This window comes from Somniosus microcephalus, chromosome 24 (assembly GCF_052327205.1).
Source record: "Somniosus microcephalus isolate GS21.2 chromosome 24, FLI_Smic_1.0, whole genome shotgun sequence".
NCBI lineage: Eukaryota > Metazoa > Chordata > Chondrichthyes > Squaliformes > Somniosidae > Somniosus > Somniosus microcephalus.
This window is the reverse complement of record NC_141010.1, coordinates 62,085,603-62,371,989: the sequence shown is the minus strand read 5'-3', so window position 1 is coordinate 62,371,989 and position 286,387 is coordinate 62,085,603. Positions and strand designations below refer to the sequence as shown.

The window sequence follows — 286,387 nt, the reverse complement described above, 5'->3', positions numbered from 1 at the left end:
AATATAGCCCGACTCAACTCATCTGATACCCTCATATGTCTTTGTTACCTCCAGACTTGACTATTTCAATGCTCCCCCGGCCTGCCTCCCTCCCTCCCTCCCCCCTCCTCCCCAGCCTCCCTCCCTCCCACCCCCCCCTCCCCCTCCCCCTCCCTCCCTCCCTCCCTCCCCCCCCCCCTCCCCCCCCCTCCCCCGGCCTCCCTCCCCCCCAGCCTCCCTCCCTCCCTCCCTCCCCCGGCCTCCCTCCCTCCCTCCCTCCCACCCCCGGCCTCCCTCCCACCCCCGGCCTCCCTCCCTCCCTCCCACCCCCCGGCCTCCCTCCCTCCCTCCCTCCCACCCCCGGCCTCCCTCCCCCCCCCCCCCCCCGGCCTTCCTCCCTCCCTCCCTCCCCCGGTCTCCCTCCCCCCACCCCCGGCCTCCCTCCCTCCCTCCCCCCCCCGGCCTTCCTCCCTCCCCCCGCCTCCCTCCCCCCCACCCCCGCCCTCCCTCCCTCCCTCCCCCGGCCTTCCTCCCTCCCCCCGCCTCCCTCCCTCCCACCCCTGGCCTCCCTCCCACCTTGCACCCTTTGTAAAGTTGGGCTCATCCAAAACTCTGCCTGTATCCTAACTCGCACCAAGTCCCGTTCACCCACTATGTCCAATATTACAGCACGTAGTAACAGTAGTCAAGAAATGGTAGGTTCAAGCCTCGCTCTGGGATTTGAGCTCATAGTCTAGGATGAAGTTTCAGGACAGCACATGGGGAGTGCTGTCGGAGATGCCGATCTTTGGATGAGACATTAAACCGAGGCGTTATCTACCTATTCAGCTAAAAGTAAAAGATCCCATGGCACTATTCAAATATGAGCAGGGCTTTCTCAGTGTCCTGGCCAATATTAATCCCTCAAGCAACGCTATCAAAAACACATTAACTGCTCAATCGCTGCATTGTCGTTTGTGGGACCTTGCTTTGTGCAGATTGCTGAGATTGCCTACAGAACAGCATATCCTAAGAATATATACATTGCCATATAAATGCAAATCTGCCTGCCTGTCTTTCTCCTAAGAGTATGGCCTTTTAACCCAGTACAGGTAGACTATCCTTTATCCGAAAACCTCGGGACCAGCCGTGTTTCGGTTTTCGGAAAATTTCGGACTTCGGAAGGTATTTTATAAGACTGGGAAATTTGTCGGGGGTGGGTCGGCGGGAGTCGGGGTCGGCGGGGGTCCGCGGGGGGGTCGGCGGGAGTCGGGGTCGGCGGTGGGGGTCGGCGGGAGTCGGGGTCCGCGGGGGGGGTCGGCGGGAGTCGGGGTCGGCGGTGGGGGTCGGCGGGAGTCGGGGTCGGCGGCGGGGGGGTCGGCGGGAGTCTGGGTCGGCGGGGGGTCGGGGTCGGCGGGGGTCCGCGGGGGGTCGTCGGTCGGGGTCGGCGGGGGGGTCCGCGGGGGGTCGTCGGCGGGGGTCGGGGTCGTGCGCATGACTTACGCTGACCCTCTGCTCAGCGTAAGTCGTGCGCCACTCTGGTCATGTCGTGCGCATGACTTACGCTGAACGAAAAAACCTTCGGTTTTTAGAGGGTTTCAGTTTTCGGAAGTTCGGATGAAAGGTAGTCTACCTGTACCTATTGATTGTGCTGACAGTGATTTCAGGATCTGCATTCTATCATAACAACTATATTGCATTTCATTTGTGCTACTACTACTGATTAAGTTTAGAGCTAGCTTTTCAGTGTTGTATCGCTTCTTGCTGCCCTCGTGATATAGGATGGGACTGCTGTCCAGATAATAGGTTTTGCTTGGGCGGCAGCCAGTGTTGGTAGAGCGTCCATAGATACGGGGCAGCCTCGGATCAGAGGGGCCTGCAGTCTGTAGAATTCATCAAATTAGAACTCAACATTGAGATTCAACTCCAAAGTGCTGGGATACAGGGTATTGCAGTGGGTTTGACACTGATCTGGCCTCTGGTACCTGGGTTCTACTCCAGCCTAGCCGAATGAGATGAAATTCTTCTCTCTTCCGACTGTAAAAGTGAGTTTGTTCTGCATGCGGATTCCCAGGCCGCTTCTGATTTTTGCGGCCTGGAAGAGTCAGTGTTTCACGTATACACAGAGTGTGAGAGATTGCAGCCCCTGTAGAGCTACCTGAAAGGGCTGCTACTCCACTTTTGGCTGCACTTCGGCCCCACACTCCTGACCTTTGGTCACCTGGTGCGGGTAAGTCGGAGGACCCTGTGGTGGGTCTGGGCGCGGGCCTGGCCAAGACGGTGATTTACAGATCCAGGATGGGCGCAGCCTGTGGGGGAGGAGCCCTTGCTGCAGAGGATACGTGCGGTGTCTGCTGGAATGCTTGAGGCCTTTCGCAACCAGTGGGCACCAGAGTGTCCACTGATAAAACCATCGTCATTTAGTTGGGACGGTTACCTTTGCTTTTGTTGAGCTTCATTGAGTTTGATTGGACCATATGTTTCCTCCTTGTATTAGTGGTGCCTTAAAAGTGGCATTTGTCCCAGTGTGACCCTTACTGGTCGGCGCAGCACCAAAGCTGCCTCGAATTAGGCACTAATGGGCACTAAGTGAGCAGTCTCACTGAGGCCACAGGATAGCTGGTGTCAGAAGTGGTGCAGTAAAAACTGCTCTTTGAAGATTGGGCTGCGGCATATTGTTGACAGAGTAGAGGAAACCTTGCTCTGCGTCTCACTGTTTTATCTGGCCAGGCAGTGCTTGATGCTGACACTAGATGCCTGAAATAGAAAGTGTTCCCTTTCCCAGCATTAACATCCTCACCCACATGAATCACAAAATTCACAAAAAAGAAAATATAAAGCCCTGAATTTCTTAGGTTGCTGTAAAGTGTGAGATTGTTATCAAAGAACTAACAGCACGTTTGTTTGAATGCAGGGTGTCGCCATTGCACTGAGTGGCAGAGACATGATTGGAATCGCCAAAACTGGGAGTGGTAAAACCGCAGCCTTTATTTGGCCAATGTTGGTTCACATCATGGATCAGAAGGAGCTGGAGCCTGGGGATGGGCCTATTGGTGTGATCGTCTGCCCAACCAGAGAACTCTGTCAGCAGGTACGGCACTGAGACTTATCCAAGAAAACAGCTGACAGCCAGTGCAACATTGATTAGAAACGGAGCCTTTGGCTTCTCAAAGTTAAATTTAAAAATCTTTTAATTGAAGAAATGTTCCTTAGGCTTTAAAGTCTGCTTTTGAATGTTAAGGCTGGGGTGTTAATAAAAAAAAAAATGTAGGAATCTACATCAGAATACCTGAAATAAGGAAAGGATCACTCTCAGTTAAAAGCAAAAGTTGGAAATCTAAAACAAAAACGCAATGCTGGACACACACAGCAGATCAGTCAGCAGCTGTGGCGAGGGCAGTCGAGTTAACATCCCTTCTGATAAAACGCCCAGCCTGAAACATTAACTTGTCTGTTCTCTCCACAGATGCTGGCTGACTGCTGTGTGTTTCTCATATTTTCTGTTTACTCCGGGTAAATCTGTACACACTTTATCATTTGCTAGCAGATATGCTGTCATCAATTTTGAGAGGGGAAGCATTTATTTTTGACTTAGAATTACATAGAAATTACAACACAAAAACCGGCCATTTGGGCCAACTAGTCCGTGCTGGTGTTTATCCTCCACATGAACAGGAGCCCTAATCCCCCATGTGCCGCCCTGTTCCCATATCCCTTCATCCCTTTTCCTTCCACCGCCATCGAATTACATACTGTAGATATGTTCGTGAACACTTTGTTCTTATAAAACATGCCTATGATTCCACTGGAAATACCCAACAGAGTAAGCTGTTGTTGACACTGCACCCAGTGACCAGAAGAATTCTTACTCCCGAGCCAGTTCAATGGACTTTATCCATTTCCTTTTCAACTTAGGCAAATTTTTGTGCTCATCATAATTTTGGAACTATTTTAAAATGTTGAAATTAATCAGTAGATTAATTTAAATTAACGTGAACACAACGTGCAAAAAATCTACCCTGATTCATCCAGGGCCTGTAAAATGTTTTTTGGGGACAGTTTTTGTAACAAATTTGTTCCTTGGCAGATTGATTTTATGAGCTGATGATTGTTGCATGTGCTCCTTAGCAAGTGGCATTCACGACAATTAAAGAACTAAAAGGAAAGTTGGTGTAGTTGAACTGTTAAATTGATTGTGTCAATCAACATGCAAGATTATGGTTCTAACAAGCGTCGAGGTTCCATGAGAGTCACCGTTAGGTTTTCAGTCTCCTTTTTTCCTCTCCTCCTGAAGGTGATGGCTCATTGGTGGAGTACAGTCCCTGTCAGCACTGCCTAATGGTCATTCTTCACAGCTTGGCCTGGTTGTATTGGCTCCTCAATCATGGGGCCTCACCATTGAGCTTGATCCTGTCTTTGTCTCACATTCACACGTAGAGCAGGGTTCACCGGAGAGTGATTGGGGGTGTAGCTAATATCCCAGTTCTCTAACACGTAGCACTGAGGCCAGATGCTGTAGTCCCCCTTGCCTAACTCCGCATAGAGCTGGTCTCTATCAACACACACCTATGGAGCACATTTACACACCGAGCCACCAGAGCCGCTGTGTCTGGTGTCGTAATCCTTGCTTGCATTGGCAGGGATGATCCCTTGCACTGCTCCCTGTCTTGACTCTGGTAGTAAAGCTATGTAGACGTTGATTTAATTATCCATGTGTGTTAATCCAGCGGCATATTCACTGCCTATTGTACTGAATCTAAATTGGTCCCAACGTGAAACCTTCCACTTTGGTGTGCTTTGCGTTTCATGTCAACAGCAGGTCTGCACTATTTCCATGATAGGATCGCTGCAGGTCTAAATGAGCTTACTTCCTGTAATATACAGATTCATTCCGAGTGTCGGAAATTTGGAAAAGCTTACAACCTGAGGTCCGTGGCTGTGTATGGTGGAGGCAGCATGTGGGAACAGGCAAAGGCTCTACAAGAAGGGGCAGAGATCGTCGTCTGCACACCGGTCAGTATTAAAAAATGGAGAACCTGAAGAAACTTGCTAACAAAATGCTTTCCAGAGTAGCAGATCAAAGTGGTAAATATCAAAACTGCTGCTACTATCAACATTCATGCAGTTGTACAGTGCAGCAATTTGTAAAATGAAATGTCTCTGCTGGCTTTTTTGAACTAGAAAGAACTTGCATTCTACAGCACTTTTCGTGTTCACAAGACATCCCAAAGTGCTTCACAACCTGAGGTAGTTTTGAAGTGCAGCCACGATTGTAATACAGACAATCAGCAGTCCGTTTGTACACAGCAAGGTACCACAAACAGCATTGAGATAAGTGACCAGATGATCTGCTTTGATGATGTTTATTGAGGGATAAATGTTGGCCAGGACCCGGGAGAACTTCCCTGCTCTTCGAAATAGCACCATGGGAATGACTGCACAACCTCCTGAGATAGGCTGACAAATGTTTCATTTAATAAGACAAAATCTAGAATCCAAGGTTGTATTACACCACTTGAAACTAGCCGTTCTGGAGCATTACAAGTACCTAAAGTGGTGACCATGTGAAAATAACAGTATGTTTAGTACCTGCATATTGCAGAGAAAAAGCAGGGCAGCAGCTGCACTCAATGGCGGCGGAGGGGAGGGAGGGCGATTAACATTGAGGGTCAGCGGTTTAGACCTTAGATTTATATTTTAAAATATATTAATTTTCTCTTTAAAGTTAGTCTTTAAAAACTAGATTTTCAATCTACACTTTCCTCAGGATTCACCATCACACATTGATCACTTTCTGTGCTGAATTCAGAGTTCTTTTGACCACTTTCCTTCCCTATCGTGATGTCTGTCAAGTGTTTCTTGCTGGGGTTGTTCAGAATGTATACAAGACAGTTTTTAATCTCCTGTTTAAATGTCAATAGTATACAATTAATTAGAATCATAGAATGGTTACAGCACAGAAGGAGGCCATTTGGCCCGTCGAACCTGTGCCGGCTCTCTACAAGAGCACTTCAGCTAAGTCTCACTCCCCCGCCCTTTTCCCCGTAGCCCTGCAAGTTTTTTCCTAGAGCTACTTATCCAGTTCCCTTTAGAAAGCCACGATTGAATCTGCCTCCACCACCCTTTCAGGCAGTGCATTCCCGATCCTAACCACTCGCTGAGTAAAACAGTTTTTCCTCATGTCGCCTTTGGTTCTTCTGCCAATCACCTTCAATCTGTGCCCTCTGGTTCTCGATCCTCCCGCCAGTGGGAACAGTTTCTCTCTATCTACTCTGTCCAGACCCCTCATGATTTTGAACACAATCAGATCAAATTACAAAATAGCTTTTTAGAGTTTGCTCTATTTTGCTCTTTGAAATCTCAACCATATTAACATTCCAGGGGTAGAAATTGCCACAAAACCTTTACCAGAGGTGGTTCTTGCTTTTGCTGAATATAAAATGTTCTTTGGAACAGTGAAAATAAGTTCTTGGTGTCCAATCTGTTTGGTATAACATTCAGGCTGCCCATTTCTTACCTTATTTCCCTTTCCCCCCCAGGGTCGGTTGATAGACCATGTGAAAAAGAAAGCCACCAATCTTCAGAGAGCGACCTACTTAGTGTTTGATGAAGCTGACAGAATGTTTGACATGGGCTTTGGTAAGAGATCAACATGTTAAAAACACTAAAATTGTTCGTTGTGTTTCGGTTGACTAGGCTAATTTAGCATGTTGACCTGTAGGATATTTACATCTTAATGCTTGCAATATACTTTAATGTTACACCACTACACTTGTTACATATAATTGGACAGCTCTTTCAAAGAGCCGGCATAGGCTCGATGGGCCGAATGGCCTCCTTCTGTGCTGTATCATTCTGTGATTCTATATTAATTCATCTGCTCAAATGGCTTCTGCTCCCACCACCAGTGACAGACATATGCACTCTAGTACTTCACCTATACATGTTTGCTCCAGACAAGTCTTATTTGCTCCAGACAAGTGTTATTTGCAACAATAAGATGAATATTTGTGTTGTTGGGTGCTTTAATTTAAGAGGACATAGTGCATAGATGTTTCGCACACACACTTACTTTATTGTGTGACGGCACTGTGGTGAGTACGGGTCACAATGTAGTATCTTTAATGGTCATTCTTTAACTTTTGCAGAATATCAGGTCCGATCAATAGCAAATCATGTCCGTCCAGACAGACAGAGTAAGTGTTAAAAGTTTTATTGTATTCCTTGTTTCATAACCAGTGTGCGTTCAGTTAAAGTTCAGCATTTATAGCAGTCATTGTACTGAAGCGGGTAATTATATATCCACTGGCATGAAATAGTTTCAGCTCTTTTATGAGAAGGGATGTAAATTTAAAACTAATCTGCAGAAACAATATTTCAGTGAGTGAGTGGTCAATCTATGGAACAGGCTCCCAAGGGAGATGGTGGAAGCAGTTAGTATTGATTCATTCCAATGCAAATTAGATTTTTTTCAGGAAAAAGTAAGATTTTAGGATACAGTATATGAGTAAGACATGACGTGGTAAGTGTTGTGTGCTTGAGAGGAACAGGTGACTTTGGACCGACGATTCCCAAAAAACCCCAGCACTGGGGATTTTCCTCGCCTCCTGTCTAGCTTTGTTGCAGACTAATTGATCGAGATTGATTGCTATGATCAGTCAACAGCTCCATTATCATTGTATCATGCGACTACCAGGATGGCAGAAGGTGAACTAGATGGATCTTGGTCTTTTTCCATCCAGCAATTCCCACATGCAAATGTATTGCAGGGCCTTGAAACTGTTACTTCTCAGGAAAACCGCTGCATTTTGTAATATTTCTTTGGACTATGCCAGCATTTATTGCCCATCCCTGAGAAGGCCTTCTCCCTGAACCGCTGCAGTCCTTATAGTGGTGCTCCCACATTGGTTTGTGAGGAATTCCAGGGACGGCGATAGATGTCCCAAGTCAGAATGGTGTGTGACTTGTATGTGATAGCGTTCCCACGACATTGCTTCTTTTTGGGGAGGGCGCTGCTGTCGAAGTAACCTTGGCGAGTTGCTGCAGTGCAACCTGTACGGTGCACATACTACAGCCACAGTGCGCCGGTGGTGGAGAGAGTGGGCATTCATCCCCACAGCTGGTCCAGTTGCAACCATGACGCAGCATAATGTAAAATGTCACATTGCACTGGACCACACAGCAAAATGTAGTGACTGTAGTGTGGCTAACAACGGAAGGTGGTGAGCTATGTTTTTGGAAAACTCCAGAAAAGGTTTAAGATAAATTAAAAGTATTATTTGCAATGGAGGTTCAGAACTTGTTTCATGGCTATAACAATCTGTCACCTGTGCAAATCACTTCAACCTCACTCTCGTGTTTATGCCATTGTTCAAATCTCGGGTACATTCTACTCTTGTGGTTTCTGTTTTCCATCAGTTGTTCTTGGATGTTCTGTGGTAAGCACAGAGATTTCGGTCCCAGTCTCATTTTGTACAGTGTTGTTTCCGCACAAACTAAAACACATCATTGTCACTCTCAATAAATTCAATAGTTCACACCCTCAACTTGACTGTCATTTTTGGAGCAGACCTGCTGATATAACTTTATCACCAGGCTCAGTTAGTGCATCTATTTGTAGTTGTAGGACAGGAAGGTCTAGTTTGCTGTGAATTAAGAAAGGCAGAGGGGGAAATTGATGTTACCTGACCCAAAAGGGACTCCAGTCCCACACCAACCTGGTTGACTCTTCATTGCCTTCTGAAGTGGCAGTGAAGAGTAAACCAGTTCCTTCAGGATCGCGTACAGCGGTTCAAGAAAGGAGGCCCAACAGCACCTTCTCGGGGCACCAGGGGATGGGCAATAAATGCTGGCCTTGCCAGCAACGCCCACGTCCTGAGAATTTTTTTTTTTTAAATGCTGCACGACTGCAAGGTTGAGACTTGTGCTGTTGGAGATGCTGCATCAGGCAGCTTCAACACCCAGATAGCTGTAAACAGCAGGGTTTACATATATCAGAGGTGGGGAGAGGGTGATGTTTAAGAGCAGAAGGTGTTTTCAGTATCGAAACGTTAGATGTACTAAACTAATGTATAATGTTAAAATTTTACTGTGCGCATGAATCTTAAAAGCCAATGGAGATCTGAATTAGTGAAAAGCTGAATGATCAGTCCATTAGGTCCTGCCATTGCAAAGATAAGTACAGATGAGGGAGGCCGTTTGGTTCACTCTTCCATAGAAACCTACAATTGCCCCATCACACCATTTAACTGCACCTTGAATGACTCCAGAGTATTTACCTTCAGTACCCTACCCAGACATCATACCAGGTGCTGGTCACTCTCTGCACATCCTGAACTTACCTTTCACCAGTTTGTGGCTGGGAGTTTGCCACTGTGGTTATATACTTTTTAAAAGGCCCTTAGAATTACTCTTTCCTATTCAGCTTATCATCTTATTTACCTCGAAGGTCATCTCCTTTCAAAGCTGGTGAGTCTGTTTTTCTGACCTTTCCTCATAACTCAACACTCTTATACTGGAGACTAAAAAGAATGTAGGAGACGGTTCAGATTTCACATCCAGGCTGTGCGGTTTGATTGCCGCATTGCCGCTATTCTCTTAAATATGGATTCTTTGATTGTGTTACAGCTCTGCTATTCAGTGCTACTTTCCGGAAGAAGATTGAGAGGCTGGCTCGAGATATCCTCACTGATCCTATCCGAGTTGTACAAGGAGACATAGGAGAGGTAATGGGACACCTTATTGTCGAATTGGTCTTTATTTTATTTTATGTATTAATATTAAACGTAGTAAAGTATGAGCCATTCCCAGCTGTAACAAGAATGCAAAGAATGGGAGGCGACTAGTGCATGAGGTTACATGTTGGAATCTTCTGCTAGCTGAGTTCCCAGGCTCCACTGTGCTGCCATGAGGAAGACATTGGGCAGAGGATAACTGCTTCTCCACGGAAATCAAAGGAAGATCAGAGAGCATCATTCCTGTGGCTGTGCTTCAAAGCAGCATTGACAGTCATAGCCCTTCACTAACCTCCTCAACAACTTTAATGTTTAACGTCAAGTGTTCCAAAGGAAATTATGTAAACTTATTTTTTGCTGGGGATTTTTATTAGTGTGTTTTTGCACTCCTATTTAATGCAAAGTACTACCTCAGTGCCAAAAGTTTTAATCCTCACTCTAACTACAGATACTGTGCTGTTAATTTTTTTAAATTTAACCAGTTATAATCCTCACTTTGCAGACTTGCTGCAGATGCCCAGTTCTCCAGTGACGTGGATGATGTGACTCTGGAATGTGGATGTTTTTGCAGAGTAGCCCAACCCCAACAGCCAAACCTTCATTTCAGGGACATGCTGCCAGAGTGCGCATACCTTCTGCCAAGCTTATTGCAAAGTGCTACATCCAATGGCATTCTAATGATATTTATGTGGGGCGTTTTGCAGTAAGATGGGCTTGAATTGGAGCAGAACTCTACCGTGTATGAGCAGTGCACTTAGTACGAGTGTCACCTTCAATTGGATACAGAAATGAATCTGAACAGGCGGTGGGAAATTTGGTAAAACTCCACAACAGTCTCGAAATTCAGGGATGACTGTGACCTTTCGGATAATGTCCCTACCAGTTTCCAACTCTTGTAGTCTTTCCTGCCCTTCCCCCAAGCTAGTGTTTTTCCAAATGTTTCCATCATCTTTCTAAGCTCAGTTTAGTGATACCTGAGATTCCAACTCTGGAAGTGCCAGCATTCTAACATTAGTGTTATTGTGTCCATTTTAACAACATTAGTCCTCACTAACGGTTTGCTTGGTTTTAGGCAAACGAGGATATTACTCAGGTCGTGGAGATTCTCACAGCTGGTCCCGATAAGTGGAACTGGCTCACGAGGAGGCTGGTGGAGCTGACGTCTAGAGGCAGCGTTCTCATCTTTGTGACCAAGAAAGCTAACAGCGACGAGCTCGCTGCCAATCTGAACCAGGAGGGTTACACTGTTGGGCTGTTGCATGGTGATATGGATCAAAGTGAAAGAAACAAAGTCATTTCTGACTTCAAGAAAAAGTCAATTCCTATTCTAGTGGCTACAGATGTAGCAGGTGAGCGTTCCTCTGTACCTGTACGGGATTAGTCGTGGCCATGTGTGCAGCCCGCCTCTTCAGATTTTTTCCACTGTATGTACACAGCTCTTTTTAGAAGTGAGTCCAAAATGCACACCGCAATATTGGGCTTTTACTGAATTAGTACGTGAAGGCCTGAGTAATAAAGTGCATCGGTGCCTTGCTTTGTGTAAAAAGGGCACAGGGATCGAAGGAGAAAGGCCATTGATTATATCGTGATTTTTAAATTTACAGTCCCCACTGTTTATAGAGGGCGTGTTAGTGCTAATGCCATTTGCACGCTATACACGTTGGACGGTTTACATGATCAAATAGTTCTGGCCCTAATTAAACCTTGAAATGGACAAAAAATTCTTTCTTCAAGAGAACCTGTGCATAGTACCATCGGTACTTTGCAAGGAATAGGCACATTGTGATTTGCTTGATTGCTGTAATTTCCCTCTCTTGCAATGGTTGCCTGCGAAAGAACAGCAGAGGCAGCAGCAGACGAGCTTGGAAGCTTGGTATGGGTAGCAGATGACAAACAAGCTGAAATAAAAACAGAATAGGCTGGAAAAGCTCAGCAGGAGTGTGGAGAAGGAGAAGCAGTTAGCATTTCAGTTTGATGACCTTTCATCAGAACTGCTGTGTTTTCCAGCATTTTCTGTTTTTATTTCAGATTTCCAGCATCCATGGTATTTTGCTGTTTTTAGAAATGGTTGGATTAGCTGTTCCTGAACTGCTTGGTTGGGTTTTTGTAATATAATTAATTAGAAGTACACCTTAATGAGATGCAAACTACCCACTGAACACCTGTTTCTGCCTCGAATAGCTGGTGCAATTAACATCTCATTACCTCTTGGTTTTTATATTCTGTACTTCTTGGAATTAAATATAGAATCCATTAGCTGTTTTTTACAGCCTTATCAAACTGAGGTGCTGCCATTAATGTCCTGTGAACCTGTCCCCCCAAATCCCTCTGCTCTCCCACAGCCCTGAGCCTGCTTCCATTCAGAATAGAACTGCTGCTGTTATTTTTTAAACTATAAAATGTGTCACCTCACACTTACTGACAAAGTATAGTAGAATGATACAGCAGAGGAAGCTATTCGGCCCATCATGCCTGGAAAACAGTTTCTCTCCTTATTTACTCTATATCTAACCCCTTCATGATTTTGAACACCTCTATCAAATCAACTCTTAACTTTCACTGCTCAAAGGAGAACAACCCCAGCTTCTCCAGTCTCTATACTGTACATAACTAAAGTCCCTCATCCTTGGTACCCTTCTAGTAAATCTCTTCTCTCTAAGATCTTGACATTCTTCCTGAAGTGCGGTGCCCAGAATTGAACACAATACTCAGCTGAGGCCTAACCAGCGTTTCATAAAGGTTTAGCATAACTTCCTTGCTTTTGTACTCTATGCCTCCAAGTATAAAGCCAAGGATTCCATATGCTTTTTGAACAGCCTTCTCAACTTGTCCTGCCACCTTCAAAGATTTCTGTACATACACCCCCAGGTGTCTCTGTTCCTGCACCTCTGTTTAACATTGGTTCATATTGCCTATCCTCATTCTTCTACCAAGATGTATCGCTTCACACTTCTGTGTTAAATTTCATCTGCCATGTGTCTGCCCATTATTTCATCTGCCATGTGTCTATGTCCCCCTGAGGTTTGTTACTATCCTCCTCATTGTTTACTGCATTTCCAGGTTTTGTGTCATCAGCAAACAATGAAATTATGCCCTGGATACCCAAGTCCAGGTCATTAATATATGTCAAAAAGAGCAGTGGTCCTGATACTGACCCCTGGGGAACACCAGTGCATACTTCCCTCCCGTCTGAAAAACAACCGTTTACTACTACTACTCTGCTTTCTGTCCCTTTGCCAATTTTGTATCCACACTGCCACTGTCCCTTAATCCCATGGGCTTTAATTTTGCTAACAAGTCTATTATGTAGTACTTTGTCAAACACCTTTTGAAAGTCCATATACACAACATCCACCGCACTACCTTCATCAACCCTCTCCATTACTTCATCAAAGAACTCAATCAAAATGGTCAAACACGATTTGCCTTTCAATTATTAACCCATACTTTTCCAAATGGCAATTAATTTTGTGCCGGATTATTGTGCGTCAAAGTTTCCCCACCACCAACATTCAGCTGATTGGCCTGCAGTTGCCGGGTTTATCCCTCCCCCCTTTTTTAAACCGGGGTGTAACATTTGCAAACCTCCAGTCCTCTGGCACCACCCCCTTATCCAAGGAGGATTGGAAGATTGTGGCCAGAGCCTCCGCAATTTCCACCCTTACTTCACTCTGAAACCTGGGCTGCATCCCATCCAGACCGGGTGACTTTACTACTTTGAGGACTGCCAACCTTTTAAGTAGCTCCTCTTTATCTATTTTAATCCTATCCAATATCGCTACTACCTCTTCCTCTACTGTGCCATTGGCAGCATCCTCTTCTCTAGTGAAGACAGATGTCGAGTCCTCACCTCAGCCACGCCCTCGGCCTCCACAAGAAGATCTCCTTTTTGGTCACTAATCAGCCCCACCCTTCCTCTGACTAACCTTTTACTATTTATATGTTTATAAAAGACTTTTGGGTTCTATTTTATGTTAGCCAATAATTTATTCTCATACTCTCTCTTGACCCTTCTTATTCCCTGTTTCATTTTTTCTCTGTACTTTCTATATTCAGCTTGGTTCTCTACTGTATTATGAACCTTACATTTGTCATAAACCTGTTTTTCTGTCTCATTTTAATCTCTATAACTTTTGTTATCCAAGGAGCTCTAGCTTTGGATACCCTTCCTTTCCCCCTCGTGGGAATGTGTCTATTCTGTACCCAAACCATTTTGTCTTTGAAGGTCTCCCGTTGATTTCCATCTGCCACGTTTTAGTCTATTCCCCTGTATTATCAATATCCCTTTGCAGTTTTCTTAAATTAGCTATACCTCCTATTTTGGTATCATTAAAACCCTAATAAACAAAATTTGCCATGTATCAGCCACCCATTTTTCCTTTATCGTGTGCACCCGTTAGATTTGACAGAAAAGAAACTGCACTTTGTTTTTGTGACTTGCGAAGTAAATTGCTTTGGTGTTTCTGCTCCTGATCGCTATCCTGTTACTCCTGCTGTGAGTGGATCTTGAGTGAGGACTGGCTCACTGTGATGCCCCTTGTAGGGGAATAGCCTATAGGCGCACACGGTCTAGGTTGGTATGTAAAGGTTGGTAACACTGGTGAAATGCGGAAGGGGAATTGATGCTTGTGAAACTGTAAGCCAGCAATGAGTCAGCGTCTTCAGGAAGGGAGAATAAAAGTTACCATATACTGTAGTGAAATTGAACTGTTAGGTACAGTAATTTATTGATCAGAGTGAATTACACAGTATTGAAATACACTGTTTTAAAAAAAAAAAAAAAAATGTAAGGTTTGTAACTGCCCCAGGACACTGGAACATCTTTTGAGACTCGGTGTCTATTCGAGGTCACTCCCAGCTGTTGATGTAGATCTTGGAATAATTGCAATGTTCCATTTATTACAGCACGTGGTTTGGATATTCCATCCATTAAGACGGTGATTAACTATGATGTGGCTCGTGATATTGATACACACACTCACAGGATTGGGCGTACTGGCAGAGCAGGTAAGGGGCTGTTAACCTCCGCAATGTACAATATAATGTCCAGCAAAAGAGTAAAAATTCCACAAGCTAGCATTGTTTCGCATTGTGTGGGAATGGTCACGAGCAGATGATTGTAACCCTCTGTCCACTCTGGCAGTACAGGCTAGTGGAGATCTCCATGTGGCACAGGAGTTCGGACCAGTGTGAAGGTTTTGTTTCACAGTTTTTCTTTTGATACCAGATTGTTCACTTTACAACTTTTATGTTGCAAGTTTCATGTTTTGTCCCAAACAGCCTTTTAATCATTCTACCTTAGCTCTTCCTCACTTATGTATTATATATATTCTATGCATATTCCATAATTTCCAATTAGGAGTAACTCTCATATTTTCATTGTATTAAAATTAGCAAATCATAGTCATACCGGATCTTTAAAAACCCAACTGGGTTCCTAATAATCTTCAAGAGAACCTTCCACCCCTACCTGGTCTGCCCTACACATGACTGCGGTCCCACACCACATGGTGACTCTTACTGCTCATCGCTATCAAACACAAGCACCAGCACCACAGTGACTTCAGAGATTCAAGGGGGTGGCCCACCACCACCTCAGGAAGGGCAGTATGTGCCGCCTTCCCTGTGTCGGCAATGTGGAGTTTTCTTTCTGATTTCTGATCCAAGTGAGCTTGTGTAATTGTTCATGAGTGGTCAGCAAACTGGATTCTAGGGATTATTTTTTTTCCTCCAGCTCCCTGCCTTTATTAGTTAAAGAAACACTTGCATTTATATAGCACCTTTCACAACCTCCGGACATCCCAAAGCGCTTTACAGCTAATGAAGTACTTTTTGAAATGTAGTCACTGTTGTAAGGAAATGCGACAGCCAATTTGTGAACAGCAAGCTCCCACAAACAAATGTGATACCCATATACAGGAAACTCTCTGGTATCCGGCACCAACGGGACCGGGATGTTGCTGGTTGATTAAAAATTCCGGATGACGGAGAGGGTTATCTACCAAGGCTATTTTTAACAAACAAAAATTTAAAAATCAAGAAATGTGCAGTATACAGTAATTGGGTACTCACCTACAGAATGTTGTGTTAAATGGATGGTGGAAGATGCTTGATTAAGTACAGTTGAGGGTAATCCATAACTCTTTTTAATTACTTAACATTAAAACAAAACTTATACAGTAAACGACTGTATACAGTATTGTAGTTGACTGTACACTTATTCCAAGTCCTTTTGCTTGGACCAACTTTTGGGAATTCCATAATGCAAGATGGGGGAGATAATTCACGATAAAGATGGAGAGACGCACAGAAAAATGGCGGATCGGAAGAGACTCCCGGCAGCGCGGGAGAGCCAGACTCCTGTTATTGAGGTGTTCGGACTTCCGACAGCGCCAAGAAGCTGAGTAGTGGCAGTTTGGAGAACTACCCCCACTGACTAACTCGGCCACCGCAGGAAACTCGGACTCGGCAACATTTCTGGTTATTGAGGTGTTGTTTTCGGAGTATAAATTTTGCTGGTTAATAGAGAAATCCGGATATTTAGGTGCCGTTTAAACAAGAGTTTCCTGTAATGTGTTTTAGTGGTACTGGTTGAGCAATTAATGTTGGCCAGGACACTGGGGAGAACTCCTGCTCTTCTTCAAAATCGTGCCATGGGATCATCAGAGGGCAAACAGGTTTAACATTTCATCCGAAAAACTGCACCTCTGGAGCGTCAGCCTAGATATTTTGCTTAAGTATCAGTAGTGAGACTTGAACGCTCATCCTTCTGACTCGGAGGTGAGAATGCTACTACTGAGCCACAGGTGACACCCAGTGCAGTAGGTAGGAAAGTTGCCTGACCTTGAAAGCCATGCAATAATGTCAGCATTGCTCAGTGGTACCACTCTCGCCCCTGAGTCAAAAGGACATGGGTTCAAGTCCCACTCAAGACATGAGCATTTAATCTAGACTGAGGGAGTGCTGCAGTCGGAGGTGCCGTCTTTTAACCATAACATGGTTGAATTCCATATTCAATTAGGGTGAGAAGGTTGGATCTCAAACAAGCGTGCTAAGCTTGAATAAAGGAGACTATGAAGGTATGAGAGCGGAATTGAGTAGAGTGGATTGGGAAAATAGATTAAAGGGTAAGACGATACATGATCAGTGGTGTACATTTAAGGAGTTATTTTACAACTTCCAAAAAAAATGTATTCCACTGAAAAGAAAAGGGTGTAAAAGAAAAGACAGCCATCCGTGGCTAAGTAAAGAAATTAAGGATAGTATTCGACTAAAAACAAGGGCATATAAGGTAGCCAAATCTAGTGGGAGGATAGAGGATTGGGAAAACTTTAAAAGACAGCAAAAAATAACAAAAAGATTGATTAAGAAAGGGAAGATAGATTATGAAAGTAAATTAGCAAAAAATATAAAAACAGATAGTAAGAGTTTTTATTAGTTATATAAAAAGAAAAAGGGTGGCTAAAGTAAATGTTGGTCCCTTAGAGGATGAGACCGGGAAATTAATGGTGGGAAATATGGAGATGGCAAAAACACTGAGTGAGTATTTTGTATCAGTCTTTACAGTAGAGGACACTAAGAATATCCCAACACTGGACAAACAGGGGGCTATAGGGGGGGAGGAGCTAAACACGATCAAAATCACTAAGGAAGTGGTACTCGGTAAAATAATGGGACTCAAGGCGGATAAATCACCTGGACCTGATGGCTTACATCCTAGGGTCTTGAGGGAAGTGGCGGTAAGGATTGTGGATGCATTGGTAATTTTCCAAAACTCCCTGGACTCAGCAAAGGTCCCGGCAGACTGGAAAACTGCTAATGTAACACCCTTATTTAAAAAGGGCAGTAGACAGAAGGCTGGAAACTATAGACCGGTTAGCCTAACATCTGTGGTAGGTAAAATTTTGGAGTCCATTATTAAGGAGACAGTAACAGGACATTTGGATAATCATAATTTAATAGGACAAAGTCAGCATGGTTTTATGAAGGGGAAGTCATGTTTGACAAATTTGCTGGAGTTCTTTGAGGAAGTAACATATAGGGCGGATAAAGGGGAACCAATGGACGTAGTGTATTTAGACTTCCAAAAAGCATTTGACAAGGTGCCACACAAAAGATTATTGCTCAAGATAAAAAATCACGGGATTGGGGGTAATATTCTGGCATGGATAGAGGATTGGCTATCTAACAGAAGGCCGAGAGTTGGGATAAATGGTTCATTCTCAGACTGGCAATCAGTAACTAGTGGTGTTCCGCAGGGGTCAGTGCTGGGTCCCCAACTCTTTACAATCTGTATTAACGATTTGGAGGAGGGGACCGAGTGTAACATATCAAAGTTTGCAGATGATACTAAGATGGGAGGGATAGTAGTGAGTGAGGAGGACATAAAAAACCTGCAAGGGGACATAGACAGGCTAAGTAAGTGGGCAGAGATTTGGCAGATGGAATACAATACTGGAAAGTGTGAGGTTATGCACTTTGGCAGGAAAAATCGTAGAGCAAGTTATTATCTTAATGGCAAGAAACTGGAAAGTACTGAAGTACAAAGGGATCTGGGGGTCCTGGTGCACGAAACTCAAAAGGTTAGTATGCAGGTGCAGCAAGTGATTAAGAAGGCCAATGGAATGTTGGCTTTCATTGCTAGGGGGATAGAATATAAAAATAGGGAGGTATTGCTTCAGTTGTACAAGGTATTGGTGAGACCGCACCTGGAATACTGCATACAGTTTTGGTGTCCATACTTAAGAAAAGACATACTTGCTCTCGAGTCAGTACAAAGAAGGTTCACTCGGTTAATCCCGGGGATGAGGGGATGGACATATGAGGAGAGGTTGAGTAGATTGGGACTCTACTCATTGGAGTTCAGAAGAATGAGAGGCGATCTTATTGAAACATATAAGATTGTGAAGGGGTTGGATCGGGTGGATGCGGGGAGGATGTTCCCGATGATGGGTGAAACTAGAACTAGGGGGCATAGTCTTAGAATAAGGGGCTGCTCTTTCAAAACTGAGATGAGGAGGAACTACTTCACTCAGAGGGTGGTAGGTCCATGGAATATGCTGCCCCAAAAAGCTGTCGAAGCTACATCATTACATAAATTTAAAACAGAAATAGACAGTTTCCTGGAAGTAAAGGGAATTAAGGGTTACGGGGAGCGGGCAGGAATTTGGACATGAGTCTAGGTTCGGATCGGTCATGGCCCTGTGGGTAGTGGAGCGGGCCCAGGGGCCGTGTAGCCTGATCCTGCTCCTATTTCGTGTGTCTAATTCTGTTAGATTCAGGAGATAGTTCTGTGATAGTAGATTGGCGGTTAGGATCAGATCAGCCATGATCTTATTGAATGGCGGAGCAGGCTCGAGGGGCCGATTGGCGGAGCAGGCTCGAGGGGCCGATTGGCGGAGCAGGCTCGAGGGGCCGATTGGCGGAGCAGGCTCGAGGGGCCGATTGGCGGAGCAGGCTCGAGGGGCCGATTGGCGGAGCAGGCTCGAGGGGCCGATTGGCGGAGCAGGCTCGAGGGGCCGATTGGCCTACTCCTGCTCCTATTTCTTATGTTCTTAAGTCTTTTGAACAAAATATTCAACCAACATAAAAATCTTCTATAGGCATATAAATAGTGAACAGGTAGTAAGAGGAGGGGTAGGGTTGATGAGGGACTAAAATGGAGACCTACGCATGGAGGCAGAGGGCAGGGCTGAGCTGAGGTACTAAATAAGTACTTTGCTTCTGTCTTTACCAAGGAAGAAGATGCTGCCAAAGTCATGGTTAAAGAGGAGGTAGTTGAGATACTGGATGGGATAAAAATTGATAAAGAGGAGATACTAGAAAGGCTGGCTGTACTTAAAGTAGATAAGTCACCAGGACCGGATGGGATGCATCCTAGGATGCTGAGGGAAGTAAAGCTGGAAATTGCAGAGGCCTGGCCATAATATTCCAATCCTCCTTGGATACGGTGGTGGTGCTGGAGAATTGCAAATGTTACACCGTTGTTCAAAAAAGGGTGTAAGGATAAACCCAGCAACTATAGGCCAGTCGGTTTAGCCTCGGTAGTGGGGAAGCTTTTAGGAACAATAATCTGCGACAAAATTTAACAGCCACTTGGACAAGTGTGGATTAATTAAGGAAAGCCAGCGCAGATTTGTTAAAGGCAAATCGTGTTTAACTAACTTGATTGAGTTTTTTGTTGAGATAACAGCGAGGGTTGATGAGGGCAATGCGGTTGATGTGTACATGGATTTCCAAAAGGCATTTGATAAAGTGCCACATAACAGGCTTGCCAGCAAAGTAGAAGCCCATGGAATAAAAGGGACAGTGGCAGCATGAATACGAAATTGGCTAAGTGACAGGAAATAGAGAGTAGTGGTGAACGGGTGTTTATCGGACTAGAGGAAGGTACAGTGGGGTTCCCCAGGGGTTGGCACTAGGGCCACTGCTTTTCTTGATATATATTAATGATTTAGACTTGGGTGTACAGGGCGCAATTTCAAAATTTGCAGATGACACAAGACTTGTCAATGAGGAGAATAGTGGCAGATGAAATTTAATGCAGAAAAGCGCGAAGTGATACATTTTGGTAGGAAGAACGAGAGGCAGTATAAACTAAAGGGTACAATTCTAAAGTGGGTGCATGAACAGAGACCTGGGGGTATATGTGTACAACTTGTCGGTGGCAGGGCAGGATGAGAAAGCGGTTAAAAAAGCATATGGGACCCTGGGCTTCATAAATAGAGGTATAGAGTACAAAAGCAAGGAAGTTATGATGAACCTTTTATAAAACACTGGTTCGGCCTCAACTGGAGTACTGTGTCCAATTCTGGACACCGCACTTTAGGAAGGATGTGAAGGCCTTAGAGAGGGTGCAGAAAAGATTTACAAGAATGGTTCCAGGGATGAGGGACTTCAGTTACATAGATACATAGATACATAGAGATAGGAACAGGAGTAGGCCATTCGGCCCTTCGAGCCTGCTCCGCCATTCAATGAGATCATGGCTGATCTTACCAGTTCAGTACCCCGTCCCTGCCTTTTCTCCGTAACCCTTAATCCCCTTAGCCTTCAGAAATATATCCAATTCTCTCTTGAAAATATTTATTGAATTAGCCTTCACAGCCCTCTGTGGCAGGGAATTCCACAGGCTCACCACTCTTTGAGTGAAGAAATTCTTCCTCATCTCTGTTTTAAATGATTTGCCCGCTATTTTTAGACTGTGGCCCCTGGTTCTGTGCTCCCCGGCCATTGGAAACATTGGTTACGTGGATAGACTGGAGAAGTTGGGTTGTTCCCCTTAGAGCAGAGAAAATTGAGGGGAGATTTGATAGAGGTGTTCAAAATCATGAGGGGTCTAGACAGAGTAGATAGAGAGAAACTGTTCCCATTGGCAGAAGGGTCGACAACCAGAGGACACAGATTTAAGGTGATTGGCAGAAGAACCAAAGGTGACATGAGGGAAAACTTTTTTTACGCAGCGAGTGGTTAGGATCTGGAATGCACTGCCTGAGAGGGTGGTGGAGGCAGATTCAATCACAGCTTTCTAAAGGGAATTGGATAAGTACCTGAAGGATAACAACCTCAACATCTACCCTGTCAATCCCCCTCAAAATCTTATGTTTCAATTAGATTACCTCTCATTCTTCTAAACTCCAGAGAGTATAGGCCCAACTTGTCTATATAACAATGACTGTACTTCATTGGCTGCAAAGTGCTTTGGGATGTCCTGAGGACTTGAAAGGCACTATATAAATAGAAGTTTGTTCTTTCTTTACTGGCCAGGTAATCTGTAACTGAACAAACAATGCACTCCCCTCCCTAGATTTCCTGGCCATTTAACCAATGTTTAACTCTAGCCTCACCAGAGGGATATTCTAATTCTGCCATGGTTTGTTCTGTTTCTCCCGGTCCAGGGGAGAAAGGTATGGCGTATACATTGATGACCTGCAAAGACAGTAATTTCGCTGGGGATCTTGTTCGCAATTTGGAAGGAGCCAATCAGTATGTTTCCAAAGAACTGTTGGACCTGGCTATGCAGGTATATACAAGAGGCAACGGGTTAATGCTCAACTTTCTCTGCTGTGTCTGAAAGATTTAAACTTTTGTGATTGTGCATCGAGATATAAAAGATCTAAGCAATAAAATTCGAAGTGAGCAAAGGCTATTCAGCCCATTCCATTCAAAATCCATGTTTGATTATCTTCAACTTGTCTCCCAAGCCTCCTCGTTGATCTCCCTATTTTAGGCAACACTCAATTATATTTTTCACAATATCTCCTGGGGGAAAAAGAAGTTTAGTGAAATATCTCTCGTCCTCCATCCCCTTCTCAACAGGTTTAAACAGATCCAGACTCCCTTAAAAGGTGTCAGCTGACCCAGAATCATCATTCTCTGGAAGTCTGTCCACATATCCACAATCCTGAGGAGGGGGAACATTTCCTATAGTCACTGGAGACTTGTGAATTCTGTACTTGTTTCCTCCAGTCCTATGCTTGTTGTCAAAGATGAATAACTTGTTTACTTCTGGTCTGTCTATAACTTTGAGGCTGTGCAGTCCTGGATCATGTCACCCCTCTGTATTTGTCCTCCAGCAAAAATAATTGTGTTGCTAAAACCTATCTTCATGATTTAGCCCCCTAAAGAAAGAGCCTGAAATCATCCTGGTCGCTTGTCTCCGAACCCTTGCTAAAGCAGCTATGTCCTATTTAAGGCAGGGAGACCAAAACCACACACCATACTCCAGAACTACCCTCACTGTTGCAATCTGTGCAATGTCAGTACGACTTGTTCTAATTTGTAGTCCAATGCTCTCCAGATGCACTACAGGATGTGATTTGCCTTATCTGACTGCCTCACACTGACCAAATACTTCCAGAGTGTCATCAATGCTCACTCCCAAATAGTTTTCTTTTTCAGTCTCTGCCAATGGAGTCAAGACCATTGTTTTATTTTGCTTTAGATAACCGTGTGGTTGGGCCAGACCATCCCTGAACAGTGTTATTAGTGTTGCCCCTTTACAGTATGAATTTCAGTGGGGCTAGGAGCCCCTCAATTCCACCGGTCTACCAGAAAACCCTTTTTCTTTTGTTTTGTGCTTTCCATCACCCTAGATATTTTTGGTGTACAATATATAATTTTTCTGGTCTTTCTCCTGTTTGAGAGTAAACTTTTTTTGCCGAGGTTGAGTGCCAGTCTGCTGTGGTCTACCTCTTACCCTGTATGCTGCATACAAGGCACACAGCTATTGATCTAACCAATTAGCAAATCATCATCATCTGACCTGGCTTTCAGTGCTGTGCACGCAACAGTCTGAATCCATGACTGACAGTTAACGGGCTGTTTTTCTCCTTCCTTCCTCTCCTGGAGGTGCTCACTCTTGCTGGGGTATAGTTCCAACTGAGCCTCCAGGGCATTGCCCAATGACCAGTCTTCATGTGTGAAAGCCGAGCGAGTGAGTGTCTGTTGGCCATTCATTGTCACAACCCAGCCCAGTCCCGTCTTCCCCAAAGGTCCACGCGCATACTTTGCAGCAAGGGTCACACAGCAGTGATCTTGAGTAGGAACCCAGGCTGATTTTTCCCTTTCCTAACCCTGGTGCTGAGGCCAATTGTACAACTCCAGTTGCAGCTTCAGCTGAGACCATGGATTGAGCCTGTGACCTTACTCTAAACTTTTTGCATTCATTTCCTGCACAAACCGATCATGAAACCTAGACTGTTGACCAAGTACATAAAAGCCAATCGTTCAAAAAAATATATCTTGAGCATCAGGATAAAAATGAGGAAAGGCCACTCGGCCCATCTGTTTTTCCAGGTCCACACGCAGGCACTACTTAAACAGGGTGTGTTTACACAACGATTTGTTGTATGTGAAGTGCTTTGGGACTTCCTGAGAGAGATGCGGAGGTGCGATCTTATTAAACTCACTCAGTTTTTATTCCTTGTCCAGTGAAGATGCCAAGCCTGATACCTGCACCAAGCTTGTCCCTTCTACGAGTCATCAAGAATTCCAAGTTTTTTTTAATGAATACATTGACAGGCACTAAACAGTCTTCCCAAGCTCTTATGAAGGGTCTACTCCCAAAATATTAATGTCTTTTTCTCTTCTCGGATGCTGATAGGCTTGCTGTATATTTCCAGCATTTTCTATTTTATTGCAATATTCCTGAGTGTCCTCTCTAATCTTTCCCAGTGTTCGTGTCATCTGGGATTTCTACTGTAACTAATACAAGCAAATCCACAGCATCCTGTTTAGTAATCCCTGCTGTACAACGTGCCGATACTTTGAAATACAAACAGAAAATGCTGGAAAAACTCAGCAGGTCAGGCAGCATCCGTGGAGAGAGAAACAGAGTTAACGTTTCAGGTCGATGACCTTTTGTCAGAACTGGAAAAAAGCAGGAAAAGGAACCGATTTTTCAGCATACTTTGAGTTTGGTCAGCGAGTTCACACAAGTCCATGACGCTCGCTCAATATGATTCATTGTTGTACGTTACCTTACATTTCTAAGCACCACTTTCACCCACCTGCCCAATTGCTAGGTATCCAGAGCTTTCTGAATGATATCCCTCTGCACCCTAGGTGCTACCCCACAAGGAGGGGGAATCAGGGGGAGTGACAAATCCTGGTCTACATCATGCAGCAGTCTGCTTCAGTGATGTTTATCAAGGCTTGGAGATGGATCACCTGATATCTTAACCATGGATAGCAAGGGAAACAAGCAAATAACTTAAAAAAGATGGAGCTTCTACAGTTACAGGATTACCTTCAGTGCGTTGCTGTGTATAACGATTCTTCAATGCAAGCATTAATTCACTGGTTTGATACTGTGTATTACTCTGAAAGTTATCAGTAAGTATTTTAATAACGGTTTGTCACTTTCAGAACCCATGGTTCCGAAAGTCTCGTTACAAAGCTGGGAAAGGGAAGAGAATGAATATCGGAGGAGGAGGACTGGGCTACAGAGAGCGCCCAGGGCTGGGCTCCGACACCTCAGTAAGTAAATGATGGTTTGGGGATGTTATCAACGTCAATAAATATTCTACTTCAGTTGGAAGAAGTGCAGCCCCAGCAAGTCACTCATGCTGGAGCACTGTCCCTTCTTTACCACTGAATACAAATATGAGAGCTGGTGTCTTGAAAACTACCACTAACCTTGTGTTCTGCCTAGGACTGTTGTAGTTTATGTTGGGTGAGCTTCGCCAATCACATTGAAGCCTGAAATGGAATGAACTGTACTAAAGATAATGTTCCATTTTTAACCTAACCTTTAGTTTGTAATTGAGATATACCACTGTTGTATCCTATTGAGATCTTCAGCCAGAAGTGTCGAGTGGATGATCCATCCCGGCCCCCTCCCGAGGTCCCCACCATCACAGAAGCCAGTCTTCAGCCAATTCAATTCACTCCACGTGATATCAAGAAACGGCTGAACACACTGGATACAGCAAAGGCTATGGGCCCCAACAATGTCCCGGCTGTTGTTCTGAAGACTTGTGCTCCAGAACTAGCCGTGCCTCTAGCCAAGCTGGTCTATTACAGCTACAACACTGGCATCTACCCAACAATGTGGAAAATTGCCCAGGTATAAATTGCCCGGGTATGTCCTGTCCTCAAAAAGCAGGACAAATCCAATCCGGCCAATTACCACCCCATCAGTCTATGCTCAATCATCAGCAAAGTGATGGAAGGTGTCGTCGACAGTGCTATCAAGTGGCACTTACTCACCAATAACCTGCTCACTGATGCTCAGTTTGGGTTCCGCCACTCGACTCCAGACCTCATTACAGCCTTGGTCCAAACATGGACAAAGGAGCTGAATTCCAGAGGTGAGGTGAGAGTGACTGCCCTTGACATCAAGGCAGCATTTAACCGAGTGTGGCATCAAGGAGCCCCAGTACAATTGAAGTCGATAGAAATCGGGGGGAAAGACTCCACCGGCTGGAGTCATACCTAGCACAAAGGAAGATGGTTGTGGTTGTTGGAGGCTAATCATCTCAGCCCCAGGACATCGCTGCAGGAGTTCCTCAGGGCAGTGTCCTAGGCCCAACCATCTTCAGCTGCTTCATCAATGACCTTCCCTCCATCATAAGGTCAGAAGTGGGGGTGTTTGCTAATGACTGCACAGTGTTCAGTGCCATTCACAACTCCTCAGATAATGAAGCAGTCTATGCCCGCATGCAGAAAGACCTGGATGACATTCAGCTTGGCCTGATAAGTGGCAAGTTACATTTTTGCCTTACAAGTGCCAGGCAATGACTATCTCCAACAAGAGCGCGTCTAACCACCGCCCCATGACATTACTATCGCCGAATCTCTCAACATCCTGGGGGTCACCATTGACCAGAAACACATACTGTGGCTGCAAGAGCAGGTCAGAGGCTGGGTATTCTGCAGCGAGTGTCTCACCTCCTGATTCCCCAAAGCCTTTCCACCATCTACAAGGCACAAGTCAGGAGTGTGATGGAATACTCTCCACTTGCCTGGATGAGTGCAGCTCCAACAACACTCAAGAAGCTCAACACCATCCAGGACAAAGCAGCCCGCTTGATTGGCACCCCATCCACCACCTTAAACATTCACTCCCTCCACCACCGGCGTACTGTGGCTGCAGTGTGTACCATCTACAAGATGCACGGCAGCACCTCCCTAACCCGCGACCTCTACCACTTAGAAGGACAAGGGCAGAAGGCGCCAAGTTCCCCTCCAAGTCACACACCATCCTGACTTGAATATATATCGCTGTTCCTTCATCGTCGCTGGGTCAAAACCTGGAACTCCCTCCCTAACAGCACTGTGGGAGCACCTTCACCACACGGACTGCAGCGGTTCAAGAAGGCGGCTCACCACCACCACCTCGAGGGAAATTTGGGACGGGCAATAAATGTTGGCCTTGTCAGCAACGCCCACATCCCAGGAACGAATAAAAAAAAATCTACTGCTCCGTTAAATCTTACTGAGCTATATCGCTCAGCTAACTCATTAATTTCTATTGCATGAACTTCGTGAGGCTGTATTTGCCTCTGTGTTGACTTTAAACCTGTTGCTTGATGCATGGTAACCGTATTGGTTGTGGGTGTTTGTCTTGCACAGGACAGATCGTCTGGCAACGTGCTGTCTAATTATGAAGCGTACAAACCATCCACAGGAGCAATGGGTGACAGAATGTCAGCCATGAAGGCAGCATTCCAGGTAAAGCTCCTTCGATGGAGCTGCGGTTTTGGGCTGACTATGATTTTGTAAACTGTCGCTATCTCTGACATTTTAAGGAGATTAGTTGAAGTTCATGGGATTATAAAAATGATCCTTGATGTATTTTCCACTTTAAAGGGCTGATTAAATAGCTGCTCAGCTTCACTTCCCAATGTAGTGCTCGAAGGTTAGTGCTTTTATTATGTTCCATTCACTGCTCGAGCCATTTAAATGCTAGTGAGCATTCAGAGCGCTGCTTAGCTGTACAGGTATTGAGTCATCCTAAAAATCCTTTACAGTAGTTAATCAGTTATAGACAATGAGCAACCTACTCATGGTGTTAATAGCCATCTGTATGCAAAATCGTGCAGATTAACAATGTTGCACCTGAGGCAACAATAGGGAACTGCCACTAAAGTGAGCAGAAGGACCAAACTGCAACAACATGGTATCAGGTGATTTGTGGTTTGGAAAGCAGATTCTGATCATTATGTGACTAGCCACTACAAGCAGTGGTTAGTCAGGCGTACGGTAGCATAGTGGTTAAGTTACTGGGCTAGTAATCCAGAGGCCTGGACTAATAAGCCAGTGAGTTCAAGTCACACTGCGGCAGCTGGGGGAATTTAAATTCAGTTAATTAAATAAAGCTGGTATTAGTAATGGTGACCATGAAACTACTGGGTTGTCAGGAAAAACCCAACTGGTTCACTAATGTCCTTTAGGGAAGGAAATCTGCTGTCCTTACCCGGTCTGGCCTATATGTGACTCCAGACCCACAGCAATGTGGTTGACTCTTAACTGCCCTCTGAAATGGCCCAGCGAGACACATAGAAACATAGAAGATAGGAGCAGGAGTAGGCCATTCGGCCCTTCGAGCCTGCTCCGCCATTTGATGAGATCATGGCTGATCATCCAAATTCAGTACCCTGTCCCTGCCTTCTCCCCATATCCCTTGATCCCTTTAGCCTTAAGAAATATATCCAACTCTTTCTTGAATATATTTAATGAACTGGCCTCCACTGCCCTCTGTGGCAGAGAATTCCACAGGTTCACCACTCTCTGGGTGAAGAAATTCCTCCTCATTTCAGTCCTAAATGGCTTACCCCTTATCCTTAGACTATGACCCCTGGTTCTGGACTCCCCGGCCATCAGTTGTACCAAACTGCTACGACAAAGTCACTGTGGGAGTACCTTCACCACAAGGACTGCAGTGGTTCAAGAAGGCGGTTCACCTTCTCATGGCCAATAAATGCCAGCCTGGCCAGTGACGCCCACGTCCCGTGAATGAATACATTTAAAAAAGTCTAACCGGGTTCCACTGGATAAAAATGCATGATGGTGCAAAATAGCTCTCTGGAGATCACAAATTCTCCACTGTTCGCAATCAGACCAATAAAAGTAAAGGAGTGCTTTTAAGGGATTGCTTAAAATGTTGCATTAACCAGGATTGTTCATGACATTCACCTTTATGGTTCCAGCAATTTTAATTAGGCTGTTTATTCATTTTAAATTTAATTGATCTAAGCAATCTAATAGCTGGCAACCGTTTTGTTTTTTGAGAGTATAGTTCTTAATCACGGGTGTATTTGTACTCTGTGAAGAAAACTCTGCACTGTGGATCAAATTATCCTGTAATTAATTTAATCTCATTCATATGGCCTTTCATTCCATTCATGTATCCTTTTCCTTCCTGGAGGAGCTACCTTCAGTAAGAGATAAAGATGACATTCCAGCACTACACACTCAGCATCATCGAGACAGAAGGTCCCAGGTTTTGTTCTTGCTCCCTGCTGCGTTAGTTGGTGTCAGCAGTTTGAGTTTAGTGTCAGTTTTAGTGGGTGGGGCAAATCTTCCGGGTTCCTACCCCACGTGTTGGCTAAGGGTAGGATCAAGCTCTAGTCTGATCTCCCCACCCCCTCACCCAAGTTTAATAGGTTGCCGATCCTCACCGCCTGTGCTCACGCATGAACATCCTCTAGCACCTCATCCAGTCGGCCATTGTTCTCACGCGAGTGTTATTCAGCTCATCTTCTGTGGAGGGCATCATCTGGTGTCTGCACAAGCCCATTCCACTGGGGTCACAAGTTGGCAATCAAGAACTTTGTCTATTTTTCCTCTCCTTAGCCTTGGTTTAATGAGCCCAATTGTAGCAGCTCTATTACTGTCCTGGCCTAGATCAGGCAACTCAGCACAGACTGGTGATTGAACCTGGGCCATCTGGTCTGTAAGGCTTGGTGCTACCGACTAGCATATCAGGGACTTAAATTAATTCTGACTGAGGTTGTATCTCACAGAATTCTCATCCATTGAGTTTGGATCTGCTAGTTTTTGTAACTGGAGCAGTAGCCCAGGGCTAGTGACCCTCCGCTCTCTGGATGCAAAATGCTGTAGCTCCAACGCACCGTGCCACCAGTTTGGTTTCCCCCTAAATCCACAGCGAAGGCGTGAGGATTAATCCTTTTTTGTGAACACTACCATTGGGCATCAGCAGTTTGCATCAAAATAATAGGTTCCTTGGGACAAGAGAGACCCCACAGAGTGTAAACCATGTATATTCAGCAATAGTGAAGAGGGTTGAAGGCCACCTGAATCACTTACAATACGTTCCCGCTTTGTCCTTCATGTACTGCAAAGGAGGGTCAGTGAAAGCCTCACACTTTTCAGCCACAACAGACCATTCCAACACACTGATACTTATTACTTATCACAAAATATGATGTCATGAACGTGAAGTAGCAGCATATCGCAACTCGGTCCACAGATGCGGTGTTGCTGATACAGGTCCAGTACCTGCAGTGCTAAGGCTGGTGTTTGGAGCTGTACACCACTGCATACTAACATTGTGCTTGTTTTATTCCACCAGTCACAATACAAATCACACTTTGTTGCAGCCACCGGTAGTGCTCCGAAGATCACAGGCTCCGCTGCTGGTACTAGCAACTGGACTAGTGCTGGGAGTCTCAGCATCATCCCTACCTGTCCTCTGGGCAATCCGGCCATCAACCTGCCCCCAGTCCCCAGCGGTAATAGTGCAGGTAGTGGACGGAATAAAGACAACAGCAGTCGTCCTGTTGAAATCAAGATCAGTCGCCCTGTTGATGGTAGCCCTAACCGCTCCGAAGGCAGCGGTCGTCATAGTGACAACTTCAGTCGTCATAGCGATGGCAGCAGCCGTCACAGCGATAGCAGCGGTCGTCACGGCGATTCTAGCAGCCGCCATTCGATCAGCAAGTACAACGATCGAGGCGGGGACAGCAGGCACAGCGACCGAGGCAGTGAGAGGCACAGTGACCGGAACAGCGAGAGGCACGTTGACCGCAGTGACCGGCACAGCGATCGGCGCAGTGACAGCCGGCATGGTGATAGGCACACAGAGAGCCGAAGTAGTGACAACCGGCACGGCGAGGCCAGGAGCACTGGTCAAAACCGCAGCGGTGGGGAGAGCGGGAGCGCCGGCCAAAACCGGAGCAGTGGGGAGAGCGGGAGCGCCAGCCAAAACCGGAGCAGTGGGGAGAGCGGGAGTGTCGGCCAAAACCGGAGCAGTGGGGAGAGCAGGAGTGAGGACGAGATCGGGAGCAGCGGGGAGAGTGGGAGCACCGGCGAAAGCAGGAATGGAGACAGCAGAAGCAGCAGTCGGACCAGTTCCACCGAGAATGATGGCTTTGCTGTGCCAGAGCCTCCTCCCAGAAAGAAGAGGAGCAGGTGGGACAATTAAATCCCGGCATTTGTGTTCCACACATTCTCTTGCAGACACAAAGATGCTTACACTTTGAATCCCTGTTAGAAACTGCAATGCATAGTTTTATCTGCATAACCATCGAAAGAAAAAGGGACACTACAGAATGGATTTTTATTTAGAGTAGTAAACTATGTATCTTATATGTTAGTGCTGGTATTTGAAATGGAAAATTCTAGAAGTTGCGGTCATTGGGAGTTTTTCAAATTGTCGGATACTTTCAATTTACTGTCTGTTTCACTTGTTTTGCCTTTGCTCTGCTCTCTTTGTGAAACAGTAAAGTCATCTCGAATGTTTCTGAAATCGTCGTGAAGCCTGCCTACTTTCTTTTTGCTGACTTGCATTGTGAAATCCAGCTGTGTTTAGGTTGACGTTGCTATTCTGACGGGAGCAGGCTGTAAAGAGGAAACTTTCTTATTGCTGTTTCCCCAGGCTGGGGTCAGCAGACTCTGCCCTCGATCTGGTCCCAGCTTGATCACGAAGTCACTTACTATTGTGTTTGAGAAGTTGGCTCCTTTTATTAAAAAATAAAATTAAAAAAAGACACTTCAAATGTAATGTTTAAAGAAGCTCTGATTGAACTGATTCCCACATTACTAATATACGAGAGCAGCCGTGTGCTGCAGGCTTGCTGGTGTGCGGGGTGGTCTGTTTGTGACTACTCGCTGAATGAAGGGGAAACGTGCAAATCAGACAGAAATAGTGAGGCATCGTCGTGAGGCACTGGGTGGCAGACGTTTGAACGTTGTCCTTGCCCCAACAGAGCTCGTGTTTGAATCCTTTTAATACAATACCTGGACACTGTTCCAGGAGGCAGTCACACCTCTTAGATTAAGTAGTACTTTAGAGTTCATCAATGGCCAGGGACAGGAGGTTGTGACTGCGAGTCAGCAAGGTATGGGGACCCAGGATGTAGTAATGCAAGAGCCTTGGTCCTTGTCTTTGACCAACAGGTATAAGGTACTTGCTACCTATGTGGGTGAGAACAGGGACTGCAGGGTGGATGAGCAAACTGACCATAAGGCCATTCAAGTGGGGGGAGTGAAAAGGAATGTAGTTGTGGTAGGGGACAGTATAGTCGGGAATAGATACTGTTCTCTGCAGCCGCGACCGGAGTTCCGTCAGTTGTGTTTGCTGCCTGGTGCCAGGGTTAAGGATATCTCGTTGCGGTTGGAGAAGAACTTGGAGTGGGAGGGGGGGGTATCCAGTTGTCGTGGTCAACGTAGGAACCAACGACATAGATAGAACTAGGAATGAGGTTCTGCTGAGGAAGTTTGAGGAACTAGGATCCAAACTAAAAAGCAGAACCTCAAAGGTAATAATCTCTGGATTGTTACCTGAGCCACGTGCAAATTGGCATAGGGACAAACCCATTAGAGGGTTAAATGCGTGGCTGTGGGAGGAAAGGGTTTCAGTTCATGGGGCACTGGCACCAGTACTGGGGAAAGAGGGAGCTGTTCCATTGGGATGGGCTCCACTTAAACCAGGCTGGGACCAGTGTCCTGGTGAATTGAGTAACTAGGGTATCAGACAGGGCTTTAAACTAATGAAGGGGATGGTGGGAGGATTCAGACGAGTAAATTTAAAAGCAGCAAGAGAAATGTCAAGGCTCAAGAGCAGAGTTTTGGATAAAAATAAGCTGAGTGGGTCAGGAAGGGACAGAGAAAGGTAATCGGGCATCAGTGACTCAGGTGACATCAGGGAAAAATAGAAAAAAGTCAAAGCTAAGGGCACTATATCGGTGCGAAGCATTCGTAACAAAATAGATGAATTAATAACACAGATAGAAATTAATAGGTTTGATCTAATAGCCATTACGGAGACTTGGTTGCAAAGTGACCAAGGTTGGGAACTAAATATTCCAGGATACTTAACTTTTAGAAACGATAGGCAAAATGGAAAAGGAGGAGGGGGTAGCCCGGATGATAAAGACAGTAGAGAGAAATGATCTTGGCTCTGAAAATCAAGAAGTAAAATCAGTTTCGGTGGAGTTAAGAAACAGCCAGGGGCAGAAAACATTGGTGGGAGTTGTTTATAGCCCCCAAACAGTAGTTGTAGGGCAGAGTATAAATCAGGAAATTAGAGGCGCATGTAACAAGGGTAATACAGTAATCATAGGGGACTTTAATCTACATATAGACTGGGCAAACCAAATTTGCAGTAATGGTGTGGAGGACGAATTCATGGAATGTATACAAGGTATTTTTCTAGATCAGTATGTTGAGGAACCAACTAGGGAACAGGCTATTTTACAGGAAACTTTTGATTTACCGGCACCTAAATAACTGGAAATCTCGGTTAACCGGCAAAATTCAGGAGTAGGTTCAGGTAAGTTTTATTACTTGCCTTCCTCGATCTGTTGCTGTGCAAGGATGTGGCTGCAGCTGTTGCTAAGCTACAGAGACGCTTGGAGCTTGTGGCCATTGTTCTGAACCTGTTGCTAAGCAACAGGGTTTGTTGCTTTATACGGAGCTCTCAGCTCTGTATCTTTTACGATAGCTCTCGGTTATCCGGAATTGTTGATGAACCGGCGTCCCGTCGGTGCCGGATAAAAAAAAGTTTCCTGTAGATCTAGTATTGTGCAAGGAGAAAGGGTTCATTAATAACCTTGTAGTAAAGGGGCCTTTAGGGAAGAGTGACCATAATATGATAGAATTTTATATTCAGTTTGAAAGTGATTTAGAATTCAGCAAAGAAGGACCAAGAAATTGATGAAAGAGAAAAAAGAATAAGTAAATTAGCAAGAGACATAAAAACAGACTGTAAACATTTCTATAGGTACGTAAATAGGAAGAGATTAGTGATAGTAAATGTGGGCCCATTAGAGGCAGAGACGGGAGAAATGATAATGGCCAATAAGGAAATGGCAGAGACATTAAACAAATACTTTGTATCTGTCTTCACGGTAGAAGACACAAAAAACATTCCAGAAATAATGGGGAACCAAGGGTCTAGAGAGAATAAGGAACTTAAAAGAAATCAGCATAAGTAAAGAAATAGTACTGGAGAAATTAATGGGACTAAGTGGCAATAAATCCCCTGGACCTGACAACCAGCATCCTAGGGTTTTAAAAGAGGCAGCTGCAGAGACAGTGGATGCACTGGTATTAATCTTCCAGAATTCCCTAGATTCTACAACAGTCCCCAAGGATTAGAAGGTAGCAAACATAACCCCGCTATTTAAAAAAGGAAGAGAAAAACTGGGAATTATAGACCAGTTAGCCTGACATCAGTGGTGGGCAAAATGCTAGAATCTATTATTAGGGACATGGTAACAAGGCACTTAGAAAATCATAATCTGATTAGGCAGAGTTGACATGGTTTTATGAAAGGGAAATCACGTTTGACAAATCTTAGAATTTTTTGAAGATGTAACTAGTAGGATGGATAAGGGGGAACCAGTGGATGTAATGTATTTGGATTTTCAAAAAGATTCAATAAGGTGCCACATAAGCGGTTATTACACAAAATTAGGACTCATGGGATTGGGGTAATATATTAGCAGGGATTGAGGATTGGTTAATGGACCGAAAACAGAGAGTAGGAATAGAAACATAGAAGATAGGAGCAGGAGTAGGCCATTCGGCCCTTCGAGCCTGCTCCGCCATTCAATGAGATCATGGCTGATCATCCAAATTCAGTACCTTGTCCCTGCCTTCTCCCCATATCCCTTGATCCCTTTAGCCTCAAGAAATATATCCAACTCTTTCTTGAATATATTTAATGAACTGGCCTCCACCGCCCTCTGTGGTAGAGAATTCCACAGGTTCACCACTCTCTGGGTGAAGAAATTCCTCCTCATTTCAGTCCTAAATGGCTTACCCCTTATCCTTAGACTATGACCCCTGGTTCTGGACTCCCCGGCCATCAGAAACATCCTTCCTGCATTTAGTCTGTCCAGGCCTGACAGAATTTTATAGGTTTCGATGAGATCCCCTCTCAATCTTCTACACTCCAGTGAGTATAAGCCCAATCGACACAATCTCTCCTCGTACGTCATTCCTGCCATCCCAGATATCAGCCTGGTGAATCTTCGCTGCACTCCCTCCATATAAACGGGACTTTTTCAGGTTGGCAGGCTGTAACTAGTGGAGTACCGCAAGGATCAGTGCTTGGGCCTCAACTATTTACAATCTATATTAATGACTTCGATCGTCTAAGTCAATGTATCCAAGTTTGCTGATGTTACAAAGTTAGGTGGGAAAGTAAGCCGTGAGGAGGACGCAAAGAGGCTGCAGAGAGATATAGACAGGTTGACTGAGTGGGCAAGAACATGGCAAATGGATTACAATGTGGGGAAGTGTGAAGTTATCCACTTTGGTAGGAAAAACAAAAAAGCAGAATATTTTTTGAATGGTGAGAGACTGGGAAATGTTTGCATTCAGAGGGACCTGGGTGTCCTTGTACACGAATCACAGAAAGTTAACACGCAGGTACAGCAAGCAATTAGGAAAGCAAATGGTATGTTAGCTTTTGTTACAAAGGGATTAGAGTATAAGAGTAAAGAAGTCTTACTACAAATATACAGGGTATTGGTGAGGCCACACCTGGAGTAGTGTGTACAGTTCTGGTCTCCTTACCTAAGGAAAGACATACTTGTTTTCGAGGGAGAGCAGCAAAGGTTCACTAGACTGGTTTCTGGGATGAGTGGATTTTCCTATGAGGAGAGATTGAGTAGACTAGGCCTCTATTCCTTAGAGTTCAGAAGAATGAGAGGTGATCTAATTGAAAGATATAAAATTCTTAAGGGGCTTGACAGGGTTAATGCTGAGAAAATATTTCCCCCTGGCTGGGGAATTTAGAACACAGGGTCACAGTCTCAGAATAAGGGGTCGGCCATTTAGGACTGAGATGAGGAGAAATTTCTTCACTCAGAGGGTGGTGAATCTTTGGAATTCTCTACCCCAGAGGGCTGTGGAGGCTCAGTCATTGAGTATGTTCAAGACAGAGTTCGATAAATTTTTGGGAATTAAGGGATACGGGGATAGTGTGAGGAGATGGAGTTGAGGTAGAAGATCAGCCATGATCTTGTTGAATGGCGGAGCAGGCTCGAAGGGCCAAATGGCCGACTCCAGCTCCTATTAATGTTCTTGTGTGTGTGTGGTGCCCCAAGAGCAGTGTGTAGCCGGGGAGAACTGGTGGAGGTGTGTGGCTCATAGAATTTACATTGGGGAGCACAGATCGTAGAGTATATCCCAGTCTGCTTTCTCCACAATAGTCTAATGCATGCTGCAGGATCCTAGACCTGCAGAATATCGTTCATTCGACACTGATGGAACCACTGATGAAACATTAACTGTTCCTTTCTCCACAGATGCTCCCTGACCTGCTGAGTATTTCCAGCCTTTTTCTGTTTTTATTTCAGACTTCCAGCATCTAGTATTTTGCTTTTGGTTTTATTGAAAAAATTGATTGGTTCCCTTTTTGTAGGGGGTGCGGTTTGGAGGGGAGGTGGATACCCCGTCTGTCAATGGCAGGCAGGAGTTTGGCTGCATGGGACAAGCGGGTACCAGTGACGTACTCGTATTGCCGCTTGTGCCTACTGCCCTGTGCTAATTAGGTGCCCTCCCACGGAACCCCACAAACTGGCGGGGAGAGTCGGAGCTGGGGGGGGCACTGGCAAGCATGATCCCGACGGCTACACCAGGACGGCCCCATGGTGTTTTGTGTGGAACTTTTGTACCAATGCCGAGGTGTGGTTCCAGCAGCTCCTGGGTTCCTAGCGCCAGCACCAAGGGCCCGGCAGAAGCGCCCACAAAACGATAGCGGTAAAAGAATCATAGAAACTTACAGCACAGAAGGAGGCCATTCAGCCCATCGTGTCTGTGCTGGCTGAAAAAGCTATCCAGCCGAATCCCACTTTCCAGCTCTTGGTCCGTAGCCCTGTACGTTACGGCACTTCTAGTGCATACCCAAGTACTTTTTAAATGAGGGTTTCTGTCTCTACCACCCTTTCAGGCAGTGAGTTCCAGACCCCCACCACCCTCTGGGTGAAAAAAGTTCTCCTCAACTCCCCTCTAATCCTTCTACCAATTACTTTAAATCTATTCCCCTGGTTCTTGACCCCTCTGCTGAGGGAAATAGGCCCTTCCTAGCCACTCTATCTAGGCCCCCTATAATTTTATACACCTCAATAAGGTCTCCCCTCAGCCTCTGTCCAAAAAAAACAACCCCAGCCTATCCAATCTTTCCTCATAGCTAAAATTCTCCAGTCCTGGCAACATCTTCGTTAATCTCCTCTGTGCAATCACATCTTTCCTGTAATGTGGTGACCAGAACTGTACGCAGTACTCTAGCTGAAGCCTAACTAGTGTTTTATACAGCTCAAGCATAACCTCCCTGCTCTTGTATTCTATTCCGTGGCTAATAAAGGAAAGTATCCTGTATGCCTTCTTAACCACCTTATCTACCTGTCCTGCTACCTTCAGGGATCTGTGGACATGCACTCCAAGATCACTCTGTTCCTCCACACTTCTCAGAATCCTACCATTTATTGTGTATTCCCTTGCCTTGTTAAACCCCCCCCCCCCACCAATGCATTACCTCGCACTTCTCCGGATTGAATTCCATTTGCCACTTTTCTGACCCATCCATTGATAGCTTCCTGCGGTCTACAGCTTTCTTCCTCACTATCAACCACATGGCTGATTTTTGTATCATCTGCAAACTTCTTAATCATGCCCCCCACATTGAAGTCTAAATCATTGATAATCACAAAAAGCAAGGGACCTAGTACTGAGCCCTGGAAACAGCTTTCCATTCACAAAAACACCTGTCATCCATTACCCTTTGCTTCCTGCCACTGAGCCAATTTTGGATTCAACTTGCCACTTTCCCTTGGATCCCATGGGCTTTTATTTTTCTGACCAGTCTGCCATGTTGTCAAAAGCCTTGCTAAAATCAATGTAGACTACATCAAATGTGCTACCCTCATTGACCCTCCTTGTTACCTCCTCAAAAAATTCAATCAAGTTTGTTAGACACGACCTTCCCTCAACAAATCCCCGCTGACTGTCCTTGATTAATCCGTGCCACTGTCCCTCAGAATTTTTTCCAATAATTTTCCCACCACTAAGGTTAGGCTGACTGGCCTGTATTTACTCGGTCTACCCCTTTCTCCCTTTTTAAACAACGTACAACGTTCGCAGTCCTCCGGCACCACACCTGTAGCCAGAGAGGATTGAAAAATGATGGTCAGAACCTCCGCTATTTCCTCTCTTGCTTCTCTTAATAGCCTGGGACACATTTCATCCGGGCCTGGTGATTTATCTACTTTCAAAGATGCTAAACTGCTTAATATTTCCTCACTATGTTTATCAAGAAAGACTTGCATTTATATAGCACCTTTCACAACCTCCGGAAGTCCCAAAGCACATTACAGTCAATGAAGTACTTTTAAAGTGCAGTCAGTGTTGTACTGTAGTAAATACGGCAGCCAATTTGCACACAGCAAGATACCACAAACAATAATGTGATAATGACCAAATAATCTATCTTAGTGATGTTAGTCGAGGGATAAATATTGGCCGGAGCACCAGGGCTCTTCGAAATAATGGATCTTTTACGTCCACCTGAGAGGGCAGATGGGGCCTCAGTTTAATGCCACATCTGAAAGACGGCACCTCTGACAGTGTAGCACTCCCTCAGTACTGCACTGGAGTGTCAGCCTGGATTATGTGTTCAAGTCTCTGGAATAGGACTTGAACCCATAACCTACTGAGTTGAGACGAGAGTGGTAGAGGATTGATGGCATTGCCACAACTTTTGCTTTTTCCAGTTTTCTTCCTCTCCTTCCTGTCGGCGTGACTTTTGGTGGAGTGGTTTCAGGGCTGCTGGCAACCCTCCAGGACCCAGCCTGAGTCGATCAATCTTCACACATCGACCATCAGCTGAGCAGCTACATCATAAGATCATAAAAACATAAGAATTAAGAGCAGGAGTAGGCCTAATGGCCCCTTGAGCCTGCTCTGCCATTCAATAAGACCATGGCTGATTTTCGAGCTCAACTCCACTTTCCTGCCCGATCCCCATAACCCTTGATTCCCCTAGAGTCCAAATATCTGTCTATCTCAACCTTGAATATACTGAACGCCTCAGTATCCACAGCCCTCTGGGGCAGAGAATTCCAAAGATTCACAACCCTCTGAGTGAAGAATTCCTCCTCATCTCGTCTTAAATGGCCTACCCCTTATCCTGAGACTATTCCCTCTATTTTGAGAAACTCCAGCCAAGGGAATCAACCTCTCAGCATCTACCCTGTCAAACCCCTTCAGAATCTTGTATGTTTCAATGAGATCACCGCTCATTCTTCTAAACTCCAGAGAGTATCGGCCCATTCTGCACAATCTCATCATAGGACAACCCTCTCCCAGTGAATCTTCGTTGCACTGCCTCCAGATAAGGAGACCAAACCTGTGCACAGTACTCCAGGTGTGGTCTCACCAAGGCTCTGTACAATTGTAGCAAGACTTCTTTACTCTTATACTCCAAACCCCTTGCAATAAAGGCCAACATGCCATTTGCCTTCCTTATTGCTTGCTGTACCTGTATGCTCGCTTTCTGTGTTTCTTGCATGAGGACACCCAAATCTCTGAACACCAACATTTGAAAGTTTCTCACCATTTAAAAAATATTCCTATCAAAGTGAATAACCTCACATTTCCCTACATTATACTCCATCTGCCACGTTACTGCCCACTCAATTAGTCTATCTATATCTCTTTGCAGAACCTTTGGGTTCTCCTCACAGCTTACTGTCTCACCTAGCTTTGTGTTGTCAGCAAACTTGGATACATTACATTCGGTCCCTTCATCTAGGTCATTAATATAGAGTGTAAATAGCTGAGGGCCCAACACTGATCCTTGCGACACCCCACCAGTTACAGCCTGCCAACCTGAAAAAGACCAGTTTATCCCTCCTCTCTGTTTTGTCCGTTATCCTCTATCCATGTTACTATATTACTCACAACCCCATGAGCCTTTATATGTGGCACCTTATCGAATGCCTTTTGGAAATCCAAATATACTACATCCACTGGTTTGCCTTTATCTAGACTTGATCAAGACTTGAATATAGTGGGTATGATTAAGAAGTTTGCAGATGATACTAAAATCGGCTGTGTGGTTGATACTGAAGAAGGAAGCTGTAGACTGCAGGAAGATATCAATAAATTGGTCAGGTGGGCAGAACAGTGGCAAATGGAATTCAATCCAGAGAAGTGTGAGGTAATGCATTTGGGGAGGGCTAACAAGGAAAGGGAATACACATTAAATGGTAGGACACTGAGTAGTGTAGAGGAACAAAGGGACCTTGGAGTGCATGTCCACAGATCCCTGAAGGTAGCAGGCTAGGTAGATAAGGTGGTTAAGAAGGCATACGGAATGCTTGCCTTTATTAGCCGTGGCATAGAATACGAGCAGGGGGGTTATGCTTCAACTGTATAAAACACTAGTTAGGCCTCAGCTAGAGTACTGCGTGCAGTTCTGGTCACCACATTACAGGAAAGATGTGATTGCACTAGTGAGGGTACAGAGGAGATTTACAAGGATGTTGCTGGGAGTAGTGAATCTTGGCTATGAGGAAAGACTGGATAGGCTGAGCTTGTTTTCCTTGGAACAGAGGAGGCTGAGGGGAGACCTTATTGAGGTGTATAAAATTATGAGGGGCCTAGATAAAGTGGATAGAAAGGACCTATTTCCCTTAGCAGAAGGGTCAAAAACCAGGGGGCACAGATTTAAAGTAATTGGTGGAAGGTTTAGAGGGGATTTGAGGGGAAATTTCTTCACCCAGAGGGCTTTGGGAGTCTGGAACTCACTGCCTGAAAGGATGGTAGAGGCACATTTAAAAAGTACTTGGATGTGCACTTGGGATGCTGTAACCTGCAGGGCTACGGACCAAGAGCTGGGAAGTGGGATTAGGCTGGATAGCTCTTTGTTGGCCGGCGCAGACACGATGGGCCGAAATGGCCTCCTTCCATGCTGTAACTTTCTATGATTCTATGGTTTATTTACCCTGCTAGTTACATCCTCAAAAAACTAATAAATTTGTCAAAAACAATTTCCCTTTCATAAAACCATGTTGACTCTGCCTAATCATGTTATGATTTTCTAAGTGCCCTGATACTACTTCCTTAACATAGAAACATTGAAGATAGGAGCAGGAGTAGGCCATTCGGCCCCTCGAGCCTGCTCCGCCATTCAATGAGATCATGGCTGATCAAATTCAGTACCCTGTCCCTGCTTTCTCCCCATATCATAGAAACATAGAAACATAGAGATAGGAACAGGAGTAGGCCATTCGGCCCTTCGAGCCTGCTCCGCCATTCAATGAGATCATGGCTGATCTTCGTCTGAGATCATAGCTGATCTTACCAGTTCAGTACCCCGTCCCCGCCTTTTCTCCGTAACCCTTAATCCCCTTAGCCTTCAGAAATATATCCAATTCTCTCTTGAAAATATTTATTGAATTAGCCTTCGCAGCCCTCTGTGGCAGGGAATTCCACAGGCTCACCACTCTTTGAGTGAAGAAATTCTTCCTCATCTCTGTTTTAAATGATTTGCCCGCTATTTTTAGACTGTGGCCCCTGGTTCTGTGCTCCCCGGCCATTGGAAACATTCTCTCTGAATTCAGCCTGTCCAGGCCTGCCATAATTTTATATGTTTCGATGAGATCCCCTCTCAATCTTCTAAACTCCAGTGAGTACAAGCCCAAACTATTTAATCTCTCTTCGTAGGTCATTCCCGCCATTCCAGGTATCAGCCTGGTGAATCGCCGTTGCACTCTTTCCATGGCAAGAACATCCTTCCGCAGATGGGGCGACCAAAACTGTACACAATACTCCAGATGCGGTCTCACCAGCACCTTGTACAGCTGTAGTAAGGTATCCCTATTCCTATACTCGAACCCCCTTGATATGAAGGCCAACATACCATTTGCCTTCTTAATTGCCTGTTGCACCTGCATGCTCTCCTTCAGTGACTGGTGCACAAGAACACCCAGGTCCCTCTGCACTTCCCCATCTCCCAATCTATTGCCGTTTAGATAATAATCTACCCTCCTGTTTTTACCCCCAAAGTGGATAACCTCGCATTTATCCACATTATAGTGCATCTGCCACGTATCCGCCCATTCCCCCAACCTGTCCAAATCGCACTGTAGCCTCCTGACATCCTCATCAGAGCCCACCCCTCCTCCTAGTTTAGTGTCGTCAGCGAATTTGGAAATATTGCATCCAATTCCCTGATCCAGGTCATTTATATATATTGTGAACAGCTGGGGTCCCAGGACAGATCCTTGCGGCACCCCGCTGGTCACTGCCTGCCACTCCGAAAACGAGCCGTTTATTCCAACTCTCTGTTTTCTATCCGCCAGCCAGTTCTCTATCCACGTTAATACTTTGCCCCCAATCCCATGAGCCTTAATTTTGCATGATAATCTTTTGTGCGGAACCTTATCGAAGGCTTTCTGGAAGTCAAGGTACACCACATCCACTGGCTCTCCCCCATCTATTTTACCAGTTACTTCCTCAAAAAATTCCAGCAGATTAGTCAAACACGATTTACCCTTTGTAAATCCATGTTGACTCTGTCCGATCCTTTCCCCATTTGTCAAGTGCTCCGCTATTTTATCCTTAATAATGGACTCTAGCATTCTGCCCACAACCGATGTAAGGCTTACTGGTCTATAATTCCCTGCTTTCTCTCTACCCCCCTTTTTAAATATTGGGGTAACATTAGCTACCCTCCAATCCACGGGTACTGTTCCCGAGTCAATGGAGTTCCGGAAGATGATCCTTAGAGCATCTGCTATCTCCAGGGCCACCTCCTTAAGTACCCTAGGATGTAGTTTATCAGGCCCCGGGGATTTGTCGGCCTTCAGTCCCCTCAACTTACCCAGCACCATATCCCTAGAGATACTAATTTCTGTCAGCTCCTCCCTCTCATTAGTCCCTATGTTTGCCGATATTCCTGGGAGGTTATTTGTGTCCTCCTTTGTGAATACAGAACCAAAGTATGAGTTTAATTGGTCTGCCATTTCCTTATTCTCCATTATATATTCTCCCGAATCGGACTGCAAGGGACCGACTTGGGATTTTACCAGTCTTTTCCTCCTGATATACCGATAAAAGCTTTTGCAGTCTGTCTTTATGTTTGCTGCAAGTTTACTTTCGTATTCTATTTTCCCCTTCCTGATTAATCCCTTTGTCCTCTTTTGCTGTATCTTGTACTGCCCCCAATCTTCCGGTCTGGTGCTTTTTTTTGCCAGTTGATATGCCCTTTTTTTTGATTTTATGCTGTCCCTAATTTCCCTCGTTATCCACGGTTGAGTCACCTTTTTAGGTTTATTTTTGTGCCAAACCGGTATAAACATGTTCTGGAATTCTTCCATTCTATCTTTGAATGCTTGCCATTGTCTATCCACTGTCAATCCCCCCAGAAACACCACCCAATCAATCTTACCCAATTCCCGTCTCATACCCTCGTAATTCCCTTTATTTAAGTTCTGGACCTTAGTCTCTGATTCAATTTCCTCACTCTCCATCTCGACTGAGAGCTCGATCATATTATGATCGCTCTGACCCAAGGGGCCTCGTACAAGAAGATTGCTGATAAGTCCCTTCTCATTGCACAATACCCAGTCTAAAATGGCCTGATCTCGAGTCGGCTCCTCGACATATTGGTCCAGATAACCGTCCCGAAAACATTCCAGGAATTCCTCCTCCTCAGAATTTTTACTAGTTTGGGTAGTGCAATCAATATGTAAATTAAAGTCACCCATGATGACAGCTGTGCTCTTATCGCACGCTTCTCTAATTTCCCTTTTTATGCCTTCCCTCACCTCCATATTACTATTTGGAGGCCTATATATCACACCCACTAACGTTTTCCTCCCCTTGCTATTTCTCATTTCTACCCATACAGATTCCGTTTCATCCGAGTTAATATCCTTCCTTTCCATTGCATTAATCCCCTCCTTTACCAGCAATGCTACCCCACCTCCCCTACCTTTTTGCCGATCCTTCCTAAATATTGTATATCCCTGGATGTTAAGTTCCCAGCCTTGCCCACCCTGCAGCCACGTTTCTGTAATCCCAATCAAATCATACTTGTTTACCTTTATTTCCACAACTAATTCATCCACCTTGTTCCTAATGCTTCTAGCATTAAGATACAAAGCCTTCAGGCTTGCTTTTTTCACACTCTCATTATGAATTAGTTTGGCCCTTTGTGTTTCTCTCCTTTGCTTATTGCTTCTCACCTTTCTACCATCTATTTCTGACTTCATATGACTTCCCTCTTTTCCACTACCTAGGTTCCCATCCCCCTGCCAAATTAGTTTAAATCCTCCCGAACCGCCCTAGAAAATATTACCCCGAGGACATCGGCTCCCTCACAGTTCAGGTGTAGACTGTCCCCTTGGTACAGGTCACTCCTCCCCAAGAACTGGTTCCAATGCCTCAAGAATTTAAATCCCTCTCCCTTGCACCACTGCTCAAGCCACGTATTTAGCTTATCTATCTTACTCTCTCTAAACTTATTAGCTCGTGGCACTGGTAGCAATCCAGAGATTACTACCTTTGAGGTCCTACTTTTCAATTTAGCTCCTAACTCCCTAAATTCAGCTTGTAGGACCTCCTCCCTCTTTTTACCTACATCGTTGGTACCTACATGTACCACGACAACTGGCTGATCCCCCTCCCCCTTCAGAATGCTCTGCACCCGCTCCGAGACATCCTTGACCCTTGCACCAGGGAGGCAACATACCATCTTGGAGTCTCGGTCTCGGCCACAGAAACTCCTGTCTATCCCCCTTACAATTGAATCCCCTATCACTATAGCCCTATCCCTCTTTTTCCCGCCCTTTTGTGCAGCAGAGCCAGTCATGGTGCCCTGAACCTGGCTGCTGGTGCCTTCCCCTGATAAGTCATCTCCCCCAACAGTACCCAAAACGGTAAACCTGTTTTGGAGGGAGATGACCGCAGGTGACTCCTGCACTACCTTCCTGCCTTTACCCTGCCTTTTGGTCACCCATTTACTGTCTGAGCTAGCCTTTACCTGCGGTGTGACCAACTCACTGAATGTGCTATCCACAAGATCCTCAGCATCGCGTATGCTCCAGAGTGAGTCCATTCGCAGCTCCAGCGCCGCCATGCGGTCCGCTAGGAGCTGCAGCTGGACACACTTCCTGCACACATAGTTGTCAGGGACAGTGTCCCTGATTTCCCACATGGCACAGGAGGAGCATGCCACACGGGTCTGAGCTGCCCTTCCATGACTTAACCCTTACAAGACCCTTTTATTTACTACGATTTAGCTTAATTATTGAATTCTACTTAGAATAAGTTTGTGAAAGTACTCACCAACCAGTCACCTACCTGTTTTCTGGTGTTGTATTTTCACTGCCACCTCCTGTCCTGGAACCTTTTCCACCTAGGTTAGGCTCCTGAAATAAAATAAATTGAACCTACCTTTTCAACTTCCCCTAACCCCTAAAAGGTTAGAGGAGGTGGAAGGGTGGGAGACACTACACTGTAGTGTTTCGGGTTTAGCAACAGCTCCACTTATATAAGAGTTACTTGATCCCTTTAGCCTTAAGAAATATATCCAACTCCTTCTTGAATATATTTAATGAATTGGCCTCTACTGCCTTCTGTGGTAGAGAATTCCACAGGTTCACCACTCTGGGTGAAGAAATTCCTCCTCATCTCTGTCGTAAATGGCTTACCCCTTACCCTTAGACTGTGACCCCTGGTTCTGGACTCCCCGACCATCGGGAACATCCTTCCTGCATCTGGTCTGTCCAGTCCTATCAGAATTTTATAAGTTTCAATGAGATCCCCTCTCATACTTCTAAACTCCAACGAGTATAAGCCCAATCGACCCAATCTCTCCTCATACGTCATTCCTGCCATCCCAGGTATCAGCCTGGTGAATCTTCGCTGAACTCCCTCCATGGCAAGAACATCCTTCCTCAGATAAGGCGACCAAAACTGCACACAATACTCAAGATGTGGTCTCACCAAGGCCCTGTACAACTGCAGCAAGACATCCTTGTTCCTGTACTCAAACCCTCTCGCTACGAAGGCCAACATACCATTTGCCTTCTTAACCGCCTGCTGCACCTGTATGCTTACCTTCAGCGACTGGTGCACAACGACGCCCAGGTCTCTCTGCACTTCCCCTTCTCCCAATCTATTGCCATTCAGATAATAATCTGCCTTTGTAGGAATTTGTGAATTCCTGACGAAATTACTAAGAGCGAGGCAATCAGCTAATCAAAACAATGTTTAATGCAAACTGGTGGAAGTAACATTCAAAAAACACAGGAGAACTCAAACACAGGTCTTTGCTTAAAGCTGGCTCCACGAGGACTCAGAGGGGAGGCTCCTCAGTCTGACGTCATCACGTTTCCTGCCGTTGGGAACGCCACGTGACCCACGTGATGACGTCATCGCGCTTGGTCTTAACCCTTTACAGACCGCGCTGTTAACATGCAGCAAACGAATACAGATACCGATTGACTTTGTTACAGACAATTATGTACAACAATATAAAAACCCCTTGGTGGCTCTGCCACATGCGCCCCCCCAGAATTGTCTTTAACAGCAGTCAATCGAAGAGGAGGTCGGACAAGCCTGTTCGAACAACTCCTATATTCCCGGAGAGGAATGTGCTGGGCAGTTGATGAACTGGCAGGTGGAATGATCTGGCCGGGCGTGGCAGCCGACCACGACGCGGTGGCTGTGCGGTTTCGACTGGCTGTTCGAGGTACAGGTGCGCGGGCTTGAGGCGGTCCACTGAAATGTGGTCGGGTTTGCCGCCGATGTCGACCAAAAAACTCATGGCACCCGCCCGCAATACTAGGAAAGGCCCCGTGTAAGGAGGCTTGAGTGGACTTCGATGGGCATCGTGGCGAACAAAAACGAACTTGGCCCGCATTAGCTCCACTAGAATGTGGGAGGCCGGAAGACCGTGATGTGACGTCAGAATCGGCTGGAACATCTGGGCAGCGTCCCGGTGGGCGTCGAGTTGCTCGGTTGCGGACCACGGCTGCGTTGGTGACAGCAGGAACTCGCCTGGCATCCGGAGTGTCTGGCCGTACACCAGTTCCGCGGCCGACGACTGCAGGTCTTCTTTTGGTGCCGTACGCAAACCAAGCATAACCCAAGGCAGCCTGTCTACCCATGCGGTGCCCTGGAGGCTGGCTCTGAGCGCCGCCTTCAACGACCGATGAAAGCGCTCACATAACCCGTTGGCCTGCGGGTGGTAGGCCATGGTGCGATGGAGCTTGGTGCCCAAACCGATAGCCACAGCATTCCAAAGCTCGGACGTGAATTGTGAGCCGCGGTCGGACGAAATATCCGATGGGACGCCGAACCGTGCCACCCACGAGGAAATAAAAGCCCTGGCGACATCCGCGGAGGTAGTGGACATCAGCGGAACCGCCTCCGGCCATCTCGTAGTGCGGTCGACCATGGTCAAGAGGTGAGTGAAACCGTGTGACGGTGGAATTGGCCCAACGAGGTCGACGTTGACGTGGTCGAAACGGCGTTCCGGCACTTCGAAGGTGTCCAAGGTGGCTTTAACATGACATTGCACCTTGGCTCATTGGCAAACGACACAGGTATTTGCCCAGTCGTGAACGTCCTTGCGCATCCCTCTCCAGACGAATTTGGATGCCAGCAACTTCTGAGACGCCCTCACACCAGGATGTGAAAGTCCGTGTATGGCGTCAAAAACTTTGCGACACCAGGAAACCGGAACGATCGGGTGGGGAGGCCCCATGGAGACGTCGCAGAGCAAAGAGGTGCCCGCCGAGTAGAATTGTACGTCCGTCGGCTGAAGGCAGGAGGAGTCGGTTCGGAAAGCTTGAGTTTCGGGGTCAGCTGCTTGGTCGGTAGCCATGTGTGAATAATCTATTCCCAGCTGGGCGGCCGCGCGCGAGAGGCAATCGGCCACCACGTTGTCCTTGCCGGCCACATGACGGTTGTCTGTGGTGAACTCTGAAATAAAGGTGAGTTGCCGCTGCTGCCGAGCCGACCACGGTTCGGTAGTCTTGGCCATAACAAACGTCAGCGGTTTGTGGTCCACAAACGTGGTGAAATGGCACCCTTCCAAAAGAAAACAAAAATGGCGGATAACCAGAAACAGCGCCAACAACTCCCTGTCGAACATGCTGTACTTGTGCTCGTTACGGCTCAGTTGGCAACTAAAATATGCCAGTGGTTGCCACGCACCGTTGACCCACTGCTCTTGCATGGCTCCTATCACGAAATCAGAAGCGTCAGTCGTGAGGGCGATGGTGGCGCCAGGCAGTGGGTGTGCCAGCATCGTTGCGTTCACGAGAGCAGCCTTCATATCCCCGAAGGCACAATCCATCTCCAGCATCCAAACCACGGGTCCCTTTCCCGGCTTTCCTCTGAGAGCCTCGTAGAGTGGCTGCATTAGTTGTGCGGCCCTGGGCACAAACCGATGATAAAAATTCACCATACCCAGGAACTCCTGGAGGGCTTTGACGGACTGCGGCTGCGGAAATGCTGCGATCGTCTCCATCTTTGACGGAAGTGGCAACGCCCCCTCCGAAGTGATGCGGTGGCCCAAAAAGTCCAACTGCTGCAGCCCGAACTGGCATTTGGCCGGGTTGATTATCAAGCCATGCTGATGGGGGCGGCGAAATAGTAAGCGCAGATGAGCGATGTGTTCCTCTTTAGTGGTGCTGGCGATTAGAATATCATCAAGGTACACAAATAAAAACTTAAGGTCCCGCAGTACCGAATCCATAAGGCACTGAAACGCCTGTGCCGCATTCTTGAGCCCGAATGGCATTCAGAGAAACTCAAGTAGGCCGAAAGGGGTAATAACCGCCATCTTTGGGACGTCCTGGGGGTGCACAGGCACCTGATGGTACCCACGGACGAGGTCGACTTTGGAAAAAATCGAATTCCCGGCCAAATGCGCGGAGAAATCCTGAATGTGTGGTATGGGATACCGATCAGGAGTTGTGACCTTGTTAAGCTGTCAGTAGTCACCGCAGGGCCGCCATCCGCCACCGGGTTTAGGGACGATATGGAGCGGCGAGGACCAGGGACTATTCGACCGGCGAATAATCCCCAACCGCTCCATTGCGGCGAACTCTGCCTTCGCGGCCGCGACTTTGCTGGGTTCCAATCGCCGAACCCGTGCGTAAACCGGGGAGCCGGTCATCATAATATGGTGCTCCACCCCATGCTTGGCGGTCGTTGCAGAGATGGTGGGCCTGGTTAACTCTGGGAATTCCCCAAGGAGGCGGGTGAAATCGTTGGCCGCTGGCAAGGCGCAGGAGACCGCGTGCGACGCGGCAGAACCTTGAAAACACGGGATGGAGTTGAACTTGGCGGCATTGATCAGTCGATGATTTTTCAAATCTACTAACAAGCTGTTGGCACATAACAAGTTGGCGCCGAGGATCACTTGTGCACAGGTTAGGGAGGTGCTGCCGAAGAAGCCTTGGTGAGTTGCTGCAGTGCATCTTGTAGATGATACACACTGCCGCCACGGTGCGCCGGTGGTGAAGGGAGTGAATGTTTAAGGTGGTTGATGGGGTTCCAATCAAATGGGCTGCTTTGTCCTGGATGGTGTCGAGCTTCTTGAGTGTTGTTGCAGCTGCACTCATCCAGGCAAGTGGAGAATATTCCATCACACTCCTTACTTGTGCCTTGTAGATGGCGGAAAGGCTTTGGGGAGTCAGGAGGTGAGACACTCACCGCAGAATACCTAGCCTCTGACCTGCTCTTGTTGCCACAGTATTTATGTGGCTGGTCCAGTTAAGTTTCTGGTCAATGGTGACCCCCCAGGATGTTGATGGTGGGGGATTCGGCGATGGTAATGCCGTTGAATGTTAAGGGGAGGTGTTTAGACACTCGCTTGTTGGAGACAGTCATTGCCTGGCACTTCTGTGGCGCAAATGTTACCTGCCACTTATCAGCCCAAGCCTGAACGTCGTCCAGGTCTTGTTGCATGCGGGCATAGACTGCTTCATTATCTGAGGAGTTGCAAATGGCGCTGAACACTGTGCAGTCATCAGCGAACATCCCCATTTCTGACCTTATGTTGGAGGGAAGGTCATGGATGAAGCAGCTGAAGATGGTTGGGTCTAGCACACTGCCCTGAGGAACTCCTGCAGTGATGTCCTGGGGCTGAGATGATTGACCTTCAACCACCACAGCCATGCTTCGTGCATTCAGATAAAGAGCCTTTCATTTAAATTTTTTACCATTATTCCCTGCTTTGACCTTATTCTCTGCAGCACTGCTACCATTAAACTCTCTGTCCCTTCCTGTCACACTCTGCTTATTTTTACCCAAATCGCTACATTGCTCTATTGCCTTGACCTTTCTCTTTAGATTTCTGAATTTCCGATAAAATGGGGGCAGTGGTTGTGATCTAAAATTATTGAACTCAATGTTGAGTCCAGAAGGCTGTAAAGTGCTTAATCGAAAGATGAGGTGCTGTTCCTCGAGCTTCCTCCAACAGTGCAGAAGGCCGAGCACATGGAGATCAGAGTGGGAACGGGGCGGAGAATTAAAATGGCAAGCGACCAGAAGCTCAGGGTCACACTTGCTGACTGAACGGAGGTGTTCCGCAAAGCAATCACCAGATCTGTGTTTGGTCTCCCCAGTGTAGAGGAGACATCGTGAGCAGTGTATACAGTATGCTAAATTGAAAAAAGAACAAGTATATTGCTGTTTCACCTGGAAGGAGTATTTGGGGCCCTGGACAGTGGGAAAGGAGGAGGTAAAAGAGCAGGTGTTGCATCTCCTGTGCTTGCATGGGAAGATGCCGTGAGGTGGGGAGGGGGTGTTGGGGGTGATTGAAGAGTAGATTAGGGTGTTGCGAAGGGAACAGTCCCCTCAGAATGTTGAAAGGGGAGGGGAAGATGTGTTTGGAGGTGGCATCACATTGGAGGTGGCAGAAATGGCGGAGGATGATCCATTGAATGTGGAGGCTGATGGGGTGGAAGGTGAGCACAAAGGGAACCCTATCGTGGTTATGGGATGGAGGGGAAGGGGTGAGAGCAGAAGTGCGGAAAATGGTATGGACACGGTCGAGGGCCCTGTCAACCACGGTGGAGGTGACTCCTCGGTTGAGGAAAAAGGAAGACATATCTGAAGTACTGGTATGGAAGGTGGCATCGTCAGAACAGATGAGAAATTGGGAGAATGGAATAAAGTCCTTACAGGAAGTGGGATGGGAGAAAGTGTAGTCAAGATAGCTGTGGGAGTTGGTGCGCTCATAATAGATATTGCTTGACGGCCTATCCCCAGAAATGGGGACAGAGAAGTCGAAGAAGGGAAGAATCGGAGATGAACCATGTGAAGGCGAGGGAGGGGTGGAAATTGGAAGTAAAGTTGATGACATTTTCCAATTCGGGTCAAGAGCAGGAGGTGGCATCGATACAGCCATTAATGTACCGGAGAAAGAGGTGAGGGAGGGGACCTGAGTAGGACTGGAACAAAGAATGTTCCACGTATCCCACGGAAGGTCCCCATAGCAACACCTTTTATTTGGAGGAAGTGAGTGGAGTCAAAGGAGAAGTTCTTCAATGTAACAACAAGTTCAGCCAGGTGTTGGAGGGTTCTGGTGGATGGGGACTGGTTGGGCCCCAGGTCAAGGAAGAAGTGGAGGGCCATCAGGCCGTCCTGGTCGAGGATGGAGGTGCAGAGGGACTGGATGTCCATGCTGAAAAGATATCTTGGAACTTTGCATGCAAAAATGGGACCATACTTAAACCCATATTTGCATCAGCCCTGCAGATAGCGAGTCCCTAATGTCATACGACAAAAGAGGATGGAATGATGCTTAACTGTATGCTTCATTGCACCAAATCTTGCTAATACCAGTGTGCGTGTGGTGGGGGTGGGGGGGTGCATGTATGACATGGGTGCATGTTGGGGTGTGGGGGGGGGTGTGGTCGTGAGTGTGGCATATGTGGACAGTCCATAATATTACAGACCACACCTGGGAGATCTTTGAAAATTTCTTAAATGAGTTTGTGATTTGATGTTGTGCACAGTCCAATATCAGGAATTAGTTGTTGACTCAAATTATTATATGAACATGTTGAGCCATTCGAGCCATTCCTTCAGTACCTGACCTCTCACCAAAACCAAATCTGTAACACCCCAAAATCTAGGTGTACAATACTGTAGACCTTGACGATCTAAAGCAGAAACTGTTGGAAACACTCAGCAGATCAGGCAACTGTGGAGTTTCAAGATTTTAGTCAGTTTCAATGATGCATCCTTAAAATCAAAAAATCACCTGCTGCAATTGCCTACTTCCACCTCCGTAACATCGCCCGTCTCTGCCCATCCGCTGCTGAAACCCTCCTCCGCGCCTCTGTTACCTCTAGACCTGACTATTCCAACACTCTCCTGGTTGACCTCCCATCTTGCACCCTCCATAAACTTGAGGTCATCCAAAACTCTGCTGCCCGTGTCCTAACTCGCACCAAGTCCCGTTCACCCATCTCCCCTGTGCTCGCTGACCGACATTGGCTCCCGGTCCAGCGCCGCCTCCATTTTAAAATTCTTATTCTTGTTTTCAAATCACTCCATGGCCTCACCCCTCCCAGTCTCTGTAATCTCCTTCAGCCCCACAACCCCCCCAGATATCTGCGCGCCCATAATTCTGCCCTCTTGAGCATCCCTGATTATAATCGCTCAATCTTTGGTGGCCGTGCCTTCAACTTTCTAGGCCCCAAGCTCTGGAATTCCCTCCCTTAACCTCTCAGTCTCTCTACCTCTCTCTCCTCCTTTAAGACACTTCTTAAAACCTACCTCTTTGACCTAATATCTCCTTCTGCGGCTCGGTGTCAAATTTTGTATAACGCTCCTGTGAAGCGCCTTGTGCTGTTTTACTACATTATAGGCGCTATATAAATGTAAGTTATTGTTCCTCCCAAGCATGCTACACTTACAACGGTCACGTCTCAAATTACTCAGATACTGTATCACAAAATGTTATTTTCTGAAAGAAATCTATCTAATTAGCATGAAATGAATCAGTACTCACTACTTTCACCATCTTGCTAGGGAGCCTGTTCAATAGATTGACCACCCGCTCACTGAAATAATGTTTCTACAAATCGAGCTCGTTCGCATTTGAACGAGTGAGCCTCTTCGGAGTGTCAAAACAGCTCTGCATCCTGGCACTGATCGCCTTCCGACAGTGACAGGTGTGTGGATGGCAAGACTGGCACAGAAATACTGCCAGGACAATTCAAAAGATTTAAAAAACGTCTAGGAACAATTCACTACCTGTTGGAGTGAGATTCCACAGCTTTCTGGGGCTCCGAGGATAAGTGTCATGTCTGGACCACGAATCGCGTCATTAACAGGGTCTTCGGGACATGAATTACCAGCCTTAAATGGCTGCGGTGGGAATCATTCGTAATATTGTGAATCCAGCAATTTTATCATCACCATTCTATCCAACAGGGAGCCTCCTGGCGAGAATAAGTTTTATCGGCTTTGGTGAGGCTAACGATGGAACGATGCAAATCACCAGTAATCTGCGCAGAATCGGAAATCATTGCGTATCTCTGTTACTCCGCAACATCCAATTTTCTGGATATATTTATGATATCAATGGCGAGTGCATTTAATGCAACATTCTAATGACGCGATTTCCCAGCAATTTCTGGTCCAATCTTTTTGGCATAGGTAACAGCAGAGCGGCGTAAAAGTGCCAGGAAAATATGGAGTGCCACAATTAATGGCATAAGTCACTCAATCCATAATTCTCTCTTTTGCGCTGCTCAAGGGTCTCTACGTCGTAAAGGCACAAGTCCCAGGAAAGTTTGGGCCATTGACTTTAATATCTTCAGACCTTGACTATAGCTTCCACTTTCTCTGTCAGGAGATGCTGGCAGTGTGGGATGGGTGTACTGATGTTTCTGGGACTGGGGGGTAGGGAGGGAACGAATGGGTCGGCGCTTGGAGTAGGGACCCTCCATCGGGACACTGTACCGGCCGGGCCATCTGCGTCCCGAATGTGGACCTGCTTTTCTCTCCTCCCTGGGCTTGTGGAGCCTGTTCCACGTGGACAGCTTTTCATGCTTTCATTTCTACCTGCATCACCCCCACCTTCACATTCTCCGTGTCTCATAAATGTCTTTGATTTCTTTCATTATGCCTCCTGTGGTATTATCTCCACCTTAAGCATATCACAGATCATTCCATTTCCTTCATTTAGATTCCTTTCTTGATTTCCTTCTGCCAATGCAGTCTCACTCACTGTACAGTTCCATTCTTACCTATCCAGTCGTCACCAGAGACTCTCCTGCAATGGCAGTGAGGAGCGATACAAGCTCAATGGTACAACTTTAAACGGGGGTGCAAGAAGAGAGAGACCTGGGGGAGTTTGTGCACAAATCTCTGAAGGTGGCCGGACAGGTTAACAAAACAGTTCATAATGCACATGAGACCCTGGGCTTTACAAATAGAGGCAGAGAGTACAAAAGCCAGGAAGTTGTGCTAAACCTGTATAAAACACTAGTTCGGCCCCAACTGGAGGATTGTGTCCAATTCGGGGCATCACACTTTAGGAAGGACGGGAAGGCTTTGGAGAGGGTGCAGAGGAGATTTACTAGAATGGTTCCAGGGATGAGGGATTACAGTTACGTGGATAGACTGGAGAAGTTGGGGTTTGTTCTCCTTGGAGCAGAGAAGGCTAAGGGGAGATTTGGTCGAGGTGTTTAAAATCATGAAAGGTTTAGAGAGAGTAAATAAAGAGAAACTGTTTCCAATGGCTGAAGGGTCGATAACGAGAGGACACAGATTGAAGGTGATTGGCGAAAGAACCAGAGGCGACATTTGGGAAAACTTTTTCACACGAGTGGTTAGGATTTGGAAAGCCCTGCGTGATAGGGCGGTGGATACAGAGTCAATAGTAGCTTTCAAAAGGAAATTGGATAAATACTTGAAGAAAAAATTGCAGGGATATGGGGAAAGAGTGGGGGAGTGAGATTAACTGGATCGCTCTTCGAGAGCCGGCCCAGACTCGATGGGCCGAATGGCCTCCTCCTGTGCTGCACTATTTTATGATTCTATGTGTTCGCAGTGGGGGGGTGGGGGGTGGGATTTCTTCTTGCTCCTGCATCGTTACCTCTGGTGTCCCCCAAGGATCTATCCTTGGCCCTCTCCTATTTCTCATCTACATGCTGCCCCTCGGCGACATCATCCGAAGACACGTCAGGCTCCACATGGATGCTGACGACACCCAGCTCTCGACCCCTCCACTGTCTCTAAATTGTCAAGACTGCTTGTCCGATGAGCCACAAATTCCTCCAGTTAAACATTGAGAATACCGAAGTCATTGTCTTCAGTCCTCGTCACAATCCCTGTTCAAACCCCACCAATGATTCCATCCTCCTCCCTAGCCTCAGGCCGCACCTCCGCCCGTGCTTCAGCTCATCTGTTGCTGAAACCCTCATCCATGCCTTTGTCACCTCTAGACTCCACTATTCCAAGACGCTCCTGGCTGGCCTCCCAGCTTGCACCCACCATAAACTTGAGTCCATCTAAAGCTATGCTGCCTGTGTCCTAACTCACACCAAGTCCCGTTCACGCATCGCCCCTGTGTCCTAACTCACACCAAATCCCGTTCACGCATCGCCCCTGTGTCCTAACTCACACCAAGTCCCGTTCACGCATCGCCCCTGTGCTCGCTGACCTACATGGGCTCCCAGTCTGGCAACGGTTCGATTTTAAAATTCTCATCCTTGTTTTCAAATCCCTCCATGGTTTCGCCCCTCCCTATCTCTTTAACCTCCTCCAGCCCTCTCAGAACACTGTGGGGGAGAAATTCAGTATCGCCCCATTTGGGGCGCAATTATTGGCCGGGCGCAAAGATTAGTGCCTGGCGCTAATTATCACCTCCGACTGCAAACTTGGCTTCTATCGCCCCTGGAGGTGATTGGAGCGCTAAATCAGGCGCTTTACAACTGTCTTAAGGCACAAAGGCCGAGGAATGAGGCGCTACCTCAGAGCGCTGGTGAAGCTCATGTGATGTCAGTCAGCAATGGAGCACAGACACACTGGTCCCGGCCAGTTCTTAAAGGGGAGGGTCAATCTTGCTCTCCATCCACACCCTGCTCATTGCAGCCTTGAATCTCGGCTTGGAGAGACATGTACATCAAATCTGCTGGAAAGAACAATGGAGAGGCCCAGGGAAAGAGCTGAGTGCAGCCCTCATAGTCTCTTCTAAATCGATACAAGGAAGGGCAAATCAAAATGAACCTGCAAAGTGCTGCTCAGTACCCAAAACTCCTTCACACAACGTTGAATATCTCCTGCAGTCGCTCTCTCTCTCAGAATGTGTGGTGCAAAAATGCCACCAACAAAAAAAGGCAGGAAGCGGTAGCCTTTAAATAGCGCTCCCCCAGTCCCTTCCTGACTGCAAAACGCTCCCCTCAACCTGTCGTTGCTAGCTGTAGGCGGTAAGGCAGGGGGCGCCACCGGGGCGTTGCACACTTGACTGACGTCACGATCTGCCGGCACAGGAGATCGTGGCGGTAGTGTTTAGCGCTGCCGCAAAATGTCCAGTTAATTTTGCGAGCGGCGCAAACATCGCCTCGCCCGGGCGCTAGTTGCTTTGCGCCCCATTAGTGCCCTCTTAAGGCGCTAATGGGAGGCGCAAACAACTGAATTTTTTCCCCCTGTGTTCCTCCAACTCTGGCCTTTTGTGCATCCCCCCATTCCTTCACCCCACCATTAGCAGCTGTACCTTTTTGAGTGTTTAGTCACCCATTTTAATATCTCCTTATGTGGCTCGGTGTCGATATTTGATAGCAGTCCCGTGAAGCACCTTGGGACATTTTCCTATGTTAAAGGCGCTATATAAATGCAAGTTGTTGTTATTCATGCGCAGTCCTAAATTTTACTGTGGAGATGAAAAGAGAAAACAGGAATAATGGACATTTGAAATAAAAACAAAATTCTGGAATACAGACACAAAAGATGTGGTCCCGATATAACCTGTCTTTCCCCTCTCTTCCATCTATTTCTTGTATTTTCTGAGGGTTTTGTTCCAGTTTTTATCTTGTTTAAAATACAGAGCTTAATTACAGATCAAATCCAGGACTCTTAGACTGGCTGTGCAGCAGATTGCACTTTGCCTACGTAAACTGTGACTGTAATCAAATGCAATTAGCCTCGAGCAACATGGACCTCCTGCATCAGCTGGGGAGCAGAACAGAAGATCAGTGATGGAGAATGTCAAAAGACACAGTTTGATTGTGATTGGTCATGATTCACCCCTGCCCAGGCTTATGTGTTTCAGTGCTGATTGAGCATGAGAGCTGATCTATATCAACTCATCTTAAAGCTTTTAAAATCCCATCAAATGGATGGTTTATGGCCTTGCGTTTTTATCTGCAGTTGAATTATGAGTTAGATTTCCTACCGTCTGTGGTTCAATATTGATGGAATAGAAAGTTAATGTAAAATCGGTGCAGAATGAAACTGTTAGTTTTGAACTGAATATACAGACTTGTAATATTATAATGCTATTCCACTGCATGATATAAATTCTAATATCGTTGCAATTCTGATCACCTGTTCTGTAGCACTTCAATGTATTTCAACCTCAGACTGGGACTGGGCAGGGGCAGTGGCCTATTTACCACTCAGACTTTGGGTTGGGATTGACCTTGGGTTGATGTTACATGAAATGGGGGGCAGCCTGAAGCCAGTTCCTAGTGGAACCTGAACCACAACACAAAGAAACTGCCCCTAAATTGACAATATCAAAGGAGGCAATGCAATGGCTGATGTGGGAGATTGTAAAATGCCATTTTGGTGATTTCACTGGAAGTAACCTTAGTAAGGATGAAAAGACAATGTGGAAAACTGCCCAGGTATGTCCTGTCCACAAAAAGCAGCACAAATCCAATCCGGCCAATTACCGCCCCATCAGTTTACTCTCAATCATCAGCAAAGTGATGGAAGGTGTCATCGGCAGTGCTATCAAGCGGCGCTTACCAATAACCTGCTCACCAATGCTCAGTTTGGGTTCCACCAGGACCACTTAGCTCCAGACCTCATTACAGCCTTGGTCCAAACATGGACAAAAGAGCTGGATTCCAGAGGTGAGGTGAGAGTGACTGCCCTTCACATCCACATCCCGAGAATGAATAAAAAAGTGAAGAGAAGTAGAACTCTGTCAGGAATGCCCACCTTGAAGAGGCTCTGCTCTTCTCCGATGGGATTTCTGTTTGTCTTTGTTACCTTGCTTACCTTCATTGCTTTCTGTTTCCTCCCCTCCCCACTTTCCCTGCCCCTCTACTTGCTTAAAATCCATTACCTCTCTAACTTTTTCCAGTTCTGATGAAAGGTCATCGACCTGAAACGTTAACTCTGTTTCTCTTTTCAAAGATGCTGCCTGACCTGCTGAGCATTTCCAGCATTTTCTGTATTTATTTCAGATTTCCAGCATCCGCAGTATTTTGCTTTGTGTCTGTCACAGAACTACTGGTCCTGTTATTTCTCCCTTCCCCTTTTGGGGAAGTGCCTGGCAGAGACTAGGATAACTGCACACAGCAGTGTAAGGGGTGGTGTGTGTTGTTAGCTTCACCTCTGACTCCCTGAGCAGTTCGAATCGCTCCCACTCCCTTGGTTCTAGACTTTGGATTTATTTGGGGGTTGTAATGAAATTGCAACAGACACTTGAGTTGGTGAAAAGAACTTGGATTTTATTTGAGACAAGAAAATATACACAACACAATAAATCTTATCACTCTAAAAGGGGGAACACTTCGGAATATGCGAGGGAGAATGACAATAGACAAAATTACCTTACCCCTCCCAATCCCACTATACTAACTAGGTTGAATTCCAGAGGACCAGGAAATGCTCACCAAATGCAGGAATAGTTTGTAGAGTGGGAAAAAACTTGCAGATCTTCGGTTTCTTCTGAGTTGGTTTCTTGTTGGCCGTGGTGGCCCAGTATTACCTGGTTGTTGGTAATATCGTTGGTTGTTGGTTTCTTGGGCCCTTGGTTGCCGTGATTCCTTCCGTTCTCCTTCTGTTGTCCCGAGGCTGATGTCTTTCGAATGGGCTGTGCCTCTTTCTGTGTCTGTCCGAACTGTACTGCTGACTTCAATTCACTGACTGCTGTTTCAATTCTCTGCCTGAACTGCACTGATCGAACTCATCGAACGAACTGCCTTCTTGTGGAGACAGGTCTTTAGTTTATACTAAATGAAGCCTGCTAACCTTGTTAGATTTTTGGCTGGCTCGTTAAGGGCCACTGGATTGGTCCCATTTAGTTAACTGGTTTCGGGATAGCTTCCTGAGTAGTTGAAGAAGGTGTGAAGTGGTTTTGGATGTCTCAAACAGTCTTTTAATCTTAGATTTCCTGTAAGGCCTTCAAATTCTGTGCAGGTTCTTTTATGCATGGGTTTTAATGGGCTTTGGGCTTTAGGTGAGGCTGGGGTTTTCATTGATTTATTGATTGAATGCAAATTCCCAGATAGGGGCTGAGTTTCGTTTATTGTTCCTCCCAGACATACTTTCGAATACACAAACTGTTCCTCTGCAGAGGTCAATCCCACATTCCTGTCGCAGCCTTTTCCTACAAGTCTGAACATGTCTTTTTAAACCAGCCAAATCTTCCTGGGATTTTTATTTTTAAAACCCCTTTGGCCCAATATTCCTTAAAACAGTCCAAAATCTCTTCCTTAATTTAACTCTTTGAAATTCTTCTGTTTGGCCCAACCACACATTTATCCCTTTTACAGATTTCTTCTATAATGTTCCAAAATCATTTAAAAATAATGCTTTTCTTCTGTTCTGGGGTTGTGCAGAAATTTTCGAACCTTACAGCAGCACAATTGCACAGGCGGGCCCAAGAGTAGAATTTCCTCTTTTTAACAATATTGTTACATAACGCACAGAGGAATCTCCCCAGACCCCGTCCACCGCTCCACATGTGGGGTGTAGCCCCCTCCACCGCTCCACATGTGGGGTATAGCCCCCTCTCCCCCCCGCATCCCCCCCAGGCCCCGTCCACCGCTCCACATGTGGGGTGTAGCCCCCTCTCCCCCCCATCCCCCCAGACCCCGTCCACCGCTCCACGTGGGTTGTAGCCCCCTCTCCCCCCCAGACCCCATCCACCACTCCACATGTGGGGTGTAGCCCCCTCTCCCCCCTCATCCCCCAGACCCCGTCCACCGCTCCACATGTGGGGTATAGCCCCCTCTCTCCACCCCCATCCCCCCCAGACCCCGTCCACCGCTCCACATGTGGGGTGTAGCCCCCTCTCCCCCCCCATCCTCCCCGGCCCCGTCCACCGCTCCACATGTGGGGTGTAGCCCCCTCTTTCCCCCCCCCCGGCCCCGTCCACCGCTCCACATGTGGGGTGTAGCCCCCATCTCCCCCACTCCCCCATCACTCGGTGGTACAGATGTATCTAAGACTCCTGAGAATGGCCCCTCCAGCGAGACATTAGCCGGGTTGGTGGCCCCTGACTAAATTTCAATGTCACTACAAACACATTGCTGTAACACTTCGTCCACCTCATCGCCTGAGTGGGGGAGAAGAGAGCGAATAAACCTGGCTGCTGTTGACAATCTGCAGGTTCCGAAGGTTGGCATGGTAACAAGTAACATTAAAATTCCATTCGCTGAAGGCCTTTTCAGGATTGAAGTCCTCACCTTCTAATCCATCAGCTTCGCACCTGCTCCATATATCTTCCATAAACAATAACAAAACACGGCGGCTGCTGGAAATCTGAAATAACAACAGAAAATGCTGGAAACACTCAGCAGGACAGGTAGCATCGAGGAGAGAGAAACAGAGTCAACGTTTCGAGTCAGAGGCCCTTCGTCAGAACTGAGTTCCACCGACGACGACTCCGACTCCTCCTCCTCCTCTTCCTCTTCGTCTTCATCTTTCTTCTTCCAGACAGCGGAACCGTTGCTTCAGCACGCCGATTGTGCGCTAGAAGCCAGCCTCTTGGGTGAGCCAGGGCCTCGAAAAGGTCTGCCACAGAAGTCTGGTGCAGGATCAAGGCGTCATCGCTGCTGCCTGCAAAGCGGCCATTGACAGCGACTATGAGCTGTCTGTACTCACAGACCAACTGGACATTAAACGAATGGAACCCCTTCCGGTTGCGGTAATCCGCGGCGCCCGCAAAGCCACATGCGTGCAATCAATGGCGCCCTGGACCATGGGGAAGCCCGCTATTCTTGCAAATCCCATTGCGTACTCTTGCTGCTTGTCCGGGGTCATGGGGAAGGAGATGTACTGACGTCTTCTTTTAAAGAGGGCATTCGTGACTTGACGGAAGCAGCAATGCACCGCGAACTGGGAGATATTGGCAATGTCCCCAGTAGCGGATTGAAAGGAGCCAGTGGCATAGAAGTTGAGAGCCACTGTGACCTTCACTGCCACCGACAGAGACGTCCTGCTCCTCAGTTGAGGCTGCAGAGCTGGATGAAGAAGGTGGCAGAGCTCAGTGACCACCTCCTTGCTAAATCGCAGCCTCCGAAAACACTGCTCCTCAGATATATTGAGGTATGAGAACTGTTGGCGGAAAACCCTGGGACGGTAAGGTCTCATGTACCGATGCCTGTTGGCCCTCCTCCATCTGGCCATGATTGGCACTCTCTCTCTGCGCCTCTGTGCCCCCTCAATGTAATGGAGAAGCCCAACGTTCCCACCCATTGCAGCCCCCATAGTATGTGGCCACTCAAGGTTATGCTGGTGAAAAAGCAAACCAACTACAAAGTTCTGGCCAGAAACCAAAAGTACCTCAGCGAGCGCTGACTCAAAGCTCTCTCCCTTTGTCTCTCTGCGAATCTCTCTCTCTCTCTCACAGAAGGAGTGGTCCAAAAATGGCTACCACAAAGAAGCCAGGAAGAGCTCCCTGTAAATAGCACCTCCCCCGGCCCCACAGCGACTGGGAAACGTTCCAGTCAACCAGTCGCTGGGAGCGACAGGCGGAAAGGAGGGGGGGCGCCCCAAGGGCATTGCACCACGAAATGACGTCAGGATCTGCGTGCGCAGCGGAGCGGGCGTTACAGTTTAGCGCCGCCGCTAAATGTCCGCTCAATTTCGCGAGAGGCGCAGGTCTCACCGCGCCTGTGCGCTAGCCGTCTCGCACCCCACTTATCGCCTACTTAAGGAGCTAGCGGGTGGCGCAACCAACTGAATTTATCCCCCACTGACTCTCACTGGGGTACAGTTCCACACACACTGACTCTCACTGGGGTGCAGTTCCACACACACTGACTCTCACTTGGGTACAGTTCCGCACACACACTGACTCTCACTGGGGTACAGTTCCGCACACACACTGACTCTCACTGGGGTACAGTTCCACTGACACTGACTCTCACTGGGGTACAGTTCCACAGACACTGACTATCACTGGGGTACAGTTCCACAGACACTGACTCTCACTGGGGTACAGATTCAGACACTGACTCTCACTGAGGTACAGTTCCACAGGCACTGACTCTCATTGGGGTACAGTTCCACAGACACTGACTCTCACTGGGGTACAGTTCTGACTCTCACTGGGCTACAGTTCCACAGACACTGACCCTCACTGGGGTACAGATCCACAGACACTGACTATCACTGGGGTACAGTTCCACAGACACTGACTCTCACTGGGGTACAGATCCCCAGACACTGACTCTCACTGGGGTACAGTTCCACATACACTGACTCTCACTGGGGTATAGTTCCACAGACACTGACACTCACTGGGGTACAGTTCCACAGACACGGACTCTCAATGGGGTACAGTTCCACAGACACTGACTTCACTGGGTTATAGTTCCTGTGATATCCGAGTGGTAAGGTCAGAAACTGAGATAAGCCAGAGTTCAGATACCAAAACCTTAACTGTTTAATTCCCATGGAAGTGAGCAAAATAGCTCTCCTTTTCCAACATCAACTATATCATTTGCTACAAAGAAATGCTCCAGTAACTCACAGTATTCTTTCCATGTCTGCGTCTGAACATCAAAAGCAGAGAGCTGTCCTACTATAGCAGCCATGACTTCTTTGATTCAGTGCTTTTCTTCTATTCCTCCTTCTTCAAGATGAGATCTGTTCAGCCTCGTCGCCAAATGTGATATCCGAGTGGTAAGGTCAGAAACTGAGATAAGCCAGACTTCAGGAACCAAAACCTTAACTGTTTAATTATACATATGTAGCAGAGAACATAGCTTTACAGCTGGAAGCAACCACACTCTATTTCTTACTGCACGAGCAAAAGATGAAGGATCAACCTCTTAGTCATACCCAGAATGCAATGCCACTACCTTAATAAGTGGTGTGCCAGGACATTACCTTAAAACACTGCTAATTGTGATCCCTTCATATTTGTCTCCATCTGGTGGATAACTTAAGCATTACATCCCAGATTACTATATCCCCCCCTCTTATGTTTACAATAATTTCTTAACAACATTCTTAAAAAGTCCATAAGGAAACTCCTTTAACGATAGTCCATCCTGAACGAATCTAGCAGGTCGTGATCAATCTCTCTGGCGGCTTGTGAGCCCTTGGTGAACGTCTTACAGTCAAGTCCCTGATTGGTTGTGGTAGAGCCACCTGCTGCTCCTGAGCAGTACTCAGAGTATCTGACTCTGCTACGATGGTTTCCTCTTGACGAAGTGGTCCAGGTATAACTGGCTCTGTTCGTGGTGTTGGTACCACCAATGCATTTGGATAACTGGGGACCAACTTGTCCTCCAACATTTCCTCTGGAGCCTCCAGTTCGATTTCCCTTTGTCTGGTCAGTATCTGATCCAGATGTCGGCGTACTACCTGACCAGTTCCCACCATGACCGTATATGAAGCTGGACCAGAGTCTATGATGCCAGGAATCCATTTTGGACCATAACTGAAATTCCTGATAAGGACCGCATCACCTTCTCCAAAACTGCGGCTCTTTGTCCTTTTGTCATGGTTCTCCTTTTGTTTGATTTGTCGGTTTTCCAGCTTCCTTTTTAGATCTGGGTGAACCAGGTCAAGAGTGGAGCGTAGTTGATGTCCTAACAACAACTCAGCAGGAGAGAGTCCTGTGGTAGATTGAGGTGTTATTCTGTAGCTGAACAGAACTCGTGACACCTTTGCTGCCAAACTCCCTTCCGCACTTTTTTTCATCATCTCCTTAAATGTTTGTACGGCTCTCTCTGCAAGTCCATTTGAAGACGGATGATATGGAGCTGAAGTCATGTGCACTATGCCATTGTTTCTCATGAACTTTTGTTTCCTTACTCACAAAACACGTGGCATTGTCACTTATTACGATCTCCGGTATCCCTTGATTACTAAAACTCCTACGCAGGCAGTCTATAGTAACAGTAGCTGAAGCAGAATTTACAGGAAACACATCCATCCATTTGGAATATGCATCAATGATTATGAGGAACATCTTTCCCATGAATGGACCCGCATAATCTACATGTAATCTTCTCTATGCTTTATCTGGCCACTCCCAGGGGTGGAGTGGAGCCGCTGCTGGTGCCTTCCTGTGTACTTGACAAGTGCTGCATATCTTGACAAGATTTTCTATCTCCTCATCTAGCTTTGGCCACCACAAGTAACTCCTTGCCAATGCTTTCATACGCGAAACTCCAGGATGACACTGATGTAGTTGCACTAGGATAGACTGTCGTGCTGGCTGTGGAATAATCACTCGAGCTCCCCACAACACGCAACCATCCTGCACACTCAGCTCTGTCTTCCTGACACTGTAAGGTGTGAAATCAGTCCCTTTCGGATGTTGTGGCCAACCCCTCATTACATATTCTCGGACTCTAGACAGTACTGGATCTTTACCTGTCCATGTCCTTACTTGTTCTGTGGTCACAATTGCCGTATCTGTGTCCTCCAACATCAAAACTCTGTCCTCTGGAGCTGCACGGATAGGTGTACCTGGTAGTGGAAGACGGCTCAAGGCATCTGCGTTCCCATGGTACTTGCCCGCCTTGTAAACAATGACATACTCATACGCCCTTAACGTCACTGGCCACCTCTGGATCCTGGGTGACACCATCAGTGGTACTGCCTTCATTTCATTAAAAAGAGACAGAAGAGGTTTATGATCGGTGCATATGGTGAATTTCCTGCCATATATGTACTTGTGAAACCTCTGTAACCCAAACATTATTGCTAATCCCTCTTTATCCTACTGGGAATAGTTTTTTCCGCTGGGGTCAGAGTTCGAGACATAAACCCTATCGGTCTTTCTGTTCCATCTTTCAAGCTGTGTGAAAGAACTGCCCCCACCCCGTAAGGTGAAGCATCACAAGAGAGAATGATGTCTTTCTCTGCATTGTAGTGCACCAGCACATCCGAGGACAGCATCAGTTTCTTGGACTTTTCAAATGAAACCCTCTGTTCCTCTTCCCACTGCCACCGTGTCTCCTTGCGCAGAAGTTTGTGAAGAGGTGCTAACACTGTTGACAAGTTTGGTAAAAACCTGTTATAATAGTTTAGCAGTCCCAGGTAAGCTTTTAACTCAGTCACATTTGTAGGAGATGGGGCCTCCTGCAGTGCTTGTACCTTCTCCTTGATTGGATGGAGCCCGGTGGCATCCACTCTGTGTCCCAGGAACACGGCCTCATTCCCCATGAAAGTACACTTACTCCTCTTGAGCCGTAACCCAGCCTTAACCAATCTTTGTAGTACCTCAGAGTGCTCAGATGCTCCTGGTCGGTTCTTCCCGTCACCAGAATATCATCCAGATAGATGGAAACATGTGGAATCCCTTGCAGTACACCCTCGATAGTCCTCTGGAAAATAGCTGGACTAGATGAGACACCGAATGGTAAACGGTTATAGGTAAACAGACCCTTGTGTGTATTTATGGTTACATACTTCTTGAATTCCTCATCTAGCGTAATCTGCAAGTATGCATGACTCATATCCAGCTTTGTGAATTTCTTCCCTCCAGCCAGGTTTGCAAAAAGATCCTCAGTTTTAGGAATAGGATACTGTTCAAGTTTAGATACCCTATTTACAGTCAATTTATAATCACCACTGATTCTTACCAAATTGTCTGGTTTTAAAACAGGTACAATGGGAACTGCCCATTCTGAACATTTTACGGGTTCCAGAATGTTCTCTCTCAAAAGACGGTCAAGCTCAGCCTCTACCTTTGGTTTCATGGCATACGACACAGGTCGTTGTTTAAAAAACCTTGGCAGTGCCTCCTTGTCTACATAAATCTTAGCTGGGGGGCCATTAAATGTTCCAAGTTCTTCCTTGAACACGTTCTCATGTTCAATCAACACGTATTGCAAAGACAATTGTTTGCCTCCCTCTAGTTGATTTATTGCTCCCCAATCTAATTTAAGTTTTCGTATCCAGCCCCGACCTAACAAGTTTGGTCCAGAACCTGATACTACAACTACAGGTAGCTGTTCCACGGTGTCCCTGTGTTTCACAGTTACTGTAGCTGTACCCAATGTCGCCACTCGTTCACCGGTATAGGTTTTAAGCTGCATAGAGCGAGACTTTAACTCTGGAACTTTTGCACGGTTCCACAATTTTGAGTACTCCTCCCTGTTCATTATGGTAACACCACATCCAGTATCCACCTCAAAGTTCACCTCAGAGTCATTTACTATCAGTTGCAAAGTGATAGGATCCACTTTTGGAATGTCCTCTACCATACTATGCAATATGAACATGTCGTCTTCTTTCTCAGCTTCTCCACTGATGTGATGTGCTCCCTGTTTTTTCACTTCTCTTCCTAGGTTTTGCTTTTCTCCCCCTTTAGGTTTGTATACCTCCAGGGTAGCTTTTGCTCGGCATGCACATTTTATATGTCCTTTTTTACCACACTTGTGGCACTTTTCCTCCAGAAACCTGCATTCCCTCACCAGGTGATCTCCATTGCATCAATAACATGCCTTTACATGCTCATGTTGTGGTTTATGACTCATATTTAACTTGTGCACAACCGGACCTCCAACTTGACTCGTAGTAGCCCAGTCTGAACCTTGTATTTCTTTTACATCACGGTTAGCTGTCTCTATTAATTGAGCAAGTTACAACGCTTTTTCATACGTAAGCCCAGTCTCGGACAATAATCTCCGTTGCATTCGAGCATCCATTATCCCGCAAACGAGCCTATCTCTCAGCATGTCTTTCAAATTGCAATCGTGTGCCAGTTTTCTCAACACCACTACATAATCCAATACAGTCTCTCCCAGTTGTCTGTTCCGTGAATTAAATTTGAAACGCTGTACAATCTCACTCGGTCTGGGATTGAAATGTTCCTTTAGCAAGTCCACTAAGTTAGCAAATGGTACGTCTCCAGGCTTTTCAGGACTGCATAAGTTTCTCATGAAACTATATGTCTGACTTCCCACGGAAGTGAGCAAAATAGCTCTCCTTTTTCCAACATCAACTATATCATTTGCTACAAAGAAATGCTCCAGTAACTCACAGTATTCTTTCCATGTCTGCGTCTGAACATCAAAAGCAGAGAGCTGTCCTACTATAGCAGCCATGACTTCTTTGATTCAGTGCTTTTCTTCTATTTCTCCTTCTTCAAGATGAGATCTGTTCAGCCTCGTCGCCAAATGTGATATCCGAGTGGTAAGGTCAGAAACTGAGATAAGCCAGACTTCAGGAACCAAAACCTTAACTGTTTAATTATACATATGTAGCAGAGAACATAGCTTTACAGCTGGAAGCAACCACACTCTATTTCTTACTGCACGAGCAAAAGATGGAGGATCAACCTCTGAGTCATACCCAGAATGCAATGCCACTACCTTAATAAGTGGTGTGCCAGGACATTACCTTAAAACACTGGTAATTGTGATCCCTTCATATTTGTCTCCATCTGGTGGATAACTTAAGCATTACATCCCAGATTACTATAGTTCCACAGACACTTACACTCACTGGGGTATAGTTCCGCAGATACTGACTCTCACTGGGGTACAGTTCCACAGACACTGACTCTCACTGTGGTATAGTTCCACAGACGCTGACTCACACTGAGGTACAGTTCCACAGACACTGGCTCTCACTGGGGTACAGTTCCACAGACACTGACTTTCACTGGGGTACAGTTCCACAGATACTGACTCTCACTGGGGTACAGTTCCACAGACACTGACTCTCACTGGGGTACAGTTCCACAGACACGCTCACTGGGGTACAGTTCCACAGACACTGACTCTCACTGGGGTACAGTTCCACAGACACTTACTCTCACTGGGATAGAGTTCCACAGACACGGACTCTCACTGGGGTACAGCTTAATAGGCATCAGATATACTCTGGAACTTCACCCAAGCAGCGAGTTAGTATTGGATGGACAGTCAGCTGTTGCGCCTATTACAATGCTGTGCCTCACCCATTTCCACACACAGCACATTGCAGCAAGAGTCTCTGGATGGCAGTGAGGGATTCGAGTATGGCCAGGGGTGCTGGCCTCTGACTGAGTTCAGCTAACTTAGCATAAAGGGAGTGGAAACGTACACATCCTGCTCAAAGCCACCCTGCTATTCCCCTGAGATCTTTTCCCTTTTTGGTTTTTCTTAATTTGCTGGCGACAGAAATTGTGGCAGAAGTTCTCACTCTTTAAATCGGAGGTGGAATCCATTTTGCAATTCTGTGTTTGCCGATAGTGTTGATGAAGAACAGAGACAGTATCTGACCCACTTTACAAGCCAGATCTGGTCTGTTGCTTATCCTCCATCTCACGCTCTCTCTTTGTGCTGCACATTTACCTGTTGATCTTGGCCTCGAGTCAGTAGCTGTCAAACTGTTTAACCGTAAAGATCACATGCAGTTAGTGGCTGGAGACAGTTACATTCAGCAGTGTTCCAGACCCTGAAATCAGGGAAGCTGAGCTCATTTCACATTGCTTTCCAGAATCAATTAAAATGATTTGCAACTAAACTTTGCTAATTTTCTCCACTCGGCCCCGCCTCTCCTGAAGGCACCATTTTCAAGTACGAGACCAGATAATGAATGTTTGAGAACTATTCCACCATGAGTGACATCCCCACTGTGTCCAATCATGTCCTCACCCAATATCGCCATCAGCAGGGCCGGGCGGGAGGAGGGGGCTGTCAATGGCTACCAATTATGAGAAAGAGCTGTGTCAGTGTAATTATTAACTGCATGGTGACAGTTTATTCAGCAGCGGAAATGTTACTTGCTCATGTAACTGTACGCAGTTGGTGTTTATTAAACAGGGCCATTTAATTGGACTCCCTCTGCTGAGGAGATACACACTTGACCAGCACCTGCTGTATCAACAGAAGTGCTGTGTCACATATGGCACCTGGCTGTGAAAGCAAACTGTAGGAGTTGGCAACGAAATGTTTAACTTCAGTCCGAAATGAAGAAAAGTCAGTCACCACATCAGTTCCACTCACACAGGACCTGACTAGTCGCTGACTAGTTCCACTAGTATAGGATCGTGTACAAGTGTTAGTGTCGCTGACTAGTTCCACTCGCACAGGACTGTGTACAAGTGTTAGTGTCGCTGACTAGTTCCACTAGTATAGGACAGTGTACAAGTGTTAGTGTCGCTGACTAGTTGCACTCGCTCAGGACCGTGTACAAGTGTTAGTGTCGCTAGCTAGTTCCACTTGTATAGGATCGTTTACAAGTGTTAGTTTCACTGACTAGTTCCACGAGTATAGGATCGTGTACAAGTTTTAGTGTCGCTGACTAGATCCACTAGTATAGGACCATGTACAAGTATTAGTGTCGCTGACTAGTTCCACTAGTATAGGATCATTTACAAGTGTTAGTTTCACTGACTAGTTCCACCAGTATAGGATCGTTTGCAAGTGTTAGTGTCACTGACTAGTTCCACTAGTATAGGATCGTTTACAAGTGCTAGTGTCGCTGACTAGTTCCACTAGTATAGGATCATTTACAAGTGTTAGTGTCACTGATTAGTTCCACTAGTATAGGATCGTTTACAAGTGCTAGTGTCGCTGACTAGTTCCACTAGTATAGGATCATTTACAAGTGTTAGCGTCACTGACTAGTTCCACTAGTATAGTACAGTGTACACGTGTTAGTGTTGCTGACTAGTTCCACTAGTATAGTATCGTTTACAGGTGTTAGTGTCACTGACTAGTTCCACTAGTATAGGACCATTTACAAGTGTTTGTGTCGCTGACTAGTTCCACTAGTATAGGACAGTGTACAAGTGTTAGTGTCGCTGACTAGTTGCACTCGCTCAGGACCGTGTACAAGTGTTAGTGTCGCTAGCTAGTTCCACTTGTATAGGATCGTTTACAAGTGTTAGTTTCACTGACTAGTTCCACGAGTATAGGATCGTGTACAAGTTTTAGTGTCGCTGACTAGATCCACTAGTATAGGACCATGTACAAGTATTAGTGTCGCTGACTAGTTCCACTAGTATAGGATCATTTACAAGTGTTAGTTTCACTGACTAGTTCCACCAGTATAGGATCGTTTGCAAGTGTTAGTGCCGCTGACTAGTTCCACTAGTATAGCACAGTGTACAAGTGTTAGTTTCGCTGACAAGTTCCACTAGTATAGGACCGTGTACAAGTGTTAGTGTCGCTGACTAGTGCCACTAGTATCGGACTGTGTACAAGTGTTAGTGTCGCTGACTAGTTCCACTAGTATTGGATCGTTTACAAGTGTTAGTGTCGCTGACTAGTTCCACTAGTATTGGATCGTTTACAAGTGTTAGTGTCGCTGACTAGTTCCACTAGTATAGGACCGTGTACAAGTGTTAGTATTGCTGACTAGTGCCACTAGTATCGGACTGTGTACAAGTGTTAGTGTCGCTGACTAGTTCCACTAGTATTGGATCGTTTACAAGTGTTAGTGTCGCTGACTAGTTCCACTAGTATAGGACCGTGTACAAGTGTTAGTGTCGCTGACTAGTTCCACTAGTATCGGACTGTGTACAAGTGTTAGTGTCGCTGACTAGTTCCACTAGTATTGGATCGTTTACAAGTGTTAGTGTCACTGACTAGTTCCACTAGTATAGGACCGTGTACAAGTGTTAGTATTGCTGACTAGATCCACTCGTATAGGATCGTTTACAAGTGTTAGTGTCGCTGACTAGTTCCACTAGTATAGGATCGTTTACAAGTGTTAGTGTCGCTGACTAGTTCCACTAGTATAGCACAGTGTACAAGTGTTAGTGTCGCTGACTTGTTCCACTAGAATAGGATCATTTACAAGTGTTAGTTTCGCTGACTAGTTCCACTAGTATAGGACCGTGTACAAGTGTTAGTGTCGCTGACTAGTTCCACTAGTATAGGATCGTTTACAAGTGTTAGTGTCGCTGACTAGTTCCACTGGTATAGCACAGTGTACAAGTGTTAGTTTCGCTGACTAGTTCCACTAGTATAGGACCATGTACAAGTATTAGTGTCACTGACTAGTTCCACTAGTATAGCACAGTGTACAAGTGTTAGTTTCGCTGACTAGTTCCACTAGTATAGGACCGTGTACAAGTGTTAGTGTCGCTGACTAGTTCCACTAGTATCGGACTGTGTACAAGTGTTAGTGTCGCTGACTAGTTCCACTAGTATTGGATCGTTTACAAGTGTTAGTGTTGCTGACTAGTTCCACTAGTATAGGACCGTGTACAAGTGTTAGTATTGCTGACTAGATCCACTAGTATAGGATTGTTTACAAGTGTTAGTGTCGCTGACTAGTTCCACTAGTATAGGATCGTTTACAAGTGTTAGTGTCGCTGACTAGCTCCACTTGCACAGGACTGTGTACAAGTGTTAGTGTCGCTGACTAGTTACACTAGTATAGGACCGTGTACAAGTGTTAGTGTCGCTGACAAGTTCCACTTGCACAGGACCATGTACAAGTGTTAGTGTCGCTGACTAGTTCCACTAGTATAGGATCGCTTACAAGTGTTAGTGTCGCTGACTAGTTCCACTAGTATAGGATTGTTTACAAGTGTTAGTGTCACTGACTAGTTCCACTCACACAGGACCATGTACAAGTGTTAGTGTCGCTGACTAGTTCCACTAGTATAGGATTGTTTACAAGTGTTAGTGTCACTGACTAGTTCCACTCGCACAGGTCTGTGTACAAATGTTAGTGTTGCTGACTAGTTCCACTAGTATAGGATCATTTACAAGTGTTAGTGTCGCTGACTAGTTCCACTAGTATAGGATCGTTTACAAGTGTTAGTGTCACTGATTAGTTCCACTAGTATAGGATCGTTTACAAGTGCTAGTGTCGCTGACTAGTTCCACTAGTATAGGATCATTTACAAGTGTTAGCGTCACTGACTAGTTCCACTAGTATAGTACAGTGTACACGTGTTAGTGTTGCTGACTAGTTCCACTAGTATAGTATCGTTTACAGGTGTTAGTGTCACTGACTAGTTCCACTAGTATAGGACCATTTACAAGTGTTTGTGTCGCTGACTAGTTCCACTAGTATAGGACAGTGTACAAGTGTTAGTGTCGCTGACTAGTTGCACTCGCTCAGGACCGTGTACAAGTGTTAGTGTCGCTAGCTAGTTCCACTTGTATAGGATCGTTTACAAGTGTTAGTTTCACTGACTAGTTCCACTAGTATAGGATCGTGTACAAGTTTTAGTGTCGCTGACTAGATCCACTAGTATAGGACCATGTACAAGTATTAGTGTCGCTGACTAGTTCCACTAGTATAGGATCATTTACAAGTGTTAGTTTCACTGACTAGTTCCACCAGTATAGGATCGTTTGCAAGTGTTAGTGCCGCTGACTAGTTCCACTAGTATAGCACAGTGTACAAGTGTTAGTGTCGCTGACTAGTGCCACTAGTATCGGACTGTGTACAAGTGTTAGTGTCGCTGACTAGTTCCACTAGTATAGGATCGTTTACAAGTGTTAGTGTCGCTGACTAGTTCCACTAGTATAGGATCATTTACAAGTGTTAGTTTCACTGACTAGTTCCACTAGTATAGGATCGTTTACAAGTGTTAGTGTCGCTGACTAGTTCCACTAGTATAGGACCATGTACAAGTGTTAGTGTCGCTGACAAGTTCCACTTGCACAGGACCATGTACAAGTGTTAGTGTCACTGACTAGTTCCACTAGTATAGGATCATTTGCAAGTGTTAGTGTCACTGACTAGTTCCACTAGTGTAGGACCATTTACAAGTGTTAGTGTCGCTGACTAGTTCCACTCGCACAGGACTGTGTACAAATGTTAGTGTCGCTGACTAGTTCCACTAGTATAGGATCATTTGCAAGTGTTAGTGTCACTGACTAGTTCCACTAGTGTAGGACCATTTACAAGTGTTAGTGTCGCTGACTAGTTCCACTCGCACAGGACTGTGTACAAATGTTAGTGTCGCTGACTAGTTCCACTAGTATAGGATCATTTACAAGTGTTAGTGTCACTGACTAGTTCCACTAGTAGAGGATCATTTACAAGTGCCAGTGTCGCTGACTAGTTCCACTAGTATAGGACAGTGTACAAGTGTTAGTGTTGCTGACTAGTTCCACTAGTATAGTATCGTTTACAAGTGTTAGTGTCACAGACTAGTTCCACTAGTATAGGACCGTTTACAAGTGTTAGTGTCGCTGACTAGTTCCACTCGCCCAGGACCATGTACAAGTGTTAGTGTCGCTAGCTAGTTCCACTAGTATAGGATTGTTTACAAGTGTTAGTTTCACTGACTAGTTCCACTAGTATAGGATTGTGTACAAGTTTTAGTGTCGCTGACTAGATCCACTAGTATAGGACCATGTACAAGTATTAGTGTCACTGACTAGTTCCACTAGTATAGCACAGTGTACAAGTGTTAGTTTCGCTGACTAGTTCCACTAGTATAGGACCGTGTACAAGTGTTAGTGTCGCTGACTAGTTCCACTAGTATAGGACCGTGTACAAGTGTTAGTGTCGCTGACTAGTTCCACTAGTATCGGACTGTGTACAAGTGTTAGTGTCGCTGACTAGTTCCACTAGTATTGGATCGTTTACAAGTGTTAGTGTCGCTGACTAGTTCCACTAGTATAGGACCGTGTACAAGTGTTAGTATTGCTGACTAGATCCACTAGTATAGGATCGTTTACAAGTGTTAGTGTCGCTGACTAGTTCCACTAGTATAGGATCGTTTACAAGTGTTAGTGTCGCTGACTAGTTCCACTAGTATAGCACAGTGTACAAGTGTTAGTGTCGCTGACTTGTTCCACTAGTATAGGATCATTTACAAGTGTTAGTTTCGCTGACTAGTTCCACTAGTATAGGACCGTGTACAAGTGTTAGTGTCGCTGACTAGTTCCACTAGTATAGGATCGTTTACAAGTGTTAGTGTCGCTGACTAGTTCCACTGGTATAGCACAGTGTACAAGTGTTAGTTTCGCTGACTAGTTCCACTAGTATAGGACTGTTTACAAGTGTTAGTGTCGCTGATTAGTTCCACTAGTATAGGACAGTGTACAAGTGTTAGTTTCACTGATTAGTTCCACTAGTATAGGACCATGTACAAGTGTTAGTGTGGCTGACTAGTTCCACTAGTATAGGATCGTTTACAAGTGTTAGTGTTGCTGACTAGTTCCACTAGTATAGGTTCGTTTACAAGTGTTAGTGTCACTGACTAGTTTCACTAGTATAGGACAGTGTACAAGTCTTAGTTGTCGCTGACTAGTTCCACTAGTATAGGATTGTTTACAAGTGTTAGTGTCGCTGACTAGTTCCACTCACACAGGACCATGTACAAGTGTTAGTGTCGCTCACTAGTTCCACTAGTATAGGATCGTGTACAAGTCTTAGTGTCACTGACTAGTTCCACTAGTATAGGACAGTGTACAAGTGTTAGTGTCGCTGACTAGTTCCACTAGTATTAGGATCGTGTACAAGTGTTAGTGTCGCTGACTAGTTCCACTCGTATAGGATCATGTACAAGTGTTAGTGTTGCTGCCTAGTTCCACTAGTATAGGATTGTGTACAAGTGTTAGTGTCGCTGACTAGTTCCACTAGTATAGGATTATGTACAAGTGTTAGTGTCGCTGACTAGTTCCACTAGTATAGGACCGTGTACAAGTGTTAGTGTCGCTGACCAGTTCCACTAGTATAGGATCGTGTACAAGTGTTAGTGTTGCTGACTAGATCCACTAGTATAGGACAGTGTACAAGTGTTAGTGTCGCTGACTCGTTCCACTCGCTCAGGACCGTGTACAAGTGTTAGTGTCGCTGACTAATTCCACTAGTATAGGACCATGTACAAGTGTTAGTGTCGCTGACTAGTTCCATTAGTATAGGATCATTTACAAGTGTTAGTGTCGTTGACTAGTTCCACTCACACAGGACCATGTACAAGTGTTAGTGTCGCTGACTAGTTCCACTAGTATAGGATTATGTACAAGTGTTAGTGTCACTGACTTGTTCCACTAGTATAGGATCGTGTACAAGTGTTAGTGTCACTGACTAGTTCCACTAGTATAGGACCATGTACAAGTGTTTACGAGTCTGCCCTTTTTGCCTATGTGCAGTTCTGCCCGTTAGTGAATTGTCACCCGTCTCTTACACACGTTCAACATTCTGTGTTGTACTATTCTGTGAATCTATAACACAAAGCTGAGACAGGGATGTTCATGTGACACACGGCCTCAGGGTGGAGATAATTGTCAAGTCTCTCCTTTTAACCCTTAAAACACTACTCGCCACCACTGCTTCGCTCATCATACAACGTTCCTGTTTATTCAGCAGGGTAAAGTTTCAAGCTAGAATACAATTCATGTTTTTCATAGGACAGTTTCCCACTGATCGTGGAGAGGAGTCTTGGGTTTCTGCTGCTCCTGATTTTCAGAATGGTCCTTGCTCTCCAGCTTCCTCTTGATGTTCTCCAGGGTCGGAGATGGCAGGGAGTTTTCTGACTGGGATGCGCTTGCAATGTAGCCGGGCAGGTTGGAGAAGGAGTGCAGCGGCAGGACGCAATGCTTGCTGTTGCCGTGCAGTGTGGACACTCCTCTGGTGGCCATGGTGGTGCTGATGCTGTTGGTTGCGTGAGAGGTCACCGCTCCGTTGGGGCAGCTGCTGCCAGCTCGGCTCTTCTGCTTCAAGTTCAGAGATACATTCCTCCTGAACCACGACTTCTTTATCTCCGCCTGGACCTAGACAGCACAGCACAAAACACAGTTACAGAAGTTGTGATTGAGGTTATGATGTCACTGTGAAGGAGTTATTGGGGTTATGATTTCACTGTGAAGGGGTGATGGGGTTATGATGTCACTGTGAAGAAGCTATTGTGGTTATGATGTCACTGTGAAGGGGTGATGGGGTTATGATGTCACTGTGAAGGAGTTATTGTGGTTATGATGTCATTAAGTGGCTGCTTGTACCCTTGCAACTCCTCAGAGTATGAGAACTTTGCTCGGTTGGTAGCGAGCACTCTTGTCTCCAAGTCAGAAGGTCAAGGGTTTGATCCCCACACCAAGAGTTGATCACACCACCCACTGAGAGACTGATGCAGTGCCAAAGATACAACTCTCCACTGGGGTGTTAAACCAAGGCCTGATCTGTTACTTCTGATGGTACAGGTGGACATCGCTGCAGGGGTTCCTCAGGGCAGTGTTCTAGGACCAACCATCTTCAGCTGCTTCATCAATGACCATCCTGCCATCATAAGGCCAAAAGTGGGGGTGTTCGCTGATGATTCCACAGGGTTCAGTTCCATTCGCAACTCCTCAGATAATGAAGCAGTCCATGCCCACATACAGCAAGGGTTGTACAACATTCAGGCTTGGGCTGATAAGTGGCCGGTAACATTCGCGTCACACAAGTGCCAGGCAATTACTATCTTCAACAAGAGAGAGTCTAACCACCGCCCCTTGACATTCAACAGCATTACCATTGCCAAATCTCCCACCATCAACATCCTGGGAGTCACCATTGACCAGAAACTTAACTGGATCAGCCACATAAATACTGTGGCAACAAGAGCAGGTCAGAAGCTGGCTATTCTGAGGCAAGTGTCTCACCTCCTGACTCCCCAAAGCCTTTCACCATCTACAGGGCACAAGTAAGGAGTGTGATTGAATACTTTCCACTTGTCTGGATGAGTGCAGCTCCAACAACAATGAAGAAGCTTGACACCATCCAGGACAAAGCAGCCCACTTGATTGGCACCCCATCCACCACCTTAATCATTCACTCCCTCCACCATTGGTGCACCGTGGCTGCAGTGTGCACCATCTACAAGATGCAATGCAGCAACTCGCCAAGGCTTCCTTGCAGCACCTCCCAAACCTGTGATCTCTACCACCTAGAAGGACAAGGGCAGCAGGCGCATGGGAACACCACTACCTCCAGGTTCCCCTCCAAATCACACACCATCCTGACTTAGAAATATATCACTGATCCTTCATCGTCGCTGGGTCAAAATCCTGGAACTCCCTCCCTAACAGCGCTGTGGGAGCACCTTCACCACACGGACTGCAGCGGTTCAAGAAGGCAGCTCACCACCACCTTCTCGAGGGCAATTGGGGATGTGCCAGTGACACCCACGGCTCATGAACGAATAAAAAAAATGTCCCAGATAAAGCCCCAGACACAGGTCCAGACACAGCCCCAGACCCCACCAGCAACAGCCAGAATTCGGAGGTGTCTGTCAAGACTTTCTCACTGATATGACCCCACAAGTCCTAAACACAGATCAATCAGGTCTTGTTATCACTGTACAGATACACAGAAAGGTTACAATTCATTGTTTGAATTACCGCTGTTACAGAAAATGCTGGAAACATAGAGTAAAGCCCGTTAGTATCTGTACAGAGAGAGGACAGGTTAGTGTTCAGGGAGTAGACCAGCCAAAGGGTCTACAGTGAAATGGTAATGGTCAATTGCTGACTGGCCTTTGGTATCTTTCAAGAACAACAACAACAACTTGTATTTATATAGCACTTTTAACGTAGTAAAACATCCCAAGGTGCTTCACAGGAGCATTATCAGCCAAAATTTGACACCGAGCCACATAAGGAGATACTAGGGCAGGTGAGGTAGGTTTTGAAGGAGTGTCTTGAATGAAGAAAGAGAGGTAGAGAGGCGCAGAGGTTTAGGGAGAGAATTCCTGAGCTTAGGGCCCAGGCAGCTGAAGACACGGCCGCCAATGGTGGAGCGATTAAAATTGGGGATGTACAAGAGGCCAGAATTAGAGGAGTGCAGAGATCTCGGAGAGTTGTGGGGCTGGAGGAGGTTACAGAGATCTCGGAGAGTTGTGGGGCTGGAGGAGGTTACAGAGATCTCGGAGAGTTGTGGGGCTGGAGGAGGTTACAGAGATAGGGAGAGTTGTGGGGCTGGAGGAGGTTACAGAGATAGGGAGAGTTGTGGGGCTGGAGGAGGTTACAGAGATCTCAGAGAGTTGTGGGGCTGGAGGAGGTTACAGTGATAGGGAGAGTTGTGGGGCTGGAGGAGGTTGCAGAGATCTCGGAGAGTTGTGGGGCTGGAGGAGGTTACAGAGATAGGGAGGGTTGTGGGGCTGGAGGAGGTTACAGAGATAGGGAGGGTTGTAGGGGCTGGAGGAGGTTACAGAGATAGGGAGGGTTGTGGGGCTGGAGGAGGTTACAGAGATAGGGAGAGTTGTGGGGCTGGAGGAGGTTACAGAGATCTCGGCGAGTTGTGGGGCTGGAGGAGGTTACAGAGATCTCGGAGAGTTGTGGGGCTGGAGGAGGTTACAGAGATAGGGAGAGTTGTGGGGCTGGAGGAGGTTACAGAGATCTCGGCGAATTGTGGGGCTGGAGGAGGTTACAGAGATCTCGGAGAGTTGTGGGGCTGGAGGAGGTTACAGAGGTAGGGAGAGTTGTGGGGCTGGAGGAGGTTACAGAGATAGGGAGGGTTGTGGGGCTGGAGGAGGTTACAGAGATAGGGAGGGTTGTGGGGCTGGAGGAGGTTACAGAGATAGGGAGAGTTGTGGGGCTGGAGGAGGTTACAGAGATCTCGGAGAGTTGTGGGGCTGAGGAGGTTACAGAGATAGGGAGAGGTGACCCATGGAGGGATTTGAACACAAGGATGAAAATTTGAAAATCGAGGCGTTGCTGGAATTTCCAGCATTTTCTGTTTCTTATTTATGATTTACAGTTTCTAGTAACTCACCTCTCCATTGCAGAAGCAATAGATAAAAGCAACAAAAAAGCCCTGTTTGGAAAAAAGAAAAAAAACATTATCAACAGTGTCTTTTCATTTGTTTATATGTGAATATCCCTTCGCTCTCCCCTGTGTTGTATCGATGTTTGGACATCCCTTCACTCTCCCCTGTGCTGCATCAGTGTTTGGACATCCCTTCGCTCTCCCCTGTGCTGTATCAGTGTTTGGGCATCCCTTCACTCTCCCCTGTGTTGTATCGGTGTTTGGGCATCCCTTCACTCTCCCCTGTGTTGTATCGGTGTTTGGACATCCCTTCACTCTCCCTTGTGTTGTATCGGTGTTTGGAAATCCCTTCACTCTCCCCTGTGCTGTATCGGTGTTTGGCCATCCCTTCACTCTCCCCTGCGCTGTATCAGTGTTTGGACATCCCTTCACTCTCCCCTGTGCTGTATCAGTGTTTGGACATCCCTTCACTCTCCCCTGCTCTGTATCGGTGTTTGGACATCCCTTCGCTCTCCCCGTGTTGTATCGGTGTTTGGACATCCCTTCACTCTCCCCTGCGCTGTATCAGTGTTTGGACATCCCTTCACTCTCCCCTGTGCTGTATCAGTGTTTGGACATCCCTTCACTCTCCCCTGCTCTGTATCGGTGTTTGGACATCCCTTCGCTCTCCTCGTGTTGTATCGGTGTTTGGAAATCCCTTCACTCTCCCCTGTGCTGTATCGGTGTTTGGCCATCCCTTCACTCTCCCCTGTGCTGTATCAGTGTTTGGACATCCCTTCGCTCTCCCCTGTGTTGTATCAGTGTTTGGACATCCCTTCACTCTCCCCTGCTCTGTATCGGTGTTTGGACATCCCTTCGCTCTCCCCTGTGCTGTATCAGTGTTTGGACATCCCTTCGCTCTCCCCTGTGTTGTATCAGTGTTTGGACATCCCTTCACTCTCCCCCGTGCTGTATCAGTGTTTGGACATCCCTTCGCTCTCCCCTGCACTGTATCGGTGTTTGGACATCCCTTCGCTCTCCCCTGTGCTGTATCGGTGTTTGGCCATTGTATTGATTTGTATATGGGTTCAATGACGACACATTCATGAAAGAGATGTCTTTTTATCTAAAGTCTGTTCATCTATGTTAACAGCATTACAGGAGACACCATCTTAGAGATCCATCTAAAATGAAACTAAAACTAAACTCTCTCTCTCCCTCTGTCACATGCCCTCTGCTGGTAAGGCATAAATAATCAAATAGGCAAATATGCTGGTAAGGCATCATAATCAAACAGGCAAATACCATCACTATTTGCTGATATCATTACATCTCCCTTTCTTAAAACAAAAGTATTTTACTTTTATCTAACAACATGTTTTCTTTGTATTACTCTGCATTTTAACTGTAACACTTAATGAACTTACATTATCATTATCATTATCAAGGTTTTTTAACCTTGCTTTGTGTGTTCACATGAAATATGTAAATACACTAGAACTTGAAGAAAGAATAAGATAACATTACTTCCTTCTATAACAAGCGTCCTTAAATTTGCTCAATGAGTCTCTCAGGAGGCTTCACGCGTCTTGAGGATTTTCTGATTGATTGTCCTTGAATCTGAGTTGTTGCCTCAGATGATGATTTCTCAGCTGTGTGATCAGGTTGTTCAACAGTATCAGTCTTTTGACCTGCTGTGGCTGGTCCCATGAGAAGATCCCGACGATTTCTTCTCAGAACAGCACCCTCATCTGTCTGAATGGTGTATGATCTTGGTTGAACTTCACTCAGGACAGTTCCCTTCTGAGTCCATATGTTTGTTTTGTCTTTGAACCTTACTTGGTCACCAGTGTGGAGTTCAGGTAGGTTTTGTGTTCCTCTGTCATAGTAGTACTTTTGCTTTTCTTTCTGTTGTTCTTTGTACTTCCTCACTTTCTCCCCCTCTTTTGTTTTCAGGAGGTTCTCCGGGATGGGTAGGTTTGACCTTAGCAGACGTCCCATAAGGAGTTGGGCTGGTGACATACCACACTCGAGCGGCGTTGTGCGGTATACAAGCATGCTCTGGTAGAAGTCAGTTCCACTGTCTTTTGCCTTGTACATCAGTCTTTTCACTGCCTGGACCGATTTTTCCACTAGTCCATTGGACTGTGGAAAGTGAGGACGGGACGTTGTGTGGACAAAGTCCCACTCTTTGGCAAAGTGTCGGAAACTTGCATTGTAAAACTGGGGTCCGTTGTCTGTGAAGACCTCGCTTGCCACGCCATGTCTGGAGAATATGGCTTTCATACATGTTACCACAGCATCTGCAGTGGTGGTGCACAGTCTACAAACCTCTGGATACAGGGAGTAATAGTCTGTGACTACAAGATAGTCCTTCCCTTGACATACGAATAGGTCAGCGCCTACCTTCTGGTAAGGTCTGTCTGGCGCTGGGTGTGGCTTTAGTGGTTCTACCAGATTGCTGGCTCGATATTTCAGGCATATTGTGCAGTTTGACACCTCATTTGTCACATCTTGGTTGATTCGTGGCCAGTACATCACCTCTCGTGCTCTTTTCTTACACTTTTCGATTCCCAGATGTCCTCCATGGATCCTTTTTAGCATCTCTTTTCTCAGACTCTTTGGGATAACTATTTTACTTCCTTTGTAGATGATGTCTTCGACCACCGATAGTTCCGCCCTGCAGTTCCAGTACTCTGCCATGTCAGGTGAGCAGTCTTGCTTCATGTTGGGCCATCCATCCAAGATGCTTTTCCTCAGTCGTCTCATTCTTTCATCTTTGTTTGTCTCAGTCTTTATGAGCTCCATTTTTGCATCTGCTATGGGCAGTGCACTTGTGATCATGTCCACGTAGGCGTTCACTTTTTCATCCATTGTGGTGTTTGCGGGCTCTCTTGGGTCAACAGCTCTGGACAACGTGTCTGCTGTATACATCAGCTTACCCGGTGTGTACGCAACATTCAGTGTATAGCGTTGCAGCCTGATCATCATTCTTTGTATTCTAAGCGGACAGCTATTTAGTGGCTTTTGGAACAATGCAATCAAGGGCTTATGGTCAGTCTCTACACTGATTGCTTGTCCTGCCACAAACTGGTGAAATCTTTCACAGGCGTATGTGATGCTGAGCAGCTCCTTTTCTATTTGAGCATATCGCGTCTCCGCGTCTGTCATTGAGCGCGATGCATATGCAATAGGTTGCCAGTAGTCATATTTTTGCAGAAGAACGGCACCGAGCCCACTCTGTGATGCATCTGATGATATCTTGATGGGTCTCGCTGGGTCATAAAAGCTCAGAACTGGTTCCTCTGTGAGCAGTTTCTTTAGATCGCTCCATGACTTCTCATGCTCATGATTCCATTCCCATTCTATGTTCTTTTCAGTTAGTCTCCTCAGTGGCGCCATCTTTTCTGAGAGGTTGGATATGAATTTACCCATGTAGTTGATCATTCCATTAAACCTCTGCACGTCCTTTTTGCATTGTGGCTTTGGCATATTCTCAATGGCGGACACCTTTCTGGGATCTGGTCTGATGCCCTCACTGCTAAGGATATCTCCCACGAATGTCAGTTCTGTCACCCCGAGCTGGCATTTCTCTCTATTCAGCTTCAGGTTTGTTTTCCTTGTTGCTTCCAGCACTTTTTTCAGTCTCTCGTCATGCTCAGTTCTCGTGGTTCCCCATACTATGATGTCATCCATTGATGTATCAACTCCCTCCAGGTGCTCATAGATCATATGGATAGTTTTGTGATACACTTCAGGAGCTGAGGCAATGCCAAATGGTAACCTTAGGAATCTGTATCTGCCAAATGGACTGTTGAACGTGCACAGTCTTGAACTTGCCTCGTCCAATGTCATCTGCCAAAATCCTGATGATGCATCTAACTTGCTGAAATACTTTGCATTTGCAAACTGTGACATGATTTCCTCACGTGTAAGAAGCTTGAAGTGCTCTCTCTCGTTATTGCTCTGTTTAGATCTCTTGGATCCAGGCAAATTCTGAGCTTTCCATTCTTTTTGTCCACAATGACGAGGGAACTCACCCACTCAGTTGGCTCATCTATCTTCCGAATCATGTTCAGACTTTCCATCCTGTCCAACTCTGCCTTCAGTTGCTTTTGAAGAGCAAACGTAACTTTTCTGCATGGATGTATGACCGTTGGTATACTTTTATCTACTCTGATCCTGTGTTCTCCTGGAAGGCAGCCTAGACCCTGAAATAGGTCATTTACTCTTTCATGAGTTCATCATAGACTGTCTCTCCTTCGCTTTCCACAACGAGGACTCTCTTTACCAGGTTCAGTCTCTCACAGGCTTTTATACCTAGTATGGCTTGCACATCCTTTGGCACCACGATTAATGCTAGCGTGTGCTCTCTGTCCTTGTGTGTCACTTTGACAATGCATCTTCCTTTCACTGGTATATTAGTACCTGAGTATCCTGTCACTTTCACTTTTATTCCATGTATCTTTGGTCTGGGTCTAATTTTCTTAAAATCAGTCTCTGATATCACAGTAACTTGTGCTCCAGTATCCAATTTAAATGGAATATGTATGTCATTCACTTTTAGTGTCAACATCCAGTCTCTTTTTTCTTTTTTGTTTTCAGACACAACATCTACATAGAACTCCTCTATCTCGCTTTCATCTACTGCATGGACCTTGCTTTGTTGCGCTTGGTTCTTACAGCAATGGGCATAATGGTTGTTTTTGTTGCAACTATTGCATTTTTTACCATATGCTGGACACTTTTTTGGAGGATGCTGTGTACCGCATCGACTACATGACTTTCGATTGTCCCTTTCATTTTTGTTCGCTGGCCACGCCTCTTTTTTCACATTGGCGCTCTTTTTGTTAAACGGTTTGTGTCCGTTCTTTCTCACTGCATCCACGTTGCAGCTACTGTCACTGAACAGCTCCTTTGCCTGCGACTTCACAGTCTCTGTAGCCCTACACAGTGCTATGGCTTTTCCCAGGTCTAGATCTTGCTCTCTTAGCAGTCTTTCCCTTAGACCATTATCTGGAATACCACACACCAGTCTGTCTTTTATCAGCGAGTCTGTCAGTCCCCCAAATTCACATGTTTTGCTTCTGTTTCTCAGTTCAGTCACATACTGATCAATAGTCTCTCCCGTTTTCTGTACACATGTGAAAAATCTGTGCCTCTCAAATGTCACGTTACGTTTAGGTATGCAGTAGGCCTCAAACTGTTCCATTATTTTATCCAACTTCATTTTGTCTCCATCAGCAGCGAATGTGAAGTTATTATACACCTCCAGTGCTTCATCACCCACGACATGTAAGAACACTGACGCTTTCATTTTATCACTTTTCTCGTCAGCTCCGATTGCCGCTAAATACAACTCCAAACGTTGTTTGAACCTCCTCCAATTTTTAGCCACATTACCTGTCAACTGAAGCTTCGCCGCTGGGTGTAAACCTTCCATTTTTCACTTCGTTAGCTATTCTCCAATAGTAAGTAACGATGTTCTCTTTTGGCTTGCTAATATGAGGAGAGCTGATTTAACTTCAGATTTTTCCTCTTCATCTCTTTCAATAACTTCTGACACCATGTATTGATTTGTATGTGGGTTCAATGACGACACATTCATGAAAGAGATGTCTTTTTATCTAAAGTCTGTTCATCTATGTTAACAGCATTACAGGAGACACCATCTTAGAGATCCATCTAAAACGAAACTAAAACTAAACTCTCTCTCTCCGTCTGTCACATGCCATCTGCTGGTAAGGCATAAATAATCAAATAGGCAAATATGCTGGTAAGGCATCATAATCAAACAGGCAAATACCATCACTATTTGCTGATATCATTACAGCCATCCCTTCACTCTCCCCTGCACTGTATCGGTGTTTGGCCATCCCTTCGCCCTCCCCTGTGTTGTATCAGTGTTTGGACATCCCTTCGCTCTCCCCTGCGCTGTATCGGTGTTTGGTCATCCCTTCACTCTCCCCTGTGTTGTATCGGTGTTTGGACATCCCTTCGCTCTCCCCTGCTCTGTATCGGTGTTTGGACATCCCTTCGCTCTCCCCTGTGCTGTATCAGTGTTTGGACATCCCTTCACTCTCCCCTGCGCTGTATCGGTGTTTGGACATCCCTTCACTCTCCCCCGTGCTGTATCAGTGTTTGGACATCCCTTCACTCTCCCCTGTGTTGTATCGGTGTTTGGACATCCCTTCGCTCTCCCCTGTGTTGTATCGGTGTTTGGAAATCCCTTCGCTCTCCCCTGTGCTGTATCGGTGTTTGGACATCCCTTCGCTCTCCCCTGCTCTGTATCGGTGTTTGGACATCCCTTCGCTCTCCCCTGTGTTGTATCGGTGTTTGGACATCCCTTCGCTCTCCCCTGTGTTGTATCGGTGTTTGGACATCCCTTCACTCTCCCCTGCACTGTATCGGTGTTTGGACATCCCTTCACTCTCCCCTGCACTGTATCGGTGTTTGGACATCCCTTCACTCTCCCCTGCTCTGTATCGGTGTTTGGACATCCCTTCGCTCTCCCCTGTGTTGTATCGGTGTTTGGACATCCCTTTGCTCTCCCCTGTGTTGTATCGGTGTTTGGACATCCCTTCGCTCTCCCCTGTGTTGTATTGGTGTTTGGACATCCCTTCGCTCTCCCCTGCTCTGTATCGGTGTTTGGACATCCCTTCGCTCTCCCCCGTGCTGTATCGGTGTTTGGACATCCCTTCGCTCTCCCCTGCGCTGTATCGGTGTTTGGACATCCCTTCGCTCTCCCCTGTGTTGTATCGGTGTTTGGACATCCCTTCGCTCTCCCCTGTGTTGTATCGGTGTTTGGACATCCCTTCGCTCTCCCCTGTGTTGTATCGGTGTTTGGACATCCCTTTGCTCTCCCCTGCTCTGTATCGGTGTTTGGACATCCCTTCACTCTCCCCTGTGTTGTATCGGTGTTTGGACATCCCTTCACTCTCCCCTGTGTTGTATCAGTGTTTGGACATCCCTTCACTCTCCCCTGTGTTGTATCGGTGTTTGGACATCCCTTCGCTCTCCCCTGTGTTGTATCGGTGTTTGGACATCCCTTCACTCTCCCCTGTGTTGTATCGGTGTTTGGACATCCCTTCACTCTCCCCTGTGTTGTATCGGTGTTTGGACATCCCTTCGCTCTCCCCTGTGTTGTATCGGTGTTTGGACATCCCTTCGCTCTCCCCTGCACTGTATCGGTGTTTGGACATCCCTTCGCTCTCCCCTGTGTTGTATCGGTGTTTGGACATCCCTTCGCTCTCCCCTGCTCTGTATCGGTGTTTGGACATCCCTTCGCTCTCCCCTGCTCTGTATCGGTGTTTGGACATCCCTTCGCTCTCCCCTGCTCTGTATCGGTGTTTGGACATCCCTTCGCTCTCCCCTGTGCTTTATCGGTGTTTGGACATCCCTTCACTCTCCCCTGTGTTGTATCGGTGTTTGGACATCCCTTCGCTCTCCCCTGTGTTGTATCGTTGTTTGGACATCCCTTCGCTCTCCCCTGTGTTGTATCGGTGTTTGGACATCCCTTCACTCTCCCCTGCACTGTATCGGTGTTTGGACATCCCTTCACTCTCCCTGTGTTGTATCGGTGTTTGGACATCCCTTCGCTCTCCCCTGTGCTTTATCGGTGTTTGGACATCCCTTCGCTCTCCCCTGCTCTGTATCGGTGTTTGGACATCCCTTCGCTCTCCCCTGTGCTGTATCGGTGTTTGGACATCCCTTCGCTCTCCCCTGTGCTGTATCGGTGTTTGGACATCCCTTCGCTCTCCCCTGTGTTGTATCGGTGTTTGGACATCCCTTTGCTCTCCCCTGCGCTGTATCGGTGTTTGGACATCCCTTCGCTCTCCCCTGTGCTGTATCGGTGTTTGGACATGCCTTCGCTCTCCCCTGTGCTGTATCAGTGTTTGGACATCCCTTCGCTCTCCCCTGCGCTGTATCGGTGTTTGGACATCCCTTCGCTCTCCCCTGCACTGTATCGGTGTTTGGACATCCCTTCGCTCTCCCCTGCTCTGTATCGGTGTTTGGACATCCCTTCGCTCTCCCCTGTGCTGTATCGGTGTTTGGACATCCCTTCGCTCTCCCCTGCGTTGTATCGGTGTTTGGACATCCCTTCGCTCTCCCCTGTGCTGTATCGGTGTTTGGACATCCCTTTGCTCTCCCCTGTGCTTTATCGGTGTTTGGACATCCCTTCGCTCTCCCCTGCACTGTATCGGTGTTTGGACATCCCTTCGCTCTCCCCTGCTCTGTATCGGTGTTTGGACATCCCTTCGCTCTCCCCTGTGCTGTATCGGTGTTTGGACATCCCTTCGCTCTCCCCTGCGCTGTATCGGTGTTTGGACATCCCTTCGCTCTCCCCTGTGCTGTATCGGTGTTTGGACATCCCTTCGCTCTCCCCTGTGCTTTATCGGTGTTTGGACATCCCTTCACTCTCCCCTGTGCTTTATCGGTGTTTGGACATCCCTTCGCTCTCCCCTGCTCTGTATCGGTGTTTGGACATCCCTTCGCTCTCCCCTGCCCTGTATCGGTGTTTGGACATCCCTTCACTCTCCCCTGTGCTGTATCGGTGTTTGGACATCCCTTCGCTCTCCCCTGCGCTGTATCGGTGTTTGGACATCCCTTCGCTCTCCCCTGCACTGTATCGGTGTTTGGACATCCCTTCGCTCTCCCCTGTGCTGTATCGGTGTTTGGACATCCCTTCGCTCTCCCCTGTGCTTTATCGGTGTTTGGACATCCCTTCGCTCTCCCCTTCTCTGTATCGGTGTTTGGACATCCCTTCGCTCTCCCCTGCTCTGTATCGGTGTTTGGACATCCCTTCGCTCTCCCCTGCGCTGTATCGGTGTTTGGACATCCCTTCGCTCTCCCCTGTGTTGTATCGGTGTTTGGACATCCCTTCGCTCTCCCCTGTGCTGTATGGGTGTTTGGACATCCCTTCGCTCTCCCCTGTGCTGTATGGGTGTTTGGACATCCCTTCGCTCTCCCCTGCTCTGTATCGGTGTGGGGGAGTGGGTGAATTGCTCTGCCAGATGACTATGAAATTCCCAAGATCGGCCCAGACAGACCCTATCTCCCTGTGGGAAGTGCCCAGACACCCCTGGGTGATTCCCTGTTTCTTCTTTATTCTTCCCTTTCCTGATAGTGTGGTCCCCTTCCTGGGCTGCAGGCCCATGAGCACCTGTTGCTCTCTGCCCTCTCACCTAAGTGACCTTTACTTTTATGTGAGTCCAGTCAGTGAGTGTTTCAGGCTGGTCAGTCACATGTCTGAATCCAATCCTGTCCTTCGCCGATAGCCACAGACACGCACCTTCCCAGCACGTCTCATTGGACAGTGATCAGAAGCAGGAACCCTGGCTTATTTCCCCTCTATGTATCTATGTATCTATGATTTGGATAGGTTGGGTGATTGGGCAGAAACATGGCAAATGCACTATAATGTGGATAAATGTGAGGTTATCCACTCTGGTGGCAAAAACAGGAAGGCAGATTATTATTTGAATGGCAATAGATTGGGAGAAGGGGAAGTGCAAAGAGACCTAGGTGTTCTTGTGCACCAGTCGCTGAAGGTAAGCATGCAGGTGCAGCAGGCGGTTAAGAAGGCAAATGGTATGTTGGCCTTCGTAGCAAGAGGGTTCGAGTACAAGAACAAGGATGTCTTGCTGCAGTTGTACAGGGCCTTGGTGAGACTGCACCTTGAGTATTGTGTGCAGTTTTGGTCACCTTACCTGAGGAAGGACATTCTTGCCATGGAGGGAGTGCAGTGAAGATTCACCAGGCTGATACCTGGGATGGCAGGAATGACGTATGAGGAGTGATTGTGTCAATTGGGCTTATACTCACTGGAGTTTAGAAGATTGAGAGGGGATCTCATCGAAACCTATAAAATTCTGTCAGGTCTGGACAGACTAGATGCAGAAAGGATGTTTCTGATGGCCGGGGAGTCCAGAACCAGGAGTCATAGTCTAAGGATAAGGGGTAAGCCATTTAGGACTGAAATGAGGAGGAATTTCTTCACCCAGAGAGTGGTGAACCTGTGGAATTCTCTGCCACAGAGGGCGGTGGAGGCCAGTTCATTAAATATATTCAAGAAAGAGTTGGATATATTTCTTGAGGCTAAAGGGATCAAGGGATATGGGGAGAAGGCAGGGACAGGGTACTGAATTTGGATGATCAGCCATGATCTTATTGAATGGCGGAGCAGGCTCGAAGGGCCGAATGGCCTACTCCTGCTCCTATCTTCTATGTTTCTATGTTTCTATGTTTCTGACACCAAGTGCCTGTGGCCAACAATGACACCTGAGCTGCTGCCATCTGCTAACTGAATACAGGCTGGGAACCAAACCTGGGACCTACCTCACCTCCTGACTCATAGAATCATAGAATCATAGCATCTTAGAGCACAGCAGGAGGCCATTCGGACGATCGTATCTGTGCTGGCTCTTTGAAAGAGCTCTCCAATGCACTCCCCTGCTCTTTTCTCTTAGCCCTGCCCATTTCCCCTTTTCCAGCATATATATAATTCACTTTTGAAAGTTGCCATTGAATCTGCTTCCACCACCCTTTCAGGCAGCGCATTCCAGGTCACAACAACTCGCTGTGTAAAAACAATTCTCCTCATTTCCACTCTGGTTCTTTTGCCAATTACCTTCAATCTGTGTCCTCTGTTTCCCGATTGTTAAATCTGTGAGTTGTTCAAGTAATTAATACTCAGACTTAATCAGTAACAATAAAACAGGTCTTTACTGGTTGGAGGTAGGGACTATACGTAGGTCTTTACTTCATGCCCACAGGCGGGAACTGAGGGGAGATCAGTACCCACAGTACTATTTATACCCCTATGGCCAGGAGTGGTACTGCGTATCACTACGCCCTACAAGTAGTGCAGTCCTATCCATAGGTTCAAAGTAGCACACATATTACATACACAACATTCCTCCCTTCCTAGCTTTACAGTCATCTCCCCATTTAACATAACGTAATAACATATATACATATATAACTTCAGGTTTACATAACAGAATAACATAGATACATAGATAACTTCATGTCAAAACAGATCACAGATTCAGTCTCTGCGGAAAACAGTTCACAGATTCAATCTCTGTGGTGTAGTCGGTTCACGTTGCTGGAGTGACTCATTCAATAGTCCTTCCATGGATTTAACAGTTTGAACTTCCGAACTGAATTGGCTCCGTTCGGAGGGACCACGTGTGTGATCTGGTAGAGGTAATAATGGTTCAGATGGGTCATCTTCTGTTTCGACTTTTCCTTTTCTGCTTCTTGGAGACTCTCTGGGCTCCACTGTCAGCTGCCAGCTGCATGCGCAGTTCCTCCTTCTCTTCCTCCTTTTTCCGTAGTAGAGCCACCTTCTCCCGATGTTCCGTAGACTTTCGGTGCTCCTCCATGATTTCTGTATGGTGGGAGTCGAAGTTACAAGTTGGGCAGGACAGGACATAGTAATATTCGGTGTCGTCCTGATCTAGGCCAGCGAGAGGGTCGTCTATTTCCTCCATACCCAGCTGGACGTTAGCCAGCTCTTGTTCCAAATCCAGACATCTTTCCTGAAGAGACTTCTTCATGTGTACCTCTGCATCCAGCTTTTTCTGGGCTTTCAGCAAGTCGTTTACTAGTGACCTCATTTGTGATTTTAATACTTCAACTTCCTTTGGAGATTGATTGATCGGACTATGCAATCCCTCTACCGGAGCAGCTGTTTCAGCGGTCTGTTGTTCTACGTTGACGTGAGTCAGCGTACTTTTGGCATCCAAGGGCTGCTCTGTTGCAGTCATCTCAGTCTGTGTTGCCACCTCAGCTCTTCCAATAACCTTTGAGAGCTCCGAACCCCTTTCGTTTGAATATTGAAGTTCATGTTCAAGTTTTTCCCATTTCAGAGTCCTGTCCTTCAGCATATGCAGGAGTTGGCTGACCGTTAACTCCTCTGACATCAGACGTTTTGTGTGCTCCTGCTCCATTTTCTCCATCAGCTGCTTCTGTTGTCTTTCCAGATTCTCCAACTCTATATCAAAGAACTCTTTCGTTGCATTCAACTCTTGCTCAAAACGGCGAAGCATTTGTTCTAATTGCTGTTGTAGTTTGAAATGGAGTTGAGTTCGAGCCCGGTGTCCCTCAGAAATGGGCACATCAGTAGACTTGCCAGACTCAGAATCCACAGTTAAACTATGTTGTTGTTGCTCAGTGGAATTCTGTGCTGAAACTTTGTCTTTTGCACCAGAGTCTGGGCCGACTATCTTCACCGAGTTCTCACTCGTTATTGTTTGTAGGAAATGCCAGTCCATATTCATTTTCCTAATCCACTCCCGTCCTAGTAGTGGAGGACCTCCTTCAGATATCACATATAAGTCCATTATTTGACTGTCTTCGCCCTTGTGGACCACTGCAACATCTATTTTCCCGATGGGGTACACTCTTTGCCCCGTGTATGTTTCCAATATAATCCCCGTATCCTGTAGGGGAATATGTTGGAATAACTTTCCGTAATCTTTCTTATTTATGACCGTCAATGCCGATCCAGTGTCCAATTCCAGTTTTACTTGGACTCCTTCTATCTGAAGAGTGACCCAAATTGTCTGGAGGTCTGCACCCTTACCAGCGTTGAGTACTCTTAAGCTAGCCAGTTCATTACAGCTTAAGCTAGCCAGTTCATTACTGCTAGCGTCTGAATCGGACTCCTGTTCGGTCACCTTGTGTACCTTTGCGTATTTTCCTTGCGGTGACTTCTTGTTGCTGGTCTTCTTCGCTGACCTGCATACTCTAGCTATATGTCCAAGCCTACCACAAGTTCTACATTCTTGGTTTTTAAACCAACACTGGTTCTGATCATGCGTTGTCTTTCCACAACGATAACATTTGCCAGAACTCACACCCAATTTGTGTGCACTGAGCTCCGGTGACCGTAGCTGCATTACTGCCGTGCCTCTCGCTGCGGCTTCATGTGCTGCTGCCATAGTGACCGCCTTCTCAAGCGTCAGCTCATTCTCCTCGAGCAGTCGCTTTTGTGTATCCTGTTTAAATAAACCACACACAAATTTGTCTCGAAGTGCCTCTGTCAGTCCCGTTCCAAACTGGCAATATTTCGCTAATTTACGCAATTCCAGCAAATATTCAGCATTGCTTTCATGCTGTAGCTGCCTTCTGTCGTAAAATTTAAATCGTTCCGCTAGCATCAGCGGCGTGGGGTTTAGATGATCTTTCAGGACAGTAACAATCTCATCGAACGTCTTATCCGCCGGTTCATCTGGTGATAACAGGTGTTTCAATTGCCCGTATGTCTTTGCACCCATTAAATTTAATAATGTTAGAGCTTTATCTTGGTCACGAATTTTATTGGCCTTACAATAATTTTTTACTCTTTCAACATATATGGCCCAATCTTCGAGGTCACTATCAAAGGTGCTAATATTCCCGTGTTTAGGCATTGTAGATTTGCAATTTCTCAGATTTTATTTTCTTTACTTGTTATCAAAGATGGCGGCTTCCCGCTCTTGCCGTCGTCCTCCGCCCACAAAATGGCGGTTTTCCCGCGCTTGGCGGTCTTCACCCGTCCCCCGACGCCGTCTCCCTTCAGCCCCCGAGTGCGGCCCTTATCAGCGGATGCGATCGCCCGAGTGCGGCCCTTATCAGCGGATGCGATCGCTGGATCGCGAAGCGGCTCTCGGCTCTTATCAGGAGATGCGATCGCTCTGTTGAAACGCCTCCCGCTTGAAGTGGCTCTCGTGCCCTATTCCTCCAGCTCCCCCAGCCCCGTTCGTGCGGCCAACGCGGTCGACTGCCTGTCGCGTCGCTGCCCGGCTCAGACAACGGCTTACCCACCACCAAGCTGGAGAAGAAGCTGACGGTCGCCGATGGAGGCTCCGAGGTCAGGATGTCTTCCAGTGGGGTGGAGAGGGTGGAAACCTCTCTGCAACGTCCTGGCTGTGGACGAAGCTGCCGTGGAGTGACTGCCGCAGGGTCCGAATCAGACTCGTCGCCAGTGTTAAATCTGTGAGTTGTTCAAGTAATTAATACTCAGACTTAATCAGTAACAATAAAACAGGTCTTTACTGGTTGGAGGTAGGGACTATACGTAGGTCTTTACTTCATGCCCACAGGCGGGAACTGAGGGGAGATCAGTACCCACAGTACTATTTATACCCCTATGGCCAGGAGTGGTACTGCGTATCACTACGCCCTACAAGTAGTGCAGTCCTGTCCATAGGTTCAAAGTAGCACACATATTACATACACAACACCGATCTACCTGCCACTGGAAACTATTTCTCCCTATCTACTCTGTCAAAACCCCTCATAATTTTGAACACCTCAATTAAGTCTCCCTTAGCCTTCTCTGCTCCAAGGAGAACAACCCCAGCGTCTCCAGTCTCTCCACATAACTGAAGTCCCTCATCCCCCGGTACCATTCTAGTAAATCTCTTCTGCACCCTCTCCAACGCCTTGACATCCTTCCTAAAGTGTGGGGCCCAGAATTAGACACAATACTCCAGCTGAGGCCTAACCAGTGATTTGTAAAGATTTACCAGAACTCCCTTGCCTTTGGACTCTACCTATTTATAAAGCCATGGATTCCATATGCTTTTTAACAGACTTATTAACTTGTCCTGTCACCTTCGAAGGTTTGTGTACAAACACCCCAGGTCTCTCTGTTCCTGCACCTCCTTTAAAATTGTACCATTCAGTTAATATTGCCTCTCCCCATTTTTCCTTCCAAAATTAATCACTTCACACTTCTCTGCATTAAACTGCATCTGCCATGTGTCTGACCATTTCATCAGCCTCTCTATATCCATCTGAAGTCTGTTACGATCCTCCTCATTGTTTACTACATTTCCAAGCTTTGTGTCATCTGCAGACTTTGAAATTATGCCCGGTATACCCAAGTCCAGGTCACTGATATACATCAAAAAGTGCAGTGGTTCCAATACCGACCCCTGGGGAACACTGCTGTACACCTCCCTTCAGTCTGAAAAAGAACCGTTCACATTACTCTCTGCTTTCTGTCTCTCAGCCGATTTCGCATCCACGCTGCCACTGTCACTTTAATCCCATGGGCTTGAACAAGTCTGTTATGTGGCACATTACTAAATGCCTTCTAAAAGTCCATATACACAACTCCTCAATCAATTGAGTCCTGAATAGTCACCCCTCCCCCATCTCTTATCATTGAATCATTCATGTCTCCTTGTAAGCAAAGGCTCTTCACTGGGCCTGTCTCTATTCCCACTGCCTCTGCAATTACTATAAACCTGGTCCCATAGACTGTAAGTCATGGCATTGACACTCCAGTATTTCGCAGGAGGGGCACAATCTTTGGTCAGTTTCACTACACTGGGAATTGACAGAATTTCTCTTGATTTGATGTTGTGCTGTCCCAGGATCCAAAGTGACTCCATTAAATGGACATTCCATATAGATACACAGGCGGGCAGTGCCTGCTGGGATTAGCCCACCACCACAGCTGCCTCCAGTGAAATAAATCAAGAGAAAAACTTGCAAACTTGATAGCGAAGCTGACCACGAGTTAGAAAAAGAAGTAGAGATAAAGAAAAGAGAAAAGAAACACTTAGACAGAGAGTAAAGCTCCCTCTACACTGTCCCATCAAATACTCCCAGGGCAGGTACAGCACGGGTTAGATACAGAGTAAAGCTCCCTCTACACTGTTCCATCAAACACTCCCAGGGCAGGTACAGCACGGGTTAGATACAGAGTTAAGCTCCGTCTACACTGTCCCATCAAACTCTTCCAGGGCAGGTACAGCACAGGTTAGATACAGAGTAAAGCTCCCTCTACACTGTCCCATCAAATACTCCCAGGGCAGGTACAGCATGGGTTAGATACAGAGTAAAGCTCCCTCTACACTGTTCCATCAAACACTCCCAGGGCAGGTACAGCACGGGCTAGATACAGAGTAAAGCTCCGTCTACACTGTCCCATCAAACTCTTCCAGGGCTGGTACAGCACGGGTTAGATACAGAGTTAAGCTCCCTCTACACCGTCCCATCAAATACTCCCAGGTCAGGTACAGCACGGGTTAGATACAGAGTAAAGCTCCCTCTACACTGTCCCATCAAACACTCCCAGGGCAGGTACAGCACGGGTTAGATACAGAGTAAAGCTCCCTCTGCACTGTCCCATCAAACACTCCCAGGGCAGGTACAGCACGGGTTAGATACAGAGTAAAGCTCCCTCTGCACTGTCCCATCAAACACTCCCAGGGCAGGTAACAGCACGGGCTCGATTTTAACTCAGGTGTGGGGAATTGTTGGGTTCCCCAAATTTGGTGTTTCCCACACGAATCTGAATGGGTGTGTGAGATTGATGCAATTTTAACTCAATTGGCCAATTGATTTCCAACGTGTGGGAACCCTTGGCAAATGAGTATTTCCAGTCAGAAAGTCGCATAATATGACGTCATTATTGCTGCTGCATTTAGGGTCTGCAACAAGCCTTGCTTCTTCTGCAGGCTGCCAACCTTTTGGCATTTGCTGATACACTGAGCTGGAAGCAGAATGGCAAGAGAAAGACCGAGGTCTGCACCCCGATTCGACGACGTTGCCCTGCAGGCTTTATGAGGGAGCAAGAGCTCACAAGGAGGTGCTCTTCCCATCATCAGGGAGGAAGATGCCTCCCCAGCAGACAAAGGCTGCGTGGCTGCAAGTGGCAGAGGAGGTCAACTCCTTATCGGCTACCCGCAGAACCTGGATACAGTGCAGGAAGAGATTTCATGACCTTCAGCTCACTGGAAAAGTGAGTATGAAGTTCCCATCACCCTCAATCTGATCTCCATTGCCTCTCCTCAGCAGCACTCAGCTTTAGCAATCTCTTCCTCCACATCCCACTTGACACTGACATCCATGCACCCTTACCCATTCCTTCTCTCTCTATGCTCACATTCACCTAACTATTCGACTATGCAGCCCTCACACTCCCTATCACTCTGATGCTATGAAAACAACTGACAACACACAGGGAGGGCCCTTGGTCTTGCCACCGCACCCCATCTTTGCCTCCTTCTAAGCATCTATGCTATGGATTCTCTACACACATGCCTTCATTCTCACTCAAACTCCACTTGTCTCCCTCATTGCAGGAAAAGAGAGCTCACAATAAAAGAGAACGAGCGAGGACAGGAGGAGGGCCACCATCGGTAGCCCACCTCACCCCCTGGGAGGAGGCAGTCCTGGAGATCACAGGAGTGGAGGATGAGGCGCAAGTGGGGGACGGACAGACGGGTGCATCACAGCAAGCTGGTGACAGAATAGTTTTCCATCTCTCTCATTGACATTGCATGAGTCGCTGATAATGATTCTAATGCTATAACAGATGGACTTATGATCATCTGCAATATGCAATGTTCATGTAACCTTGACCTCACATCTCTAACTCTTTCCTTTACTCCCCCACAGGACCATCGAGAGCCTCCGTCCCCACTGTCCAGGAAGAAGAGCCTGAGCTTCCAGACTCCTCAGAGGAATCTGCAACCTCTGAGGGCGCAGCGTCAGCAGAATTCAGCGCACCCAGCACCAGCGCAGACACTCACACCTCGGTGGGACCTTCGGGACATAGAGTAGTGTTGTCACCTGGTGTATCACAGCTCACAAGTGAGCATCAGCAGATTGTAGAGACAAGGACAGCAGTGGAGAGTTCTCGTCGGAGGGCGCAGGACTCTCCCAGCTCGGCTCAGCTGCATGTCGACCCTCTGCCTCTGGGTCCATCCATAAGATCAGTGGAGCTGGAACTCCAGGAACAGATGCAGGAGTCTCTGGCAGGTTTTGTCTCCAGGGTCGATGTGAGTGTGGAGCGAATGAAGGAGTCCATAGCGAACATGAGCAGAGCCTTTGTGGAGTCATTGGCGCATGAACGCATCACCATGGAAAGGATGGCTACCTCCATGGAGGAGATAAGTCGCCAGGGTATGGAAAACACGGTGAGTGTTCATAGTAGAATGACATCTCTTGAGGAGCGATGGGCATCTATTGAACAGAGAAACCAGACCTTCATGGAAGTCCTTCCGAGTAGGGCTGCCAGTGCAGATACAGGTCCCCATGGCCCCCTGATGTGCAGCAAGGTGCTCTCAAGCCACTTCCAAGCGCTGGCCCCTTCTGGCCTGTGCAGCTTCAGGTGGGTGAGCAGCAGCCTGGTGCTCCTGTTGCTGCTGCTGTTGTTCCTGGTTCTGCTGGTGCCGCGGCGGATACTCGAGCTCCTCTAATGCCCAGATGGGAAGGAAATAAATGGCTCCCATGCTTCTGGTATATGCCTCCGTTGAGGAAGCGCTGAGTGAAGGTGGCGAGCGGGGTTTCCCAGGAGGTCACACTGGAGATGTGTGTGAGGCTCCAACCTTCCACAGATTTGGTTAAGCCTGGTAAAAGTTGCCCCAGGCCTGAAACAACAAAGTCCTGTCACCTGTAAATGATGACTGATCAAATCTGTTCTTTAATGGTTGACCTGCAGCTGATAGTCAGCAAGCCAATAGTGCTCACGCCAGGTTTCACAGGCGTGATCCCCACCAGGCGTGTGTTATGTGGGAAAAGGGTTAAAAATGCAAGGGCCTGTTAAAATGGGATTATAAAGGCCAATTATTGCTGATTAAGGGCCTTAAAAGACCAGTCCTGCCTGTTGGAGGCGGGACTGATTCGGGACCATCAGACATGCCTGGGTTAAAATGGCTCGGGGTCGGGAACCAGGCGGGGGGGGGGTCCCGACCCCAGTTTTTGCGATTATAACCCGCCACACACCACAAAGCCCGCCTCATGGCTGAGTTAAATTGACCCCCATGAGATAGACACAGAGTAAAGCTCCCTCTAGACTGTCCCATCAAACACTCCCAGGACAGGCACAGGACGGGTTAGATACAGAGTAAAGCTCCCTCTAGACTGTCCCAACAAACACTCCCAGGACAGGCACAGCACGGGTTAGATACAGAGTAAAGCTCCCTCTACACTGTCCCAACAAACACTCCCAGGGCTGGTACAGCACAGGTTAGATACAGAGTAAAGCTCCCTCTACACTGTCCCATCAAACACTCCCAGGGCAGGTACAGCAGCGGTTAGATACAGAGTAGAGCTCCCTCTACATTGTCCTCATCAAACACTCCCAGGGTAGGTACAGCAGGGGTTAGATACAGAGTAAAGCTCCCTCTACACTGTCCCATCAAACACTCACAGGACAGGCATAGCACGGGTTAGATACAGAGTAAAGCGCTGCAGAGATACAACAGAGACCGCAAGAATATGGCACAAATGAAATGTCATACAGAACAGAGAAGTGCTATCGCTGCGGCAGAACAACACACGACCACAATGATTGCTAGTTCAAAGACAAAGTGTGCAGACAGTGTGGAAAAGTAGGACACATAGCACGAGTCTGCAGGTCGGGAAAGAAAACCAGCAATAAGAAATCTCCAAAAGAAAAGTACAAGAAGGTACATAAGGTGATGGAGAATAGTTCAGATGAACAAAAGAGTGATACCAACTCCGAAAGCAGGGAGCTGAGTTGTCTGAAACTACATAATGTGATAAAAACGGTGGATCACCGAACCATTTGGGTCACTCTCAAGATAGCAGGAGTCCAGGTAAAAATAGAATTGGACACAGGATCAGTCCTAACAGTCATAAACAGAGGGGACTACGAGCGGCTATTCTCACACATACCCTTGAGAGACACAAAAATTATTTTGAAGACGTACACGGGGCAAAAAGTCTACCCCAAAGGAAAAATAAGCGTGACCGTTATATATAACGGTAAGGAAACACCAAAACTAGACCTGTATGTATTGCAAGATGGAGGACCACCATTACTGGGACGTGAATGGATCCGGAAAATACAGCTAGATTGGCATTCCATACAAGCACTGACTGTGGCTGCCAAAAAGGATGACGACGTCACACCTGGGCAACTGTCAAAGATCCTAACCGACGCACAAGAAGTGTTCCAGCAAGGACTCGGAACACTAAAAGGCATGACAGCAACAATTAAAATCGAAGAAAACGCAAGCCCAAAATGTTTTAAGGCCAGACCGGCCATACCTTATGCGATCCGCCCAGCCGTCGAAGCAGAGCTGGAGAGTTTGGAACGTTTAGGAGTACTGTCCAAGGTAGACTGGAGCGAGTGGGCTACGCCCATCGTCCCTGTGATGAAAAAGTCGTTGAGCAGCACGCCTGGGGAACCAAGGAAGGTTTGCATCTGTGGGGACTTTAAGGTAACAGTGAACCCAGTCCTTCACACCGTACAATATCCACTTCCGTGGATTGAAGATATTTTCGCCTCGCTATCTGGAGGGAAACGCTTCACTAAGATTGATCTGGCCCAGGCGTATCTGCAAATGGAGGTAGAAGAAGCATCAAAAAAATACCTCACAATCAACACCCATAAAGGTCTCTACCAATACAACCGGCTGGTATTCGGGGTAGCATCAGCTCCGGCTATTTGGGAAAGGGCAATGGAACGAGTCCTGCAAGGGATCCCAGGGACCCAGTGTTATTTGGACGACATCCTGGTCACGGGCAAAAACGACAGTGATCACCTCGCCAACCTGGAGCAGGTGCTCACTAGATTGAAGGAATATGGGTCCGAGATAACCGCCACAAATGCGAGTTTTTTAAAAAACAGATCTCGTATTGTGGCCACGTTATCGATAAAGAGGGGTTACATAAGTCCCCAGAAAAGATTGAGGCAGTAGGCAAGGCTCCAGCACTGGAAAACGTGTCACAACTGAGGTCGTTCCTCGGGCTGGTAAACTACTACCATAAGTTCTTGCCAAATTTGTCTACAATACTACACCCACTGAACACACTACTGCAAACTGGGGTGCCATGGAAATGGAGTGACGAATGTAAACGAGCTTTCCAGAAGAGCAAAACACTAATCACATCGAAAGAGGTATTGGCCCATTTCAACCCAGCACTACCAATTCAGTTGGCGTGTGATGCGTCACCCTACGGCATTGGAGCGGTGCTGTCGCACAAATTCTCGGATGGCTCAGAGAGGCCAATAGCATTTGCGTCACGATCACTAACCTCAGCCGAGCGTAACTACGCCCAGATTGACAGGGAGGCCCTCAGCCTAGTGTGGGGAGTGAAAAAGTTCAATCACTATCTGCACGGGCAGAAGTTCACCTTGCTGACTGACCACCAGCCCCTTGTCTCCATTTTTAATCCGAAGAAGCGCGTTCTGGTGATGACTGCGCAACGACTACAAAGATGGTCACTTTCTAGGGGTGCACCACTATGAGATTGAATATAAGGGCACGAAACAGCATGGAAATGCTGATGGGCTATCACGCCTGCCACTGCCTACTGCGGAGGAAGCACCAGCAGTGGATCCTGTCGAAATACTTCATTCGACTATAGTTGAATACCTACCGGTAACTAACGCTCGTATAGAAAAGGAGACCCGAAATGACCCGACACTGTCTCGGGTATATGATTTGACGGTGAAGGGATGGCCAGCACATGGCGACTCACTGTTGCCAGCATTCTCGTCAAGAAGAGAACAGCTGTCAGTGTGCCGGGGGACCTTGATGTGTGGATCCCGAGTGGTAATTCCACCCAAGTTAAGGGATAGTGTGCTCAAGGAGCTTCAAGAGGGTCATCTGGGAGGGGTAAAAATGAAAAGCCTTGCCAGGGCTTATGTGTGGTGGCCGGGAATCGATAAACAAATCGAGGACCTGACCAAGAGCTGCTCAGGATGCCAGAAAGTCCAAAATGCACCACCACAGGCCCCTCTACACCCATGGGAGTGGCCCTCATCTCCATGGCAATGGGTGCAAATTGATTTTGCTGGTCCATTCATGGGCTCAATGTTTTTAATAGCTGTGGATGTGCACTCGAAATGGCCTGAGGTCATCAAAATGTCCTCCACCACCACGGAGAAAACTATTGCAGTCCTAGGGACCATTTTTGCCAGGAATGGCTTGCCAGAACAGATTTGCTCCGACAACGGACCACAGTTTGTGTCCGAAGAGTTCCAGAGGTTCTTGAAAAAGAATGGGGTAAGGCATTACACATCCGCCCAGTATCATCCAGCCACAAATGGATTGGCTGAGAGGTTCGTACAAACCTTTAAAAGGCAATAAAGGCTATGTACAATGACAACATTCCGCTGCAGCATAAGGTGGACAATTTCCTGTTCGCCTACTGGAATGCGACACATGCAGTCACCAACCAGGCCCCAGCCATGATGTTCTTTAACCGAAGGTTAAGATCTCGCCTGGATTTGCTCAGACCAAACGTACGAAGAGATGTTGTGAGTAAGCAATTCCAGCACATCCATGAGAAGCCAACAAGCAGCTTCAATGTAGGGCAACCAGTCTTGGCCCGCGACTACCGAACAGAAAAATGGCAGCCAGGAACGATATGCACACGGCAGGGCCCACTAATGTACACAGTGGACGTTGGGGAGTACATCATAAGACGCCATGCTGACCAGATCCTAGAGTCACAGGAACAAGTCAACTCCATGTCTCGCCCACACGTACCTGGTGAGGAGCCCGACGTACTGGTCGCATCTACCTCAGAAACAGTAGCATCGGATGCTGATGACCCAACCGACGACAGGGTGCCAGAATCGCCTCCGCACCAAGAGCGAGACACTCGGGAAAGGCGTTATCCAGAAAGGATCAGGAAGCCTCCCCAAAGACTGAATATATAAATGGACTATTTTCAGAGAACGTTGTATGTTAAAAGTGTTAATTGTAATTAGTTTGATATTTAATTGTTAAATGAGTGTTATGGTACTGTTAATCTAAAAGGGGAGGAATTGTAATGTATATATAGAATGTATATACCTTTAAGGGGGGGAACTACTTTTTACAGCTCATGTATACTGCAGTACCGGCAGTGACCACACCTGTATATAGCACTGAGTAGTAATCTGTACAGTTCAGTTCCAGAGTGAGCCACGTTGAGTAAACACCTGTTGTACCGTTCTCCTGCAGTCTTGTGTCTTATTACTGACGGATACAACAGCTCCCTTTTCACTGTCCCATCAAAACTCCCAGGGCAGGTACAGCATGGGTTGGATACAGAGTAAAGCTCCCTCTACACTGTCCGATCAAACACTCCCAGGGCAGGGACAGCACGGGATAGATACAGAGTAAAGCTGCCTCTACACTGTCGCCATCAAACACTCCCAGGGCAGTGTCAGCACGGCATTAGATACAGAGTAGAGCTCCCTCTACACTGATCCATCAAACACTCCCAGGACAGGTACAGCACGGGTTAGACACAGAGTAAAGCTACCTCTACACTGTCCCCATCAAACACTCCCAGGATAGGTACAGCAGCGGTTAGATACAGAGTAAAGCACCCTCTACACTGTCCCATCAAACACTCCCAGGACAGGTACAGCACCGGTTAGATACAGAGTAAAGCTCTCTCTACACTGTACGATCAAACACTCCCAGGGCAGGGACAGCACGGGTTAGATACAGAGTAAAGCTCCCTCTACACTTTCCACATCAAACACTCCCAGGGCAGCTACAGCCCGGGTTAGATATGGAGTAAAGCTCCCTCTGCACTGTCCCATCAAACACTCCCAGGACAGGTACAGCACGGGTTAGACACAGAGTAAAGCTCCCTCTACACTGTCCCATCAAACACTCCCAGGGCAGGTATAGCATGGGTTAGATACAGAATAAAGCTCCCTCTACACTGTCCCATCAAACACTCCCAGGGCAGGTACAGCACGTGTTAGATACAGAGTAAGGCTCCCTCTACACTGCCCCAGCAAACACTCCCTGGGCAGGTTCAGCATGGGTTAGATACAGAGTAAAGCTCCCTTTACATTGTCCCATCAAAACTCCAGGGCAGGTACAGCATGGGTTGGATACAGAGTAAAGCTCCCTCTACACTGTCCGATCAAACACTCCCAGGGCAGGTTCAGCATGGGTTAGATACAGAATAAAGCTCCCTTTACATTGTCCCATCAAAACTCCAGGGAAGGTATAACACATGTTAGATACAGAGTAAAGCTCCCTCTACACTGTCCCATCAAACACTCCCAGGGCAGTGTCAGCACAGCTTTAGATACAGAGTAATGCTCCCTCTACACTGTTCAAATCAAACACTCCCAGGGCAGCTACTGCCCGGGTTTGATACAAAGTAAAGCTCCCTCTACACTGCCCCATCAAACACTCCAAGGGCAGGTACAGCACGGGTTATATACAGAGTAAAGCTCCCTCTACACTGTCCCATCAAACACTCCCAGGGAAGGTACAGCTTGGGTTAGATACAGAGTAAAGCTCCCTCTGCACTGTCCCATCAAACACTCCCAGGACAGGTACAGCATGAGTTGGACAGAGCGTAAAGCTCCCTCTACACTGTCCCATCAAACACTCCCAGGGAAGGTACAGCTTGGGTTTGATACAGAGCAAAGCTCCCTCTACAATGTCCCATCAGGTAGAGAGTAAAACACCCTCTACACTGTCTCATCAAACACTCACAGGGCAGGTACAGCACGGGTTAGATACAGAGTAAAGCTCTCTCTACACTGTCCCAGCAAACACTCCCAGGGCAGGTACAGCATGGGTTAGATACAGAGTAAAGCTCCCTCTACTCTGTCCCATCAAACACTCCTACGGCAAGTTCTGCATGGGTTAGATACAGAGTAAAGCTCCCTTTTCATTGTCCCATCAAAACTCCGAGGGCAGGTACAGCATGGGTTAGATACAGAGTAAAGCTCCCTCTACACTGTCCCATCAAACACTCCCAGGGCAGTGTCAGCACGGCGTTAGATACAGAGTAAAGCACTCTCTACACTGTCCCATCAAACACTCCTGCGGCAAGTTCAGCATGGGTTAGGTACAGAGTAAAGCTCCCTTTTCATTGTCCCATCAAAACTCCCAGGGCAGGTACAGCATGGGTTAAATACAGAGTAAAGCTCCCTCTACACTGTCCCATCAAATACTCCCAGGTCAGGTACAGCACGGGTTAAATACAGAGTAAAGCTCCCTATACACTGTCCCATCAAACACTCCCAGGGCAGGTACAGCACGGGGTTAGATACAGAGTAAAGCTCTCTCTACACTGTCCCAGCAAACACTCCCAGGGCAGGTACAGCACGGGTTATATACAGAGTAAAGCTCCCTCTACACTGTCCCATCAAACACTACCAGGACAGGTCTGTGGTAAACCACTTTTATCGTTCACTATCGTTACACTATAGTTATCACTGTTATATCGTTACTCTATGGTTATCACTGTTCACACTGTTGTATCACTATATGAGGTCGCCTCTTGTCACACTGTTATACCTGGGCTGACCACTGCTGACTCCGCCCATGGCTCCACCTACCTGCCCAGGTATAAAGGTGGTCGACTGGCTGGTATTCCTCCTTGTTGGATCCGATCACCCACGAGGGTGGGCTCTGTTATTTAGCCAATAAAAACCTATAGTTACTTTCTTAACTCGTCGCTTTTCATTGGATGAATTGATAAGTATATCAATTTTATTGGCTAAATAACAGAGCCCACCCTCGTGGGTGATCGGATCCAACATGGGTTAGATACAGAGTAAAGCTCCCTCTACACTGTCCCATCAAACACTTCCAGGGCAGGTACAGCACGGGTTAGATACAGAGTAAGGCTCCCTCTACATTGTCCCATCAAACACTCCCAGGGAAGGTACAGCACCGGTTAGGCAGAGAGTAAAGCTCCCTCTACACTGTCTCATCAAACAGTTCCAGGGCAGGTACAGCATGGGTTAGATACAGAGTAAAGCTCCCTCTACACTGTCGCCATCAAACACTCCCAGGGCAGAGTCAGCACGGCGTTAGATATAGAGTAAAGCTCCCTCTACACTGTCCCATCAAACACTCCCAGGGCAGCTACAGCCTGGGTTAGATACAGAGCTTTGTGCATTGAGTGCTGCTGGAGTTTTGGTAAGTGGGAGAAAAATCATTTAAGTGTATTTTGTGAATTTTAGTGTGTTAAAAAGTCAATTATTTGAAGTAAGTTAAATTTTTTAAGGGTATATTAAACTATTGGGCAGTTTAAACCGGAAGTAGAATCCGGGTATAAAAGGGGCGGGGCTAGTGCTGTGCACGGAGTGCTTTGTGCATTGACTGCTGCTGGAGTTTTGGTAAGTGGGAGAGTTCAGGCAAGTGGGAGGTGAGGGTGTGTTTTTTGCTCTGTTTTTTCCCCCACTCCCAGGCTTAGACAGCGCTGCGGAAGCAGAGCAGCGAGACGAGTCAACCAAACAGGCCCCACAGACAGTATTCAAGGAGGAGGTTGATGATCAGCTGGTTGGTTGGTTTTCTTCCTTCTCTTTTATACCTTTAAGTTGGTAAGTCCTATTGAATAGTGGTGTGTTATTATCATCTATATCCGGGCAGGGTCTTCATAACTAATAATATGAAATTTAATTAATTATATAGAATGGAGCAGGATATGTATTACTGTTGCGAGATGTGGGAGCCGGTGGACCCCATTGAGGCTCACGGTGATTACATCTGCGACAAGTGTTTGCTGCTAGAGGAACTCAAGTTCCATGTTATGGAGCTTGAGACCGAGCTTCTGACACTGCGACACATCAGGAAGGGGGAGAAGTTCCTGGACTCTATGTATCAGGAGGTGGTCACACCTATGAAATTAATTAATGCAGATGTAATCCGTGGTCAGGGACAGGACGGTGTGACTATGAGTGAGGCAGGTACTGGGATTCAGGAGATAGTGTGGATGGAACCGCAGGCCTTGCTCTTGTCAAGCAGGATCGAGGTTCTTACTCCCTGTGAGGGCGGGAGCGGGGACTGCAGGGAGGATGAGCAACCTGGCCACAGCACCGTGGTACAGGGGGCCATTCAAGTGGAGGGAGTAAAAAGAAATGTTGTAGTGGTAGAGGATAGTATTATTAGGGGGATAGATAGGGTTCTCTGCAGTCAAGAGCAGGAGTCCCGAAGGCTGTGTTGCCTGCCCGGTGCCAGGGTTAAGGACATCTCTTCTGGGCTGGAAAGAAACTTGGAGTGGGAGGGGGAGGATCCAGTTGTTGCGGTCCATGTTGGTACAAACGACGTAGATAGGACAAGGAAGATGGTTCTGTTAAAGGAGTATGAGCAGCTAGGAGTCAAATTAAAAAACAGAACCTCAAGGGTAATAATCTCTGGGTTATTACCTGAGCCACGAGCGAATTTGGCTAGGATAAATAAAATTAAAGAGTTAAATGCATGGCTCAAAGACTGGTGTGGGAGAAATGGGTTTTGCTTCTTGGGACATTGGCACCAGTACTGGGACAGGAGGGAGCTGTTCCGTTGGGACGGACTCCACTTGGCCAGTGCTGGGACTAGAGTCCTGGCAAATCATATAACTAGGGCTGTAGAGAGGGCTTTAAACTAATTAGTGGGGGGGAGGTTTCTAGAGAGCAAATAATAGAAATGACAACGGAGAAGGTCATAGACTTAGGTAGCAGTGGGGGAATTAAAAAACGGAACATGTCAGGAAGGGACAGAAGGTATGGAGTAAAAGGTAAAGTACTAAAAGGGGAAGAAACAGGAACTAAGTGTCACAAAACATTTTTGAAAGTTCTTTATCTGAATGCACGTAGCATTCGTAACAAAATGAATGAGTTAATGGCACAAATAACTACATATGGGTATGATCTTGTGGCCATTACAGAAACATGGCTGCAGGGTGACCATGACTGGGAATTAAACATACCAGGTTATTTAACAATCAGGAAGGACAGGCAGGAAGGGAGGGGAGGTGGGGTGGCTATGTTAATAAAGGAAGGAATCACTATCATACAGAGAAATGATATTGGGTCAAAGGAGCAGGATAGTGAAACAGTTTGGGTGGATATAAGGAATAATAAGGGGAAAAAAACACTAGTGGGCGTAGTCTATAGGCCTCCGAACAGTTGCAACTCTGTTGGATGGAGTATTAATCAGGAAATAGTTGAGGCTTGTAATAAGGGAACAGCTATAATTATGGGGGATTTTAATTATCATATTAACTGGACAAATCAAATTGGGCAGAGCAGCCTTGAGGATGAGTTCATTGAGTGTATTAGGGATGGGTTTCTTGAGCAGTATGTAAATGAACCGACCAGGGGGCAAGCAACTTTAGATTTGGTCCTGTGTAATGAGACAGGATTAATTAAAAATGTCCTAGTAAAGGATCCCCTTGGAATGAGTGACCATAACATGGTTGAATTCCATATTCAATTAGAGGGGGAGAAGGTTGGAGCTCAAACAAGCGTGCTAAGCTTGAATAAAGGAGACTATGAAGGTATCAGAGCGGAATTGATTAGAGTGGACTGGGAAAATAGATTAAAGGGTAAGATGGTACATGATCAGTGATGTACATTTAAGGAGTTATTTTACAACTTCCAAAAAATATATATTCCACTGAGGAAAAAAGGGTGTAAAAGAAAAGATAGCCATCCGTGGCTAAGTAAAGTAATTAAGGAAAGTATCTGACTAAAAACAAGAGCATATAAGGTAGCCAAATCTAGTGGGAGGATAGAAGACTGGGAAGTCTTTAAAGGACAGCAAAAAATAACTAAAAGATTGATTAAGAAAGGGAAGATAGATTATGACAGTAAATTAGCAAAAAATATAAAAACAGATAGCAAAAGTTTCTATAGTTAAATAAAAAGAAAAAGGGGGGCTAAAGTAAATGTTGGGCCCTTAGAGGATGAGACCGGGAAATTGATGGTGGGAAACATGGAGATGGCAAAAACCCTGAACAAATATTTTGTATCAGTCTTTACGGTAGAGGATACAAAGAATATCCCAACACTGGACAAACAGGGGGCTCGAGGGGGGAAGGAGCTAAATGCGATTAAAATCACTAAGGAAGTGGTACTTGGTAAAATAATGGGACTCAAGGCGGATAAATCCCCTGGACCTGATGGCTTACATCCTAGGGTCTTGAGGGAAGTGGCGTTAGGGATTGTGGATGCATTGGTAATAATTTTCCAAAACTCCCTGGACTCAGCAAAGGTCCCGGCAGATTGGAAAACTGCTAATGTAACACCCTTATTTAAAAAGGGTAGTAGGCAGAAGGCTGGAAACTATAGGCCTGTTAGCCTAACATCTGTGGTTGGTAAAATGTTAGAGTCCATTATTAAGGAGACAGTAACGGGACATTTGGATAAACATAATTTAATTGGACAAACTCAGTATGGTTTCATGAAGGGGAAGTCCTGTTTGACAAATTTGCTTGAGTTCTTTGAGGAAGTAACATACAGGGTGGACAAAGGGGATCCAGTGGTGTATTTAGACTTCCAAAAGGCATTTGACAAGGTGCCACACAAAAGATTATTGCTCAAGATAAAAAGTCACGGGATTGGGGGTAATATTCTGGCATGGGTGGAGGATTGGCTCTCTAACAGAAAGCAGAGAGTTGGGATAAATGGTTCGTTCTCAGACTGGCAATCAGTAACTAGTGGTGTTCCGCAGGGGTCAGTGCTGGGTCCCCAACTCTTTACAATCTATATTAACGATTTGGAGGAGGGGACCGAGTGTAACATATCAAAGTTTGCAGATGATACAAAGATGGGACGGAAAGTAGTGAGTGAGGAGGACATAAAAAACCTGCAAAGGGACATAGACAGGTTAAGTAAGTGGGCAGAGATTTGGCAGATGGAATACAATACTGGAAAGTGTGAGGTTATGCACTTTGGCAGGAAAAATCATAGAGCAAGTTATTACCTTAATGGCAAGAAACTGGAAAGTACTGTAGTACAAAGGGATCTGGGGGTCCTGGTGCACGAAACTCAAAAAGTTAGTATGCAGGTGCAGCAAGTGATCAAGAAGGCCAATGGAATGTTGGCTTTTTTTGCTAGGGGGATAGAATATAAAAACAGGGAGGTATTGCTGCAGTTGTACAAGGTATTGGTGAGACCGCACCTGGAATACTGCATACAGTTTTGGTGTCCATACTTAAGAAAAGACATACTTGCTCTTGAGTCAGTACAAAGAAGGTTCACTCGGTTAATCCCGGGGATGAGGGGGTGGTCATATGAGGAGAGGTTGAGTAGATTGGGACTCTACTCATTGGAGTTCAGAAGAATGAGAGGCGATCTTATTGAAACATATAAGATTGTGAAGGGGCTTGATCGGGTGGATGCGGTGAGGATGTTCCCAATGATGGGTGAAACTAGAACTAGGGGGCATAATCTTAGAATAAGGGGCTGCTCTTTCAAAACTGAGATGAGGAGAAACTTCTTCACTCAGAGGATGGTAGGTTTGTGGAATTTGCTGCCCCAGAAAGCTGTGGAAGCTACATCATTAAATAAATTTAAAACAGAAATAGATAGTTTCTTAGAAGTAAAGGGAATTAAGGGTTACGGGGAGCGGGCAGGAAATTGGACATGAGTCTAGGTTCGGAATGGTCATGGCCCTGTGGGTAGTGGAGTGGGCCCAGGGGCCGTGTAGCCTGGTTCTGCTCCTACTTCTTGTGTTCTAATTCTGTGTTAGATTTCAGGAGATGGTTTTATTCCTGTTCCTGGCTGGGTGGAGATCGCCTTTACAGAAGGTAAGTACTGTAGAAAATATAGGGACAGAGTGATCTCCTGGACGAATTTCGATCGCCTAGATGGGTCGGGGAGGAATTTCCCAGATTTTTCCTCCCAAATTGGCCATTGGGTTTTTTATCTGGTTTTTCGCCTCTCCCGGGAGATCACATGGGTTCGGGTGGATGGAGAAGGGTAGAAGATTTGAGGTTAGGATCAGATCAGCCATGATCTTATTGAATGGTGGAGCAGGCTCGAGGGGCCGATTGGCCTACTCCTGCTCTTATTTCTTATGTTCTTATGTTCTTATGTAAAGCTCCCTCTACACTGTCCCATCAAACACTCCCATGGCAGATTCAGCATGTCTTAGATACAGAGTAAAGCTTACTTTACATTGACCCATCAAAACTCCAGGGCAGGTACAGCATGGGTTAGACACAGAGAAAAGCTCCCTCTACGCTGTCCCATCAAACACTCCCAGGACAGGTACAACATGGGTTAGACACAGTGTAAAGCTCCCTCTACACTTTTGCACCAAACACTCCCAGGAGAGGTATAGCATGGGTTAGATACAGAGTAAAGCACCCTCTACACTGTCCCATCAAACACTCCCAGGACAGGTACAGCACGGGTTAGATACAGAGTAAAGCTCTTTCTACACTGTCCCGTCAAACTCCCCCTGGGCTGGTACAGCACGGGGTTAGATAAAGAGTAAAGCTCGCTCTACACTGTCCAAGCAAACTCTCCCAGGGCAAGTACAGCACAGGTTTGATACAGAGTAAAGCTCCCTCTACACTGTCCCATCAAACACTCCCAGGGCAGGTACAGCACGGGTTAGATACAGAGTAATGCTCCCTCTACACTGTCCCATCAAACACTCCCAGGGCAGGTACAGCACGGGTTAGATACAGAGTAAAGCTCCCTCTACACTGTCCCATCAAACACTTCCAGGTCAGGTACAGCACAGGTTACATAGAGAGTAAAGCTCCCTCTGCACTGTCCCATCAAACACTCCCAGGGCAGGTACAGCACGGGGTTAGATACAGAGTAAAGCTCTCTCTACACTGTCCCAGCAAACACTCCCAGGGCAGGTACAGCACGGGTTAGATATAGAGTAATGCTCCCTCTACACTGTCCCAGCAAACTCTCCCACGGCAGGTACAGCACAGGTTGTATACAGAGTAAAGCTCACTCTACACTGTCCCATCAGGTAGAGAGTAAAACACCCTCTACACTGTCGCGTCAAACACTCTCAGGGCAGGTACACACGGGGTTAGATACAGAGTAAAGCTCTCTCTGCACTGTCCCAGCAAACACTCCGAGGGCAGGTACAGCACAAGTTAGATACAGAGTAAAGCTCCCTCTACACTGTCCCATCAAACACTCCCAGTGCAGGTACAGCACGGGTTAGATAGAGAGTAAAGCTCCCTCTACACTGTCCCCTCAAACACCCCTAGGGCAGGTACAGCACGGGTTAGATACAGAGTAAAGCTCCCTCTACACTGTCCCCATCAAACACTCCCAGGGCAGGTACCGCACGGGTTAGATACAGAGTAAAGCTCCCTCTACACTGTCCCATCAGGTAGAGAGTAAAACACCCTCTACACTGTCCCATCAAACACTCCCAGGGCAGGTACAGCACAGGTTAGATACAGAGTAAAGCTCCCTCTACACTGTCCCGTCAAACACTCCCAGGGCAGGTACAGCACGGGGTTAGATACAGAGTAAAGCTCTCTCTACACTGTCCCAGCAAACACTCCCAGGGCAGGTACAGCACGGGTTAGATACAGAGTAAAGCTCCCTCTACACTGTCCAAGCAAACTCTCCCAGGGCAGGTACAGCACTGGTTTGATACAGAGTAAAGCTCCCTCTACACTGTCCCATCAAACACTCCCAGGGCAGGTACAGTATGGGTTAGATACAGAGTAAAGCTCCCTCTACACTGTCCTATCAAACACTCCCAGGGCAGGTACAGCACGGGGTTAGATACAGAGTAAAGCTCCCTCTACACTGTCCTATCAAACACTCCCAGGGCAGGTACACCACGGGTTAGATACAGAGTAAAGCTCTCTTGCGGTCAATTGAAATAAAAATGGGGGTAGATGTAAAACAGGCTGCCGACTCACTAGCACTCCTTTTACTCTATCGCACAATGTCAACATCTCACACAGTCTGGGTTTTCCCCTCCCACCCCTAAGTAGTTTAGGAGGGAAAGGGTAGACACTCAGCCACAAGCGATGGTTTATTGGAGCTGGAGTCAGACCCCTCCTAGCTGGGTTAGACTAGCATCGTCGCAGGCTTGTGTGCAGGAGGCTATTGGGACTGGGCCCAGAGAGGGAGAATCACACATTGAAGCAAACAAGCTTATAACAGCAGAGCAACTGAGATGAAGATCGTTATTATTTCAGGTAGATTAGTTTATAGAGACAGTTTGGAAGAGCTATATATGACAATGTATTGATAAAGAAACAGAGATATAAATAGGTAAGAGAAAGACCGAGATAGAAAGATGTATAAATAAAATCAGGGAGAGAGACCAGGAAAGATGGATATTTCTGTACGGATCATCCATTGGGTTTCAGCTTGCCTTTGTTAGGACCCTCATCAAAGAAAGTAAACAAAAATCTTATAGCTAATGAAGTACTTTTGAAGTGTGATCACTGTTGTAATGTCATTATGATGTGACATTGAGAATCACGACTCAAAGCCCCATTTACTGAGTGACCCCTGTGTCCCATCCACCCTGGTCAGCCCCTGTACTGCATGGGCACTGCCCGCTCCCCATGATGTTACTAAACACAAGGTCACCTTCACAGGGCTGCAACCAGTAACCCAGCACCCTGATATAATCTCAACAATGCAGTGTGGAGTCTGACTTCATTTCCTCCATTTCAAGAGGCATCCATAGATCCTGTCCACATCTCAGGTGTGTCCACGGTCCAGAGTCCAGAGCTCAGTATCAAGAGACCAGTGTCCAGTGTCCCATGCCCCATGTTCCATGTTCCATGTCCCGTGTCCAGAGCCCAGTGTCCAGAGTCCGGAGTCCCGTGCCCCATGTCCAGTGTCCAGTGTCCAGAGCCAAGCATCCAGAGCCCAGAGTCCAGAGACCTGTGTCCCATGTCCAGAGACCAGTGTCCAGAGCCCAGCGTCCAGAGCCCAGTGTCCAGCATCCAGAGTCCAGTGTCCTGTGTCCAGAGCCCAGTGTCCAGAGCCAAGCGTCCAGAGGCCAGAGACCTGTGTCCCATGTCCAGAGCCCAGCGTCCAGAGCCCAGCGTCCAGTGTCCCGCGTCCAGAGCCCAGTGTCCAGAGACCTGTGTCCCATGTCCAGAGACCACTGTCCAGAGTCCAGTGTCCAGCATCCAGAGTCCCATGTCCCGTGTCCAGAGCCCAGTGTCCAGTGTCCCGTGTCCAGAGCCCAGTGTCCAGAGCCCAGTGTCCAGAGCCCAGTGTCCAGAGCCCAGTGTCCAGAGCCCAGTGTCCAGAGCCCAGTGTCCAGAGCCCAGTGTCCAGAGCCCAGTGTCCAGAGACCTGTGTCCAGAGACTTGTGTCCAGAGACCTGTGTCCCATGTCCAGAGACCACTGTCCAGAGTCCAGCGTCCAGCATCCAGAGTCCTGTGTCCCATGTCCCGTGTCCAGCGTCCCATGTCCCGAGCCCAGTGTCCCGAGCCCAGAGACCAGAGCCCAGAGTCCTGTGTCCCATGTCCCATGTCCAGTGTCCCATGTCCAGTGTCCCATGTCCAGTGTCCAGAGCCCAGTGTCCAGTGTCCAGAGCCCAGTGTCCAGAGCCCAGTGTCCAGAGCCCAGTGTCCAGAGCCCAGTGTCCAGAGCCCAGTGTCCAGAGTCCAGAGTCCAGAACCCAGTGTCCAGAGCCCAGTGTCCAGAGCCCAGTGTCCAGAGCCCAGTGTCCAGAGACCTGTGTCCAGAGACCTGTGTCCAGAGACCTGTGTCCAGAGACCTGTGTCCCATGTCCAGAGACCACTGCCCAGAGTCCAGTGTCCAGCATCCAGAGTCCTGTGTCCCATGTCCCGCGTCCAGCGTCCCATGTCCCGAGCCCAGTGTCCCGAGCCCAGGGTCCAGAGTCCTGTGTCCCATGTCCAGTGTCCAGAGCCCAGTGTCCAGAGCCCAGTGTCCAGAGCCCAGTGTCCAGAGCCCAGTGTCCAGAGCCCAGTGTCCAGAGTCCAGAGCCCAGTGTCCAGAGCCCAGTGTCCAGAGTCGTGTCCAGAGCTCAGAGCCCAGTGTCCAGAGCCCAGTGTCCAGAGCCCAGAGTCCAGAGTCCTGTGTCCAGAGCTCAGAGCCCAGTGTCCAGAGCCCAGTGTCCAGAGACCAGAGTCCAGAGTCCTGTGTCCAGAGCTCAGAGTCCAGATTCCAGTGTCCAGAGCTCAGAGCCCAGTGTCCAGAGCCCAGTGTCCAGAGTCCAGTGTCCAGATTCCAGTGTCCAGAGCCCAGTGTCAAGAGATCAGAGCCCAGTGTCCAGAGCCCAGTGTCCAGAGCCCAGTGTCCAGAGCCCAGTGTCCAGAGCTCAGAGCCCAGTGTCCAGAGCCCAGAGTCCAGAGCTCAGAGCCCAGTGTCCAGAGCCCAGAGTCCAGATTCCAGTGTCCAGAGCTCAGAGCCCAGTGTCCAGAGCCCAGTGTCCAGAGCCCAGTGTCCAGAGCTCAGAGCCCAGTGTCCAGAGCCCAGTGTCCAGAGCCCAGTGTCCAGAGCCCAGAGTCCAGTGTCCTACCTGAGAAGAGTTGAAGAGCATCTCATAATGCATTTGGATCTGCCAAAGTGTCCCGGACACATCAGTGTATGGCATTGCCATGAACACCACATAATGGACCCCAAAGAGAGGCATGAGGACAAGAGTAGACTTCAGCAGCTTCCTGTAAATAACACAAAACAGATTGAATGACAGAGTGAGCAATGGACTGGCAAAGTGAGTCACACCCTGAGCGGGAGCTGTAGCTTTCATCATCGCTCAAGGAGCCCAGAATCCAGATGTGTGTGGGGGGGGGTGTGGGGGTGTGGTGGGCGGGGGTGGGTGTATATCAGTGTATATGGCTGCCTGTGGGTGGTTATGAATCTGTGAGTGTGTATATATTTTAGGGTGACAGTCTGTGTGGAATAGATTGAATGCTGCAGCGACACTTTAGCCCCGTCGAATGGGCGGAATACTGTCCCAACTCAGAGGTTTTAACACCATCCTGTCATTGAACGATCTGTGGCCCCCATCCTGTCATTGGACGATCTGTGGCCCCCGTCCTGTCATTGGATAATCTGTGGCCCCCGTCCTGTCATTGGACAATCTGTGGCCCCCGTCCTGTCATTGGACGATTGTGGCCCCCGTCCTGTCATTGGACGATCTGTGGCACTCGTCCTGTCCCTGCTGTATCGATTACTAAATCCAAATCCTGGTCTCGGTTGATGGTCGTTCGATGGTCGGTCGATGGTCTCGGTCGATGGTCGGTCGATGGTCTTGGTCGATGGTCTCGGTCGATGGTCTCGGTCGATGGTCTCGGTCGATGGTCTCGGTCGATGGTCTCGGTCGATGGTCTCGGTCGATGGTCTCGGTAGATGGTCAGTCGATGGTCTCGGTCGATGGCCGGTCGATGGTCTCGGTCGATGGTCTCGGTCGATGGTCTGGGTCGATGGTTGGTCGGTCGATGGTCTCGGTCGATGGTCGGTCGATGGCCGGTCGATGGTCTCGGTCGATGGTCTCGGTCGATGGTCTCGGTCGATGGTCTGGGTCGATGGTCGGTCGGTCGATGGTCTCGGTCGATGGTCTCGGTCGATGGTCTCGGTCGATGGTCTCGGTCGATGGTCGGTCGATGGTCTCGGTCGATGGTCTCGGTCGATGGTCGGTCGATGGTCTCGGTCGATGGTCTCGGTCGATGGTTGGTGTCGATGGTCTCGGTCGATGGTCGGTCAATGGTCGGTCGATGGTCTCGGTCGATGGTCAGTCGATGGTCAGTCGATGGTCAGTCGATGGTCTCGGTCGATGGTCTCGGTCGATGGTCTCGGTCGATGGTCTCGGTCGATGGTCTCGGTCGATGGTCTCGGTCGATGGTCTCGGTCGATGGTCCGTCGATGGTCTCGGTCTGTCGATGGTCCGTCGATGGTCTCGGTCGATGGTCGGTCGATGGTCGGGCAATGGTCAGTCGATGGTCCGTCGATGGTCTCGGTCGATGGTCAGGCAATGGTCAGTCGATGGTCCGTCGATGGTCTCGGTCGATGATCAGTCGATGGTCTTGGTCAATGATCTCGGTCGATGATCAGTCGATGGTCTCACCTGTATTGTTGTCGTGGGTCCAGTTTTCCTGCATTCGTCTCCCACAGTTTCGATGCCAAAACCCGGACGATATTTATGAAGAGGAAGAAATTCACCTGAAAAAAAGAACAAAGTCACTCACTCCAGATCCATGGGTTCCAGTTCCTGGCCCTGGATTAGATGTTTCCAGAAAGCTTTCTGTGATTGACGGCTGGTGTGATTCAATTTCTTTAAAAATGTTGGCCCATGTCCCAGTGGGTCCCTAATCCCAGCAGGAGTCAGCACCAGTGGAGTACTATCCCAGCAGGAGTCAGCACCTATTGAGCCCTATCCCAGCAGGGGAGAGCACTTGTGACCCCTATCCCAGCAGGAGTCAGCACCTGTGGACCTCTATCCCAGCAGGAGTCAGCCTCATTGGTCTCCTATCCCAGCAGGAGTCAGCACCATTGGTCTCCTATCCCAGCAGGAGTCAGCACCATTGGTCTCCTATCCCAGCAGGAGTCAGCACCATTGTTCTCCTATCCCAGCAGGGGTAAGCACCATTGATCTCCTATCCCAGCAGGCGTCAGCACCATTGGTCTCCTATCCCAGCAGGGGTAAGCACCATTGATCTCCTATCCCAGCAGGAGTCAGCACCATTGTTGTCCTATCCCAGCAGGAATCAGCACTATTGGTCTCCTATCCCAGCAGGAATCAGCACCATTGGTCTCCTATCCCAGCAGGGGTAAGCACCATTGGCCTCCTATCCCATCAGGAGTCAGCACTTGTGACTCCTATCCCAGCAGGAATCAGCACCTTTCAGGATAGGAGGGGAGGCAGGTGATAAACCCTAACAAAAACAGGGGCCTTATGTCTATGTAAACTTTCTAAAGAAAAGAAAGGTCTTTATCCTCGCTTTCCCTCCACTATATATAAGGTGATTGATGGCCAGGGGTTTGGTCCATTAGTGCCAGTTGATCTACTGAGCTGTGCACCAGCTGACGAGTGCTGACCGCCTCATGGACCAGCGCCCACCCCCGCGCCCCCCCCTCCCTCCCAGCACCACTTACGGATGAAGCCTCTCACTTACCACAATAGCGGTGAGAATAGGAACCTGGTAAATCCACTTCAAGTTTCCAGCACTTAGGTCCCAACACCTGCGAGAGAGAAAGCAGAGAGAGAATGCTTTGATTCAGGCACAGACTTTCAGCAGCCAGTGCGAGCTCCCCAACCAGACTCAGCCTCTCGTTCCAGAGCTGCCTGGAACTCAAGCATCTGGCACATCTGCATTGACAGAAAACACCTGGCGTTCACTTGCCATTTTGTACCAGGTTCTGAAATTCCTTTCAACTCACATTACATGAGCTCACTTGTTTCCAAGTCGAAAGTGGCTGACCTAATAATGAGGTGCGCTGTGTCCGGTGCCCCATTACCCTGAACAGCCATCTATCTCAATATGCAGAGAAAAAGACTTGCATTTTTATAGCACCTTTCACAACCTCAGGACGCCCCAAAGGGCTTCACAGACAATGAATTACTTTTGACTGTGGTCACTGTTTTAGAAAAGCCAATTTGCGCACAGCAAGCTCCCACAAACAGCAATGTGATAATGACCAGATAATCTGTTTTAGTGATGTTGGTTGAGGGATAAACATTATTCAGGACACCGGAAAGAACTCCCCTGTCCTTCTTCGAATAGTGGCTGTGGGATCTTTTACGTCCACCTGAGAGCAGACAGGACCTCGGTTTAACGTCTCATCTGAAAGACGGCACCTCCGACAGTGCAGCACTCCCTCAGTACTGCCCCTCCGACAGTGCAGCACTCCCTCAGTACTGCCCCTCCGACAGTGCAGCACTCCCTCAGTACTGCCCCTCCGACAGTGCGGCACTCCCTCAGTACTGCCCCTCCGACAGTGCGGCACTCCCTCAGTACTGCCCCTCCGACAGTGCAGCACTCCCTCAGTACTGCCCCTCCGACAGTGCGGCACTCCCTCAGTACTGCCCCTCCGACAGTGCAGCACTCCCTCAGTACTGCCCCTCCGACAGTGCGGCACTCCCTCAGTACTGCCCCTCCGACAGTGCAGCACTCCCTCAGTACTGCCCCTCCGACAGTGCGGCACTCCCTCAGTACTGCCCCTCCGACAGTGCGGCACTCCCTCAGTACTGCACTGGAGTGTCAGCCTGGATTTTGTGTTGAAGTCTCTGGAGTGGGATTACCCCCACCCCCATCCAGCTTTGGATTGGACAAAGGTCGGCCACCCAGCTTCCAAAGTTTTTATGTTTCTCAGATGATCAGGAGCTCACACCGCTCTGCGACTGTTGGATCCAACGGGGTACGTACTGCGTATCTGCTAGCGACGCTCTGACACTCCCCCAAACAGCCACCACCACAGCTGGGACTCCTAGAGAAAGATCCACAAACAGACACCTGAGAAGTTACAACACAGAAACAGGCCATTCAGCCCAACCAGTCCGTGTCGGTGTTTACCCTCCACATGAACAAAGAATTCGAATCGCATTTACCCGCCCTGTTCCCATATCCCTCCACCCCCTACCCCTCTGCCCCCTATTCCTCCACCCAATACAATACAATACAAATCGCTTTATTGGCATGATAAGGTACATCTTATGTTGCCAAAGCATCAAAATACATTTATGGTTGAACACATAAACGCGGTTCCATTCATACAGTGTATAAACAGGTATATCCCTGAGTTTATAAATATACATTCGCCTTGTTTATATATACTCTTGTCTTAGTTTACTGGTTGTCCCTCTGTTCATGGCAAGCTGTAACATAGTGTGCCGCCAGTGTTACACAGCTTCTCTCCTCCCCCAGTAGGAATGGGAGTTTTTGGTTGTCAGTCAGATTTCTGAATTCAGGGCATATTTGTGAGAATTTTTGGTAGAAATTCTCTCTGATGCCCTGATATTTTCCACAGGCTGTGAGGAAGTGCATCTCTGTCTCAACTACTCCCTGACTGCAGTGAGAGCATATCCTGTCTTCTCTTGGCAGCCTGGTCTGCCTGTGTCTGCCTTTTTCGATCGCTAGGCTATGTTCGCTAAGTCTGTACCTTGTCAAGGTTCTTCTCAGTTTGTTATCCTTTACCATGGTCCCTCTATCCCTCCACCCCTATCCCTCCACCCACTACCCCTCCACCCCCCCTATCTCTCCACCCCTATTCCTCCACCCCCCATCCCTTCACCCCCTATCCCTCCACCACCTATCCCTCCACCCCCTCCACCCCTATCCCTCCACCACCTATCACTCCACTCCCCTATCCCTCCACCCCTATCCCTCCATCCCCCTATTCCTCCAACCCCTATCCCTCCACTGCAGGAGTTCCTCAGGGCAGTGTCTGTTATGTCCATGTATAATCAGACACAGACTGCGGAGAACGGTACAAACGGTGTTTACTCAACGTGGCTCAGACTGCAACTGAACTGTACAGATTACTACTCAACGTTCATCAGCTTCCGATGTTACTGTTTCTGGGGTAGATGCTACATGTACGTCGGGTTCATCACCAGGTACGTATGGGCGAGGCATGGGGTTGACTTGTTCCTGTGACTCTGGGATCTGGTCAGCATGGCGTCTCACGATGCTCTCCCCAACGTCCACTGTGTACATTAGTGGGCCCTGCCGTGTGCAAATCGTTCCTGGCTGCCATTTTTCTGTTCGGTAGTCGCGGGCCAAGACTGGTTGCCCTACATTGAAGCTCCTTGTTGGCTTCTCATGGATGTGCTGGAATTGCTTACTCTCAACATCTCTTCGTACGTTTGGTCTGAGCAAATCCAGGCGAGATCTTAACCTTCGGTTAAAGAACATCAAGGCTGGGGCCTGGTTGGTGACTGCATGTGTCGCATTCCGGTAGGCGAACAGGAAATTGTCCACCTTGTGCTGCAGCGGAATGTTGTCATTGTACATAGCCTTTATTGCCTTTTAAAGGTTTGTACGAACCTCTCAGCCAATCCATTTGTGGCTGGATGATACGGGGCGGATGTGTAATGCCTTACCCCATTCTTTTTCAAGAACCTCCGGAACTCTTCGGACACAAACTGTGGTCCGTTGTCGGAGCAAATCTGTTCTGGCAAGCCATTCCTGGCAAAAATGGTCTGTAGGACTGCAATAGTTTTCTCCGTGGTGGTGGAGGACATTTTGATGACCTCAGGCCATTTCGAGTGCGCATCCACGGCTATTAAAAACATTGAGTCCATGAATGGACCAGCAAAATCAATATGCACCCGTTGCCATGGAGATGAGGGCCACTCCCATGGGTGTAGAGGGGCCTGTGGTGGTGCATTTTGGACTTTCTGGCATCCTGAGCAGCTCTTGGTCAGGTCCTCGATTTGTTTATCGATTCCCGGCCACCACACATAAGCCCTGGCAAGGCTTTTCATTTTTACCCCTCCCAGATGACCCTCTTGAAGCTCCTTGAGCACTCTATCCCTTAACTTGGGTGGAATTACCACTCGGGATCCACACATCAAGGTCCCCCGGCACACTGACAGCTGTTCTCTCCTTGTCGAGAATGCTGGCAACAGTGAGTCGCCATGTGCTGGCCATCCCTTCACCGTCAAATCATATACCCGAGACAGTGTCGGGCCATTTCGGGTTTCCTTTTCGATACAAGCGTTAGTTACCGGTAGGTATTCAACTATAGTCGAATGGAATATTTTGACAGGATCCACTGCTGGTGCTTCCTCCGCAGTAGGCAGTGGCAGGCGTGATAGCCCATCAGCATTTCCATGCTGTTTCGTGCCCTTATATTCAATCTCATAGTGGTGCGCCCCTAGAAAAAGTGACCATCTTTGTAGTCGTTGCGCAGTCATCACCGGAACGCCCTTCTTCGGATTAAAAATGGAGACAAGAGGCTGGTGATCAGTCAGCAAGGTGAATTTCTGCCCGTGCAGATAGTGATTTAACTTTTTCACTCCCCACACTAGGCTGAGGGCCTCCCTGTCAATCTGGGCGTAGTTACGCTCGGCTGAGGTTAGTGATCGTGACGCAAAGGCTATTGGCCTCTCTGAGCCGTCCGAGAATTTGTGCGACAGCACTGCTCCAATGCCGTAGGGTGACGCATCACATGCCAACCGAATTGGTAATGCTGGGTTGTAATGGGCCAATACCGCTTTCGATGTGATTAGTGTTTTGCTCTTCTGGAAAGCTTGTCTACATTCGTCACTCCACTTCCATGGCACCCCAGTTTGCAGTAGTGTGTTCAGTGGGTGTAGTATTGTAGACAAATTTGGCAAGAACTTATGGTAATAGTTTACCAGCCCGAGGAACGACCGCAGTTGTGACACATTTTCCGGTGCTGGAGCCTTGACTACAGCCTCAATCTTCTCTGGGGACTTATGTAACCCCTCTTTATCGATAACGTGGCCACAATAAGAGATCTGTTTTCTAAAAAACTCGCATTTGGGGCGGTTAGCTCAGAGCCCATATTCCTGCAATCTAGTGAGCACCTGCTCCAGGTTGGCAAGGTGATCACTGTCATTTTCGCCCGTGACCAGGATGTCGTCCAAATAACACTGGGTCCCTGGGATCCCTTGCAGGACATGTTCCATTGCCCTCTGTCAAATAGCCGGAGCTGATGCTACCCCGAATACCAGCCAGTTGTATTGGTAGAGACCTTTATGGGTGTTGATTGTGAGGTATTTTTTTGATGCTTCTTCTACCTCCATTTGCAGATACGCCTGGGCCAGATCAATCTTAGTGAAGCGTTTCCCTCCAGATAGCGAGGCGAAAATATCTTCAATCCGCAGAAGTGGATATCGTACGGTGTGAAGGACCGGGTTCACTGTTACCTTAAAGTCCCCACAGATGCGAACCTTCCTTGGTTCCCCAGGCGTGCTGCTCAACGACTTTTTCATCACAGGGACGATGGGTGTAGCCCAGTCGCTCCAGTCTACCTTGGACAGTACCCCTGAACATTCCAGACTCTCCAGCTCTGCTTCGACGGCTGGGCGGATCGCATAAGGTACTGGTGTGGACTTAAAAAATTTTGGACTTGCGTTTTCTTCAATTTTAACCATCGCTGTCATGCCTTTTAGTGTTCCGAGTCCTTGCTGGAACACTTCTTTCGCGTCAGTTAGGATCTTTGACAGTCGCCCAGGTGTGACGTCGTCATCCTTTTTGGCAGCCACAGTCAGTGCCTGTATGGAATGCCAATCCAGTTGTATTTTCCGGATCCATTCACGTCCCAGTAATGGTGGTCCTCCATCTTGCAATACATACAGGTCTAGTTTTGGTGTTTCCTTACCGTTATATATAACGGTCACCCTTATTTTTCCTTTGGGGTAGACTTTTTGCCCCGTGTACATCTTCAAAATAATTTGTGTCTCTCTCAAGGGTATGTGTGAGAATAGCCGCTCGCAGTCCCGTCGGTTTATGACTGTTAGGGCTGATCCTGTGTCCAATTCCATCTTTACCTGGACTCCTGCTATCTTGAAAGTGACCCAAATGGTTCGATGATCCTCTGTTGTGATCACATTATGTAGTTTCAGACAACTCAGTTCCCTGCTTTCGGAGTCGGTATCACTCTTTTGTTTGTCTGAACTATTCTCCGTTATCTTATGTACCTTCTTGTACTTTCCTTTGGTCGGTTTCTTATTGCTGGTTTTCTTTCCCGACCTGCAGACTCGTGCTATGTGTCCTACTTTTCCACACTGTCTGCACACTTTGTCTTTGAACCAGCAATCATTCTGGTCGTGTGTTGTTCTGCCGCAGCGATAGCACTTCTCTGTTCCATATGACATTTCGTTTGTGCCATATTCTTGTGGTCTCTGTTGTAACTCTGCAGCGCCCCGTGCTGCTGCTTCATATGATACTGCAATGCTGAAAGCCTTTTCCAGCGTAAGGTCCTTTTCAGATAAAAGTTGTTTCTGGGTTCCTTCGCTTTGAAGCCCACACACAAACTTGTCCCTTAAAGTATCTGCTAGTCCCGTTCCAAACTGGCAGTGTTTTGATAGCTTGCGCAGTTCCATTAAATACTCAGCCTTACTTTCATCTTTATGCTGGTTCCTTTTGTGAAACTTAAATCTTTCTGCTATCAGCAGCGGTGTGGGGTTTAAGTGGTCCTGTAGGATTGACACTATGTTTTCAAAATCCTTTTCTACTGGCTTCTCTGGGGTTACTAGGTTTCGTAGTAAGCCATATGTTTTTGCACCCATTGAATTCAACAATACCAGCACTTTCTTGTCATCTGGCACTTCATTCGCCTTTTAGTATACTTCTATGCGTTCGACATATGTCGTCCAATCTTCGACTTCATTGTCGAACGCTGTGATACTGCCACTCTTTGGCATTTTTGGGTGTGGTTAGACTGGCTTAAAATGGCGTCTCCCGCGCTTTCCTTTCTTCCCCGCTGCTGCCAACGCCGCTCTCGGCGGTCCTCGTGGGAAAAGGCGACGCCCTGTGGGTTTCGCGCACTGCTCCTGCGCTGCTGCCAACGCCGCTCTCTGCGGTCCTTGTGGCAATGGCAGCGCCTCGCGTTTTCCTGCATGCCTCTCTCCCCCGTTGACGCTGCTCGGCCCTTGAACACCGGCTGCGCTCTGCTCTCGTCTCTCTCCTCCGTTGACGTCGCTCGGTCCTGAACACCGGCTGCGCCCTGTGCGCTCTGTCCTGTCTCTCTCCCCCGTCGACGCTGCTTGGCCTTTTTCTGTGCCGCTCAGTCGGGCTCTAGCCTGCCGCTGTCCGGGAAGGGTCTGCGCAGTACCTGCTGCCAGCCCGTTTCGCTGGACCACCATGACTGGAAAGCCAAGCCTGGCTCTAGACAGCCTCCCCTGCGATGCTCAAATCTCCGCTGGATCACTGGGCGGTTGCCCATGGTCGACGCCCGTGCTTCTGGACTCGACCTTCTTCCACTGTTCTCCAGGAGCGAATCCCTGTGAGGTGATGCAGAGTTGCAGGTAGGTTCGAATCTGCCTCGTCGCCACTGTTATGTCCGTGTATAATCAGACACAGACTGCGGAGAACGGTACAAACGGTGTTTACTCAACGTGGCTCAGACTGCAACTGAACTGTACGGATTACTATTCAACGTTATATACAGGTGTGGTCACTGCCAGTACTACAGTATACATGAGCTGTAAAAAGTAGTTCTCCTCCTTAAAGGTACATACATTACAGTGTCCTAGGCCCAACCATCTTCAGCTGTTTCATCAATGACCTTCCCTCCATCATAAGGTCAGAAGTGGGGATGTTCGCTGATGATTGCACACTGTTCAGCACCATTCGAGACTCGTCAGATACTGACGCAGTCCGTGTCCATATGCAGCAAGACCTGGACAACATTCAGACTTGGGCTGACAAGTGGCAAGTAACATTCGCACCACACAAGTGCCAGGCAATGACCATCTCCAACAAGAGAGACTCTAACCATCTCCCCTTGACATTCAATGGCATTACCATCGCTGAATCCCCCATTATCAACATCCTGGGGGTTACCATTGATCAGAAACTGAACTGGACCAGTCATATAAATACTGTGGCTACAAGAGCAGGCCAGAGGCTGGGAATTCTGCGGCGCGTGTCTCACCTCCTGACTCCCCAAAGCCTTGCCACCATCTACAAGGCACAAGTCAGGAGTGTGATGGAATACTCTCCACTTGCCTGGATGAGTGCAGCTCCAACAACACTCAAGAAGCTCGACACCATTCAGGATAAAGCAGCCCGCTTGATTGGCACTCCATCCACCACCTTCAACATTCACTCCCTCCACCACCGGCGCACTGTGGCTGCAGTGTGTACCATCTACAAGATGCACTGCAGCAACTCGCCAAAGCTCCTTCAACAGCACCTTCCAAACCAGCGACCTCTACCACTTAGAAGGACAAGGGCAGCAGACGCATGGGAACATCACCACCTACAAGTTCCCCTCCAAGCCACACACCATCCTGACTTGGACCTGTATCGCCGTTCCTTCACTGTCGCTGGGCCAAAATCCTGGAACTCCCTTCCTAACAGCATTGTGGGTGTACCTACACCATATGGACTGCAGCGGTTCAAGAAGGCGGCTCACCACCATCTTCTCAACGGCAATTAGGGATGGGCACTAAATGCAGGCCTAGCCAGCGACGCCCACATCCCATCAATGAATTAAAAAAACCCTATCCCTCCAGCCCATCCCTCCACCCCCCTATCCCTCCACCCCATCCCTCCACTCCCCTATCCCTCCACGCCCCTATCCCTCCACCCCCCTATCCCTCCACCCCCCTATCCCTCCACCCCCCTATCCCTCTACCCCCTATCCCTCTACCCCCTATCCCTCCACCCCCTATCCCTCCACCCCCCTATCCCTCCACCCCCCTATCCCTCCACCCCCCTATCCCTCTACCTCCTATTCCTCCACCCCCTATCCGATCTAATCCTGAATGTTGACACAGTTTCTGCCTCACCCACTAACCCCCCTGGGAGTGAATTCCCAGCCTCACAACTCTCTGTGTGAAGATGTTTCTCCTGCCCTCTGTTCTAAATCTCTTATATTTAATCTTACATCTCTGGCCCCTCGTTCTAGACCCTCAACTACTGGAAGCTGTCTGCTTCGATCTACCCTGTCCCAACTTTTCATAACTTTAAACATTTATCATATCACGCTGTAAACTGTGTTGTTCTAAGGAAGAAGACCAAAAAAAAGTCTTTCCTTGTGTTTGTATTTCCTCACACCAGGCAGCATCCCAGTGAATGTGTCGTAGCCTCTCTAAAGCCTCAAGATCCTTCCAACAGTGTAGAGCCCAATACTGTACATAGTCTCCAACTGAGGTCTTATTAAGGTTTTATATCAGCTCATCATTACCTCTTGGCTTTTCTATTCTCGACCTCTTGTGATAAAGCCGAGAATGCCATTCGGCTTTATTTACAGCCTAATCAACCTGAGCTGTTGCCTTTTTATATTCTGTGAACCTGTCCCCCGAAATCCCTGGGCGCTCTCACAGCCTACTCCCATTCACAGTATCATTACTCTTGTTATTTCTTTAACCAAAATTTATCACTTCGCACTGAATTTTGTCTGCCACTTTTTAGCCCATTCCCCGATCTTACTGATATCACTTTACAGTTTCCTTTGAGCAGCTAAAGAATTAACTCGACCTCCTATTTTAGTGTCATCTGCAAATTCTGACACCATTCCCTCCAGCCCTCTATCCAAATCATTGATGTACACAGTGAACAGAAGTGATCCCAGAACTGAACCCTGTGGGACACAACTACCCACTTCCAATCACGCTGAAAACATGCTCTTAACTCCTAGAAACATAGAAGATAGGAGCAGGAGTAGGCCATTCGGCCCCTCGAGCCTGCTCCGCCATTCAATGAGATCATGGCTGATCTCTACGATTCCCAAAGCTCTCCACCACTGGGGTTTTCCTCACTTTATGTCTGGGTCTGTTGTAGTCTAATTGATAGAGATTGATTGCTGGAGTCTATAACTCCATTATCATTGTATCACATGACTACCAGGATGGTAGAAGGTGAACTAAATGGAGTTTTGTCTTTTTTTGTGGCCAGCAATTCCTGGGAACTGAACTGGGCTGGAGCTGTAGAAGTGGAACTGTCTTTGTTGAATTAAATATCTTAACTCTCGCCCAATACTAAAACTATAACCGCAAGTTGCATAAACCTTTCTAGGGTCAGACCATAGCGGGGTCTCCATGATCCTACCTCCCCGTCTCCGTGCATTACTGTCACATCAAGTGTCAAAGCTCCGCTCAGAACACTGAGACTAACGGGGATCAGTATGCCTGACCTGTTGAGTATTTCTAGCATTTTCTGTTTCTATTTCAGATTTGCAGCATCCGCAGTATTTTGCTTTTGTATCAGTATCACCTTGTGGTGGTCCTCCTGAGATACTGCAGTGATCACAATGTTGTTTATCCTCCCCTCCCCCATTATCTGGGTCATTGCCTTCCCTCCAGTCGGCATGGTGGTCATCCTGGGTTGTGCCAGGCCTCGGCCAAGGTCATTCTTGAAGTGGCCACCAAAACACAATGGTTGACTTTCCCTCTCTCCTTGGGGAAGACTCTCACACTCTTGAATGACCCAGTCAAGGAGTTCCATTGGAGTACCCACATCCTATGATTTGGGGTGCAACACACCCATGGACTGTGCCAATGGGTGGTGTTCCGAGACAGTGTAACTGAGCGATGAATTATTGAGCTGAGTGATGAGGACACCAATCAGAGGTACACACAGCCAGTCAACGAGTACATAGAATAGGATCTGCAGCATTCTTACCCCAGCCGATGAGAGTCAGTGCCCAGAGATAGTTCTTGTCCGATAAGAATGCCATGAAGATCAGACTGTGCAGGTAAAGGCCCTCCACCAGGATCCAGTAGTGATTAGTGGCAAGAAAGTACAGGAATATCGTCACTGCCACCTTACAACCAGCCTGCAATTATACAGCTCCGTTACCAGACTGAAAAGGTAATGGGCACTGATGTGTCATGTGTGTGTGATTGGCCCATAAATTCAGCCACGCAGTGGACATTTCTCAGGGATTAACTGGCTTACTAAGCCCCCCAAATATGGCGGGCAGGAAGCGTGTGCACATTTCCAACCAGAAGTGCGCCACCTGCCATATTGGGAAAGGACAAAAAATCGTCCTCCAGTACCATGCCTGAAACCGGCGTTATTCCCTTTGTATATACAGATAAGGGGCGTAATGCCTGTTGCCCGCCCCCAGCTCGAAAGATTGGCTTGCCCCGAGGCAGTCGGCACAAGTCACACTCAGGAAAACCAGACCTTGGGACCGCCTGTTACCAACATGGTAGGTTTTTGAAATGTGAAGGTGGAGCTGTGAGGAGTGGCTGTGCTCTGCCAGCCCGCGCCCACCCACCTCCCCCTCCCAGGAACAACCCGAGGGCTGCTGCCAGCATCTGAGCCGACCAATCTCGCTCTGGGCCCATCCGGCGAGCTGAATGGAGTTTCAAGGTAACGAAGCCCAAGGACCAATTTTAGGTGTTCCTCGGGGCGAGTGTTTCGGGACGGTGTTGCAGTGGGCTGCCCGTTTGGCTCCTGCAGTCCCTCCCAGTGAGTGTGTGGGGCTGGATCGAGCTGATCCCAAACAGGAGCTCCACTGGTCACACAGGACAAGGTGCAACAATTGGGAAACTCCGACAGTCAGGAGTAAGGAGCTCATTATTTGGATCAAACTGAAAATGATTAATATTTATTTATGATTCACTCTCGGGGTGTGGGTGTCGCTGGCAAGCTTGGCATTTATTGCCCATCGCTAGTGGCCCTGACTGAAAGGTTTGATTGGCCACTTCAGAGGGCAGTCGGTGTGTGACTGGAGTCATATATAGGCCAGACCGGGTAAGGACAGCAGATTTCCTTCCCTAAAGGACATTAGTGAACCAGTTGAATTTTTATGGCAATCCGACAGATTCATGGTCACTTTTACTGATTTTTACCAGATTTTTTAAACTGAATTAAAATTCTCAAACTGTCATGGTGGGATTTGGACTCATGTCCCCAAGATTATTTGTCCAGGCCTCTGGGTTATGGTCTAGGAACATTACCACTACACTACACAAAAGCCATTAGTGCCATTCACTGGAAGTGGGGCGTGTTGATATTAAGGGTTTGCTGCTGCCGATGGGCAGGTTTGCCGGCGGCGGGGGCGGAGGGGCGACTCATGTCACAGATTTGCGCTCACGATTTTCTGACCATTAAAATTAATGGTAGTGACGTAAGAAAACTACTAGGCACTTGGTCTAAGCGTTAAACAAAGCTTTAATCAACTGTTTTACAACATGGAGATCTAATTGTGTCCTTCACTAGTTCCTGTTAAGAATGTCCTGCGCAAGCTGGGCCCGTGCCCGAGTATTTATACTCTCCCTGGACAGCGTCACCCGTAGGCCGCTCATTATTATTTCATACGTCTTTCTTCCATGAATGACTGATTAATGTCAGGTAGCGCGCCCAATTTCTCAGCACGTGCTTCCCAGAGCCAGACCCTAGTATCGGCAACACCGGGCCACGGAATGATTCCCGATACCTCCGCAAGTCAATGACATTTTATTCCTTCTTTTAATCCTATGCCATTTTACGTAGCTGATGGGCTGAATTGGCAACCTGGGCTAATTGGTCCACAGCTGAACCCCTCAATCACACCATGTAACCTAACTGACCTTAGGGTACAATAACTCTTCAATGGGTCGAGACTCTTTAACTAGTGAAGCACTCATTTCAACTAATAAGATATTTATTGAATACTGAATACAGGGTATGTGGAGGAGCAGTAAAGGAGGTGAGGCTCTGCCTGTGTGTGGCTGCACTTACAAACTGATGCTTGTCTCCAGGGAGAGTGGCTACATCACCCGTTAAATCTTCAAATCTGAACTCCAGCCCGTCCATCGCAGAGTCTGAATAGACCACAGCGTCCTTGACAAAGATACTGACAGCTCGGCACATGAAGGAGGTGAAGAGATGCACGTGGATGTAATTCCTGGTACAGTGCAGGCGCCTGTGGTGGGAACAGAAGCACCATGTGATCAAACCGGGCCTGGAACGATTGGGACCAGAATACAACTAAAACCATCCCATAATAAACACCAGAAAAAAACAGGCTTTCTCCTCATCTCTTGTGCCTCGATGTTAACACTCCCACTTGTCGGAAACCAGGCTGATAAACCTCTGATACAGAGAAACGGATAAAGTGAAACTCCCCATACAGTGAGACACCTGATACAGTGAAACTCCAGATACAGTGAGACTCCCGATACAGTGAGACACCCGATACAGTGAGACACCCGATACAGTGAGACTCCAGATACAGTGAGACTCCAGATACAGTGAGACTCCAGATACAGTGAGACTCCAGATACAGTGAGACTCATGATACAGTGAGACACCCGATACAGTGAGACACCCGATACAGTGAGACTCCCGATACAGTGAGACTCCCGATACAGTGAGACTCCCGATACAGTGAGACTCCCGATACAGTGAGACACCCGATACAGTGAGACACCCGATACAGTGAGACACCCGATACAGTGAGACTCCAGATACAGTGAGACGCCCGATACAGTGAGTCTCCCGATACAGTGAAACTCCAGATACAGTGAGACTCCCGATACAGTGAGACTCCCGATACAGTGAAACTCCAGATACAGTGAGACTCCAGATACAGTGAGACTCCTGATACAGTGAGACTCCTGATACAGTGAGACTCCTGATACAGTGAGACTCCTGATACAGTGAGACTCCTGATACAGTGAAATTAATACAATGAGACTCCCAATACAGTGAAACTCCACATACAGAGAAACTCCCGATACAGTGAAACCCACATTACAGTGAGACTCCCGAAATAGTGAAACTAATACAGTAAAATGCCCAATACAGTGAAACACCTGATACAGTGAAACCCCGAATACAGTAAAACTGATACAGTGAGAATCCCGATACAGTGAGACTCCAGATACAGTGAGACTCCCGATACAGTGAGACTCCCGATACAGTGAAACTGACATAGTGGAACTCGGGATACAATTAAACTGATACAGTGAAAGCCCCGATTCAGTGAAGCGCTACTACAGTGAAACACCTGATATGGTGAAACCCCCGATACAGTGAAACTGATACAGTGAGACACCCGATACAGTGAGACTCCCGATACAGTGCAACACCTGATACAGTGAGACTCTTGATGCAGTGTAACCCCCAATACAGTGAGACTCTTGATACAGTGAGACACCCAATACAGTAAAACCCCCAATACATTGAGACTACTGATACAGTGAAACTGATAGTGAAATTCCAGATATCATGAAACTCCCGATAAAATGAGACTCCCGATAGTGTGCGACTCCTGATACATTGAAACCCCCAATACAGTGAGACTCCTGATACAGTGAAACTGATAGTGAAACTCCCGCTACAGTGCGACTCCTGATACAGTGAAACGCACAATACAGTGAATACTTTGAAACTCCCAATAAAGTGAGACTCCTGATACAGTGAAACTGATAGAGTGAAACTCCCAATACAGTGAATCTCCAGATACAGTGAGACTCTCAATACAGTGAGACTCCTGATACGGTGTGACTTCCAATACGGTGATTCCCCAATACAGTGAGGCTCCTGATACAGCAAAACTGATACAGTGAAACTCCCGATAGAGTGAAAAACCCAATACAGTTAAACTGATACAGTGAAACTCCCGATACAGTGAAATTGATACAATGAAACTCCCAATACAGTGAAAATCCCAACACAGTGAAACTGATACAGTGGAACACCCAAAACAATGAGGCTCCTGATAAAGTGAAACTGATACAGTGAAACTCCTTGAAGTGGGACATCGGCGTCCTTCAGGAATTAGGGGGTTAACAATGCAGCTTGCACACTAGAAACGGTTGAGACAGAGACCAGCGGAGATAGCTCAGACATGCTGACCACAAGGTCTTGATGCTTTTGCAAGATTAGATGAAATTAGCTCAGAAGCACCATCTATGATTAACCACAAACTATGGAAATGCAGACATGTGGTTTTACTAAAGGTTACAAAATTATAACAACAGGTGAGATCATAAAGATTATGTGACAATAAATATAGGCGAACAGTCATGTGACGCGATAGGGAATTAGCCAATCAGCAACTGTGCACGCGGGCTTTAAGCCAATTAAAACAGTGTAATGGGATTGTGCACGAGGCTACCACGACTTTTGAATGCATAAATATGTAACGCTTACTGTATCAATTTGGAGCAGTCTCCTGGTGCACCAGTAGAGATTGTCTCCCCACCGGTGTAATAAAGACTTTTGATTTGTACCTGACAGACTTGTGTCGAGTGTTGAATAAATACTCCACATCAATTGGCGTAGTCGGCAAGATCCACCCGGAGGACAAACTACTGAGCGAGATGGACCATCATGGAGTGAGTGCGCTAAAGTACCATTCTAAACCAATGTCATCTGTGCCGTGAAGTGTCAGTCCGCCGGGGGATTTGAATTAAGTAAAAAGTCTGAGGACAAATTAAAAGATCTTAAAAGATAAGACCCCAGTGGGACTGTGGGCATTTGAAAGGTAAGACCACAGTGGGACTGTGGCTGCTTCTAAGGAAGAGGATTGGGGACTAAAAGAGTCTCTATTTATTTAAAATGTAAGACCCCAGTGGGACTGTGGGCAGTTAAAAGGTAAGACCATAGTGGGACTATGGCTGGTTTAAAGGAAGAAGAGTGGGGACCAGAAGGGTCTCTAACTAAGTTTTTCACAGAGAAAACATAAAAAATTAATTATTAAGATGAAAAAGGGTGGGTGGGACCCATCTGTGGAACCTGCCAAACAGAAGGTTTGGTGGCAGACACAGTCAAAGGAAAGGTGTGACAAGGCAGGAGTGTTGATAACTTGGCAATGTCTTAGATTTAGTGAAAAAATGCAACCAAAATTGGAGGAACTCAAATTACTCTGTCAAAATAAATGACAACAGACTAGTATGTTTGGGCCGGTACCTGGCCTGCCGGACAAGGATCTCGATAACGGAGATGACCCGCCACCATATGGTATGGCGACAGCTCCAGAATTAGAGTCGGCTGTTGTGTTTGCGGCCCGAAGTCGGCCTCCAAACACCCAGGGATATATCCCCCCGGGAGCGTTATTGTCATATCAGGCATTCACCCCGGGCCAGAAACAATCAATTCTGAAAGACTTGTCCTCATTGAAGCCCAGATACGGCAATACCGACTTTTGGCGAATGTTAGAAGAAATGTACGACATACATTAATATGTTCGAATGCGATGTACATCAACTCATCCGGGCCAAGGGCCCCTGGGATGTCTGGAACACATTGACGGATGATGTGAAGAACCAGATGTGGGTCCCACGCTGGGCAATCGAACAACCGTGTATAATGATTTTAAACAGGCAGTACAAACGGCATTGGGCAACCCGTTACCAATTTGAGGTAGTACATGATTACATGAGTGCCCGGGGCAGGCGAGGATTTGTCACCTCAGGAGGGGAGGCCATCAAACATGAAGGCCCAATTAGGCTGCTATTGGATGCTGCTAGTAAACCTGCCCAAGCAGCAGTAATCAAAATAAAGGCTCACCAGAAGGTGGAAAATGAGATGCAGAAGGGAAATGAGGCAGCGGACATTGCCGCACGTGATGCGGTGGAGGCCAAGACTCCCATGGCTGAGGTCGTGGGTGCTTTGACCCTCGGAGAAGATAGTATAGACGTTGCAAAATTGCAAGATGATGCCAACCATAGGGAGAAGAGTGGAAAGAGAAGGGCAGGACCCAGAGTCCGGACTCTGTATGGCGAAAGGACGGTTGTGTAATCGCCCTCGAACGCATACGACGTATGTTAATGGAGCGACACCGCGGAGTCGACCATCGGGGACAAACCGCCGTTACCACAAGTATTGCCCGGGACTGGTGGTGGCCGGCATGGGCTGGTGGATAGTCGAATACTGTTACCCATGTGTGATATGTGCCCAGTATAATCCGGGAAAAGCAGTGAAGATACGACTGTCACATCAAACGCGCCCTAGGGGCCCGTGGGAGAATTTACAGATCGATTTTACTGGGCCACTACCCAGTTCTCAGGGGAAGAAATACTGTCTAGTGATGATTGATCAGTTCACACGGTGGGTGGAAACATTTGCTACCCGCACTTGCACTGCCACCACTGTGGGAAAAATATTGGCAGATGAGGTGATTCCCCTGTTGGCTCGGATCAAGGGACACACTTTACCAGAAAGGTCATCAAAGAATTGTGTACAATGATGGGTATTAAACAGAAGTTCCACATCCCCTACCACCCCCAGAGTTCGGGAATGGTAGAGAGGATGAATCGTATGTTGAAAACATCATTGGCCAAAGCCATCCAGGAGACAGGTCAATCCTGGTTGGAATTGTTGCCCACCATTCTCATGAGGTTGTGTGCAACCCCTAATCGAACCACGGGGCTAACCCCCTATGAGCTGATGAGAGGGCGAGCTATGAAATTACTGGAAGGAATAGTAACGGGAGGATCAGATCTCGGCCCACTAAGGGACCAGATCCAACGGTACGTAATGGAATTGAGTAAACAACTAAAAGGATTACGACAGGAGGTAAGGGAGCAACAAGAGTGTGCAGATCAAAACGAGGATATGGGGTGTCCAGCATATGTGCCACAAGTAGGAGAGAAGGTTCTGCCAGGGTGAACGGGGTTCACCCCTTGGTGGACCAGGCCGTACGAGGTCGTAATAAGCGGGGACACGTGCGCATGCAAAGATATGAGGGGAAAGGGTAGGTGGAAACATTGGACCCAACTAAAATGATACAACAATAACCCATCTGACCTTAAATCCCACAGGAACAATGGAATAAACACCGAGATAAACTAACACCTGGTGACAACCAGATTTCTGCTTAAGTTACAGATAACGTGGGCCTGGACGATGGACGCCCGAGGCACCCGCCCTAAGTTCTACCCATAGAATGTTGCCTCTATACACCAAGATCCTGATAGTACTAGGGACACTACTAGACGCCAGAGGAGCAGAAAACCTTTTGAGAAATCGCGAACATCCAGAGGACCAGGGAGACCCGAATTACCGACAGGTCCTTGTCGGAGAGGGAGTATATCTGACAGGTATATTCCGACAAAAGGACACCAAGTAGTCCAATTTTCCCGGAACGGGCCAAACTTTTCGTGGGTGTGAGGGAACCCAACCCACGATATTGGGTGTTGAGTTAAAGTACAATAGGACCTTGTGTATTGAATGTGGTAGTAATAGGGTATGGGCGAACCTACGGACATATCAGAGATGTATGTGGATGAAGTTTAGGTATCTACCAGGGATGCCACAGATACTACATGCCTGTAGAAACATGTGGCCGCACGTTAACTATATGCGGTGCCTCGACACACAGGGTTCCGCCATCATAAGCGAGGTTTAGTTAATGACGTACTTACTGGAATAAATACTGGCACGTCTCTGGTAAATGCCCTGGATATCCAATCCGTGAAAGCAAGACCATGCGGATTTTGCTCCAGAGGCACACAGGTGACATCCGGACGGGAGTAGACCTAGGACAGGAGACCGTGAAGGCATTATTACAGGGACTTGTGATAATGGAGGGGCATGCTACGAGGATGCCACCAATGGGGTGAAGCGAAACACTTGACACGCAAATGGGGGATGGATGATAGGACAAGTCTGACACAACCTGGACCAGATGCAGACAGACTCCTGATACAGTGATTCTCCTGATACATTGAGACTCCTGATACAGTGAAACTGATACGGTAAGACTCCTGATAGTGAAATTCTTGATACAGTGAGACTCCCCATGCAGTGAAACTCCCGATACAGTGAATCCCCTAATACAGTGAAACTGATACAGTGAAACTCACGATACAATGAAACTGATACAGTGAGACTCCTGATACAGTGAAACTGATTCAGTGAGACTCCCGATACAGTGAAACTCCAGGTACAGCTAGACTCCCGATAAAGTGAGACACCCAATAGATTGTGATTCCCGATACAGTGAAACCCCCAATATAGTGTGACACCAGATAGTGAAACTGATAGAAACATGGAAAAATAGGAGCAGGAGTCGGCCATTCAGCCCTTCGAGCCTGCTCCAACATTCAATATGATCATGGCTGATCCTCTTTCTTAATACCATATTTCTGCTCGCTTCCTGCCTTGTGTGTCTAGAAATCTATCTATCTCCTTCTTAAATATATTCAGTGACTTGGCCTCCACAGCCTTCTGTGGTAGAGAATTCCACAGGTTCACCACCCTCTGAGTGAAGAAATTACTCTTCATCTCAGTCCTAAATGTCCTACCCCGTATCCTGAGACTGTGACCCCTCGTTCTAGACCCACCAACGAGGGGAAACATCGTCGCTGCATCCAGTCTGTCTAGCACTGTCAGAATTTTATCCGTTTCAATGAGATCCCCTCTCATTCTCCTAAACGCTAGTGAATATAGGCCTAGCCGACCCAATCTCTCCTCATACGACAGTCCTGCCATCCCAGGAATCAGTCTGGTGAACCTTCGCTGCACTCCCTCTATGGCAAGTATATCCTTTCTTAGGTAAGGAGACCAAAACTGCACACAGTACTCCAGGTGTGGTCTCACCAAGGCCCTGTATAACTGTAGTAAGACATCCTTGCTCCTGTACTCAAATCCTCTTGCAATGAAGGCCAACATACCATTTGCCTTCCTAACTGCTTGCTGCACCTGCATGTTTGCTTTCAGTGACTGGTGTACAAGGACACCCAGGTCCCGTTGTACATCAACATTTCCCAATCCATCACCATTTAAATAATACTCTGCCTTTTGCTTTATCCTACCGAAGTGGATAACTTCACATTTATCCACATGATACTGCATCTGCCATGTATTTGCCCACTCACTCAAATTGTCTAAATCGCCTTGAAGCCTCTTTGCATCCCCCTCACAACTCACAATCCCACCTAGTTTTGTGTCATCAGCAAACTTGGAAATATTACATTTGGTTCCCTCATCCTAATCATTGATATATATTGTGAATAGCTGGGGCCCAAGCACTGATCCCTGCGGTACCCCACTAGTCACCGCCTGCCACCCCGAAAAAGACCCATTTATTCTTACTCTCTGTTTCCTGTCTGTTAACCAAATTTCAATCCATGCCAGTATATTACCCCCAATCCCATGTGCTTTAATTTTGCACACTAACCTCTTATGTGGGACTTTATCAAAGGCCTTCTGAAAATCCAAATACACCACATCCACTGGTTCTCCCTTATCTATTCTGATGCAGTGAAACTCCCAGTACAGTGAGACACCCGATAAAGTGAGTCATAGAAACATAGAAGATAGGAGCAGGAGTAGGCCATTCGGCCCCTTGAGCCTGCTCCGCCATTCAATGAGATCATGGCTGATCATCCAAATTCAGTACCCTGTCCCTGCCTTCTCCCCATATCCCTTGATCCCTTTAGCCTTAAGAAATATATCTAACTCCTTCTTGAATATATTTAATGAATTGGCCTCAACTGCCTTCTGTGATAAAGAATTCCACAGGTTCACCACTCTTTGGGTGAAGAAATTCCTCCTCATCTCTGTCCTAAATGGCTTACCCCTTATCCTTAGACTGTGACCCCTGGTTCTGGACTCCCCGGCCATCGGGAACATCCTTCCTGCATCAAGTCTGTCTAGTCCTGTTAGAATTTTATAAGCTTAAATGAGATCCCCTCTCATTCTTCTAAACTCCAGTGAGTATAAGCCCAATCGACCCAATCTCTCCTCATACGTCATTCCTGCCATCCCAGGTATCAGTCTGGTGAATCTTCGCTGCACTCCCTCCATGGCAAGAACATCCTTCCTCAGATAAGGCGACCAAAACTGCACACAATACTCAAAATGTGGTCTCAACACAGCCCTGTACAACTGCAGCAAGACATCCTTGTTCCTGTACTCAAACCCTCTTGCTACGAAGGCCACATACCATTTGCCTTCTTAACCGCCTGCTGCACCTGCATGCTTACCTTCAGCGACTGGTGCACAAGGACACCCAGGTCTCGTTGCCCTTCCCCTTCTCCCAATCTATTGCCATTCAGATAATAATCTGCCTTCCTGCTTTTGCCACCAAAGTGGATAACCTCGCATTTATCCACATTATACTGCATCTGCCATGCTTCTGCCCAATCACCCAACCTGTCCAAATCATACTGGAGTTTCTCGGCATCCTCCTCACAGCATACACACCCACCCAGCTTTGTGTTGTCTGCAAACTTGGAGAAATTACATCTAGTTCCCTCGTCTAGATCATTAATATATATTGTGAATAGCTGGGGTCCTAGGACCGATCCCTGTGGTACCCCACTAGTCACTGCCCGCCACTCGGAAAAAGACCCGTTCATTCCAACTCTTTGCTTCCTGTCTGCCAACCAGTTCTCTATCCAAGTCAGTACCTTGCCCCCAATCCCATGTGCCTTAACTTTACACGCTAATCTCTTATGCGGGACCTTCAGAAAGCCTTCTGAAAGTCCAAATACACCACATCCACTGGTTCTCCCTTATCTATTTTACCAGTTACATCCTCAAAAAATTCTAGTAGATTAGTCAAGCATGGTTTACCTTTTGTAAATCCATGTTGACTTTGTCCGAAATAACAACAGAAAATGCTGGAAAAACTCAGCAGGTCAGGCAACATCCGTGGAGAGAAATTTGAGTTGACGTTTTGGGTTGAACCCTTCTTCAAAACTGGAAAGAAAATAAAATAGATCGAAGGCAGGGCTGCGATCGGACAAAAGAAGTGAAAGAGACAAAAGAAGTAGAAGAGACAATAAAAGGTATTCGAAGCCAGACGAGATGGTAATAGACTGAGATTAGGTGTGAAGTGTACTGGCAGGGCAAGAGATAGCTGCCAGGTGGGAGAGTGAAACAAAAGGAAAGGGGAGGGGGGGGAAAGGAGTGGAAAAATTACAGGTAAAAAATTAATAGGGGCCGAGGTTATGATCTGAAATTGTTGAACTCGATATTGAGTCCGGAAGGCTGCAAAGTGCCTAATCGGAAGATGAGGTGCTGTTCCTCGAGCTTACGCTGAGCTTCCGTGGAACAATGCAAGAGGCCGAGGACGGTGAGGTCTGAGTGGGAATGGGGCGGTGAATTAAAATGACAGGCGACCGGAAGCTCGGGGTCACCCTTACAGACTGAATGGAGGTGTTCCGCAAAGCGTTCACCCAATCTGCATTTGTTCTCCCCAATGTAGAGGAGACGGCATCGTGAGCAGCGAATACAGTATACTAGATTGCGAGAAGTACAAGTAAATCGCTGTTTCACCTGGAAGGGGTGTTTGGGGCCCTGGACAGTGGCCAGGGCCCCAAACACCCCTTCCAGGTGAAAGAGCGATTTACTTGTACTTCTCGCAATCTAGTATACTGTATTCGCTGCTCACGATGTGGTCTCCTCTACATTGGGGAGAACAAATGCAGATTGGGTGAACGCTTTGCGGAACACCTCCATTCAGTCTGTAAGGGGGACCCCGAGCTTCCGGTCGCCTGTCATTTTAATTCACCGCCCCATTCCCACTCGGACCTCACCGTCCTTGGCCTCTTGTATTGTTTCACGGAAGCGCAACGTAAACTCGAGGAACAGCACCTCATCTTCCGATTAGGCACTTTGCAGCCTTCCGGACTCAATATCGAGTTCAACAATTTCAGATCATAACCTCGGCCCCTATTAATTTTTTACCTGTAATTTTTCCACTCCTTTCCCCCCCCCCCCTTTCCTTTTGTTTCACTCTCCCACCTGGCAGCTATCTCTTGCCCTGCCAGTACACTTCACACCTAATCTCAGCCTATTACCATCTCGTCTGGCTTCGAATACCTTTTATTGTCTCTTCTACTCCTTTTGTCTCTTTCACTTCTTTTGTCCGATCACAGCCCTGCCTTCGATCTATTTTCTTTTCTTTCCCGTTTTGAAGAAGGGTTCGTCCTGAAACGTCAACTCAAATTTCTCTCCACGGATGTTGCCTGACCTGCTGAGTTTTTCCAGCATTTTCTGTTGTTATTTCGGATTTCCAACATCTGCAGTATTTTGTTATTGACTTTCTCCGATCCTGTCACTGTTTTCCAAGTGCTCTGCTATTACATCTTTTATAATGGACTCTAGCATTTTCCCCACTACCGATGTCAGGCTTACCGATCTATAATTCCCCGTTTTCTCTCTACCACCTTTTTTGAATAGTGGGGTAACATTAGCTACCCTCCAATCCATGGGAACTGTTCCAGAGTCTATAGAATTTTGGAAGGTGACCAGCAATGCATCTACTATTTCTAGGGCCACTTCCTTAAGTACCCTAGGATGTAGATTATCAGGCCCTGGGGATTTATCGGCCTTCAATCCCATCAATTTCCCTAACACCATTTCCCTACAAATACTGATTTCTTTCAGTTCCACCCTTTCATCAGACCCTATCTTCCTCGACATCTCTGGGAGGTCATTTGTGTCCTCCTTTGTGAAGACAGAACCAAAATATGTATTTAATTGGGATGCCATTTCTTTGTTCCCCATTATAAATTCCCCTGATTCTGACTGCAAGGGACGTATGCTTGACTTCACCAAACTTTTTCTCTTCACATATCTATAGAAGCTTTTACAGTCAGTTTTTATGTTCCCTGAAAGCTTACTCTCATACTCTATTTTCCCCCTCTTAATTAATCCCTTTGTCCTCCTTTGTTGAATCCTAAACTGCTCCCAATCCTCAGATTTGCTGCTTTTTCTGGCCAATTTTTATGTCCTCTCCATGGATCTTATGCTATCCCTAATTTCCTTGTTAGCCATGGTTGATTCAGCTTTTTTGTTTTATTTTTATGCCAAACAGGGATGAACAAATTCTGTAGTTCATCCATGCTATCTTTAAATGTTTGCCATTGCCTATCCACCATCAACCCTTTGAGTAACATTCCCCAATCAATCCTACCCAACTCGCACCTCATACCATCGTATGAGACTCCCGATAGAGTGCAACTCCCGATACAGTGCAATGCCTGATACAGTGAAGAAACTTCATACAGTGAAACTCCCGATACAGTGAAACTCCCGATACAGTGAGACTCATGATACAATGAGACTCCCGATAGAATGCAACTCCCGATATAGTGCGACTCCTAATACAGTGAAACCCCAATACAGTGAGACTCCTGATTCAGTGAAACTGATACAGTGAGACTCCCCATACAGTGAAACTCCCGATAAAGTGATTCTCCTGATACAGTGTGATTCCCAATACGATCGAATCCCAATACAGTGAATCCCACAATACAGTCAGACTCCGGATACAGTGAAACAGATACTGTGAGGCTCCTGATACAATGAAACTGATACAGTGAAACTCCTGATAATACGAAACTGATACAATGAGACTCCCAGTACAGTGAATCTCCAGATACAGTGAAAGTCCTGACATAGTGAAATTCCTGATAGTGAAATCCCTGATACAGTGAGACTCCTGATACAGCGATTCTCCCGATACATTGAGACTCCTGTTACAGTGAAACTGATATAATGAAACTCCTGATAGAGTGAGACTCCCGATACAGTGAGACTCCCGATACAGTGAGACTGCCGATACAGTGAATCCCCCGCTACAGTAAGACTCCCAATACAATGCGATTCCTGATACAGTGTAACCCCAAATACAGTGAGACTCCAGATACAGTGAAACTGATACAGTATTACTCCTGATAGAGTGAAATTCTCAAAATAGTGGAACTGATACAGTGAGACTCCCGATACAGTGAAATTTCCAATACAGTGAGGCTCCCCACACAGTGAGACTGCTGATACAATGAAACTGATACAATGAAACTCCCACTACAGTGATACCCTGATACAGTGAGACTGCCCATACAGTGAATATCCAGATACAGTGAAAGTACTGATATAGTGAAACTCCTGCCACAGTGATATCCCAATACAGTGAGACTCCCGATACAGTGAATCTCCCGCTACAGTGAGACACCTGATACAATGCGACTCCTGATAAAGTGTAACCCCCAATACAGTGAGACTCCCGATACAGTGAAGCTGATACAGTGAGACTCCAGATACAGTGAAATTCCCAATACAGTGAAACTACCGATAAAGTGACACTCCAGATACAGTCAAATCCTGGTACAATGAATCCACCAATACAGTGAGACTCCTGATACAGTGAAACTGACACAATGAGACTGGAGATATAGTGAAACTCCCGCTTCAGTGGGACTCCCCATACAGTGAATCTCCAGATACAGTGTATGTCCTGATAAAGTGAAAGTCCTGATATAGTGAAATTCCTGATACAGTGAAACCCCTGATACAGTGAGACTCCCGATACACTGAGACACTCGATACCGTGAAACTCCCGATACAGTGAAGCTCCCAATACAGTGAGCCTCCTGATACAGTGAGACTCCTGATACAGTGAGCCTCCTAATACAGTGAGACTCCTGATACAGTGAGGCTCCTGATACAGTGAAGCTACCAATACAGTGAGGTTCCCAAATCAGCAAAATCCCTGATACAGCGAAACCCCGATACAGTGATACTCCCGATACTGTGAAATACCTGATGCAGCGAGACTTCTGATACAGTGAAACCCCCAACACAGTAAAACTGATACTGTGACACTCCAGATACAGTGAAACTCCTGATACAGTGAGACTCCCGATACAGTGAAACCACCAATACAGTGAAGCTGATGCAGTGAAAGTCCCGATACAGTGAGATGCCTGATACACTGAAAGATCTGATATAGTGAAATTCCTGATAGAGTGAAACCCCCGATACATTGAGACTCCCGATGCAGTGCTACTCCTGATACAGAGAAACCCCAATACAGTGAGACTCCTGATACAGTGAAACTGATACAGTAAGACTCCTGATAGAGTGAAATTCTCAATATAGTGAAACTAATGCAGTGAGACTCCCGATACAGTGAAATTCCCAATACAGTGAGACTCTCCACACAGTGAAACTCCAGATACAGTGAAACTACCGATAAAGTGATACTCCGGATACAGTTGAATCCCGGTACAATGAATCAACCAATACAGTGAGACTCCTGATACAGTGAAACTGATATAGTGAAACTCCAGATACAATGAAACTGATACAGTGAAATTCCCGCCACAGTGATACCCCAATACAGTGAGACTCCCGATACAGTGAATCTCCCGCTACAGTGAGACACCTGATACAATGCGGCTCCTGATAAAGTGTAACCCCCAATACAGTGAGATTCCTGATACAGTGAAACTCCCGATACAGTGAGACTCCCGATACAGTGACACCCCTGATACAGTGATACATAGATACATAGATACATAGAAGATAGGAGCAGGAGTAGGCCATTCGGCCCTTCGAGCCTGCTCCGCCATTCAATGAGATCATGGCTGATCATCCAAATTCAGTACCCGGTCCCTGCCTTCTCCCCATATCCCTTGATCCCTTTAGCCTTAAGAAATATATCCAACTCTTTCTTGAATATACTTAATGAACTGGCCTCCACCGCCCTCTGTGGCAGAGAATTCCACAGGTTCACCACTCTCTGGGTGAAGAAATTCCTCCTCATTTCAGTCCTAAATGGCTTACCCCTTATCCTTAGACTATGACCCCTGGTTCTGGACTCCCCGGCCATCAGAAACATCCTTCCTGCAACTAGTCTGTCCAGGCCTGACAGAATTTTATAGGTTTCGATGAGATCCCCTCTCAATCTTCTAAACTCCAGTGAGTATAAGCCCAATCGACACAATCTCTCCTCATACGTCATTCCTGCCATCCCAGGTATCAGCCTGGTGAATCTTCGCTGCAATCCTTCCATGGCAAGAACGTCCTTCCTCAGGTAAGGCGACCAAAACTGCACACAATACTCAAGGTGTGGTCTCACCAAGGCCCTGTACAACTGCAGCAAGACGTCCTTGTTCCTGTACTCGAACCCTCTTGCTACGAAGGCCAACATACCATTTGCCTTCTTAACCGCCTGCTGCACCTGCATGCTTACCTTCAGCGACTGGTGCACAAGGACACCCAGGTCTCTTTGCACTTCCCCTTCTCCCAATCTATTACCATTCAAATAATAATCTGCCTTCCTGTTTTTGCCACCAAAGTGGATAACCTCACATTTATCCACATTATAGTGCATTTGCCATGTTTCTGCCCAATCACCCAACCTGTCCAAATCGTGCTGGAGTTTCACGACATCCTCCTCACAGCATACCCTCCCCCCCAGCTTTGTGTCGTCTGCAAATTTGGAGATATTACATCCAATTCCCTCGTCCAGATCATTAATATATATTGTGAACAGCTGGGGTCCCAGGACCGATCCCAACGGTACCCCACTAGTCACTGCCTGCCACTCGGAAAATGACCCGTTTATTCCAACTCTTTGCTTTCTGTCCGCCAACCAGTTCTCTATCCAAGTCAATACCTTGCCCCCAATCCCATGTGCCTTAATTTTTCACGTTAATCTCTTATGCGGGACCTTATCAAAAGCCTTCTGAAAGTCCAAATACACCACATCCACTGGTTCTCCCTTATCTATTTTACCAGTTACATCCTCAAAAAATTCCAGTAGATTAGTCAAGCATGATTTACCTTTTGTAAATCCATGTTGACTTTTTCCGATCCAGTCACTGCTTTCCAAGTGCTCTGCTATTACATCTTTTATAATGGACTCTAGCATTTTCTCCACTACCAATGTCAAGCTTACCGGTCTATAATTCCCCGCCTTTTCTCTACCACCTTTTTTGAATAGTGGGGTAACATTAGCTACCTGCCAATCCATGGGTACCGTTCCAGAGTCTATCGAGTTCTGGAAGATGACCAGCAATGCATCTACAATTTCTAGGGCCACTTCCTTAAGTACCCTGGGATGTAGATTATCAGGCCCTGGGGATTTATCGGCCTTCAGCCCCATCAATTTTCCTAACACCATTTCCCTACAAATACTGATTTCTTTCAGTTCCACCCTTTCATCAGACCCTATGTTCCCCGGCATCTCTGGGAGGTTATTTGTGTCCTCCTTTGTGAAGACAGAACCAAAATATGTATTTAGTTCGTCTGCCATTTCTTTGTTCCCCATTATAAATTCCCCCGATTCTGACTGCAAGGGACCTACGCTTGACTTCACCAATCTTTTTCTCTTCACATGTCTATAAAAGCTTTTACAGTCAGTTTTTATGTTCTCTGCAAGCTTACTCTCATATTCTATTTTCCCTTTCTTAATTAATCCCTTTGTCCTCCTTTGTTGAATCCTAAACTGCTCCCAATCCTCAGGATTATTGCTTTTTCTGGCCAATTTACATGTCCTCTCCTTGGACCTTATGCTATCCCTAATTTCCCTTGTTAGCCACGGTTGGGTCACCTTTTTTGTTTTATTTTTATGCCAAACTGGGATGAACAAATTCTGTAGTTCATCCATTCGGTCTTTGAATGTTTGCCATTGCCTATCCACCGTCAACCCTTTGAGTGCCATTCCCCAATCAATCCTACCCAACTCGCTCCTCAGACCATCATAGTTTCCCTTATTTAAATTGAGGACCCTAGTCTCCGAGTCAACTACTTCATTCTCCATCTTAATGAAGAATTCGATCATATTATGATCGCTCCGACCCAAGGGGCCTCTTACAACAAGATTGCCAATTAATCCTTTCTCGTTACATTATACCCAGTCCAAGATGGCCTGATCTCTGGTTGGTTCCTCGACATATTGGTCCAGGAAACCATCCCGTAAACACTCCAGGAATTCCTCCTCCACAGTATTGTTACTCATTTGGTTGGCCCAATCTATATGTAGATTAAAGTCACCCATGATGACTGCTGTGCCCTTATTACACGCTTCTTTAATTTCTCTTTTAATGCCATCCCCAACTTCCGCCTTACTGTTTGGAGGTCTATAAACCACTACCACCAAAGTTTTTTTCCCCTTAGTATTTCTCAATTCCACCCATACAGATTCCACCTCATCAGAGCTAATATCCTTCATTACAATTGTGTTAATCCCTTCTTTAACCAGTAATGCTACCCCACCTCCCCTTCCTTTTTGCCTATCCTTCCTGAATATCGAATACCCCTGGATGTTGAGTTCCCAGTCCTGGCCTTCCTTGAGCCACGTTTCCGTAATCCCAACAAAATCGTATTTGTTTACTTCTATTTGCGCAGCCAATTCATCCACCTTATTACAAATGCTCCTCGCATTAAGACACAAAGCCTTCAGGCTTGTTTTTTTAACGCTCTTAGACCTATTAGAATTATTATTTACTGTGGCCATGTTTGATTTAAACCGTTGATTTCTCTGACTGCCACTTTTGTTTTTCTCCTTCCTATCCTTTGCTTTTTTCCTTGTTTCCCTTTCCTCTGTCTCCCTGCTCAGGTTCCCAACCCCCTGCCATTTTAGTTTAAACCCTCCCCCACAGCACTAGCAAACACTCCCCCTAGGACATTGGTTCCAGCCCTGCCCAGGTGCAAACCGTACGGTTTGAACTGGTCCCACCTCCCCCAGAACCGGTTCCAATGTCCCAGGAACTTGAATCTCTCCCCCTGGCACCATTCCTCTAGCCACGTATTCATCTGAAGTATCCTTCTATTTCTACTCTGACTAGCACGTGGCACTGGTAGCAATCCTGAGATTACTACCTTTGAGGTCCTGTTTTTTAATTTATCTCCTATCTCCCTATATTCCGCTTTTAGGACCTCATCCCGCTTTTTACCTATATCGTTGGTGCCTATATGCACCACGACAACTGGCTGTTCACCCTCCCCTTCCAAGATGTTCTGGAGTCGCTCGGAGACATCCTTGACCCATGCACCAGGGAGGCAACACACCATCCTGGAGTCTCGTTTGCGGCCACAGAAACGCCTATCTATTCCCCTTACAATTGAATCCCCTATTACTATAGCTCTACCCCTCTTTTTCCTCCCATTCTGTGCAGCAGAGCCACCCCTGGTGCCAGGAAGTTGGCTGCTGCTGCCTTCCTCTGATAAGCCATCCCCCCCAACAGTACTCAAAGTGGTATATCTGTTGGAGAGGGGGATGGCCACAGGGGACCCCTGCACTACCTGCCTGCACCTAGTACTCTGCCTGTTGGTCACCCGTTCCCTTTCTTCCTGTCCAACCTCTACCTGCGGTGTGTCCAACTCCGTAAATGTGCTATTCACGTTGTCCTGAGCATCGTGAACACTCCAGTATGTGTCCAATCGCAGCTCCAGCGCCACAATGCGGTCTGTCAGTAGCTGCAGCTGGATACACTTCCTGCACATGTAGTTGTCAGGGACACAGGAAGTGTCCCTGAGTTCCCACATATCGCAGGAGGAGCAGATCACGGGGCCCGGCTGTCCTGCCATGACTTACCCTTTAATTAATTGAATGTAAATTAAATCAATCAATCCCACTAATTACACTACAGTTAACTGGTTTACCAACAGTCCCTGCTACACCAGAGGGACCTTAGAAACTATAAACCAGAGTTAAAGTTTAAAAAAAAAAGAGAAATACTCACCAACCAATCACTTACCTGCTTCCTGGTGACGTCACACTTCAATTACTTTTTACCTCTCTCCCCTGCTGTTGAACTGGTCGGGCTGCTCCTGACTCACTGCCGCCGGTTTGAACTGCCGCCGATGCTGTGTTCCCACAAGGCCCGCTCTAGTCGGGCTGCTCCTGACTCACTGCCGCTGGTTTGAACTGCCGCCGATGCTGTGTTCCCACACAGGCCCACTCTAGTCGGGCTGCTCCTGACTCACTGCCACCGGTTTGACTCCCGATACAGTGAGACTCCCGATACAGTGAGACTCCCGATACAGTGAGACCCCTGATACAGTGAGACTCCCGATACAGTGAGACTCCCGATACAGTGAGACTCCCGATACAGTGAGACCCCTGATACAGTGAATCTCCAGATAAACTGAAAGTCATGATATAGTAAAATTCCTGATACAGTGACACTCCCGATACAGTGCGACTCCTGATACAGTCGAATCCTGATACAGTGAATTCCCCAATACTGGCACCTGAGACAGAGAAACTGATACAGTGAAACACCTGATACAATGAAACTGATAGTGAAACTCCCACTACAGTGAAACCCCTGATACAATGAGACTCCCGATATAGTGAAACCCCCAATACAGTGAGACTCCCCATACAGTGAATCTCCAGATACAGTGAAAGTCCTGATATAATGAAATTCCTGATACTGTGAAAACCCTGATACAGTGAGACTCCCGATACAGTGAGACTCCCGATACAGTGAGACTCCCGATACAGTGAGACTCCCGATACAGTGAGACTCCCGATACAGTGAGACTCCCGATACAGTGAGACTCCCGATACAGTGAGACTCCCGATACAGTGAGACTCCCGATACAGTGAAATTCCCAATACAGTGAGATGCTCCACACAGTGAAACTCCAGATACAGTGAAATTACCGATAAAGTGACACTCCCGATACAGTCGAATCCTGGTACAATGAATCAACCAATACAGTGAGACTCCTGATACAGTGAAACTGATATAGTGAAACTCCAGACACAATGAAAATGATACAGTGAAACTCCCACTACAGTGAAACTCCTGATACAGTGAGACTCCCGATACAGTGAGACTCCTGATACAGTCGAATCCTGATACAGTGAATCCCCCAATACAGTGAGGCACCTGAGACAGAGAAACTGATACAGTGAAACACCTGATACAATGAAACTGATAGTGAAACTTCCGCTACAGTGAAACCTCTGATACAGTGAGACTCCCGATACAGTGAAATTCCCAATACAGTAAGACTCCCCATACAGTGAATCTCCAGATACAGTGAAAGTCCTGATATAATGAAATTCCTGATACAGTGAGACTCCTGATACAGTGAAACTGATACAGTAAAAATCCCGATAGAGAGAGGCTCCTGATACAGTGAAAATGATACAGTGGAACTCCTGATACCGTGAGATTCCCAATCCAGTGAGACACCCGATACCGTGAATCTCCAGATACAGTGAAAGACCTGATATAATGAAATTCCTGATATTGTGAAAACCCCGATACAGTGAGACTCCCGATACAGTGAGACTCCCGATACAGTGAGACTCCCGATACAGTGAGACTCCCGATACAGTGAGACTCCCGATACAGTGAGACTCCCGATACAGTGAGACTCCCGATACAGTGAGACTCCTGATACAGTGAGACTCCCGATACAGTGAGACCCCCGATACAGTGAGACTCCCGATACAGTGAGACTCCCGATACAGTGAGACCCCCGATATAGTGAAACTCCCGATACAGTGAGACCCCCAATACAGTGAGACTCCCGATACAGTGAGACTCCTGATACAGTGATATTGGGTCAAAAGATCAGGATAATGAAACAGTTTGGGTGGAGGTAAGGAATAATAAGGGGAAAAAAACACTAGTGGGCGTAGTCTATAGGCCTCCGAACAGTGGCAACTCTGTTGGACGGAGTATCAATCAGGAAATAGTTGAGGCTTGTAATAAGGGAACATCTATAATTATGGGGGATTTTAACTATCATATTAATTGGACAAATCAAATTGGGCAGGGCAGCCTTGAGGATGAGTTCATTGAGTGTATTAGGGATCGGTTTCTTGAGCAGTATGTAACTGAACCGACCAGGGGGCAAGCAACCTTAGATCTGGTCCTGTGTAACGAGACGGGATTAATGAAAAATGTCCTAGTAAAGGATCCCCTTGGAATGAGTGACCATAACATGGTTGAATTCCATATTCAATTAGAGGGTGAGAAGGTTGGATCTCAAACAAGCGTGCTAAGCTTGAATAAAGGAGACTATGAAGGTATGAGAGCGGAATTGAGTAGAGTGGACTGGGAAAATAGATTAAAGGGTAAGACGATACATGATCAGTGGTGTACATTTAAGGAGTTATTTTACAACTTCCAAAAAAAATATATTCCACTGAGAAGAAAAGGGTGTAAAAGAAAAGACAGCCATCCGTGGCTAAGTAAAGAAATTAAGGATAGTATTCGACTAAAAACAAGGGCATATAAGGTAGCCAAATCTAGTGGGAGGATAGAGGATTGGGAAAACTTTAAAAGACAGCAAAATATAACAAAAAGCTTGATTAAGAAAGGGAAGATAGATTATGAAAGTAAATTAGCAAAAAATATAAAAACAGATAGTAAGAGTTTTTATAGTTATATAAAAAGAAAAAGGGTGGCTAAAGTAAATGTTGGTCTCTTAGGGGATGAGACCGGGAAATTAATGGTAGGAAATATGGAGATGGCAAAAACACTGAATGAATATTTTACATCAGTCTTTACAGTAGAAGACACTAAGAATATCCCAACACTGGACAAACAGGGGGCTAAAGGGGGGGAGGAGCTAAACACGATCAAAATCACTAAGGAAGTGGTACTCGGTAAAATAATGGGACTCAAGGCGGATAAATCACCTGGACCTGATGGCTTACATTCTAGGGTCTTGAGGGAAGTGGCGGTAGGGATTGTGGATGCATTGGTAATAATTTTCCAAAACTCCCTGGACTCGGCAAAGGTCCCGGCAGACTGGAAAACTGCTAATGTAACACCCTTATTTAAAATGGGCAGTAGACAGAAGGCTGGAAACTGTAGACCAGTTAGTCTAACATCTGTGGTAGTTAAAATTTTGGAGTCCATTATTAAGGAGACAGTAACAGGACATTTGGATAATCATAATTTAATAGGACAAAGTCAGCATGGTTTTATGAAGGGGAAGTCATGTTTGACAAATTTGCTGGAGTTCTTTGAGGAAGTAACGTATAGGGTGGATAAAGGGGAACCAGTGGACGTAGTGTATTTAGACTTCCAAAAGGCATTTGACAAGGTGCCACACAAAAGATTATTGTTTAAGATAAAAAATCACAGGATTGGGGGTAATATTCTGGCATGGATAGAGGATTGGCTATCTAACAGAAGGCAGAGAGTTGGGATAAATGGTTCATTCTCAGACTGGCAATCAGTAACTAGTGGTGTTCCGCAGGGGTCAGTGCTGGGTCCCCAACTCTTTACAATCTATATTAACGATTTGGAGGAGGGGACCGAGTGTAACATATCAAAGTTTGCAGATGATACTAAGATGGGAGGGAATGTAGTGAGTGAGGAGGACATAAAAAACCTGCAAGGGGACATAGACAGGCTAAGTAAGTGGGCAGAGATTTGGCAGATGGAATACAATACTGGAAAGTGTGAGGTTATGCACTTTGGCAGGAAAAATCGTAGAGCAAGTTATTATCTTAATGGCAAGAAACTGGAATGTACTGAAGTACAAAGGGATCTGGGGGTCCTGGTGCACAAAACTCAAAAGGTTAGTATGCAGGTGCAGCAAGTGATTAAGAAGGCCAATGGAATGTTGGCTTTCCTTGCTAGGGGGATAGAATATAAAAATAGGGAGGTATTGCTTCAGTTGTACAAGGTATTGGTGAGACCGCACCTGGAATACTGCGTACAGTTTTGGTGTCCATACTTAAGAAAGGACATACTTGCTCTCGAGTCAGTACAAAGAAGGTTCACTCGGTTAATCCCGGGGATGAGGGGATGGACATATGAGGAGAGGTTGAGTAGATTGGGACTCTACTCATTGGAGTTCAGAAGAATGAGAGGCGATCTTATTGAAACATATAAGATTGTGAAGGGGTTGGATCGGGTGGATGCGGGGAAGATGTTCCCGATGATGGGTGAAACTAGAACTAGGGGGCATAGTCTTAGAATAAGGGGCTGCTCTTTCAAAACTGAGATGAGGAGGAACTACTTCACTCAGAGGGTGGTAGGTCCATGGAATATGCTGCCCCAAAAAGCTGTAGAAGCTACATCATTACATAAATTTAAAACAGAAATAGACAGTTTCCTAGAAGTAAAGGGAATTAAGGGTTACGGGGAGCGGGCAGGAATTTGGACATGAGTCTAGGTTCGGATCGGTCATGGCCCTGTGGGTAGCGGAGCGGGCCCAGGGGCCGTGTAGCCTGATCCTGCTCCTATTTCGTGTGTCTAATTCTGTTAGATTCAGGAGATGGTTCTGTGATAGTTGATTGGCGGTTAGGATCAGATCAGCCATGATCTTATTGAATGACGGAGCAGGTTCGAGGGGCCGATTGGCCTACTCCTGCTCCTATTTCTTATGTTCTTATGTTCTTATAGTGAGACTCCCGATACAGTGAAACCCCGATACAGTGAGACTCCCGATACAGTGAGACCCCCGATACAGTGAGACCCCCGATACAGTGAGACTCCCGATACAGTGAGACTCCCGATACAGTGAGACTCCCGATACAGTGAGACCCCCGATACAGTGAGACCCCCGATACAGTGAGACCCCCGATACAGTGAGACCCCCGATACAGTAAGACTCCCGATACATTGAAACTCCAGATACAGTGCGACTCCTGATACAGTGAAACTGATACAGTGCGACTCCCGATACAGTGAAACTGATACAGTGAGTCTCCTGATACAGTGAGACTCCTGATACAGTGAGGCTCCTGATACAGTGAGTCTCCTGATACAGTGAGACTCCTGATACAGTGAGGCTCCTGATACAGTGAGGCTCCCGATACAGTGAAACTGATACAATGAAATTGATACAGTGAGATTCCCCATAAAGTGAATCTCCAGATATAGTGAAACTCCAGATACAGTGAGACTCCCGATCCAGTGAGACTCCCGATACAGTGAGACTCCCGATACAGTGAGACTCCCGATACAGTGAGACTCCCGATACAGTGAGACTCCCGATACAGTGAGACTCCCGATACAGTGAGACTCCCGATCCAGTGAGACTCCCGATACAGTGAGACTCCCGATCCAGTGAGACTCCCGATACAGTGAGACTCCCGATACAGTGAAACTCTTGATACAGTGAAACTCCAGATACAGTGAGACTCCCGACACAGAGCGACTGATATAATGAAACTCCCATTCAGTGAAACCCCCAACACAGTGAAACTGATACAGTGAAACTCCTGATATATAAGAACATAAAGAACAGGAGCAGGAGTGGGCCGTTTGGCCCCTCGAGCCTGCTCCGCCATTCAATAAGATCATGGCTGATCTTCTACCTCATCTCCACTTTCCTGCACTATCCTCATATCCCTTGATTACCTTAATAGACAAAAATCTATCTGTAAGATTCGAAATTTTCAGCAATAATCACGCAAGAAAACAGGATAAAATAAGACAGTTTATTGACCAAAGTAAGCTTGCACAGAAAAACCTTTGATAAAAGGGCATACAAAATGGCCGCCGGGCCTCGTGATCAGTTTTCTGGACCATTTGATTTCTGTTACTGCAAGCCAGACAGGCTTGTGGATTGAAGACAGTAAGCCCATGAAAGCCAGTATCGGGAAACCGAAACTCAGGGAAACAGCATACATATTCAATGGATTCTAAGTACAGGATGGGGCCCATCAAGATATGGGCGGACAATGCATGAACACTTATACCCATTTAATGTACAAAGGAGAAACCGTTTAACAGCCATCAAGGGAAATCTCCAGACCGATCAATATGCGAACCGAGTCACGGTGACAATGTAAAAGACATTAAAAGACATTATCGGCCAGGAAGGCCAGTTAAGTTATCACTGGCTCCCGTTACAAGACAAAGCGCCCCTGCAGAGATTTCTGCCCGCCAAAATTAATACAAAGACAGGACTATGATTTGGCGGGAGATAAGACTGTCCCAAAAGGGTATAAATATGGATTTTGAAAAGTCCATCAGTGCGCCTCTTCTACCTCGGTAGCTTCGGAATCGATCAAGACGCTTCTTTTTAAAGACGCTTCGGACGGACAATTTCGGTGAAAAGACAACGTGGTCGGTGTTCAGCCAGACAAGGCTCGGCCACGACGGGAAGACGATGAGGGTGGCCCGGGTGCTGTTGTCGGGAGATCATCGACGACCCAGGCCGAAGGAGAAGACACCCTCAGGAAAACCGACGATCCAGGCCGGAGAGAAAGGACATTCCGGGCCTGACACTTCCGTGCCTCAACATCCCATCGGGTTGTTGTTCTGTTCCATGAACCCAAATCGACAACAGACCTAGTGGATCTCAACCTTGATGAGCGCTCATCGAGGCTGTGTCTACCCCGCCGCCTCGAGAGAGAGAGAGAGAATATCGACTGCGACAGAAGTTTCCAGATCCACGTGACGACGGAAAGCTGTGCCAAAAGGCTGCGAACCCCTTCTTCGCGATTTTGAGAGTGGTGAGCATGATCCCGAGTTCCTCAGGTCGAAACTTAGTTTAGGTATAGGGGAGGGAGTTAAGGGTAATCGTAATGTGTTTTCCCTTTTACGATGTGCCGTGTGTTCCCCATTTCCATAGAGTCAAGTTCATAAATTTGTGCATGATTGTAGTTACTTTAATCTGTGCCTATGACATGTATTTTGTAATGCTTCAAACTGTTTAAAAATAAAAGCATCCATTTCGTGCTATTCAACCTGGTCTATTGAGTCCTTTCTCTGCACTACAGTTCTCTGCATCTAAGTCCAAGGTCTAGAACCGTAGGGGAGAGTGGGTCGAACCACTCAAGGGTAATTATTGCACAAAGCCTGGCAGGAGACCAGAACGAGCAAGAGAAACCCCCTACAGAAATGGCGACCGCGGCAGGACCTTGGCAGCAGGAAAGTAGTGTGTTAGATCAAGGTCTGAATAAACGAAATGTGATGGACGAAAGAATAGCAGATTATGTTTTTGGAAAAGTCAACCTCACAAAACAATGGATATCTGACCTATTAAGGGATAGGCGCCCGCTAGACGCAGCCATCAAGTGGACAGAGGGTAAAGAGCATAAGAAATCTGTAGAAAAGGCGGTCTGGCTGATGTGCTACAAGAAGCAAGTCCAGCTTTTGGACCAAGTCGTTGCAGCACAAACAGCCCAGATCAAAGGGTTGCTTATAGACGTAGAGGAAAAGGTTGCGGGAGGTCAAAAACTGATTGAATCGCTTAACGCGCTGAATCAGGAATGCCACTCCACAACTCGCTGCCACGAAACCCAGGTAGAGTATTTAAAATGTCAGGTCATTGAGGCCAAGGCCAGTGAAGGTAGGATGAGAGACAGGTGTTTCCGTCTAGCTAAGCAAATAGAGACCCAAGAGGAAAAACTTCTGGGAGCCAGGGCAGCATATAAGATGGCCATGGAGGATAGGTCTGAGAGCACCAACCACAGCGCTTGCCGCCGGGAGCAAGATAACCTGAGAACAGCCCTAGCCAAGGCAAACGGGTTGGTGTGTCTCATAAACCCACCAGCGAGCCAGCTATTGCTAGCCAAGGAATCCAAAAGACCGATTCCACAAGAGATAGTTCAGGAACCGAACCCTCTGCGCCTCCTGCTTATGATGAGTCTTGGACTCCGGGGAAGGAAACGGAGACGGTAGATGAAGAGATTCTTGAGGTAGAGCAACACCAGATAGTAGAGTCGGGGCCGGCGCCGATGTGTCCAACTCGACACCGGAGGCTCGGTCCGAATGAAGACAATGGCGAGGACGGACCCCTTGTGAATCAGATCATAATGCCCCACAGCGCACAACAGCTGAGGGCAATGATAAGTCACATCCCAAAACTCTCCAAGTCAGGAGACCCCTCCGTCCATTTTAGGGACGTGGAGCAGACCGCAGCAGTTAATGACTGCGACGGGGTTGAACAGTCCAAAATGCTGCTGTTCTCCCTGGACAGCTCGCTCCTCCAGTGTCTCCCTGACGAGAGCAAGAGAGGGCACAGGGAATATGAGTTGTTACGGGACGAGATCCTGGAGATTATAGGAGAGGGTGACGGAACTCCGTTCCTCCGTTTAGAAAAGACAGTGCAGCTAGAGGGAGAACCCCCACGGGTTTTCGCCGGAAGGTTGTGGCCCGTGTATCGGCGCAGCTGCCCGGGAGGACCGGAATGGAACGCGCTAAACGATGAACAAAGGGCTCATTGGCTCCGGTGCCTGGTAGCAGGTTGCTTGCCAATAGTGAGGGAGCAGGCCAAAGCATGGTTTGACCCCACTAACGCCCGCTCCACGGAGGAATTAGTACTTGATCAGCTCACGATCAGTTACAGGAACAACAAGGGTAGGAAAACGCCTGTTTTAAAAGGAAAGGTACATGAGGCAAGGCCCGCAGCTTCTGCTAAAAAGGAATGGCATCAGGAGGGAAATCGCCCTCCCCAAGCCAACAGCAGTTGTTACGGGTGTGGGAAGGAGGGTCATTGGCGCAAGGACTGTAGAAATCCATGGAAGGATAAGAGAGAGAGAATGTTCGCCGCAGCCCAAGCCCGAGCCCAAGCCCAAGTCCAAGCCCAAGCCCAGACCGCTGCCCCAGCACCAGCCCAGAACCCAACCGTAGCCCCTGCCCCAACAACAGGGGGTGGTGCGGTTGTGGATCCCGCGACGATTGCGTCAATCTTGGAGACTATGCGGTCTCTAATGACCTCGCAGGGGAAGGTAGCGGTCGCCAACAGCCCTATCGCTCCCGAGACCCCAACCGAAGCACCTAAATGACTGACGCCTGCGCAGCCCGTCTACTTGTGTCCGCTCCGCTATGACGCCTGGAGAAGACCTGTGGTGGAAATGGAGGTGGAAAGGGAAAAGGGTAGTTACCTGTTGGATACGGGAGCTTCGTGTACCGTGATCCACACAGCTAGACCTTTTGCCTCACCTCTGTCCACCCAGGCTCCATTCTTAGTAGCGGGTTTCACAGGCAGAGAACAGGCTGGCGCGTACTCCATCCCGCTCTCCATTCATTTGGGAGCACTCCACACCACATGGACGTGTATCCTATTGAAGTGGAGTGAGGGGGGTGGAAAAGGCATCCTCGGGGCTGATTTCTTGGTGGATCACGGGATCCTCGTGGACCTGAGAAATCACTGTCTCTGGGGAGCCGAGAGCGGTTTAGGTAAGGTAGTCGTAATCCCAGGGAGGGAAGAAAAGGGGGCCCTGTGCACCATGAAGCCGTCAGGAGGTTACGATCTCGAGCTCATGGTAGCGAACATCCCAACGGACTTGCAGACGTGTGTGTCGGAAAATCTGACCGCGTTTGCCACCCACAAGCACGACTGTGGGAGAGTCACTGGGTTTGAAGTCAGCGTAGACGGGGACCCCATGATCCGACCCCAAAAGCAGTATAATTTCCCCAAGGAGGCAGAACCCGACATGGAGACCGCAATATCTTCATTGGTGCAGCAGGGCATATTGAGACCAATAGCCACTCACGTGAACTCCCCCTTATGGCCGGTAAAGAAGCCGGACAATTCGTGGAGAGCCACGGTGGACTACAGAGTCCTCAATAGTAACATCCCAGCCTGCGTGCCCATGGTAGCAGCAGTTGCAGACCTAATAGGGAGTATTCCAGCATCGGCGACCACGTTCACGGTGCTGGACATCTCGAATGGTTTCTGGTCCATTCCGCTGCGGCGGGATGATCAGTACAAGTTTGCCTTTACTTTCAAAGGGCAACAGTACACTTGGAACTGCTTGCCACAGGGTTTTCACAACAGCCCCAGCATTTTCCATCAATGCATGGCGGGGAGTTTAAAAGAGTTTAGCCAGCCCAACCAGATAGTACAGTATGTGGACGACCTACTCCTGTTCACGGACACAAGGGAGGAGCACGGCCCACTATTAGCCGAATTATTGGAACTGTTAGAAAGGAAGGGTTTCAAAGTAAACCCAAAGAAAGCACAGATCGGCCAGCAGGAAGTCAAATTCCTGGGTCTGGCCATCCGCGCTGGAGAAAGAGCCATAGATAAGGCCAGAAGGGAATCTGCCGATCCCCAACACAGTAACAGGTGTAAGGTCCTTTTTGGGATTGACCGGGTACTGCAGAGATTTCATCGAGGACTATGCTGCCACAGCAGCCCCGCTACTCCGACTCTTACACAAGGGAGTCGAGTGGTCTTGGGATGAGGGGTGCCAGGCAGCATTCGAGAAGTTGAAAAGAGATCTGCAGACCGCGCCAGCCCTAGGGGCCATAGATGGGGGAGAGGAGTTCTTCCTGGAGGTAGCCGCTAGTGGGGACAGCCTGAGCGCCGTGTTGCTCCAGGAGCGGCACGGCAAGCTGAGACCGGTAGTTTATTCCTCCAGGGTGCTCACGGATGTAGAGAGGAGTTTCTCCAATTGCGAACGGCATCTCCTGGCCACGCATTGGGCTGTGAACAGATCAGTGATCTTCACAGGAACCTCTCCCATCACGCTCCTCACCCATCACACCCCCACAAAGATGCTTCTGGATGGAAGGATTAAGGATGGGACCGTAAGCAGCGCTCGGATTGCGCGCTGGACCCTCCTCCTTTCCCAGATGGATCTCAAAGTTAAAGGCCTCTGCGCGCCAAAGCTCGCAGCCAACATGGTATATCCCGGAACAGCCCATCGGTGTTCCGTAGAAGGGGTATGGGAGGTCAACATAGGTTTACGGGCCGGGATACACCCCACAGGCTGCGAAATCTACGTAGACGGTTCTAGCACTGTATCTGCTGGCGAACGACTCACAGGGTGTGGAGTTTATGACCCTGCGGCAAACATTGCCCTGGCAATTAAGCTCCCCAGCACTATGAGCGCACAGCAGGCTGAACTGTCTGCGGTGGCGTATGTGGTTACCCACCCCGAGATTTTCCCAACCCCATACACGATTTGCTCAGACAGCATGTTCACATGCAATTCGTGTACGGAGTACCTCGCCATCTGGTCCCGCCGCGGATATACCTCCGCGGACGGGCGGCCTTTAACAGTTAAGCCCTTGCTGGAAAAGATCCTGGCAGCTGTGGGAGAGGAAGGGGAGGTGTTCATCCATAAGGTGAAGGCTCATTCCACCACAGAACCCCGCAGTCAGGGCAACCAGCAGGCGGATGCGCTAGCCAGGGAGGGTGCCCGCAACGGCATTCTCTGGGACCCCTATGAACCCGGACCCGTGGCGGCGATCCAAGGCAGGGAGGGAATTCCAGGGAACACAGGGGTGACACCGCCCCCAGACCTAAAGACCGTCCAAACCCTGGATCCCGCCCTAAAAACAGTCCTAAAAGCCATCACAGAAGGCAAGCAGGTAGAGGGTCCGTACAGTACGGCAGCCCTCTCAGTCAAAGAAGGCATGCTGTTCCGAGAGGAGCAGTGGGTTGTGCCGCAGCAGCACCGGAGGGAATTCCTGCAACTGGCCCACGAGGGTCCAGGGGCGGGACACCCCGGGCCTGAGGTTACCTGGCAGCGGGTAGAGCAGGCGGGATGGTGGCCGGGACTTCGGGACGATGTCTGCGAATTCTGCACAAGCTGTCTTGTGTGCGCTGCAAACAACCCAGACCCCCACAAAAGGAAGGTGCCCATGGGGCACATCAGGAGGGTAGAGGGACCATGGCAGTCGATTCAGGCCGACTACATAGGGCCCCTGCCCGCCGCCCAGGGAGGATATAAGTACTGCCTTGTCCTTGTAGATGTGTTCACCAAATGGGTAGAAGCTTTCCTGTGCAGAACAGCTACGGCACTGGGCACTGCTAAGATCTTGATTCGGGAAGTGTTCTCACGGTGGGGACTCCCCCGTTTTGTAGAGTCCGACCAAGGGAGTCAGTTCACCGGTCAAGTAATGCAGAACGCCCTCATGCTCTTCGGCATTGAGGGGAAGTGGCACGTAGCATACAATCCCCAGTCATCCGGGATTGTTGAACGCATGAATCGGACCCTCAAGGAAAAGCTGAGGAAAGAGACAAAGGGCTCGCCCCAGAAATGGGCAGAGGTCCTGCCTTTAGTCCTCATGGGGATCCGAGCCAGCCAGTCCAAAAGTATGGGGTATTCCCCGCACGAATTAATGACTGGAAGGATCATGCGAACACCCACCCATGTACTAGCCCCGGTGCTCACTGAGGGCCAGCTCCGAGAGGTGAAGCGAGACAAATTCGTCCAAACCCTTTTGGAGCGCCTGAAACAGATTTATGGGCAGGCGGCTGGGAACATGGGAAGACAGCACCAGGGAAATCGACTGTTACTGGAACCTCGTAAGCAACAAGAGTGGGTAGTCGGAGACCAGGTCATGGTCCAAAACTACGCCAGGGTAGGGAGTTTTGAACCATTGTACATGGGGCCTTACAGCATTGTAGACAAGGCCAGCCCCATGGTTTATGCGGTGAAGGTGCCCCGACGTACCAAATGGTTTCACATTAACCAGTGTGAACTGTTTAAATCGGGTGCACAAGGGCCAACAAAAGGGACCAGGTCTGAGAACAAAGATCCTCAGCCTGTAACAGAGTCACAGACCACACAGGCTGGAACAGTAGCCTGCGTGAAGGGAGGGGCCACCCCATCGGAGTGGGAGGTCTCCCCCCTAATTTGGGATTCGGACGAGGAAGAGCCCGAACAGCTCGACCTCGCCTTAGACCCAATCACGGAGGAGGAAGAGTCAGAGGACGACAATCCCGCCCTCGACTCAAGCTTGGGGGAGGTAGGGAATGGGGGCGGAGACTCACTACCTGTAGGGACAGGTGAGGTGGAGTCGGAAGCCACAAATCCCGCCCCCGGGGGGGCGGAGCCTGAGGGAGGGGAGCTGGAGCCGGCAGCTGTGGTGGAACCACAGGCTGTGACGGTGACAGTCCCAACCCCCAGTCCATCAGCCCCGGGAGCCCCACCCAAAGCAGCCCCTCGTAGGTCGACTCGAGCGCCCCAGCCCAGAAAGTTTTGGCCAGATTCTCCCCATTTTTCCCAACCTCGGTTTAGAGCAGCCCCAGAAAGGCATGGTTCCTGTTCAACAGCGACAGGCTGCGGGGGATCAAAGCCGAAGGCCAGTGCAGCCCCACCGCAGGGTGCGGCACGCTGCAGCCCTCACAGGAATTCAGTAGGCCGCCCGGCAGAGGGCGGCGCTGTACATAAGTTAAGTTAGGTAATTATGATGATAGTTTAAGGAATATAAAGTTTACGGTGTTAAGAAATGTTAAGAGTACAATTTTGAAGTCTGCCCGGTGTGTGTGCTTGTTTGGGAGCGGGGTCCAGGAACCCGCGCGTCCATTTAATTAGGCCAGCACCTATTGGGAGCCTGGCTACATCATTTTATTGGTTACAGAAACCTGGGATATGATGAAAAAAGATTCTCATCGCGTTCGTGGCGATCGGGTGCGGGTGGGCCTACCGAGGCCGCACCAAGGACGTCATCATCTTCGGGTGCTCCGGGGACACGGCCCCCATCGCAACGGATGGGACAGGGGAGTGAGAGGTTGAGGAAACCGCTACCTACTTCCACCAGGGGAGATGGCCAGGTTGGCTGGGGACGAATTCTACGGAATACTCCAGCAATTTCGATTTTGCCTACCAAGAGACTTCGTTAACGTGCCCTCGGGTGAGGATCCTTGCACCCAGAGTCAGCGTTACAGTGGGAAAGAGGATCTGTCTGGTGTGTAATGGGAACGTACCACTAAGGCGATGGTGGTGGCTGCGAAAGCTGGGAAAGGACATGAGGAACTCTACGGTCGAGTGGGAGCGACTGGGTAATAATACCCATCGGACTATTACGGGGACTCACGGACAATTACGTGTGTGTTGGGACAAATGGTGGGAACCAGATGAAGGAATATATGTCTGTATGTGGGGTTCAAAACACGTTTGCCCCAAGGGCGTATCCATCTTCTTCCAGAGGCAGTGGCAGGATGAAGGAAAGGGGATGAGATGGGATGTCAGCACTCGAGCGTGCGGAGCCCCATACTCCCCTATTCCGGTAAACGCCACTGAACTCATCACCCGCCCACGCAAGCCCCTGCCCACGCTTCCGGTAGCACTAGCCCAGAAAGAAGGGTGCCCAACCACCACCAAGGGACCCGGGAACGGTTTAGTATTGGTACCCACCAGTCAGGTGCTGTACCAAGGGGTACACTACGCGGTGGCCTCAGTGATTTTAAACCTCACTGAGGTACGATTGCCGGAGTGGTGTCCCAAAGAAACGGAACAATTATACCAGGTCCTGTTAACCCGAATGTTTAGACAGTTTTACGAGTTTGACTTTGCCGACATCGACAAAGACAAATTATACACCACACCACCAGAAGTTTTGGATCGAGTCGGGAGGCAAAGAAGGGGTACAGTAAATGACATATTCACTGCTTTTAATACCGGGACATCTGTCGTCAACGCTCTAGATAACGTGGAGCTGCAGACACAGATCAACGGTTTAAAAGCCCAGTTAAGGAACATACTGACAGACGAAAATAAGGTAGTGGGTTCTGAGTTACATGAGGACCAGGCCATGACACTACACTTTAAGGAAATAATAGCTGAGCTGGAGAAACACGCGAGAACGGTAAATGCGCTCATTAAGGAGGATCGGAATGCGTCCGATCAAGCTGCGCAAAACGAGGCCTGTGTGCTATACGGGGCGTGGTTACTGGGCGAGGGCCGCAGTAATCTTGAGGATTTAAAACAGGGTTTGGTCCCGTCCTGGATCAGCAACAAGCACTTGCAAGCGCTCCACCCTTTTGAGAATGCATTAAGCCCGTGCCAGCTCAGACTAGCTGCAGAAGCGTACCCAGTCCCAGTGGACTGCGGACGTTCGAATCATAATATCATGGGAATAGTGGTAAGAATGCCGGTGTTGGGTCCCGCAGCAAAGCCCTCCCCGGTATACAGGGTGGAGAACATTGGAGTCATTCAGGGGGGCGCACACATTCGTTACGCAGTGGTCCCACCTTACGTCATCAGATGGGAGCGTACGATGACAGGCACCGACCTCTCGGGGTGTCGGAGCCGGGGAGCACACATCATCCTGTGTCCCCAGCACTTGAATGCCTTTTTGAAACCACAGTGCGGGTTCAGAACCGCTAGCGCGAAGCCGATAAATTGCACCATGGAGGCAATGGCAGAGGACCATGTGCCCCCGCAGGTAGCATATATCGGGGGTGGGACATACTGCGCCACCACTGCAGCGCCTCACTACCGCTACGGACAACACGAGTGGTGTTCGATCAGTGATAGCAGTTTCTGTTTCAAACCCAGGGCTGAGGTTCAAGTGGCACAACAACGAATTGTCCCCATTCCTGCACCCTCCACCGTTCACCTCACTGTCAAAGAGAATTTCACGGACTTGCAACGATTCGTCGCGCATTTTGGTTATGTCATTCCCCCTCTTCCCGAACACCTCACCAAGATTTTAAAAGCCGTTATAGTTTCACAGAAACATTTTTACACACTGGAGCAGAAGACTCTAGAGATAGGAAAAAGACATATTGGACATAGTCATCCCACCATGGTGGGACTTGTTCACTAACATAGAGGTCCCGGCCTGGATTAGAATAGCATCCCACATCCTAGTAGTGTGTCAGGTTTTAATTGTGATATTTTTGCTATTCGTGCATTGCAAAAGAGGCAAACGCCTCCAGAGGCACGAGAACACAGGAGAATGGAGAGAACGCTATGTGCGAATGGGGGAAGAAGACACCCCACTTTAAGTTGCTAGTATTGAAGGTTAAGTGTCCATCCATTTTTAGATTTAGGCCATTTGTGTGTTTTTGTTTTAAGGATATGAATATTATTATGTTATTAGTCGTTCTTAAGTTTATGGATTAATAAAAGGTGTATGCAGGTGGTGCAAGAGGGTATCAACCCCTGCACATCTGACAGATGAATGTGTTATAGTTTAAGAAGTGCTGCCTATGATTATCCAAATGTGCACAAAGTAATTTTCGTTTTTTTCGGAAATGGGAACTGCATGTGTCGTGAGGGTCATAGATAGTTAAGTGCCAGGAATGTTTGGATGTGGGGAATCAGGGAAAATTTGCTCACCAAGGATCATTGATACCTCTAGCAAGCTATCAGTATCACAGGGGGGCCTGTAAGATTCGAAATTTTCAGCAATAATCACGCAAGAAAACAGGATAAAATAAGACAGTTTATTGACCAAAGTAAGCTTGCACAGAAAAACCTTTGATAAAAGGGCATACAAAATGGCCGCCGGGCCTCGTGATCAGTTTTCTGGACCGTTTGATTTCTGTTACTGCAAGCCAGACAGGCTTGTGGATTGAAGACAGTAAGCCCGCGAAAGCCAGTATCGGGAAACCGAAACTCAGGGAAACAGCATACATATTCAATGGATTCTAAGTACAGGATGGGGCCTGTTAAGTATGTGTATTGTATTGAACAATTAACACAAAGACTTAAACGTATAACTCAAACAGGTCTTTACTGGTTGGAGGTAGGGACTATACATAGGTCTTTACTTCATGCCCACAGGCGGGAACTGAGGGGAATCAGTACCCACAGTACTATTTATACCCCTATGGCCAGGAGTGGTACTGCGTATCACTACGCCCAACAAGTAGTGCAGTCCTGTCCATAGGTTCAAAGTAGCACACATATTACATACACAACATTCCTCCCTTCCTAGCTTTACAGTCATCTCCCCATTTAACATAACGTAATAACATATATACATATATAACTTCAGGTTTACATAACAGAATAACATAGATACATAGATAACTTCATGTCAAAACAGATCACAGATTCAGTCTCTGCGGAAAACAGTTCACAGATTCAATCTCTGTGGTGTAGTCGGTTCACGTTGCTGGAGTGACTCATTCAATAGTCCTTCCATGGATTTAACAGTTTGAACTTCCGAACTGAATTGGCTCCGTTCGGAGGGACCACGTGTGTGATCTGGTAGAGGTAATAATGGTTCAGATGGGTCATCTTCTGTTTCGACTTTTCCTTTTCTGCTTCTTGGAGACTCTCTGGGCTCCACTGTCAGCTGCCAGCTGCATGCGCAGTTCCTCCTTCTCTTCCTCCTTTTTCCGTAGTAGAGCCACCTTCTCCCGATGTTCCGTAGACTTTCGGTGCTCCTCCATGATTTCTGTATGGTGGGAGTCGAAGTTACAAGTTGGGCAGGACAGGACATAGTAATATTCGGTGTCGTCCTGAGCTAGACCAGTGAGAGGGTCGTCTATTTCCTCCATACCTAGCTGGACGTTAGCCAGCTCTTGTTCCAAATCCAGACATCTTTCCTGAAGAGACTTGTTCATGTGTACCTCTGCATCCAGCTTTTTCTGGGCTTTCAGCAAGTCGTTTACTAGTGACCTCATTTGTGATTTTAATACTTCAACTTCCTTTGGAGATTGATTGATCGGACTATGCAATCCCTCTACCGGAGCAGCTGTTTCAGCGGTCTGTTGTTCTACGTTGACGTGAGTCAGCGTACTTTTGGCATCCAAGGGCTGCTCTGTTGCAGTCATCTCAGTCTGTGTTGCCACCTCAGCTCTTCCAATAACCTTTGAGAGCTCCGAACCCCTTTCGTTTGAATATTGAAGTTCATGTTCAAGTTTTTCCCATTTCAGAGTCCTGTCCTTCAGCATATGCAGGAGTTGGCTGACCGTTAACTCCTCTGACATCAGACGTTTTGTGTGCTCCTGCTCCATTTTCTCCATCAGCTGCTTCTGTTGTCTTTCCAGATTCTCCAACTCTATATCAAAGAACTCTTTCGTTGCATTCAACTCTTGCTCAAAACGGCGAAGCATTTGTTCTAATTGCTGTTGTAGTTTGAAATGGAGTTGAGTTCGAGCCCGGTGTCCCTCAGAAATGGGCACATCAGTAGACTTGCCAGACTCAGAATCCACAGTTAAACTATGTTGTTGTTGCTCAGTGGAATTCTGTGCTGAAACTTTGTCTTTTGCACCTGAGTTGGGCTTACCATCATCCGTTCCAGAGTCTGGGCCGACTATCTTCACCGAGTTCTCACTCGTTATTGTTTGTAGGAAATGCCAGTCCATATTCATTTTCCTAATCCACTCCCATCCTAGTAGTGGAGGACCTCCTTCAGATATCACATATAAGTCCATTATTTGACTGTCTTCGCCCTTGTGGGCCACTGCAACCTCTATTTTCCCGATGGGGTACACTCTTTGCCCCGTGTATGTTTTCAATATAATCCCCGTATCCTGTAGGGGAATATGTTGGAATAACTTTCCGTAATCTTTCTTATTTATGACCGTCAATGCCGATCCAGTGTCCAATTCCAGTTTTACTTGGACTCCTTCTATCTGAAGAGTGACCCAAATTGTCTGGAGGTCTGCACCCTTACCAGCGTTGAGTACTCTTAAGCTAGCCAGTTCATTACAGCTTAAGCTAGCCAGTTCATTACTGCTAGCGTCTGAATCGGACTCCTGTTCGGTCACCTTGTGTACCTTTGCGTATTTTCCTTGCGGTGACTTCTTGTTGCTGGTCTTCTTCCCTGACCTGCATACTCTAGCTATATGTCCAAGCCTACCACAAGTTCTACATTCTTGGTTTTTAAACCAACACTGGTTCTGATCATGCGTTGTCTTTCCACAACGATAACATTTGCCAGAACTCACACCCAATTTGTGTGCACTGAGCTCCGGTAACCGTAGCTGCATTACTGCCGTGCCTCTCGCTGCGGCTTCGTGTGCTGCTGCCATAGTGACCGCCTTCTCAAGCGTCAGCTCATTCTCCTCGAGCAGTCGCTTTTGTGTATCCTGTTTAAATAAACCACACACAAATTTGTCTCGTAGTGCATCTGTCAATCCCGTTCCAAACTGGCAATATTTCGCTAATTTACGCAATTCCAGCAAATATTCAGCATTGCTTTCATGCTGTAGCTGCCTTCTGTCGTAAAATTTAAATCGTTCCGCTAGCATCAGCGGCGTGGGGTTTAGATGATCTTTCAGGACAGTAACAATCTCATCGAACGTCTTATCCGCCGGTTCATCTGGTGATAACAGGTGTTTCAATTGCCCGTACGTCTTCGCACCCATTAAATTTAATAATGTTAGAGCTTTATCTTGGTCACGAATTTTATTGGCCTTACAATAATTTTTTACTCTTTCAACATATATGGCCCAATCTTCGAGGTCACTATCAAAGGTGCTAATATTCCCGTGTTTAGGCATTGTAGATTTGCAATTTCTCAGATTTTATTTTCTTTACTTGTTATCAAAGATGGCGGCTTCCCGCTCTTGCCGTCGTCCTCCGCCCACAAAATGGCGGTTTTCCCGCGCTTGGCGGTCTTCACCCGTCCCCCGACGCCGTCTCCCTTCAGCCCTCGAGTGCGGCCCTTATCTTCGCCGCGATCGATAGCCCGCGCTGTGCACCGCGACTCTCGCACCTTGAGCTTCTGCAGCCGCCGCGCCTTTCAGTCCGAGTGCGGCTCTTATCTTTGGTCCCGATCGCTGGCCCGGCTGCGCCCCTCACTTCAAAGCGGCCCGGCCCTTATCTGCCGATCGCTATCGCCCTACCTCTCTCTCTTCCCCAGTCCTGTCTTTACTCCGGTTCACAAGCTGATGGAGGCTTCAGGGTCCTAATGCCTGTCGCTTCCAGTCGCTGGAAGCTGTCAGGATTTCTGCTGCCCTTCAGTTTTGAGTGGGGTGTTGAGGATTGAAACCTCTCTTCAACGTCCTGTCTTTGGACGAAGCCGCCTGGAATAACTGCCGCAGGGTAAGAGCCTGACTCGTCGCCAGTGTTAAGTATGTGTATTGTATTGAACAATTAACACAAAGACTTAAACGTATAACTCAAACAGGTCTTTACTGGTTGGAGGTAGGGACTATACATAGGTCTTTACTTCATGCCCACAGGCGGGAACTGAGGGGAATCAGTACCCACAGTACTGTTTATACCCCTATGGCCAGGAGTGGTACTGCGTATCACTACGCCCAACAAGTAGTGCAGTCCTGTCCATAGGTTCAAAGTAGCACACATATTACATACACAACAGGGCCCATCAAGATATGGGCGGACAATGCATGAACACTTATACCCATTTAATGTACAAAGGAGAAACCATTTAACAGCCATCAAGGGAAATCTCCAGACCGATCAATATGCGAACCGAGTCACGGTAACAATGTAAAAGACATTAAAAGACATTATCGGCCAGGAAGGCCAGTTAAGTTATCACCGGCTCCCGTTACAAGACAAAGCGCCCCTGCAGAGATTTCTGCCCGCCAAAATTAATACAAAGACAGGACTATGATTTGGCGGGAGATAAGACTGTCCTAAAAGGGTATAAATATGGATTTTGAAAAGTCCATCAGCGCCTCTTCTACCTCAGTAGCTTTGGAATCGATCAAGACGCTTCTTCTTTTTAAAGACGCTTCGGACGGACAATTTCGGTGAAAAGACAACGTGGTCGGTGTTCAGCCAGACAAGGCTCGGCCATGATGGGAAGATGACGAGGGTGGCCCGGGTGCTGTTGTCGGGAGATCATCGACGACCCAGGCCGAAGGAGAAGACACCCTCAGGAAAACCGACGATCCAGGCCGGAGAGAAAGGACATTCCGGGCCTAACACTTCCGTGCCTCAACATCCCATCGGGTTGTTGTTCTGTTCCATGAACCCAAATCGACAACAGACCTAGTGGATCTCAACCTTGACGAGCGCTCATCGAGGCTGTGTCTACCCCGCTGCCTCGAGAGAGAGAGAGAGAGAGAGAGAGAGAGAGAGAGAGAGAGAGAGAGAGAGAGAATATCGACTGCGCCAGAAGTTTCCAGATCCACGTGACGACGGAAAGCTGTGCCAAAAGGCTGCGAACCCCTTCTTCGCGATTTTGAGAGTGGTGAGCATGATCCCGAGTTCCTCAGGTCGAAACTTAGTTTAGGTATAGGGGAGGGAGTTAAGGGTAATCGTAATGTGTTTTCCCTTTTACGATGTGCCGTGTGTTCCCCATTTCCATAGAGTCAAGTTCATAAATTTGTGCATGATTGTAGTTACTTTAATCTGTGCCTATGACATGTATTTTGTAATGCTTCAAACTGTTTAAAAATAAAAGCATCCATTTCGTGCTATTCAACCTGGTCTATTGAGTCCTTTCTCTGCACTACAGTTCTCTGCATCTAAGTCCAAGGTCTAGAACCGTAGGGGAGAGTGGGTCGAACCACTCAAGGGTAATTATTGCACAAAGCCTGGCAGGAGACCAGAACGAGCAAGAGAAACCCCCTACATATCGACCCCTTATTCTGAGACTGTGACCCCTGGTTCTAGACTCTCCAGCCAGGGGGAAACATCCTTTCTGCATCTACCCTGTCAAGCCCTGTAAGAATTTTGTATGTTTCGATGAGATCACCTCTCATTCTTCTAAACTCTGGAGAATATAGGCCTAGTCTACTCAATCTCTCCTCATAGGACAATCCCCCCAATCCCAGGAATCAGTCTGGTGAACCTTCGCTGCGCTCCCTCTATGGCAAGTATATCCTTCCTTAGGAAAGGAGACCAAAACTGTACACAGTACTCCAGGTGTGGTCTCACCAGGGCCCTATATAATTGCAGTAAGATGTCTTTACTGTTATATTCAAATCCTTTTGTAATAAAGGTCAACATACCATTTGCTTTCCATTTGCTTGCAGTACCTGCATGTTAATTTTCAGTGATTCGTGTACAAGGACACCCAGGTCCCTCTGAACACCAACATTTCCCAATCTCTCACCATTTAAAAAATACTCTGCTTTTCTATTTTTCCTACCAAAGTGGATAACTTCACATTTCTCCACATTGGCCCAGAAATTCGGGTCAGGGGCTTCTCGCGGGTGCAAGCCCCCGACCTGCACTTACCTTGCGCGCCGGCCATTGAGCTGTGGGCCCCCGTGGAATTCCGATCCTGGGCCTGGTCCAGCTGCCGGCGTGCAGTGCTTGCGTATCCCAGGGGTGCAGTTAGTTCGATGCGTCCCCTGGGATCACGTGGGATCATGGGGAGCCAATCGGAGCAGGGAATGCTCCATTCATAAGTCTGACAGGAAGAGCTGTCAAAACTTATAAATAATACGGCCCCAAACATCACTAAATCTTCAAATACATTTTTTAAAAATCACATTTTTTAAATAAACTATAAATTACATGAAATAACTATTTTAAACAATAATTTAAATTTTTGAAAAAAATAATTTTATTTTCTAATGGGGCTAAAAATAAACTTACCTTGCTTTAAAGTATTTAAAAATAATAAACCTGTGGAAAAAGTGTTTTAATTTTGATTAATTCACCACTTGCCTTGTAAAAAGCAGGCCTTGCGTCTGCTTTTTAAAAGTGTAACTCCTGGAGACTTACCCTCCCGGGAAAACCTGTAAAAAAAAACGAAGTTCGATGCGCACGCGCAGCCTCTCCCGCGTACGCGTTCAAACTCTGAACCCCTTCGTTCAGGGGAACGGAAGCGCCGGTTTCCCGCACATGCGCAGTGCATGCAGGAAACCGGCACTTCCATTGGGCCTACGGGTGAGTACCCCGTGCGTACTCACCCGTGGAGACCCGAATTTCTTCCATTTGCCATGTTCTTGCCTTCTCATTTAGCTTATCTATAACCTTTTGATGCCTCTTTACATCGTCCTCACAACTTACATTCCCACCTAGCTAGGTATCATCAGCAAACTTGGATATATTACATTTGGTCCCCTCATCCAAATCATTGACAAAGATTGTGAACAGCTGAGGCCCAATCACTGATCCTTGCGGTACCCCACTAATTACAGCCTGACAACCCAAAAATGACCTGTTTATTCCTACTCTCTGTTTTCTGTCTATTAACCAATCCTCAATCCATGCTAGTATATTACCCCCAATCCCATGAGCCCTAATTTTGTTCAATAACCTCTTGCATGGCACCTTATCGAATGCCTTCTGAAAATCCAAATACACCACATCCACTGGTTCCCCTTGATCTATTCTGCTTTTCTATTTTTCCTACCAAAGTGGATACCTTCACATTTCTCCACATTATATTCCATTTGCCACGTTGTTGCCCACCCACTTAGCTTGTTTATATACCATTGAAGCCTCTTTGCATCCACCTCACAACTTACATTCCCACCAGCTTTAAAAAAAACTCTAACAGTAAGACTCCTGATACAGTGAGACCCCGATACAGTGAGACTCCCGATACAGTGAGACCCCCGATACAGTGAGACCCCCGATACAGTGAGACTCCCGATACAGTGAGACACCCGATACAGTGAGACTCCCGATACAGTGAGACACCCGATACAGTGAGACCCTCGATACAGTGAGACCCCGATACAGTGAGACTCCCGATACAGTGAGACCCCCGATACAGTGAGACCCCCGATACAGTGAGACCCCCGATACAGTGAGACTCCCGATACAGTGAGACACCCGATACAGTGAGACACCCGATACAGTGAGACTCCCGATACAGTGAGACTCCCGATACAGTGAGACACCCGATACAGTGAGACACCCGATACAGTGAGACACCCGATACAGTGAGACCCCCGATACAGTGAGACCCCCGATACAGTGAGACTCCCGATACAGTGAGACTCCTGATACAGTGAGACTCCTGATACAGTGAGACTCCCGATACAGTGAGACTCCCGATAGTGAGTCTCCCGATACAGTGAGACTCCCGATACAGTGAGACCCCTGATACAGTGAGACTCCCGATACAGTGAGACTCCCGATACAGTGAGACTCCCGATACAGTGAGACCCCCGATACAGTGAGACTCCCGATACAGTGAGACTCCCGATACAGTGAGACCCCCGATACAGTGAGACTCCCGATACAGTGAGACTCCCGATACAGTGAGACCCCCGATACAGTGAGACTCCCGATACAGTGAGACTCCCGATACAGTGAGACTCCTGATACAGTGAGACCCCCATACAGAAAAACTGATAGTGAAACTGATAGTGAGACCCCAATACTGTAAAACTGATACAGTAAAACCCCCAATACAGTGAAACTGATACAGTGAAATCCCCGATACAGTGAAACTGATAGTGAAACTCCCGATACAATTAAACTCCCGATACAGTAAGACTCCTGCTACAGTGAGACCACGATTCAGTGAGGCTCTCAATTCAATGAAAGTCCCGATACAGTGAAAGTTCCGATACAATGAAACTGCTTGAGTGAAATGCCTGATACCGTGAAACTGATACAGTGAGACTCCAGGCACAGTGAGACTCAAGAAACAGTGTAACATCCGATACAGTGGAACTCCTGATACAGTGGAACACCCGATACGGTGAAAATCCCGTTACAGTGGAACTCCAATACAGTGAGATTCCTGATACATTGACAAAGATACAGTGAAACTCCTGATACAGCGGAACTGATAGTGAAACCCCTGATACAGTGAAAGTTCCTATACAGTGAAATCTTCCACACAGTGAAGTTGATACAGTAACACACTTGATACAGTGAAACTGGTACAGTGAGACTCCCGATACAGTGAAACCCCAATACAGAGAAACCCCGATACAGTGAAACTGATGCAGTGAGAGTCCCGATACAGTGAGGCTCCCGATACAGTGAAACCCCAACACAGAGAAACCCCTGATACAGTGAAACTGATACAGTGAGACCACCATTATAGTGAAACCCCCAATACAGTGAGATTCCTGATACAGTGCGACTCCCGCTACAGTGAGATTCCTGATATATTGAAATTGATACACTGAAACCCCTTATACAGCTAAAACTGATACAATGAAACGCCAGATACAGTCAAAGTCCCGATACAGTGAATCTCCCAATGCAGTGAGTCTCCCAATACAGGGAAACTCCCGATACAGTGAGGCTCCTGATACAGTGAAATGGATACAATGAGGCTCCAGATACAGTGAAACTGACAGTGAAACCCCCGATACAGTGAAACTCTTGACACAGTGAAACGGATACAGTGAAATCCCTGCTACTGTGAAACTGTGAAAGTGGTGATCGGGAGGGGGCCGAGAGGTGGCTAACAGTTGCCAGTGCTTTTAACGTGGAGCCGGGAGGAGCAGCATTGCTGTTCCTGATTCCACATTCAGGTAAATAGTTGTGCAAACTCATCTTTTTTTGGCGGCCTGCTGGCTGAGTTCAGGGTAATGCAGTTTCACAGTGGGGCCTCCAACCGCCGTTAGGCCTGTTATTCACAGGTGCATGGGTCTACCGCCTGTTTCAGGTGCGGGCCATGGATGCCTCTTTATTTGCTTATACCAACTAGGTGTGCAGTGCACTTCCAGCTTGTAATGAGCGTGCACTTCCTGCCCCCTATACTGAAGGCATAGGCGTCTGTTTAGTGGCTGAAAAACGTGCACAGTGGCATCAAATTTCTACACTAATAAATTACTTCTGAAGTGCAGTCACTGGTGTTAGGTAGACAATATTAATATATTAATGAGCATATTCTTACTTGAAGTAGCTGAGTATAGAGACAGCGCCTAAGAGAGAGACCAGGGAGATGGAGTACCCCACAGTGTACATCAAGTGGAGACGCTCAAACACTTCCTGTGGGGAAACAATCAAAGAAATAGGCAATCAACGTTCTCAGTCTGTGAGTCTGTCATTGGCCACACTCCCACACAATGTCTGGTTCAAGGTCCAGCCATCAGCCACGCTCCAATACAGGAGCAATGGGATCTGGCTCTGTACCCACCGAGTCCCACACAGCATGCAGCCAACAACTAGAAGCCAGGCCCTTCCTTGCAGGGGGTAAAAACTAAAGCTCCTGCTTTAGTTAGCAAACCCTGGTTTAGTTAGTAAATCTTGGAAAAGTTAGCAAACCCTGGTTTAGTTAGTAAATCTTGGAAAAGTTAGCAAACCCTGGTTTAGTTAGTAAATCCTGGTTAAGTTAGTACATTTTTTTTCTTGGTTAAGTTAATATATTCTGGTTTAGTTAGTAACGCTTGGTTAAGCTAGTAAATCCTAGTTAAGTTAGTAAATCCTAGTTTTGTTAGTAATTCTTAGTTAAGCTAGTAAATCCTAGTTTAGTTAGTAACTCTTGGTTAAGTTAGTAACTTGGTTGTTTTTTATGCTGTTTACCTTTTGGTGCCAGTGGTCAGGCATCAGGAACTTGGTGCACTCGGCGTAGTTTGCCCAGGTTCTGTTCATGCTGGGGACCATCTCCCAGTCCCCATGTACATTGCACTTGCGATAGGCGTGTCCTGTCAGAAGAAAGATAACATTTAACGTTATTGTACAGAGTTATTGATGCTGTTTCATGGCACTCAGATTCCAGCGGGCAACCTCCAGCAGCACCCACTGCCCCCGGAACAGCTCCTGGATCCACTGCCTCTCCACAACTGGCTCCAAACCTGGGCACTGGTTCCTGGACGTTCTAAGCTGACTCCTCACTGTCTACATCTCATCTCATCACAGGGCCTCAGACTTTAACTTTGGATATATCATCACCTCCCTGTCCTCTGTTTACAACCAGGACATCTCACTTCTAATCTCTGCCATGCCTGTATAACCTGAATTCCCTTTGTGTCCATTCATGTGCGCATTTTGGCTTCTGCTCCGGACCCAAGCCCATTAATTCTATCTCCCTTTTTCCTTCTCTGTTCTTGACCCCTCGGGCCCTTCCCTCCTTTTCCCTCCCCTTCCTGCCTCCTTTCATTTCTCCCTCTCGGGTACTTTCCTTCCCTAATCGCTACACCAACCCATCACTATTCCTCTGCCTTCCTGCTGCCATTCCAGGTTTGGTTCTCCCTTGAATAAGTCCACAGCCTCCATCCACGCCTCTCTTGTCATTCTCCAAAGGGCCCATTGAGGCACTCGTCATTGCCTGCTTACAATCAACACCCTAACTACCTCATCCTCCTCTCTCGCTGAGCTTCCTGCCCAGCTCGCCTGCTTGGGATTAACTTCACTAACCTCCTTGTCGTTCTGTCAATCCCACCCACCACTGCTGCCATGGTCTCTGCCAACGGATCGACCATCACCATCCCTTGCTACATTTCCCTTCAGAAAGCCTGTCCAGGTTGCTGGTCCCCCCATCCTCCAGAAACTTCAGCTCATCCAAAATACTGTTGTTCATATCCTATCCCGCGCGAAGTCCCATTCACCCATCACCCCTCTCCTTGCTGACCTGCACTGGCTCCCAGTCCACAACGCATCAAATTTAAAATTCTTGTCCTCATGTTTAAATCCCTTTATAGCCTTACCCCTCCCTATCTCTGTAACCTCCTCCAGCCTGCAACCCTCCACAAACTATCCGTTTCTCCAATTCTGGGTTCTTGTCCAACCCCACTCCCATTGCTCACAGTCAGTGAGACAGAAAGCGCGATAACAGTCAGTGTGAGCAGTAAGTGTGATTACAATCAGTGTGAGCACAATAAATGTGAGCACAGTGTGAGTACAGTCCATGTGAGCACAATTAGTGTGAGCACATTCAGGGTGAGTACAATCAGTGTGAGCACATTCAGTGTGAGTACAATCAATGTGAGCAGTCAGTGTGAGTACAATCAGTGTGAGTACAATCAGTGTGAGAAATTAGTGTGAGTACAGTCAGTGTGAGCACAGTCAGAGTGACCGCAGTCAGTGTGAGCACGGTCAATGTGAGCGGTCAGTGCAAGCAGTCAGTGTGAGCAGTCAGTGTGAGCACAGTCAGAGTGAGTGGTTGCTGTGAACAGTCAGAGTAATCGGTAGGTGTGAGCTGTCAGTGTGAGCAGTCAGTGTGAATGGTCAGTGTGAAAGGTCAGTGTGAATGGTCAGAGTGAGCGGTCAGTGTGAGCGGTCAGTGTGAGCGGTCAGTGTGAGCAGTCAGTGTGAGCAGTCAGTGTGAGCAGTCAGTGTGAACACTGTCAGTGTGAGCACAGGCAGGGTGAGCAGTCAGTGTGCACAGTCAGTGTGAGCGGTTAGTGTGAGCAGAGTCAGTGTGAGCGGTCAATGTGAGCACAGTCAGTGTGAGCAATCAGTGTGAGCACAGTCAATGTGAGCAGTCAGTGTGAGCGGTCAGTGTGAGTGGTCAGTGTGAAGAGTCAGTGTGAGCGGTCAGTGTGAGCACAGTCAGTGTGAGCACAGTCAGTGTGAGCACAGTCAGTGTGAGCAGTCAGTGTGAGTACAGTCAGTGTGAGTGGTCAGTGTGAGCGGTCAGTGTGAGCGGTCAGTGTGAGCGGTCAGTGTGAGCGGCCAGTGTGAGTGTCCAGTGTGAGCAGAGTCATTGTGACCACAGTCAGTGTGAGCACAGTCAATGTGAGCAGTAAGTGTGAGCAGTCAGTGTGAGCACAGTCAGTGTGTGCAGTCAGTGTGAGCGCAGTCAGTGTGAGCGCAGTCAGTGTGAGCAGTCAGTGTGAGCAATCAGTGTGAGCAGAGTCAGCGTGAGCAGTCAGTGTGAGCAGAGTCAGCGTGAGCAGTCAGTGTGTGCAGTCAGTGTGAGCACCGTCAGTGTGAGCACAGTCAATGTGAGCAGTCAGTGTGAGCGGTCAGTGTGAGCACCATCAGTGTGAGCGCAGTCAGTGTGAGCGCAGTCAGTGTGAGCACAGTCAGTGTGGGCAGTTAGTGTGAGCACAGTCATTGTGAGTGGTCAGTGTGAGCAGTCAGTGTGAGCGGTCAGAGTGAGGGGTCAGTGTGAGCACAGTCAGAGTGAGCAGTCAGTGTGAGCAGTCATTGTGAGCGGTTAGTGTGAGCGGTCAGTGTGAGCGGTCAGTGTGAGCGGTCAGTGTGAGCGGTCAGTGTGAGCAGTCAGTGTGAGCAGTCAGTGTGAGCAGTCAGTGTGAGCACAATCAGTGTGAGCTCAGTCAATGAGAGCAGTCAGTGTGAGCGGTCAGTGTGAGCAGTCAGTGTGAGCAGTCAGTGTGAGCGGTCAGTGTGAGCACAGTCAATGTGAGCAGTCAGTGTGAGCAGAGTCAGTGTGAGCACCATCAGTGTGAACGCAGTCAGTGTGAGCGCAGTCAGTGTGAGCGCAGTCAGTGTGAGCAGTCAGTGTGAGCACAGTCAGTGTGAGCGGTCAGTGTGAGCACAGTCGGTGTGAGCGGTCAGAGTGAGCACAGTCAGTGTGAGCGGTCAGTGTGAGCACAGTCGGTGTGAGCGGTCAGAGTGAGCAATCAGTGTGGGCAGTCAGTGTGAGCGGTCAGTGTGAGCGGTCAGAGTGAGTGGACAGTGTGTGTGGTCACTGTGAGCGCAGTCAGTGTGAGCGTTCAGTGTGAGCAGTCACTGTAAGCGGTCAGTGTGAATGGTCAGTGTGAGCGCAGTCAGTGTGAGCGGTCAGTGTGAACTGTCAGTGTGAGCAGTCAGTGTGAGCGGTCAATGTGTACGGTCAGTGCGAGCGGTCAGAGTGAGGGGTCAGTGTGACCACAGTCAGTGTGAGCAATCAGTGTGAGCACAGTCAATGTGAGCAGTAAGTGTGAGCGGTCAGTGTGAGCACAGTCAGTGTGAGCAGTCAGTGTGAGCACAGTCAGTGTGAGCACAGTCAGTGTGAGCAGTCAGTGTGAGCAGTCAGTGTGAGCAGTCAGTGTGAGCAGTCAGTGTGAGCACCGTCAGTATGAGCGGTCATTGTGAGCAGTCAGTGTGAGCACAGTCAGTGTGAGCAGACATTGTGAGCAGTCAGTGTGAGCAGTCAGTGTGAGCGGTCAGTGTGAGCAGTCAGTGTGAGCAGTCAGTGTGAGCTGTCAGTGTGAGCAGTCAGTGTGAGCAGTCAGCGTGAGCAGTCAGCGTGAGCACAGTCAGCGTGAGCAGTCAGCGTGAGCACAGTCAGTGTGAGCAGTCAGTGTGAGCAGTCAGTGTGAGCAGTCAGTGTGAGCAGTCAGTGTGAGCAGTCAGTTTGTGCAATCAGTGGGAGCACAGTCATTCTGAGTGGTCAGTGTGAGCAGTCAGTGCGAGCGGTCAGAGTGAGGGGTCAGTGTGAGCACAGTCAGAGTGAGCAGTCAGTGTGAGCAGTCACTGTGAGCGGTTAGTGTGAGCTCAGTCTGTGTGAGCAGTCAGTTTGAGCACAGTCAGTGTGAGCGGGCAGTGTTGAGCAGTCACTGTGAGAGGTTAGTGTGAAGAGTCAGTGTGAGCAGTCAGTGCGAGCACAGTCAGTGTGAGAAGTCAGTGTGAGCACAGTCAGTGTGAGCGGTCAGTGTGAGCACAGTCAGTGTGAGCGGTCAGTGTGAGCAAAGTCAGTGTGAGCAATCAGTGTGAGCAGTCAATGTGAGCAGTCAGTGTGAGCAGTCAGTATGAGCAGTCAGTGTGAGCAGTCAGTGTCAGCGGTCAGTGTGAGCGGCCAGTGTGAGTGGCCAGTGTGAGCAGAGTCAGTGTGACCACAGTCAGTGTGAGCACAGTCAATGAGAGCACAGTCAATGTGAGCAGTAAGTGTGAGCAGTCAGTGTGAGCGCAGTCAGTGTGAGCGCAGTCAGTGTGAGCAGTCAGTGTGAGCAGTCAGTGTGAGCACAGTCAGTGTGAGCAATCAGTGTGAGCAGAGTCAGCGTGAGCAGTCAGTGTGAGCGGTCAGTGTGAGCACCATCAGTGTGAGCGCAGTCAGTGTGAGCACAGTCAGTGTGGGCAGTTAGTGTGAGCACAGTCATTGTGAGTGGTCAGTGTGAGCAGTCAGTGTGAGCGGTCAGAGTGAGGGGTCAGTGTGAGCACAGTCAGAGTGAGCAGTCAGTGTGAGCAGTCATTGTGAGCGGTTAGTGTGAGCGGTCATTGTGAGTGGTCAGTGTGAGCGGTTAGTGTGAGCGGTCAGTGTGAGCGGTCAGTGTGAGCGGTCAGTGTGAGCGGTCAGTGTGAGCAGTCAGTGTGAGCAGTCAGTGTGAGCACAATCAGTGTGAGCTCAGTCAATGAGAGCAGTCAGTGTGAGCGGTCAGTGTGAGCAGTCAGTGTGAGCGGTCAGTGTGAGCACAGTCAATGTGAGCAGTCAGTGTGAGCAGAGTCAGTGTGAGCACCATCAGTGTGAACGCAGTCAGTGTGAGCACAGTCAGTGTGAGCGCAGTCAGTGTGAGCAGTCAGTGTGAGCACAGTCAGTGTGAGCGGTCAGTGTGAGCACAGTCGGTGTGAGCGGTCAGAGTGAGCACAGTCAGTGTGAGCGGTCAGTGTGAGCACAGTCGGTGTGAGCGGTCAGAGTGAGCAATCAGTGTGGGCAGTCAGTGTGAGCGGTCAGTGTGAGCGGTCAGAGTGAGTGGACAGTGTGTGTGGTCACTGTGAGCGCAGTCAGTGTGAGCGTTCAGTGTGAGCAGTCACTGTAAGCGGTCAGTGTGAATGGTCAGTGTGAGCGCAGTCAGTGTGAGCACAGTCAGTGTGGGCAGTTAGTGTGAGCACAGTCATTGTGAGTGGTCAGTGTGAGCAGTCAGTGTGAGCGGTCAGAGTGAGGGGTCAGTGTGAGCACAGTCAGAGTGAGCAGTCAGTGTGAGCAGTCATTGTGAGCGGTCAGTGTGAGCGGTCAGTGTGAGCAGTCAGTGTGAGCAGTCAGTGTGAGCAGTCAGTGTGAGCAGTCAGTGTGAGCACAGTCAGTGTGAGCAATCAGTGTGAGTTCAGTCAATGAGAGCAGTCAGTGTGAGCGGTCAGTGTGAGCAGTCAGTGTGAGCGGTCAGTGTGAGCACAGTCAATGTGAGCAGTCAGTGTGAGCAGAGTCAGTGTGAGCACCATCAGTGTGAACGCAGTCAGTGTGAGCGCAGTCAGTGTGAGCGCAGTCAGTGTGAGCGCAGTCAGTGTGAGCGCAGTCAGTGTGAGCAGTCAGTGTGAGCACAGTCAGTGTGAGCAGTCAGTGTGAGCACAGTCGGTGTGAGCGGTCAGCGTGAGCACAGTCAGTGTGGGCAGTCAGTGTGAGCGGTCAGTGTGAGCGGTCAGTGTGTGTGGTCACTGTGAGCGCAGTCAGTGTGAGCGTTCAGTGTGAGCAGTCACTGTAAGCGGTCAGTGTGAATGGTCAGTGTGAGCGCAGCCAGTGTGAGCACAGTCAGTGTGAGCGGTCAGTGTGAGCGGGCAGTGTGAGTGGTCAGTGTGAGCAATCAGTGTGAGTCAGTCAGTGTGAGCAGTCAGTGTGAGTGGTTAGTGTGAAGAGTCAGTGTGAGCAGTCAGTGTGAATGGTCAGTGCGAGCACAGTCAGTGTGAGAAGTCAGTGTGAGCACAGTCAGTGTGAGCGGTCAGTGGGAGCACAGTCAGTGTGAGCGGTCAGTGTGAGCAATCAGTGTGAGCAGTCAACGTGAGCAGTCAGTGTGAGCGGTCAGTGTGAGCGGTCAGTGTGAGCGGTCAGTGTGAGCGGCCAGTGTGAGCGGCCAGTGTGAGTGGCCAGTGTGAGCAGAGTCAGTGTGACCACAGTCAGTGTGAGCACAGTCAATGTGAGCAGTCAGTGTGAGCACAGTCAGTGTGAGCAGTCAGTGTGAGCAGTCAGTGTGAGCACAGTCAGTGTGAGCAATCAGTGTGAGCAGAGTCAGCGTGATCAGTCAGTGTGTGCAGTCAGTGTGAGCACCGTCAGTGTGAGCACAGTCAATGTGAGCAGTCAGTGTGAGCGGTCAGTGTGAGCACCATCAGTGTGAGTGCAGTCAGTGTGAGCACAGTCAGTGTGGGCAGTTAGTGTGAGCAGTCAGTGTGAATGGTCAGTGTGAAAGGTCAGTGTGAATGGTCAGAGTGAGCGGTCAGTGTGAGCGGTCAGTGTGAGCGGTCAGTGTGAGCGGTCAGTGTGAGCAGTCAGTGTGAGCAGTCAGTGTGAACACTGTCAGTGTGAGCACAGGCAGGGTGAGCAGTCAGTGTGCACAGTCAGTGTGAGCGGTTAGTGTGAGCAGAGTCAGTGTGAGCGGTCAATGTGAGCACAGTCAGTGTGAGCAATCAGTGTGAGCACAGTCAATGTGAGCAGTCAGTGTGAGCGGTCAGTGTGAGTGGTCAGTGTGAAGAGTCAGTGTGAGCGGTCAGTGTGAGCGGTCAGTGTGAGCACAGTCAGTGTGAGCACAGTCAGTGTGAGCACAGTCAGTGTGAGCAGTCAGTGTGAGTACAGTCAGTGTGAGTGGTCAGTGTGAGCAATCAGTGTGAGTCAGTCAGTGTGAGCAGTCAGTGTGAATGGTCAGTGTGAGCACAGTCAGTGTGAGAAGTCAGTGTGAGCACAGTCAGTGTGAGCGGTCAGTGTGAGCACAGTCAGTGTGAGCGGTCAGTGTGAGCAAAGTCAGTGTGAGCAATCAGTGTGAGCAGTCAATGTGAGCAGTCAATGTGAGCGGTCAGTGTGAGCGGTCAGTGTGAGCGGCCAGTGTGAGTGTCCAGTGTGAGCAGAGTCATTGTGACCACAGTCAGTGTGAGCACAGTCAATGTGAGCAGTAAGTGTGAGCAGTCAGTGTGAGCACAGTCAGTGTGTGCAGTCAGTGTGAGCGCAGTCAGTGTGAGCGCAGTCAGTGTGAGCAGTCAGTGTGAGCAGTCAGTGTGAGCACAGTCAGTGTGAGCAATCAGTGTGAGCAGAGTCAGCGTGAGCAGTCAGTGTGAGCAGAGTCAGCGTGAGCAGTCAGTGTGTGCAGTCAGTGTGAGCACCGTCAGTGTGAGCACAGTCAATGTGAGCAGTCAGTGTGAGCGGTCAGTGTGAGCACCATCAGTGTGAGCGCAGTCAGTGTGAGCACAGTCAGTGTGGGCAGTTAGTGTGAGCACAGTCATTGTGTGTGGTCACTGTGAGCGCAGTCAGTGTGAGCGTTCAGTGTGAGCAGTCACTGTAAGCGGTCAGTGTGAATGGTCAGTGTGAGCGCAGTCAGTGTGAGCACAGTCAGTGTGAGCGGTCAGTGTGAGCGGGCAGTGTGAGCGGGCAGTGTGAGCACAGTCAGTGTGAGCGGTCAGTGTGAACTGTCAGTGTGAGCCTTCAGTGTGAGCAGTCAGTGTGAGCGGTCAATGTGTACGGTCAGTGTGAGCGGTCAGAGTGAGGGGTCAGTGTGACCACAGTCAGTGTGAGCAATCAGTGTGAGCACAGTCAATGTGAGCAGTAAGTGTGAGCGGTCAGTGTGAGCACAGTCAGTGTGAGCAGTCAGTGTGAGCACAGTCAGTGTGAGCACAGTCAGTGTGAGCAGTCAGTGTGAGCGGTCAGAGTGAGGGGTCAGTGTGAGCACAGTCAGAGTGAGCAGTCAGTGTGAGCAGTCATTGTGAGCGGTTAGTGTGAGCGGTCAGTGTGAGCGGTCAGTGTGAGCGGTCAGTGTGAGCAGTCAGTGTGAGCACAATCAGTGTGAGCTCAGTCAATGAGAGCAGTCAGTGTGAGCGGTCAGTGTGAGCAGTCAGTGTGAGCAGTCAGTGTGAGCGGTCAGTGTGAGCACAGTCAATGTGAGCAGTCAGTGTGAGCAGAGGCAGTGTGAGCACCGTCAGTGTGAACGCAGTCAGTGTGAGCGCAGTCAGTGTGAGCGCAGTCAGTGTGAGCAGTCAGTGTGAGCACAGTCAGTGTGAGCGGTCAGTGTGAGCACAGTCAATGTGAGCAGTCAGTGTGAGCAGAGGCAGTGTGAGCACCGTCAGTGTGAACGCAGTCAGTGTGAGCGCAGTCAGTGTGAGCGCAGTCAGTGTGAGCAGTCAGTGTGAGCACAGTCAGTGTGAGCGGTCAGTGTGAGCGGTCAGTGTGAGCACAGTCGGTGTGAGCGGTCAGAGTGAGCACAGTCAGTGTGAGCGGTCAGTGTGAGCACAGTCGGTGTGAGCGGTCAGAGTGAGCAATCGGTGTGGGCAGTCAGTGTGAGCGGTCAGTGTGAGCGGTCAGAGTGAGTGGACAGTGTGTGTGGTCACTGTGAGCGCAGTCAGTGTGAGCGTTCAGTGTGAGCAGTCACTGTAAGCGGTCAGTGTGAATGGTCAGTGTGAGCGCAGTCAGTGTGAGCACAGTCAGTGTGAGCGGGCAGTGTGAGCACAGTCAGTGTGAGCGGTCAGTGTGAACTGTCAGTGTGAGCCTTCAGTGTGAGCAGTCAGTGTGAGCGGTCAATGTGTACGGTCAGTGTGAGCGGTCAGAGTGAGGGGTCAGTGTGACCACAGTCAGTGTGAGCAATCAGTGTGAGCACAGTCAATGTGAGCAGTAAGTGTGAGCGGTCAGTGTGAGCACAGTCAGTGTGAGCAGTCAGTGTGAGCACAGTCAGTGTGAGCACAGTCAGTGTGAGCAGTCAGTGTGAGCAGTCAGTGTGAGCAGTCAGTGTGAGCAGTCAGTGTGAGCAGTCAGTGTGAGCAGTCAGTGTGAGCACCGTCAGTATGAGCGGTCAGTGTGAGCACAGTCAGTGTGAGCAGACATTGTGAGCAGTCAGTGTGAGCAGTCAGTGTGAGCAGTCAGTGTGAGCTGTCAGTGTGAGCAGTCAGTGTGAGCAGTCAGTGTGAGCAGTCAGTGTGAGCAGTCAGCGTGAGCACAGTCAGCGTGAGCAGTCAGCGTGAGCACAGTCAGTGTGAGCAGTCAGTGTGAGCAGTCAGTGTGAGCAGTCAGTGTGAGCAGTCAGTGTGAGCAGTCAGTTTGTGCAATCAGTGGGAGCACAGTCATTCTGAGTGGTCAGTGTGAGCAGTCAGTGCGAGCGGTCAGAGTGAGGGGTCAGTGTGAGCACAGTCAGAGTGAGCAGTCAGTGTGTGCAGACACTGTGAGCGGTTAGTGTGAGCTCAGTCTGTGTGAGCAGTCAGTTTGAGCACAGTCAGTGTGAGCGGGCAGTGTTGAGCAGTCACTGTGAGTGGTTAGTGTGAAGAGTCAGTGTGAGCAGTCAGTGCGAGCACAGTCAGTGTGAGAAGTCAGTGTGAGCACAGTCAGTGTGAGCGGTCAGTGTGAGCACAGTCAGTGTGAGCGGTCAGTGTGAGCAAAGTCAGTGTGAGCAATCAGTGTGAGCAGTCAGTGTGAGCGGTCAGTGTGAGCGGTCAGTGTGAGCGGCCAGTGTGAGTGGCCAGTGTGAGCAGAGTCAGTGTGACCACAGTCAGTGTGAGCACAGTCAATGTGAGCAGTAAGTGTGAGCAGTCAGTGTGAGCACAGTCAGTGTGAGTGGTCAGTGTGAGCAGTCAGTGTGAGCAGTCAGTGTGAGTGGTCAGTGTGAGCACAGTCAGTGTGAGTGGTCAGTGTGAGCAGAGTCAGTGTGAGCTGTCAGTGTGAATGGTCAGTGTGAGCACAGTCAGTGTGAGCGGTCAGTGTGAGCGGCCAGTGTGAGTGGCCAGTGTGAGCAGAGTCAGTGTGACCACAGTCAGTGTGAGCACAGTCAATGTGAGCAGTAAGTGTGAGCAGTCAGTGTGAGCACAGTCAGTGTGAGCAGTCAGTGTGAGCAGTCAGTGTGAGCACAGTCAGTGTGAGCAATCAGTGTGAGCAGAGTCAGCGTGATCAGTCAGTGTGTGCAGTCAGTGTGAGCACCGTCAGTGTGAGCACAGTCAATGTGAGCAGTCAGTGTGAGCGGTCAGTGTGAGCACCATCAGTGTGAGTGCAGTCAGTGTGAGCACAGTCAGTGTGGGCAGTTAGTGTGAGCAGTCAGTGTGAATGGTCAGTGTGAAAGGTCAGTGTGAATGGTCAGAGTGAGCGGTCAGTGTGAGCGGTCAGTGTGAGCGGTCAGTGTGAGCAGTCAGTGTGAGCAGTCAGTGTGAACACTGTCAGTGTGAGCACAGGCAGGGTGAGCAGTCAGTGTGCACAGTCAGTGTGAGCGGTTAGTGTGAGCAGAGTCAGTGTGAGCGGTCAATGTGAGCACAGTCAGTGTGAGCAATCAGTGTGAGCACAGTCAATGTGAGCAGTCAGTGTGAGCGGTCAGTGTGAGTGGTCAGTGTGAAGAGTCAGTGTGAGCGGTCAGTGTGAGCGGTCAGTGTGAGCACAGTCAGTGTGAGCACAGTCAGTGTGAGCACAGTCAGTGTGAGCAGTCAGTGTGAGTACAGTCAGTGTGAGTGGTCAGTGTGAGCAATCAGTGTGAGGCAGTCAGTGTGAATGGTCAGTGTGAGCACAGTCAGTGTGAGAAGTCAGTGTGAGCACAGTCAGTGTGAGCGGTCAGTGTGAGCACAGTCAGTGTGAGCGGTCAGTGTGAGCAAAGTCAGTGTGAGCAATCAGTGTGAGCAGTCAATGTGAGCGGTCAGTGTGAGCGGTCAGTGTGAGCGGTCAGTGTGAGCGGCCAGTGTGAGCGGCCAGTGTGAGCAGAGTCATTGTGACCACAGTCAGTGTGAGCACAGTCAATGTGAGCAGTAAGTGTGAGCAGTCAGTGTGAGCACAGTCAGTGTGTGCAGTCAGTGTGAGCGCAGTCAGTGTGAGCGCAGTCAGTGTGAGCAGTCAGTGTGAGCAGTCAGTGTGAGCACAGTCAGTGTGAGCAATCAGTGTGAGCAGAGTCAGCATGAGCAGTCAGTGTGAGCAGAGTCAGCGTGAGCAGTCAGTGTGTGCAGTCAGTGTGAGCACCGTCAGTGTGAGCACAGTCAATGTGAGCAGTCAGTGTGAGCGGTCAGTGTGAGCACCATCAGTGTGAGCGCAGTCAGTGTGAGCACAGTCAGTGTGGGCAGTTAGTGTGAGCACAGTCATTGTGAGTGGTCAGTGTGAGCAGTCAGTGTGAGCGGTCAGAGTGAGGGGTCAGTGTGAGCACAGTCAGAGTGAGCAGTCAGTGTGAGCAGTCATTGTGAGCGGTTAGTGTGAGCGGTCAGTGTGAGCGGTCAGTGTGAGCGGTCAGTGTGAGCGGTCAGTGTGAGCAGTCAGTGTGAGCACAATCAGTGTGAGCTCAGTCAATGAGAGCAGTCAGTGTGAGCGGTCAGTGTGAGCAGTCAGTGTGAGCAGTCAGTGTGAGCGGTCAGTGTGAGCACAGTCAATGTGAGCAGTCAGTGTGAGCAGAGTCAGTGTGAGCACCGTCAGTGTGAACGCAGTCAGTGTGAGCGCAGTCAGTGTGAGCGCAGTCAGTGTGAGCAGTCAGTGTGAGCACAGTCAGTGTGAGCGGTCAGTGTGAGCGGTCAGTGTGAGCACAGTCGGTGTGAGCGGTCAGAGTGAGCACAGTCAGTGTGAGCGGTCAGTGTGAGCACAGTCGGTGTGAGCGGTCAGAGTGAGCAATCAGTGTGGGCAGTCAGTGTGAGCGGTCAGTGTGAGCGGTCAGAGTGAGTGGACAGTGTGTGTGGTCACTGTGAGCGCAGTCAGTGTGAGCGTTCAGTGTGAGCAGTCACTGTAAGCGGTCAGTGTGAATGGTCAGTGTGAGCGCAGTCAGTGTGAGCACAGTCAGTGTGAGCGGTCAGTGTGAGCGGGCAGTGTGAGCGGGCAGTGTGAGCACAGTCAGTGTGAGCGGTCAGTGTGAACTGTCAGTGTGAGCCTTCAGTGTGAGCAGTCAGTGTGAGCGGTCAATGTGTACGGTCAGTGTGAGCGGTCAGAGTGAGGGGTCAGTGTGACCACAGTCAGTGTGAGCAATCAGTGTGAGCACAGTCAATGTGAGCAGTAAGTGTGAGCGGTCAGTGTGAGCACAGTCAGTGTGAGCAGTCAGTGTGAGCACAGTCAGTGTGAGCACAGTCAGTGTGAGCAGTCAGTGTGAGCAGTCAGTGTGAGCAGTCAGTGTGAGCAGTCAGTGTGAGCAGTCAGTGTGAGCAGTCAGTGTGAGCACCGTCAGTATGAGCGGTCAGTGTGAGCACAGTCAGTGTGAGCAGACATTGTGAGCAGTCAGTGTGAGCAGTCAGTGTGAGCAGTCAGTGTGAGCAGTCAGTGTGAGCTGTCAGTGTGAGCAGTCAGTGTGAGCAGTCAGTGTGAGCAGTCAGTGTGAGCAGTCAGCGTGAGCACAGTCAGCGTGAGCAGTCAGCGTGAGCACAGTCAGTGTGAGCAGTCAGTGTGAGCAGTCAGTGTGAGCAGTCAGTGTGAGCAGTCAGTGTGAGCAGTCAGTTTGTGCAATCAGTGGGAGCACAGTCATTCTGAGTGGTCAGTGTGAGCAGTCAGTGCGAGCGGTCAGAGTGAGGGGTCAGTGTGAGCACAGTCAGAGTGAGCAGTCAGTGTGTGCAGACACTGTGAGCGGTTAGTGTGAGCTCAGTCTGTGTGAGCAGTCAGTTTGAGCACAGTCAGTGTGAGCGGGCAGTGTTGAGCAGTCACTGTGAGTGGTTAGTGTGAAGAGTCAGTGTGAGCAGTCAGTGCGAGCACAGTCAGTGTGAGAAGTCAGTGTGAGCACAGTCAGTGTGAGCGGTCAGTGTGAGCAAAGTCAGTGTGAGCAATCAGTGTGAGCAGTCAGTGTGAGCGGTCAGTGTGAGCGGTCAGTGTGAGCGGCCAGTGTGAGTGGCCAGTGTGAGCAGAGTCAGTGTGACCACAGTCAATGTGAGCAGTAAGTGTGAGCAGTCAGTGTGAGCACAGTCAGTGTGTGCAGTCAGTGTGAGCGCAGTCAGTGTGAGCGCAGTCAGTGTGAGCAGTCAGTGTGAGCAGGCAGTGTGAGCACAGTCAGTGTGAGCAATCAGTGTGAGCAGAGTCAGCGTGAGCAGTCAGTGTGTGCAGTCAGTGTGAGCACCGTCAGTGTGAGCACAGTCAATGTGAGCAGTCAGTGTGAGCGGTCAGTGTGAGCACCATCAGTGTGAGCGCAGTCAGTGTGAGCACAGTCAGTGTGGGCAGTTAGTGTGAGCACAGTCATTGTGAGTGGTCAGTGTGAGCAGTCAGTGTGAGCAGTCAGTGTGAGCGGTCAGAGTGAGGGGTCAGTGTGAGCACAGTCAGAGTGAGCAGTCAGTGTGAGCAGTCATTGTGAGCGGTTAGTGTGAGCGGTCAGTGTGAGCAGTCAGTGTGAGCAGTCAGTGTGAGCACAGTCAGTGTGAGCAATCAGTGTGAGCTCAGTCAATGAGAGCAGTCAGTGTGAGCGGTCAGTGTGAGCAGTCAGTGTGAGCGGTCAGTGTGAGCACAGTCAATGTGAGCAGTCAGTGTGAGCAGAGTCAGTGTGAGCACCATCAGTGTGAGCACAGTCAGTGTGAGCGCAGTCAGTGTGAGCGCAGTCAGTGTGAGCGCAGTCAGTGTGAGCAGTCAGTGTGAGCAGTCAGTGTGAGCACAGTCAGTGTGAGCGGTCAGTGTGAGCACAGTCGGTGTGAGCGGTCAGCGTGAGCACAGTCAGTGTGGGCAGTCAGTGTGAGCGGTCAGTGTGAGCGGACAGTGTGTGTGGTCACTGTGAGCGCAGTCAGTGTGAGCGTTCAGTGTGAGCAGTCACTGTAAGCGGTCAGTGTGAATGGTCAGTGTGAGCGCAGTCAGTGTGAGCACAGTCAGTGTGAGCGGTCAGTGTGAGCGGGCAGTGTGAGTGGTCAGTGTGAGCAATCAGTGTGAGTCAGTCAGTGTGAGCAGTCAGTGTGAGTGGTTAGTGTGAAGAGTCAGTGTGAGCAGTCAGTGTGAATGGTCAGTGCGAGCACAGTCAGTGTGAGAAGTCAGTGTGAGCACAGTCAGTGTGAGCGGTCAGTGGGAGCACAGTCAGTGTGAGCGGTCAGTGTGAGCAAAGTCAGTGTGAGCAATCAGTGTGAGCAGTCAACGTGAGCAGTCAGTGTGAGCGGTCAGTGTGAGCGGTCAGTGTGAGCGGTCAGTGTGAGCGGCCAGTGTGAGTGGCCAGTGTGAGCAGAGTCAGTGTGACCACAGTCAGTGTGAGCACAGTCAATGTGAGCAGTAAGTGTGAGCAGTCAGTGGGAGCACAGTCAGTGTGTGCAGTCAGTGTGAGCGCAGTCAGTGTGAGCGCAGTCAGTGTGAGCAGTCAGTGTGAGCAGTCAGTGTGAGCACAGTCAGTGTGAGCAATCAGTGTGAGCAGAGTCAGCGTGAGCAGTCAGTGTGTGCAGTCAGTGTGAGCACCGTCAGTGTGAGCACAGTCAATGTGAGCAGTCAGTGTGAGCGGTCAGTGTGAGCACCATCAGTGTGAGCGCAGTCAGTGTGAGCACAGTCAGTGTGGGCAGTTAGTGTGAGCACAGTCATTGTGAGTGGTCAGTGTGAGCAGTCAGTGTGAGCGGTCAGAGTGAGGGGTCAGTGTGAGCACAGTCAGAGTGAGCAGTCAGTGTGAGCAGTCATTGTGAGCGGTTAGTGTGAGCGGTCAGTGTGAGCAGTCAGTGTGAGCAGTCAGTGTGAGCACAGTCAGTGTGAGCAATCAGTGTGAGCACAGTCAATGAGAGCAGTCAGTGTGAGCGGTCAGTGTGAGCAGTCAGTGTGAGCGGTCAGTGTGAGCACAGTCAATGTGAGCAGTCAGTGTGAGCAGAGTCAGTGTGAGCACCATCAGTGTGAACGCAGTCAGTGTGAGCGCAGTCAGTGTGAGCGCAGTCAGTGTGAGCAGTCAGTGTGAGCACAGTCAGTGTGAGCGGTCAGTGTGAGCACAGTCGGTGTGAGCGGTCAGAGTGAGCAGTCACTGTAAGCGGTCAGTGTGAATGGTCAGTGTGAGCGCAGTCAGTGTGAGCACAGTCAGTGTGAGCGGGCAGTGTGAGCGGGCAGTGTGAGCGGGCAGTGTGAGCACAGTCAGTGTGAGCGGTCAGTGTGAACTGTCAGTGCGAGCGGTCAGTGCGAGCAGTCAGTGTGTGCCTTCAGTGTGAGCAGTCAGTGTGAGCGGTCAATGTGTACGGTCAGTGTGAGCGGTCAGAGTGAGGGGTCAGTGTGACCACAGTCAGTGTGAGCAATCAGTGTGAGCACAGTCAATGTGAGCAGTAAGTGTGAGCGGTCAGTGTGAGCAGTCAGTGTGAGCAGTCAGTGTGAGCAGTCAGTGTGAGCACCGTCAGTGTGAGCAGTCATTGTGAGCAGTCAGTGTGAGCACAGTCAGTGTGAGCAGACATTGTGAGCGGTCAGTGTGAGCGGTCAGTGTGAGCGGTCAGTGTGAGCGGTCAGTGTGAGCAGTCAGTGTGAGCAGTCAGTGTGAGCAGTCAGTGTGAGCAGTCAGCATGAGCACAGTCAGCGTGAGCAGTCAGCGTGAGCACAGTCAGTGTGAGCAGTCAGTGTGAGCAGTCAGTGTGAGCAGTCAGTGTGAGCAGTCAGTGCGAGCAGTCAGTGCGAGCAGTCAGTGTGAGCAGTCAGTTTGAGCCGTCAGTGTGTGCAGTCAGTGTGAGCACCGTCAGTGTGAGCAGTCAGTGTGAGCACAGTCAGTGTGTGCAATCAGTGGGAGCACAGTCATTGTGAGTGGTCAGTGTGAGCAGTCAGTGCGAGCGGTCAGAGTGAGGGGTCAGTGTGAGCACAGTCAGAGTGAGCAGTCAGTGTGAGCAGTCACTGTGAGCGGTTAGTGTGAGCTCAGTCTGTGTGAGCAGTCAGTTTGAGCACAGTCAGTGTGAGCGGGCAGTGTTGAGCAGTCAGTGTGAGCGGTCAGTGTGAGCAGTCAGTGTGAGCAGTCAGTGTGAGCGGTCAGTGTGAGCAGTCAGTGTGAGCACAGTCAGTGTGAGCACCATCAGTCTCAGCACAGTTAGTGTGAGCACAGTCAGAGTGAGGTGTCAGTGTGAGCACATTCAGAGTGAGCGGTCAGTGTGAGCAGTCACTGTGAGCAGTCACTGTGAGCAGTCACTGTGAGCGGTCAGTGTGAGCTCAGTCAGTTTGAGCACAGTCAGTGTGAGCAGTCAGAGATGAGCAGTCAGTGTGAGCAGAGTCAGTGTGAGCGGTCAGTGTGAGCACAGTCAGTGTGAGCGGTCAGAGTGAGCAATCAGTGTGGGCAGTCAGTGTGAGCGGTCAGAGTGAGCACAGTCAGTGTGAGCAGTCAGTGTGAGCGGTCAGTGTGAGCGGTCAGTGTGAGTGGACAGTGTGTGTGGTCAGTGTGAGCACAGTCAGTGAGAGCGTTCAGTGTGAGCAGTCACTGTGAGCGGTCAGTGTGAATGGTCAGTGTGAGCACAGTCAGTGTGAGCGGGCAGTGTGAGCGGGCAGTGTGAGCACAGTCAGTGTGAGCACAGTCAGTGTAAGCACAGTCAGTGTGAGCGGTCAGAGTGTGTGGACAGTGTGAGCGGTCAGTGTGAACTGTCAGTGTGAGCGGTCAGTGTGAGGAGTCAGTGTGAGGAGTCAGTGTGAGCCTTCAGTGTGAGCAGTCAGTGTCAGCGGTCAATGTGTACGGTCAGTGTGAGCGGTCAGAGTGAGGGGTCAGTGTGAGCAGTCAGTGTGAGCAGTCAGTGTGAGCAGAGAAAGTGTGAGCGCAGTCAGTGTGAGCGCAGTCAGTGTGAGCACAGTCAGTGTGAGCACAGTCAGTGTGAGTGGTCAGTGTGAGCAAAGTCAGTGTGAGCAGTCAGTGTGAGCACAGTGAGTGTGAGCAATCAGTGTGAGCACAGTCAATGTGAGCAGTCAGTGTGAGCGGTCAGTGTGAGCAATCAGTGTGAGCAATCAGTGTGAGCGGTCAGTGTGAGCACAGTCAATGTGAGCAGTCAGTGTGAGCAGAGTCAGTGTGAGCACCATCAGTGTGAACGCAGTCAGTGTAAGCGCAGTCAGTGTGAGCGCAGTCAGTGTGAGCACAGTCAGTGTGAGCGGTCAGTGTGAGCGGTCAGAGTGAGGGGTCAGTGTGAGCACAGTCAGTGTGAGCAGTCAGTGTGAGCGGTCAGTGTGAGCGGTCAGTGTGAGTGGACAGTGTGTGTGGTCAGTGTGAGCACAGTCAGTGAGAGCGTTCAGTGTGAGCAGTCACTGTGAGCGATCAGTGTGAATGGTCAGTGTGAGCACAGTCAGTGTGAGCACAGTCAGTGTGAGCGGGCAGTGTGAGCGGGCAGTGTGAGCGGGCAGTGTGAGCACAGTCAGTGTGAGCACAGTCAGTGTAAGCACAGTCAGTGTGAGCGGTCAGTGTGTGTGGACAGTGTGAGCGGTCAGTGTGAACTGTCAGTGTGAGCGGTCAGTGTGAGGAGTCAGTGTGAGGAGTCAGTGTGAGCCTTCAGTGTGAGCAGTCAGTGTCAGCGGTCAATGTGTACGGTCAGTGTGAGCAGTCAGTTTGAGCACAGTCAGTGTGAGCAGTCAGTGTGAGCAGTCAGTGTGAGCAGTCAGTGTGAGCAGTCAGTGTGAGCAGTCAGTGTGAGCAGTCAGTGTGAGCAGTCAGTGTGAGCAAAGTCAGTGTGAGCGGTCAGAGTGAGCAATCAGTGTGGGCAGTCAGTGTGGGCAGTCAGTGTGAGTGGTCAGAGTGAGCACAGTCAGTGTGAGCGGTCAGTGTGAGCAGTCAGTGTGAGCAGTCAGTGTGAGTGGACAGTGTGAGTGGTCAGTGTGAGCACAGTCAGTGTGAGCACAGTCAGTGTGAATGGTCAGTGTGAGCAGACAGTGTGAACGCAGTCCGTGTGAGCAGTCAGTGTGAGCAGGCAGTGTGAGCAGTCAGTATGAGCACAATCAATGTGAGCAGTCAGTGTTGAGCAGTCAGTGTGAGCTCGGTCAGTGTGAGCAGTCAGTGTGAGCGGTCAGAGTGAGCAATCAGTGTGGGCAGTCAGTGTGAGCGGTCAGAGTGAGCACAGTCAGTGTGAGCGGTCAGTGTGAGCGGTCAGTGTGAGTGGTCAGTGTGAGCGCAGTCAGTGTGAGCGTTCAGTGTGAGCAGTCACTGTGAGCGGTCAGTGTGAATGGTCAGTGTGAGCACAGTCAGTGTGAGCGGGCAGTGTGAGCTGGCAGTGTGAGCACAGTTAGTGTGAGCACAGTCAGTGTGAGCACAGTCAGTGTGAGCACAGTCAGTGTGAGCGGGCAGTGTGAGCAGTCAGTGTGAGTGGTCAATGTGCACGGTCAGCGTGAATTGTCATTGTGAGAGGTCAGTGTGAGCAGTCAGTGTGAGCAGTCAGTGTGAGCCTTCAGTGTGAGCGGTCAGTGTGAGCACAGTCAATGTGAGCAGTCAGTGTGAGCAGAGTCAGTGTGAGTACCATCAGTGTGAGCGCAGTCAGTGTGAGGACAGTCAGTGTGAGCGGTCAGTGTGAGTAGTCAGTGTGAGTGGTCAGTGTGAGCAAAGTCAGTGTGAGCAGTCAGTGTGAGCACAGTCAGTGTGAGCAATCAGTGTGAGCACAGTCAATGTGAGCAGTCAGTGTGAGCAGTCAGTGTGAGCAGTCAGTGTGAGCACAGTCAAAGTGAGCAGTCAGTGTGAGCAGAGTCAGTGTGAGCACCATCAGTGTGAACGCAGTCATTGTGAGTGCAGTCAGTGTGAGCGGTCAGTGTGAGCGTTCAGAGTGAGGGGTCAGTGTGAGCACAGTCAGTGTTATCAGTCAGTGTGAGCAGTCAGGGTGAGCAGTCAGTGTGAGCGGTGAGTGTGAGCAATCAGTGTGAGCAGTCAGTGTGATTGGTCTGTGTGAGCAAAGTCAGTGTGAGCACAGTCATTGTGAGCACAGTCAGTGTGAGCATAGTCAGTGTGAGCACAGTCAGTGTGAGCGGTCAGTGTGAGCAGTCAGTGTGAGCGGTCAGAGTGAGGAGTCAGTGTGAGCACATTCAGAGTGATTGGTCAGTGTGAGCAGTCACTGTGAGCGGTCAGTGTGAGCTCAGTCAGTGTGAGCAGTCAGTTTGAACACAGTCATTGTGAGCAGTCAGTGTTGAGCAGTCAGTGTGAGCAGTCAGTGTGTGCAGAGTCAGTTTGAGCACAGTCAGTGTGAGCGGTCAGTGTGAGCAGTCAGTGTGAGCACAGTCAGTGTGAGCGGTCAGAGTGAGCAATCAGTGTGGGCAGTCAGTGTGAGCACAGTCAATGCGAGCGGTCAGTGTGAGCGGTCAGTGTGAGAGGACAGTGTGTGTGGTCAGTGTGAGCGCAGTCAGTGTGAGCGTTCATTGTTAGCAGTCACTGTGAGCAGTCAGTGTGAATGGTAAGTGTGAATGGTCAGTGTGAGCACAGTCAGTGTGAGCAGTCAGTGTGAGCAGTCAGTGTGAGCAGTCAGTGTGAGCAGTCAGTGTGAGCAGTCAGTGTGAGCGGTCAGTGTTTAACCCAGTCAGTTTAGCAGTTAGTGTGAGCGGTCAGTGTGAGCAGTTAGTGTGAGCCTTCAGTGTGAGCAGTCAGTGTGAGCAGTCAGTGTGAGTGGTCAATGTGTACGGTCAGTGTGAGCGGTCAGAGTGAGGGGTCAGTGTGAGCAGTCAGTGTGAGCAGTCAGTGTGAGCGGTCAGTCTGAGCACAGTAAATGTGAGCAGTCAGTGTGAGCAGAATCAGTGTGAGCACCATCAGTGTGAGCGCAGTCAGTGTGAGGACAGTCAGTGTGAGCATAGTAAATGTGAGCAGTCAGTGTGAGCAGAATCAGTGTGAGCACCATCAGTGTGAGCGCAGTCAGTGTGAGGACAGTCAGTGTGAGCACAGTCAGTGTGAGCGCTCAGTGTGAGCAGTCAGTGTGAGCAAAGTCAGTGTGAGCAGTCAGTGTGAGCAAAGTCAGTGTGAGCAGTCAGTGTGAGCAGTCAGTGTGAGCACAGTCAGTGTGAGCAATCAGTGTGAGCGGTGAGTGTGAGCAGTCAGTGTGAGTGGTCTGTGTGATCAAAGTCAGTGTGAGCACAGTCAAATTGAGCAGTCAGTGTGAGCACCGTCAGTGTGAGCACCATCAGTGTGAGCACAGTCAGTGTGAGCACAGTCAGTGTGAGCACAGTCAGTGTGAGCAGTCAGTGTGAGCACAGTCAGTGTGAGCGGTCAGTGTGAGCACAGTCAGTGTGAGCAGTCAGTGTGAGCGGTCAGAGTGAGGGGTCAGTGTGAGCACATTCAGAGTGAGCGGTCAGTGTGAGCAGTCACTGTGAGCGGTCAGTGTGAGCTCAGTCAGTGTGAGCAGTCAGTTTGAACACAGTCAGTGTGAGCAGTCAGTGTTGAGCAGTCAGTGTGAGCAATCAGTGTGTGCAGAGTCAGTTTGAGCACAGTCAGTGTGAGCGGTCAGTGTGAGCAGTCAGTGTGAGCACAGTCAGCGTGAGCAATCAGTGTGAGCACAGTCAGTGTGAATGGTCAGTGTGAGCAGTCAGTGTGAGCGCAGTCAGTATGAGCACAGTCAGTGTGAGCGGTCAGTGTGAGCAGTCATTGTGAGCAGTCAGTGTGAACACAGGCAGGGTGAGCAGTCAGTGTGAGTGGTTAGTGTGAGCAGGGTCAGTGTGAGCAATCAGTGCGAGCACAGTCAATGTGAGCAGTCAGTGTGAGCGGTCAGTGTGAAGAGTCATTGTGAGCACTCATTCTGAGCGGGCAGTGTGAGCACAGTCAGTGTGAGCGGGCAGTGTGAGCACAGTCAGTGTGAGCAGTCAGTGTGAGTACTGTCAGTGTGAGCGGGCAGTGTGAGCACAGTCTGTGTGAGCAATCAGTGTGAGTCAATCAGTGTGAGCAGTCAGCGTGAGCGGTTAGTGTGAAGAGTCAGTGTGAGCGGTCAGTGTGAGCAGTCAGTGTGAGCAGACAGTGTGCGCAGTCAGTGTGAGCACAGTCAGTGTGAGCAGTCAGTGTGAGCACAGTCAGTGTGAGCGGTCAGTATGAGCAGTCAGTGTGAGGGGTCAGAGTGAGGGGTCAGTGTGAGCACATTCAGAGTGAGCGGTCAGTGTGAGCAGTCACTGTGAGCGGTCAGTGTGAGTTCAGTCAGTGTGAGCAGTCAGTTTGAGCACAGTCAGTGTGAGCAGTCAGTGTTGAGCAGTCAGTGTGAGCAGTCAGTGTGAGCAGAGTCAGTTTGAGCACAGTCAGTGTGAGCAGTCAGTGTGAGCAGTCAGTGTGAGCAGTCAGTGTGAGCAGTCAGTGTGAGCAGTCAGTGTGAGCGCAGACAGTGTGAGCGTTCAGTGTGAGCAGTCACTGTGAGCAGTCAGTGTGAACGGTCAGTGTGAATGGTCAGTGTGAGCACAGTCAATGCGAGCAGTCAGTGTGAGCACAGTCAGTGTGAGCAGTCAGTGTGAGCAGTCAGTGTGAGCAGTCAGTGTGAACAGTCAGTGTGAACACTGTCAGTGAGAGCACAGGCAGGGTGAGCAGTCAGTGTGAGCGGTCAGTGTGCGCGGTCAGTGTGAGCGGTTAGTGTGAGCAGAGTCAGTGTGAGCAGTCAATGTGAGCACAGTCAGTGTGAGCAATCAGTGTGAGCAGAGTCAATGTGAGCAGTCAGTGTGAGCGGTCAGTGTGAAGAGTCAGTGTGAGCAGACAGTGTGAGCACAGTCAGTGTGAGCAGTCAGTGTGAACAGTCAGTGTGAACACTGTCAGTGAGAGCACAGGCAGGGTGAGCAGTCAGTGTGAGCGGTCAGTGTGCACGGTCAGTGTGAGCGGTTAGTGTGAGCAGAGTCAGTGTGAGCAGTCAATGTGAGCACAGTCAGTGTGAGCAATCAGTGTGAGCACAGTCAATGTGAGCAGTCAGTGTGAGCGGTCAGTGTGAAGAGTCAGTGTGAGCAGACAGTGTGAGCGGTCAGTGTGAGCACAGTCAGTGTGAGCAGTCTGTGTGAGCAGTCAGTGTGAGCAGTCAGTGTGAGTGGTTAGTGTGAAGAGTCAGTGCGAGCACAGTCAGTATGAGCAGTCAGTGTGAGCAGACAGTGTGAGCAGACAGTGTGAGCAGACAGTGTGAGCAGTCAGTGTGAGCTCAGTCAGTGTGAGCGGTCAGTGTGAGCAGTCAGAGTGAGCACAGTCAGTGTGAGCGGTCAGAGTGAGCAATCAGTGTGGGCAGTCAGTGTGAGCGGTCAGAGTGAGCACAGTCAGTGTGAGCGGTCAGTGTGAGCGGTCAGTGTGAGCGGTCAGTGTGAGTGGACAGTGTGTGTGGTCAGTGTGAGCGCAGTCAGTGTGAGCGTTCAGTGTGAGCAGTCACTGTGAGCGGTCAGTGTGAATGGTCAGTGTGAGCGCAGTCAGTGTGAGCACAGTCAGTGTGAGCGGGCAGTGTGAGTGGGCAGTGTGAGCACAGTTAGTGTGAGCACAGTCAGTGTGAGCGGTCAGTGTGTGTGGACAGTGTGAGCGGTCAGTGTGAGCACAGTCAATGTGCGCAGTCAGTGTGAGCACAGTTCGTGTGAGCAGTCAGTGTGAACTGTCATTGTGAGCAGTCAGTGTGAGCAGTCAGTGTGAGCCTTCAATGTGAGCAGTCAGTGTGAGCAGTCAGTGTGAGCGGTCAATGTGTACGGTCAGTGTGAGCGGTCAGATTGAGGGGTCAGTGTGAGCAGTCAGTGTGAGCAGTCAGTGTGAGCAGAGTCAGTGTGAGCACCATCAGTGTGAGCGCAGTCAGTGTGAGGACAGTCAGTGTGAGCACAGTCAGTGTGAGTGGTCAGTGTGAGCAAAGTCAGTGTGAGCAGTCAGTGTGAGCGGTCAGTGTGAGCACAGTCAATGTGAGCAGTCAGTGTGAGCAGAGTCAGTGTGAGCACCATCAGTGTGAACGGAGCCAGTGTGAGCGCAGTCAGTGTGAGCGCAGTCAGTGTGAGCACAGTCAGTGTGAGCGGTCAGTGTGAGCGGTCAGAGTGAGGGGTCAGTGTGAGCACAGTCAGAGTGAGCGGTCAGTGTGAGCAGTCACTGTGAGCGGTCAGTGTGTGCGCAGTCAGTGTGAGCAGTCAGTTTGAGCACAGTCAGTGTGAGCAGTCAGTGTTGAGCAGTCAGTGTGAGCAGTCAGTGTGAGCAGTCAGTGTGAGCAGTCACTGTGAGCAGTCAGTGTGAGCGGTCAGTGTGAGCGGTCAGTGTGAGCGGTCAGTGTGAGCGGTCAGTGTGAGCGGTCAGTGTGCGCGGTCAGTGTGAGCGGTTAGTGTGAGCAGAGTCAGTGTGAGCAGTCAATGTGAGCACAGTCAGTGTGAGCAATCAGTGTGAGCACAGTCAATGTGAGCAGTCAGTGTGAGCGGTCAGTGTGAAGAGTCAGTGTGAGCAGACAGTGTGAGCGGTCAGTGAGAGCACAGTCAGTGTGAGCAGTCTGTGTGAGCAGTCAGTGTGAGCAGTCAGTGTGAGCAGTCAGTGTGAGCAGTCAGTGTGAGCAGTCAGTGTGAGCAGTCAGTGTGAGTGGTTAGTGTGAAGAGTCAGTGCGAGCACAGTCAGTGTGAGCAGTCAGTGTGAGCAGACAGTGTGAGCAGACAGTGTGAGCAGACAGTGTGAGCAGACAGTGCGAGCAGACAGTGCGAGCAGACAGTGTGAGCAGACAGTGTGAGCTCAGTCAGTGTGAGCGGTCAGTGTGAGCAGTCAGAGTGAGCACAGTCAGTGTGAGCGGTCAGAGTGAGCAATCAGTGTGGGCAGTCAGTGTGAGCGGTCAGAGTGAGCACAGTCAGTGTGAGCAGTCAGTGTGAGCGGTCAGTGTGAGCGGTCAGTGTGAGTGGACAGTGTGTGTGGTCAGTGTGAGCGCAGTCAGTGTGAGCGTTCAGTGTGAGCAGTCACTGTGAGCGGTCAGTGTGAATGGTCAGTGTGAATGGTCAGTGTGAGCGCAGTCAGTGTGAGCACAGTCAGTGTCAGCGAGCAGTGTGAGTGGGCAGTGTGAGCACAGTTAGTGTGAGCACAGTCAGTGTGAGCGGTCAGTGTGTGTGGACAGTGTGAGCGGTCAGTGTGAGCACAGTCAATGTGCGCAGTCAGTGTGAGCACAGTTCGTGTGAGCAGTCAGTGTGAACTGTCATTGTGAGCAGTCAGTGTGAGCAGTCAGTGTGAGCCTTCAGTGTGAGCAGTCAGTGTGAGCGGTCAATGTGTACGGTCAGTGTGAGCGGTCAGATTGAGGGGTCAGTGTGAGCAGTCAGTGTGAGCAGTCAGTGTGAGCAGAGTCAGTGTGAGCACCATCAGTGTGATCGCAGTCAGTGTGAGGACAGTCAGTGTGAGCACAGTCAGTGTGAGTGGTCAGTGTGAGCAAAGTCAGTGTGAGCAGTCAGTGTGAGCAGAGTCAGTGTGAGCACCATCAGTGTGAACGGAGCCAGTGTGAGCGCAGTCAGTGTGAGTGCAGTCAGTGTGAGCACAGTCAGTGTGAGCGGTCAGTGTGAGCGGTCAGAATGAGGGGTCAGTGTGAGCACAGTCAGAGTGAGCGGTCAGTGTGAGCAGTCACTGTGAGCGGTCAGTGTGTGCGCAGTCAGTGTGAGCAGTCAGTTTGAGCACAGTCAGTGTGAGCAGTCAGTGTTGAGCAGTCAGTGTGAGCAGTCAGTGTGAGCAGTCAGTGTGAGCAGTCAGTGTGAGCAGTCAGTGTGAGCACAGTCAGTGTGAGCGGTCAGAGTGAGCAATCAGTGTGGGCAGTCAGTGTGAGCGGAGAGAGTGAGCACAGTCAGTGTGAGCAGTCAGTGTGAGTGGACAGTGTGTGTGGTCAGTGTGAGTGCAGTCAGTGTGAGTGGTCAGTGTGAAGAGTCACTGTGTGTGGTCAGTGTGAACGGTCAGTGTGAACGGTCAGTGTGAGCAGTTAGTGTGAGCACAGTCAGTGTGAACGGTCAGTGTGAGCAGTCAGTGTGAGCAGTCAGTGTGAGCGCAGTCAGTGTGAGCACAGTCAGTGTGAGCAGTCAGTGTGAGCGGGCAGTGTGAGCGGGCAGTGTGAGCACAGACAGTGTGAGCGGTCAGTGTGAGCGCAGTCAATGTGAGCAATGTCAGTTTGAGCGGTAAGTGTGAATGGTCAGTGTGAGCACAATCAGTGTGGGCAGTCAGTGTGAGCACAGTCAGTCTGAGCAGTCAGTGTGAGCTGTCAGTGTGAGCTGTCAGTGTGAGCGGTCAGTGTGAGCGGTCAGTGTGAGCGGTCAGTGTGAGCGGTCAGTGTGAGCGGTCAGTGTGAGCACAGTCAATGTGAGCTGTCAGTGTGAGCACAGACAATGTGAGCAGTAGTGTGAAAGGTCAGTGTGAGCAGTCAGTGTGAGCACAGTCAGTGTGAGAAGTCAGTGTGAGCACAGTCAGTGTGAGCACAGTCAGTATGAGCAGTCAGTGTGAGCAATGTCAGTTTGAGCAGTCAGGGTGAATGGTCAGTGTGAACACAGTCAGTGTGGGAAGTCAGTGTGAGCAAAGTCAGTGTGAGCTGTCAGTGTGAGCAGTCAGTGTGAGCAGTCAGTGTTCAACCCAGTCAGTGTGAGCAGTCAGTGTGAGCAGTCAGTGTGAGCGGTAAGTGAGAATGGTCAGTGTGAGCACTGTCAGTGTGAGCGGTCAATGTAAGCCTCAGTGTGTGCGGTCAGTGTGTGCAGTGAGTGTGAGCACAGTCAATGTGAGCAGTCAGTGTGAGCAGTCAGTGTGAGCACAGTCTGTGTTAGCAGTCAGTGTGCACAATCTGTGTGAACAGTCAGTGTGAGCACAGACAATGTGAGCAGTCAGTGTGAAAGATCAGTGTGAGCGGTCAGTGTGAGCACAGTCAGTGTGAGCAGTCAGTGTGAGCAAAGTCAGTGTGAGCAGTCAAGGTGAACGATCAGTGTGAGCACAGTCAGTGTGAGCAGTCAGTGTGAGCAGTCAGTGTGAGCACAGTCAGTGTTTGCAGTCAGTGTGAGCAAGGTCAGTGTGCGCAGTCAGTGTGAACTGTCAGTGTGAGCACAGTCAAAGTGGGTAGTCAGTGTGAGCACAGTTCGTGTGAGCAGTCAGTGTGAGCTGTCAGTGCGACCAGTCAGTGTGAGTGGTCAGTGTGAGCACAGTCAGTTTGAGCACAATCAATGTGAGCGGTCAGTGTGAGCGGTCAGTTTGACCAGTCAATGTGAGCTCAGTCAGTGTGAGCACCGTTAGTGTGAGCGCAGTCAGTCTGAGCGCAGTCAGTCTGAGCGCAGTTAGTGTGAGCAGTCAGTGTGAGCACAGTCAGTGTGAGTGGTCAGTGTGAGCAGTCACTGTGGGCAGTCAGTATGAGCTCAGTCAGTGTGAGCAGTCAGTGTGAGCTCAGTTAGTGTGAGCAGTCAGTGTGAGCAGTCAGTGTGAGCAGTCAGTGTGAGCACAGTTAGTGTGAGCAGTCAGTGTGAGCAGTCAGTGTGAGCAGTCAGTGTGAGCACAGTTCGTGTGAGCAGTCAGTGTGAGCGGTCAGTGTGAGCGGTCAGTGTGAGCGGTCAGTGTGAGCGGTCAGTGTTTAACCCAGTCAGTTTGTGCAGTCAGTGTGAGCGGTCAGTGTGAGCAGTCAGTGTGAGCAGTCAGTGTGAGCAGTCAGTGTGAGCTCAGTCAGTGTGAGCAGTCAGTGTGAGCACAGTCAGTGTGAGTGGTCAGTGTGAGCAGTCAGTGTGAGCAGTCAGTGTGAGCGGAAAGTGTGAGCAGTCAGTGTGAACGGTCAGTGTGAGCGGTCAGTGTGAGCGGTCAGTGTGAGCAGCCAGTGTGAGCAGCCAGTGTGAGCAGCCAGTGTGAGCAGCCAGTGTGAGCAGTCAGTGTGAGCAGTCAGTGTGACTGGTCAGTGTGAGCAGTCAGTGTGAGCACAGTCAGTGTGAGCAATCAGTGAGAGCACAGTCAATGTGAGCAGTCAGTGTGAGCAGTCAGTGTGAGCAGTCAGTATGAGCGGTCAGATTGAGGGGTCAGTGTGAGCACAGTCAGAGTGAGTGGTCAGTGTGAGCAGTCACTGTGATTGGTCAGTGTGCGCGCAGTCAGTATGAGCGGTCAGTGTGAGTGGTCAGTGTGAGCGGTCAGTGTGAGTGGTCAGTGTGAGTGGTCAGTGTCAGCAGTCAGTTTGAGAACAGTCAGTGTGAGCGGTCAGTATGAGTGCAGTCAGTGTGAGCGGTCAGAGTGAGCTGTCAGTGTGTGTGGACAGTGTGAGCGGTCACTGTTGAGCAGTCAGTTTGAGCAGTCAGTGTGAGCAGTCAGTGTGAGCGCAGTCGGTGTGAGCGGTCAGTGTTGAGTAGTCAGTTTGAGCAGTCAGTGTGAGCAGTCAGTGTGAGCGCAGTCGGTGTGAGCGGTCAATGTGAGCACAGTCAGTGTGAGCGGTCAGAGTGAGCAATCAGTGTGGGCAGTCAGTGTGAGTGGTCAGTGAGCACAGTCAGTGTGAGCGGTCAGTGTGAGTGGTCAGTGTGAGTGCAGTCAGTGTGAGTGGTCAGTGTGAACAGTCACTTTGTGTGGTCAGTGTGAACGGTCAGTGTGAGCACAGTCAGTGTGAGCACAGTCAGTGTGAGCAGTCAGTGTGAGCAGTCAGTGTGAGCACAGTCAGTGTGAGCACAGTCAGTGTGAACGGGCAGTGTGAGCAGTCAGTGTGAGTGGAAAGTGTGAGCAGTCAGTGTGAGCGGTCAGTTTGAGCACAGTCAGTGTGAGCGGTCAGTGTCAGTGGACAGTGGGAGTGGACAGTGGGAGTGGACAGTGTGTGTGGTCAGTATGAGTGCAGTCAGTGTGAGCAGTCAGTGTGAGCGGTGAGTGTGAGCAGCCAGTGTGACTGGTCAGTGTGAGCAGTCAGTGTGAGCACAGTCAGTGTGAGCAATCAGTGTGAGCACAGTCAATGTGAGCAGTCAGTGTGAGCAGTCAGTATGAGCGGTCAGAGTGAGGGGTCAGTGTGAGCACAGTCAGAGTGAGTGGTCAGTGTGAGCGCAGTCAGTATGAGCGGTCAGTGTCAGTGGTCAGTGTGAGCACAGTCAGTGTGAGCGGTCAGTGTGAGCGGTCAGTGTGAGTGGTCAGTGCGAGCAGTCAGTGTCAGCAGTCAGTTTGAGAACAGTCAGTGTGAGCGGTCAGTGTGAGTGGACAGTGTGTGTGGTCAGTATGAGTGCAGTCAGTGTGAGCGGTCAGAGTGAGCTGTCAGTGTGTGCGGTCAGTGTGAGCGGTCACTGTTGAGCAGTCAGTTTGAGCAGTCAGTGTGAGCAGTCAGTGTGAGCGCAGTCGGTGTGAGCGGTCAGTGTTGAGCAGTCAGTTTGAGCAGTCAGTGTGTGCAGTCAGTGTGAGCGCAGTCGGTGTGAGCGGTCAATGTGAGCACAGTCAGTGTGAGCGGTCAGAGTGAGCAATCAGTGTGGGCAGACAGTGTGAGTGGTCAGAGTGAGCACAGTCAGTGTGAGCGGTCAGTGTGAGTGGACAGTGTGAACGGTCAGTGTGAGCACAGTCAGTGTGAGCAGTTAGTGTGAGCACAGTCAGTGTGAACGGTCAGTGTGAGCAGTCAGTGTGAGCAGTCAGTGTGAGCAGTCAGTGAGAGCACAGTCAGTGTGAGCACAGTCATGTGAGCACAGTCAGTGTGAACGGGCAGTGTGAGCGGGCAGTGTGAGCGGGCAGTGTGAGCGGGCAGTGTGAGCACAGTCAGTGTGAGCGGTCAGTGTGAGCGGTTAGTATGAGCGCAGTCAGTGTGAGCACAGTCAGTGTGAGCACAGTCAGTGTGAGCAATATCAGTTTGAGCAGTCAGTGTGAGCACAGTCAGTGTGAGCGGGCAGTGTGAGCGGGCAGTGTGAGCGGGCAGTGTGAGCGGGCAGTGTGAGCCGGCAGTGTGAGCAGTCAGTATGAGCACAGTCAATGTGAGCTGTCAGTGTGAGCGCAGACAATGTGAGCAGTAGTGTGAAAAGTCAGTGTGAGCGGTCAGTGTGAGCACAGTCAGTGTGAGAAGTCAGTGTGAGCACAGTCAGTGTGGGCAGTCAGTGTGAGCAATGTCAGTTTGAGCAGTCAGCGTGAAATGTCAGTGTGAACGGTCAGTGTGAACACAGTCAGTGTGGGAAGTCAGTGTGAGCACAGTCAGTGTGAGCTCTCAGTGTGAGCAGTCAGTGTGAGCGGTCAGTGTTCAACCCAGTCAGTGTGGGAAGTCAGTGTGAGCACAGTCAGTGTGAGCTCTCAGTGTGAGCAGTCAGTGTGAGCGGTCAGTGTTCAACCCAGTCAGTGTGAGCAGTCAGTGTGAGCAGTCAGTGTGAGCGGTAAGTGAGAATGGTCAGTGTGAGCACTGTCAGTGTGAGCGGTCAGTGTAAGCCGTCAGTGTGTGCGGTCAGTGTGTGCAGTCAGTGTGAGCACAGTCAATGTGAGCAGTCAGTGTGAGTGGTCAGTATGAGCACATTCAATGTGAGCAGTCTGTGTGAGCACAGTCAGTTTGAGCACAGTCAGTGTGAGCGGTCAGAGAGCGGTCAGTGTGAGTAGTCAGTGTGAGCAGTCATTGTGCACGGTCAGTGTGAGCCATCAGTGTGAGCAGCCAGTGTGAGCGGTCAATTTGAGCACAATCAGTGTGAGCAGTCAGTGTGAGCAGTCAGTGTGAGCACAGTCAGTGTGCGCAGTCAGTGTGAGCACAGTCTGTGTGAGCAGTCAGTGTGAGCACAGTCTGTGTGAGCAGTCAGTGTGAGCACAGTCTGTGTGAGCAGTCAGTGTGAGAACAGACAGTGTGAGCAGTCAGTGTGAGCACAGTCTGTGTGAGCAGTCAGTGTGAGCTCAGTCAATGTGAGCTGACAATGTGAAGATCAGTGTGAGCGGTCAGTGTGAGCAGTCAGTGTGAGCACAGTCAGTGTGAGCAGTCAAGGTGAACGGTCAGTGTGAGCACAGTCAGTGTTTGCAGTCAGTGTGAGAAAGGTCAGTGTGAGCAGTCAGTGTGAACAGTCAGTGTGAGCACAGTCAATGTGGGCAGTCAGTGTGAGCACAGTTCGTGTGAGCAGTCAGTGTGAGCTGTCAGTGTGAGCACAGGCAATGCGAGCAGTCTGTGTGAGCACAGTCAGTTTGAGCACAATCAATGTGAGCGGTCAGTGTGAGCGGTAAGTGTGAGCAGTCAATGTGAGCAGCCAGTGTGAGCGGTCAATTTGAGCACAATCATTGTGAGCGGTCACTGTGAGCGGTCAGTGTGAGCGGTCAGTGTGAGCTCAGTCAGTGGGAGCACCGTCAGTGTGAGCGCAGTCAGTCTGAGCGCAGTCAATGTGAGCACAGTTAGCGTGAGCACAGTTAGCGTGAGCAGTCAGTGTGAGCACAGTCAGTGTGAGCGGTCAGTATGAGCAGTCAGTGTGAGTGGTCAGAGTGAGGGATCACTGTAAGCACAGTCAGTGTGAGCGGTCAGTGTGAGCAGTCACTGTGGGCAGTCACTGTGGGCAGTCAGTATGAGCTCAGTCAGTGTGAGCAGTCAGTGTGAGCACAGTTAGTGTGGGCAGACAGTGTGAGCACAGTTCATGTGAGCAGTCAGTGTGAGCTGTCAGTATGAGCAGTCAGTGTGAGTGGTCAGAGTGAGGGATCACTGTAAGCACAGTCAGTGTGAGCGGTCAGTGTGAGCAGTCACTGTGGGCAGTCACTGTGGGCAGTCAGTATGAGCTCAGTCAGTGTGAGCAGTCAGTGTGAGCACAGTTAGTGTGGGCAGACAGTGTGAGCACAGTTAGTGTGGGCAGACAGTGTGAGCACAGTTCATGTGAGCAGTCAGTGTGAGCTGTCAGTGTGAGCAGTCAGTGTGAGCACAGTCAGTGTGAGCGGTCAGTGTGAGCGGTCACTGTGGGTGGTCAGTGTGAGCTCAGTCAGTGTGAGCAATCAGTGGAAGCACAGTCAGTGTGAGCAGTCAGTCTGAGCAGTCAGTCTGAGCGGTCAGTGTGAGCGGTCAGTGTGAGCGGTCAGTGTGAGCGGTCAGTGTGAGCGGACAGTGTGAGCCGTCAGTGTGAGCAGTCAGTGTGAGCAGTCAGTGTGAGCGGTCAGTTTGAGCACAGTCAGTGTGAGCGGTCAGTGTGAGTGGACAGTGGGAGTGGACAGTCTGTGTGGTCAGTATGAGCACAGTCAGTGTGAGTGGTCAGACTGAGCAGTCAGTCTGAGCAGTCAGTCTGATCAGTCAATGTGAGCGGTCAGTTTGAGCGCGGTCAGTGTGAGTGAACAGTGGGAGTGGACAGTGGGAGTGGACAGTGGGAGTGGACAGTGGGAGTGGACAGTGGGAGTGGACAGTGGGAGTGGACAGTGGGAGTGGACAGTGGGAGTGGACAGTATGAGCGCAGTCAGTGTGAGCGGTCAGTGTGAGCGGTCAGTGTGAGCGGTCAGTGTGAGTGGTCAGTGTGAAAAGTCAGTGTGAGCAGTCAGTGTGACTGGTCAGTGTGAGCAAAGTCAGTGTGAGCAGTCAGTGTGAGCACAGTCAGTGTGAGCAATCAGTGTGAGCACAGTCAATGTGAGCAGTCAGTGTGAGCGGTCAGTGTGAGCAGTCAGAGTGAGCGGTCAGTGTGAGCACAGTCAGAGTGAGCGGTCAGTGTGAGCAGTCACTGTGAGCGGTCAGTGTGAGCGGTCAGTGTGAGCGGTCAGTGTGAGCGGTCAGTGTGAGCGGTCAGAGTGAGCAATCACTGTGGGCGGTCAGTGTGAGCGATCAGAGTGAGCACAGTCTGTGTGAGCGGACAGTGTATGTGGTCAGTGTGAGCGCAGTCAATGTGAGCAGCCACTGTGAACGGTCAGTGTGAGCACAGTCAGTGTGAGCACAGTCAGTGTGAGCAGTCAGTGTGAGCACAGTCAGTGTGAACGGTCAGTGTGAGCAGTCAGTGTGAGCACAGTCAATGTGGGCAGACAGTGTGAGCAGTCAGTGTGAGCAGTCAGTGTTTAACCCAATCAGTTTGAGCGGTCAGTGTGAGCGGTCATTGTGAGCAGTCAGTGTGAGCAGTCAGTGTGAGCAGTCAGTGTGAGCACAGTCAGTGTGAGCATTCAGTGTGAGCACAGTCAGTATGAGCGGTCAGTGTCAGTGGTCAGTGTGAGCACAGTCAGTGTGAGCGGTCAGTGTGAGCGGTCAGTGTGAGTGGTCAGTGCGAGTAGTCAGTGTCAGCAGTCAGTTTGAGAACAGTCAGTGTGAGCGGTCAGTGTGAGTGGACAGTGTGTGTGGTCAGTATGAGTGCAGTCAGTGTGAGCGGTCAGAGTGAGCTGTCAGTGTGAGCGGTCACTGTTGAGCAGTCAGTTTGAGCAGTCAGTGTGAGCAGTCAGTGTGAGCGCAGTCGGTGTGAGCGGTCAGTGTTGAGCAGTCAGTTTGAGCAGTCAGTGTGTGCAGTCAGTGTGAGCGCAGTCGGTGTGAGCGGTCAATGTGAGCACAGTCAGTGTGAGCGGTCAGAGTGAGCAATCAGTGTGGGCAGACAGTGTGAGTGGTCAGAGTGAGCACAGTCAGTGTGAGCGGTCAGTGTGAGTGGACAGTGTGAACGGTCAGTGTGAGCACAGTCAGTGTGAGCAGTTAGTGTGAGCACAGTCAGTGTGAACGGTCAGTGTGAGCAGTCAGTGTGAGCAGTCAGTGAGAGCACAGTCAGTGTGAGCACAGTCATGTGAGCACAGTCAGTGTGAACGGGCAGTGTGAGCGGGCAGTGTGAGCGGGCAGTGTGAGCGGGCAGTGTGAGCACAGTCAGTGTGAGCGGTCAGTGTGAGCGGTTAGTATGAGCGCAGTCAGTGTGAGCACAGTCAGTGTGAGCACAGTCAGTGTGAGCGGGCAGTGTGAGCGGGCAGTGTGAGCGGGCAGTGTGAGCCGGCAGTGTGAGCCGGCAGTGTGAGCAGTCAGTATGAGCACAGTCAATGTGAGCTGTCAGTGTGAGCGCAGACAATGTGAGCAGTAGTGTGAAAAGTCAGTGTGAGCGGTCAGTGTGAGCACAGTCAGTGTGAGAAGTCAGTGTGAGCACAGTCAGTGTGGGCAGTCAGTGTGAGCAATGTCAGTTTGAGCAGTCAGTGTGAACGGTCAGTGTGAACACAGTCAGTGTGGGAAGTCAATGTGAGCACAGTCAGTGTGAGCTCTCAGTGTGAGCAGTCAGTGTGAGCGGTCAGTGTTCAACCCAGTCAGTGTGAGCAGTCAGTGTGAGCAGTCAGTGTGAGCGGTAAGTGAGAATGGTCAGTGTGAGCACTGTCAGTGTGAGCGGTCAGTGTAAGCCGTCAGTGTGTGCGGTCAGTGTGTGCAGTCAGTGTGAGCACAGTCAATGTGAGCAGTCAGTGTGAGTGGTCAGTATGAGCACATTCAATGTGAGCAGTCTGTGTGAGCACAGTCAGTTTGAGCACAGTCAGTGTGAGCGGTCAGAGAGCGGTCAGTGTGAGTAGTCAGTGTGAGCAGTCATTGTGCACGGTCAGTGTGAGCCATCAGTGTGAGCAGCCAGTGTGAGCGGTCAATTTGAGCACAATCAGTGTGAGCAGTCAGTGTGAGCAGTCAGTGTGAGCAGTCAGTGTGAGCAGTCAGTGTGAGCACAGTCAGTGTGAGCAGTCAGTGTGAGCACAGTCTGTGTGAGCAGTCAGTGTGAGCACAGTCTGTGTGAGCAGTCAGTGTGAGCACAGTCTGTGTGAGCAGTCAGTGTGAGAACAGACAGTGTGAGCAGTCAGTGTGAGCACAGTCTGTGTGAGCAGTCAGTGTGAGCTCAGTCAATGTGAGCTGACAATGTGAAGATCAGTGTGAGCGGTCAGTGTGAGCAGTCAGTGTGAGCACAGTCAGTGTGAGCAGTCAAGGTGAACGGTCAGTGTGAGCACAGTCAGTGTTTGCAGTCAGTGTGAGAAAGGTCAGTGTGAGCAGTCAGTGTGAACAGTCAGTGTGAGCACAGTCAATGTGGGCAGTCAGTGTGAGCACAGTTCGTGTGAGCAGTCAGTGTGAGCTGTCAGTGTGAGCACAGGCAATGCGAGCAGTCTGTGTGAGCACAGTCAGTTTGAGCACAATCAATGTGAGCGGTCAGTGTGAGCGGTAAGTGTGAGCAGTCAATGTGAGCAGCCATTGTGAGCGGTCAATTTGAGCACAATCATTGTGAGCGGTCACTGTGAGCGGTCAGTGTGAGCGGTCAGTGTGAGCTCAGTCAGTGGGAGCACCGTCAGTGTGAGCGCAGTCAGTCTGAGCGCAGTCAATGTGAGCACAGTTAGCGTGAGCACAGTTAGCGTGAGCAGTCAGTGTGAGCACAGTCAGTGTGAGCGGTCAGTATGAGCAGTCAGTGTGAGTGGTCAGAGTGAGGGATCACTGTAAGCACAGTCAGTGTGAGCGGTCAGTGTGAGCAGTCACTGTGGGCAGTCACTGTGGGCAGTCAGTATGAGCTCAGTCAGTGTGAGCAGTCAGTGTGAGCACAGTTAGTGTGAGCGGTCAGTGTGAGCGCAGTCAGTGTGAGCACAGTCAATGTGGGCAGACAGTGTGAGCACAGTTCATGTGAGCAGTCAGTGTGAGCTGTCAGTGTGAGCAGTCAGTGTGAGCACAGTCAGTGTGAGCGGTCAGTGTGAGCAGTCACTGTGGGTGGTCAGTGTGAGCTCAGTCAGTGTGAGCAATCAGTGGAAGCACAGTCAGTGTGAGCAGTCAGTCTGAGCGGTCAGTCTGAGCGGTCAGTGTGAGCGGTCAGTGTGAGCGGTCAGTGTGAGCGGTCAGTGTGAGCGGTCAGTGTGAGCGGTCAGTGTGAGCGGTCAGTGTGAGCAGACAGTGTGAGCCGTCAGTGTGAGCAGTCAGTGTGAGCGGTCAGTTTGAGCACAGTCAGTGTGAGCGGTCAGTGTGAGTGGACAGTGGGAGTGGACAGTCTGTGTGGTCAGTATGAGCACAGTCAGTGTGAGTGGTCAGTCTGAGCAGTCAGTCTGAGCAGTCAGTCTGAGCGGTCAGTGTGAGCGGTCAGTTTGAGCGCGGTCAGTGTGAGTGGACAGTGGGAGTGGACAGTGGGAGTGGACAGTGGGAGTGGACAGTGGGAGTGGACAGTGGGAGTGGACAGTGGGAGTGGACAGTGGGAGTGGACAGTGGGAGTGGACAGTGGGAGTGGACAGTATGAGCGCAGTCAGTGTGAGCGGTCAGTGTGAGCGGTCAGTGTGAGCGGTCAGTGTGAGTGGTCAGTGTGAAAAGTCAGTGTGAGCAGTCAGTGTGACTGGTCAGTGTGAGCAAAGTCAGTGTGAGCAGTCAGTGTGAGCACAGTCAGTGTGAGCAATCAGTGTGAGCACAGTCAATGTGAGCAGTCAGTGTGAGCGGTCAGTGTGAGCAGTCAGAGTGAGCGGTCAGTGTGAGCACAGTCAGAGTGAGCGGTCAGTGTGAGCAGTCACTGTGAGCGGTCAGTGTGAGCAGTCAGTGTGAGCGGTCAGTGTGAGCGGTCAGTGTGAGCGGTCAGTGTGAGCGGTCAGTGTGAGCGGTCAGTGTGAGTGGTCAGAGTGAGCAATCACTGTGGGCGGTCAGTGTGAGCGATCAGAGTGAGCACAGTCTGTGTGAGCGGTCAGTGTGAGCGGTCAGTGTGAGCAGTCAGTGTGAGCGGACAGTGTATGTGGTCAGTGTGAGTGCAGTCAATGTGAGCAGCCACTGTGAACGGTCAGTGTGAGCACAGTCAGTGTGAGCACAGTCAGTGTGAGCAGTCAGTGTGAGCACAGTCAGTGTGAACGGTCAGTGTGAGCAGTCAGTGTGAGCACAGTCAATGTGGGCAGACAGTGTGAGCAGTCAGTGTGAGCAGTCAGTGTTTAACGCAATCAGTTTGAGCGGTCAGTGTGAGCAGTCAGTCAGTGTGAGCAGTCAGTGTGAGCAGTCAGTGTGAGCACAGTCAGTGTGAGCATTCAGTGTGAGCACAGTCAGTTTGAGCGGTCAGTGTGAGCAGTCAGTGTGAGCGGTCAGTGTGAGCGGTCAGTGTGAGCAGACAGTGTGAGCAGTCAGTGTGAGCGGTCAGTTTGTGCACAGTCAGTGTGAGCGGTCAGTGTGAGTGGACAGTGTGTGTGGTCAGTATGAGCGCAGTCAGTGTGAGCGGTCAGTGTGAGCAGTCAGTGTGAGCAGTCAGTGTGAGCAGTCAGTGTGAGCAGTCAGTGTGAGCACAGACAGTGTGAGCGGTCAGTGTGAGCAGTCAGTGTGAGCGGTCAGAGTGAGCAGTCAGTGTGAGCACAGTCAGAGTGAGCGGTCAGTGTGAGCAGTCACTGTGAGCGGTCAGTGTGAGCAGTCAGTGTGAGCAGTCAGTGTGAGCAGTCAGTGTGAGCAGTCAGTGTGAGCAGTCAGTGTGAGCAATCACTGTGGGCGGTCAGAGTGAGCAATCACTGTGGGCGATCAGTGTGAGTGGTCAGAGTGAGCACAGTCAGTGTGAGCGGTCAGTGTGAGCGGTCAGTGTGAGCGGTCAGTGTGAGCGGTCAGTGTGTGTGGTCAGTGTGAGCGGTCAGTGTGAGCAGCCACTCTGAGCAGTCAGTGTGAACGGTCAGTGTGAATGGTCAGTGTGAGCACAGTCAGTGTGAGCAGTCAGTGTGTGTGGTCAGTGTGTGCAGTCAGTGCGAGCACAGGCAATGCGAGCAGTCAGTGTGAGTGGTCAGTGTGAGCACAGTCAGTGTGAGCAGTCTGTGTGAGCACAGTCAGTTTGAGCACAATCAATGTGAGCGGTCAGTGTGAGCAGTCAATGTGAGCAGCCTGTGTGTGCGGTCAATTTGAGCACAATCATTGTGAGCGGTCACTGTGAGCAGTCAGTGTGAGCACCGTCAGTCTGAGCGCAGTCAATGTGAGCACAGTTAGTGTGAGCAGTCAGTGTGAGCAGTCAGTGTGAGCAGTCAGTGTGAGCAGTCAGTGTGAGCACAGACAGTGTGAGCGGTCAGTGTGAGCGGTCAGTGCGAGCAGTCAGTGTCAGCAGTCAGTTTGAGAACAGTCAGTGTGAGCAGTCAGTGTGAGCAGTCAGTGTGAGCAGTCAGTGTGAGCAGTCAGTGTGAGTGGAAAGTGTGAGCAGTCAGTGTGAGCGGTCAGTTTGAGCGGTCAGTTTGAGCACAGTCAGTGTGAGCGGTCAGTGTGAGTGGACAGTGGGAGTGGACAGTGTGTGTGGTCAGTATGAGCGCAGTCAGTGTCAGCAGTCAGTGTGAGCGGTGAGTGTGAGCAGCCAGTGTGAGCAGTCAGTGTGACTGGTCAGTGTGAGCAGTCAGTGTGAGCACAGTCAGTGTGAGCAATCAGTGTGAGCACAGTCAATGTGAGCAGTCAGTGTGAGCGGTCAGTGTGAGCAGTCAGTGTGAGCAGTCAGTGTGAGCGGTCAGAGTGAGGGGTCAGTGTGAGCAGTCACTGTGAGTGGTCAGTGTGAGCGCAGTCAGTATGAGCGGTCAGTGTGAGCACAGTCAGTGTAAGCGGTCAGTGTGAGCGGTCAGTGTGAGCAGTCAGTGTCAGCAGTCAGTTTGAGAACAGTCAGTGTGAGCGGTCAGTGTGAGTGGACAGTGTGTGTGGTCAGTATGAGTGCAGTCAGTGTGAGCGGTCAGAGTGAGCTGTCAGTGTGTGTGGTCAGTGTGAGCAGTCACTGTTCAGCAGTCAGTATGAGCAGTCAGTGTGAGCAGTCAGTGTGAGCGCAGTCGGTGTGAGCAGTCAGTGTTGCGCAGTCAGTTTGAGCAGTCAGTGTGAGCAGTCAGTGTGAGCAGTCAGTGTGAGCGCAGTCGGTGTGAGCGGTCAATGTGAGCACAGTCAGTGTGAGCGGTCAGAGTGAGCAATCAGTGTGGGCAGTCAGTGTGAGTGGTCAGAGTGAGCACAGTCAGTGTGAGCGGTCAGTGTGAGTGGACAGTGTGTGTGGTCAGTGTGAGTGCAGTCAGTGTGAGTGGTCAGTGTGAACAGTCACTGTGTGTGGTCAGTGTGAACGGTCAGTGTGAGCACAGTCAGTGTGAGCACAGTCAGTGTGAGCACAGTCAGTGTGAGCACAGTCAGTGTGAGCAGTCAGTGTGAGCGGAAAGTGTGAGCGGTCAGTGTGAGCGGTCAGTGTGAGCGGTCAGTTTGAGCGGTCAGTGTGAGCACAGTCAGTGTGAGCGGTCAGTGTGAGCGGTCAGTATGAGCGCAGTCAGTGTGAGCACAGTCAGTGTGAGCACAGTCAGTTTGAGCAGTCAGTGTGAGCGGGCAGTGTGAGCGGGCAGTGTGAGCGGGCAGTGTGAGCGGGCAGTGTGAGCGGGCAGTGTGAGCGGACAGTATGAGCACAGTCAATGTGAGCTGTCAGTGTGAGCGCAGACAATGTGAGCAGTAGTGTGAAATGTCAGTGTGAGCGGTCAGTATGAGCACAGTCAGTGTGAGAAGTCAGTGTGAGCACAGTCAGTGTGGGCAGTCAGTGTGAGCAATGTCAGTTTGAGCAGTCAGTGTGAAATGTCAGTGTGAACGGTCAGTGTGAACACAGTCAGTGTGGGAAGTCAGTGTGAGAACAGTCAGTGTGAGCTCTCAGTGTGAGCAGTCAGTGTGAGCGGTCAGTGTTCAACCCAGTCAGTGTGAGCAGTCAGTGTGAGCGGTAAGTGAGAATGGTCAGTGTGAGCACTGTCAGTGTGAGCGGTCAGTGTAAGCCGTCAGTGTGTGCGGTCAGTGTGTGCAGTCAGTGTGAGCACAGTCAATGTGAGCACAGTCAATGTGAGCACAGTCAATGTGAGCAGTCAGTGTGAGTGGTCAGTATGAGCACATTCAGTGTGAGCAGTCTGTGTGAGCACAGTCAGTTTGAGCACAGTCAGTGTGAGCGGTCAGAGAGCGGTCAGTGTGAGTAGTCAGTGTGAGCAGTCATTGTGCACGGTCAGTGTGAGCCATCAGTGTGAGCAGCCAGTGTGAGCGGTCAATTTGAGCACAATCAGTGTGAGCGGTCAGTGTGAGCAGTCATTGTGCACGGTCAGTGTGAGCCATCAGTGTGAGCAGCCAGTGTGAGTGGTCAATTTGAGCACAATCAGTGTGAGCGGTCAGTGTGAGCAGTCAGTGTGAGCAGTCAGTGTGAGCACGGTCAGTGTGAGCTGTCAAGGTGAACGGTCAGTGTGAGCACAGTCAGTGTTTGCAGTCATTGTGAGAAAGGTCAGTGTGAGCAGTCAGTGTGAACAGTCAGTGTGAGCAGTCAATGTGAGCAGCCAGTGTGTGCGGTCAATTTGAGCACAATCATTGTGAGCGGTCACTGTGAGCAGTCAGTGTGAGCTCAGTCAGTGTGAGCACCGTCAGTCTGAGCGCAGTCAATGTGAGCACAGTTTGTGTGAGCAGTCAGTGTGAGCACAGTCAGTGTGAGCGGTCAGTATGAGCAGTCAGTGTGAGCGGTCAGAGTGAGGGGTCAGTGTGAGCAGTCACTGTGGGCAGTCAGTATGAGCTCAGTCAGGGTGAGCAGTCAGTGTGACCACAGTTAGTGTGAGCGGTCAGTGTGAGCAGTCAGTGTGAGCACAGTCAATGTGGGCAGACAGTGTGAGCAGTGAGTGTGAGCGGTCAGTGTTTAACCCAGTCAGTTTGAGCGGTCAGAGTGAGCGGTCAGTGTGAGCAGTCAGTGTGAGTACAGTCAGTGTGAGCATTCAGTGTGAGCACAGTCAGTGTGAGCGGTCAGTGTGAGCACAGTCAGTGTGAGCATTCAGTGTGAGCACAGTCAGTGTGAGCGGTCAGTGTGAGCAGTCAGTGTGAGCAGTCAGTGTGAGTGGAAAGTGTGAGCAGTCAGTGTGAACGGTCAGTTTGAGCACAGTCAGTGTGAGCGGTCAGTGTGAGTGGACAGTGGGAGTGGACAGTGTGTGTGGTCAGTATGATCGCAGTCAGTGTGAGCGGTCAGTGTGAGCAGTCAGTGTGAGCAGTCGGTGTGAGCAGTCAGTGTGAGCAGCCAGTGTGAGCAGTCAGTGTGAGCAGCCAGTGTGAGCAGCCAGTGTGAGCAGTCAGTGTGACTGGTCAGTGTGAGCAGTCAGTGTGAGCACAGTCATTGTGAGCAATCAGTGAGAGCACAATCAATGTGAGCAGTCAGTGTGAGCAGTCAGTATGAGCGGTCAGAGTGAGGGGTCAGTGTGAGCACAGTCAGAGTGAGTGGTCAGTGTGAGCAGTCACTGTGAGTGGTCAGTGTGAGCGCAGTCAGTATGAACGGTCAGTGTGAGCGGTCAGTGTGAGTGGTCAGTGTGAGCAGTCAGTGTCAGCAGTCAGTTTGAGAACAGTCAGTGTGAGCGGTCAGTGTGAGTGGACAGTGGGAGTGGACAGTGTGTGTGGTCAGTATGAGTGCAGTCAGTGTGAGCGGTCAGAGTGAGCTGTCAGTGTGTGTGGTCAGTGTGAGCGGTCACTGTTGAGCAGTCAGTTTGAGCAGTCAGTGTGAGCAGTCAGTGTGAGCAGTCAGTGTGAGCGCAGTCAGTGTGAGCGGTCAGTGTTGAGCAGTCAGTTTGAGCAGTCAGTGTGAGCAGTCAGTGTGAGCAGTCAGTGTGAGCGCAGTCGGTGTGAGCGGTCAATGTGAGCACAGTCAGTGTGAGCGGTCAGAGTGAGCAATCAGTGTGGGCAGTCAGTGTGAGTGGTCAGTGAGCACAGTCAGTGTGAGCGGTCAGTGTGAGTGGACAGTGTGAGTGGACAGCGTGAGTGCAGTCAGTGTGAGTGGTCAGTGTGAACAGTCACTGTGTGTGGTCAGTGTGAACGGTCAGTGTGAGCAGTCAGTGTGAGCAGTCAGTGTGAGCAGTCAGTGTGAGCAGTCAGTGTGAGCAGTCAGTGTAAGCACAGTCAGTGTGAGCACAGTCAGTGTGAACGGGCAGTGTGAACGGGCAGTGTGAGCAGTCAGTGTGAGTGGAAAGTGTGAGCAGTCAGTGTGAGCGGTCAGTTTGAGCGGTCAGTTTGAGCACAGTCAGTGTGAGCGGTCAGTGTGAGTGGACAGTGGGAGTGGACAGTGGGAGTGGACAGTGTGTGTGGTCAGTATGAGCGCAGTCAGTGTGAGCTGTCAGTGTGAGCGGTGAGTGTGAGCAGCCAGTGTGAGCAGTCAGTGTGACTGGTCAGTGTGAGCAGTCAGTGTGAGCACAGTCAGTGTGAGCAATCAGTGTGAGCACAGTCAATGTGAGCAGTCAGTGTGAGCGGTCAGTGTGAGCAGTCAGTGTGAGCAGTCAGTGTGAGCGGTCAGAGTGAGGGGTCAGAGTGAGCACAGTCAGAGTGAGTGGTCAGTGTGAGCAGTCACTGTGAGTGGTCAGTGTGAGCACAGTCAGTGTGAGCGGTCAGTGTGAGCGGTCAGTGTGAGCAGTCAGTGTCAGCAGTCAGTTTGAGAACAGACAGTGTGAGCGGTCAGTGTGAGTGGACAGTGTGTGTGGTCAGTATGAGTGCAGTCAGTGTGAGCGGTCAGAGTGAGCTGTCAGTGTGTGTGGTCAGTGTGAGCGGTCACTGTTGAGCAGTCAGTTTGAGCAGTCAGTGTGAGCAGTCAGTGTGAGCGCAGTCGGTGTGAGCGGTCAGTGTTGAGCAGTCAGTTTGAGCAGTCAGTGTGAGCAGTCAGTGTGAGCAGTCAGTGTGAGCAGTCAGTGTGAGCGCAGTCGGTGTGAGTGGTCAATGTGAGCACAGTCAGTGTGAGCGGTCAGAGTGAGCAATCAGTGTGGGCAGTCAGTGTGTGTGGTCAGTGTGAGTGCAGTCAGTGTGAGTGGTCAGTGTGAACAGTCACTGTGTGTGGTCAGTGTGAGCACAGTCAGTGTGAGCAGTTAGTGTGAGCACAGTCAGTGTGAACGGTCAGTGTGAGCAGTCAGTGTGAGCACAGTCAGTGTGAGCACAGTCAGCGTGAGCACAGTCAGTGTGAACGGGCAGTGTGAGCGGGCAGTGTGAGCGGGCAGTGTGAGCGGGCAGTGTGAGCACAGTCAGTGTGAGCGGTCAGTGTGAGCACAGTCAGTGTGAGCACAGTCAGTGTGAGCAATGTCAGTTTGAGCAGTCAGTGTGAGCACAGTCAGTGTGAGCGGGCAGTGTGAGCGGGCAGTGTGAGCGGGCAGTGTGAGCGGTCAGTGTGAGCGGTCAGTGTGAGCAGTCAGTGTCAGCAGTCAGTTTGAGAACAGTCAGTGTGAGCGGTCAGTGTGAGTGGACAGTGTGTGTGGTCAGTATGTGTGCAGTCAGTGTGAGCGGTCAGAGTGAGCTGTCAGTGTGTGTGGTCAGTGTGAGCAGTCACTGTTGAGCAGTCAGTATGAGCAGTCAGTGTGAGCAGTCAGTGTGAGCGCAGTCGGTGTGAGCGGTCAGTGTTGAGCAGTCAGTTTGAGCAGTCAGTGTGAGCAGTCAGTGTGAGCAGTCAGTGTGAGCGCAGTCGGTGTGAGCGGTCAATGGGAGCACAGTCAGTGTGAGCGGTCAGAGTGAGCAATCAGTGTGGGCAGTCAGTGTGAGTGGTCAGAGTGAGCACAGTCAGTGTGAGCGGTCAGTGTGAGTGGACAGTGTGTGTGGTCAGTGTGAGTGCAGCCAGTGTGAGTGGTCAGTGTGAACAGTCACTGTGTGTGGTCAGTGTGAACGGTCAGTGTGAGCACAGTCAGTGTGAGCAGTTAGTGTGAGCACAGTCAGTGTGAGCAGTCAGTGTGAGCAGTCAGTGTGAGCAGTCAGTGTGAGCAGTCAGTGTGAGCAGTCAGTGTGAGCAGTCAGTGTGAGCACAGTCAGTGTGAGCACAGTCAGTGTGAATGGGCAGTGTGAGCGGGCAGTGTGAGCACAGTCAGTGTGAGCGGTCAGTGTGAGCGGTCAGTATGAGCGCAGTCAGTGTGAGCACAGTCAGTGTGAGCACAGTCAGTGTGAGCACAGTCAGTGTGAGCGGGCAGTGTGAGCGGGCAGTGTGAGCGGGCAGTGTGGGCAGTCAGTGTGAGCAATGTCAGTTTGAGCAGTCAGTGTGAAATGTCAGTGTGAACGGTCAGTGTGAACACAGTCAGTGTGGGAAGTCAGTGTGAGCACAGTCAGTGTGAGCTCTCAGTGTGAGCAGTCAGTGTGAGCAGTCAGTGTCCAACCCAGTCAGTGTGAGCAGTCAGCGTGAGCAGTCAGTGTGAGCGGTAAGTGAGAATGGTCAGTGTGAGCACGGTCAGTGTGAGCGGTCAGTGTAAGCCGTCAGTGTGTGCAGTCAGTGTGAGCACAGTCAATGTGAGCAGTCAGTGTGAGTGGTCAGTATGAGCACATTCAGTGTGAGCAGTCTGTGTGAGCACAGTCAGTTTGAGCACAGTCAGTGTGAGCGGTCAGAGAGCGGTCAGTGTGAGTAGTCATTGTGAGCAGTCATTGTGCACGGTCAGTGTGAGTAGTCAGTGTGAGCAGCCAGTGTGAGCGGTCAATTTGAGCACAATCAGTGTGAGCAGTCAGTGTGAGCAGTCAGTGTGAGCAGTCAGTGTGAGCAGTCAGTGTGAGCACAGTCTGTGTGAGCACAGTCTGTGTGAGCACAGTCTGTGTGAGCAGTCAGTGTGAGCACAGTCTGTGTTAGCAGTCAGTGTGAGAACAGACAGTGTGAGCAGTCAGTGTGAGCTCAGTCAATGTGAGCTGACAATGTGAAGATCAGTGTGAGCAGTCAGTGTGAGCACGGTCAGTGTGAGCTGTCAAGGTGCACGGTCAGTGTGAGCACAGTCAGTGTTTGCAGTCAGTGTGAGAAAGGTCATTGTGAGCAGTCAGTGTGAGCACAGTCAATGTGTGCAGTCAGTGTGAGCACAGTTCATGTGAGCAGTCAGTGTGAGCGGTCAGAATTTAACCCAGTCAGTGTGAGCACTGTCAGTGTGAGCCATCAGTGTGTGTGGTCAGTGTGTGCAGTCAGTGTGAGCACAGGCAATGCGAGCAGTCTGTGTGAGCACAGTCAGTTTGAGCACAATCAATGTGAGCGGTCAGTGTGAGCGGTAAGTGTGAGCAGTCAATGTGAACAGCCAGTGTGAGCGGTCAATTTGAGCACAATCATTGTGAGCGGTCACTGTGAGCGGTCAGTGTGAGCTCAGTCAGTGGGAGCACCGTCAGTGTGAGCGCAGTCAGTCTGAGCGCAGTCAATGTGAGCACAGTTAGCGTGAGCAGTCAGTGTGAGCACAGTCAGTGTGAGCGGTCAGTATGAGCAGTCAGTGTGAGTGGTCAGAGTGAGGGATCAGTGTAAACACAGTCAGTGTGAGCGGTCAGTGTGAGCAGTCAATGTGGGCAGTCAGTATGAGCTCAGTCAGTGTGAGCAGTCAGTGTGAGCACAGTTAGTGTGAGCGGTCAGTGTGAGCGCAGTCAGTGTGAGCACAGTCAATGTGGGCAGACAGTGTGAGCACAGTTCATGTGGGCAGACAGTGTGAGCACAGTTCATGTGAGCAGTCAGTGTGAGCGGTCAGTGTGAGCAGTCAGTGTGAGCACAGTCAGTGTGAGCGGTCAGTGTGAGCGGTCAGTGTGAGCAGTCACTGTGGGTGATCAGTGTGAGCTCCGTCAGTGTGAGCATTCAGTGTGAGCACAGTCAGTGTGAGCAGTCAGTCTGAGCAGTCAGTGTGAGCGGTCAGTGTGAGCGGTCAGTGTGAGCGGTCAGTGTGAGCGGTCAGTGTGAGCGGTCAGTGTGAGCAGACAGTGTGAGCGGTCAGTGTGAGCGGTCAGTTTGAGCACAGTCAGTGTGAGCGGTCAGTGTGAGTGGACAGTGGGAGTGGACAGTCTGTGTGGTCAGTATGAGCGCAGTCAGTGTGAGCGGTCAGTGTGAGCGGTCAGTCTGAGCAGTCAGTCAGAGCAGTCAGTCAGAGCAGTCAGTCTGAGCAGTCAGTCTGAGCAGTCAGTCTGAGCAGTCAGTGTGAGCGGTGAGTTGGAGCGCGGTCAGTGTGAGTGAACAGTGGGAGTGGACAGTGGGAGTGGACAGTGGGAGTGGTCAGTATGAGCGCAGTCAGTGTGAGCGGTCAGTGTGAGCGGTCAGTGTGAAAAGTCAGTGTGAGCAGTCAGTGTGAAAAGTCAGTGTGAGCAAAGTCAGTGTGAGCAGTCAGTGTGAGCAGAGTCAGTGTGAGCAATCAGTGTGAGCACAGTCAATGTGAGCAGTCAGTGTGAGTGGTCAGTGTGAGCAGTCAGTGTGAGCGGTCAGTGTGAGCGGTCAGTGTGAGCAGTCAGTGTGAGCAGTCAGTGTGAGCAGTCAGTGTGAGCAGTCAGTGTGAGCAGTCAGTGTGAGTGGTCAGAGTAAGCAATCACTGTGGGCGGTCAGTGTGAGCGATCAGAGTGAGCACAGTCTGTGTGAGCGGTCAGTGTGAGCGGTCAGTGTGAGTGGACAGTGTGTGTGGTCAGTGTGAGCGCAGTCAGTGTGAGCGGTCAGTGTGAGCAGCCACTGTGAGCAGTCAGTGTGAACGGTCAGTGTGAATTGTCAGTGTGAGCACAGTCAGTGTGAGCAGTCAGTGTGAGCACAGTCAGTGTGAACGGTCAGTGTGAGCAGTCAGTGTGAGCAGTCAGTGTGAGCAGTCAGTGTGAGCACAGTCAATGTGGGCAGACAGTGTGAGCAGTCAATGTGAGCAGTCAGTGTTTAACCCAAACAGTTTGAGCGGTCAGTGTGAGCGGTCATTGTGAGCAGTCAGTGTGAGCAGTCAGTGTGAGCACAGTCAGTGTGAGCATTCAGTGTGAGCACAGTCAGTTTGAGCGGTCAGTGTGAGCAGTCAGTGTGAGCGGTCAGTGTGAGCAGACAGTGTGAGCAGTCAGTGTGAGCGGTCAGTTTGTGCACAGTCAGTGTGAGCGGTCAGTGTGAGTGGACAGTGGGAGTGGACAGTGTGTGTGGTCAGTATGAGCGCAGTCAGTGTGAGCGGTCAGTGTGAGCAGTCAGTGTGAGCAGTGAGTGTGAGCAATCAGTGTGAGCAGTCAGTGTGAGCAGTCAGTGTGAGCAGTCAGTGAGCAGTCAGTGAGCAGTCAGTGTGAGTGGTCAGTGTGAGCACAGTCAATGTGAGCGGTCAGTGTGAGCAGTCAGTTTGAGCAGTCAGTGTGAGCAGTCAGTGTGGGCGGTGAGTGTGAGCAGTCAGTGAGCAGTCAGAGTGAGTGGTCAGTGTGAGCACAGTCAATGTGAGCAGTCAGTGTGAGCACAGTCAGTGTGAGCAACATCAGTGTGAGCGCAGTCAGTGTGAGCGCAGTCAGTGTGAGCACAGACAGTGTGAGCGGTCAGTGTGAGCAGTCAGTGTGAGCGGTCAGAGTGAGCAGTCAGTGTGAGCACAGTCAGAGTGAGCGGTCAGTGTGAGCAGTCACTGTGAGCGGTCAGTGTGAGCAGTCAGTGTGAGCAGTCAGTGTGAGCAGTCAGTGTGAGCAGTCAGTGTGAGCGGTCAGTGTGAGCGGTCAGTGTGAGCGGTCAGTGTGAGCGGTCAGAGTGAGCAATCACTGTGGGCGGTCAGTGTGAGCGGTCAGAGTGAGCATGGTCAGTGTGAGCGGTCAGTGTGAGCAGTCAGTGTGAGCGGTCAGTGTGAGCGGTCAGTGTGAGCGGTCAGTGTGAACGGTCAGTGTGTGTGGTCAGTGTGTGCAGTCAGTGCGAGCACAGGCAATGCGAGCAGTCAGTGTGAGCACAGTCAGTGTGAGCAGTCTGTGTGAGCACAGTCAGTTTGAGCACAATCAATGTGAGCGGTCAGTGTGAGCGGTCAGTGAGAGCAGTCAATGTGAGCAGCCAGTGTGTGCGGTCAATTTGAGCACAATCATTGTGAGCGGTCACTGTGAGCAGTCAGTGTGAGCTCAGTCAGTGTGAGCACCGTCAGTCTGAGCGCAGTCAATGTGAGCACAGTTAGTGTGAGCAGTCAGTGTGAGCACAGTCAGTGTGAGCGGTCAGTATGAGCAGTCAGTGTGAGCGGTCAGAGTGAGGGGTCAGTGTGAGCAGTCACTGTGGGCAGTCTGTATGAGTTCAGTCAGGGTGAGCAGTCAGTGTGAGCAGTCAGTGTGAGCAGTCAGTGTGAGCACAGTCAATGTGGGCAGACAGTGTGAGCAGTGAGTGTGAGCGGTCAGTGTTTAACCCAGTCAGTTTGAGCGGTCAGAGTGAGCGGTCAGTGTGAATAGTCAGTGTGAGTACAGTCAGTGTGAGCAGTCAGTGTGAGCACAGTTAGTGTGAGCAGTCAGTGTGAGCACAGTCAGTGTGAACGGTCAGTGTGAGCAGTCAGTGTGAGCACAGTCAATGTGGGCAGACAGTGTGAGCAGTCAGTGTGAGCAGTCAGTGTTTAACCCAATCAGTTTGAGCGGTCAGTGTGAGCGGTCATTGTGAGCAGTCAGTGTGAGCAGTCAGTGTGAGCAGTCAGTGTGAGCAGTCAGTGTGAGCAGTCAGTGTGAGCAGTCAGTGTGAGCAGTCAGTGTGAGCAGTCAGTGTGAGCGCAGTCGGTGTGAGCGGTCAATGTGAGCACAGTCAGTGTGAGCGGTCAGAGTGAGCAATCAGTGTGGGCAGTCAGTGTGAGTGGTCAGAGTGAGCACAGTCAGTGTGAGCGGTCAGTGTGAGTGGACAGTGTGTGTGGTCAGTGTGAGTGCAGTCAGTGTGAGTGGTCAGTGTGAACAGTCACTGTGTGTGGTCAGTGTGAACGGTCAGTGTGTACACAGTCAGTGTGAGCAGTTAGTGTGAGCACAGTCAGTGTGAATGGTCAGTTTGAGCAGTCAGTGTGAGCAGTCAGTGTGAGCAGTCAGTGTGAGCAGTCAGTGTGAGCACAGTCAGTGTGAACGGGCAGTGTGAGCGGGCAGTGTGAGCGGGCAGTGTGAGCACAGTCAGTGTGAGCAGTCAGTGTGAGCAGTCAGTGTGAGCAGTCAGTGTGAGCGGTTAGTATGAGCGCAGTCAGTGTGAGCACAGTCAGTTTGAGCACAGTCAGTGTGAGCACAGTCAGTGTGAGCAATGTCAGTTTGAGCAGTCAGTGTGAGCACCGTCAGTGTGAGCGGGCAGTGTGAGCGGGCAGTGTGAGCGGGCAGTGTGAGCACAGTCAATGTGAGCTGTCAGTGTGAGCGCAGACAATGTGAGCAGTAGTGTGAAAAGTCAGCGTGAGCGGTCAGTGTGAGAAGTCAGTGTGAGCACAGTCAGTGTGGGCAGTCAGTGTGAGCAATGTCAGTTTGAGCAGTCAGTGTGAAATGTCAGTGTGAACGGTCAGTGTGAACACAGTCAGTGTGGGAAGTCAGTGTGAGCACAGTCAGTGTGAGCTCTCAGTGTGAGCAGTCAGTGTGAGCGGTCAGTGTTCAACCCAGTCAGTGTGAGCAGTCAGTGTGAGCGGTAATTGAGAATGGTCAGTGTGAGCACTGTCAGTGTGAGCGGTCAGTGTAAGCCGTCAGTGTGTGCGGTCAGTGTGTGCAGTCAGTGTGAGCACAGTCAATGTGAGCAGTCAGTGTGAGTGGTCAGTCTGAGCACATTCAGTGTGAGCACAGTCAGTTTGAGCACAGTCAGTGTGAGCACAGTCAGTGTGAGCGGTCAGAGAGCGGTCAGTGTGAGTAGTCAGTGTGAGCAGTCATTGTGCACGGTCAGTGTGAGCAGCCAGTGTGAGCGGTCAATTTGAGCACAATCAGTGTGAGCAGTCAGTGTGAGCAGTCAGTGTGAGCAGTCAGTGTCAGCAGTCAGTTTGAGAACAGTCAGTGTGAGCGGTCAGTGTGAGTGGACAGTGTGTGTGGTCAGTATGAGTGCAGTCAGTGTGAGCGGTCAGAGTGAGCTGTCAGTGTGTGTGGTCAGTGTGAGCGGTCACTGTTGAGCAGTCAGTTTGAGCAGTCAGTGTGAGCTGTCAGTGTGAGCGCAGTCGGTGTGAGCGGTCAGTGTTGAGCAGTCAGTTTGAGCAGTCAGTGTGAGCAGTCAGTGTGAGCGCAGTCGGTGTGAGCGGTCAATGTGAGCACAGTCAGTGTGAGCGGTCAGTGTGAGCAGTCAGTGTGAGCAGTCAGTGTGAGCACAGTCAGTGTGAGCACAGTCAGTGTGAGCACAGTCAGTGTGAACGGGCAGTGTGAGCGGGCAGTGTGAGCGGGCAGTGTGAGCGGTCAGTGTGAGCACAGTCAGTGTGAGCACAGTCAGTGTGAGCACAGTCAGTGTGAGCACAGTCAGTGTGAGCAATGTCAGTTTGAGCTGTCAGTGTGAGCACAGTCAGTGTGAGCGGGCAGTGTGAGCGGGCAGTGAGCGGGCAGTGTGAGCGGGCAGTGTGAGCGGGCAGTGTGAGCAGGCAGTGTGAGCAGGCAGTGTGAGCAGGCAGTGTGAGCACAGTCAATGTGAGCTGTCAGTGTGAGCACAGACAATGTGAGCAGTAGTGTGAAAAGTCAGTGTGAGCGGTCAGTGTGAGCACAGTCAGTGTGAGAAGTCAGTGTGAGCACAGTCAGTGTGGGCAGTCAGTGTGAGCAATGTCAGTTTGAGCAGTCAGTGTGAGCTCTCAGTGTGAGCAGTCAGTGTGAGCGGTCAGTGTTCAACCCAGTCAGTGTGAGCAGTCAGTGTGAGCAGTCAGTGTGAGCGGTAAGTGAGAATGGTCAGTGTGAGCACTGTCAGTGTGAGCGGTCAGTGTAAGCAGTCAGTGTGTGCGGTCAGTGTGTGCGGTCAGTGTGTGCGGTCAGTGTGTGCAGTCAGTGTGAGCACAGTCAACGTGAGCAGTCAGTGTGAGTGGTCAGTATGAGCACATTCAGTGTGAGCAGTCTGTGTGAGCACAGTCAGTTTGAGCACAGTCAGTGTGAGCGGTCAGAGAGCGGTCAGTGTGAGTAGTCAGTGTGAGCAGTCATTGTGCATGGTCAGTGTGAGCCATCAGTGTGAGCAGCCAGTGTGAGCGGTCAATTTGAGCACAATCAGTGTGAGCGGTCAGTGTGAGCAGTCAGTGTGAGCAGTCAGTGTGAGCAGTCAGTGTGAGCAGTCAGTGTGAGCACAGTCTGTGTTAGCAGTCAGTGTGAGAACAGACAGTGTGAGCAGTCAGTGTGAGCTCAGTCAATGTGAGCTGACAATGTGAAGATCAGTGTGAGCGGTCAGTGTGAGCAGTCAGTGTGAGCACGGTCAGTGTGAGCTGTCAAGGTGAACGGTCAGTGTGAGCACAGTCAGTGTTTGCAGTCAGTGTGAGAAAGGTCAGTGTGAGGAGTCAGTGTGAACAGTCAGTGTGAGCACAGTCAATGTGGGCAGTCAGTGTGAGCACAGTTCGTGTGGGCAGTCAGTGTGAGCAGTCAGTGTGAGCGGTCAGAATTTAACCCAGTCAGTGTGAGCACTGTCAGTGTGAGCCATCAGTGTGTGTGGTCAGTGTGTGCAGTCAGTGTGAGCACAGGCAATGCGAGCAGTCTGTGTGAGCACAGTCAGTTTGAGCACAATCAATGTGAGCGGTCAGTGTGAGCGGTAAGTGTGAGCAGTCAATGTGAGCAGCCAGTGTGAGCGGTCAATTTGAGCACAATCATTGTGAGCGGTCACTGTGAGCGGTCAGTGTGAGCTCAGTCAGTGGGAGCACCGTCAGTGTGAGCGCAGTCAGTCTGAGCGCAGTCAATGTGAGCACAGTTAGCGTGAGCAGTCAGTGTGAGCACAGTCAGTGTGAGCGGTCAGTATGAGCAGTCAGTGTGAGTGGTCAGAGTGAGGGATCAGTGTAAACACAGTCAGTGTGAGCGGTCAGTGTGAGCAGTCAATGTGGGCAGTCAGTATGAGCTCAGTCAGTGTGAGCAGTCAGTGTGAGCACAGTTAGTGTGAGCGGTCAGTGTGAGCGCAGTCAGTGTGAGCACAGTCAATGTGGGCAGACAGTGTGAGCACAGTTCATGTGAGCAGTCAGTGTGAGCGGTCAGTGTGAGCGGTCAGTGTGAGCGGTCAGTTTGAGCACAGTCAGTGTGAGCGGTCAGTGTGAGTGGACAGTGGGAGTGGACAGTCTGTGTGGTCAGTATGAGTGCAGTCAGTGTGAGTGGTCAGTGTGAGCGGTCAGTCTGAGCAGTCAGTCTGAGCAGTCAGTCTGAGCAGTCAGTGTGAGCGGTCAGTTTGAGCGCGGTCAGTGTGAGTGAACAGTGGGAGTGGACAGTGGGAGTGGACAGTGTGTGTGGTCAGTATGAGCGCAGTCAGTGTGAGCGGTCAGTGTGAGCAGTCAGTGTGAGCAGTCAGTGTGAGCGGTCAGTGTGAGCGGTCAGTGTGAAAAGTCAGTGTGAGCAGTCAGTGTGAGCAGTCAGTGTGAGCAGTCAGTCTGAGCAGTCAGTGTGAGCAGTCAGTGTGACTGGTCAGTGTGAGCAAAGTCAGTGTGAGCAGTCAGTGTGAGCAGAGTCAGTGTGAGCAATCAGTGTGAGCACAGTCAATGTGAGCAGTCAGTGTGAGCGGTCAGTGTGAGCAGTCAGAGTGAGCGGTCAGTGTGAGCACAGTCAGAGTGAGCGGTCGGTGTGAGCGGTCAGTGTGAGCGGTCAGTGTGAGCGGTCAGTGTGAGCAGTCAGTGTGAGCAGTCAGTGTGAGCAGTCAATGTGGGCAGTCAGTATGAGCTCAGTCAGTGTGAGCAGTCAGTGTGAGCACAGTTAGTGTGAGCAGTCAGTGTGAGCAGTCAGTGTGAGCGGTCAGTGTGAGCGGTCAGTGTGAAAAGTCAGTGTGAGCAGTCAGTGTGAGCAGTCAGTGTGAGCAGTCAGTGTGAGCAGTCAGTGTGACTGGTCAGTGTGAGCAAAGTCAGTGTGAGCAGTCAGTGTGAGCAGAGTCAGAGTGAGCAATCAGTGTGAGCACAGTCAATGTGAGCAGTCAGTGTGAGCAGTCAGTGTGAGCGGTCAGTGTGAGCAGTCAGAGTGAGCGGTCAGTGTGAGCACAGTCAGAGTGAGCGGTCAGTGTGAGCGGTCAGTGTGAGCGGTCAGTGTGAGCGGTCAGTGTGAGCAGTCAGTGTGAGCAGTCAGTGTGAGCAGTCAATGTGGGCAGTCAGTATGAGCTCAGTCAGTGTGAGCAGTCAGTGTGAGCACAGTTAGTGTGAGCGGTCAGTGTGAGCACAGTCAATGTGGGCAGACAGTGTGAGCACAGTTCATGTGAGCAGTCAGTGTGAGCGGTCAGTGTGAGCAGTCACTGTGGGTGGTCAGTGTGAGCGGTCAGTGTGAGCGGTCAGTGTGAGCAGACAGTGTGAGCAGTCAGTGTGAGCGGTCAGTGTGAGCGGTCAGTTTGAGCACAGTCAGTGTGAGCGGTCAGTGTGAGTGGACAGTGGGAGTGGACAGTCTGTGTGGTCAGTATGAGCGCAGTCAGTCTGAGTGGTCAGTGTGAGCGGTCAGTGTGAGCAGTCAGTCTGAGCAGTCAGTCTGAGCAGTCAGTCTGAGCAGTCAGTCTGAGCAGTCAGTGTGAGCGGTCAGTTTGAGCGCGGTCAGTGTGAGTGAACAGTGGGAGTGGACAGTGGGAGTGGACAGTGTGTGTGGTCAGTATGAGCGCGGTCAGTGTGAGCGCAGTCAGTGTGAGCGGTCAGTGTGAGCGGTCAGTGTGAGCGGTCAGTGTGAGCGGTCAGTGTGAAAAGTCAGTGTGAGCAGTCAGTGTGAGCAAAGTCAGTGTGAGCAGTCAGTGTGAGCAGAGTCAGTGTGAGCAATCAGTGTGAGCACAGTCAATGTGAGCAGTCAGTGTGAGCGGTCAGTGTGAGCAGTCAGAGTGAGCGGTCAGTGTGAGCACAGTCAGAGTGAGCGGTCAGTGTGAGCAGTCAGTGTGAGCAGTCAGTGTGAGCAGTCAGTGTGAGCAGTCAGTGTGATCAGTCAGTGTGAGTGGTCAGAGTGAGCAATCACTGTGGGCGGTCAGTGTGAGCGATCAGAGTGAGCACAGTCTGTGTGAGCGGTCAGTGTGAGCGGTCAGTGTGAGTGGACAGTGTGTGTGGTCAGTGTGAGCGCAGTCAGTGAGAGCGGTCAGTGTGAGCAGCCACTGTGAGCTGTCAGTGTGAACGGTCAGTGTGAGCAGTCAGTGTGAGCACAGTCAATGTGGGCAGACAGTGTGAGCAGTCAGTGTGAGCAGTCAGTGTGAGCAGTCAGTGTGAGCAGTCAGTGTTTAACCCAATCAGTTTGAGTGGTCAGTGTGAGCAGTCAGTGTGAGCAGTCAGTGTGAGCAGTCAGTGTGAGCAGTCAGTGTGAGCACAGTCAGTTTGAGCGGTCAGTGTGAGCAGTCAGTGTGAGCGGTCAGTGTGAGCAGACAGTGTGAGCAGTCAGTGTGAGCAGTCAGTTTGTGCACAGTCAGTGTGAGCGGTCAGTGTGAGTGGACAGTGGGAGTGGACAGTGTGTGTGGTCAGTATGAGCGCAGTCAATGTGAGCGGTCAGTGTGAGCAGTCAGTGTGAGCAGTCAGTGTGAGCAGTCAGTGTGAGTACAGTCAGTGTGAGCGGTCAGTATGAGCAGTCAGTGTGAGTGGTCAGAGTGAGGGATCAGTGTAAACACAGTCAGTGTGAGCGGTCAGTGTGAGCAGTCAATGTGGGCAGTCAGTATGAGCTCAGTCAGTGTGAGCAGTCAGTGTGAGCACAGTTAGTGTGAGCGGTCAGTGTGAGCCCAGTCAGTGTGAGCACAGTCAATGTGGGCAGACAGTGTGAGCACAGTTCATGTGAGCAGTCAGTGTGAGCGGTCAGTGTGAGCAGTCACTGTGGGTGGTCAGTGTGAGCTCAGTCAGTGTGAGCATTCAGTGTGAGCACAGTCAGTGTGAGCAGTCAGTGTGAGCAGTCAGTGTGAGCGGTCAGTGTGAGCGGTCAGTTTGAGCACAGTCAGTGTGAGCGGTCAGTGTGAGTGGACAGTGGGAGTGGACAGTCTGTGTGGTCAGTATGAGCGCAGTCAGTGTGAGTGGTCAGTGTGAGCGGTCAGTCTGAGCAGTCAGTCTGAGCAGTCAGTCAGAGCAGTCAGTCTGAGCAGTCAGTCTGAGCGGTCAGTGTGAGCGGTCAGTTTGAGCGCGGTCAGTGTGAGTGAACAGTGGGAGTGGACAGTGGGAGTGGACAGTGGGAGTGGACAGTGGGAGTGGACAGTGTGTGTGGTCAGTATGAGCGCAGTCAGTGTGAGCGGTCAGTGTGAGCAGTCAGTGTGAGCGGTCAGTGTGAGCAGTCAGTGTGAGCGGTCAGTGTGAAAAGTCAGTGTGAGCAGTCAGTGTGACTGGTCAGTGTGAGCAAAGTCATTGTGAGCAGTCAGTGTGAGCAGAGTCAGTGTGAGCAATCAGTGTGAGCACAGTCAATGTGAGCAGTCAGTGTGAGCGGTCAGTGTGAGCAGTCAGAGTGAGCGGTCAGTGTGAGCACAGTCAGAGTGAGCGGTCAGTGTGAGCAGTCACTGTGAGCGGTCAGTGTGAGCAGTCAGTGTGAGCAGTCAGTGTGAGCAGTCAGTGTGAGCGGTCAGTGTGAGCGGTCAGTGTGAGTGGTCAGAGTGAGCAATCACTGTGGGCGGTCAGTGTGAGCGATCAGAGTGAGCACAGTCTGTGTGAGCGGTCAGTGTGAGTGGACAGTGTGTGTGGTCAGTGTGAGCGCAGTCAGTGTGAGCGGTCAGTGTGAGCAGCCACTGTGAGCTGTCAGTGTGTGCAGTCAGTGTGAGCACAGTCAATGTGGGCAGACAGTGTGAGCAGTCAGTGTGAGCAGTCAGTGTTTAACCCAATCAGTTTGAGCGGTCAGTGTGAGCAGTCAGTGTGAGCAGTCAGTGTGAGCAGTCAGTGTGAGCAGTCAGTGTGAGCAGTCAGTGTGAGCAGTCAGTGTGAGCAGTCAGTGTGAGCAGTCAGTGTGAGCAGTCAGTGTGTGCAGTCAGTGTGAGCACAGTAAGTGTGACCATTCAGTGTGAGCACAGTCAGTTTGAGCGGTCAGTGTGAGCGGTCAGTTTGAGCACAGTCAGTGTGAGCGGTCAGTGTGAGTGGACAGTGGGAGTGGACAGTCTGTGTGGTCAGTATGAGCGCAGTCAGTGTGAGTGGTCAGAGTGAGCGGTCAGTCTGAGCAGTCAGTCTGAGCAGTCAGTCTGAGCAGTCAGTCTGAGCAGTCAGTCTGAGCAGTCAGTCTGAGCAGTCGGTCTGAGCAGTCAGTGTGAGCGGTCAGTTTGAGTGCGGTCAGTGTGAGTGAACAGTGGGAGTGGACAGTGGGAGTGGACAGTGTGTGTGGTCAGTATGAGCGCGGTCAGTATGAGCGCGGTCAGTGTGAGCGGTCAGTGTGAGCGGTCAGTGTGAGCGGTCAGTGTGAAAAGTCAGTGTGAGCAGTCAGTGTGAGCAAAGTCAGTGTGAGCAGTCAGTGTGAGCAGAGTCAGTGTGAGCAATCAGTGTGAGCACAGTCAATGTGAGCAGTCAGTGTGAGCGGTCAGTGTGAGCAGTCAGAGTGAGCGGTCAGTGTGAGCACAGTCAGAGTGAGCGGTCAGTGTGAGCAGTCACTGTGAGCAGTCAGTGTGAGCAGTCAGTGTGAGCAGTCAGTGTGAGCAGTCAGTGTGAGCAGTCAGTGTGAGCAGTCAGTGTGAGTGGTCAGAGTGAGCAATCACTGTGGGCGGTCAGTGTGAGCGATCAGAGTGAGCACAGTCTGTGTGAGCGGTCAGTGTGAGCGGTCAGTGTGAGTGGACAGTGTGTGTGGTCAGTGTGAGCGCAGTCAGTGAGAGCGGTCAGTGTGAGCAGTCAGTGTGAGCACAGTCAATGTGGGCAGACAGTGTGAGCAGTCAGTGTGAGCAGTCAGTGTGAGCAGTCAGTGTTTAACCCAATCAGTTTGAGTGGTCAGTGTGAGCGGTCAGTGTGAGCAGTCAGTGTGAGCAGTCAGTGTGAGCAGTCAGTGTGAGCAGTCAGTGTGAGCAGTCAGTGTGAGTGGAAAGTGTGTGTGGTCAGTGTGAGTGCAGTCAGTGTGAGTGGTCAGTGTGAGCACAGTGAGTGTGAGCAGTCAGTGTGAGCAGTCAGTGTGAGCGGTCATTGTGAACGGTCAGTGTGAGCGGTCAGTGTGAGCACAGTCAGTGTCAGCGCAGTCAGTGTGACCGGTCAGTGTGAGCAGTCAGTGTGAGCAGTCAGTGTGAGCGGTCAGTGTGAGCGGTCAGTGTGAGCGGTCAGTGTGAGCACAGTCAGTGTGAGCAGTCAGTGTGAGCGGTCAGTGTGAGTGGTCAGTGTGAGCACAGTCAGTGTGAGCGGTCAGCGTGAGCAGTCAGTGTGAGCGGTCAGTGTGAGCACTGTCAGTGTGAGTGCTCAGTGTGAGCATTCAGTTTGAGCACAGTCAGTGTGAGTGCTCAGTGTGAGCAGTCAGTGTGAGCGCAGTCAGTGTGAGCGGTCAGTGTTAGTGGGCAGTGTGAGCGGGCAGTGAGAGCGGGCAGTGAGAGCGGGCAGTGAGAGCGGGCAGTGTGAGCACAGTAATTGTGAGCACAATCAGTGTGAGCGGTCAGTGTGAGTGGTCAGTGTGAGCAGTCAGTGTGAGCAGAGTCAGTGTGAGCTGTCAGTGTGAATGGTCAGTGTGAGCACAGTCAGTGTGAGCAGAGTCAATGTGAGCGCAGTCAGTGTGAGCAGTCAGTGTGAGCAGTCAGTGTGAGCAGTCAGTGTGAGCAGTCAGTGTGAGCACAGTCAGTGTGAGCACAGTCAGTGTGAGCAGAGTCAATGTGAGCAGAGTCAATGTGAGCAGAGTCAGTGTGAGCAGTCAGTGTGAGCAGTCAGTGTGAGCAGTCAGTGTGAGCAGTCAGTGTGAGCAGTCAGTGTGGGCACAGTCAGTGTGGGCACAGTCAGTGTGGGCACAGTCAGTGTGAGCAGAGTCAGTGTGAGCTGTCAGTGTGAATGGTCAGTGTGAGCACAGTCAGTGTGAGCAGAGTCAATGTGAGCACAGTCAGTGTGGGCAGTCAGTGTGAGTGGTCAGTGTGAGCGCAGTCAGTGTGAGCGGTCAGTGTGAGCGGTCAGTGTGAGCGGTCAGTGTGAGCAGTCAGTGTGAGCACAGTCAATGTGAGCAGTCAGTGTGAGCACAGTCAGTGTGAGCAACATCAGTGTGAGCGCAGTCAGTGTGAGCACAGTCAGTGTGAGCAGTCAGTGTGAGCACAGACAGTGTGAGCGGTCAGTGTGAGCACAGACAGTGTGAGCGGTCAGTGTGAGCGGTCAGAATGAGGAGTCAGTGTGAGCATAGTCAGAGTGAGCGGTCAGTGTGAGCACAGTCAGTGTGAGCACAGTCAGTGTGAGCACAGTCAGTGTGAGCGGTCAGTGTGAGCACAGTCAGTGTGAGCGGTCAGTGTGAGCACAGTCAGTGTGAGCAGTCAGTGTGAGCGATCAGTGTGAGCACAGTCAGTGTGAGTGGTCAGTGTGAGCACAGTCAGTGTGAGCAGAGTCAGTGTGAGCAGAGTCAGTGTGAGCACAGTCAGTGTGAGCAGTCAGTGTGAGTGGTCAGTGTGAGCACAGTCAGTGTGAGCAGTCAGTGTGAGCGGTCAGTGTGAGCGGTCAGTGTGAGCGGTCAGTATGAGTGGTCAGTGTGAGCACAGTCAGTGTGAGTGGTCAGTGTGAGCAGTCAGTGTGAGCGGTCAGTGTGAGCACTGTCGGTGTGAGCAGTCAGTGTGATCACAGTCAGTGTGAGCGGTTAGTGTGAGCGGTCAGTGTGAGCACAGTCAGTGTGAGCACAGTGAGTGTGAGCAGTCAGTGTGAGCAGTCAGTGTGAGCGGTCATTGTGAACGGTCAGTGTGAGCGGTCAGTGTGAGCACAGTCAGTGTGAGCGCAGTCAGTGTGACCGGTCAGTGTGAGCAGTCAGTGTGAGCGGTCAGTGTGAGCGGTCAGTGTGAGCGGTCAGTGTGAGCGGTCAGTGTGAGCGGTCAGTGTGAGCACAGTCAGTGTGAGCAGTCAGTGTGAGTGGTCAGTGTGAGCACAGTCTGTGTGAGCGGTCAGTGTGAGCGGTCAGTGTGAGCACAGTCAGTGTGAGTGGTCAGCGTGAGCAGTCAGTGTGAGCGGTCAGTGTGAGCACTGTCAGTGTGAGTGCTCAGTGTGAGCATTCAGTTTGAGCACAGTCAGTGTGAGTGCTCAGTGTGAGCAGTCAGTGTGAGCAGTCAGTGTGAGCACAATCAGTGTGAGCAGTCAGTGTGGGCGGTCAGTGTGAGCGGTCAGTGTGAGCACAGTTAGTGTGAGCAGTCAGCCTGAGCGCAGTCACTGTGAGCGGTCAGTTTGAGCGGTCAGTGCGAGCAGTCTGTGTGAGCACAATCAGTGTCAGTGTGAGCACAGTCAGTGTGAGCGGCCAGTTTGAGCGGTCAGTGTGAATGGTCAGTGTGAGCACAGTCAGTGTGAGCGGTCAGTGTGAGCACAGTCAGTGTGAGCAGTCAGTCTGAGCGCAGTCACTGTGAGCGGTAAGTTTGAGCGGTCAGTGCGTGCAGTCTGTGTGAGCACAGTCAGTGTCAGTGGTCAGTGTGAGGACAGTCAGTGTGAGCGGCCAGTGTGAGCGGTCAGTGTGAGCACAGTCAGTGTGAGCGGTCAGTGTGAGCGGTCAGTGTGAGCACAGTCAGTGTGAGCGGTCAGTGTGAGCTGTCAGTGCGAGCAGTCAGTGTGATCACAGTCAGTGTGAGCAGTTAGTGTGAGCGGTCTGTTTGCGCTCTCAGTGTGAGCGGTCAGTGTGAGCGGTCAGTGCGAGCAGTCAGTGTGATCACAGTCAGTGTGAGCAGTTAGTGTGAGCGGTCTGTTTGCGCTCTCAGTGTGAGCGGTCAGTGTGAGCGGTCAGTGTGAGCGGTCAGGGTGAGCGCAGTCAGGGTGAGCGCAGTCAGGGTGAGCGCAGTCAGTGTGAGCGCAGTCAGTGTGACCGGTCAGTGTGAGCAGTGAGTGTGAGCAGTCAGTGTGAGTGGTCAGTCTGTGCGGTCAGTGTGAGCACAGTCAGTGTGAGCAGTCAGTGTGAGCGGTTAGTGTGAGCGGTCTGTTTGCGCTCTCAGTGTGAGCAGTCAGTGTGAGCGGTCAGTGTGAGCGGTCAGTGTGAGTAGTCAGTGTGAGCAGTCAGTGTGAGCGGTCAGTGTGAGCACAGTCAGTGTGAGCGCAGTCAGTGTGACCGGTCAGTGTGAGCAGTCAGTGTGAGCGGTCAGTGTGAGCGGTCAGTGAGAGCAGTCAATGTGAGCACAGTCAGTGTGAGGGCCAGTGTGATCACAGTCAGTGTGAGCACATTCAGTGTGAGCAGACAGTGTGAGCAACAGTGTGAGCACAGTCAGTGTGAGCAGTCAGTGTGAGCAGTCAGTGTGAGCCGGCAGTGTGAGCAGTCAGTGTGAGCAGCCAGTGTGAGCGGTCAGGGTGAACGGTCAGTTTGAGCACTGTCAGTGTGAGCAGTCAGTGTGAGCCATCAGTGTGTGAGGTCAGTGTGAGCAGTCAGTGTGAGCACAGTCAGTGTGAGCAGTCAGTGTGAGCAGTCAGTGTGAGCACTCATCAATGTGAGCACAGTTAGTGTGAGCACAGTCAACGTGAGCAGTCAATGTGAGCACAGTCAATGTAAGCAATCAGTGTGAGCAATGTCAGTGTGAACAGTCAGTGTGAGAACAGTCAGTGTGAACAGTCAGTGTGAGAACAGTCAGTGTGAGCAGTCAGTGTGAGCAGTCAGTGTGAGCAGTCAGTGTGAGCACTGTCATTGTGAATGGTCAGTGTGAGCACTGTCAGTGTGAACGGTCAGTGTGAGCGGCCATTGTGAGCACAGTCAGTGTGAGCAGTCAGTGTGAACAGTTAGTGTGAATGGTCAGTGTGAGCACAATTATTGTGAGTGCAGTCAGTGTGAGCGGTCAGTGTGAGCACAGTCAGTGTGAACGGCCAGTGTGAGCGGTCAGTGAGAGCAGTCAGTTTGAGCACAGTCAGTGTGAGTGGTCAGTGTGAGCAGTCTGTGTGAGCGGTCTGTGTGAGCACAATCAGTGTGAGCAGTCAGTGTGAGCAGTCAGTGTGAGCAGTCAGTGTGAGCACAGTCAGTGTGAGCACAGTCAGTGTGAGCACAGTCAGTGTGAGCGGTCTGTGTGAGCACTGTCAGTGTGAGCGGTCAGTGAGAGCAGTCAATGTGAGCACAGTCAGTGTGAGCGGCCAGTGTGATCACAGTCAGTGTGAGCAGCCAGTGTGAGCACAGTCAGTGTGAGCACAGTCAGTGTGAGCAGGCAGTGTGAGCAGGCAGTGTGAGCAGGCAGTGTGAGCAGGCAGTGTGAGCAGGCAGTGTGAGCAGGCAGTGTGAGCGGTCAGGGTGAGCGGTCAGGGTGAACGGTCAGTTTGAGAACGGTCAGTTTGAGCACTGTCAGTGTGAGCAGTCAGTGTGTGAGGTCAGTGTGAGCAGGCAGTGTGAGCACAGTCAGTGTGAGCAGTCAGTGTGAGCACAGTCAATGTGAGCACAGTTAGTGTGAGCACAGTCAACGTTAGCAGGCAATGTGAGCACAGTCAATCACAGAAATCACAGAAATCACTGAAACCCCACAGTGCAGATAGAGGCCATTTCGGCCCATCGAGCCTGCACCGACACATATCCCACCCGATCCCCGTAACCCCTACACCAACACATATCCCACCCGATCCCCGTAACCCCTACACCAACACATATCCCACCCTATCCCCGTATTTAATCCCCCTAACACTAAGGGTCAATTTATCATAGCCAATCAACCTAACCCGCACATCTTTGGACTGTGGGAGGAAACCGGAGCACCCGGAGGAAACCCACGCAAACATGGGGAGAATGTGCAAACTCCACACAGACAGTCAGCAATGTAAGCAATCAGTGTGAGCAATGTCAGTGTGAACAGTCAGTGTGAGCACAGTCAGTGTGAGAACAGTCAGTGTGAGAACAGTCAGTGTGAGAACAGTCAGTGTGAGAACAGTCAGTGTGAGCAGTCAGTCGGAGCACTGTCATTGTGATCGGTCAGTGTGAGCACTGTCAGTGTGAACGGTCAGTGTGAGTGGCCATTGTGAGCACAGTCAGTGTGAGCAGTCAGTGTGAACAGTTAGTGTGAATGGTCAGTGTGAGCACAATTATTGTGAGTGCAGTCAGTGTGAGCGGTCAGTGTGAGCACAGTCAGTGTGAATGGTCAGTGTGAGTGGACATTGTGAGCACAGTCAGTGTGAGCGGTCAGTGTGAGCAGTCAGTGTGAGCACAGTCAGTGTGAGCGGGCAGTGTGAGCGGGCAGTGTGAGCACAGTCAGTGTGAGCACAGTCAGTGTGAGCACAGTCAGTGTGAGCGGTCAGTGTGAGCAGTCAGTGTGAGCAGTCAGTGTGAGCAGTCAGTGTGAGCACAGTCAGTGTGAGCACAGTAAGTGTGAGCACAGTCAGTGTGAGCGGTCAGTGTGAGCAGTCAGTGTGAGCAGTCAGTGTGAGCACAGTCAGTGTGAGCACAGTCAGTGTGAGCGGGCAGTGTGAGCGGGCAGTGTGAGCGGGCAGTGTGAGCACAGTCAGTGTGAGCACAGTCAGTGTGAGCACAGTCAGTGTGAGCGGTCAGTGTGAGCAGCCAGTGTGAGCAGTCAGTGTGAGCAGTCAGTGTGAGTGGTCAATGTGTATGGTCAGTTTGCGCGGTCAGAGTGAGGGGTCAGTGTGAGCAGTCAGTGTGAGCAGTCAGTGTGAGCACAGTCAGTGTGAGCGGTCAGAGTGAGCAATCAGTGTGGGCAGTCAGTGTGAGCGGTCAGTGTGAGCGGTCAGAGTGATCACAGTCAGTGTGGGCGGTCAGTGTGAGCGGTCAGTGTGAGCGGTCAGTGTGAGTGGTCAGTGTGAGCGCAGTCAGCGTGAGCGGTCAGTGTGAGCAGTCACTGTGAGCGGACAGTATGAACGGTCAGTGTGAACGGTCAGTGTGAACAGTCAGTGTGAGTAGTCAGTGTGAGCAGTCAGTGTGAGAACAGTCAGTGTGAGCGCAGTCAGTGTGAGCGCAGTCAGTGTGAGCGCTGTCAGTGTGAGCGCAGTCAGTGTGAGCGGTCAGTGTTAGTGGGCAGTGTGAGCGGGCAGTGTGAGCACAGTCAGTGTGAGCACTGTCAGTGTGAGCACTGTCAGTGTGAGCGGTCAGTGTGAGCGGTCAGTGTGAGCGGTCAGTGTGTGTGGTCAGTGTGAGCGCAGTCAGCGTGAGCGGTCAGTGTGAGCAGTCACTGTGAGCGGTCAGTATGAACGGTCAGTGTGAGCAGTCAGTGTGAGCAGTCAGTATGAGCGCAGTCAGTGTGAGCGCAGTCAGTGTGAGCGCAGTCAGTGTGAGCGCAGTCAGTGTGAGCGCTGTCAGTGTGAGCGCAGTCAGTGTGAGCGGTCAGTGTTAGTGGGCAGTGTGAGCGGGCAGTGTGAGCACAGTCAGTGAGAGCACTGTCAGTGTGAGCACTGTCAGTGTGAGCGGTCAGTGTGAGCGGTCAGTGTGAGCGGTCAGTGTGAGCGCAGTCAGTGTGAGCGCATTCAGTGTGAGCGGTCAGTGTTAGTGGGCAGTGTGAGCGGGCAGTGTGAGCACAGTCAGTGTGAGCACTGTCAGTGTGAGCACTGTCAGTGTGAGCGGTCAGTGTGAGTGGTCAGTGTGAGCAGTCAGTGTGAGCAGTCAGTGTGAGCAGAGTCAGTGTGAGCTGTCAGTGTGAATGGTCAGTGTGAGCACAGTCAGTGTGAGCAGAGTCAGTGTGAGCAGTCAGTGTGAGCAGTCAGTGTGAGCAGTCAGTGTGAGTAGTCAGTGTGAGCAGTCAGTGTGGGCACAGTCAGTGTGGGCAGTCAGTGTGAGCAGAGTCAGTGTGAGCTGTCAGTGTGAATGGTCAGTGTGAGCACAGTCAGTGTGAGCAGAGTCAATGTGAGCACAGTCAGTGTGAGCAGTCAGTGTGAGCAGTCAGTGTGAGCAGTCAGTGTGAGCAGTCAGTGTGGGAGCAGTCAGTGTGGGAGCAGTCAGTGTGGGCACAGTCAGTGTGGGCAGTCAGTGTGAGCGGTCAGTGTGAGCAGTCAGTGTGAGCACAGTCAGTGTGAGCGGTCAGTGTGAGCAGTCAGTGTGAGCACAGTCAGCGTGAGCAGTCAGCGTGAGCAGTCAGCGTGAGCAGTCAGCGTGAGCAGTCAGCGTGAGCAGTCAGTGTGAGCAGTCAGTGTGAGCACAGTCAGTGTGAGCAATCAGTGTGAGCGGTCAGTGTGAGCGGTCAGTGTGAGCTGTCAGTGTGAGCACAGTCAGTGTGAGTGGTCAGTGTGAGCAGTCAGTGTGAGCGGTCAGTGTGAGTGGTCAGTGTGAGCACAGTCAGTGTGAGTGGTCAGTGTGAGCAGAGTCAGTGTGAGCTGTCAGTGTGAATGGTCAGTGTGAGCACAGTCAGTGTGAGCAGAGTCAATGTGAGCACAGTCAGTGTGAGCAGTCAGTGTAAGCAGTCAGTGTGAGCAGTCAGTGTGAGCAGTCAGTGTGAGCACAGTCAGTGTGAGCAATCAGTGTGAGTGGTCAGTGTGAGCGGTCAGTGTGAGTGGTCAGTGTGAGCACAGTCAGTGTGAGTGGTCAGTGTGAGCAGTCAGTGTGAGTGGTCAGTGTGAGCACAGTCAGTGTGAGTGGTCAGTGTGAGCACAGTCAGTGTGAGTGGTCAGTGTGAGCACAGTCAGTGTGAGTGGTCAGTGTGAGCACAGCCAGTGTGTGCAGTCATATGTTTGGAATTACAGAAACGTGGCTCCAGGGTGGCCAAGGCTGTGAACTCAACATCCAGGGGTATTCAGTATCCAGGAAAGATAGGCAAAAAGGAAAAGGAGGTGGGGTAGCATTGCTGGTTAAAGAGGGGATTAACACAATTGTAAGGAAAGATACTAGCTCTGATGATGTGGAATCTGTATGGGTAGAACTGAGAAATACCAAAGAAAGAAAGCATTAGTGGGAGTGGTGTATAGACCCCCAAACAGTAATGCAGAGGTTGGGGATGGCATTAAAAGGGAAATTAGAGAAGCGTGCAATAAGGGCACAGCAGTCATCATGGGTGACTTTAATCTACATATAGATTGGGCTAACCAAATTAGTAACAATACTGAGGAGGAGGAATTCCTGGAGTGTATACGGGATGGTTTCCTGGACCAATATGTCGAGGAACCAACTAGGGATCAGGCCCTCTTAGACTGGGTATTATGCAATGAGAAAGGATTAATTAGCAATCTTGTTGTGCGAGACCCCTTGGGTCGGAACGATCATAATATGATAGAATTCTTCATTAAGATGGAAAGTGAAGTAGTTGACTCAGAGGCTAAGGTCCTGAATTTAAATAAAGGGAACGATGATGGTATGAGGCGCGAGTTGGGTAGGATTGATTGGGGAATGTCACTCAAAGTGTTGACGGTGGATAGGCAATGGCAAACATTCAAAGATTGCATGGATGAACTACAGAATTTGTTTATCCCAGTTTGGCATAAAAATAAATAAAAAAAGGTGACTCAACCGTGGCTAACAAGGGAAATTGGGGATAACATAAGATCCAAAGAGAGGACATATAAATTGGCCAAAAAAAAGCAGCAAACTTGAGGATTGGGAGCAGTTTTGGATTCAGCAAAGGAGGACAAAGGGATTAATTAAGAAAGGGTAAATAGATTATGAAAGTAAGCTTGCAAGGAACATAAAAACTGACTGTAAAAGCTTTTATAGATATGTGAAGAGAAAAAGATTGGTGAAGTCAAGCGTAGGTCCCTTACAGTCAGAATCAGGGGAATTTATAATGGGGAACAAAGAAATGGCAGACCAATTAAATACATATTTTGGTTCTGTCTTCACGAAGGAAGACACAAATAACCTCCCAGAGATGTCAGGTAATATAGGGACTAATGAGAGGGAGGAACTGAAAGAAATCAGTATTTGTAGGGAAATGGTGTTGGGGAAGTTGACGGGATTGAAGGATGATAAATCCCCAGGGCCTGGTAATCTACATCCTAGGGTACTTAAGGAAGTGGCCCTGGAGATAGTAGATGCATTGCTGGTCATCTTCCAGAACTCGATCGACTCTGGAACAGTACCCATGGATTGGAGGGTAGCTAATGTTACCCCACTATTCAAAAAAGGCAGTAGAGAAAAAGCGGGGAATTACAGACCGGTAAGCCTGACATCGGTAGTGGGGAAAATGCTAGAGTCCATTATAAAAGATGTAATAGCAGAGCACTTGGAGAGCAGTGACGGGATCGGACAAAGTCAACATGGATTTACAAAGGGTAAATCGTGCTTGAGTAATCTACTGGAATTTTTTGAGGGTGTAACTGGTAAAATAGATAAGGGAGGACCAGTGGATGTGGTGTATTTGGGCTTTTAGAAGGCTTTCGATAAGGTCCCGCATAAGAGATTAGCATGCAAAATTAAGGCACATGGGATTGGGGGCAAGGTATTGACTTGGATAGAGAACTGGTTGGCAGATAGAAAGGAAAGAGTTGGAATAAACGGGTCGTTTTCCGAGTGGCAGGCAGTGACTAGTGGGGTACCGCAGGGATCGGTCCGAGGACCCCAGCTGTTCACAATATATATTAATGATCTGGATGAGGGAATTGGATGTAGTATCTCCAAATTTGCAGGCGACACAAAGCTGGATGGGAGGGTATGCTGTGAGGAGGATGTCGTGAAACTCCAGTACGATTTGGACAGGTTGGGTGATTGGGCAGAAACATGGCAAATGCACTATAATGTGGATAAATGTGAGGTTATCCACTTTGGTGGCAAAAACAGGAAGGCAGATTATTATTTGAATGGCAATAGATTGGGAAAAGGGGAAGTGCAAAGAGACCTGGGTGTTCTTGTGCACTAGTCGCTGAAGGTAAGCATGCAGGTGCAGCAGGCGGTTAAGAAGGCAAATGGTGTGTTGGCCTTCGTATCAAGTGGGTTCGAGTACAGGAACAAGGCTGTCTTGCTGCAGTTGTACAGGGCCTTGGTGAGACCGCACCTTGAGTATTGTGTGCAGTTTTGGTCACCTTATGTGAGGAAGGATGTTTGTGCCATGGAAGGAGAACAGCGAAGATTCACCAGGCTGATACCTGGGATGGCAGGAATGACATATGAGGAGAGATTGTGTCGATTGGGCTTGTACTCACTGGAGTTTAGAAGATTGAGCGGGGATCTCATCAAAACCTATAAAATTCTGTCAGGCCTGGACAGACTAGATGCAGGAAGGATGTTCCCGATGGCCGGGGAGTCCAGAAATAGGGGTCATAGTCTAAGGATAAGGGGTAAGCCATTTAGGACTGAGATGAGGAGGAATTTCTTCACCCAGAGAGTGGTGAACCTGTGGAATTATCTGCCACAGAGGGTGGTGGAGGCCAGTTCATTAAATCTATTCAAGAAGGAGTTGGATATATTTCTTAAGGCTAAGGGGATCAAGGGATATGGGGAGAAGGCAGGGACAGGGTACTGAAACTGGATGATCAGCCATGATCTCATTGAATGGCGGAGCAGGTTGGAGGGGCCGAATGGCCTACTCCTGCTCCTATCTTCTATGTTTCTATGTTTCTAGTCAGTGTGAGCATTCAGTGTGAGCGGTCAGTGTGAGCAGTCAGTGTGAGCAGTCAGTGTGAGCAGTCAGTGTGTGCGCAGTCACTGTGAGCGGTCAGTGTGAGCGGTCAGTGTGAGCGGTCAGTGTGAGCGGTCAGTGTGAGCAGTCAGTGTGAGCGGTCAGTGTGAGCACAGTCAGTGTGAGCAGTCAGTGTGAGCAGTCAGTGTGAGCGCAGTCACTGTGAGCGGTCAGTGCGAGCGGTCAGTGCGAGCAGTCAGTGCGAGCAGTCAGTGCGAGCAGTCAGTGCGAGCAGTCAGTGCGAGCAGTCAGTGCGAGCAGTCAGTGTGAGCACAGTCAGTGTCAGTGGTCAGTGTGAGCACAGTCAGTGTGAGCGGTCAGTGTGAGTGGTCAGTGTGAACGGTCAGTGTGAGCACAGTCAGTGTGAGCACAGTCAGTGTGAGTGGTCAGTGTGAGCACAGTAAGTGTGAGTGGTCAGTGTGTGCGGTCAGTGTGAGCAGTCAGTGCGAGCAGTCAATGTGATCACAGTAAGTGTGAGCGGTCAGTGTGAGCGGTCAGTGTGAGCGGTCAGTGTGAGCACAGTCAGTGTGAGCGGTCTGTGTGAGCAGTCAGTGTGAGCAGTCAGTGTGAGCAGTCAGTGTGAGCACAGTCAGTTTGAGCACAGTCAGTGTGAGTGGTCAGTGTGAGCACAGTCAGTGTGAATGGTCAGTGTGAGCACAGTCAGTGTGAGCGGTCAGTGTGAGCAGTCAGTGTGAGCAGTCAGTGTGAGCAGTCAGTGTGAGCACAGTCAGTGTGAGTGGTCAGTGTGAGTGGTCAGTATGAGTGGTCAGTGTGAGTGGTCAGTGTGAGCGGGCAGAGTGAGCGGTCAGTGTGAGCGGTCAGTGTGAGCGGTCAGTGTGAGTGGTCAGTGTGAGCAGTCAGTTTGAGCACAGTCAGTGTGAGTGGTCAGTGTGAGCAGTCTGTGTGAGCACAATCAGTGTGAGCAGTCAGTGTGAGCGGTCAGTGTGAGCAGTCAGTGCGAGCAGTCTGTGTGATCACAGTCAGTATCAGTGGTCAGTGTGAGCACAGTCAGTGTGAGCGGTCAGTGTGAGTGGTCAGTGTGAATGGTCAGTGTGAGCACAGTCAGTGTGAGCGGTCAGTGTGAGCACAGTCAGTGCGAGCAGTCAATGTGATCACAGTAAGTGTGAGCGGTCAGTGTGAGCGGTCAGCGTGAGCGGTCACTGTGAGAGCAGTCAGTGTGAGCGGTCAGTGTGAGCGGTCAGTGTGAGCACAGTCAGTGTGAGTGGTCAGTGTGAGCACAATCAGTGTGAGCAGTCAGTGTGAGCAGTCAGTGTGAGCGCAGTCACTGTGAGCGGTCAGTGTGAGCGGTCAGTGTGAGCGGTCAGTGCGAGCAGTCAGTGCGAGCAGTCAGTGCGAGCAGTCAGTGTGAGCACAGTCAGTGTCAGTGGTCAGTGTGAGCACAGTCAGTGTGAGCGGTCAGTGTGAGTGGTCAGTGTGAACGGTCAGTGTGAGCACAGTCAGTGTGAGCACAGTCAGTGTGAGTGGTCAGTGTGAGCACAGTAAGTGTGAGTGGTCAGTGTGTGCGGTTAGTGTGAGCAGTCAGTGCGAGCAGTCAATGTGATCACAGTAAGTGTGAACGGTCAGTGTGAGCACAGTCAGTGTGAGCACAGTCAGTGTGAGTGGTCAGTGTGAGCACAGTAAGTGTGAGTGGTCAGTGTGTGCGGTTAGTGTGAGCAGTCAGTGCGAGCAGTCAATGTGATCACAGTAAGTGTGAGCGGTCAGTGTGAGCACAGTCAGTGTGAGCGGTCTGTGTGAGCAGTCAGTGTGAGCAGTCAGTGTGAGCAGTCAGTGTGAGCACAGTCAGTTTGAGCACAGTCAGTGTGAGTGGTCAGTGTGAGCACAGTCAGTGTGAATGGTCAGTGTGAGCACAGTCAGTGTGAGCGGTCAGTGTGAGCGGTCAGTGTGAGCAGTCAGTGTGAGCAGTCAGTGTGAGCAGTCAGTGTGAGCAGTCAGTGTGAGCACAGTCAGTGTGAGTGGTCAGTGTGAGTGGTCAGTATGAGTGGTCAGTGTGAGTGGTCAGTGTGAGCGGTCAGAGTGAGCGGTCAGTGTGAGCGGTCAGTGTGAGCGGTCAGTGTGAGCGGTCAGTGTGAGCACTGTCAGTGTGAGTGGTCAGTGTGAGCAGTCAGTTTGAGCACAGTCAGTGTGAGTGGTCAGTGTGAGCAGTCTGTGTGAGCACAATCAGTGTGAGCAGTCAGTGTGAGCGGTCAGTGTGAGCAGTCAGTGCGAGCAGTCTGTGTGATCACAGTCAGTATCAGTGGTCAGTGTGAGCACAGTCAATGTGAGCGGTCAGTGTGAGTGGTCAGTGTGAATGGTCAGTGTGAGCACAGTCAGTGCGAGCAGTCAATGTGATCACAGTAAGTGTGAGCGGTCAGTGTGAGCGGTCAGCGTGAGCGGTCACTGTGAGAGCAGTCAGTGTGAGCGGTCAGTGTGAGCACAGTCAGTGTGAGCACAGTCAGTGTGAGTGGTCAGTGTGAGCACAATCTGTGTGAGCAGTCAGTGTGAGCAGTCAGTGTGAGCGCAGTCACTGTGAGCGGTCAGTGTGAGCGGTCAGTGTGAGCGGTCAGTGTGAGCACAGTCAGTGTGAGCAGTCAGTGTGAGCGCAGTCACTGTGAGCGGTCAGTGTGAGCGGTCAGTGTGACAAGTCAGTGTGAGCAGTCTGTGTGAGCACAGTCAGTGTCAGTGGTCAGTGTGAGCACAGTCAGTGTGAGCGGTCAGTGTGAGCGCAGTCACTGTGAGCGGTCAGTGTGAGCGGTCAGTGTGACAAGTCAGTGCGAGCAGTCTGTGTGAGCACAGTCAGTGTCAGTAGTCAGTGTGAGCACAGTCAGTGTGAGCGGTCAGTGTGAGTGGTCAGTGTGAACGGTCAGTGCGAGCACAGTCAGTGTGAGCACAGTCAGTGTGAGTGGTCAGTGTGACCACAGTAAGTGTGAGTGGTCAGTGTGTGCGGTTAGTGTGAGCAGTCAGTGCGAGCAGTCAATGTGATCACAGTAATGTGAGCGGTCAGTGTGAGCGGTCAGTTTGCGCGGTCAGTGTGAGCAGTCAGTGTGAGCAGTCAGTGTGAGCAGTCAGTGTGAGAACAGTCAGTGTGAGCAGTCAGTGTGAGCGGTCAGTGTGAGCACAGTCAGTGTGAGCGGTCAGTGTGAGCACAATCAGTGTGAACAGTCAGTGTGAGCAGTCAGTGTGAGCAGTCAGTGTGAGCAGTCAGTGTGAGAGCAGTCACTGTGAGCGGTCAGTGTGAGCACAGTAAGTGTGAGTGGTCAGTGCGTGCGGTTAGTGTGAGCAGTCAGTGCGAGCAGTCAATGTGATCACAATAAGTGTGAGCGGTCAGTGTGAGCGGTCAGTGTGAGCGGTCAGTGTGAACACGGTCAGTGTGAACACGGTCAGTGTGAGCAGTCAGTGTGAGCAGTCAGTGTGAGCAGTCAGTGTGAGCAGTCAGTGTGAGCACAGTCAGTGTGAGTGGTCAGTGTGAGCACAGTCAGTGTGAGCACAGTCAGTGTGAATGGTCAGTGTGAGCACAGTCAGTGTGAGTGGTCAGTGTGAGCAGTCAGTGTGAGCAGTCAGTGTGAGCACAGTCAGTGTGAGCACAGTCAGTGTGAGTGGTCAGTGTGTGCGGTCAGTGTGAGCACAGTCAGTGTGAGTGGTCAGTGTGAGCACAGTAAGTGTGAGTGGTCAGTGTGAGCGGTCAGTGTGAGCAGTCAGTGCGAGCAGTCAGTGTGATCACAGTCAGTGTGAGCGGTCTGTTTGCGCTGTCAGTGTGAGCGGTCAGTGTGAGCGGTCAGTGTGAGCGGTCAGTGTGAGCGGTCAGTGTGAGCACAGTGAGTGTGAGCAGTCTGTGTGAGCGGTCAGTGTGAGCGCAGTCAGTGTGAGCGCAGTCAGTGTGAGCGGTCAGTGTGAGCAGTCAGTGTGAGCAGTCAGTGTGAGCAGTCAGTGCGAGCAGTCAGTGTGATCACAGTCAGTGTGAGCGGTCTGTTTGCACTGTCAGTGTGAGCAGTCAGTGTGAGCAGTCAGTGTGAGCAGTCAGTGTGAGCGGTCAGTGTGAGCACAGTGAGTGTGAGCAGTCTGTGTGAGCGGTCAGTGTGAGCGGTCAATGTGAGCGCAGTCAGTGTGAGCGGTCAGTGTGAGCAGTCAGTGTGAGCAGTCAGTGTGAGCAGTCAGTGTGAGCGGTCAGTGTGAGCGGTCAGTGTGAGCGCAGTCTGTGTGAGCGGTCAGTGTGAGCGGTCAATGTGAGCGCAGTCAGTGTGAGCGCAGTCAGTGTGAGCGGTCAGTGTGAGCAGTCAGTGTGAGTGGTCAGTGTGAGCGGTCAGTGTGAGCGGTCAGTGTGAGTGGTCAGTGTGAGTGGTCAGTGTGAGCACAGTCAGTGTGAGCACAGTCAGTGTGAGCGGTCAGTGTGAGCGGTCAGTGTGAGCGGTCAGTGTGAGCGGTCAGTGTGAGCACAGTCAGTGTAAGCACAGTCAGTGTGAGTGGTCAGTGTGAGTGGTCAGTGTGAGTGGTCAGTGTGTGCGGTCAGTGTGAGCACTGTCAATGTGAGTGGTCAGTGTGAGCACAATCAGTGTGAACGGCCAGTGTGAGCGGTCAGTGTGAGCAGTCAGTTTGAGCACAGTCAGTGTGACAGTGTGAGCAGTTTGTTTGAGCGGTCTGTGTGAGCACAATCAGTGTGAGCAGTCAGTGTGAGCGGTCAGTGTGAGCACAGTCAGTGTGAGCGGTCAGTGTGAGCGGTTTGTGTGAGCACTGTCAGTGTGAGCACTGTCAGTGTGAGCGGTCAGTGAGAGCAGTGAATGTGAGCACAGTCAGTTTGAGCAGTCAGTGTGAGCACAGTCAGTGTGAGTGGTCAGTGTGAGCAACAATGTGAGCACAGTCGTTGTGAGCAGTCAGTGTGAGCAGTCAGTGTGAGCCGGCAGTGTGAGCCGGCAGTGTGAGCCGGCAGTGTGAGCCGTCAGTGTGAGCCGGCAGTGTGAGCCGGCAGTGTGAGCGGTCAGGGTGAACGGTCAGTTTGAGCACTGTCAGTGTGAGCAGTCAGTGTGAGCCATCAGTGTGTGAGGTCAGTGTGAGCAGTCAGTGTGAGCACAGTCAGTGTGAGCACAGTCAATGTGAGCAGTCAACGTGAGCACAGTCAATGTAAGCAATCAGTGTGAGCAATGTCAGTGTGAGCGGTCAGTGTGAGCAGTCAGTGTGAGCACAGTCAGTGTGAGCAGTCAGTGTGAGCAGTCAGTGTGAGCAGTCAGTGTGAGCAGTCAGTGTGAGCAGTCAGTCGGAGCACTGTCATTGTGAATGGTCAGTTTGAGCACTGTCAGTGTGAGCGGCCATTGTGAGCACAGCCAGTGTGAGCAGTCAGTGTGAACAGTTAGTGTGAATGGTCAGTGTGAGCACAATTATTGTGAGTGCAGTCAGTGTGAGCGGTCAGTGTGAGCACAGTCAGTGTGAATGGTCAGTGTGAATGGTCAGTGTGAATGGTCAGTGTGAATGGTCAGTGTGAGCAGTCAGTGTGTGCGGTCAGTGTGAGCAGTCAGTGTGAGCCATCAGTGTGTGAGGTCAGTGTGAGCAGTCAGTGTGAGCACAGTCAGTGTGAGCAGTCAGGGTGAGCACAGTCAATGTGAGCACAGTCAGTGTGAGCACAGTCAATGTGAGCAGTCAATGTGAGCACAGTCAATGTAAGCAATCAGTGTGAGCAATGTCAGTGTGAGCGGTCAGTGTGAGCAGTCAGTGTGAGCACAGTCAGTGTGAGCAGTCAGTGTGAGCAGTCAGTCGGAGCACTGTCATTGTGAATGGTCAGTTTGAGCACTGTCAGTGTGAGCGGCCATTGTGAGCACAGCCAGTGTGAGCAGTCAGTGTGAACAGTTAGTGCGAATGGTCAGTGTGAGCACAATTATTGTGAGTGCAGTCAGTGTGAGCGGTCAGTGTGAGCACAGTCAGTGTGAATGGTCAGTGTGAATGGTCAGTGTGAATGGTCAGTGTGAGCAGTCAGTGTGTGCGGTCAGTGTGAGCAGTCAGTGTGAGCACAGTATGTGCGAGCAGTCAGTCTGAGCGGTCAGTGTGAGCACAATCAGTGTGAACAGTCAGTGTGAGCGGTCAGAGTGAGCGGTCAGTGTGAGCACAGTCAGTGTGAGCACAGTCAGTGTGAGCACAGTCAGTGTGAGCACAGTCAGTGTTAGCGGTCAGTGTGATTATAGTCAGTGTGCGCGGTCAGTGCGTGTAGTCAGTGTGAGCGGTCAGTGTGAGCAGTCAGAGTGAGCGGTCAGAGTGAGCGGTCAGAGTGAGCGGTCAGAGTGAGCGGTCAGTGTGAGCACAGTCAATGTGTGCAGTCAGTGTGAGCGGCCAGTGTAAGCAGTCAGTGTGAGCACAGTCAATGTGAGCAGTTAGTGTGAGCACAGACAGTGTGAGCAGGCTCAAGTGTGAGCAGTCAGTGTGAGCAGTCAGTGTGTGCAGTCAGTGTGTGCAGTCAGTGTGTGCAGTCAGTGTGTGCAGTCAGTGTGTGCAGTCAGTGTGAGCAGAGTCAGTGTGAGCAGAGTCAGTGTGAGCAGTCAGTGTGAGCAGTCAGTGTGAACAGTCAGTGTGAGCATCAGTGTGAGCAGACTCGAGTGTGAGCCATTACCTCTGTGGTTAAAATCATAAATGTATTGTGGGCAGGAGACTGCGACGCTGTGGTTGGCCGTCCCCGCGGGCCAGCACACGATGCCATCCCATTCCGGCCTGCAGCTACCTCCTGGAGAAACACAAAGGCCAAGCGATATATGACATATCAGAAATACAAGAAATCAACACGTCGCAGACTGGTAAATGATCGAGCAGAAAGATCAATGAACCCTGGGCGGGAGGGGGAGGAAGCCTCGGACAATGGCCTCAGCCAGGAGTGGAGGAGCAGACAGCACCAGCACTGGCGATTAATGCTGGAAAGGTGCCACCTGGAGCTGCCTCTCGAAAGATCCTTACAACAGTGACTACACTTCAAAAGTACTCCATTGGCTGTAAAGCGCTTTGAGACTTCCGGTCTTCTTCTTCTTCTTAGGCAGTCCCTCGGGACCAAGGATGATTTTCTTCCACACGAAAAATGTGTTCTCAGGTGACTGGTGAGTCCAATGCAGGACCTACAGTCTCTGTCACAGGTGGGGCAGACGGTGGTTGAAGGGGCGGGTGGGTGGGGTGCTTGGGTTGACGTGCGCTCCTTCCGCTGTTTGCACTTGCCTTCCGCTTGCTCCCAGCGAAGAGACTCGAGGTGTTCAGCGCCTTCCCGGATGCTTCTCTTCCACTTTGTGCGGTCTTGGGCCAGGGATTCCCAGGTGTCGGTGGGGATGTTGCACTTTTTCAAGGCGGCTTTGAGGGTGTCCTTGAAGCATTTCCTCTGCCCACCTGGGGCTCTCTTGCCCTGTCGGAGCTCCGAATAGAGCGCTTGTTTTGGGAGTCTCGTATCGTACATGCGGACGATGTGGCCCGTCCATCGGAGCTGATCGAGCGTGGTCAAAGCTTCAATGCTGGGGATGTTGGCCTGAGCGAGAACACTGACATTGGTGCACCTATCCTGCCAATGGATTTGCAGGATCTTGCGGAGGCAGCGTTGGTGGTACCTCTCCAGTGCTTGAGGTGCCTGCTGTACATGGTCCATGTCTCTGAGGCATACAGGAGGGCGGGTATCACTGCTGCTCTGTAGACCATGGCCTAGAAATTCAGTTGTTTGCGCCAGCCGCTAGCGCCTTAGGAGGAGGAGAAGTGGGGTGCTAAGCGGCTGGCGCCCGGGCACGGCGCGATCTGTGCCTCTCGCGAAATTCAGTTAAGATTTAGCGGCGGCGCACAACCTTTGCGCGCGCTCAGCTGCGCGCCAGATCCTGACGTCATTTCATGGTGCAACGCCCTTTGTGCGTCCCGAACCAGAAATTCAGTGGCGCCAGCCTATTGTGCGCCTGGCGCCCCCCGCGACTAGTAGAGGGGAACGGTTCCCAGTCGCTGCGGGGCGCGGGGGGCGCTAATTAAAGGGGACACCTCCTGCAGTATAAATGGCAGCCATTTTGCTCCACTTCTTCTTTGTGAGAGACGGATATTTGGAGAGAGACAAAGGTAGAGAGCTTTCTGGTTTGGCTCAACACTCGCACAGGTACTTGTGGCTTCAGGCCAGAGCTTTGCACTTGTCTTTAACTTCAGTGTCATAGCATTGATTGGAAACATATAATGGGGGCTGCAATAGGTGGAAATGTTGGCTTGCTGCATTGCATTCAAAGGGCTCAGAGACGCTGTGAGAGAGTGTAAGTCATGGCCAGATGGAGAAGGGCCAACAGGCATCGGCAAAGGAGGCCTTACCCACCCAGGGTATACCGCCAGCAGCTCTCATATCTGAACATGTCTGAGGAGCAGTGTGTTCGGAGGCTGCGATTCAGAAGAGAGGTGGTCACTGAGGTCTGCCACCTGCTTCAGAGAGATCTGCAGCCACAGCTGAGGAGCAGGACGTCTCTGTCGGTGGCAGTGAAGGTGATGGTGGCTCTCAACTTCTATGCCACCGGCTCCTTCCAATCCGCTACTGGGGACATTTCCAACATCTCCCAGTTCGTGGTACATTGCTGCATCCGCCAGGTGACCAATGCCCTTTTCAGAAGGAGACGTCAGTTCATCTCCTTCCCCATGACTGTGGACAAGCAGCAAGAGCGTGCAATGGGCTTTGCAACATTAACGGGCTTCCCCATGGTGCAGGGTGCCATTGATTGCATGCATGTGGCTTTGCGGGCACCTCTAGAGAATGCCGAGGATTACCGCAACCGGAAGGGCTACCATTCGTTCAACGTGCAGTTGGTGTGTGACCACAGGCAGCTCATCCTAGCTGTCAATGCCCGCTTTCCAGGCAGCAGCCACGATGCCTTCATCCTGCGCCAGACTTCTGTGGCAGACATGTTCGAGGCCCAGCCTCACCCACGAGGATGGCTTCTCGGGGACAAAGGCTATCCTTTGTGCACCTGGCTGATGACCCCGCTCCGTGCGCCCAGCACCCCTGCTGAAGAGGGATACAATGACAGCCATCAAGCAACCAGGAACATCATTGAGCAAACAATCGGCATGCTGAAGCAACGGTTCTGCTGTCTGGATCATTCCGGGGGAGCCCTACAGTATTCGCCTGAGCGAGTCTCCCATTTCGTTGTCGTGTGCTGCATGCTGCACAACCTGGCTATCCGCAGGACTCAGCCACTGCCAGCAGACATTGGAGGACCACCAGAGGAGGAGGAGGAAGAGGAGGAGGAGGAGCACCAGCACGGGAGGGAGGCAGAAAGTGCAAGGGCGCCCGTCGGTGGCTTATTGCAAGTCGGTTCTAGGCCTCCTCTCAGGGAATGGCTTGTGCCAATGGCAGAAGATGAATGTAGCCACTCCACAAGCCCTCAGCCGATCAAGGCAACCAAGACTTCCAAAAGCAAGCATGGATAGTGCGATTTAAGAATTTTTTTTACTGTGAGACCTCTGTGCCCTTCCCACATGACAAACTAATGGAGAGAAACCCCCCCAAAAAACACAAATACACCAGTCATAGAGTCATAGAGTTATACAGCACAGAAAGAGGCCCTTCGGCCCATCGTGTCTGCGCCGTCCATCAAGCCCTGTCAAATCTAATCCCATTTTCCAGCATTTGGTCCATAGCCTTGTATGCAATGGCATTTCAAGTGCTCATCCAAATGCTTCTTGAATGTTGTGAGGGTTCCTGCCTCTACCACCCTTTCAGGCAGTGAGTTCCAGACTCCAACCACCCTCTGGGTGAAAAAGTTCCTCCTCAAATCCCCTCTAAACCTCCTGCCCCTCACCTTGAATCTATGCCCCCTTGTTATTGACCCCCCTACTAAGGGGAAAAGTTCCTCTTTATCTACCCTATCTATGCCCCTCATCATTTTGTACACCTCAATCAGGTCCCCCCTCAGCCTTCTTTGCTCCAAGGAAAACAACACCAGCCTGTTTAGTCTTTCTTCATAGCTGAGGCGCTCCATCCCAGGTAACATCCTGGTGAATCTTCTCTGCACCCTCTCCAAAGCAATCACATCCTTCCTATAGTGAGGCGACCAGAACTGCACACAGTACTCCAGCTGTGGCCTTACCAGCGTTTTGTACAGCTCCATCATAACCTCCCTGCTCTTATATTCTATGCCTCGGCTAATGAAGGCAGGTATCCCATATGCCTTTTTAACCACCTTATCTACCTGTTCCGCTGCCTTCAGGGATCTATGTACATGTACACCAAGGCCCCTCTGACCCTCTGTACTTCCTAGGGTCCTACCACTCATTGGGCCAGAAATTCGTGAACGGGGCTTGCCGCGCGTGCAAGCCCCGTATATGCACTTACCCGACGCTCCTGCCGATCACCTCCAGGGACGCCTGGAATTGGTGTTTCAAAAAGAAGAATCCCGGGCAGCGTATGACGTCACGCCGCCCAGGAGTGCAGCCAGCGCGAAGCCTGGAGCGTGCAGTGCAAGTGAGACACGCCCCTTAAGGTCTCATTGTAGTAGGACACGCCCCCAATCTCTCCAAGCAGCTGCAGAGGACTTTGCAGTTACACAGCTGCAGGGAAAGTAAGTTATCTGCTATTTTATGAATGTTTTGTGAACTTTTATAAAATTTTAAAAACGTTTACATTATTTTGAAGAATCTGAAGTAGTTTTAAACAGAATTAAAGCAATTTAAAGACTTTTTAAAGCCCTGAAAGAATTTTTTTAATTCCATGTATTTATTTAGCAATGTCGTCGTCATACGTGTCTTCACACTGTTCCCTTTGGGGAACTGTATGAAGTGGTGGAAGGATTTATGGCCATGATTAACGCTCATTCCGTGACCGTAACCATCTTTGAACCAGCCATTAGGGCGGTTAGTCCTATGGCGGGAGGGTTTTACGGGCTCCCACAAGCTATACAAGGAGGGGGGGCCACCCACACCCACGGACGCAAATATCCCACTGGATGTCAACCCAGAATTTAGAGCCGGAGCTCCGACTCCACTTGCCGGGACTGTCTGGAGCGGGGTTCGAAACCCTACCCTGATCTGGCCCAGCGGCGGGGATCCTGCCGCTATGCCAAAGGCCCAATCCGATTAGCAACGTGAAATGGCTGGAATGAGCACAATTCACGGCATTAAAAGAACTCACAATTGAACTGATGATGACCTCAGCAATCTCCTCAAGGAGGTGGAGGCGCAGCGCCTGCTCATCATTGGTAATGAGAAGTCAAAGGCGCCGCAAAAAGGGCAGATGATAGCTTGGTCTTTCAAGTGGCAGCATAGGGTGTTAAGTATGTGTATTGTATTGAACAATTAACACAAAGACTTAAACGTATAACTCAAACAGGTCTTTACTGGTTGGAGGTAGGGACTGCACGTAGGTCTTTACTTCATGCCCACAGGCGGGAACTGAGGGGCGATCAGTACCCACAGTACTATTTATACCCCTATGGCCAGGAGTGGTACTGCGTATCACTACGCCCTACAAGTAGTGCAGTCCTGTCCATAGGTTCAAAGTAGCACACATATTACATACACAACATTCCTCCCTTCCTAGCTTTACAGTCATCTCCCCATTTAACATAACGTAATAACATATATACATATATAACTTCAGGTTTACATAACAGAATAACATAGATACATAGATAACTTCATGTCAAAACAGATCACAGATTCAGTCTCTGCGGAAAACAGTGCACAGATTCAATCTCTGTGGTGTAGTCGGTTCACGTTGCTGGAGTGACTCATTCAATAGTCCTTCCATGGATTTAACAGTTTGAACTTCCGAACTGAATTGGCTCCGTTCGGAGGGACCATGTGTGTGATCTGGTAGAGGTAATAATGGTTCAGATGGGTCATCTTCTGTTTCGACTTTTCCTTTTCTGCTTCTTGGAGACTCTCTGGGCTCCACTGTCAGCTGCCAGCTGCATGCGCAGTTCCTCCTTCTCTTCCTCCTTTTTCCGTAGTAGAGCCACCTTCTCCCGATGTTCCGTAGACTTTCGGTGCTCCTCCATGATTTCTGTATGGTGGGAGTCGAAGTTACAAGTTGGGCAGGACAGGACATAGTAATATTCGGTGTCGTCCTGATCTAGGCCAGCGAGAGGGTCTTCTATTTCCTCCATACCCAGCTGGGCGTTAGCCAGCTTTTGTTCCAAGTCCAGACATCTTTCCTGAAGAGACTTCTTCATGCGTACCTCTTCATCCAGCTTTTTCTGGGCTTTCAGCAAGTCGTTTACTAATGACCTCATTTGAGATTTTACTACTTCAACTTCTTTTGGAGATTGATTGATCGGACTATTCAATCCCTCTACCGGAGCAGCTGTTTCAGCGGTCTGTTGTTCTACGTTGACGTGAGTCAGCGTACTTTTGGCATCCAAGGGCTGCTCTGTTGCAGTCATCTCAGTCTGTGTTGCCACCTCAGCTCTTCCAATAACCTTTGAGAGCTCCGAACCCCTTTCGTTTGAATATTGAAGTTCGTGTTCAAGTTTTTCCCATTTCAGAGTCCTGTCCTTCAGCATATGCAGGAGTTGGCTGACCGTTAACTCCTCTGACATCAGACGTTTTGTGTGCTCCTGCTCCATTTTCTCCATCAGCTGCTTCTGTTGTCTTTCCAGATTCTCCAACTCTATATCAAAGAACTCTTTCGTTGCATTCAACTCTTGCTCAAAACGGCGAAGCATTTGTTCTAATTGCTGTTGTAGTTTGAAATGGAGTTGAGTTCGAGCCCGGTGTCCCTCAGAAATGGGCACATCAGTAGACTTGCCAGACTCAGAATCCACAGTTAAATTATGTTGTTGTTGCTCAGTGGAATTCTGTGCTGAAACTTTGTCTTTTGCACCTGAGTTGGGCTTACCATCATCCGTTCCAGAGTCTGGGCCGACTATCTTCACCGAGTTCTCACTCGTTATTGTTTGTAGGAAATGCCAGTCCATATTCATTTTCCTAATCCACTCCCGTCCTAGTAGTGGAGGACCTCCTTCAGATATCACATATAAGTCCATTATTTGACTGTCTTCGCCCTTGTGGACCACTGCAACCTCTATTTTCCCGATGGGGTACACTCTTTGCCCCGTGTATGTTTTCAATATAATCCCCGTATCCTGTAGGGGAATATGTTGGAATAACTTTCCGTAATCTTTCTTATTTATGACCGTCAATGCCGATCCAGTGTCCAATTCCAGTTTTACTTGGACTCCTTCTATCTGAAGAGTGACCCAAATTGTCTGGAGGTCTGCACCCTTACCAGCGTTGAGTACTCTTAAGCTAGCCAGTTCATTACTGCTAGCGTCTGAATCGGACTCCTGTTCGGTCACCTTGTGTACCTTTGCGTATTTTCCTTGCGGTGACTTCTTGTTGCTGGTCTTCTTCCCTGACCTGCATACTCTAGCTATATGTCCAAGCCTACCACAAGTTCTACATTCTTGGTTTTTAAACCAACACTGGTTCTGATCATGCGTTGTCTTTCCACAACGATAACATTTGCCAGAACTCACACCCAATTTGTGTGCACTGAGCTCCGGTGACCGTAGCTGCATTACTGCCGTGCCTCTCGCTGCGGCTTCGTGTGCTGCTGCCATAGTGACCGCCTTCTCAAGCGTCAGCTCATTCTCCTCGAGCAGTCGCTTTTGTGTATCCTGTTTAAATAAACCACACACAAATTTGTCTCGTAGTGCATCTGTCAGTCCCGTTCCAAACTGGCAATATTTCGCTAATTTACGCAATTCCAGCAAATATTCAGCATTGCTTTCATGCTGTAGCTGCCTTCTGTCGTAAAATTTAAATCGTTCCGCTAGCATCAGCGGCGTGGAGTTTAGATGATCTTTCAGGACAGTAACAATCTCATCGAACGTCTTATCCGCCGGTTCATCTGGTGATAACAGGTGTTTCAATTGCCCGTATGTCTTCGCACCCATTAAATTTAATAATGTTAGAGCTTTATCTTGGTCATGAATTTTATTGGCCTTACAATAATTTTTTACTCTTTCAACATATATGGCCCAATCTTCGAGGTCACTATCAAAGGTGCTAATATTCCCGTGTTTAGGCATTGTAGATTTGCAATTTCTCAGATTTTATTTTCTTTACTTGTTATCAAAGATGGCGGCTTCCCGCTCTTGCCGTCGTCCTCCGCCCACAAAACGGCGGTTTTCCCGCGCTTGGCGGTCTTCACCCGTCCCCCGACGCCGTCTCCCTTCAGCCCCCGAGTGCGGCCCTTATCTTCTGTGCGATCGATAGCCCGCGCTGTGCACCGCGGCTCTCGCACCTTGAGCTTCTGCAGCCGCCGCGCCTTTCAGTCCGAGTGCGGCCCTTATCTTTGGTCCCGATTGCTGGCCCGCGCTGCGCCTCGCACTTGAAGCGGCTCCCGGCCTCTGGCTCACCCGCTCGCGCGGCTCTTGCTCGCTCCCTCCCGGGCTCTGGCTTACCCACGAGGTTATGGAGGCTTCAGGGTCCTAATGCCTGTCGCTTCCAGTCGCTGGAAGCTGTCAGGATTTCTGCTGCCCTTCAGTTTTGAGTGGGGTGTTGAGGATTGAAACCTCTCTTCAACGTCCTGTCTTTGGACGAAGCCGCCGTGGAATAACTGCCGCAGGGTAAGAACCTGACTCTTCGCCAGTGTTAAGTATGTGTATTGTATTGAACAATTAACACAAAGACTTAAACGTATAACTCAAACAGGTCTTTACTGGTTGGAGGTAGGGACTGCACGTAGGTCTTTACTTCATGCCCACAGGCGGGAACTGAGGGGAGATCAGTACCCACAGTACTATTTTTACCCCTATGGCCAGGAGTGGTACTGCGTATCACTACGCCCTACAAGTAGTGCAGTCCTGTCCATAGGTTCAAAGTAGCACACATATTACATACACAACATAGGGCTCCAGTCACGGGGAGGGAAAAGGCGCAGGAAACGTATGGGTGTCACCTTTTGTGTGGAGTGGGCCTTTTGCGTAGCAGTAAGCATCCCCGCCGCTGGGCCAGAAGGAGTAGGGTTTCGAACCCCACTCCAGACAGTCCCGGCAAGTGGAGTCGGAGCTCCAACTATAAATTCTGGGTGGACATCCAGCGGGATACTTGCGTCCGTGGGTGTGGGTGGCCACCACCCCCCCCCCCTCAGATGGGTTGTGGGAGCCCGTAAAACCCTCACGCCATAGGACTAACCACCCTAATGGCTGGTTCAAAGATGGTTACGGTCACGGAATGAGCGTTAATCACAGCCATAAATCCTTCCACCACTTCATACAGTTCCCGAAAGGGAACAGTGTGAGGATATGTACGACGATGACCTCTTGCGCAATGCACCTCCTTGGACCCTCAGTCGCAGATGCGAGGGGGCAAATCGTGCAATTGTTAAATTTTTCATTTTTTTTTACATGTAAAATGTTGGCCCAGTAATTCCCTTCCAAATGCGCGAGTACGGTCGGGGTACTTACGCGTCTGGCCGGAGGAAATGCCGGGGAAAACCGGCATTTCCTGTCCTCTGAACGAAGGGGTTCAGAGGCAAAACGCGTGCGCAGTAAAATTCACCGCTTTCATTCATGATTTCAGTGAGGTCAAGTCCTTACAACTTACACATGAAAAAAGCATGGGTACAGTTGCTCCAGAGGCTGCGGAGGAAGATATTTCTTATCGTGGAGCTTCTGAAAGTATGTATGTCTGTATATATTCCTTTGCGTGTTATGTATATATTCCTTTACTTATGTGTATGAATGTATTATTTAATGATGACTTTCAGAGAAAGTAACTTATTGGAAAATCATAATTAAAAACATACATTCATACACATTAGTAAAGGAATATAAAACATACATACATATACGTAAAGGAATATATGCGGACATACATACATAATTACTTATTACTGATGAAAAGTTTCTTTCTTAAAAGTGCTGGAAATGTTACATTACTCATTTTAGAACACTCATTTTCACATTCCATTCACACAGCCACAATTGCTCCTTCTACCTACCGTTCTGAAAACCCGTTTAAAAAAAAAAATTTAAACTTTAAAACTTACTTAAAATTTCTTAAAATAACTTCCCTCCCTTTCCCAAACAAAAATATTGCCTTTCAGAAGCTCCACGATAAAATATATCTTCCTCTGCAGCCTTGGAACAACTTTACACCTGCTTTTTTCAAGTGTAACTTGTAAGGACTTACCCTCACTGAATCCATGAATGAAATCTACGAAGTTCACTGCGCAAGCGCTGCCTGTGCAGTCGCACGCGCTGTGCCTATGAACCCCTTCGTTCCGAGGTCTGGAAATGCCGGCGTTCCCCGCATGCGCTGGTCATGCTGAACGCCAGCATTTCCAACGGCCAGATGCGTGAGTACCCCAACCGTACTCACGCCTTTGGTCACGAATTTCTGGCCCATTGTGTATTCCCTTGCCTTATTTGTCCGTCCAAAATGCATCACCTCGCACTTTTCAGGGTTAAATTCCATTTGCCACTTTTCCGCCCATCTGACCAACCCAGTTATATCGTCCTGTAGCCTGAGGCTTTCCTCCTCGCAATTTACCACCCCACCAATTTTCGTGTCATCTGCGAACTTACTGATCATACCTTTTACATTCTCATCCAAATCATTTATGTAGATCACAAACAGCAAGGGACCCAGCACCGATCCCTGAGGTACCCCACTGGACACAGGCTTCCAGTCACAAAAGCAACCTTCGACCATCACCCTCTGCCTCCTGCCACTCAGCCAGTTTAGCATCCAACGTGCCAAGGCACCCTGGATCCCATGGGCTCTTACCTTCTTGACCAGTCTCCTATGCGGGACTTTGTCAAAAGCCTTACTGAAGCCCATGTATACCACATCCACAGCATTTCCCTCATCCACACACCTAGTCACCCCCTCGAAAAATTCAATCAGATTGGTCAGACATGATTTACCCTTGACAAAGCCATGCTGACTATCCCCGATTAATCCTTGCCTCTCCAAGTGGAGACTAATTTTGTCCCTCAGAATTTTTTCCAATAATTTCCCTACCACAGATGTTAGGCTCACTGGCCTGTAATTCCCTGGTTTATCCCTGCTACCCTTCTTGAATAATGGTACTACGTTAGCTGTTCTCCAGTCCTCTGGTACATCCCCTGTGGCCAGAGAGGTTCTGAAAATTTGTGTCAGAACCCCTGCAATCTCCTCCTTTGCCTCACACAGCAGCCTGGGATACATCTCGTCCAGGCCTGGGGATTTATCCACTTTTTGGCCTGCTAAAACCGCTAGCACCTCCTCCCTCTCGATGCTAATATGTTCAAGTATATCACAGTTCCCTTGCCCGATTTCTATGTCTACATCGTCTTCCTCCATAGTGAACACAGATGCAAAAAATTCATTTAAAACCCCGCCTACATCATCTGGCTCTACACACAGATTGCCACTTTGGTCCCTAATGGGCCCTACCCTTTCCCTAGTTATCCTCTTGCCCTTAATATACTTATAAAACATCTTAGGATTTTTCTTTATTTTGCTCGCCAGTGTTATTTCATGGCCCCTCCTCGCTCTTCTAATTTCTTTTTTAAGTATGCCCCTGCACTTTTTATACTCCTCTAGGGCTTCCTCCGTCTTTAGTCTTTTGTAACTGCCAAAAGCCCCCCTTTTTTTCCTAATGCATTTTTGTATATCCCTTGTCATCCAAGGTTCCCTTTGCTTGTTGGTCTCACCCTTGACCTTTACGGGAACATGTTGGCGTTGTACTCTCTCTATTTCCCTTCTGAAAGTCTCCCACTGCTTTGATGTGGATTTTCCTATAAGTAGCTGCTCCCAGTCCACTTTGGCCAGATCCTGCCTTATCATACTAAAATCGGCCTTCCCCCAATTTAGAACCCTTATTTCCAGGCTGTCTTTTTCTTTTTCCATGACCACCTTAAATCTCACCGAATTATGGTCACTGTCGCCAAAATGCTCTCCTACTGACATTTCCACCACTTGCCCGGCTACATTCCCTAGAATTAGGTCTAGTACCGCCCCCTCTCTTGTAGGACTTTCTACATGTTGGCTCAAAAAGCTCTCCTGGATGCACTTTAAGAATTCTGCACCCTCTAAGCCTTTCACACTCTGACTATCCCAATTAATATTGGGGAAGTTGAAATCCCCCACTATTATTACCCTATTATTTTCGCACTTCTCTGAGATTTGCCTGCATATCTGTTCCTCTATCTCCCCCCTGACTGTTTGGGGGCCTATAGTACACTCCCAGCAAAGTGCTTGCCCCCTTTTTGTTTTTAAGTTCTACCCATATGGCCTCATTAGAGGAACCCGCTAATATATCATCCCTCCTTACAGCAGTAATTGACTCCTTAATTAACATTGCAACACCCCCTCCCCTTTTACAACCCCCTCTGTCTCGCCTGAAGATTCTATACCCCGGAATATTGAGCTGCCAGTCCTGACCCTCCCTCAACCATGTCTCTGCGATAGCAACAATATCGTACTCCCATGTGTTCAACAACAACTTCAGTTCATCCACCTTATTTGCAAGACTCCTTGCATTAAAATAAATGCCTTCCAGCCTTGCCATATTCCCTTTTGCCTTCACATATTTGCTCTGCCTTCCCAGCTGACTTGTTTTTTCCTCCGTATTTGGCTGTAAATCACCCCCTACTATAGCTCCACTCTGTATCCCATTCCCCTGCCAAGTTAGTTTAAACCCCCCCCAACAGTGCTAGCAAACCTCCCCGCAAGGATATTGGTCCCCCTCTGGTTCAGGTGTAAACCGTCCGACTTGTACAAGTCCCACCTTTCCCAGAAGCAGACCCAGTGATCCAGGAAACTAAAGCCCTCTCTCCTGCACCATCCCTTTAGCCACGCATTCATCTGTTCTATCTTCCTATTCCTATACTCACTAGCACGTGGCACCGGGAGTAATCCAGAGATTACAACCAGTCTCGGCCTTTATATATAAAACAAATACACCAGTCTCGGCCTTTATATATAAAACAAATATACCAGTCTCGGCCTTTATATATAAAACAAATATACCAGTCTCGGCCTTTATATATAAAACAAATATACCAGTCTCGGCCTTTATATATAAAACAAATATACCAGTCTCGGCCTCTATATATAAAACAGCACATTTGGCCACACCTTCTACTTTTTCCCCTGCGAGGGTGATCCGTCTCGCTTCCGTGACTGGCCCCTACCCTCCCTGCAGCTCCTCCTCAATGGGATCCCAGTGGCTGCAACAAGGCTGGGGGAAGGCTGCTGAGGGTCAGATGGTGAGACAGCAGATGCCCTTGGGGGTCGGCCTGGACCAGCTCTGGGCCTGGAGGGGCCGGCTGCTGACTGCTCCAACTCTGCTTGGGCGGCAGCAGTCTGTCCTACGGCTGGTGGCAGCTGCAGTGGAGGAGTGACAGTTTTGGCTGCAGGAATGCTGCCAACCTGACAGAGCACAGGCACTCCCTGGTTGGCTGATACACTGGCACTCGCACGGGCCAGCACTGCAGCATGCGCAGCAATCTGCTGAAGCACAGAATGCTGGGCTGCTGCGGCGTGGCGAGTGCCCCGGCGATGCCTGGCCGATCCAGCGAGGGTGGCAGCAGTTAGTGCCCGTGTGGCCCTGGTCTGTGTCTGCATGACACCAGCCAGTGAATGCACGGCACGACTGAGCACTTGGCTAGAAGCTGCCTGTGATGCAGCGAAGTCCTGCTGACTCCTGACCTGTGCTGCACTGAATTGTTGCAGACTCCTGGCCTGTGCTGCCCCGAATTCCTGCACACTCCTTGCCAGTGACTCTATGGAGTCAGGCATCCTTGCCACTGCAGCCATGAGCTCAGTGTGCCTGCGCTCAGCCTGGGCGCCCATTTCCGCTAGGAGCCGCACCTCCTCTGCGCTCACCGTAGCAGGACTGGAGGCCGCACTCACCCTCCGGGGAGAAGGCCGCCGAGCTTCCCCACCCCTCCTGCGTTGCTGCAGCCCGCTGGGCACCGGAGCTTCACTCTCCTCTGACCCTTCCCCCCTGTTCCCCTCCAGGGAAGACGTGTCACCATCATGGCCATGGGCTGCCTCGGCTGAGGGTATCCCTGATGGGCCGGCTTCCTCTTCCTCCTCCTCTATGTCTGACTCCGACACAGTGCCAGCTTGAGGGGCCGCCTCCTCACCTGGCGATTCACCATCTGAAAGCAGGGAGGCACAAGAGTTGCTTTAGAGTGAGGACAGGGCGGCAGCGAGGGAGGCATGAGTGCTGCTATGCACTGCATTGGTTCGAGAGTGGCAAAGGATGCTGGTGTGAGGCGCAAGTGGAAAGAGAGAGGTCAAAAAGGTGATGACCTTACCATTGGTGCCCAGAACAGGGTCGGCATCTCCAGTGGCGGCGGGGCCAATCAGCCGGCCTGCCATGATCCGCTCCACTCGCTGCTCTAGGTCGCTGAGCTGTTTCAGGTCAGGACGGCCTCACCCGGTCTGTCGCTGCTGTCTTCTGTTATGCGCCAGCTTGCCCTGCAAAAGAAAGAACGGCCTCTTAGTACAGTGTCAAGCCCTGATCTTGCCTGTACTGCCTCCCATGGTCGAATAGCCCTGACAGTGTGAAGCCCTGATCTTGCCTGCACTGCCTCCCATGGTGGAATAGCCCTGACAGTGTGAAGCCCTGATCTTGCCTGCACTGCCTCTCATGGTCGATTAGCCCTGACAGTGTCAAGCCCTGATCTTGCCTGCACTGCCTCCCATGGTCGAATAGCCCTGACAGTGTATAAAGTCCTGAATGTGCAAGTGCTTTTCATGACAGTCCCACAGCTGCTGGATGAAGGCTGGGCATTAGGGCTTTCAGGTCCCTTTGGCCATAAAGTGAGGTGCACATGCAGGGATGAGGAGGATACTGGAAAGGGTACTCACCCTGACAACCCGAGTGAGGTCGTTGAATTTTTTCCGGCATTGGGTTGGAGTCCTGCCAACCACGCTGTTGGACGTGACCCTGTTTGCCACCTCCCTCCAGGCTTTCCGATAATCAGTGGGCAGCGGCCTCCTGCCACCCTCAGGGAAGAGGACATGGCGCCTGTGCTCCACTGCGCCAACCAGCACCCTCAGGTCCCCCTCGCCGATGCGCTGCGCTCTCTCCCTGGCCTTCTCCATTCTCCTGGGCGTGGAGCAGTTCCAACAGCAGTGTTCAGGCCTTGCTTTAGGGCTGCAGTGTGCAGGGCGTGGCAGCCAAACAATTCCACCCTCCCCCTTTAAGAGCTGACCGGCGCCTGACTGTCTGCCCTCAATGAGCAACTCGCCGCACCTGCGCTGTGCCCGCCCTCGGTGTTAGCGCCCCGGATCGCCGGCTTAGCGCCTAATGAGAGTCGTGCATCGCCTGCTTTAGTGCAGCAGCAACCTCTTGGGGCGTTGCAACTGAATATCGGCGAAGGTGGCGCTAAGTTGCGCCGGACGCAAAATTTAGCGAACGCCCGGCTGTAGCGCCTCAAACATGGCTATACTGAATTTCTAGGCCCATGAGCTTAGTGCTGGATTTGAGGTCTTGGCCTTCAAACTCTCTCTTCCTCAGGCGACCGACGGCTGCACTGGCACACTGAAGGTGGTGTTGGACTTCGTCATCGACGTCTGCCCTTGTTGACAGTCGGCTCCCGAGGTATGGAAAGGGGTCCACTTTGTCCAAGGCCTTGGCGTAGATTTTGATAATGGGGGGGGCAGTACTGTGTGGTGGGGGCAAGTTGGTAGAGGACCTTTGTCTTACGGATGTTTAGTGTAAGGCCCATGCTCTTGTACGCTTCGGTGAAGGTGTTGACAATGGTTTGGAGTTCGACCTCTGAGTGTGCGCAGACGCAAGCATCGTCTGCATACTGTAATTCAATGACAGAGGATGGGACAACCTTGGATCTGGACTGGAGGTTCAACAGTTTCCCATTTGTTCTGTAGATTAGCTCCACACCCAGCGGGGAGCTTACTGAGGGTGAGATGGAGCATTGCAGCAATGAAGATTGAGAAGAGCGTTGGTGCGATGACACATCCTTGCTTGACCCCGGTCCGTACCTGAATTGGGTCTGTGGTGGATCCATTGGTCAGGACCATGCCTTGCATGTCGTCGTGAAGCAGGCGGAAGATGGTGACAAACTTTTGAGGGCAGCCGAATTTGAGGAGAACACTCCATAATCCCGCACGGTTAACTGTGTCGAAGGCATTTGTGAGGTCAAAGAAGGCCATGTACAGCGGTTGGTGCTGTTCCCTGCATTTCTCTTGTAGTTGACGCGCAGTGAAGATCATGTCCATTGTGCCCCTTAGTGGGCGGAATCCGCATTGCGACTCTGGGAGGAGCTCTTCAGCCACTGGGAGAAGGCGATTGAGGAGGATTCTTGCGATGACTTTCCCTGTGGCAGACAGCAGGGAAACTCCTCTGTAATTACCGCAATCAGACTCGTCACCTTTCTTGAAGATGGTCACAATTACAGCATCTCTGAGATCCCCTGGCATGCTCTCCTCCTTCCAAATAAGAAAAATTAGTTCATGTATTCGCACCAATAGTGCTTCTCCACCATGTTTTAGACATCCGGTGGTCATAAAAGTGCTATATAAATGCAAATCTTTCTTTTCTTTCTTTTCAAATTCACCAATCCCACAGTCCCAGCACTTGAACAGCCTGATGATCCTTGCACCAGGCTCTCCCCAACCCACACTCCCGTACACTGTGCCTTCATATCAGCACTCCCAGTACTCCAATTTACAGACACTCCCTCCTGAACCATCTCCCCAATTCACAGACACTCCCTCTCGAACCATCTCCCCAACTCACAGACACTCCCTCCTGAACCATCTCCCCAATTCACAGACACTCCCTCCTGAACCATCTCCCCAATTCACAGACACTTCCTCCTGAACCAGCTCCCCAATTCACAGACACTCCCTCTCGAACCATCTCCCCAATTCACAGACACTCCCTCTCGAACCATCTCCCCAATTCACAGACACTCCCTCCTGAACCAGCTCCCCAATTCACAGACACTTCCTCCTGAACCATCTCCCCAATTCACAGACACTTCCTCCTGAACCATCTCCCCAACTCACAGACACTCCCTCCTGAACCACCTCCCCAATTCACAGACACTCCCTCTCAAACCATCTCCCCAATTCACAGACACTCCCTCCTGAACCATCTCCCCAATTCACAGACACTCCCTCCTGAACCATCTCCCCAACTCAGACACTCCCTCCTGAACCATCTCCCCAATTCACAGACACTCCCTCCTGAACCATCTCCCCAATTCACAGACACTCCCTCTCAAACCATCTCCCCAATTCACAGACACTCCCTCCTGAACCATCTCCCCAATTCACAGACACTCCCTCCTGAACCATCTCCCCAATTCACAGACACTCCCTCCTGAACCATCTCCCCAATTCACAGACACTCCCTCTCGAACCATCTCCCCAATTCAGACACTCCCTCTCAAACCATCTCCCCAACTCACAGACACTCCCTCCTGAACCATCTCCCCAATTCACAGACACTTCCTCCTGAACCATCTCCCCAATTCACAGACACTCCCTCTCAAACCATCTCCCCAACTCACAGACACTTCCTCCTGAACCATCTCCCCAATTCACAGACACTCCCTCCTGAACTATCTCCCCAATTCACAGACACGCCCTCTCGAACCATCTCCCCAACTCACAGACACTCCCTCCTGAACCATCTCCCCAATTCACAGACACGCCCTCTCGAACCATCCCCCCAACTCACAGACGCTCCCTTCTCAAACCATCTTCCCAATTCACAGACACTCCCTCCCCTAAACATCTCTTCCAATTCACGGGGGCTCAACACTATTCTGGAAAAAGCAGTCCACTTGATCGGCACGCTATCCACTGGTTGAATCATCCATTACCTCCACCACCAGCGCACCGTGGCTGCTTTGTCTACTATCTATAGGAGGCACAACAGCAACTCGCCAAATCTTCCTCTGCAGGCCTTCCCAAACCCATGACCTCCACCAGCTAGCAGGCTCCACCTCCTCCTCTTGTATCCTGTCATTCCCGCTATCACACTCCTGCGATAACCGAGGCAATGTGCTCAATTAACATTACCACTATTGCCCATGCTCCAGAAGATTTCCTTTTCAATCTCTAATTGGCTCTGCCCTTTCTCCCTTTCACTTTGTGTTTATAAAAACCCTTCGCTATTTCCCTTTGTTCCCTCCAGTCTTTCTTCATAGCTCCTCAGCCTTTTTAAACTGTTTTTATCCCATTTCTATATTTTCAACATTCTTCTATTTTCTTTTGTTATTCGCCCTAGATTTGTCATAATCCTCCTCTTTAACTCTTATTTTAATTTCTCTAACCTATCTAATGAACTCTAGCTTTTACTGCACTGCCTTTCCCCCTGGTGGAACTGGGTCTATTCTGTATCCCATCCAGCTCCTGTCTGAACCTTTCCCATTCTATGTCCATGGTCGCATATTCTGATTTTTCTTTCCAGTGTATCCGGGCTGATTCTCTTTATATCCCGTTGATATTGGCCCAGAAATTCGGCTCCCCCCGGGTGAGTATGCACGGGGTACTCACCCGTAGGCTGAATGGAATTGCCGGTTTCCTGCATGCACTGCGCACGCGCGGGAAACCGGCACTTTCGATCCTCTGAACAAAGGGGTTCAGAGGTCGAACGCGCGCGCAGGGGAGGCTGCGCGTGCGCTTTGAACTTAGGTTTTTTTTTACAGGTTTTCCCGGGAGGGTAAGCCTGCAGGATTTACACATTTAAAAAGCAGGCGTAAGGCCTGTTTTTTGCAAGGTAAGTGGTCAATTAATTAAAATTAAAACATTTTTTCCGCAGGTTTATTATTTTTAAATACTTTAAAGCAAGGTAAGTTTATTTTTAGCCCCATTATAATATAAATTTTTTTTTTTTTTTTAATTTAAATGATTGTTTAAAATAGTTATTTAATGTAATTTATAGTTTATTTAAAAAGTGTGATTTAAAAAAAATGTATTTGAAGGTTTACTGCTATTTTGGGGCCCGTAGTATTTATAAGTTTTGACAGGTCTACCTGTCAATCTTATGAATGGGCTTTTCCCTCCTCCGATTGGCTGCCCAGTGCTCACGTGATCCCAGGGGACGCATCGCACTAACTACGCCCCTGGGACACGCAAGCACAGCGCGCCGGCAGCTGGGCCAGGTCCCGGAGCGGAATTCCACGGGAGCCCACAGCTCAACGGCCGGCGTGCAAGGTAAGTGCAGGTCGGGGGCTTGTACCCGCGGGAAGCCCCCGACCCGAATTTCTGGGCCATTGACTGTTTTCCCAGTTCAAACACTGTTAACGGCTGGTTTTTATTTGTACTTTACCTGCTCTCTGTGCTGGTCTTGTTTTCAGATTCTTTTCACAATTTCGCTTTGCCTCAAATAACAGGTAGATCTGTTCCTCTTTAGTAATGACATCATCCGCATCAACCTGTCAGTAACAAGAAACAGCCGGGACTAAGAACCAAACAAACTTCTCACAGTCCCACTGACCCTTTCCCCTCAAACCCTAACCCTGGCCCTTTGCCCCTCTAAAACTGGCCCTGACCTCTTGACCTTCTATCTCTGCCCCTCTTTCCCTCGCATTGACCATTGCCCATCAATCTCTGGCCCTGACCTCTTGCCCCTCTAGCCCTCATCCTGGTCACTTAAACCTTTTGCCCCGCCCCAATCTCACACCCTTTGCCCCGCCCCAATCTCACACCCTTTGCCCCGCCCCAATCTCACACCCTTTGCCCCACCCCAATCTCACACCCTTTGCCCCTGCCCCAACCTCCCTCCCCGCTATCCGTACCTTAAATTATCGGAGACAGACAGCTCTGGTGCAGAGTATTGAAGCTCCCTGCACTGTGACATGGGCACTGAATCACCAAACTGTGCCCACAACTGACCGGGTGACATACATGGGCAGAATCTGCATCATACACTTCACAGAGAGAAGCAAACTGTGCGGACAGTCACCCCGCGCCAACAGCCAGTAAAAGTCCAGGTGTAGCTCTCGCAGAGCTCTTGCCCACTTCCCTCACAATGTTCATTTTTCTAAACTGCCTTTGGTTAATTATTAAATGTTGACAATAATTGTCTTTTATTATTAAAATCATAGTTAAAATGTTGCTATAAAGAGTCTGAAAAATTCCTAATGAGCAGTTTAGTTGTATCTTCCCTCTCAAATGATGGTCTGCCACCCACTCTCCTCCCATATCGCAACCATCAAACACAAATAATCTCCCACTACATCAAGAGTGTCAGCCATGGCTCAGTGAGAAGCACTCTCTGGGTGGGAGGGGCTAGGAGTGAGCAGGTGCTGCTGGTTGCCTGATTGCTGCAGGGAGTTGGAGTGAGTTTGTAAAAAGTTGGTGGTGGTCTTCTTTTTCAGGTTTTAGGGCCTTTTTGGTCCTTAAACAGCAGGCAGATAGCTGCTGAGGGGCCCGGAGTGCCAGGCCCCTCAGAGGACAATGTTCCCAAGATGAATTTAATCAGGGGAGAAAATGTTGGGGGAAGGGAGAAAAAAAGGCCCAAACATTTGGGCCGGGACGTTGGGAGGATTGGAAAAGAAAACCCGGTGGTGGTTCGGTGCGAGGATAAGGAGATATGAGCTTGGGATATTATCCAAGTGGTACATGAGGACTGTGACAAGGGAAGCTGCTTTGCCTGCCAACCAAAGCCAAATGTTGGGTTCGAGGTGACGGTCAGTGGCCGAGAGGAGGTGGAAAGACTTTTACTCAGTTTGAAAGTTGGCGATAAGTTCTTGGAGGTATCTCTGCTACATTTGGAAGAGGTGGTGGTCTCATTCTTAAACTTGCCGGTTTATATTGAGGACGATGTGCTAATAAAAACTTGGAGTCGTGGGACATTAAAATTTGCTCGGCAATAAAGAGTAGGTACTATCCAGGAACGTGGGTAATAGATGGAACCCGTTACGTAAAGGTGTGGTTCCCAGAGGGGGTGAAGTCATGAAATTCGAGACAATGGAAGGAGTGCAGTACTTTCGAGTACTGCATGATAACCGGGTGAAGGTTTGTTATTATTGTCTTGGACATGACCATCTTGTAAGAAGCTGTCCAGACTTGTACTGTTATAACTGCGGCGAGTCTGGACACATCGCTCAGAGCTGCAAGGCGGAGAGCTGTGGGGTGTGTCACAAAGGCCCCACCCGCTGTGAGTGTGAGGCAGAAGGGTCACTATGAGTGACGAGGAGATGGGAGAAGGAGCAGGAGGTTTGAGTGGAGCAGCTGGAGGAGCAGAGCAGGCGGAGGACACTGCTGATGAATGGAAGGAGAAAAGAGCGCAACAAGAGGCAGAAAATTGCGGAGAAGAGAACAGGATGGAGATGGTGGAAAGCACACCAAGTACAGTGGAAAAGAACAAAATCAATAGCGGGTCGAGGGCAGAGTCGAGCCTTAATACGGCTCGGCTCTCCCAAAAGAATCTGGTGTCCGCAGGGGGAGAGGAGGCAGGAGCGGGGTGCGGGGTAAGTGTAAGTACGGCAAAGAAAGACGGGGAGTTGGACATCTCAGGGAGCAGGAGGGGGCAAGACAAGGAGGGGGTGCAAAAGACAGGAGCCTTAAAGGGGCAGCAGGACGGGAATGGGGAGACAAAGATGCTAGAAGGGAGCAAGATAGGTGTGCCATTGTCCCAGAGAGAGAAGAAATGGGGAGCAAGGGTCAGCAGTGGAGAGTGGTACTGTTGGAGAAACTGTGATAGTAGGAAGACTCTCTAAGGGAGATTATGGGCTCGATTTTCCCAGGCCCGAGGAGGCGGGAATGGAGGCGTGTAGGGTGTTAAAATTGCAAAAAGTGGCGGCCGGGCCCGACCCCGCCTCCATCCTACCTCCAAGCAATTTTCCAAAATGCGTGGTTTCTGATCCCGTCTCCGTCCGGCCTACAAGAGGCGGGATAGGCCCTTAAGGCCCTTAACAACCATTGAATTGCCTCTATAATCCCATTTTGAGAGGCCTTTCCGGTTTTAACATTTTTCCCACGTGATGCACGCCTCCTCTGAAACACGACGGTGAAACCTGGTGGTAGCACAATTGGGTTGCTGACTATCAGCTGCAGCTCCACCATTAAATAGGAGATTTGATCAGTCATCATTTGCAGGTGGCAGGACTTTGTTGTCTCAGGTCTGGGGAACTTTTAGAAGGCATAACCATAGCTGTGGAAGTTTGGAGCCTGACACCCATCTCCAGTGTGACCTCCTGGGAAACCCCTCAACTGAGGCATATACCAGAAGCATGGGAACCATTTATTTCCTTTCCTCCTGGACATCAGATGAGGATGAAGACCAGCCGTGGCAGCAGCAGAACCATGAACAACAGCAGCACCAACAGCAGGAGCTCCAAGCTGCTGCTCACCCACCTGAAGCTGCACAGGCCAGAAGGCGCCAGCGCATGGAAGCCCGTCGGCGCAGGAGATACCCCCAAACAGGGTCTACAGACAGAGGATCAGCTACCTCAACATGTCTGAGCAGCAGTGCCAAAGGCGGTTCCGACTTTCGTGAGAGGTAGTGGGTGACATCTGCGCAATGGTGCAGCAAGACCTGGAGCCCAGAGGAGCAGGCGGACACCCCTTACCAGTGGCCGTCAAAGCCACCGCCGCACTCAAATTTTTGCCTCAGGCTCATTTCAGGGATCAGCAGCAGACATCAGCAGCATCTCCCAGGTGGCCGCACACACTTGCATCAGGCAGGTAACCGATGCCCTCTTTGCCATCGCGCATAATCACATCCATTTCTCCAAGGATCAAGCAAGTGTCATAGCGCGTGCAGTTGGATTAGCTAATCTGGCAGGCTTTCCAAGGGTGTAGGGCATCATTGACTGCACACATGTGGCCCTTAAGGCACCCCATCGCAATCCAGGTATTTTTGTCAACCGCAAGGGCTTCCACTCCCTCAACGTACAGTTGGTGTGTGACCACAGGAAGGAGATTTTGCATGTTTGTGCCAAGTACCCTGGCAGTTGCCATGACTCTTCATCCTGCGCCAGTCTAGTGTGCCTCCGCTCTTCAGTCTGCCAGACCAACTTAACGGATGGCTACTTGGAGACAAGAGCTATCCCCTGAAGACATGGCTAATGACGCTGTTGAGGAGCCCATCCAATGAAGCTGAGGAGAGCTACAACTCCAGCCACATTTACACCAGATCCATAATCGAGCAAACCATCGGTTTGCTGAAGATGTGCTTCAGATGCCTGGATAGATCAGGTGGAGCCCTGCAGTACTCAGCAGCCAGGGTCTCCAGAATCGTTGTGGTTTGCTTCACAACATGGCACAGCGTCATGGCTTGCAGATTCCTGAGGACCAAGTGGCTCCTCACATATCCTCCTCAGATGAGGAGGAGGAGGAGAAGGAGGAGGAGGAGGTGGAGGAGGTAGAGGGCGAAAACGAACATCTTGCAGAGGCCCATCAACCAGCAGCAGCAGTACGCGAGAACATTGCTGCCCGGGATACAAGGAACGCACTCATCTTGGCCAGATTTGCTTAGCCTAGCCAATCAAGCACTTTTGCCTCGCAGCTTCTTACCAGAGCATCGACAATGGCCAAGAACCAGCAGAATCCTAGCACTCTGACCACCATACTGACAATTGCAAGTAATCCTAAGCCCTCAATGTGGAAGTCCCATTTGCGAAATGACACATGCCACAACTGCAACAGTTGCCATCAGATTTTTTATTTACAAAACCAACTGATGGCATTTTAAAAATAAACACATCATTTCAGCCAAGTGACTACCCTTGTGACTATTTGTGCAGTATTTTTCTCTTACGCGTGCTCCTACATGGTGCTTCCCCTGTGGCTTCAGCAGATGTGGAGGCCCCTTGCTCACTTTCTTGCTGCTCCTGTCTTGACACCTTTGGCGGGCGTCCTCTGGGGTTGCGAACCTGTGAGGACTTGGCAACAGTCTGCTGCTCCTGTGGCTGTGCAGGGGTTGAGACGCCGATCTCAGCTGGGTGGGGACTCTGGTGGGGCTCTGACCGAGGACTTGCAGTGGCATGGAAGTGTGAGTGCTTGGAGAGGAGCCCCCACTTCCTTGTTCTCTGCCACCAACATCCCTCTCATGGGTCAGGTCCACCTCAGCACTTGCAAGTGGCTTGAGAGCACCTTGCTGCACATCAGGGGGGCCATGGGGAGCTGTTTCTGCACTGGCAGTCCTACTCAGAAGGACTTCCATGAAGGTTTGGTTTCTCTGTTCAATAGTCGACCATCGCTCCTCCAGAGATGTCAGTCTATTCTGAACACTCACCATGTTTTCTACACTCTGGCGACTTAGCTCCTCCATGGCCGTAGCCATCCTCTCATCTACTGTAGCCATCCTTTCCACGGAGGTTGCCATCCTTTCCGTGGTGCTGCGTCAATGCGCCAATGACTCCACAAAGGCTCTGCTCATGTTTACGATGGATTCCTCCATTCGCTCCACACTTGCAGCGACCCTGGAGACAAAACCTGCCAGAGACTCCTGCACCTGTTCCTGGAGTTCCAGCACTGCTGATCTTCTGGATGGACCCAGAGGCAGAGGTTCGACATGCAGCTGAGCCGAGCTGGGAGAGTCCCGCGCCCTCCGACGAGGACTCTCCACTGCTGTCCCTGTCTGCACAATCTGCTGATGCTCACTTGTGAGCTGTGATACACCAGGTGACAACACTACTCTGTCTCGCGATGGTCCCACCGAGGTGTGAGTGTCTGCGCTGGTGCTGGGTGCGCTGAATTCTGCTGACGCTGCGCCCTCAGAGGTGGCAGCTTCCTCGGAGGAGTCTGGAGGCTCAGGCTGTTCCTCCTGGATAGTGGGGACAGGTGCTTGCGATGGTCCTGTGGGGGAGTAAAGGAAAGAGTCAGAGATGTGAGGTCAAGGTTACATGAACATTGCATATTGCAGATGATCATAAGTCCATCTGTTATAGCTTCAGAATCATTATCAGTGACTCATGCAATGTCAATGAGAGAGATGAAAAACTATTCTGTCACCAGCTTGCTGTGATGCACCCGTCTGTCCGCCCCCCACTTGCGCATCGTCCTCGAGGCCCGCGATCTCCAGGACCGCCTCCTCCCAGAGGGTGAAGTGGGCTACTGATGGTGGCCCTCCTCCTGTCCTCCCTCTTTCCCTTTTATTGTGAGCTCTCTTTTCCTGCAATGAGGGAGACAACTGGAATTTGAGTGAGAATGAAGGAGTGAGTGTAGAGAATCCATAGCATAGATGCTTAGAATGAGACAAAGATGGAGTGAGGTGGCAAGACTAAGGACCCTCTCTGTGTTTTGTAAGTTTTCATAGCATCACAGTGATAGGGAGTGTGAGGGCTGCATAGTCGAATAGTTAGGTGAATGTGACCATAGAGAGAGAGGGAATGGGTAAGAGTGCAAGGATGTCAGTGTCAAGTGGGATGTGGAGGAAGAGGTTGCTAAAGCTGAGTGCTGGTGAAGAGAGGCAATGGGGATCAGATTGAGGGTGATGGGAAAGTCATACTCACTTTTCCAGTGCGCAGAAGGTCATGAAACCTCTTCCTGCACTGAAGCCAGGTTCTGCGGATCAGCGACAACGAGTTGACCTCCTGGGCCTAACCCTAACCCTAACCTGGATCCACACAGCCTTCGTCTGCTGGGGAGGCTTCTTCCTCCCTGACGAAGGGAAGAGCACCTCCTTGCTAGCTCTTGCTCCCTCCACCAAAGCTTGCAGGGCGACGTCATCAAATCTGGGAGCAGACTTAGGTCTCCCGCTGCTCATATTGCCTCCAGGTCCCTCTCACAGCAAAGGCCAAAAGGTTGGCAGTCTGCAGAAGAAGCAAGGCTTCTTGCAGACCTTAAATGCAGCAGCAATGATGACGTCATCGGAGGCGAGTTTCAGACTGAAAAAACGAATTGGGCCATGGGTTCCCACACGTTGGAACTCAATTGCCCAATTAGGTGAAAATCGCATCATTCTCCCACATTGATTTGGAATCGGGTGGATAACACGAAAAGCGGATGACACGACCCCAGCCCGCCCCAATGACAAAATCCAGCCCTATGTATCTGACGGGGAGCAGGAACAGGAGGTTACAGAAGAGCTTGAGAGTGAGGAGTCAGAGGGGGACAGAGACATGGAAGTGGGGGGTGGGGTGGCATCGTGTGGAAGGGGAAAGGTTAGTGAGGGGCAGAAGGGGGGAGAAGGGGCAGCTCCTGGGCCCAAACCTAATGCAAGGAAGAGGCTGAAACTGCAGGGAAGGTTCAAACAGGAGGTGAAAAAGAGCTGGAGGTTGCAGGAGAAAGCAACAGCTGCCCGAAAAGTTGGGAAGGAGCATGAGAGGAAGGAAGGGCCGGAGATTAAATGATGGGGGGATTATCAGGTGCACTTCCCTCATTTGGAGCCATGATTACTGATCAATTTTTAAAGTACAGGATACTCTTTGGTATCCGGCACCGACGGGACCGGGATGGTGCCGGTTGATTAAAAATTGCGGATGACGGAGAGGGTTATCTACCGAGGCTATCTTTAACAAACAAAAATAAAAAAATCAAGAATGTGCAGTATACAGTAATTGGGTACTCCCGGCAGCGCGGGAGAGTCAGACTCCTGTTATTGAGGTGTTCCGACTTCCGACAGCCCCAAGAAGTCGAGTAGTGGCAGTTTGGAGAACTACCCGCACTGACGAACTCGGCCACCGCGGGAGACTCGGACTCGGCAACATTGCCGGTTATTGAGGTGTTGTTTTCGGAGTGAGAATTTTGCCGATTAATAGAGAATTCCAGATATTTAGGTGCCGTTTAAACGAGAGTTTCCTGTACAATAGATTAGTGTATGTTATGGGAGACAATTAAATTTCAGGTTTTGATGTTAATATGTGACGGAGGAATGGCTGCGCAGAGCGGTGGAATGGATTTGTATGATACAATGGAATGATCGCGATGTTGTAAATGTTTTTAATGTTTAATAAATAATAAATATAATTAAAAAGTGGGTAGCATCCTCGCCTCTAGAGCCAGCAGGCTGTGGGTTCAAGTCTCACTTCCGGGACTTGAGCACATAAAGCTAGGCTGACACTCCAGTGCAGTGCTGAGGGAGGTGCTGTCTTTCATATGAGATGTTAAACCGAGGCCCCGTCTACTCTCTCAGGTGAATGTAAGAGATCCCAAGGCACTATTTCGAAGAAGAGCAGGGGAGTTATCCCTGGTGTCCTGGCCAAACAGATTATCTGGTCATTATTACCTTGTTGTGTGCAAATTGGCTGTCGCGTTTCCCACATTATAACACTTCAAGTATTTCATTGGCTGTAAAGCGCTCTGAGACATCTGGTTGTCATGAAATGCGCTGTATAAATGCAAGTCTTTCTTTCTTCTTTCAAGTGCTATGTACTGAAAGAAAGACTTCACAAAGCGCTTTACAACAAATGAAATACTTTTTGAAATGTAGACACTGTTATAATGCAGGAAACATGGCAGCCAATTTGCGCACAGCAAGCTCCCACAAACAATAATGTGATAAAGACCAGATAAGCATGGCGAAAGGGACCGAGGTGTTAACTGTTATCGCCGGCGCTACGGGGCTGGTGAATTTGCCGTGCGGCACGGGATTCGCCCTGCCTGAGCGCCCCGTTTGCACCCCCGCCAGTTGCTAACGGGGCGCTAACCTACTGAACGTCTAGCCCCATGTGTCTAAATGGGGTAGAGGAGCAGAGGGATCTGGGGGTACAGATACACAAATCACTAAAAGAATCGACGCAGGTTAACAAGGCCACAAAAAACCAAGCACTGGGGTTCATTTCTAGAGGGAAAGAATTGAAAAGCAGAGATGTTATGTTAAACTTGTATCGAACCTTGGTTAGACCCCACTTGGAGCACTGTGAACAGTTCTGGTCTCCATATTATAAAAAGGTTACAGACGCACTGGAGACTGAGGGGTGACCTGATTGAGATCTTTAAGATTATGAAATGATTTGATAGGATAGATGTAGAGAAGATGTTTCTACTTGCGGGCAAGACCAGAAGAGGGGCATAGATAAAGCGGATAGAAAGGACCTATTTCCCTTAGCAGAGGGGTCAAAACCCAGGGGGCACAGATTTAAAGTAATTGGGGGAAGGTTTAGAGGGGATTTGAGGGGACATTTCTTCACCCAGAGGGTTGTGGGGGTCTGGAACTCACTGCCTGAAAGGGTGGCAGAGGCAGGAACCCTCACCACATTTAAAAAGTACTTGGGATGCTGTAACCTGCAGGGCTATGGACCATGAGCTGGGAAGTGGGATTAGGCTGGATAGCTCCTTGTTGGCCGGCGCGGACACGATGGGCCGAAATGGCCTCCTTCCGTGCTGTAACTTTCTATGATTCTATGATAAATATAAAATAGTCGCTAATAATCCAATAGGAAATTCAGGAGAAACTTCTTTACTCAGAGAGTGGTGAGAATGTGGAACTCGCTACCACAGGGAGTGGTTGAGACAAATAGCACAGATGCATTTAAGGGGAGGCTGGATAAACACATGAGGGAGAAAGGAATAGAAGGTTATGCTGATAGGGTGCGATGAAGAGAGGGGGGGGAGGAGGTTCGTGTGGAGCATAAACACCGGCACGGAGCACTGACACACAATCACTGACACACTCACACTAATACACTCACTGAAACACACTCACTGACACACACACACTGACACACACACACTGACACAAACTCTCTAACACATGCACACTGACACGCACTCGCTGACATGCACTCGCCGACACACTCGCCGACACACTCGCCGACACACTCGCCGACACACTCGCCGACACACTCGCCGACACACTCACTGAAACACACTCACGGACACACTTGATGACAACGCACTCACTGACACACATTCACTGACACACTCACTGATGCACTCAATGAAACACTCACTGACATACACTCACTGAAACACACTCATTGACACACTTGATGACACACACTCACTGACGCACACTCACTGATACACTCACTCTCTGAAACACACTCACTGACACAGGCACACTGACACACACTCACTAACACACACTCACTAACACACTCATTGAAATACACCCACTGACACACACTAATGGACACAAACTCATTGATACACACTCACTGACACACACACACTGAAACACTCACTGACGGAAACTCACTGACACACACTCACTGACGCACACTGATGCACACTCACTGATACACTCACTGACACACGCTCACTGACACACACTGGTGCACACTCACTGATACACTCACTGACACACGCTCACTGACACACGCAAACAGACACACTCTCACTAGCACACTCTAACACACACTCACTAACACACACTCACTGAAGTACATCCTCTGACACACACTAACGGACACACACTCATTGATACACACTCACTGACACACACACACTGATACACTCACTGACACACACTCACTGAAACACACTCATGGACATACACTCACTGAAACACACTCACTGACAGAAACTCACTGACATACACACACTGACACAGTCACTGAAACTCACTCATTGACACACACTCACTGACACACACACTGACACACACTCACTAATACACTCACTGACACACTCACTGACGCATGCACACTGACACACAAACACTGACACACACTCACCCACACAATCACTGACACACTCTGTTATGAATCTTATGATCCATGAAGAAAGACCCATGAAATAACACTGGACAGCCAGCTGGTGGCGCCGTCCAAGGAGTATAAATACTCGGGCGTGGGCCCAACTTGCCCAGGACGCTGAGGTCACGCACCCTACCAGGCCAGCAGTGGGAAACTATGCTCCCTGATGTGTTGCATTCCATCAGGTCTCTTCTTTCTACTTCTACCAATGTCACACCTCACGAGCGATTCTTCAGGTTCCAGCATCGCTCCACTCATGGGACGTCCCTACCATCATGGTTGGCAGCTCCCGGCCCCGTGCTGCTCCGAAGATTCGTCCGATCTTCCAAGAATGATCCCCTCGTCGACGAGGTGGAACTCACGAACTTTAATCCCACTTACGCGCACGTGCGGTACCCTGATGGCCGGGAGTCCACCGTTTCACTCAGAGATCTGGCTCCCTGTCCAACCGGTCCCATGGACCCAAATGATAGAGGGTCCCACGGTACTGATGCCGACACTCTGCGCTCCTTTGAAGATGACGCCCTACCTGGGACATCAAGAGATCTGCCAGCTACTCCACCGGATCAACTCAGGGAGCCGAGCGCTCCCCATGGGATGGCCACCCGAAGCCAGGACGCCAGTCAATCCCTGGCTACCAAACAAAATGAAGCCAGCTCTGCGCCTGTGGGGACCCGCACCCGGAGTCACGATCTCCCCAGTCTCCCTCAGGTCGATCAAGGCGACACGGGCCCTGTCGACCTACCAGTATGGATCAAGCCACCCAGGTACCCAGACACGGTCTGGGGAGACGTGCCTTCCAGCCACAAGCGAAGAGCTAAAAGACTGCGGCTATTCCTGGTCCGGCTAATCTGTTAAAAGGAAGTCATCGGACTTCCAAATCTTTAGGGAGGAAGAATGTTATGAATCTTATGATCCATGAAGAAAGACTCATGAAATAACACTGGACCGCCAGCTGGTGGCACCGTCCAAGGAGTATAAATACTCGGGCGTGGGCCCAGCTTGCCCAGGACATTTTGTAAACAGGAACTAGTGAAAGATAACTAGGCCTCCATGTTTTGAAAGAAGTTGATTGAAGCCTTGCTTTATATTCAAACCAAGTGTGTAGTGAGTTTTATTACATCACACTCACTAACACACACTCATTGACACACACAGTGATATGTACTTACTGACACTCACTGACACACAGACTACACAAACATACTGACACTCACTCACTGACACACACAGTGACATACACTCACTGACACACACAGGCTAACACACACACACTGACACACACGCTCTGAAGCACACTCACTGCCACACTCAATGACACACACCCACTGACACACGCGAACTGACACACGCGAACTGACACACGCGCACTGACACACGCGCACTGACACACGCGCACTGACACACGCGCACTGACACACGCGCACTGACACACGCGCACTGACACACGCTCACTGACACACGCTCACTGACACACGCTCACTGACAACCGCACACTGACAACCGCACACTGACAACCGCACACTGACAACCGCACACTGACACTCCCACACTGACACTCCCACACTGACACTCCCACACTGACACTCCCACACTGACACTCCCACACTGACACTCCCACACTGACACTCCCACACTGACACTCCCACACTGACTGACACACGCACACTGACACAGACTCACTGAAACACATTCACTGACACACGCAGACTGATACACTCACACTGATACACTCACTGACTCACTCACTGACACGCGCTCACTGACACGCACTCACTGACGCACTCACTGACACGCACTCACTGACACGCACTCACTGACGCACTCACTGACACGCACTCAATGACGCACTCACTGACGCACTCACTGACGCACTCACTGACGCACTCACTGACACGCACTCACTGACACGCACTCACTGACACACTCACTGACACGCACTCACTGACACGCACTCACTGACACGCACTCACTGACACGCACTCACTGACACGCACTCACTGACACGCACTCACTGACACGCACTCACTGACACGCACTCACTGACACACACTCACTGACACACACTCACTGACACACACTCAGTGACACACTCACTGACACACTCACTGACACGCACTCACTGACACACACTCACTGACACACACTCAGTGACACACTCACTGACACACTCACTGACACGCACTCACTGACACGCACTCACTGACACGCACTCACTGACACGCACTCACTGACACGCACTCACTGACACACACTCACTGACACACTCACTGACACACTCACTGACACGCACTCACTGACACACACTCAGTGACACACTCACTGACACACACTCACTGACACGCACTCACTGACACGCACTCACTGACACGCACTCACTGACACGCACTCACTGACACACACTCACTGACACACACTCAGTGACACACTCACTGACACACTCACTGACACGCACTCACTGACACGCACTCACTGACTTGCACTCACTGACACGCACTCACTGACACGCACTCACTGACTTGCACTCACTGACACACACTCACTGACACACACTCACTGACACACACACACTGACACACACTCACTGATACAGTCAGAATATCACATGCTGAAACCTTCAGGAATGCCTGCAACTAGAGTTGACAAACCGAGCTCACGCCCACAGACACCGACCCACAGACACAGGCCCACAGACACCGGCCCACAGACACCGGCCCACAGACACCGGCCCACAGACACACGCCCACCCACAGACACCGGCCCACAGACACCGGCCCACAGACACACGCCCACAGACACACGCCCACCCACAGACACAGGTCCACAGACACATGCCCACAGACACAGGCCCACAGACACACGCCCACAGACACAGGCCCACAGACACAGGCCCTCAGGCACATGCCCACAGACACCGGCCCACAGACACAGGCCCACAGACACAGGCCCACAGACACACGCCCACAGACATCTGCCCACAGGCACAGGCCCACAGACACACTCCCACACTCCCGAGGAGGAGCCGGGTACAAATACCGGAGAGAGGCGAGGCCCGAGACCACTCGGAGCAGCGGGAGCAGCGAGGAGGAGCCGGGTACAAATACCGGAGAGAGGCGAGGCCCGAGACCACTCGGAGCAGCGGGAGCAGCGAGGAGGAGCCGGGTACAAATACCGGAGAGAGGCGAGGCCCGAGACCACTCGGAGCAGCGGGAGCAGCGAGGAGGAGCCGGGTACAAATACCGGAGAGAGGCGAGGCCCGAGACCACTCGGAGCAGCGGGAGCAGCGAGGAGGAGCCGGGTACAAATACCGGAGAGAGGCGAGGCCCGAGACCACTCGGAGCAGCGGGAGCAGCGAGGAGGAGCCGGGTACAAATACCGGAGAGAGGCGAGGCCCGAGACCGCTCGGAGCAGCGGGAGCAGCGAGGAGGAGCCGGGTACAAATACCGGAGAGAGGCGAGGCCCGAGACCACTCGGAGCAGCGGGAGCAGCGAGGAGGAGCCGGGTACAAATACCGGAGAGAGGCGAGGCCCGAGACCACTCGGAGCAGCGGGAGCAGCGAGGAGGAGCCGGGTACAATACCGGAGAGAGGCGAGGCCCGAGACCACTCGGAGCAGCGAGGAGGAGCCGGGTACAATACCGGAGAGAGGCGAGGCCCGAGACCACTCGGAGCAGCGGGAGCAGCGAGGAGGAGCCGGGTACAAATACCGGAGAGAGGCGAGGCCCGAGACCACTCGGAGCAGCGAGGAGGAGCCGGGTACAATACCGGAGAGAGGCGAGGCCCGAGACCACTCGGAGCAGCGGGAGCAGCGAGGAGGAGCCGGGTACAATACTGGAGAGAGGCGAGGCCCGAGACCACTCGGAGCAGCGGGAGCAGCGAGGAGGAGCCGGGTACAATACCGGAGAGAGGCGAGGCCCGAGACCACTCGGAGCAGCTGGAGCAGCGAGGAGGAGCCGGGTACAATACCGGAGAGAGGCGAGGCCCACCAAATCAACAGCAGAGGAGAGAGGTAAAAAGTAATCAGAGTGTGACGTCACCAGGGAGCAGGTAAGTGATTAGCAAAATACTGCAGATGTTGGAAATCCGAAATAACAACAGAAAATGCTGGAAAAACTCAGCAAGTCAGGCAACATCCGTGGAGAGAAATTTGAGTTGACGTTTCGGGTTTGACCCTTCTTCAAAACTGGAGAGAAAAGGAACTAGATCGAAGGCAGGGCTGCGATCGGACAAAAGAATTAAAGAACCAAAAGAAGTAAAAGAGATTAGAAGCTAGACGAGATGGTAATAGGCTGTGATTAGGTGTAAAGTGTACTGGCAGGGCAAAAGATAGCTGCCAGGTGTGAGAGAGAAACAAAAGGAAAGGGGGGGGGGAAAGGAAAGGAGTGGAAAAATATAAGTGAAAATGAAATAGGGGCCGAGGTTATGATCTGAAATTGTTGAACTCGATATTGAGACCGGAAGGCTGCAGACTGCCTAATCGGAAGATGAGGTGCTGTTCCTCGAGTTTACGTTGAGCTTCCGTGGAACAGTACAAGAGGCCAAGGACGGTGAGGTCCGAGTGGGAATGGAGCGGTGAATTGAAATGACAGGCGACCGGAAGCTCGGGGTCACCCTTACGGACTGAACGGAGGTGTTCCGCAAAGCGGTCACCCAATCTGCGTTTGGTCTCCCCAATGTAGAGGAGACCGCATCGTGAGCAGCGAATACAGTATACTAGATTGCGAGAAGTACAAGTAAATCGCTGTTTCACCTGGAAGGGGTGTTTGGGGCCCTGGACAGTGGGGAGGGGGGAGGTATAGGGGCAGGTGTTACATCTCCTCCGCTTGCACGGGAAGGTGCCAGGCGAAGGGGAAGGGCTGTTTGGGGTGATAGAGGAGTGGACTAGGGTGTCTCGGAGAGAGCGGTCCCTGCGGAATGCTGAAAGGGGAGGGGAGGGGAAGATACGTTTGGTGGTGGGATCACTTTGGAGGTAGCGGAAATGCCGGAGGATGATCCGTTGAATGTGGAGGCTGGTGGGGTGAAAGGTGAGGACAAGGGGAACCCTATCGTGGTTCCGGGAGGGAGGGGCAGGGGTGAGGGCAGAGGTGCGGGAGATAGAACTGACACGGTCGAGGGCAGTGTCAACCACGGTAGAGGGGAATCCTCGGTTGCGGAAAAAGGAAGACATGTCTGAAGCACTGGTGTGGAAGGTGGCATCGTCGGAGCAGATACGGCGGAGGCGGAGAAACTGGGAGAATGGAATAGAGTCCTTACAGGAAGCGGGGTGGGAGGAAGTGTAGTCCAGGTAGCTGTGGGAGTCAGTGGGCTTGTAGTAATTATTGGTCGATAACCTATCCCCAGAGATGGAGATGGAGAAGTCGAGGAAGGGAAGGGAAGAGTCAGAGATGGACTCTTTTACTTCTTTTGGTTCTTTAATTCTTTTGTCCGATCGCAGCCCTGCCTTCGATCTAGTTCCTTTTCTCTCCAGTTTTGAAGAAGGGTCAAACCCGAAACGTCAACTCAAATTTCTCTCCAAGGTTGTTGCCTGACTTGCTGAGTTTTTCCAGCATTTTCTGTTGTTATAGCAGGTAAGTGATTGGTTGGTGAGTATTTCTCTCTTTTCAATACAAGCTTGACTTCTGTGGTGTTAAATTTCTAGGGTCTCTGGTGTAGTGGGGACAGTTGGTAAATAAGGGCCCTAGAGTATACCTGTAACTGGGGTATTGAATAAATTTTTAAATTAATTAAAGGAGTAAGTCATGGCAGGAGAGTTCAGACCCATGTTCTGCTCCTCTTGCTCCATGTGGGAAATCAGGGACACTGCCAGTGTCCCTGACGAGCATGTGTGCGGGAAATGCATCCAGCTGCAGCTACTTGTAGACTGCATTGCGGCGCTCGAGCTGCGGGTGGATGAATTTTGGAGCATGCGCGATGCTGAGAGGGTCGTGGATAGCACGTTTAGCGAGTTGTTCACGCCTCAGGGTAGGGCTGCACAGGGGGTGACCATCAGGCGGAGCAACAGAGGCAGGCAGGAAGTGCAGGGAACCCCTGGGGGCATCCCCCTTTCAAACAAGTATACCAAGTTGGATACTGTTGAGGGGGATGACTCACCAGGGGAAGGCAGCAGCAGCCAGCTTCCTGGCACCAGGGACGCTTCTGCTGCTCAGAAAGGGAGGAAAAAGAGTGGGAGAGCAATAGTGGTAGGGGATTCTATCATAAGGGGAACAGATAGACGTTTCTGTGGCCACAAACGTGAATCCAGGATGGTTTGTTGCCTCCCTGGGGCCAGGGTCTGGGATGTCACTGAGCGGCTACAGGGCATTCTTAAGGGGGAGGGTGAGCAGGCAGAGGTCGTGGTCCACATTGGGACCAACGACATAGGAAGGAAGGGGGATGAGGTCCTGCATCAAGAATTTAGGGAGCTAGGTAACAGATTAAAGAGCAGGACCTCGAAGGTTGTAATCTCTGGATTACTCCCAGTGCCACGTGCTAGTAAGTATAGGAATGGGAGGATAGAGCAGATGAATGCGTGGCTAAAGAGTTGGTGTAGGGGGGAGGGTTTTACTTTCCTGGATCACTGGGCCTGCTTCTGGGAAAGGTGGGACTTGTACAAGTCGGACGGGTTGCACCTGAACCAGAGCGGGACAAATATCCTTGTGGGGAGGTTTGCTAGCACTGTTGGGGGGGGGTTTAAACTAACTTGGCAGGGGGATGGGATACAGAGGGGAGCTGAAATAGGGGGTGATGTGCTGCCAATTATAGAGAAAAAAACAAGTCAGCTTGGTAGACAGGGCAAATATATAAGGGCAAGGCTGGGTGGCATCTATTTTAATGCAAGGAGTCTTGCAAATAAGGTGGATGAACTGAAGGTGTTGATAAAAACATGGGAATATGATATTGTTGCTATCACGGAGACATGGTTGAGGGAGGGGCAAGACTGGCAGCTCAATATTCCGGGGTACAGAATCTTCAGGCGAGACAGAGGGGGAGGTATAAGAGGAGGGGGTGTCGCAATATTAATTAAGGAGTCAATTACTGCAGTAAGGAGGGATGATATATTAGCAGGGTCCTCTAATGAGGCCATATGGGTGGAGCTTAAAAACAAAAAGGGGGCAAGCACTTTGCTGGGAGTGTACTATAGGCCTCCAAACAGTCAGGGGGAGATAGAGGAACAGATATGTAGGCAAATCTCAGAGAAATGTACAAATAATAGGGTAATAATAATGGGGGATTTCAACTTCCCCAATATTAACTGGGATAGTCAGAGTGTGAAAGGCTCAGAGGGTGTAGAATTCTTAAAGTGCATCCAGGAGAGCTTTTTGAGCCAGCATGTAGAAAGTCCTACAAGAGAGGGGGCGGTACTGGACCTAATTCTAGGGAATGTGGCCGGCCAAGTGAAAAAAGTGCTAGTAGGTGAGCACTTTGGTGATAGTGACCATAATATGGTAAGATTTAAGGTGGTCATGGAAAAGGACAGGGATGGGCCGGAAATAAAGGTTCTAAATTGGGGGAAGGCCGATTTTAATAGGATAAGGCAGGATCTGGCCAAAATGGACTGGGATCAGCTACTTGTAGGAAAATCCGCATCGGAGCAATGGGAGGCTTTCAGAAGGGAGATTGAGATCATACAATGGCAACATGTTCCCGTAAAGGTCAAGAGTGGTTCCAAAAACCACAGGGAACCTTGGATGTCAGGGGATATACGAGAATGGATTAGGAAAAAACGGAGGGCTTTTGGTAGATACAAAAGGCTAAAGACGGAGGAAGCCCTAGAGGAGTACAAAAAGTGCAGGGGGATACTTAAAAAAGAAATTAGGAGATCAAGGAGGGGCCATGAAATAACACTGGCGAGCAAAATAAAGGAAAATCCGAAGATGTTTTATAAGTATATTAAGGGTAAGAGGATAACTAGGGAAAAAATAGGGCCCATTAGGGACAAAAGTGGCAATCTGTGTGTGGAGCCGGAAGATGTAGGAGGGGTTCTTAATGAATTTTTTGCATCTGTTTTCACTATGGAGAAGGACGATGTAGACATAGAAATAGGGCGGGGGAACTGTGATATGCTCGAACATATTAACATCGAGAGGGAGGAGGTATTGACGGTTTTAGCTGGCCTAAAAATGGATAAATCCCCAGGCCCGGATGAAATGTATCCCAGGCTGCTGTGTGAGGCAAAGGAAAAGATTGCGGGGCTCTAACACATATATTCAGGACCTCTCTGGCCACAGGGGATGTGGCAGAGGACTGGAGAACCGCTAATGTAGTACCATTATTCAAGAAGGGTAGTAGGGAAAAACCGGGGAACTACAGGCCAGTGAGCCTAACATCAGTGGTAGGAAAATTATTGGAAAAAATTCTGAGGGACAAAATTTGTCTCCACTTGGAGAGGCAAGGATTAATCAGGAATAGTCAACATGGCTTTGTCAAGGGAAGATCATGTCTGACTAATTTGATTGAATTTTTTGAGGGGGTGACGAGGTGTGTGGATGAGGGTAACGCAGTGGATGTGGTATACATGGATTTCAGTAAGGCCTTCGATAAAGTCCCGCACAGGAGACTGGTCAAGAAGGTAAGAGCCCATGGAATCCAGGGTGCCTTGGCACATTGGATACAAAACTGGCTTAGTGGCAGAAGGCAGAGGGTGATGGTCGAAGGTTGTTTTTGTGACTGGAAGCCTGTGGCCAGTGGGGTACCACAGGGATCGGTGCTGGGTCCCTTGCTGTTTGTGGTCTACATTAATGACTTGGATATGAATGTAAAAGGTATGATCAGTAAGTTCGCGGATGATACAAAAATTGGTAGGGTGGTAAATAGCGAGGAGGGTAGCCTCAGTCTGCAGGACGATATAGATGGGTTGGTCAGATGGGCGGAACAGTGGCAAATGGAATTTAACCCGGAAAAGTGCGAGGTGATGCACTTTGGGGGGACTAACAAGGCAAGGGAATACACAATGAATGGAAAGACCCTAGGCAAGACGGAGGGTCAGAGGGATCTGGGTGTGCAAGTACACAGATCCCTGAAGGCGGCGGAACAGGTGGATAAGGTGGTAAAAAAGGCATATGGGATACTTGCCTTCATTAGCCGAGGTATTGAATATAAGAGCAAGGAGGTTATGATGGAGCTGTATAAAACACTGGTTAGGCCACAGCTGGAATACTGTGTGCAGTTCTGGTCGCCACACTACAGGAAGGATGTGATCGCGTTAGAGAGGGTGCAGAGGAGGTTCACCAGGATGTTACCAGGGCTGGAGCGCTTCAGCTATGAAGAGAGACTGGGCAGATTGGGTTTGTTTTCCTTGGAGCAGAGGAGGCTGAGGGGGGACATGATTGAGGTGTACAAAATTATGAGGGGCATAGATAGGATGGATGCTGAGGAGCTTTTTCCCTTAGTAGAGGGGTCAATAACTAGGGGGCATAGATTCAAGGTAAAGGGCGGGAGGTTTAGAGGGGATTTGAGAAAGAACTTTTTCACCCAGAGGGTGGTTGGAGTCTGGAACTCACTGCCTGAAAGGGTTGTGGAGGCAGAAACCCTCACAACATTTAAGAAGCATTTGGATGAGCACTTGAAATGCCATAGCATACAAGGCTACGGACCAAATGCTGGAATATGGGATTAGATTAGACAGGGCTTGATGGCCGGCGTGGACACGATGGGCCGAAGGGCCTCTATCCGTGCTGTATTACTCTATGACTCTATGGCTCTATGACACAGGCCCACAGACACACACCCACAGACACCGGCCCACAGACACATGCCCACAGACACCGGCCCACAGACACATGCCCACAGACACAGGCCCACAGACACACTCCCACAGACACATGCCCACAGACACAGGCCCACAGACACACGCCCACAGACACACGCCCAAAAACACAGGCCCACAGACACAGGCCCACAGACACACGCCCACAGACACACGCCCACAGACACACGCCCAAAGACACAGGCCCACAGACACAGGTCCACAGACACACATGCACATACATTCACTTACACACTCACACACAAAGGCACTCACACACAGACGCCACAAGCTTACACACTCACACACAAAGACACTCACAAACAAACGCACCGCACTCACTCACAAAGACACTCACTCACACATCGACACACCACACTCACTCAGTCACAAAGACACACACACACAGATGTGGCAGAACCACTGAATGACTCTGGATAACTGTATATAATTCTCTTTAACGATGTTCTAAAACCAGCCTAAACCTGTACCATTGTGTTAGGCATTACTGTGTCTTGTATATAGAGTTTGCATGTACGGGGCGTGGCCCCTTTAAGAGCGCGGGAAAATGCGGGCAAACACGATGACGTCACGTCGCAAACCACGTGACTGCCCAAGCAGTCCTCGTGGCATCTCCGTTGAGTAAAGACCTGTTTGATTGTCCTCCTGTGTCGATCTCAGTTATTCGTAGGAATTCGTCAATTCCTACATTGATGACCCCGTTTTTGTGAACGTTTTCACAGAAGAGCACAGCATGGAAGCAAACGCCGTTTCGCTAAAGCTACCGCAGTTCTGGGAGCAGCAAGCCCCTTCGAGGTTTATTCAGGTCGAGGCCCAGTTCACCCTGTGGAACATCGATGCAGATCAGACCAAGTATCTTTGCGTGGTCTACACACCCGACAGCTCTACCGCCTCTCGGATCGTCAGCCTTCTCGAAAACCCCCCAACGGAGCGCAAGTATGAAACCCTCAAAGCGCGGTTACTGCAGGTTTTCGGGCTCACAAAATCGGAGCGCGCCCGTCGATTACTCGCTATGCCCGGGCTCGGGGACTCCAAGCCTTCAGAGTTGATGAGCCAAATGCTCACACTCCTGGGTTCAGAACGGGAATGTTTCATATTCCGCGAGATTTTCCTCAGCCAACTGCCTGAACAGGTCCAAGCTGCCCTGGCCAGTTCTGAAATTGAAGACTGCGCAACACTCACGGCGGAGGCTGACAAAATTTTCGCTGTAACTCGGCAGCACTGCGCCGCCATGAGGCACCCATCCCTTGCAGACTGCCCTCCCTGCAGTTTCCCCCCCCAAGAAAAACCAACATCAACTGACGCTGCGACCACCAAGGAACGGGTCTAACGGGCACCCCGCGGCCGCGATGGCGATCGGCAACGCGGGAAAATCGCTGTTCATCACCGATACTCTCTCCGGTCGTCGTTTTCTGTGTGACACCGGAGCGCAGTGCAGCATTTTACCCGCATCCACCCTCGATGTGCTGACGGGGAATCATGGCCCCGCCCTTTAAGCGGCCAATGGCGGAGCAATTCGGACCTTCGACAGGCAGCAAGTGGAGTTGTGCCTCGGGGGCAACGTTTTCACTGGGAGTTTGTTACGGCCAAAGTTTCCCAGCCCCTTCTCGGCGCAGATTTCCTGTGCGCCAACAGCCTCCTGGTCGATGTTAGGAACCAGCGGCTGATCAACGCAGCAACTTTTAATTCTCTTCCGTGTTACCGCAGTAACACTACGTCACACACCGTCTCCTGTGCGTTCCCGACTCCCGATGAGTTCGCTCGCCTGCTCAGCGAATTCCCCGACCTGACAAGACCCACGTTCTCCTCCACTGCCACGAAACATGGTGTGGAGCACCACATCACCACCAACGGCCCCCCGGTCTACGCGCGAGCCCGGCGCCTGGAACCTGGCAAGCTGGCGGTCGCAAAGGCGGAGTTCGCAACCATGGAACGGTTAGGGATTATTCGCCGGTCAAATAGTCCCTGGTCTTCACCCCTCCATATCATCCCGAAGCCTGGCGGCGGATGGCGGCCATGCGGCGACTATCGACGCCACCACTCCTGATCGGTACCCGATCACCCATATCCAGGATTTCTCTGCCCATTTGGCAGGAAACAACATGTTCTCTAAAGTCGACCTCGTCCGGGGCTACCACCAGGTCCCAGTTCATCCAGAAGACATCCAGAAGACCGCAGTCATCACCCCATTCGGTCTCTTCGAGTTTCTGCGAATGCCGTTTGGGTTAAAGAACGCCGCCCTGTCGTGCCGGTCGTCTGGCGCCGCAAAGTGTTCGACGCCATACATGGGTTGTCACACCCTGGAATGAAGGCCTCTCAGAAACTGATGTCAGCAAAATTTGTGTGGCATGGCATGCACAAAGATGTCCGCGTCTGGGCCAACACCTGCGTGGTCTGACAAAAGGCTAAGGTACAGCGCCACATCAAAGCTCCGTTGGCCGCCTTCACAGTTCTGGAGCGACGTTTTGACCATGTCAACGTGGACCTGGTAGGACCACTCCCACCCTCCCATGGTTTTTCACACATCCTGACCATGGTTGACCACACCACCAGATGGCCAGAGGTGGTTCCCCGGTCATCCACTACTTCGGCGGACGTGGCCAGGGCGTTCATTTCCTCCTGGATCGCCCGTTTCAGAGTGCCCGCAGATATTTCGTCGGACAAGGGACCGCAGTTCTCCTCCGAGCTCTGGAATGCAGTGGCCCAAGGAC

General features: G+C 49.5%; 2 protein-coding genes across 2 annotated transcripts in view; one reads left to right on the top strand and one right to left on the bottom strand.

Moving 5' to 3' along the window:
• Window positions 1-30,906, top strand: part of ddx42 (DEAD (Asp-Glu-Ala-Asp) box helicase 42) — an 83,363-nt gene extending 52,457 nt beyond the window's left edge. Inside the window, exons 9-19 of the mRNA XM_085966660.1 lie at window positions 2,873-3,049; window positions 4,843-4,971; window positions 6,498-6,597; window positions 7,107-7,154; window positions 9,586-9,683; window positions 10,765-11,041; window positions 14,598-14,699; window positions 21,590-21,714; window positions 24,561-24,671; window positions 26,769-26,867; window positions 29,731-30,906. Of these exons, the coding sequence (XP_085822786.1) occupies window positions 2,873-3,049; window positions 4,843-4,971; window positions 6,498-6,597; window positions 7,107-7,154; window positions 9,586-9,683; window positions 10,765-11,041; window positions 14,598-14,699; window positions 21,590-21,714; window positions 24,561-24,671; window positions 26,769-26,867; window positions 29,731-30,582 (2,118 nt within the window). The 3' untranslated portion in view covers window positions 30,583-30,906. The remainder of the gene's footprint in view (window positions 1-2,872; window positions 3,050-4,842; window positions 4,972-6,497; window positions 6,598-7,106; window positions 7,155-9,585; window positions 9,684-10,764; window positions 11,042-14,597; window positions 14,700-21,589; window positions 21,715-24,560; window positions 24,672-26,768; window positions 26,868-29,730) is intronic.
• A 44,365-nt stretch (window positions 30,907-75,271) lies between these two features.
• On the bottom strand, window positions 75,272-245,126 carry LOC147101509 (parathyroid hormone/parathyroid hormone-related peptide receptor-like). Its single transcript, XM_085966659.1, has 11 exons — window positions 245,043-245,126; window positions 172,529-172,634; window positions 171,884-171,997; window positions 128,613-128,796; window positions 126,564-126,717; window positions 117,669-117,729; window positions 116,418-116,484; window positions 115,370-115,464; window positions 113,822-113,963; window positions 78,681-78,722; window positions 75,272-75,703 (listed from the first exon to the last, which is right to left on the bottom strand). Exons 2-11 carry the CDS (start codon window positions 172,591-172,593, stop codon window positions 75,335-75,337), a joined length of 1,293 nt encoding a protein of 430 aa, XP_085822785.1. The 5' UTR covers window positions 172,594-172,634; window positions 245,043-245,126; the 3' UTR covers window positions 75,272-75,334.
• Window positions 245,127-286,387: the final 41,261 nt, after the last annotated feature.

Coding starts and splice junctions, on each gene's coding strand:
- LOC147101509 (XM_085966659.1), bottom strand. CDS start 172,593: ATGGTCCCCAGCATGAACAGAACCTGGGCAAACTACGCCGAGTGCACC. Junction 117,730..126,563: donor ACTGACTCTCATCGGCTGGG/GTAAGAATGCTG, acceptor ATCTTTCTCTAG/GAGTCCCAGCTGTGGTGGTG. Junction 78,723..113,821: donor TGCTCTTCAACTCTTCTCAG/GTAGGACACTGG, acceptor TTTTCCAAACAG/GGCTTTTTTGTTGCTTTTAT.